The sequence below is a fragment of the Echiichthys vipera genome, assembly GCF_963691815.1.
Source record: "Echiichthys vipera genome assembly, chromosome: 23".
In the NCBI taxonomy this organism is placed as follows: Eukaryota; Metazoa; Chordata; class Actinopteri; order Perciformes; family Trachinidae; genus Echiichthys; species Echiichthys vipera.
In genome coordinates this window covers 2,656,104-2,912,769 of record NC_139848.1, presented here as the reverse complement: position 1 = coordinate 2,912,769, position 256,666 = coordinate 2,656,104, and the positions used below count along the sequence as shown (strand labels likewise).

The following is a 256,666-nucleotide window of genomic DNA, read 5'->3' as shown; positions in this document are numbered from 1 at the left end:
TAAGCCAAGTGTGACACCCTCTTAACACCACAGTTTGTCATTTTTACACTAGCTTTTGCATCGGCATATATTTCAGGGGCATGCAAGGGACAAGTTGCTTCTCAATATTTAGAATCTGCATTTATTTTGAGTTGGTCTAGCCTTGTGCTGAGGTGTCTCCTGATATAAATTAACATTGTAAGAGATTGATAAGGGCTATGTTTATACTGTTTACATTGCAAAAGGATGAAAGCAGTTGGCCGTTTCAAATGCAATTTGAATGGTTAAAATCTGTTCAGCCATTGTGGAGATATAAATGTCTGAAGACGGTCTTGCCTGCAAATTTGAAGGTGTAGGTTTCAAGGAATACAACACAAGTAAGCTATGAGCAGCGGGTGATTTCAACATATTGACCCAGGAAAACATACGTTGAACATTCGACCTATGGAAACACATTCCTGAGAACATAAAGCCCTTTGAAAGGTCTCCTTAGTGTGTCATATTTCAAGGATGTTGAGCTGAGGAACGTAGAAACGTGCCAGATTTTACTGCCTTTGAACAGAACCTGCCTAGCTGTTTCCCATTGTTTCCAGTCTTTATGCTAAGCTAAGATAGCTTGCTCCTGCTTTATATTTAAAGTAGCAAACAGACACGAGACTGGTATCAACACATTATATTTGCGTGATATATGTGAATACTCCCCAATTTGAGTCATGTCGGTGCATAAGTGTTTCTTTTTAGAGGAGCCTTGAGGAGCCTTGAGGCTTTGGGGAAGGGCTTGTGCTCGAGCAAGCTTTGAGGAGCCACAATGTATAGAGTGGAGAAAAAAGTAACTATTCTGTTAGAAGAGAAGATTTAAACAATATTTTCTTAGGGCTATAGGATTCAAAAATGTATGGGAAGTGTGGAGGCCCTTGCTTTGAGTGACCACTGCTCTGGTTTGATCTTGGTCCATTCTTCTTACAGTCTCTACCACAGTTCAGTAACTGTAGTGGGTTTATTAGACATTACTTTGTCGCTAAGGATTTTCCAGAGCATCTCTGATATTTAGATATGACATTTAGATCTGGAGCCTGGGCTTGCAGTTGCAGTGAGGGTATTGCATGTTGCTGAAGGAGGTTCGCACAAACATTTGTATTCACTCTGCCATGTAGCTGTACAAGAGGCCCAACTCCTGCTGCAGAATACATCCCCGAACCATGACACTTCCTCCTCTAAATTGAATTGACTTCTTTAGAGACTTTGGGTTCAGTTTTTCCCCAGTCCTACACTGAACATAATGTTTCCCATCAGACACAAATACATTGAATGTACTCTCATCACTAAAGTGCACTCAGATCAGTTCTCCTCTGTCCACACCACATGCTCCTCAGCAAAGGCAAGTCTAACCTTTTGATTCTTTCTGCTGATGAGAGGTTTGGTCACTGCAGAGTGGGCTTTCAGTCCAAAAAGTCTTAAACGTTGAGACCCTGTGTGCCGAGTCAGATCCTTGCCATGTTCTGCACTGATCTGGCGAGCAACTCCAGCTGTAGTGTTTAACTGATTCCTCATTGAGAGTCTTTTAATAATCTTCTACTCTAATGCACTTGTTGTACGTGGACTGGCCTGTTTGGGGGACTGAGGGAGGGTGTGGCCAACAATTAAGTAAATTGTCACCAGGTGCCAGATTAACACCAATAAATGGGAGGTATCGGAAAGTGTTCTCCAATTGTTTTCACAAAAAAAAGGTTTTTGTTGAAGTGCCTTGGTTCTTTAAAAAAGAAAAACATGCAAGTACAGCAGTGGTATAGCCACAGTGGATACTCTATCAAATTATAAACAATAAAAAATAACATTTTTTCAGAATAAATCAAGTATTAATAGCTTGTTCTCTCATTTTGATCTCCAGTGCATATACAAGGCGCCTTTTTGTCTCCACATCTGAGATCCTATTAATGGAAATCTTTCCAAAGCAGAGAAGAGAAGGAAAAGAAACCTTTAACTTGAAGATTCATCTGGCTGGAAAGTACCTTTGGAGGCGAACATATGATCCCAAAGCAGGAGTGATTTCTCCTCAATGGTTGCCCAGTATGAAAATGTTGAGTGTACCAGACAGACACACACAAGTGGTTTTAAATCTTGGATCGATGCAACGGGGTCAGTGTCTTTCCAAAGTTCATAATTTCTTTGCTTTGAATGGGTTTTGCCTCTTTTTCTGAAAAGGCAGTGATAATTACCAGCATGAATGAACATGACCACCAACATTTATTTCCCGTGTTTAAGGCTGCACCGATTCCATCACACAACCATTATTTAGTCTAAGAGTTCTGCCAATGGCAATAAAAATCGAGACGATCTCCTCCACGTTGGAACTTCCACCCTTCGACACATTCATCCAGGGATGAAGCAGCCAGCAAACTGCACAAAAGTGTCTTATTTTATCTCCTCTTCCGTCCTAAAACATAATTTGTCCTAAACTTGATGATGGTCCTGCTTTTAGTCCATTCCAGATCTATTTGTTTGAACAATCAGACAGACAAGTATGCACATTCACACACCCAGCATATTGTATACGCTGTGAATTCCTTAAGCTGTAAACTGCACCTTGTGCATCTGTCGAGTCCCAACATTTCAGGAATTCTTTTGGGAAAGTAGGAGTTCTGCATTACCAGGATATCTTAAATACGATACTGCAAAGCTTCAGTATGGTATGTGCTCTTTTTTAAATTCATTTTTTCCCCCATCTTCTGTTCTGCTAACTTTTCATCAACAGTGAAAGGATTTTTACATGACTTTAAACTAAACTCTGGAACATAGACTGTACATAAAAAGTTGTGCGGTAAAGATTGGGTGGTATCGCAGTGCAGCCCATACACTCGCCCAATCAATCACAAGTCAATAACAACTTTCAATTATGATGTTTCACCCCATTTTTATAGCATTAAATACCAAATTCAAGCAAAACTGAAACATTTAAAGTGTAATCAAAGCATCAATGGGCTCCTCCCTTCTGGATTGACTTTGGTAATCCACTGTAATGGACTTTACTATGAGAGGAGCTGGTACAGGGGCCAGTAGGTAAGTCTTTCAAAACACTCTTTTAATAAACTCTGGGTTCACTAACTACATTGTTGGTGCTTCGTTTTATGTGTAGGGACTCTTTTCATGCTACTGCAGAGGTTTGGTGTTATCATGAACAGTATTAGTGGTTAAAAAAGCCTTTCAATGCGTTCACGTGCTGCCCCGAGCAAATCAGCGTTAGCCGCATTCAGCTGTTAGCAACTGTCAGCGACTGTCTGGGATATCTCCGTTAATAGTTGTTACGCGTAAAAAATGTCTTGATGCCTTATTTGATGAGTGTATTTGCCGAAAGAGACCCTAAAATGACAGAAAACATCATTGGGAAAAATGTTTTTGATGTGTACTTCTGCTAACATGGAGGAGGCGGACTTATGACATATACTGCAGCCAACCACCAGGGGAAGATAGAGATGTTTTGGCCTCTCTCTCTCAGGGAGCTGTCCAGCTGTCCATCTTTTTATAAAGTACAGTCTGGACTCATCCAAATTGTTAACCCAAGTCATAAGTGTCCGGAGACAACAAAGCTCTGCATATGGGAACATTGGAGTGTCTGATTTACTGTAAAGCTCCACATTTCTTTTGCTTATACACCACCAGTATCGGCAGAGTTGTTTCCTCGCCCGCTTCGCCTCACCCTTGAGCTACAGAGACCAGTAACTGACACCAATAGCAACAGATGTTCACAATAGAGAAACTCACTGGGCTAACTAGATACTTTGAGTGAAGAGGTTTCACCATACATAACACCACAATCATGTTACGACGATATGATTTGCAGTTTGACTTGAGAGCAAAGATTTATTGCCTTACACTGGGGTCAGACTTCACTTTTGTCTTTTGAGATGTCAAATTAGGGGAACATGGTCCCTTTTATTGCTGCCGAGAGCTGGCTGTGAGACAAGACTACGCGTTGAAGTATTTCAATATGTTTCATGACTTGCATGTCCTGAAGGGATTACTGTATGGTATCAGGGATGTCATAAATCATGAAGTCCATTCAGTTTACTCATCATGAGGAGTTACTATTACTCTGTGATGTCTAATGTCTGATCATTTTGTATAATGTTTTTGTGGTTCTGGATGGAGATCGTCTATGTTTGAAAGAATCATCCTGATGGTGCCATATCAAAGATATTTTTATAAGTGTTGAGTTTTATTATGTAAATTGTAGAATCCAGCATTCTTAGGCAATACAAGTCCGGCTATTTCTGCCTCTCTGCTTCAGTTTTAAGTCCACCTTCAACATATTTTCAGGCAATAGTTCGTATTGTATGTTACGTGAGGCTATGCAACATCTTTCATGCATAATCCTACGAATCTCCGACAGGACACATCGTCAGTGATGTTCCATGGATCATTGGGAGTTTTGGGTTTTTCAACATCATACTTCCTTCCCCCTGGCGATCCAGCAGAGGCTGAGGGCTCTGGCTCATTGAACAGGCAGCAAATCCTTGACATCCAACCTCTATCGGCAGGCACTTCCCCTCCTGGTTCTCTGTACTGGCTAACAAGATCTGCGTATTTGCCCAGTTTTCTCTCATAAGCTTCATCCAGGTTTTTCTCCCACGGTGTGGTCAGCTCCAATAGGATGAAATAATTGCTGGAGTCCGACCAGACAACTAAATCAGGACGTAGGATGGTGGTGGAAATGTGCTGTGGGAACTTTAGCCATGACTCCAGGTGGGCAGACATCTTCCAGTCTGTTGCAGAGGATAAGATTCCTGCAGTTAACCTAGTGGCATGTGTTGTTTGTTCCCCAGCTCTGACACAGTTGATAAGCTTGGCAAATCAACCTTGACTTTTGCTTTCACGGTGGACACGAACAGTGGTCTCCTGGGACAAATTCCTGTGTTTGTTTGACCCATCAATCCATCCCAGCCTCCTCACTACACAAACTTTGTCCCTTCTTTATACCACTTCAGCTCACGTTCTGGAAGAAACTGTTAAAGCTACAAGTTATAACAGTTTAAACTTGTCCAACTAGTTATTTTCTTTCTATTTTAACATTATTTTACTTGTGTACACTGAAGTCAGTTGTTCTATATACGGTGATCAGAGAGGACAGCTCATATCTTTTCAAAATAAACCCGCAGGCACAGATTCTGAAAGCCAGCAATCTCAGCAGCTGGCAAAGTAATTGATGAATCACTGGTATTGGACATCAGCCCTTTCAATTCCCCAATGATACATGATACAAACTCCCGCAGTAGCCTAAACACCCCCCCACCACACACACACACACACACACACACACACACACACACACACACACACACACACACACACACACACACACACACACACACACACTTGTGTCTAGGTTTGACCACTTTAAATCCCCAGTTTGTCTGGAAAACTGTGGGTAGAGGAAGTGAAAAAGCATAATTCACCCTTCTCTCAACACTGACTGTCAGAAGTACCCTTGAGCAAAATACTCAACCCACAACTGCTCAGCGGTCTGTGGTTTTACTGAGCGGCTCCCAGGTGTGATGCTGTGAAACTTTATGAGCGGGGTGAAGCAGAGAGGAGAGCGTGCCTGTTCAGCAAAACGTCACTGAATAAATAAAGGTGAGAAAAATGAACTCATAAATCATCGGGGAATATCTCCTGAGGTGCAACAAGAGGATCCCAGAACTGTCTCTCTGGACCTGAGCTGAACTCCCTGTTTGTCTGGAGGGGGCTTCCAGTGTGATGTTGGCAACATCTCTTTTCTCACCTTACCTGACAGGCAAAAAGAGCACATAGCAGTGGTGTCTAGAGCCCAGGACTGACAGCATCGTTGGCCCTGTCCTTGAACAAAAAGGTCACTGGTTCAACCCTAACAACAACTAATGTGTCCATCAACGGCTGTTTGAAATCCCTACGACAAAGTTCAGGTGTGAATTGACTTTGGATAAAGGCATCAACATAATGCCTAAAAGAATTCACCTGGTATCGTCTTTCTGGTAGACCTCATGTAGAAATAAAGCAAGCATGAATCAAAGACCCAAGGTCGATAGGTTCAGTTACTATTTGACTTCATGTTACAGTGAAGGATGTGTTTGTGGCTCCTAGTTGCAGGTTAAGCCTGTGAAGTCTATGTGCATTTTGCAAAGAAGTAATTCTTCCTTCTTCGGTTGATTTATTAGCATACGTTTTTTAGACCTGAGTATGTAAATGTATTCATCATCATTTTGTGGATTTCTTATCCCCGTGACTTTGAACGTGAGCTTGTTCAAATGTTTCAGGAGCAGCAGACTTGACTCTTTGTGCCTGCCTTGATATTGTCCATTGCAAAAGCTTGTTTAGCTGAGAGAGCTGTCCAGACTGTGATCCTTGCTACGCAACTTACGTAGTTGCTTGCGTAGTTTCTTGCGTAGTTTCTTGCTTAGTTGCTTACGATCCCATTTGCAATGTAACTTAATATGCATGCAGGTTGTTTTAAATGTCAACAAAAGAGTTCCGGTGGAAATACAGGAATCAGATATGGGTCACATGCAAACGTCGGTATAAACAGGAGGTCAACAAATCAGACATGGGTGAAAAAAAGTCAGAGTCGTGCATCATGTAGTCCAAGTTTCCATGATGGGATGAAGCCATTGTGTGTACCTATTACCACTATTTTTTGTCTCTGCTTTTAGGAATGTCTAAAAGTCACTTAATATCCAGTGAGCGTTGTGTGAGGTGAAGGGACGGTGAAAATCACAGGCCTCAACCCAACAACTCTGTGACGATATGAGCATGCTATGGCTGTTTTGTCTTCCCCTGAGCCTCCTGTAGAAAGAAACCGATGATGGAGTCTTTGATGACAGTGTTGCGGTTGTCATACACACACACACACCCACACAAACACACACACACCTTGGGAGGCCCTACTTTTAGCCAAGATGGCTGGGGCCCTTCTGTGTGGAGTTTGTCTGCGTGGGTTTTCTCCGGCTTCCTCCCACAGTCCAAAGACGTGCATGTGTAAGGTTAATTTATGGCGCCAAAGTGCCCGTAGGTGTGAATGTAAGTGTGAATGGTTGTCTCTCTCTGTTTGTCTCAGAGACATGTGCCCTGTGGTAGATTAGCGTCCTGTCTGGGGTGTACCACGCCTCACGCCCGATGTCAGCTGGGATTGGGCTCCAGTTTCTCCACTTGGGGACGACCCTGAAACCCGTCTGGGATGCACACGTTCACACAAAAACAGCAGCAGTGTGTAGGACCTCTGCTGACACTCAGACAGCCCACTTGGTATCATCTCTCTCACACACCTCCACAGACAGATCTCCCTCCACATCTTCCCATCGCAAACAACAGAGCCTAGCCTCATCCATCATTCTGACACTGAGTGTTCTCTCTATGACTGCACAGGATGTCCTCTTCACACGGTTTACAGGTTATGTCAAAGGAATAATGGCTATTTACTAAGTCTTTATGTGCAGAACTGCGGGACGTTGTCGGGGGCCTCTAGCTTTAGAGGGTTCAAACTGTAAGCTTCAGTAACTAAATCCCTTTCTAGCTAAATGAGTGACTTGCTTGACTCCTTTTGATGGAAAAGCTTCAGGGTGTAAAGATATATTTCAGGTACCATGAATGAATCATGTTTTAAGTCAAGTGGCATTAGCAAAGGACCACCTGATGGAAAAATCCTGTTTTATCTTCACATCTCAGTGGTTCTTGACCTTGGAAAGGCTTACAAGATGTAACATCTTGATTGTAATGAATGCAATCTTCCTTCTTCCTCCAGCGCTGTTATGCAGGGTTGATATGGTGTTATGCATGTTTAAAAACTCACAACCTCCCACACAACCATCTGCTATCGCGCGCTGCATTGGGAATAATTTATCACACACTCAAGTCCAATTCCTCCGATCCTGCAGAAGTTTGTTCTGATAACTTTTCTTGCTGCAGCTTGTGAAAGTAACAAACTGCAGTATAGGGAACACAATACAATCACTTTAGCATGCAGCTTTCCTATCAGTTTTGCAGTCAACAAGATGAAATGAGAATTAGGATGCTGCAGCATGCATGATAACAAACCTCCCCTCCTCCCTCTCTCTGATCTGCTGTAAGAGGATCTGTGGGCCTGGATTTGGCATGGCAGCTGTACAAGGCACCAAGCTTCCAAGCACACCGTATCTGTTTGCTTTGGATACCGGTGTTGCTGCGAACCTCCCGCAAGACGATAATATTTCTTTGTAATTAATAGCAGCCTGTTCTGCCTTTTGGCTGGGGAAGGAAGCTGGTTTGCAAACACAGAGAGACGGAAACTTTGCTTCCTTGCCTGCCGTGGTTGAGTTGGATCAGCTGGACAGAGGCAGTGGGGAGAGCGTCCCGCGACCACAAAAACTCAGATTCAGGCCCCCGTGGCAGCAAGGATCTGCTCTGCTGTACTGATTTTGTGCAAAAGACTGAATCGAACCATCTCACTTTCCTGCAAAAAAGGAGAAAATAAAAATAGCCAAATCACCTTTACTGAACTAATGTGCAGTTTCCACGTTTCTGCAGCTACTTAGAGTCTTAGGCTGGAGACGCAAAGTAAAATATGAGAAGATGCTCTTCCAACAAACTTTATACGACAAAGCCTGAAAGGTAAACTTGGCTTTAGCTCTACGTGCATTGGCATCAGGAATAGTAAGGGCAGTACGTGTAGCATAATCCTTGAGAAACGCTACTGTCTAAAGCTCTAATCTTGGAAGGCTTTAAGACTCTGGCTGTGCAAATATACTACCACAAAAGCTCTCTTCACATAATAGTTTAGGTCTGAATGCAGATGTGTCAAGCACATTTGGGAGATCCAGGTGAGGATGTCTCATATGAATGTGTTCGTCTCAGTGCTACAAAGTCACATCTCGTATCAAACTTTGTACTTAGCAAGTGGAAGAGATAAACTTTGACCTATTTAAACCTGATGTAAAGAATAAGCTCTGTACACAATGGCCGAAACGTCAACGCGCACATGACACACATCCGGCTGTGGCCAAAAACAAGAGCTTCTCTGTATGTGTAGTGAGGAAAGAGTTGCATCCCTCTGACAGATTTCCATCAACTCCCCGGTGTGATTGTAAGAGCCTCATCTCCGCCAAGAAGAGTGACTCAGGCTGCACTTATGACATGTCATTAAATCAAGACTGTAGTGGGTATTAAGACGTGTCAGTGACAGCTTAGTGAAAGGTTTGTTTTGCCTTGTTTTTCTTTTTAGATGAGGCTTATGTCTCCGAATAAGAGGTGAGAAATTAGGCCCTAGAAGATGCAGGGGTGGAGACGGATTAGATTCATTTAATCCACAATGTTAATGTTTAATTCAGTGTTGGAATAAGGTTGTCAAGCTCCTTTTTAAAAGCAAAAGTTAGATGAGGTGATCCAAACCACTCTTACAACATGTCTGTGGGCCGGCTGTAAATGCTAGCTTAGCTTAGCTTAGCATAAACACTAAAAGCTCATCTATCTGGTCTCTTTAATCTGTTCAAAAACACAAGTGTGAAGTTTTAAACAAAAGCATTTTCCAATTTTTTTTTGTCACATTTCTTCGGAAACTGGCTCCAGACTTCGTATTATGTAACTTTTAATAAGAGTTTTTAAAAAAACATCTCACTGACTGAAGGTGTTTCTATCTCTTCAAATCTCCGCAGCGAAGCTCTTGAAACACAAGACAACAGTGTGTCTCTCCCTCGCTGACGAATACGTGCACTCACTCACTCACTCACTGTTTGAGTTTCTGTCTACAAAACACAACACCCCCTGACTCAGTCCAGCCTGACAATGCCCTTCTGTTACCGTATCGCATGTCTTGCAAAGAGACACAGCTCTGGCAGCGGCTCACAGCTCACCAAACACAAGAACAAGAGCTCCAATCCAGATGACTTGGAAGCACAGCATGTATCTGATACCTGACAGATTTCAAGGGGGAGGCAGACTGGGACGGGCAGTTTTTGTTTTTTCTTTTAGGAGACAGTCCATCATGCACGTTTTGTCATGATTCTCATCAGTGTACGATCTCTCAGTATCTCCATATCCAAAAATGCGGAACTGACAAGCTCAGCACCTCAGATAGGAATCTGCAACGCTCACGGAAACCTGTTTTTTCTCTCTCCTGTCCCCTCATCATGCCGGTCTCCTTGGCCTCTAACATTGCCACTGCCACGATGTGCAAGACCTCCAAGGACATTGGCTAAAGCAGGATTTCTTGAATTGTTAAGACTTACCTGATGCAAGTTGTGCCAGCATCATAGAATAAAGCTCATGATCGTACAAACACCAAAGATTCTTCACATTTTATACACAAATTGTTGAAGGTAATTAACTCACAGTGTAAAACCACAGTGTACCACTGTTTATACAAGCCCTCATCCACCAAGAGCCGATGTAGCATTACTGAATTGAGCGCTGCAGAAATCTTGATCCAATCAAGTCAGTTCTGTGTAAAATTAAGTTCCGGTTAATTCCTTGAAAAAAGGCTGTAAAAGCTTGTTTCGGGATTTGTCTTTCTGTACCTGGAAACAGGAAGTTGTTTTGCAAAACTGACTAAAATGCTCTTACTGCAACACTTTACAGATCCATAATGGACCAAAAGAGCATTTTTTGAGGTGCTGGATTTGGAGAAGCATGCATCTGTACAAATGTCAGGGCCAAGAGCTTCATTTTGCATCTGCCCCAAAGCGCGCTTTTCAGTTTCAGGCGCATTCTTTTCTTTGAGTCAAGCCGAAGGATATATAGATATATAATGCCATACTATGTCTAACAAAATTAAATTAGAGGTGTTGCTTTATGAGCATTCAAACCTGACATATTTACAACTTGATTGAAGGTTGCAGAGAGGTGTGCAAGTTTTCCCTCGTCAGCAAATTTCAATGAGTGATTCAACTATTTCGAACCAAATGACTCTGGCTTAATCGAGACAGGATTCAACCTGATTAACCTGACTACACAGTTGCTTCATAGCTGAATGGAGGACACAGAGGCCTACATAGTGAAGACACGGCCTTTGGTTATTTGTGGTTGGAGTTGGTGCAGAGAGCATAGTTTATTGTTTACTGTGTATTGGGATCCTGATTAGTTGTTGCCAAGGTAACTCTTCCTGGGGTCCATATTCAAATCCAACTTATAGTCAACAATGTTTGCACTTACACTTCCTTCTTCAGCTTCAGTGTGGACATGTGTGCATGGCTCAGGCAGGTTGTGTGGTTCGGCCAAAAGACAATCCCAGAAAATGTCTTGGTCACTGACATTATCAGGTTGCGGCCCAACCCACACTCACACAAAGAACCCTGAGAGAGCAGAGGTTGAACGTCGACCAGTCGTTTTCTGTTTCATGCCATTTGAAACCCAGTCATCCATATTCTGTGACAGTGCATCATTTGAGCATGTGCATGTTCATCTGTTTGTTTCTGTGTCTTCAAATGAAAATGTTAACTGGAGGAAGCACTTGTCTGGCACATCAGAAACACTGACACAAAGATGCATGAGTGAGGCCAAGAGGGCTTAGTTTAGCTTCGTCAAATCACACTGACCCCAAAAACCAGAGTGGGACTTATTCTGGGAAAGACCCTTAACAAAAAAACCTAACCATCATTCATTGCCTTGCGCTCCAACGCCAGTGGGAAAGCAACAAAGCGAGGATAGTGTGACCACAAGTTCAAACTGTGCAGGCCCACAACAAGGGCTGTAGCCACGCAGCCGTAAATTTAAACGATTCCTCGGAGAGCCTCCTCTTGCCAGATTCAACCAGATTTTCTTGGGAGATGTCCTGCATGCCGCACTGCAGACGAATATAAACCGCAAATTCTGAGAAAGCATTTTCGAATGAGTGATGACGGTAAAAAGGAATCCAAATTCCTGTTTTCCAAGAAATGTTTTGCTCGATTTCAGACTTTGTGATTTGCAGGTGCTACAGCGGGGTCGCTGTGCAGCAGGGCCGTGAATTTAGTCCGCTAACAGCCAGTGTTCACGTCTATACTTTAAAGGTCGCATATCATGCTCATTTTCAACTTCAGACTTTATTTTGGGTTTCAATTCAATTCCATTCAATTCAATTTTATTTATAGTGTCAAATCATAACAAAAGTTATCTCAGGACACTTTACAGAGTAAGTAAAAACCACACTCTATGACTTATTTATGATTTACACAGACCCAACAATTCCCCCGTAGAGTACGGTGGAGACGAAAACCTTCACTATAACAGACAGGAACGTCAGACAGACCCAGCTCTATGGAGGACGCACATCTGTCTTGACTAGAACATGTTTACATGCGTTAATGTTCAATAAACACATTATTTTTCTCTGTTTGTCTATACCTGTATTCACCCTCCGTCTGAAACGCTTCATTTTAGCACCTGTCTCTTTAAGACCCCCTCCCAAAAATATCTTAGTCTGCTCTGATTGGTCAGCCTTTCTGGGTCTTTCACAACTGTGTTCTTCTCTGCACCATCCTTGCAGCCGGGAAATGACTGTAACATCACTGTAGCAGCACTTTCGACCAATATATAGTAATTTGTAACATCACAGCCGTACAGTTTTACTGATGGCTCATTTAAAGGTACAGCTTCTGATGACGGGCTGTGTGCATTTCAGATTGAGAGTAATATTTTCTATTTCTATATAATAATATTTAGTAATATTTTAAGGGCGAGAAGTTCAGCATCCGTGAGGAACTCGGAGTAGAGCCGCTGCTCCTTTGCGTTGAAAGGAGCCAGTTGAGGTGGTTCAGGATCATCTGGTAAGGATGAACCCTGGGCGCCTCCCTAGGGAGGTGTTCCAGGCACGTCCAGCTGGGAGGAGGCCTCAGGGAAGACCCAGGACCAGGTGGAGAGATTAGATCTCCACACTGGCCTGGGAACGCCTCAGGATCCCCCAGTTAGAGCTGGTTAATGTGGCCCGGGAAAGGGAAGTTTGGGGTCCCCTGCTAAAGCTGCTGCCCCTGAGACCCGACCCCGGATAAGCGGATGAAGAGATGAGATGAGATGAGATGAAGATGAGTAATATTTTCACAGATTTACATTGCGCCTAAACCTGCTTTATGATGAAAAAAGACCTGAAAATCTGACTTTTCATAACAGGAATTCCTAAAGAGAGTTATAGCATGTTAGTATATTTGTTATGGATCAGATGTGAGCTACCTCGAAAAAAGAAAGTCTACCTGAAACAATTTGTCTTCACTGCGAGTCATTTAAATTCAGCTCAGTTTACCGAAGACAAATGAGTTGCCGACAGATTTGAACATCCAGGTTCCACGAATTCACAGAAAAAAAAGCACTTGTTCTTTGAATAGAATCGTCGTGGCGCAGGCACACCAAAGGTTTTCCAAACATCTGGATCCAATGATCTGCCTTTATCCAATCCACAGTTGCCAGGGCCACACAGATGTGCTGACAGGGTTTTAGCCAGTCTGCCATCTCACGTACTGCTTCCTATAATCCTCCTCCTTCACCAAACCCTGCAGCCTGCAGAGCTCCTTAAACGCGTCGCTTCTGCCTGGTTTTCTTCCTCTTACCTTGTGAAACACTGTAGTTTTGCATGCAGATCGCAGCAACCGGCTGATTTGCGGTTGACATTTCCCAAACATGCGCTGCCCAATGTGTCATTTTGTGTCGGCGTTGCTGTGTCATGGAAGTAAAAGTGCACTGTCATCTTAACAAGTCTGTGAATCGGTGAACCACAGACAGTTTACAGTAAAAGGCTATTTTTGGTAGAAAAAAATATTGATTGGCACAAGATTCGTTTTTCATCTTGACTGTAAACAGCACATTATGTTGCTGTTTTTCTGATTCAGATACCGCCACTGATGCTGCGCAGCGATTGATGTGGTATTACTGTGCTTCACTTCCCACATATGCAGTGTGGCCCCATGACCCGGACATGTTTTGATCCTGGGACTTTCCCTCGAATCAACTTGATTCAACTGATGCCAGAAAAAGGAAATATAGAGAATCAGGCAATTATTCATATAAAAATGTCACAAGCATGTTTAACAGATACAGTTTGTCTTACTCATTCGTCTTTCTCAGCATTTTTCTTCCTAGCATGTCCTGTGGGAAACATTCAGAGTGCGACATCCATGAGTTCCACCTGTACTTCACACCAAACAATAACACTTGCTTAGAGTTTGGGCGCTCGTTTGGACTTCTCTACTTGTTTCTGAAAATCAAATGCTTACAGTATTCTGGGAACTGACTCTATCTCTGTGTGAGAGTGTATGGGGGAGGGTGACGCATGCTGCCTCAGCGCATTTCCAGCGGTTTAGCTTTGTCGCTTACAGTAAGCTCTGACTGTGTCATATGGCGCACATCAGTCCCACAAACTATGAACTATCTGCTGATCCACATCGAGCTGTACACAGTTGGGGTGATAACTAACAGCAACATCGTGTAAAACACAACAATTCACTGAAAAATCGATACCAACATTTGCATAAAAGGTCTCATGGTGTATCTTGTGCTTTTTCATTGACCTCAAATTAGTTTTACGGTGAAATATATTTTTAAATATTTACTGAACCTCCTCAGTGACAAAATAATCAGAAACAAATGATCACCGATGTCCATCAATGCTAAAGGTTAAAGCATGTAATGAAGTAGGTTAATGATGAATTGCCACTTGACACAGAAAATCAACTTCAAACCCTAAACGTCTTGAAATACAGGCGTTTAAGGTGTCACGTTCACAGGGATTACTTCATTGTCTGGCATACTTTTTCTCTCCCGACTCCTCTGTGATGCAGCCCGAGGTCCCGTGGCTGAAGAGGAATCCGACACTAGAGCGCTGTTTCCCAAAGATTGTGTTTCAGCTCCGAACTTTTTCTCCGCTTTTGATCATTTTCTCCGCTCAAACATCGCTCAAATTGACTCGAGCTCCAGTATCTCTTCCAGAACAAGTGCAGCAGCAGCTTCGGTGTCTTTTTAACAGATAAAGTAGGTCAGGATGTGAAAGCAAAGCTGCAGACAGACGCAGATGAACAAAGAGAAAGTAGAGAATCACAGATGAGAGGTGCACATGATGGATGACTTGAACGCAACTGTATATGAATCCTAATCTCACAAATACTCTCAAACCTCTTGAGAATCTACAAGGCAAGCTATTTTCAAGTTTCCATATAATCAAGTATTCATCCCTTTACCTGAATGTTTTATTGAGAACACTATTAAACCATCAAAAGAAGAAACATTCAGAGGTTAGGAATCGGGAAAACAAAGAGAGAATAGGGATGTTGCATTGGCCTGCTTTCACAGGGAGGTCAAAGGTCAGCATTACTGGAGTTGGTGTAGTTTCAGAAGCTGTGTCCCAGAGCACAGGCTGGGTCACAAAACCTCAAGACTCGGGCCTGAACCCCACCACAATACATAATCTAGCCCCAAAGAGACCAAAACACATTGTGCATTCCCTCCTCGGCCTTAAACATAAGCATATGAAGCAGGATTTGACACTGGAAACGGGTTGGGAAGTAGCACAACTTCCATGTTGTAGTTGTTCTGGGGCTTTCGATCATCACATCATCAGCAGATCGGAGTCGCTGATATTGTAGATGTTCATATTTCCTTTTTCTCTGACCACTTTAATGACATCTTGTTCATGTTGGCTTAAAAGCGGAGGTACAAAGTTTACTCTTGACCTTGGAAGAAAGTGTCGTCGGTGGGAAAAAGGAAAAACTAAAGCTAGATGAGTCATTTGGGAGTGCTACGGTTTCCAAGTCAGTTACAGCAACACTGCTCACATGGTGGAACGGACACAAACTGTGCCAGCATTTCTTCGTCAAAGTTAAACGGAACAAACTATGAATTCAAAGCCAAGTTAGGTACTCGACCGTTGTATTTTGTGTACCATTACACCCCTGACAGCTGGTGTGTTGCTAAAGGAACTTTATGGACACCTAAAGCTTTAAATCATCCCGCAGACCTGACATTAAGAACTTCTGCACATGCGCTTCATTTCAAGGTACATCTCGAACCATTCACCTCTCTCCAGAGCAGCTACATCTACAATCTCTGCATTATATGGCCCATTTACGCCAAGTGACTCGGACCAAAGCTATACAGGAAACCCAACCTTAACAGACGTAGCGGTGGGGTTTACGAACCCTAGCAGCCCTTGGCCCACACTTCCTCCATGTCTCACATCTGGAGAAAACAAAACAAGTGTAGAAATATTAGCATTGCCAATATGCCTTTGGGTAATAAATCATCAATTTATGAACCATAAATGTGTCTGAGGGTCTCAGGACGATCTTTGAGAGGGAGTTTTTTTGTGGTTGGAAACTGTGAATGACAGATGTGTCACGCAGCTCTTACAATGTGAATGGTGCTCTTTCTTCCAATCTGGACAGGTAGATAAGGGGAATGAAAAGGCTGCCTGGGCCACTGTGAGCTGACCTTTACGCCGCCTGTGACCTCATCTGACACCTGACACGGCGCAAAGGTCAAGGGCGAAGGCAAACAGGGGTTGGATGATCTGAAAGGAGTTTGCTTTGATCTGTGTGGGTTGTTAAGGTCAGTTTCAGTACTGACGTTACAAACATCTGACGGAGGATTTATCCTATCATGGGACACCGAGACTCCACCCTGAAGTGCAAAATCAAGAAGAGGAACAACAGGATGTAAACAAAGAGGCAAATCAAATGATACCCAGCAACAACAGGCTGTTCCAAGCACATGGACATGGCCAGAGTCAAAGGCTTTAAATGAACTCATCTGGACTCTGCAGGGACTCTGTATACTAAAACCTAAGATATAGTGATCATCTCAGACAAATATTGGTATCTGCCAAAACATCAAGTGAGTTATGAGTGTTTTGTACTGAGCTGACCACTTATCTCACTGGACACTGGCCTCGGCGAGTCCTAAAATAAGGTCAGCCTGAGTGCAGTTTGCCCTGATCTGGAGTCATTGTGCAAATCTTTAGAGAATACATTTGTTATGGATAAGAGAGCATCGCACAAATATTTAAAGCTCCAGTATTTTGGCAACCCAAAGATATGTGAGGGGAATGAAAAGAAGTGTTCTAGTTTCACAAGCAGGAACACACCCTTGACTTTCGAATGTTTTGTTATATAATGAGGGTACTTAGTGCTGTGGAACTGTCAAAATCGCCACAAGGTTCCTGTACAGACAGAGGAAGAAGGAAATGACACATGTTAAGCTTTAGGGCACAGTGAGGTCTGTGTATCCATCAGGCAGCTCCACAGGGGAACAGTGAAAACCATGTCTGTGGTCAACATAAGTATCTGAATACTTGTGTTTCCTCGGGTTATGTTGAACATGTATTTAAACTTGGATGGGGTATCGACTAATCAAACAAGGAATTTAAGTTGTGTGTGTTTTGGGACAGATCAAAGACAAAGATAGATCATTAATGTGAAGTTTCATTAAAACAATAACTCATTCATATGTGGACGAAGGGAAAACATCACATCATGGGACCAGTAACACAATACATATTTGGTCTGTGATGAATTAATTTGGTCTATAAAAATTGATATCACCCATAAATCTCTAGCCTAACAGGTCAAGTTGACCCTATTTCTTTCCTGAAAACATGACAAACCACATGTTTGTCTTGTGACATGCATCTGTTGCATTAGATCACATTTTCTTTCCTTTTCTGCCAAGTTGTTAATTGCACCATTTGTTTATGTGAGTCTTCCCTTAGAGCTCTGTTAATACCAAAACTACATTTCCTTCCCCTTAGAAATAACTTCTAGATCCAGCAGCAGGCTTTGGAAGCTCATTGGCTGCCATTCAAATTCAAACTGCCTCATCAGCAATTTAAATGAGCCGAGGTTTCCAGAATATTGGTTGAATTGATTTGGTCAAAAGTGATGTGCCATGTTCTTAAGCACACACAACTAAAACGAAACATGCTGTGTGTCTCCGAGAGCCTGGGAATATTACACAGCCACTGGAGAGAGACAAGGTCTTATTGAGTCGCCTTCATGAGCACCGTCTCCTATCAGGCAGATCTGGAGGCATGCCAGCACCCGCCCTGAGAAATCAGCATCGCAGCGCACGGAGTTGACAAGTGCGCCTCCCCCTCCAAACGTTGTTTGACATACCCATCGTTGTAGGCTTCGCCTCTGGCTGTTTCTTTTTTAAAAGGCAAGCTCAAAGCCACAGATTATACATTTTGCTCACAAACCGTGCGGGTAAGATAACCTGCGCAGGGAGCGACAGCGGGAATCGGGCTTTTTTTTCACGCATTTGGAGAAAAGCTCGCGCGTAAACAGCACCCGGCATCACTGAAGCCAGAGATCCGTTGTGTGTGGGATATTTTGTATTTATTTATTCTTTATTTATCGGTGACTGCGAGGTTGAAGGACAGCAGAGGGGGCTCCGCAGAGTCAGTGTGGATTGTGAGCATCGGATGAAGTGACATTTGGGACTTGAGCGCGCAAGGCACCTGTGGATGCAGCACCCCCACTGACGTTTGGACTCATCTTTTCACAGAAAGGATTCACCGCAGCAGTTGAGCATCGTTGCGGTTCCGATCACACAGCCCTACCGTTTAGAAAAAGAAGCGCGCCATGCTTCTGAGTGTCACCCTCCTGCTGGTTCCCCTGCTGAGCTTAACCCTCTGCGGCTCGTCGTACGTGCCGTGCCAGCCGTGCGATCAGAAGGCCCTGTCCATGTGCCCGCCGGTGCCGGTGGGCTGTCAGCTGGTGAAGGAGCCCGGCTGCGGCTGCTGCCTGACGTGCGCGCTCGAAGAGGGCCAGCCGTGCGGCGTGTACACCGGTCCGTGCACGCGCGGGCTTCGCTGCCTGCCCAAGAATGGCGAGGAGAAGCCGCTGCACGCGCTCCTGCACGGCCGGGGGGTGTGCAGGAACGAGAAGTTGTATAAACTGCTGCATCCGTCCAAAGGTAGGCTTGTGCAGAGGTGACTGGTTCAGAGCCCAATGGCTGTAACTACGTTAATTGAACATGAATTAATTGATGTCAGCTTCATTTTGTAGTCATTATAGTTAGAGTGAACATGCCCCATTATATTCCACCATAGAGCTTTAAAGTCAAATGACAGCAGTGCATGTGCAGTGCTCTGCTTGGCTGAGCAATCCTTAGAAGCTCTGAGCGAAAGGCTAAAATACTTAAGTGAGCTCTGATTGTGTTTTTATTGCATTTGCATTGCAGAGATGATTTTTCCACTGCAGATCTAAAAGGCTCTGGCTGCAAATTAAATAGCAAACAGCTGGAAAGAGATGCCCCCCCCTCCCCACCCACCACCACTCACCCTCACCGCCCACCCTTTCCAATGCAGGAATTTTAATGAAGCCCACAGAGTGAGTCCACAGAGATGCGGTGGTGAATTAAAAAAAGATGGAGAAGTGACCTCCGGACTGTAATCGTCAGTCCAAAAATCACATCCTGTCATAAAACTTTACTCCAACAAGTAAAGTCGACTCATTACTTGACATTTTCTAAAAGTTGTATGTATGTGTGTGTGTGTGTGTGTGTGTAGGGGGGGGGCTGATGAGTCCTCTCTGAGACGGGCTGACACCTGTCATTAACAAGGCACACGACTCAAAAGACCCCGTGTGCCTTGACCCTGTGAACTCTGTCAACAATTGGTGCCGAGTGTCGATCAACCTGTCATCTCAGTTTGAAAGAGCCCTTGTGAGGTTTGCGAGCCGTAAATCAGTAGGTTTCGTGTGAGTGGCCCGTCGCCTCGGGGCCCCCAGCCAACATAAAACAAGGGAGAAGATTACAGGTGGTGGTGCTCTGCGAGGCTCCTTTTTGGCTCCTTTGAATGGCATTTCAGGGACAGTCGCTGTGTCTGCTGGGGAGCACTTTGTGGGACACGTTGGGTTGCACTCACTCTCTTCAAGCTGTGAAATGTGCCCTCTTCCCTTTCCTATACAGTTTCTTTTCTTTTCCTTTTATGCCTTTTCCTCTTTTGTCGGCCCCCCTGCTCTCCTCTACTTTACTTCATCCACCACCTGTGCCCTTTCCCACACCTTACCCACCTTTTTGTCTCTTTATTCTCTCCCAGCACACTGCCTCTTCTCCTCTTTCCCTGCCTGGCTGCTGTCCCTCTTCATCTTTTTCCAGCCTATTCTTCTTCTCCCCACCCCCAGTTTCACCCTTTCCAGTCTGTGTTACGCTCTACTTTTGACTGCAGATTGGAGTTTTAGCATAGAAGCAAACTCCGGAAACATAAATAATCTCACTGGCTGTGCTGAACCTCAGTGGGCTGAACCAAAGGAGTGCAGTTTTTCTTGTGTCTGGAGTGAAGTCCCATAAACAACAAAAGGCACAAGATAAGAAAGAGAGGAGCGTTGATATTACCATACAAATGTATCGGTGTCACATTCAAATTAGCCCTATCAAAGATCATTTACATTTACAGTCCATTTTTCTATTGTTCTGTCCTCTCGCACAAACATCTTCACCTCACTCAGTCGTGCCTTCAGGGCAGTTTTCACCTGAGAAATTGTTTTATAATAACAAAAAAAACGTCTATCTTCTTTTCATCTCCCCTTCCCCTTTCCTCCCTTTCCCACACTATTCTTTGCTCCCTCCCACCACCCTCAGTTAGTTAGTCCCACCCTGGCCTCTTCATCTGTCTCCCTCCCCCTCCCCCTCCCTCTCCGTCTCAGCGCTGCAGGCAGGCCCAGGCTGTAGAGTGATTCAGCAGAATGCAGGCTGAGCGTGGGTTACTGATCCCCCATCTGTCTGCTCGTCAGCCAGCTTCTCCATTAACTCCACATCTCCTGCTGGGCGCTCTTAAATCATAAATTAAACAAAACCCATATGCACACAGATAAATACACACCTCGTACATAAATTACATTGCATAGACACTTAAGATGTGCAAAACGGGCCAAAAAAGTGTATGCATATACTTTGCGTTCATAAAATGTAGCAGAAGTTGCCAAAAAGATTCTATGTGCACGCTAAATCAATGCACTGCTATGCATGTGTGCATTTTAGAATATCAGCAGCGATACAGGCTGTCATTCAAACCAGGACAAAAGGTTAACAACAGAAGTACTAAGCTGCCTTTTTGTCGTGTTTGCAAGTGCATGAAACATGAAACTCAAGTTAATCCCTTTCAGCATTATCTGGACGGATTTCATGTTGATTTTTCAGACGCAGCGAGGAACAGAACCCGTTGTAAGAGCAGAGAAAGAAAGAGGAAAAAAGAAAAGACACAAGGAAGGAGTTTCCTCTCACTAACTCCCGCAGGGATCCGTCTCTCCAGGATCACCATGTCTCACAACTTTAACACGAGGAAAAGAGAGAGGAGGAAGCAAGAAATGAAATACGTGATCAGTCAGTACAGGTCAGATTAGACAAACTGGAGGATTAGCAAGTGAGGACTTGATTGGGTTTATACTGGCTGCTGATCTGCCTCAGCTTTCTCTGGAGAGGGAAAAAAAACTGTGTCAGCAGGAAACTGGAGGATGGGGAATCTCTCCGGCTTTTTCCAAGAACCTGCCATTATGTGGATGCATGACATCATCGTGATCTTCATCATCATCATCACTGGGGGGTGGGGGGTGGGTGGAGGGGCTTGGAAGCTTTTAAGCATCATTCGCAACGTGGCGATGACCTTGTTTCACCGCCCAATTTGCTTTGTAGCTTAGCGATCACGCCAGTGCAGAAGTGGAGGGGTTTATATGCAGAGTTTGCAATCTGCCAACGGAAACGAGTGCGTGACACAGCACTGGAGACGGACCAGCTGTGGCCAGATATCAGTTTAAAATGCTTTGGGGAGAGAAATCTAGAGTCACTCACTCTGGCTTCAACACAGTCAGCTGTGGTCGTGTGTATAGAGAGTGGAACGGTGGAGAGGAGCAACTCTGCAACTGCTCCACTCCCCAAAACGAAGTAAAGTGCAGTATTTTTGCACAGATGAAAGATGCATGTACATGAGGGCTTCAGCGGGGGTTGGGACCCAAAATGGGCTGCGGCTGTTTCTGGTGGCTTGCCACATGACAAGAGTAATAGCATGTTTTCTTGGGCCTGGGTGCCAGGGTGAGACTAAATATCTCATTAAGGTCACCGGCTATAAAAGTTTTTCTACATATACCCCAAACTGGCAACCTAACTTGCCATAAATGTAGGCTATGTTGTCCCATATGTCAACACATCCAATGTAAAACTGGCCAGTAGCCTCTGACTGTGCTCATTTAGCCGGTGCTGTGAACTCATCACATCGTGTTGTGACATTACCAAATGGGACCCTCCTGTCCTGTCCTGTGCCATCATGAGTTTGGCTCTACGTTTTCATTTTAGCCACTCCAGTAGGTGCGTTTCCAGGTGGGAGCCGGAGTACTGTCTTGAAAGCAACAGAAAAATGCTTTGAAGACCGGTTAATATCACACCTGTGGACATGAAGTTGTTTGTAATAATTGGTATCACTGGTTATTTTAATCCTGCACGTCTGTAATTTGTGAAGTTCCACAGTAAAATTACCGGCCTCGGTGTGGCGAAGACGGTTCTCCTCTGATATTAAAAATCGTGTTGGAATCAAGCGTCAGTCATATACTTACATATGGCCTATATTCACTCACGCAGTACTGCAACTGATTCTCTCATTTAAAACGTTCATGTAGTTTAAAGGGCTCACGTCAAAAACACATACATGTAAAAAGCTCAACAGCAGTCTATTTCCAGAAATCCTGACCTGCTTACGCAACATAATCCACACACCCGGTTTCATGTAGGTACTATTTTCTTTCTACTGAACTACCTGCCGACCGTATCACCGTGCAGAAGGAAGCATACTCTTGGATGTGAGGCTCATCAACCATGTCTGTGGATTATCTTGAATAACCGGGTCCCACATATGACCATGCGTGTGTACTCAGAGGGCTTTAATCGCATACACGCTGTATGATGATATGACGTAACACTGTTCGACCAGTGAGAGATGTTGGTGGTAATGAGCCATGGAATTTAGCAAAGCACCAGAGAAAAATGCAAGTAAATGAGACAATGCAGTGCTTTGCAATGGTTTTGAGGGAGGAAATGCATTCGACACAGTTTGTTCTGATAAGAAACGACAAATGTAAATATAACTATAACCCACAGGGCACCTTTAATAAACCTCCTACATGCATTATGCATAATGATAAGTGACCTCGTCTGTCTTTGCCTCCCTATCAGACGGAGGATCTCTCGATGGCCCCATTCTACACGCCTCGGGCTCCATCCTGCCCCAAACCAAGGTGCCCTTATATGGAAGAGAACACATCCTGAAGGCCCAGGCCATGAAGCAGGCTAAGGACCGCAAGAAGCAGGTGGCCAGGCTGGGACCCACCAGCAACGGGGATTTCTCCCTGCTCAGCCTGGATAAACTGGAGCCTGAGTTCGTAAGTGAAGCAAACATGCACGGCAGAGTGAAACTGACTCAGCTCAGAGGGGGAATAACTATAAAGAAATCTGTTCTGACAAATCAACCCAGATGCCCCGCAGGGCCACTTTCACATGAGATAACAAGGTGTGAACAGAAGTACTATTTAGTGGAGGTATTTCACACCTCCTGACTTTTTTCATTTGGGGGGCATTTCACAAACTTTCAAGGGCAATTTAAGCACTATGTCTGTGTCTGTGCGTGTGTGTCTGTGTCTGCGTGTGTGTCTGTGTCTGCGTGTGTGTGTGCGTGTGTGTGTGTGTGTGTGTGTGTGTGTGTCTGTGTGTGTGTGTGTGTGTAGGGTCCCTGCAGGAGAAGACTAGATAATCTCATTCAGAGCATGAAGGACACTTCCAGGGTCTTGGCTCTCTCTCTCTACATCCCCAACTGTGACAAAAAGGGCTTTTTCAAGCGCAAACAGGTACGGATAACTCTTTTTATAACACATGGGTTGTACGCTACCTGCTTTTTACTGTAACGTCAGCATCTTGGCTTTGATATGAACCTTTTAACGGCCCAATTAAGCATCTCATCCTTTCCTGTTAACTCTATACTTGTGCAGTGCAAGCCATCTCGCGGTCGGAGGAGGGGGATCTGCTGGTGCGTGGACCGGTTTGGCGTGAAAATCCCCGGCATCAACTACGCCGGAGGAGACCTGCAGTGCAAAGATCTGGACAGCAGCAGCAACAGCAACGAATGACAGCAAGCTGGTCGTACTCGTTGAGCCCTGCTCTTCTTAGAAACCTGCCAATAAAGCTAGCACACTTCATGACAATGCCAATCAGGAAAATGTGGCACACATGCATATATATATGGTCGGGTGTGATGGACTGTTTGTTGTTTTCTTTAAAAGGGGGAGCTGAACTGAAAAAAGCTTGCGTGGGTGTAGGTCTTAACTGTGGCTCCCCACTGACCTTGTATGTTGGAGGTTCGCTAACACCTCACCTCTTCATATCCATAGATAATAGAGGGTTATATATATATTTGTATGATATTGATCATATGTTGTGTATTGAGTGTACTGTTAAATCTACTCTTTAATTTTGAGACAAGACATTTGTTGTGGCTAAAGATCAACTTGTTTTTGTCACAGTGGTGATCAAGGAGACACCATCGAAGTGAGTTCTCAAATGTTCTCCGACGTTTCACTTATTTTTAATCACATGATTGACGTATGAGGCATTTTTAACATAAATATCAAATAATGACTTCGCCATTGAATCCTGCCCCCAACCTACCGTCACCGAACACTTTCCCACTTTCCTGCTACTTTGCTAAGCAGGAACAGAGGGGAAGGGTTCTGCACGAATCCTGTACGAGGCTTTCTTGCAGAGAATGAAGCTGTTTTCTCATATGAACTCCGGACAATGCTCCACAAATCTAGTCCGCATATTTTCTGACGTTGCTCTCACGTATAGCACGCAGCAGTTTGCCCGTGTCAGACGCCTTTTCACTTACTGTAAATACCAATTTCGGTTTAGGTGAGCTGTGGTGCCTCGGTAGAATATTCAGGAGGCTGGACATGAAGCGGATTGCATCACTTCCACGTAGCCGGTTTGTAATTTGGTAATAAACAACGGAGAGTCGTCTCTCAGTGGGACATTACGCAGAATTTGCGTGCTAACATACAGCTCGTCCAGATTATGTCTAATTCAGTGCACTAAGTCAGTGCATGTGTGAAAGGGGCTTTAGACAAGAACGCAGAATGAGAATGTACAAAATCCTCTAAAGCTCCCTAATTAACATGTTATGTGTTTGTTTATTCCAGACAGACGCTTAAAAATGGCAGTTGAGCTTTTGATGGAGGGTTACGTGCTGGGCTATTTCCTGGAGTCTCTGCTCAGAGCCAAGAAATCTAAATCTATGCAAGAAAATCCGTAAAAATTCAACTTTAAACTTTGGGAAATCAGATGAGAAATCAGCAACGGCATGCGTAGGAATAATGTAAATATGTTAGCCAGCTACAGGTGATTGTTTAGTTCATCTTAACGTCCAAATGTGATAACGTTGACATCACACAGCACTCAAAAACAAACATACTGTATTGTGGTATCGAAGGTTAGATATATGACACTCGGTCTCCTTTTTAAAGGCCTTTTTAAAGTCCAGACAACTGCGTCCACTCTGTAAATGTATGTACAGTGTGTGTGTGCATGCTCCTGAGCGTGTGTATGTGTGTGTACTGTACTGTATGTGCCATGCCCTTCTAGTTCTCTGTCAAACACAAGAAGCTAAATTCCCACAAGCCCGGCCTCCTCGAGCTACTGTCCGACAAATGCGGTGCTGTGCGATTTTCCTTCACACACAAATCGTATGCAAAGGCCCCCGCGTTGTTCCTGTCGACCCACGTGTCGGGTCTTCACTGCCACCGCACAGGCAAATCTGTCGGCCGACGGGGACTTGCTCTCAGGGTTTATCTGGAGCAAGGTCGCTGGGTTTCTATGTAAATTCAAGTGCCTTCTGCCCCACACCACTTTGAATTTCCATTTGCATTTGGACCCATTGGACCCATTGTGTTGTTGAATGAGGGACACTCCAGCACAAAGGAGGGAAACTATTTCCAGTGTGGATGTGGTCTGTAAAGAGTTTTTTTTGGAGGGTTTTGCTCGACCAACATCATGAACTCCCACTGAAGCGCTGGTTAACGTACAGTGACATTTTTGTTCCAAAGCTAAAAATGTGCTTAAGGTCCTTTTTGTTGTTGTTGTTTTAATCTTAGCATTCATTTAATGACTCTTATAATCTCACACACTCCTAATGAGAGCAATGACAGGGGCTCATCGGACAATGATTCTTCCCACTGACACACCCCTCATGTCGTCGATTAGAGCGCACATGTCAACACAACACAGTGACACTTTGAACATTTCAATCTCAGTTTCAAACCGAAATATTAATGTGAACATTAAGGTGAAATATTTATCAGGCGTGTAACTGATGTACTCGTTTTTTTTTGTAATGATAAATCACTATTTAAATAAAGTTCATGTACTCACAAAAAAGGCCATATCTGCAATTTTGTCTTTGGCGAACTGCTGAGTCAGGGGTTGTGTTTTTGCGACTGCTATCTCTGTGACCTTGACACTCGTGTGGACCTCCATGCGGGTAGTTTCCATCTGCTGTCAAAGGCGAAACTGCCTGCCGTGACATAACTCACTGAGGTGTGGCCGAAGATAACTCAACCCATAGAGGCTAGCGCGGCAATGTTTTGTGCAAAGTGTTATTATCATCTCAAGGCCTAATGGATGGACTGTCGTTGCATTTTGTACAGACATTCATGGTGTCAGGGTGATGTATCTTTGGTGCTCTCGACATCTTTGCACCACCACTGCAGGCAGGGGATGACTGTAGCAGCACTTTCTACCTATATTGTATATTTGTGACATCACAACTGTACAGAAGTCCTGACGGTTCGTTTAAAGACACAGTTTCTGAATAGAGGCTGGGTGCAGTTCTCTGTGTGGAGTGAGCGTTTTGATACTTTCACAGTATTTAACCAGCTCCATAACCTGCTTTATAATTAAAACAAGGCATAGAAATCTCACTTTTACAATATGGGACCTTTAAATGTATTTTTATTACCAAAAACATTTTCTTTTTCAGCCTCGCCTGCACCTCCAATTAGCCAATGTGACCATGCTAGTAAACTAAACTATAAACCCCATTAAAGATGTATGTTAGCCTAGTCACTGTTAGCATGTTAGTATGTTGACATTAGCATTCAGCTAAAAATATATACAGTATAAGAGTCTCACAGAGCTGCTACTGAAGCATGACTGTCGGCTCTTATAGACTCTATAGATGAGTCTTCATGAAGTTTAATAACACCATAAAAAATGCAGGTGAACGATCATCGTAAATCTCATCGTAGGACTTTTTTCCAGGATTTGAAATAACCGCGTCCCAAAAAGCTAATTTCCAAGTTCACTTTTCATTCTGAAAAACTTGGGCCTTGTGTGTTTTCTTTGCTTTTCTCAAAGTATCAGGTGCAACAAAGACAACCGAGTGTGTCTACAGATTAAAACACATCATGCACAAATTCAATGTATTACCATTTTAATAGCATAATCTGTTAATGAGGCCTAACAGTAGTCTGCAATCTAGGACACTAAAACACACCTACTGTAAAAACACCAAATATGTCGAAGGATTTTCCTTTTTTCAACACAAACAGTACAAAATACTGATAAGCTGATCTGATCAAAGTCACAATAATTAAAGCAAAGTCACCCACACTCCAGCTGACGTCTACTGAACGTCTACGAGGAAAGAGAGAGTCTTTACTTCTCCTACAGATAATCTGCCGTTACTTCCTATGCAGCAAGCTGGATTCTATCTTTTAATCCTTTTTGGTGGTTGAGATTTCAAATGAACTAGAGACACACACACACACACAGATAATATAGCTTACTCAGATGTTTGTTCCCAAGTATTTTACAGTTTCTTTTGCTTTTCTTTCACACCACATTATATCTGGGCCATGTCAGGAAGCTCCAGCTCCAGCTCTCTGAGGTACTGGCTGCAGTTGGGGTCGCCCCTCACAGTGGGGGCTGACGGGATGGGTCGACCGGTGTGAGGGTTGACGCACCAACACTCGCCCCTCTGACCGTGGAGAGACATCTTGCACTGAAATACCAAACGCTGTGTTATTTCTGCATGTTTTTACATCATTTTAGATACTTGTGATGACCTAAATATCCATGTGATGTATTGTTTTTGCACATATATGCATCAAAAGCATCAGTTTTACAGGGGTTTTCAAATACATATATTTGAATAAGATGCTTTTTTATAAAACTCAAATAAAAGAGAATACTATACAACACCCTCACCATCAAGCACAAAACAAAACTTGCACATATAGTTAATCATATATATATATCAATAATTGGCTCACCCCAAACCCCCCTACCACAACTGTACACCCGGTCAGCACCATCACACAGGAACCCACCCACCCCCTGCACCAATCCTGTGACTTACTGCCATCAGGTCGACGCTACAAGGTCCCGTTGGCACGAACAAACATTTATAATAAATCTTTTATCCCCACTGCCATCACCATCACTGAACAGTCACAAATAGGCGACACATGTCACTCCACTCAGTCCCCCCTCTGCACTGCTGGCATCTTTTGGCATTAATGTATTGTCGTTGTTTGGGTCTGTCTGTTTTGTATGTGTTTATTTATTCTGTGTAAATTGAACCTGCCCTGTCAAAGACAAATTTCTGTCACTTGTGACGGACAATAACGTTTTTCTCATCTTATCTAATCTTATACAAATCGTCACACTGTTTAAAAAAATCGACTAATGCCTAAATCATCTCGTCATGACGCAGGCCACCTACGGTACAATCGTCTACATCCTCAGTTGATCAGATCCTGTGATTTTACCCCTTTAAGACAATGGCCTCTGTCAAGTGTGCTTCACTTTTGGTGAAGTCTTTTGTGTTTCCTGAGAACAAATGAGTCAGGCGATTGTTTTAACAGTGTGACGAAATGTACTTTTCTATCATTATGTGAGATGTAGAAAAAGATCAAATAATATATAAATTCACTCCAGCCTGAAAACAAAACACATTTTCATCTCAGTTGGTTGTTATGATGCGTTACCCACCTTTGCTCCTCTAATTACTTGCATATTATCAGGTGGCTACACCCTCTCCGCATACCACCCTCTTTCCCAAAATGCCTGGAGTCACCTGTTTGAGATTATACTGCCCCCTCTTGTCGCAGTTGGGGATGTGCAGGGCATACAGGTCTTCCAGGGGACCTCGATTATCTCTGAAGGGCATCTTAGATATCCTCTCCAGAATCTGGTCGAGCTCCTGTTGACACTGAGTCTTGACACGAGCAAAAACAACAACACACGTTACTGGACGTTCACAGACGCGCAATCAGCAGCTTTCTGTGACAGATTATTACATTTATTCTAACGTCTGTGGATAGAAATTAGGTTTTTTTGTTTGTTGCTTTCTTTTATTCAACTCTTTTGCTTTTATACTTTAAAAAAACCTGAAATCTGATTTTTAGAAAGTCCAGTAAAATCCACGCACGCAGCAGAAAAGCAAGTTTGCAAGGTTGTCAGCACGGTTTTTCGAAATGCTGCATTAAAAAAAGAAAAAAGGAAAAGCACACAGATTCACACAAACACATAATAAAGCTGGAAAGAGCAAATGAATCATGTTTTCTTGCCAGTAATGAACAACAACTCTTGCCAGTGACCTCAGGTTTACCTCACGATCTGCACAGAGCCAAACGTCTCGTTGAGACAGTCATAGGTTTCTGGTAGAGCAATAACCCTGGAAATATTTTTTTATTATGGCGGATTGGAAAACACCCCGATGCCTGTTAGAAATGCCCTGGGTTCACCCGTGAGTCTCCGCTCCAGGACACAGGAGCGGGTCAGGTGTGTTTAAAGTGTGTGTTTTGGTTGACGGGAGCACTGCAGGGAAGAAAAGTGAAGTGGTGAAAATGTTGGCTGACTGTTTATCTACTTAAAATTATAATTTGGTGTTTACTGTATTTCTTTCTTGCCTTCAAGTTCAAGCATGAACACTTTGAATTATATTCAAATGTGGCAATAAAACACTTTTAAATGCAGCATCCAAACATGAACAGCTGCTGTACCAGAGGGAGGCGGCACTGCGCTCCTTTTCTGCCCTCCGTGGTCTCAGGAGTCAGTGTCGTCTTCTCTTCTCATCAGCGATCAGACAGATTTAACCCGTCCATGTAAACACTCTCTCTCAGTTCATAACACATTCTCATACTCAGACCATAATACTCTTTTTAATAGGTTGTGTATTCCTCCATGATGTGTAGCGTGAAGTGCCACATATATTTTTGTGAAATATAAAAATAATTCATTTTGGAAAATGGTGATACAACGAGCTCTATATAAATACAAATACAAATAAAATTAAATAAATATAAGACTTTTAATGGCAAGAACAACATTGTGGGAGAAATCCTCTTCATGGAAAAACTGACACAAGAAGCAGAAATAGACAAAACATGAAGCAGCAGCATTGGAAGAGAGTCATAAATGAATCCAGGGCTGAATTAATGATGGAAAACCTGTTTTGTTATTATTAATATTGTTAAAATTCATACCAATAAAGATTCAAGTGAGGGAAAAACACTGACATTTTACTTACACTTTACAAAGTTTAGATAGCAGCGGCACAGCGTATGACTTTCATATATTGTCCATAGTGTGGACTTGAGATTTGAATGTAATGATTTCAAGAGCTGTGTCCAGAGCTTTCATACAGAGCAGCCTCACTGCCTCACCTGTTTGGGCCGTGCAGGTTTCACCTCTTCCACCTTGTTGGTCTTCATCTTGGTCTTCATCTCCTGTCTGTGCTGGCGCACGGCGCTCTCTTTGGGGCCCAGCCAGGTGGTCTCTTTGCTGGGTTTCTGGATGGCTGGGATCTCACTCACACCCTGCTCGGACAGCGGCTCCACGGTCTCGCCTGCAGTGGTGCAAACACAACATAAAAAATCCATAAAAATCTAAACATAAGGATCCCAAATGTCCATTGCATCAATACATTCAACTGTTACCTGACAGATCACACTGTAAACAAAGTCACCACGCTGTCAACAGAGAAGAAAATAAATTGGGCGGGAAAGGACTTCGGTGTCTCGCTCAAGGACATATTAGCAACTAAAAGCATTTCACCTGCGACTTTTCAGTACGGTCTGTCCGTGCAATGAGCCGCTCTGTTGCCCTCCGGCTGTCATTTTGGTAATGGATTGGGCCTTTTAGAGGCTGGAAGTGGGCTGAAATAAGCTTCAAGTTGCACAGATCATTTGTCAGAGCCACTGAGTTTGTGGCCTGTTCTGCTAAAACGTTTTCCTGAAATTGCAGAAGGGATTCTGACCCTGCACTCTTTTGTTAATGCGTTTGATGGGGACAGAGAACATTAATCAACGTCAGTACAATTAAAATCGGTCCAAGAATAGAGCCTTGTGGGACCCCTGCAGGACAGTCAAGGTCAATCCCATGAGTTCAATGGTCTCTTCAGTCACTCTGCATTTTTCTTTTTTTCATTTCCGCACAATTCAAGGCCACTAGAGCTAAAATCCCGCATCCACACTTTGCTCTCATTGCTGACCTTGCTCATTTCCATTCCTGATTGTCTATTTTCTTTAGTTTCACACGAGTATTTTTCTTGTGTTTGTGACCATTTTACCCTCACGGTCACAACGAACATTTGCTCTAAAAATAATGCTGAGGGGGGGGGGGTAAACTCTGAAGTGTCCAAACGCTGTTAAACTGCTCTGAAATGCATCAGCACAATCAATGAGTCACTGAAATCCTTTCCTTTCTCATACAGCGAAGCAACCACATGCAGCTCTGTTAACAAGCCTGTGGGCTGAGAAAAGTTGGCCACTGCTGAACTTTAGTCACAGTCAGGTTTCCATGGTTGCTTTTTTCCCTACTGGTGTGATTTAATTTCATGAGCAGATGTTTAAAGTTGTGATAAATGAACAAAATCATCAGACATTCACACTGTTATAAAACTTGAACGTGCATGATGAATTCGACCTCAATTTGAAGTCGTCACAGGTCCGAAGACCTGATCCAGATCCGTGTTGTGGGGTATCAATACATCTAATACATAAGTGGATCCAACCGGACTCGAGATCATCAAGGAAAAACAAAAATACATTATTTCTTAGTTTGAAGCTAATGCATGGGTGAAATTCAAGCATTTCACCATCATAGTTCAGTCCTGGATGACAAGAACACAGTGTCCTGACTGGTCAGTACAAATACCATCACTATACAATAATAAAAAATAAGAAAATGCCAGTTGTCCATAGTTTTAAAATGATGACAATAACACGCAAAGGTCCCAAATTGTAACATTAGAGATTTTCATGCCAGCCTGTATTCAGAAACTGTCTTTAAACGAGCCGTCTGGACTTCTGTACGGTTGTGATGTCACAAGTATACTATATATAGGTAGAAAGTGCTGCTACAGTGCAGTTACAGTCACTCCCCGGCTGCAATGGCGGATGCAGAAGACCCGGAAACGCGGACCAATCAGAGCAAACTGGACTTTTTCAGGAGGGGGTCTTAAAGAGACAGGCGCTAAAACAGAGCGTTCCAGACAGAGGGTGAATACAGGTATAGCCAGACAGACTGTACGAGATAAATAACGTGTTTTTTGAACATTAACGCATGTAAACATTTTCTAGTTGAAACCCAAAATACAAGATTATACTTGAAAATGAACATGATGTGACCTTTACATTTGCAGCAAACCTCTCAGTGCCCTTAACCAACAAGAAATGCTTTGCGTGCACTGTTTCTGTCATTGAATCTCTGGGAAACAGCAGAGTCCCTGTGGCCTTCCAATGATTCCTCCAGGCATTTTTTTATTCAGTCTGACCGTCTCCTCTCTCCTCGGAGTCTTGTTAAACATCAACTTGAAAAAAAAAAATCCTCTCTTCAAACAGATGGAGCAAACAATGTGAGAGGCCATCAGGTCCAACCCAACATGTTGTTTCTGACAACAGAGCATACTTAGGGGTTGAGGGTTGACGGGGAGGGAGTGGAAAAGGAGCGTCATTCCAAACTAGCTGATTTAAACGAAAAAGAAATGTTACATGATCCCATCTCAGCTCAGTTTAGCTTAAGAATATATTTCAAATAAGGACTATTTGACAGAAAAGTGTTTGTTTTCACTGATTTCCACTTGAGCGTGTATTTCATCTATGCAGGACTTCACTTGACACCCGGAGGAGAGAAGGGAAATAAGCACAGACAGTAGAGAAGGTCAAATGGTGGGCCAGTAAGTGGATAGTTCACAGTTATGCAAGGGCCCGGCTGTAACGTGCAGACTTACCATGCAGGCGTTTGTAGCACAGAGAATGAAAGCAAGTGTGTGTTAATGGTGGTGGTGGACTGGAGAGGCATTCTCTGCGCTCTGCAAGAGGTAAATTTGACATCCGGTTAAAGCGTATGATTACAAAAGGCCTAAGCAGAACACGAGAAAGGAAATTCCAAACGAAGCAATAACAAGGTGCTGGCGCCTTTTGCCATCAGATAGATCTGGTGCTGTTGGACTTCAGTTCCCCCTCTGACGCGCCACTGTGCTCTCTCTGGCCTCTCTCCGAAGACTGATTTTCTCTCCAAAAGGGGCAAAAGTCAACTGAAATCAGGGGTGTGCACACACAAGTGGCGCAGATAGACACGCAACACACTCGTTGAACATATTGGCGACCAGGAATGCCTTTTGTTTTGTTGTCTTACATAATCCCAACAGTGCAAGTCCAAGTGCAATGCCATCACTCCCTCTCCACAGCCTGGGCGCATGTACACCCACAATTAATGCAGAGCGAAAACAGCGATCTCCCTCTCGAATGTACACACACACACACACAAACACAGAGGGTCAGGACCCCACTTTCAGGGGGCGCTAGGCCTCTGCAGTCCAAGCCGTTCCACAGCGGTGGGCTTGGGATCAGCAGTATCAACAGAGCAGCAGGCCTACTGTCCAGTCTACTGCTTGAGTTAATCCTCACACAATAGCCCGATAGGCTTCCTTTCTATATCTGAACCATGTCAAATTCCCAGATGGCAGGTAAGCCAGAAGTGTCATGTCTGATTGTCCAGATTCTGGTCAACTGAGCAAATGGCAGACTAGGCCGAGCAGTGGAGAATGGAAAGATCGGAGCACTCCCTCCATCCTATAGCCATAGATACAGATCAGTCCCTTATCTTATAGTCACACAAACTCATGTATGTGATGTCTTACTGATGTCTCCCCATGCAGTTTGAAAGGATGTTCCCTGGGTAGTGTAGCTGTAAATGGAGTGGTACACTTGTGATTGGGAGAGTTACGTAAGGTGTCGTTGGTGATAAGGGCAGGTTGAATAAGCCTTGGGTGTATCAGTATAAGCTACGTAAGGGCATGTTCTGTGTACGGTTTTCTTTTAATTTGATCTTTTTGTTTGGTCTTATATTTCAATTAATCCAAACAGCTCGCCACAGTTAGTGCACGTCAACGCCATCAAGATGCAACTTCATCAAGCATTTTTTCTAACCCATTAATTCAGTGGGTCAGGCAGTTCCATATAATTTCCTAAAGAGGAACTGAAATGTGAGATTTGTCTACAGACGATTATACAATTCAACATATATGTAGTTTCACATCATAAATTAAATCACCCACTGATCACAAACTCAATACAACTACACAAACATCATTGCTTGAGCTTATGTTTTTGTTTGAAACAACTTTTTGGATTGTAAAATTGATATAATTTCAGAAGCACTGTGCTTCTCCAGTCCTTCACCTATTCTTTAAACCAACTCTCTGCCCGTGCGTAGTTCCTACAACTGAGCCAACATACCGTATTCCTCCTCTTTATACATAATCAACAACCCTACCCAAGAATGTGAAAATGAGGGGAAAGAACGAATAACCATATATCGCCATCAGCCTGTTTTACATTCTTCTTCTATATCTTTTTAAACTGTCTGATATTCTTCCTCCGGTCCACTCCGCAGAACCAGCCCACTTATTGACATGCACATACTTTTAAAAGTGGTGTGAACACAATGTTCTTTTAAAATTAAATTTCCGTCTTCAATTACACCCCCCCCCCCCCCCCCCTTCTGTCTGAGAACAGTTTGTGTATATTGCCAACAAGCAAACCATTCCTTGCTTTGTCCTTTTTTTCACTGCAGTACAATTCCACCAGATCCCTGAATTTCAATGCATGTAACTTTAAGAACTTGTCAGTCACTTTGCTAAGCTAACCTTCAGTAATTCAGTCATTTTACCTGTGCACAGGTGTTCAAGAGACGTTAAGAGGGCACCGATCTGACTCTGCTAGGAATATTCTTCACCCAAAACTGGACTACGCCTTTTAATGTGGGAATGTGGAAATCTGTGAAAAAGTCCTCCCTCTCAGTACGACCTTTAACGCAGCTCTGAAGTGTAAAATAGGTTGTGTGTCACTAAAAAAGTTGATGAAAGGCGCTACCAAGAGGAGCTGCAGTCCATCACCCATTGCGAGGTCTAGTGGGACTGTTTTCCTAGAAACACAAACTCAGCAAAGTGCAGATATGTTTACCTTCCAGGCTTCCTGGCCTGCAACAGTCATCTAAGAGCAGCCTTTGGACAGGCTCTGGCACATACGTACACACCGCGGCATCCAAGGCCAGGCATCTCGCTCTCTACCGGCACCACTGGGTGAACTCTGGGGCGATTTTGCAGGACTTATGCTAGGACATGATCTGAGGCACGCTGGAACACATCGACCTTTAGGGGCATCGCATGCATCTACCACTGACGGTGGTGTTATCCTAACATCACTGTACAGAGGACTATTTTATCTCTCAACTGAAGTTAAAGCAGATAAAACTAAATTAAATCGAGTTGCATGGTTTTTAGCAGAACACTATGAGAGTTGGATCACGCAGCAGCAATTCCACTCCCCCGTTTCCTTGGAAATGAAAAAGAAGGGATTTGCAATATAACTTTATATGTTTTTGCCAACTAATTAGACTTTCAATACCGCAGCGATAAAAAATAAAATGCAATTCCGATTTAATCCCTACCCATTGAAAACCACCGAATAAAGAAGCATTCAGAAACTCAGTCCTTAATATCCATACAGTGAGAAGCAAACAACACTCTGAGCCTCAGCTCTAAAAACCTAACGTGGTAGGGATCGATGCATTTGGCGCGTTTTGCAAAATGTTTTTCATCTTGTGCAGCCAACATCTCTGTGGATGTCATTTTGTACCCAAGGATGACACTCAGGGATGCCTCCTATCGACGTTGGTGATCCCCAAACTTATCGTCTCAACAGCTATTTCATTGGTTGCTATGACATTTGGTACAGCTATCATGTGGCCCTGAATCCTAATAACTCTGGGGATCAATTGAAGAAGAAACTGTAGCAGACTCCGCCCTCATTAGTCAGGTTAATTAGGTCAAGGGGAGGATAAGGGAATAGGTTTTAGGCAAAGGTTTAGCAGAAAACACACAAACACACATCCATACCACGACGTATCCTCAGTCAAGTGCATTTTTTACAATGGAAGGAGTCTTTTTTTTCTATCTTTTATATATTTTCTACATTTTATTGTTTCTTAGTGATGCTTCTTCTATGTGTGCTATCCTCTTGCTGCTGTATCAAGGAAATTTCCCCTTTGTGGGACTAATAAAGGAATATCTCATCTTATCTTCTAATTTTTTCATATCGCCATGTAAAACTAAGTGTCGCCCTCCCCTGCAGCGCCCTGCGTCCCCTTCCCCTCCAGTGTCACTAGCATTTAAGACTGTTTGTATTGTCTTCAATCACCCTTGACAAAAAGGGTGGGAAGTTTTTCTGGATCCCAGTAGGCACGAGGAGATTCTTGATGCACGTGAAGCCGACGCCTCGGGGGGGTGGGGGTGGCACAAATGCCCCTGTTTTTAGAGAAGCCTGGGGTTGGATTATCTCGGAGCTATTTCAGTCCTGCGGGCTCTGTCTGAATGCCCCCGCAGGTACATAGGAATGCCCCTTGTTAGCTAACAATGTTATTTCAGCTACCAAATGGCACAGGAGTTTTCCACTTTTCTCTCCAGCCCAGTTTCCCCTTTCACTACCACTTTTATCACAGTATTTCAAACAACTTCAACATGTTACGGTGACTTTGGACGGGTACGGTGAGATTAAAACCAAACAAAAGGTTATTTTGAGGATTAATAACAATCAACTTTATCTCTTAATAAAGAATAGGCACCTAATTCATGCACTACATGCTCTGGTCTTGCTTTGATAATCAACTTGTTCTCTACCAAGGTCAACACATGGTGTGATCCCAGTCAAAACAGCTCGACCCTGGTCCAGTCTGATTAAAGGAGGCTTTATTTGGGTCCAGAATATCAAGTGATACTGTGCATAAACAGAGAGAGTAGTGGGAACGTTGTGGGTGTTAGTTTGGAATAGGGAGACATTTCAGCTCAAAATTAATGAAACATGGAAGATTTTTTTGTTTTTTTGTAAAAGTCTGGGATTGAAATAAAAATGTACTTTGTTATAGTAACCCTGGACAGGACGCCAGTCTACCACAGGGCATTGTTATGTTATTAAAAGCTTAAAATGACCCATTTTTAACAGTTCTAAGTTCACGAGGGAGTATCTCATTCTCCCATTTTCACTACATTACATAAAAGTATAACATATAACTTATCTATATTAAAATGTATAAAACTATGACACCTATGTTGTATTTTTTGTTTCCCAAATGTTTCTAAAAGTGTTAAACCAGAGAAATCTGTCGTTTTTTTTCAAAGTACGCCTGTTATTGCCATCACATCTCCTTGTGCATGCAATCAAGTCACGTTTTCTCAATACCCATTTTAGATCGTGGTTGCTTTAAACTATATATTTTAAGCAGATGAAGGATTAAAGTCATCGAACATCTGGATCTTAAGTTATCAGAGAAGCAAGCTGAGCAAACGTTTGCTCAAGGCCTGCCTGCCGATGAGCCAGTTGGCGTCAGAGAAACACGGATTTTTAACGTGAGCGCGCCTCATTCGGTGCTTTTATCAGTTTTAATCACCTGGTTGGTTTGTTTTGGAGAGGAGGAGGCCGCTGTGGTAGAAACCTCCTGAACACTCAAGGAATAGACTCCCGTGATCCCGTGCTACTTCACCAAACTTGTGTTTTTTGTTATTGCTTTTATTGAGAGACCCGTTGCGTCATAAAATTCCATATTGTGCGTTTAAGATATTAAATTGCCTGAACAAAGAGATGCCATTACAGTGCGCAAACGTCTGATATGTGATCCAGAGCGGGCTCAGTGGGAAAGATGCCAACATGTTTCTCTTCATTTGCTCTGATGTTTTAACACATCTGGATGGCCTCGGTTTGAAGCACAGGACTTAAACACCGTCTACAGTATATCCATCTGATTCGATGCACATTATCGGAGACACTTCTGAAACGGAGGAAAGTCAAAGCTAACAATACAAAAGCTGTATTTTCTCAAAGTCTCAGTGTAGTTGCCTGCAGTGCAACACATGCAGGCAATCACTCGTGCAGCACACACAAACACTCAGATCAGAGATGCTGAAGGCCCGAAGGGGGGGAAATCAGAGCACACAGGATTTTGGTTTTGGTCTGATTCAACTTAATCAAGCCCAATTTCATATTTTAATGTTTTTAATTCAGACATCGTGGTGGATGCACAGTCTGTGCGGTCCCAGGCGTAGTCTTACGTCTTTTTAGGTCTAAGGACTGCAGGAACATCACAGACTGTTGTGCTGAATTAGGAACATCTCTATCTGCAGCTTGCAGCCCTACTTATAATGCACTATTCACTTAAACCTATATTCTAGAGGTCACTTTCCTTACTTTTCATGCTGCAAATGTGAATGTGAGTCTATCGTAAGTAGATTTTCAGTGCGGCCCAAGCCTAATAGACTTTGTGCTGAGCTGAACTTACTGAGCTATAGAGCAATATCTGTTTCTTACTTTCTGAATTACTAAAATGCTTTAACCAGTTGAGTTTCTCATTGTAAAAAGTGAGATTTCCATGTCTTTTTTCATAACAAAGCAGGTTGAGGTGCTACTGTATATAAATACTGTGAAAGCATCAGTCCACAGAGAGATGCACACAGCCTGTATTCAGAAACAGTGTCTTTAAACGAGCCGTCAGGACTTCTGTACGGTTCTGATGTCACAAATATGCTATGTATGGGTAGGAAGTGCTGCTACGGTGCTGTTACAGTCATTCGTGACTGCAATGATGGCACAGAGACGCAGACAGACAGTATAAAAAATACAACGTGTTTTTTAAAAACATGCATAATATGGAAACCTTTCACACAGGGAACAGAAACAGCCTGTGGCCTAGATCAGAGGAGACTACGGCAGTACAGTGCCAGCACCATTCATCCAATCAGTTATCATTAAAAACAAGCAAAACAACTAAATGAGTTAATTGTTCCACCTTTTTAAGCTGCACTGACAATTTATTTCACATTTGTTATTAAGTCTTGTCGAAGAACCAGTGTGTTGTGGTCATTAAAACAAGAAAACTACTGAAATATTGTTTCTCATACGTCATAATCCATAATCACAAGATTCGGGTTGAATGCAAACAACAAAAACTGAATTTGTAATCTCCCATTCACTCTCCTCTGACTCATTTACTCCTCTCTTGCATGATCGTTCAAGAGAATGAATATTGTCTCTGACCTTTGACCTCTTTAGTTGTTTGTATTGCTGATCCGGGTATTTACATGGATTGGACCGCTGCTATCACTGCAAGTTGGGATGAATGAGACAAATTCCAATTCGGATCAATTCTTAAAGGTGCCATATTATACATCTTTTTTTTAATTATAAAGCAGGTGGAGGTGCTATATAAATGAAAGTATCAAAATGCTCAATCTACAGAGAAACGCACACAGCCCGTATTCAGAGAACGTATCTAATACATAAGTGGATCCAACAGGACTCGAGCTCTGATCACCTGCTGATCATCACGGAAAAACCAAAACCACATCATTTCTTAGTTTGAAGGCACTGCATGGATGCAATTCAAGCATTTCACATTAGTAGTTCAGTCCTGAATGACAGGAGAACACAGTGTCCTGACTATTAAACAACGAGGCCAGGACAAATTCCAGCACTACACAACAATAAAAAGGGGAAAGCCAGTTGTCCCTGAGTCACGCAGAGGTCCTGTATTGTCAAAAGTGATTATTCTGATTATGATATAATCACACAGGGTGAATACAGGTATATGCACAGAGGCTATGGGAAAAATAATGTGTTTTTTGAACATTAAAGCCTGTAAACATGTTCTAATAGAAACCAAGTATGAACCTGGAATGAGCATAATCTACCTTTAACATACATTAAATGCTGTAACACTGGAGTTATGCGTTCTGTTGTTTAATGCTGGACTTGTACTAGTACTAGTAATCAGAAACCACATTTGAAATGTAACACAATCCTACAGCAGTGTGTTGTGTCAGATTCCAAGGTTTAGGATGTGTCGTTTCATTTGAATAAAATAAGCAAGAAGAAGAAGAAGAAGAGGACACAGAGGCTCATAAACATCCAAATCAAGCAGCTGCAATACTTCATCCTTGTTTTCCGAGGGTGTCACATCCACCCAGGAGTCACTCACTGCCCTCGCCCTGTTCGACTGAATACAACCGGTTAATCATTGCATTATAATCAACCTCTCTTTCCTGTCATTTCCAGACTAACTCCAGGAACAAAAGGAAATTCAGTGGTTTGCAGCCAGGACGTTCAATCTTCCAACAGCCTCCGTGAGCTGAATTCTATCGGGGATTTCATTACTTCCTCTTTTTTCTTGCTGTGTATCTGAGAAGAATTTCTGACAGGAAATCAAGTCTGTGTAGTCTCAAACTGGGCCAAATGAAAAGCACGAGACTGGCAGCAACTTATATTACAGAAATGGCATAAATGGAGAGTTGATAAAAGACACAATGGTATGGCATATGACAGTTGAATTTCATTTTAGTAAGACCGCAAGAAGAAAGTCGGATGCTTCCTCTTGATAAAAAAATATATACCGTATATTTTCCCTTTTCCTTTGACCTTGAGAAAGCTGTACACTTCACTTGGACCACTGTCTTTGTCATAAACGACTCCTCCATCTGCAGCATGGCTTTTATCCAGAGCAACTTTAGAGCCAATGTCTAAGCTTTTACTTTTAAAACGCATCCAACTCATCTCAGACCTTTCAACCTGCGAGATGAAGAAGCACAGCCTGATCCGCACCCGAGGGAGAAAGATCAGTGACACCTAACAAAGTCCTACGAGCCTTTACACTGTGTGTCATTGCATTTTGTTCTCTTGTTTTGCTCTTACGCAACTCTGCAATTCACGTCTGTTTTATTGCTTGTCTGTTATTGTTTGAAGAGGACTACAGGAAGAATCGCTGCTACATGCGTAACAGGTTACATAATTGCGTAGCCATTATCGTGGCTGATTATTGAATCACAAGTGTGTCGTGCAGCGTTTTTGACCTTATGTCAGTGTGCCGGAGAGTCCTCACAGAGAACAGGGTTACTCCGAATGCCGTCTCCGGTAGTTTCTCTGCGTTCCAAGAGTTCAGTGCCAAAACAAACACGTGTCAGTCTGGAGGTAAACTCTGACAAAGCACGGATTTGGAAATGAGTCGAAATCACACCGTGGCCCGGCTCCACTGGACACTCATTGACTGTGTGTTTGCAGCTTCGAAATCAGCCAATTAATGAAGTTGTTTACTTTTCTTTCTAAACACAAACCACATGTATCTCGCTGGCTCCGGCCTGCACAAATCTTCATTGTGATCCTCCTGCACATACATCCAGGTAGACAACCCAGCTACCACCGGTTTACAGCTATTTGTGGTCAAAGCCTAAAGTCCACTTTCCCAATCAATGCAGCATTCCTCCTGCTGTCTCCGTCTGTTTCTTTCTCTCCACTCCCCTGTGGAAACGTCAACATCAATACTATGATGTTTACTGCGTCCATCCCAACTTCTGGGAATTTTTGCAGGCCACTACCTTGTTCTCCTTATAGTGTTGTAAAGGCTTTTTTTTTCTTTTAGGTGAGGGGGGGAATTGGGAAAGACAGCTGTTTGGAGCGTAGCTGAGGTTAACTTGGGCACAGTGACTGTTCCTTTTGTTGCTCTCTCCCCATGCACACCAGGATCCACAACACTAAACAGGTCAATGCAGCACACACATACACAGGAGTGCAAGAATAATTCATGCAACAAGCGTAAAATATGACATTACTGCATTGGAAATCAAGGATTAGCAAAGTGAAGGACATGAGCAATGCACCAAAATGTTCTGATAATAAATGAATTATATAGTTTTTAAACTTCCAGATTATTTAGGTCTGTGGGTAAATCCTGATGGCATGAAGGGCTTAACTGTGGCTCTAAGGGCGTGCATCATGATTAAATACATGTTTAAAATGAAGCACTGCAAGAATTAAAGCAAAGCCATATGCAATATCATAAAAAATGCCTTTTGGAGATCATCCACTAGTGCAAAATGCTCAGATTCAGCCTTCATGACAAAGCAAAATCTCTACTCTGTTCCTCAGGCTTCAGTCTAGACAGTGTCATTAAAAATTGATCAAGAAAACCAGGTTTCCAGTAAACTGACTGACCGCTGGTTTGCTCCCGCTGCTCCTGGCTGTAAGTGGTCGTCTCGGTGTCTACTTTGCGCCGGCATTGCCCCTGGCCCTGCACCAGTTGCTCCAGAGGAAGCTCCGAGTCGGGCGTCGGGTAGCATCGCAGACTAGTGGAGCACCTCGGGGTGTACACGCCGCACATCTCGCCCTCTTGCCGGGCGCACACGGGGCAGCACCCGCAGCCCGGTTCGCGCACTATCTCCGCACAAGTCTCGGTGAGCCTTGGGCACAGCGCCTGGCGCTCCGCGGTGCAGCCGGGGCAGCGGAACACCATCTCGGCCAGGGAGGCACCGGCGAGAGACACGGAGAGGATCAGTAAGCTGCAGCCCGCGTACGACAGCATTGTTAAAGGCATGAGGTTTTTAGTCATTATCGTGGGACGTTGGAAGGCAATCCCAAGTGGTAAAAAGGGGAAGAAATGTGCATGCGAACAGGTGAAGCCGGGGGCTGGGAGGTCTGCTGGGTCCTACAAATTCCCAGGTTTGCTCTGGGGCCACATGTGGGTGTTAATATGGGGAACTCTGAGGACACATTCAGTTCACTTTTCATATTTGAGCTCTGCTGACATGTTGTTAGAACATTACATAACCTTTGTTTTATCCTGAAACATGAGAAAGACATGGCTCAGAGTGAGAATCCTAAAAGTCCAAGAGAATATAAACTGAATGCATTTGAAGTTATGGGAAAACAGCAACTTGATCTAATTATAAGAGCCTCCATTAGACCAGCTGTGAATTGTGTTTCACCTCTGCAGCTGTAGCCTGTAATAAGTCCTGCCGCTGACACCAACACATTTTTGATCAGAAACAGATTCATGTCACTGTAAAAACCTTTCTTTTGACCAGATATCATACTGCAAATAACATTTCATTTCGATTAAAGTGTCACCACCATCCTCATTTCATTTCCCTCTGAGTACCTGTTCTATCCTCAGACCCCTGACCTCTTTATATCAAGGGGCAAAGAACCTCCTTGAGGCCATTATGAATAAAACTGTTTTGCAGAACAGATTTATAGAATCAGAAGTAGACGTGAAACCTGAGCTTGTGCTCCAGTTTCAAAAGCACAGCAGTAAATTATAGCTCCCTGGCTGGAATTAAGACTCCGAATTGCAATGCATACTGTGGTGTGTTTGGTTCAATCGGCACAGTCTACCCAACTCCCAGAATGCATAAATAAATAAACAAACAAACAAAAGGACTATGTGCAGAGCATTCCTTACATGGAAAGACCTCCCCGCCGCCGCAGACATGTCCATTGACACTCAATTAAAACTTGCCAGCTGCTACCAACTTATATGCCTGTGTACAGTAATTCTACTGTGCACGTATTCAGCAATGTTTCCAATCGATCGGTGAGGCCAAGCCTTGACGCGTCGTGCTTGCCCACTGAACAAGCTCCCATTAACCCTGTCCAGTGTGGCGGACTAATTGGTGTTTATCCAATGTCCCAGAAATAGAAGTGGCATGTGTAACCTTACTCCGCAGATATAAATGCAAATGATTTTGTTTTGCGGTTGCCTCCTGATTTAATACTATTTGGCCCTATTCACGATCGGCATCCTAGCTCCCCTTAGGGGCGTGAGGAGGGAGAAAGGGCACATTTGAAGCTGTCTTGTATCTCAGGGGTTTGAGTCGGGAGGATGCCCAGAGGGCTGTTTGCACATACAACCTCATACTGTATGTCGTTTTATGAAACCATGGGTGAAAAAAGCAGCAGGACGGCCGCTAGCTAAAAGCTCTACCAGGCCGCAGTATCTGCCCATGTGTGCAAAGTAATCCCCACCAAGGTCAGTTACTTAAATTCCTCCCCATGGAACCGTTGAGCAAACACAAACTCTGGAAAACTTCACATTGATAGAGGAAGGTAGGATCACTGATGGGCTGAGAACACATACAGTACATGTGCCTCAGCAAGTATACAGAGAGAGGTTTGTACGCCAGAATTAATCCTCGGATATAATTAGAGTACCTAAAACTGCCCATATTGTAAAAAGTGAGATTTTATAGATTATAAAGTACGGCAAGGTGCTTCACAAATACTTTGAAAGCATCAAAACGCTCAATCCAAAGAGAGATTCACACCATATTCAGCACCTGTGCCTTTAAACGAGCCATCGCGACTTCCTTACAGTTGTGATGTTACAACCATACTATCTATAAGTACCGCTACAGCGCTGTTACAGTCAATCCCCGGCTGCAATGACGGAGCAGAGAGCAGGCCCCCAGGAAGCGCTCTGGCCTTAGAAGCCAATTTGACATAGTGGCCAAATGGTGGAATTGCATCTACTGACTCTGTCACGCGATGCAATGGGTAAACCTGATCATTTGGGTAATTTCAAATGCTGCAGTTGAACTTTTCGGCTTCATGCACCGCTAAGTAACTTATTCGAACAGGGCTCCGCCTCGAGCGCTGTATCCAGTTCTCTGTCTACATGCACGGCAGAGAAGCCAAGGGTGCAGATGCGGAAGACCAGGAAATGCTGACCAATCAGAGCAGCCTGGGCTTTTCAGGAGCGGGTGGGGCTTTGGAGAAACAAGCGCTAAAACGTACAGAGGTTTAATTCACAAGGCTGATTCTGATTAGCATTTTTTTTTTTTTATCATTGTGCCTCTTGATTGAGAGGTCAACGTTTAATGACTCCGATTATCTTCCTGATTTCCAACTGGATACATGAACACATTTCCCTCTGTCTTGATATTCGGCCTAACTCGGACTTAACCTCCTAGAATAGGCCAAATATTTGAATCTTAATCGATCCAGTTGTGACATAAACCACTAACTATGCATTTAACGTTTGTAACGCTGAACTACATCGTACTTATTTTGAGCTGCTGAGCCTCAGGCCTTCTGCTACGACAAAGGGCAGCAGCCTGTTTTAAAAGAAAGAGGTTCAAAGACTCTAGTGTCCCTAAAAAGTACCGTATTTCACCTTGTGTTATAATGTTTAAGCCAATCATTTCACAACTGTCTCTAAATCCAAAATGCATTTACCTAAAGCAAACACAACCTTAAGTGTAGCGTCACTGTAGTTTTAGCTCCATACTGGATTCTTATCAACTGAAACAGGTCCCTGAAGACATCCTCGTGGTCATTTTTCAGACTTTAATAATGAATGAGTGTACTGTTTAGTGTTTGGCTATGAATACACTTAATTAAGGCTCCCTTCGCTTGGACTGCTGATTAGATAAGTAGAGGCAATGAGTAGGGCAGTTGGAAAAGTAATTCATCATCTGATTAGTGGGTCTGCATAAAATTAAGTCACATTTACAGCGACTAAACTGAATTATGTGCTCATATCCTCAACTAACATGTCCTAAATTGTGCTATTTGTTTGATGCTCACACGGGTAAGAACACGGTCAAAGCTCTCATGCATGCACAGACAGTTAACCAGCCTGTGTGATGTGCAACATCTCACTGAATGGAAATGTTTACCGAATTACAGTACATAAGTCCTTACATGGAAATGTCCGCATCACAAGTCCCAAATGGAAATATGTCGATGTGTGTGTGCGTGTGTTTTTTGTATGTGAGTGTGTGTTTTTAGTGCCCAAGTGTGCATGTTTGTCTGCTGCCTAGCAACAAGTGATGCATTTGCAAATTAGGAAAGTTCTTGCTTTATTTGCTCATGCAAATCTTTGTGGAGTATCTGTTATGGAGCCACGGCGTTACGTAGTCCCCAATGAAACAGAATAAAGACTGCTCTCCTAATGTGTTGAGTTAATATGTGGGTTTACGGTCCAGAAGCTGAATCTCTCCGCCTGGTTATATGCTGATGTCAGCATTACACTATTCACTGACATTACTGCTGTTTTCCCTCTAACAAAGTTTCTACCTAATAGCATCTAATGGGCGTTTCAGGTCGCACAACTGTCTTTCTACTGTGTAACTCACATGAAAGAGGAAACGAGATGTTTTACTTGCTTTAATCTGCTTTATTCAGAAACAAGTAGACCTTCTTCCGCCATGCAAACTAAGCACTAGCACTCAATCTCCATGCCAACCAGCTCCCCAGCTCAGTTTTTTATTGGTGCCATGACTCGGATATGGTTTGACCAACAGCTGCCAACAGGCAGATGTGGTATGAGACTCAGGTTGGTAAATTTGACAGCTGGCATTTATCAAAACCTCAGCCACCGCAAAGCCTGTGCCTTACTGCTCGGGTCTTAAAAGCTGGGAGGCACAAAAAAATGACTATTGGCCTCTGTTGACTGCATCCATTCTAGCTTTTAAATGCTGTGTCTGACTTTACGGCTGAAACAATAAAGGCCTACCGCGTATTTGTTTCATGCTGCATAAAAGAACAAAATATAGTTATGTTAAACTCGTGCACGGGGCTGCTGCTCGCTTTCCTAGCGTTTGAATGACTGGATGGATTCACTGTCTTTTGTAGCTGGAGTTTGGTGTTTTCACTTGCATCCATGTTGTCATGCGTGTCTGCAGAGGTTTGGAAGTCTGGGGTCCTCGCTACAGAGGCGAGGGGGTGCCACCCAGTGGACATGTGCAGCAATTAGTGAAAAGCAGCAGCATCAACCCACAATGAAAACACAGAAATGTACTCATTAGCGTGATTTTGAGATTAAACCAATGCTAAAAAGTGGAGTTTTATGGAAATATTATAGGCTACCGAACATGAGACAGCATTTGTCAAGTAGTTTTGAGTCAGGAGGGGAAAAACTAAATTCATCTATTTCAATTCTATGGGGAGGAACACTGTAAAGGGGCGTTTTCTGAGTGAACATAGATTATTAAACTAAAAACTGCAGCCTAATGTCCCTCCTTTATTTCACACTGGACAGTTGGGGAGGTGAGACGTTTGAGGGAGAATGATGTTTGGCGCGTCAGGGCCACCGTAGAGGCTTTCAGGCGAGCTGTCATGTGACCAAAAGATGTCAACACCACCGTGACTATGAAAGCAACAAACTACCACTATTCAATCTGTTTTTCTTCACGCATAAATATGAACAGGCTTTAGTTCTGCCACCTGAAAGTGTATCTTTATGTTAGAGAGTGATATTGTGGCTGTCAGCGCGCAGGTAAGACGCTACTTTACCTTTGTTGTGTTAACGTAGGTGCAGAGTTTCACATGCTAATGTTGCTACAAGTGCATTGACACATTTGAGATAACAGTTCTGTATACATATACATCTATATATAGATATATACATAGATGTATATGTCGTATATTATCGTTTTAACATCATGGCCTGTGTGTTTCAGGATGGCTGCACCTCTCAGCGGACAGTCCTGTCTTGTACACAGCTTGGCCACACTCCTGAGAAACGATGGTGTGTTACAGTGTCACACACACACACACACACACAGACTACCTATAACTATATAATAATAACATGTGTGGTTAAATATCAAATAGGGTGACAGTGGGTGTATTCACTCAGACAGGCTCATTGGGAAGAGTCTTCCTTTCAAGGTCTTTATTATATAATAATAATAATAATAATAATAATAATAATAATAATAATAATAATCAACTTGATTTGTATAGCACTTTTAATGTAGGAATACATGCAGCTCAAATTGCTTTACATTAAAGCCTAAAAATGAGAAGACAACCATTAAGAGCATCAAACATGAAACAGGTGGCAAACAAGATAAATATTATATACTATATTAGCTTTATAGTCCTCGTAGGGGACATTAGTTTTGCAGCGAGGGTTCACATGAAAACAGAATACAAAAAGACAACATCAATGACACAACCACACAATATGGAAAAGGAAACTCACACAGTTGCACATACTGTAAACAAGTGCAGATGTGCTTTGGTGCTGCTTGGATCTGACTCAGAGATATCTGAACATATGTGCAATCATCTGCTGTTCCTTCATTCTGTTCACCACTAAGTATTATTATTATTATTATTATTATTAGTATGACAGTCTTAGTGCATCAAAATTGGACGGGTATAAAGGTCTAAACTCCAGGCTCAGTAGTGGCTGTTGCCTCTTACATGTTTGCATTCTCCAGCGCTCGATCTCACTTTGCTCTTGTAATTTAACCGTAACACTTGTTTTTCTCAACTGTGGATTCAAACTGGATCCCTAAGACTTAAATGACTCGTCTCTCCCAACCTTCCAGGCGACTTGGTGCTGGACGGCAGCAGCACTCTGACCTTGCAGGCGGCCAGCTTGCAGGAGCTCATCAGGCTGTTTGAGCAGTACTTGCTGTCCAGGTGCCAGCAGCACGGGTTCCTTGCGCTGCCCTCCCACCCTGCGGACACTGCTACCCTGCTACAGCTGCAGTTCCTGTTTGATGTCCTGCAGAAGACCATCTCCCTCAAGGTGAGCTACAGCCCCTGAAACTGGGCCTGCTGATCTCCACGTGAAGTATTTTTTACCATTAAAATGTCTCTAATCTGCTGTGTTACAAGCTGAACTTTCTTATTTATGATTAATGTTGTGTGTCACAGCTCATCAACCCACCATGGGCGAGACTTCAGTCTGTGGTGAAAATCTACCCATTCAAGTCTTTGAAGTGTTTGGAGGTAGAGTATGAACCCTGACTTCAGTCATTCCTTCATTGTTTCTCCATAGTCTCCATCCCTGCTTCTTCCTCAATGTACATCACTAAATCTGTCCTTCTATCTGTCTTGCAAACACGAACATTACATGTTTATTTTTGTCTCCCTTCCTCACCAGCTGAAGCGAATCCCTCCCCACTGTCTTGAGGGACTTAGAGGTGTTTACTCCCAGCTGGAGGTCTTTACATGTTCAAAGAGCCTCAGCTCCCTGGAGGTACTCTCATTTTGCTATATTTTCGTCAGCATGTGTCACCGAGTGTATTTATGGCATTTTCAGGCTATAAAAGACTCAAAGGTTTAGTGATATATGTGTTTTTAGGAGCTGCTTTCCCTCTGCGGAGGTGACCTGAGCTCTGCACTGCCTTGGCTGGAGCTGCACACCCTCAACTTTAGCTACAACTCCATTGTTTGCCTTGACCAGTCAATCGTGAGAAAATCTAACTATAAAAAGACATGAATACATTGCATCATTTAGAAGATTCTTTTACTGGCTTATTGGCCGATCATATCTTCACTGGACTTGAACCTTGTCTTTCTTTCAGAGTTTACTGAACGTCCTGAAGTCCTTAGACTTAAGCCATAACAAGATTCAGGAGTGTGCTGAGTTTCTAAAGGTTTCTCTTTGTTTCATTATAATTCAACTGAATTTAAATATATATATCTATATTCCTGCTTGTGACAAAAAAAGTTTTCACCTTTCTATTTCCTCATTGCTTCCTCGCAGCCCTTGAGTGAACTGGAACACTTGAACTTGGGCTACAACTGCCTGCAGAGGGCGCCAACGCTGGGCCTGAGCGCCACGGCCAAACTCCTCACGCTCATCCTCAGGAACAATGAACTGGAGACTATTAACGGTAAAATCACCTGATATAGATAACAGTCACAGAGTTCCTTAGAGGGTTTTTAAACACAGACAATACAGTCCGTGGTCAGATCGTACAGAGGAGGCTGCCAATGAAACCTAAAAGACTGGAAGGAACCAGGAAGCTGCTCAGAGTGCAGTGACCCCTCTGTTTGTCTTGGATATTGTTCGTCACCACACAATGAAGCAGGAGATACCCTTACACCTGCCTGTGTATTGTGTCTGTTTGGATAGGAGAGGAGAATAGCGTGATAATCAAAGAGATAGATATTGAGCTGCAGGTTTCTTTCATGTAATATGTTGTTTTTACTGTATGCTCTTGATGTCATGTCCAAGAGAGCCTTTCGGTGCATTACTGTGCTGTCTGATTAAACAGGTGTGGAGCAGTTGTCTTCACTGCAGCACTTAGACTTGGCCTACAACCTCCTGTTGGAGCACTCCCAGCTGGCTCCGCTCTCCCTGCTGCACTGCCTCAACACAGTAAGGAAACGCGTCACAGGACACGTTTATGTTCTTAAAATCTTTTACAACTCACTCTAAAATGTAACGTCTTCTTTTAGCTGAATCTGTACGGCAACCCGCTGTACTTCCAGAAGACCCATCGCACCTGCACCGTCAGACACCTCTCTCCAAAAGCTGCAAGCCTGAGAGTGAGTAATGATTCCGGCTAGACATGTAAACCATTTTCCAAACGTGCAAATAATATTTATAAAAGTGCCCTGCATAGACATTTGTCCTGGACATGAAGGCAGCAGCATCGTTGGGTACAAAACAGCAGCTGAAGACAGACGCAGATCACGTAATGTCCTAGTCTAAAAGACATAAAATGGAAATGAAATTACAGTAGCTGCACAAATAAAACTCTTCCAGCTGCTCTTCTTTGTACCAACAAAGACATTTACTCTATATCTTGTTTTTATATTGTATATCTAAACATACAGAATAGCTTCCTCTCTGCCACTGTGAACTCAAAGGGGTTTCTTTTTTCTTACCACACTTTATTTGTTTCTTTCCAGCTCAAACTTGACGGCACCGCGCTGTCCTCATCTGAGTTATCAGTAAGTTTCTCAATCAATATTTGATCATCAAAGCATCGCAAGTTGTCGCTTTTTAAACTCTCTTGCATTTGATACTGAAGCAGACGTTTCTGGGTAAATGAATGTAACATATATGAGAAATGTATGAGTAAATGATGCTCAGTTGCATTATAGTAAGGTATAATACACACTAATGTATACATATACATTCTGAGTTAACATTAGACCCCTTGCTTCTGTAGGTTCTGCCAAAACCAGGCCAGCTGATCGTCCAGGTCCAAACCGCACCTCCTCCTCCGGTTGCTGTGGCACCAGAACGGAGTAACCAGGACGGGTCCAGTGGCGCTGGGGAGCTTAGTGACAGCATGTCAGTCGGAGAAGTGGGAGTGTCACACGTTCGGAGAGTGAAGAAATCCAGGGTGAGAGATCTGCACCTAAGAGTTTAAAATGATTAAGCCCCTGAAATGTTAAAAGGATTTGCGCTCACACATTGTAATTGTTGAGCGATCTATCTAGAGTGGTGATGAGTACTGATAAACTGTGACACCTTTGTTCTTTTTTCGAACCATTGTGTGCCTCAGAGTAAGGTGAAAGTGCGGAGGGCCAGCATATCTGAGCCCAGCGACACAGACTACGTGCCCAGACGGGTTTCTTCCTCTCAGAGTGAGTTTTAAAAGCATGTTTGTCCCATGTTTTAAGTTTTCCAGTTGTATTTTTAACTGCTAGGTACATGTAAGATTAAAACTTACTCAGCTGTTAAATAGATATCTAAATATTAATATTAATCCTCCTCTAGACATTGTCCTTCCTCACCAGCAGGAGATCGAGCGGATGTCCAGCTTCAGAGATCAGCTGGGTGAGGATTGGCTTAAGTACACACATCATTTAGATGGAGCTTCCCCCTCTACCATCACCATCAACACCAACCAGCCGCCTCCTCACCATCAACCCCTCCCCAACAGCCTTAACACCACCTCATGTCCATCCCTGGAAGTCCCAGAGGTCCTCCCACAACCGCTGCTCTCATCTGAGCCCAAATTAGAGATGGATGCAGACGAGGATACAGGGTCTACCCTGCAGTGGCCCGGACAGAGCCCACGGTCCACGTTGGAGGAAAGCACGCTGGATGGCACTGCGGCAGTGAGCTCACCTGGGCCGAGTCCAGACTCCCAAAGGTCGGCTAGAGGCGAGAGCGTAGACACCAAGGAGGAAGAGGAGGAGGAGGAGGATCTAGGAGGTAGGGTAGTTAAAGTGTAATTCTGCCTTAAAATAATCCCATGGTCTTTTTCGACACTTGCATACATCAAATAAGCCGCCGAGACAGTTTGTGCATAAACTATTAACGGAGAAATCCCGGGCAGTCACTAACAGTTGCTAACAGCCGGACGTGTCTAACACTGATTAACTCTGGTCAGTACGGCATTAAAACAGCTTTTTAACCACTAATACTGCTCAAGATAACACCAAATCACATAAAACGAAGCACCAACAACATAGTTAGTGAACCTGGAGTTTATTAAAAGAGTGTTTTGAAAGACTTACCTACTGGCCCCTGTACCAGCTCCTGTCATAGTAAATTTCATTCAAGTCGTTTACCAAATACAATCCAAAAGGAAGGAGCCGCAATTACGCTTTAAAAGGATGTACTGTAGCATCAGTAGCATCAAAATTTTGTGGACGTACGGTAAACGATCACAAAACTGTTTATGAGGTTCTCCTTCTCTTCTTGTTAGTGGACCTGTGTCCCCCCCTAGTCGTGGGTGTCATATCTGACAAAGAGGAAGAGGATGGTGAATGCCCGGGGGAGAGGAAGAAGAGGAAGGAGGTGTTCCTGCGCATCAAACAGGGCCTGGTGCTGGAGGTGGACATGCGGTGCGGCTCGGAGAGGATCCGTATGGAGCTAGGCAGCCTGGCTCGTGTGGAGACCACAGAGGCTGCCTGGACTCGAGGGGTGAGAGGAGGACGGGAGGGGCAGAGAAAGAGATGGAAGGATGCAGTTGTGGGGTTTAAGAGATGTCTTTTAAATCTGTCCCTATTTTAAGGAAACTAGAACGCCTTTAAAGTTTGCTAAATCAGCTTTGTGCATTGTTTACATTAATTTCAAACATATCACTCAGCTCTAAGGGGGCGTGAATGCTAAAGTAAGTTTGCTGTCTTTCTCTCAGGAGACCGAAGAGATGCTTCCAGCTCTGGAGCTTCAGTTTGACTACATCAGCCGTGAGAAAAGGAGGAGACGCTACGTCCTGCTTGATGATGACCCACAGCAGGCCCTGCAGGTCAATAACACACACTGAAATTCATGCACACACACACACTCTTGAGTTCTTATTGATTTGAAGCCTTTCTGAAAAGATAATGGACAGCACGTATCTTGTACGATCACACCCTCGCAAAAGAGTTGGACACTTAACCCAGAGATTATCCCGTACGCACCCACATGCATGCCATGCACCACATACAGTGACGCAAAGCAGGTACACATAAATGAGAACAACACCCACCCGCTGTCTCCTGGAACATCCTGTACGAGCCTGGTCATGCTCACATGCTGCCCACGACTCTAACTCTGTTAGCTTTTGTTTTTTAAATGTGATGTCAGCATCCAGCAGCAGCACACTCTGTACCCTGTTTACTACCTTATACTTGCTCATGACTTTTCCCCTCTCACATTGTGCAACGTCAAAAGTGTGCCAGATATCATTTTAACACAGAAAAAGGCACTGCCAATTCCTGTACGTCTTTAGTTTTGTGTGAGCAGGCAGGGACTTATGAATTATGTTTTATAAACAAACGCATAGCTAAAGTGAAAAGCAAAACAAAGACCTTCAACTTTACCGTAGCTGCTCATGTCAATGTTGCAATACTCATAATGTCCCCCAGATATGATCTATTCCTCCAATTATCCCTCTGCTCTTGTGGATTTTGTCCCTTTGAGAAGATTCATGTAGCTCCTACAGTTCCTAGTTTACAGTTAGAAAGTTCTGAACATTCAAATAAAGGTTTTCTGTTGGTAACAAATTGACTTTTTGTGTTGCTCACAATGTCAACAAACTGTTATTTTTCACTGACTAGGCGCTGACTGACGTGCTGAGTCGTGTGGTGGAGGAAAACCAGCAGCGTGACTCTGAGCTCCGCCCCAGCTTTATTCGCCTGCAGTGCCTTCGCTGCAGGTCAGAGTTCACGCTGAAAAGAGGAGGCAGCGAGGAGGAGGCGGGGGGCCGAGCGAGGAGGAGAGGGGCTGCCATGCTACCAGAGGGTGTGAAAACACAAGATGAGGAGGAGTTAACAGACTCTGATGATGACAACAAAGGTGAGATTGGTGAAATAGAAATGTACAGTCGCCTTTAAGCAACATTTAGATAAACAGAGAACATGCTGAAGCTTATGTTGTATTATGTAAGATCCGATAAGAGTTCATTTGTCCTGGGGGAAATTGCTGTGGAGCAGTTATAAAACAAAGGAAGAGTGCAAATATACAACACTAAGGGCGCACTAACACTGTCCGTCCATACCGTGCCCTGTGATTTAGGGTACTTGCCCTCTCCCCCCGTGGCCCAGGCCCGTTTGTACTCACACTACCTGGGCCTCGGCGAATGCTTCTTGCTTCCTATACATCATCACACCGCATTGATCGAGATGCGTTGCTTTGTTTACAACTCTTTCCATAGACCTCTGAGTTTTTGTGCGTTTTGTCCTGTGTCTTGTCTTGTGAATATTTTCATCTGACCAAATCTGCAGTAAACACTCCACCTCCGCATCACACCAACGTGAACCTTTCACCGCCATTGTTTTAAATGTCCGCGCATGGTCCCTCCTTCTTGTCCCAACAGGCGCTCATAAAATGACAATACCGCCATAGGCCTCGTGCTCGTAAACGTGCGGACGTAGTAGAAAGGAGTAGAAACAATCATCAGATTTTGATCTGTTGTCACTGAGAAGATGTGTTAAATGGTAAAAAAGACAGCGTTTGGCTATAAAAAAAACACCCTTTAAGCACAGCTCATAGGTGGAAAAATTGCCCAAGCAATGTGGCTTTAGTTTAAATGTGAATCTGTCAAAGAACCCCACACACACACACACACACACACACACACACAGCAAAGCCTCGAATCTAAAGAGCCTTTTTCTTATCCATCCCTCATTCTGACTCATGTCTCGGGTGAGTCATACCTCAGATAACTCTAAACTAATCCTACAACACAAGTCTCTGCATGCATCCTAATTTCCAGTACCTCAATGTCAGATGGGTTTGTTGTTGAAATGTGCAGATAAGACAGAAAAGACACATGAGAAGATCACACATTACACCTGGAACGTTGTCACATTCATGGAATATAAAAAAAAGGGACGTCAAAGCACTTCATGACTACTCCTCAGCTCTCAGGCTCCCATTGGTCGTCTGCACAGGGCTGCGTAGTTTCTCAAAACAAACTCTTTGTCTCCGATGGACTCGAGTGAAGCATCCCAGGAGTTATCTCTTCTCCTTCATTGCCAAGCGGGCCACTCAGCTGAATTCCCAGCTCTATAGTTAGACAGATAATACCCTTCGCTCTGGCAGCCATCTCCCATCGTTTCGACCAAACCCTGACATTAGGACCTGCTCCAGCACGCACACACACTGCGTGCTGGCTTTGTTCAGCAGATGTTAAAGGGATATCTTGGATCCGTGCTCCTTTGTTAGTGTTAGTGTAAGTGTTAGTGTTGCGTTTCAGGCAATAAATACCTTTTTTAAGTTGCGCGTGTCTGAACTGAGGCATTTGTTTGCCTGTGGGTAACAGAAATACACGCCCTGCAGAGACATAACTTGCATTACAGTTCATTAAGTTGTCAGATTCATTAAACTGTCCTCATCTTGATGATTTTGTTTTAAAGGTCCCACATCGTTCTCATTCTCTGGTTCATACTTGTATTATGAGTTTCAACTGTTAACATGCTGACAAGTAACATCACAACTGTACAGAAGTCCTCACGGCTCATTTAGAGACACAGTGTCTGAGTACAGGCCTTGGGCATTTCTCTGTGGACTGATTGATGCTTTCACAGTATTGATACAGCACCTCCACCTGCTTTATAATAAAAAAAGTCAAAATCTCAGTTTTTACAATATGGGTCCTTTAAAATAGGTGATGAACAGTAAACACCTAACCATTTATTTGTTTTTTCCTCACTCCTTTCAGGAAACCGTAATATTTGTCCAGAGTGTGGTAGCGATCATGTTGTCCAGCTGGCTGGTCATTCAACTCCCTACAGCAGTACGCCCATCCAGCACTCACCAAGGCCAGAGAGCGAGGACGATCAACTCGATACAAACCAGAGCTCTCAGACAGCCAATCAGGTATTTCTGAACAGTAGAGCACTTTCTCCTCCGTCTGTTTTCACTTGAACCGTCATTCATTTTCAAAATTGAACCTCATTATTTCCATGCTGCATCTTCATCACAGCAGGAGGATTACGCAGGCACCAGTATTAGCAGCAGTCCTGTCCTCGGTGATGCCACTACGACCGAATACCCTGTCTTCATCACTGCCCAGGGAAGCTCCTTCTTCATCGGGGATGATGCGGGGGATACTTCCGGTCTCTCCTACAACACAGAGTGCCAAAGTAAAGACGATCTGGCCGGGAGCTACCACTACACCATCGAAGGTGCTACACCACCTGACCTCCAAACCCAACCTGCTGGAAGATCCACCCCCAACGGTGTGTTTTTACTCTCGAATCTTGAAAAGTCCGAAAAAGCACAGAATACATTTTCCTCAAGATGAGGCAGTAGAAGTTATTACAAAGTTTTAAGTATTTAACACCTTTAGGTAGTCAATTCAACCATTTTCTGCCCTGAGTCACATTTATTTGATTCATTATATTATTGGGAATTATTTTTACGTTTTTATGTTATCATGAATACATCTAGAACATATCGTCCCTGCTCCTTTGCGGTGAAAGGAGCCAGTTGAGGTGGTTCGGGCACTAGTAAGGATGAACCCTGGGCGCCCCCCTAGGGAGGTGTTCCAGGCACGTCCAGCTGGGAGGAGGCCTCGGGGAAGACCCAGGACCAGGTGGAGAGATTAGATCTCCACACTGGCCTGGGAACGCCTCAGGATCCCCCAGTTAGAGCTGGTTAAGAGGTTGAAGATGAGATGTTTTCAATCATAGTTAAATACTTTTGCTAGTAAGATTATGAATCAGGTGTTAAATCATATTCTATTTGGTAATAAGAATCTCTATCTTACATTTTACGTGATTAACCCAGCAGAAACTAATGATACAGTTTCACAACCGAGCATTAAGCACAGTGGGTCAGAAGTGGCTCAGGGTGAAGTTCTCCCGAGGACATCAGGTCACAGCCCACTCTCAGACCAACACGACACCCATCTATTTATTTCCTGTCAGCTGATTTCAAACCAGGACCTTCTTACTGCGAGGAGAGTGCAATCACGGGTTAAAACCAACATCTAAAAACAACATTGGAGCAGAAGTTACAACTTACACGGGCCACTTAAACTGTTTAAAGCGTCAAATGTAAAGAAGCCTGTCTTTTAAAAAAAAACAGCTGCATTGCTGAAAACAGTAAAGAGAAGGAAAGCTATTTTCCCTAGCAAACTTAGCCTAAAGTGCCATATTCAAGATTAACCAAACTATTTCTTTCCATTTCCAGTGATGCTAAACAGAGGAAAGCAGCAAATCCTCACATTTGACTGAAACACTTAATGGAGTTGCTTAAATGGACAAGTCGTGTCAGCCATAGCTTTTTCTAACATCCAAAATAACATTGGGAAGTTGGCAGGACGGCTCATTGGAGGGAAGCCCAAACAGCAGTAAAACATAACTGATATTTTATTGCCTGATTTAAATTCTGCAGTTCATATGGTCATTGTAAAACACATCAACTGTGGCATGTGGTGTAAACTGTGTACGTCAGCTTCACTGCCTTTTCCTAAAGATATATTCAAGTCTTAATTGAAAGTGAAACAGAGAGGTGGAGGATTTGGATCTCGCTGATACTGTGTGGTGCAGGAATCCGTCTGGGGCGCTGTGTATCTCTGTGACAGCCTCTGATTTCCCCCCAACATCTGTCTGCCATTTTTAGATTAGCCACATGGTGCAACAAGACAGATTGGAATCATTACTGGAAGTGATGGGAGAGGAATGAAAGCTGAGCAGAGGGAGGGCTGGGTCATAATAATAGCTTTCTATATCTTCTCTTTTTTGTTTTAATAATGTAGTTGCAGTGCCAATAGCATGTCATTCGTCCTTCTGAAACCACAGGCTCACCCTGGAGACACTGCACGGATCCTAAAACACTGACTGACACTGAATATAGTCTCTTTTTTCGGTGACACAGTGCACCCATTGTTGTGGAGCAGAGGCCCTCTTTTTCTTCTTTCTGATGTGTGTGTGTGCGTGTGCGTGTGTGTGCGTGTGTGTGCGTGTGTGTACGTGCGTGTGTGTACGTGCGTGCGTGTGCGTGTGTCTCTCTCTCTGTATGCTCGTGTCTCTCTGTGTGCGCGCGTGTCTCTCTGTGTGCACGCGTGTTTGTGTGTGTCTCTGTGTGTGTTTGTGCGTGTGCCTGTCTCTGTGTGTGCGCGCGTGTTTGCGCGCGTGTTTGTGTGTGTGTCTGTGCGTGTGTGTGTATGTGTGTGCGTGTGTGTGTGTATGTGTGTGCGTGTGTGTGTCCACCTTTCCAAAGAACATTGTCTGAAGGTTCAAAGGCCGTTTTAATCCCATCTCTGTTCCGCGATCACTTCCAATGAAAGACGTTGGGTCTGTTTTGGCCTCTGCTGGTCAGTGTCACTTTTCATTAGCCATAACCGTTCATCAGCGTTCAAATAACCTCCGTCGCTGTTCATTGCTGGATTTATTGCTCTTAAATGCCTTTTCTGCCTGAAGGCCGTCGGCCAACGCTGCAGTCTGCTGCAGTAAAAATCTGTCATGGTTTCATAAAAGCCAAGAAACATGCAAGTCCTCACATTGCTGCATTATGAGTGAGTTTATAAACTGTATTTCACCCCTGGATGTTAACTGACAACCACTCACTTCAGCTTTGTCTTCCTGATGGGCCGACAATTGTAAGGCTGACCAACTGTCCATGTCTCTGTAGATGATTTGGACCTTCTGTCGGAGGACTACGAGGCGGTGGACCATCGGCTACAGCTTTTCCTGGACATGGAGGTCTTCGAGGAAGAAGAAGAGCTTCACTCTTTCCTCAAGGTTTGTCAGGGCGCGACATTAAGCTTCTTCAGCCACTTGCCCGAACCAAACACACTCAAGAAACGTCAAGGACTGGAATATTCTTACACGTGTTTTCCTTCTAAAACAGAAAAATAGAACCATGACCTTGAATTAAAGTTTCTCTTATTAGGCTAGCAAAAGACACAAACACACAAGATCACATTTATTTTTTACTTTCCCCTTTTGAAACTTGCAGCGGGCATTAATCTCAAGCCCCAGAATTTTTTTGAATGTAAATCTCAGGCAAATAGGGCAAAAAAAGTGTTATTATATGGATTAAATAGATGAAATGTATTAGTTATTTAACTTCACAGGGGCTGTTACCTTAAGACAGACCCGGGCTAGCTATTTCCCACTGTTCCCAGTCTTTATGCTAAGCTAAGCTAACCAGATGTTGGCATGAGACATGAAAGTGGCATAGACTACTGTTAACACTTAAAAAACTGTGTGGGTGTGGTTGGATCAGATTTGACTAACAATGCTGACAACACAAGCTAACAACCCCCATAACTGTCATCACGCTGTGTTTCACATGTTGCTGAACTCTTGATTGGGGACTGGAAATGATCAACTGAGCCCTGCTTTGTTGTACAACAAACAGAAATCTCTCGTGTGAAATCACCAGATCTCTAATGTGTTCATGTCGGGCTCCATTGCTCACAAAAGGAAGCAGAAAATAGGGTTTTCAGGGCCTTTTAAACCTTTACTGGAGCTAATATCAAGGCAGGAAGCACTATTATTGCCAGACTCTGCTGTGCAAGCAGAACTTTGCCAGAATGGCGGCCTGCGACTGCTCAGATTTAGCAGTATAATGTTTTTATGTTGCCGTTATTGTTTCTTTTGTGATCGCGGTTTTCCTCTAACGTATCTCCCTGATGGCCAAAGAGATTCCAGTTTAATGGGTGGTGACAGCTTCAAGACCTGCAACACTTCAGCTGCGGTTTCATCTCGCAGTCAGTAAATCTCCCGGGAAGCCCGTTTAACCCACAATCCTCTTCCTCTGTAGCTTCTCTCGTGAGTTTTGTACCCCCCTGCTGCCGTCACTCAGCGTTCCCTAAGACCTCTTTAATGTGCATCGTATCCTGGGAGATCACCGTGCTATTGCTTTACTCTGTCAGACACCTGGACGAGGAGCAAAGAGCGGAACGGGACCAAGCAAACCACAGCTGGAAACAGGAGGTCCCGCTCCATTCATCTTCGTTCTGTTTATTTATCCAGAGACGGGGGCTGCTCGCTGTGTTGCTTTAGAGGAAATTGAGGTCTAAATGTTTGATTTTCAACCTCCACAGAGCTCATTGTTATGCTGTTAAAGACAGTATTCACCGGTGTGCATTTCAGGAGATGAGCATTTTGGTGCCTGATGTCATGTATCTCTTTTTCTGCGTGCCCTCAGATGTCAGCTGTCAAATTTGGGGAGCCGGGGCAGGTTCCCTCGCTGTTGGTCGTGTCAAACCAGCGGATCTATTTCCTGGAGATGATATCAGAAACCCAGTGAGTACTTTAAGAGATACAGTCCTCAGTATGAGGCATGCAAGAAGATGCAAGGGTGCACGGTTTCTTTGGAATAACCATCATTAATACATGTCATTGTCACAGTTGTTTGTTGCACACTGCATAACATATTTTATATTATATTAAGTATTTGTAAATGACTATAGAATCATTTCTAAACCTCTAAAAGTCTGTAGTCCATCAATAAACATATTTGGATGGTGATTATAAAGTTACCACTGATGATTATAATACATTGTAAATGGTTAATAAAAACATAGTACAAACATAGGGATAGTTATTTGTATTCTTGTGTTTTGAGTTATTGTACACAGTGTAATATGTATTTTGCATGTATGAAAGTCAAAGAAACTAATGCTTGAGCCGGATTCTTGGAGATGATAAAGACGACACGTTCCAGTTTATCAGAAGGATAATCAAATCCTGCTGGAACGGACAGCGATTCAAAAGAGGGCGCCACTCTCACTCTGCACTTAACAATTACTGTCCTTTAATGCTGGGGTGCATTTCCACACCCTCTCCGTTTAGGATGTGGATTATATTGCATAACCTGCCCAGGTTTCTGGGTCACATCTTGAGAACACGTTGACCTCACAGTGTCTGCACACCGTGGAGTTTTTCCTCCTTTGGCTAGTTTGACCTCCTTTTATTATGTTTTCTCTCCTCCGTCACACAGATGAAAAGCATCTCCGTCCCTCAGGCGTGAGCCCGTGTTGTGGTGGCAGTTTTTTTCTTCTTCTCTTGTTCTTGGCACTGTGCACAAAAAGACATTATCTTAACCTGCTATCTTAATCCTTTAAAAATGAGTTGTTACGTAAGTTATTGCCACGATTGTCCTCAGTAAACTTTGTCTTTTCCACACACATTTTAAAGTGTTGTTCTGGCACTCACACCTCTGAGAGTCAGAGATCAAGTAAACTCATTTGATCCCACTGTGAAAGTACATTTGCAGCACTTTTCTGAATTCTGAATGTTGTTTCCTCCCTGCAGAGGCCAGCTCTCTGATTGGCTGCAGAGGAGGGACAGCCACCCAATCATGGAGCTCAGCTACTTGGAGGTGGGACTGGGCTCTCAGAGCATCCACATGGAGTTTGGAGACGGGGGAGTGGCCTACACCCTCCTCGTGAGGGACAGTTTACGCTGCAAACGCTTCTTTGGCCTCTTGACAGGTAAAAGGAAACACTGCCAAATACAAGCAAAGTGGAAAATGGTTTCTGTTTAATGTATGGCAAAAACACATAAAAGGAAGTTCTATTTTTTGGAATATAGTCGGGGAGAGGAACTCACTGACCCTGCTCTTTCTGTACGCGCTGGTTACACTGGTTTCAGCACTATATCCTTAGGGTGCTCTGAGGGGATATGCAGTAAAACAAACCGCAGACTAATTTAGATTAACTTGTAGAGTTATTGTTGAATCCCGAGGCAGGTATTGGAACAGCATGTTCCACTCACAGGCACCGTGCCACAGAAACCCGACCTACTCTCCTCACAAACTAATACTATACCATATGTGAGCTACGTGACGCAAATCTCTGCCCCCCTCGGTATTGGGTTCACTCAGACTGAGCACATCCTGCCCAGACCAGCGTGTCTGCGAGGGAGGACCAGCGGCTGAGAGGAAAACCTTTTATTAGGCGGGGGCTCCTGCTCGGGCCTGGAATGTCTGGAAAAATATGGAAAATGAATTTGAATCTGCAGCAAACAAGAAAACATCTTATAGAAAAGCGTTGCTGCCCAGTACACCGATTTCAAATTTTGTGACATTTGTAACCGAAATTGTGACATATGAAGGTATTTTCCCCTAATTATTGTTTCATATTACCAATTATAGTGCACAAGATACTGAACACAGGCAACAAAAACCTTCATACTGAGCAAACAGACACGCTGATTAGAAGAGCAGTCCCACTTTTTCCACAACCCTCTGCCTCCAGCTGCTGTCAGATTGTGTTTGTGTCCAGATTTCCCTCAAACACAATCAAGCAGGACTAGATTTGGAAGTACATGAAAAGTGTAGTTTCATAAGGGATCTCTCAGCGTCATTAAGAGTTTCCATTCATTTATTTTTTAAGCAGTAAATACAAACAACTGTCGCGACTGACGATACTTTTTTGAATACGCTGCCACTTCCTTTACCCAGAGGCAGCGGGTACTGAAGTAAAATAAGAAAATACACAGTTTAAAAGTACCCCATTACTAGTGCAAGGCCTCCATTCAAAATGTTGAGTATAAGTTCATAAGTACTGTCAGCAAAATGTACTTAAAGTATCAAAAGTAAAATTCAGTCACTCTGCAGAATGGCTCCTCTCACAATGTCATATTGTTACAGTATTAATATGATATAAGACATATTTTCTTTTTATCACTTATGAATACATGTAAATATTCATTAATTCATACATTCATCTTCAACCGCTTATCCCGGGGTCGGGGTCGCGGGGGTGCTGGAGCCGATCCCAGCTGACATCGGGCGTGAGGCGGGGTCCACCCTGGACAGGACGCCAGTCTATCACAGGACACATAGAGACGAACAGAGACAGACAACCATTCACACCTACGGGTGATTTAGAGTCATCAATGAACCGAACACATGCACGTCTTTGGACTGTGGGAGGAAACCGGAGAACCCAGAGAAAACCCACGCAGACACGGGGAGAACATGCAAACTCCACACAGAAGGGCCCCAGCCGGGGAGCGAACCTGAAACCTTCTTGCTGTGAGGCGACAGTGCTAACCACTACACAATATGTACCTAGTAATTATAACTGTCAAATTAATGTTGTATTTCCCTCTGAAATATAGTGGAGCAGAAGTATGAAGTACTTGAGTAAATGTACTCCGTTCCATTTCACCACTGTCCAGATGAGGAAATGAAGAAACGAGAGAGCAACATGGAAGCATCACCATTAGAAAAAACCCTCACAAACACAGTTCATAAACAGCCCCTCTCGTGCGTTCGCTGTGTTCTCCGTGGCCGAGGATGATGATGATGATTCCAGATTGCTTTCAGCGAGACCACATGAGATTGTCCAAGACAGAGCGGAAGAGATGAAAAACACGAATGATGGTTTGCTTCCAGGTGTGGTGCCAAACGGCAACATGCGAAAGGCGTATGACGTCAGTGTTTCCTTTGAATCGTTGAAGATAAATATGTTGTTATTATGGAACACTCTCTTTTTCCTCATACCAAATTAACCCCGAAACAGCTGTTCTTTGGGAATAAGTACGGGAAAGCTCAACCCAAACAAACCCCGTCTATTGTCCAAGCTGGCTCCCATCCTGTGGACAGAGATGAAAACCACAACTGGAATGACGGAGGATTCAGAGAGAGAGAGAGAGAGAGGGAGAGAGAGAGAGGATGTGGTTATAACCAGCACCGTTTACTGGAGCTCTGGAGTCTGACACAACTTCATTGAAACATGAGCGATAACAAGAGTACTTTTGGGATCTGCAGCCATACTGATCTCATCTTTTTCGTCCTCTCACTTAGAGGAATTTGTCAGTTTTGTACTCAGACATTGTCACTGGAGATGTGGTGGTAAGAGCCACGGGTGCGTGGTGTTACCCCACTGTGTGTATGGTTCAGAGTAGTAGAGGGAGAGAAAACGGTTTAGTTTGAAGGTGAAATGCACCTTTGGCTGCTTTGTTTTATGGAAAAAGACAAATTAAATTGAAAAACCCTTGCTCTTTTCGTGCTGTCCTATCTTCGGTATTTGATTTCATGTGAAAATGATCAGAGGTTGTTGTTGTTGGTGGAGGCAGCCAAGGAGTCTGGGAGTGAAACAAGAGGAAGCAGGAACGCTGACACAGAGCAGAGCACCGACCAAAGTCCGCCCGCTGCAAACTGGGTTCTTTACACGCTCGGCCCGTCACCTTCGCTTACTTGTGATTGCGATCTTGGACGTAACCCCCGCTAAAACTGTCCGTGTTAACACGTTATTTAAGCTCTCGGTTATCCTGACACTCACTGTTTCTTCTCAACACGTGGAGACGCTCTGCCAATAATGTGGGAGAGACTTTGATTCCAGCGCAGATCTTCGTGAAAAGCGATCGAGCCATCTCTTGATCGCTTCCAAACTATTTCTCACTGAGCATTTGAACTCACTGGAACAGAAATGATTACAAGGCTGATTACGGGGAAGAAAGGGATTCAAACGGACAGATTTGTGTTTCGCAGATTATTTTCAAACACGTCCAAGAGGCATGACAGCGCAAGAATGTTACATTTCCGTCCAACAGCAACACGGCTCGCTGAACTTCAGTATCCACAACAGTTGAACAATTCAACCGATTTAGATTTTGAGAAAAGACAAAGGTGACTGTCGGGTGTTACTGTCTTATGTGAACTCTTCCGACCCCTGTCACATACACATATTAGACTAATACATGAGGAGCGTGGTCCATCAACGAAAGCCCGACATCTCTGCTCGGTGCCTTTTGATCCAGCTGCTACAATGACAGTATCTTGGCCATGATCTCTTGTTCTCTGGTTCTTCTCCAGGTGGTTCAAGGTCTGCCTCGCTTCCTCTCGCCTTCTTGGTTCACGTTGCTTGGTGATAGATTGATTTAGTTTTCTGAGTGTGGCTTATCCAGCTCCACGTCCTTCCTTCTCATCTAATTTCCATCCGGTAGATTCCCAGGAGGCGAGGAGGAGGATGTCTGTTTGTTGTGTAGTTTGGTGGTCATTCTCCGTGTTTTTGATCCGTGCTAAGGAATAGATTTGATGTTTCAGTCGGACGTTGATCTTGCACTGTTCCTCCATCCACAGTAACTCTACTCTTAAGGTCATAGAGCTGTCTACCTCCTCTACTTGGTTATAAGTTGTGATTACTGGTGCCTTGTTCCCGTTATTTATTATAATAACTTTCGTTTTTGATGTGTTGATCTTCAGGTCGGCTGGTTATTGAACCCCAATGCTATTATGAGAACTGACCTGATGCTCATAGCCCTAAGTTCAGAAAACAGTCCAGTTATGATGAGAAAGTTCCTGTTTAAATCATTTTAGACAGTATTTAAGTGAAGAAAGGTCATGGCGTGGCTGTACACGTTCACACACTTCTAAACACACTTTTGGGAGTACGATGGCGTGTTTCTGAAAACGTGACCGTGATGTGGGAAAATGATATTCATGAGACTCCCTTTTCTACTCGTTGCACCTTCTTCATAAGAAGGGTTTTGACGAGGCAGGGTTTGTTTGGTCATTATCCTATTAACCCCTCTGTGTCCCTTTAAATCCTTTTAAAGTCCACCTTTTCAAACTTGACTGTGAAGCCACACTACAGAGATCCTCTCTGCTCCGTATTGTTGTCACACTCGATGACACGCTACGGTTCATGAATGCGAATGTGACCCGGCACATTGAGTTACCAGCATTTTCTCAGCCGCTCATTCTAAAGAGCTGAAATGTTACACCTGCAACTAGAAACCTTTTGGCTTTCTTATTGTAGCTACAATAGCTGCAGAAGAAGTCTCACATTGAGTTTGGCTTTTGTGTTTAGCCCTCTTGGCATGAATGTGTGGGTGTGACATTTTGAGGCTACTGTACCTTTTCTAAGGCCTTTACACGTCAAAGGAAGTGTGTTGTTTTCCCCATGCTCTCAGTACTGATGTTTGCCACATTGATAAATATTTACTCTGCAAGAATCTGTCACCGTTGTAACTATATGTAATATTTTTGTTATTTCTGCAGGAATTGTGCGTGAGAAGGCTCACAAATCAGACAGCAAGCTACAATCCATCTCCACCACAAGACTCAGCCCTCAGCACCATCTCTGGTAGGCTCCGCTCCGCTCCGACTCCAGATGGAGTGAGAAAACTGGCAGACATCTTTGATTTTTATTTGTTTATTTGCTTAAAGATGTGGTCTACGTAGCGCTGTGCATGGTTGGGAGGTGCGAGTTAAAGGGAGTTCTCACACTGCGCATTTCTAGCACATCTTTAGTTGATTACAATCAGCTTTTTCTTTTTTTTAGGACTTCATTTTGTTAAAGTGCACCACTAAATTAGCTGGTAAACCACATCTTAATTTGGAACACGTGTAGCACTACAAAAATCCTGAATCATGCATGTCATGTTGTGCAGTTTGTTATCACCTCCAGGAGTTTCCTACAACTCTTTTTTATGTTAGGTGGTAGCTTTCTCTGGGCTTTCATCTTATTCAAAGTATTATTACCGAGGAGAAATCTGAACATTTCTCAGAAAAAGGGTAAAAACAAACATGCATGAACAATCAAACATTTCAAATCACCAGGCAGACGCAGAGACACTGGTAAATTGTCTGTGACGCATGCCCACACCAGCCCTGATCATGAAGAAGTTCAGTACATCCAGGTACCAACCCTAACCTTTAACTCAAAACCCCCAATTTGTTGTTTGTCTTAAGGAAACAGATCCAACAGCTTAATAGTCAAACATACAGACAAAACAAATCAAAGCAGCCCCTTCATGTGTTGCGAGGCAGCTAACCACAGTCTCAGAACACACTCCAAGCTCTGTCAGCTATTATTATGTCAATTATACCCTTTGCTTCACAGTTGCTGTGAAATTCACTCCGTGATGCTCAAGTGCTTCCATCTGAGACAGCGTGGCGGCCATAAGCCACAACAACATTCTGTTCCCTCTCTGTGCTTTTAACAACGCAGCAGCTAGTTGAGGTGTGACAGGTGATATTGTGCTCCTATAATGTGTAGTATTCCTGATTTCTTCTGATCTCTTAGGCCCCTTGTGTGTGAAGACATCCAGGCAGATGTGGAGGATGGCCAGCTGCAGTTTTTCTACATTCTGGCTTTTGTTCTGCAAGGTGACTTATCCATTCATTCTGCAAAAACACTGCCATGTTATCTTAATTACGCCTCCCATTTTAGGCTTTAAACTCCCTCCATCTTAGTTTCCTACATGTTACAGTATAGAAGATAAGAGTTCAAGACTCAACATGTCCCGTGTAATGATTCTGTAGATGCATAGATAAACGCTGTTAATGGTATTGCTCCTTCTGACACTGCTGTCATCTTCCTTTCTGGATTTATAGGGGTGCTCTGTATGAACAGTGTAAATGCAACTAAAGAGAGTTCACATTTGTATTCAGGTAATTTACAGTCTGGAGAAAAAGTAGAATAAGCAAGATCATAAACATTCATTTCAACCAGCTGGAGGAAAGCCAAGAGTAAAAGGCACAAAAAAAGCCTCATCGTTTTCCTTCAACCTACGAAATTTAAACATAAAGTGCCAGGAAAACATGCTAAATGGGTTAAATAATAGGAAAACAATACAAGATGTTTTTTTCTTCAAGACAAACCCAAACTGGCAGCAAGAGGAAAACATGGTGAAGTGATTTGATTTGTGGGCAGCCGCTGACATGGGGCACCTGTTAAAGATCCATATTAATGAAGCAGAAATCTGTTGTTTTGACTGACTAAATTGTTGGTATGCATGTGGTTCATATAGTGCACCAGGGCTGCAGGATGCTTCGCTGTCTGTGCTTCAGCACACAAGTATGAGGCCGAGGTAGCTGCAGGCTACGCACAGCTGTGCACGCATGTGTGGAATTCCAAGTGCTGTAATTTTGGCATGTCTCGATCTGCCTTCTCCCTCTGCTCGCTCTACTGAAGACGGGGCCTTTTGACATGAAATATAATGCCAGAAATCATCTTTGTAGCAGAAAGGTACTTTGTAAAAGTCGTTGAGTCATAACTGTTATCTATGGTACTAAATCAGAGGTTAAATCAACACTTGGAAACTGCTTTATTTGTGATCAAAACTATATAATGTAAGAGGGCAATGGCCATCAATCATGCAGCTTAATGCATCTTCACTTCAAACAGCTGTCACGAGTAAAAACACTTAAATAACGGCTAATTTTTTCCTGTTTTTCTTTCAGAGGACGTCTGGACGCCGTTGACAGTCTTAGCGACCCGGGAAACCATGTACCTGCTCAAAGAGGATCACCAGTGGAGGAAAAGCTCAAACAGCCCGACAGTGAATGAAAACAAAGAGCCGAGCAGCGGCAGCGTTGCAATTCTAGAAACGCTGCCAATAAGCTGCGTGAGCTCGGTCCACCTGTGGCCTTCAGATCAGTGCAGGATGGATATCAAGCTTTACGATGAGGTCAGTATGCGAGGGTGGTTCTGGTGATTTGTTTTAAGGGTAAACATTTAAAGTCCTGCATAATTAAGGCTGTACCGAGGTCAGGCACTGCCAAGATGACAGAAACCTGCAGGCCACGTCACAGAAACATCACAATATGATGTAAAGTCTATGATTTTTTAAGTTTTTGCACCTAACCTGAGTGAGAGCAGCAGAAATGCCCCAGAGTCTCAAACTGCTGGTGCTCCTTTAATTATGGAAAGAGAGTGAGTTGAAACATAAAATGATCCGTAGATAAATCCATGTGAACTGTTATTTACAACCCGTATGACCTCCTCTTCTTTCAGACATGAGGAACTCAAAACAAACGCGCCCGTTTTTAATAAATGGACTGTGAGATCAGTTTGGAGACGTGCAAACACTCAGTCAGAGTCAGCAGCAGCAGCCCATTGCAGTTTGTTGCATGTGTTGTGATTGATTTTCCTAATCCTCGCGCTCTGTTTTTCTCCTGCAGACGGTGAAACAGGAGAGGACGTGGTGTTTGCGCTCAGAGAGCACTGAGCTGCTCCAGGGTCTGCTGGCCTGGGTCAGAGCACAGTGGGAGGCCATGTTCGGAGTAAAACTGCACACAAGCCTGCAAGATGAAGCAGCATAATAGTGGGAAGGCATGAAAGTGTGTGTGTGTGTGTGTGCGTGTGTGTGTGTGTGTGTGTGTGTGTTGGTACTGGGAAATGTTTAGTGAGCGTGAGCAAGTTTGTCTTTATATTTCCTCTCTCTGCACAGTCTGCACTCAGTCTGGTCCCATTCGCTCGCTGCTTTCATCGTCTTTTCAGCCAAGAACTTGGAAGTGATTGCTCCCATTCATGTGGTACACAATCCTCTAAAAGCACTGGGCGCATTATTCTTTATCCTCCAGATACCACCCCGCTTTCCTGCAGCTCAAATGGAGTGTGCCTCGGTCCTTTCACAGCTGTGAGGCAGTTTTCCCGTTGAAATGCACCTTAATGCATCTCGTATTGTTCTCCCATCGCCGTAGCATCGAGACCATATGGAACTGATTTGGGTTTTGGGAACTAAAAGGGCATAAATTGGGATTTTTTTTTTAGAGGCTGAGCCCAAAATATTTCCACCCCACCGCCCCTCATTAAGCTGGACTGAGTCCTTCCTCGCCGTCTCGGGCGCAGCGTGCTGTGACATCACGCGCTCAACACAAGACTGGAGGTGCTTCTAAAAGGCCCGGGATCAAACCGGTGTCATCGAGGGTCACCTCACACCCCAATTAGGATCTCATGATGTGTGTCTGCGAGAGAGCAAGGATACCAGAAGTGCAAATGTGCAGAAACCCTCAGAACAGTAGCTTAAAGAAATGTTCTTTCCTTTATGACGTGGATAAAGCAGATGTTTTTTTAATTCATTTGTAATGTGGGTGTTTTTTTGTTTACTGTCTCATCGTCTGTATCCAGAGAATGCCGGTTAAACACTCACCGTTTGATAAGTGCAGTGGATTCATATCACTGAGTATCTAAAGGCTGCTGCTTATTTAGTTTGTGTGTCACTTTAGATGCAATACAGAAGTCCTGCAGCTGTGCTCATCACGCATGTACATATTATCATTATGCACGGATGCAGTAGAGATCCAAATGAGCAGCACTGTTGATTAAGATGAACCATTATAACTTAATTTATTTCTGTTCTTTTTCATTATGGGTTCATGCACAAAAAGGATTTTATTATTTTTATAAAGCATCTCATGCATCACGTCTATAATTGAATATAAAAAAAATGTGTTATTTGTGGGTTTTTGTGGTTTCTTCTTCAGAAACATTTACAAAAACAGAAACTTCTCTCACACTTTGACACTTTGATTGGTGCTAATTAATCGCCTGTAGAGCTGCTTTACTGGGCCAGCTTAATAACCACTGCGTCATTTCTGGCTCCAGTGAAATGCAGTGAAGCAGCACAGTGAAGGAATGCTAAAAAGCTGCAGAGCTTCCCTAAGCGAGGCTCCGCTTGGGTCCAGGCTCAACTGTGTAAAGGTATGTTAATTAATTTCCCAGTGTAAATATTTCTTTAGCCACCGGTGCTGCAGCTACATGTGCTATGCACGTGTTTGTCGGTGACCCGGTGGATCACCTTCAGTTGCACCCGCGTGGCCGACACCCGATGCCCAAATCAGTGAGCAGGAGCTGATTCATACCAATGACCGGTGGCTACTCACACATTTCCTTTTGCAGCCGGGTTTTATCTTCTTCTTTTGTTTGCTGTTGAGTCTCCACTTTTCATTCCTCGTCTCTGCAGCGGCAGGTCAAAGGTCAAGTGCAGAGCAGCACCTTTAGACATGATATGCATCAACCGTCTTGAAACCCAGAAGACGAGGAGGAACAAATAAAGGTTTAGGGTTTCTGTTGACACATTACAGCTCTTTCATGGTGAAAGAAGTCAACAGAACCAAAGGAGAGACGGGATGTGTACGGAAAAAATGGACAAAGCTTTCACATTAAGAGCTCTGGCGTTACAGCTGCAGCTCCACTTTAAGGACTTCATTAAGCATGAGTCAACACTCCGTATATCATACGAAGGGCTCGTATGGGACTTTAGAGGGGGAAAGATACAGATGTCCGCAGATATAGTGAATCTTTGAGCCTCTAAATGAACACTCCAAAGATAAATGTTGAATCATGTTCAGTAATTACTCACCATTTCAATAAAAATAAGAGGATAAAACCATTATATCGGTCTGACTAATTATAAGTGCTTGAATTGAATTGATCAGCACTGTCGCCTCACAACAAGAGGGTTCCTGGTTCGAATCCCGGCTGGGGCCCTTCTGTGTGGAGTTTGCATGTTCTCCCCGTGTCTGTGTAGGTCTTCTCTGGTTTCCCTCCACAGTCCAAAGACGTGCAGGTGTTCGGTTCAGTGATGACTCTAAATCACCCGTAGGTGTGAATGGTTGTCTGTCTCTGTTCGTCTCTATGTGTCCTGTGATAGACTGGCGTCCTGTCCAGGGTGGACCCCGCCTCACGCCCGATGTCAGCTGGGATCGGCTCCAGCCCCCCAACGACCCCGGCAGGGACAAGAGGTTGAAGATGAATGAATTGGGATAGCAAAGTACTCTTAACTGTGCATGGTGCGTTCACGGAGAAGGGTTGGTTTGTCTTAATAAGTTATTGTATTAATTGCATTAGTTTGACGTACAGAAATGATGTCTCATGATGATACTGAAGCCTTTTTTTCTGTGTGCGGGGTGAAACTGGGGATTAAAGAAAGTACCTGCAAATGCTATTTGTTCCCCTAAAAGTAGCTGACATGAAGGTTTACAGAGCAGGTACATCAAACTGAGTTAATAGTATATTGTACAGCATTAATTCTATTGTATTCATCTGATATCGCATTTGGGAGCATTTAGCCCAATCTCATACATGTACGCCCAAATTATGCCACGCGTCGCTGCTCTTTATTATCCGATACCATGTGTTAATTGTTCATTTTCTGTTAATGTGTCAGCCGTGCTGCCAAGGGGGCCGTTTGCTTCTGCCATAAAATATGTTCAAATTAATGAGCCCAGAAACTCAGCCTTAAAAAAACCAACGAGTCATAAAGGTTGCACGCCAACGGACTTGTGTCACAAAGTTTTATGTGATGGGAGTAAATAAGCAATCGAGCCTGATGTAACAACATAAACACGTGATTGGTACATTGAAAAGGTGCGCTGTGCAAAATCAAAAGTGGTCCGTACCAGTGAGTCCTGCCCTCCTTCGAGCAATTAATATATTCCCTGCAGGGGTGCAGGAAGGAATTCTGAGCCCCAAGAGGGACCCGCTCCTCCCCTATTTCCATTTGGGCTTACACTGCATAATCCTTCCATCCACGCTTTTCACTCCTGAACAACATTAATTCAGTGGTTACCCGGTGTTAACTCTTAAATTATAAGAGAAAATGAAGGAGACTTGCTCAAGAAGTCAAGAGATTGATTCTTTGTCTGGGAGCGAGGATAAAAGGTGCAGGTGGAGGAGTGCGGGCCTCCCTCGGATCAGATTTCAGAGGCAGAGGAAGGATAGTTTGTATGAGACAAATCTGGGACGCAGCCACGGCGATTTGGCCGTGCGCAGACATCTGGCCTGGTTCGACTTCCCACATCCTCCTCCAAACATTTCGGGTCCTCTGGTAAATCAGGAGCACTACAGCTGCACTGTGCATGACAGCAAGAAATCTGTTGTTTTGCTGAACGCTCCAGTCAACTGCATTCTTGGACGGTGGGCCTCCTCGTGTAAAGGCTGCAGTCACGCAGTGCTCTGTGAGGTCGGTGGGCTGCCAAGCTGTGGTCCAGGGGATAACGCAGGGTCACCGGCAGAGAGGGGGATTATTAGATTATGGTTTTGTTGCACTTTTTTATCATAAAAAACAAGAATGTAAACAGATAAACAGTTGCTAACAACAGGGATCCTCTCAGGACATGGAAGTCTTTCAAGGCTCCATGTAACACTCATTTACAGGTTCATGCTATTTGGGGTTTCTACTAGAACATGTGCACACGTTCAAAAAGAAGAAGAAGAAGAATTAATTTATTTGTCCCGCAATGGGGAAATTCAATTTTCACTCTATTATTCATGTTACACACACACAGGCCTGAAATACACACACACATGCACAGGACAGGACCTATATACATGCAATTAAGGAGAGATGTTAGAGCGAGGGGGCTGCCAGTGACCAGTGCCTCGAGCAGATGGGGGTTCGGTGCCTTGCTCAACAGCACCTCGGCAGTGCCCAGGAGATGAACTGGCACCTCTCCAGCCACCAGTCCACGCTACATTCATGGTCCACACAGGGACTCAAACCAGCAACCCTCCGGTTCTCAGCCAAGTCACCTATGGACTGAGCTACTGCCGCCCACCACATTATTGTTCTCATACTGTCTGAACACACCTGTATATGCCCCCCTGCTGAAAAAGCCCTGCTCTGATTGGTCAGCAGTTCTGGGTCCTGATCATGTGCACTTTTGGACTTTATGCACCGTCATTGCAGCCGGGAATGACTGTAACGTCACTGTAGCAGCACTTCTTACCTACCCATATATAGGTAGATATTTCCTATCCTCGAGTAAACGCAGACATTTAGGCAGTGCCCCCCTCCCAGCAGCTAACCAGAGACAGCTTTTAAACAGGAGCCTGTTTGCTCACGTGGGCTAAACCCAGCTCAACTGATTCAGCAGCGGCAAAGAATCAAAAATACCCTTTCTATCCGTATATAGGTAGTTATTGGTGACATCACAGCTGTACAGAAGTCCCGACGGCTCGTTTACAGACACTGTTTCTGAATACAGGCTTCTCTGGATTGAGAGTTGTGATACTCCCACAGTATTTATGTAGCACCTCCACCTGCCTTACAATCAAAAGACACATGGAAACCTCACTTTTTGCCATATGGAGCCTTTAAAGGGGCAGTTAAGTCATTTTAAACATCACGTTCAGATCATTTTGGAGGATGTAGGGAGTATGTTGTCCCTCCAATTCATATAAAAGGGTAAATGTGCTATAATTCATTGGAGGGTTGTTGTTTTACATGAACATTAGGAGTGTGTAGAGGCAGCTGACAGACTATTGAGGGGTTTTGTTATCTCATGTTGTCCCTCCAGTTAATATAAAAGGAAAAAAAAGACATTGCAGTCTAAAGAACTGAACATTATAACCCTTATGTGCTATAATTCATTGGAGGGTTGTTGTTTTACATGAACATCGGGAGTGTGTAGGGGCAGCTGACAGACTACTGAGTGTTTTTGTCTGTTTATGTACATTTATAATTTATTATTTTTATTTTAACATCAAATAGACCGACTGTATGTTACTTTATTCTTACTTTTACGCTGCTTTTATTGTCATTTTATTTGATTTATTTCTATTTTTGCTCTTGCTACGGCCATGCAAATACATATATTTCTGTATTATCATTAAGTAGAAGTATTATATTGTGGTATATTAAGTGTATAGCTTGTGTAGAATTACTTTTCCATAAACTTGACTTACTTCTCACTGTAGGAAGAATAAAATATATTAGATTCCCATATGTTTTAGACATGTCATGTGGGAGAAAGAGTATGTAATAAAGCAAGAGGCACTATTTGCCAATAAGCAGCAGAAATGTTAGAGTGGCTTTGCTGGGCCTCGTGGTATGTGTAACCCCCATAAACCCCCCGTGGAGACCCGGGGTCTGTCTGTGACACTTGCACAGCATCAGATGTACAATAGGATCCCCGCAGTCCTTTGTCGCGAGCACTGAACGGTAGTCAGCGTCCCGGGTCTCGGGTTTCAGGCAAAGGGGCCTCCTTCTCGAGTGGGGCCGAGTTACGTGGAGGTGGTGCGGGAGGAGGAGGAGGCGGAGGAGAGCAGGAGCCTGCAGGAACCACGGAGCTTTCTTTTGTCTTGTGCGGGACCCCGACACATGGGGTCAACGCGAGCCGAATGGGTGCCCACTGAGAGAGCGACGCGGACGCGGACGCAGACGCACGCACACGCCGATGAGAGAGAGAGAGCGCGCGCTAATTAGGAAAACCTGGTCGAGCAATTAAGGCGCGAGGAGAGAAGCCGCGCGGGTTGGGGCGCAGAAAGGTGAGTGTGTGTGGCAGCGAGAGGAGTGTGTGAGCTCGGTTCCGCTCATTTCTACGACCCAACTCAACACACACGGTTGTTTCGTCACCCGGCCGCTTTGGGTTTTCCACGCCGTCTAAGTGGGCTCCACGTAACGCGTTTGAGACCGTGCGTGCCCGGAGAGTGGTGAGTCGCTACACAGTCCTATTTTCTTCCGTTTTGAAGCTCGAGTGAGATAAAAAGTAATAATATTGACTTGTAAAACTTTGTAAAAGTCACTCTCGGTTAAACTTAAAATGTTTTAAAGTCGTATGTTTTGTGAAAACTGCCAAAAAAAGTCTATTTTTAATCTGCCCCGCGAGACTGTCTCGGACTGGTTAAATAAACTCACACCACAGACGTTACAGTGATTTTCCTCTGGCTTTTTAACGAGTAAATCCTCCTAATAATAGTGTTTTTAACTCTCCAAACTAATTGTGTCTGACTTAAATGATGGCTTCATCTAATTCGACGCATTTTTTGCTTCCCCACTGAAGCTTGGCAGCACTTTGTTTTCCTCCAAATGCCACAATTTCCAAAACAATTGGGTCTGACTCAGCAAAGCGTGTCCGTGGCCTTCAGACGGTTCTGCTGAGGGTCTTTTTTAAACCTCCTCCACTTGTTTCTTTCCTGCTTATTTCAAATGAAACCAGCATCGTGGAGGAACTCCTGCTCCCCCCTGGATGTCTTGCAAACTCCATAACTGTGTTTTTTCCACAGTGACACCACAGAGGAGCAGTGATTGACACCCACGAGGGCTTTATTCGGACTGCGTGGGGATTTCATGTGCCCTCTGTCTGCTCCCTGAACCCTAAAATCCAGCTCTCTGCTTCTGGTTAGGCAGGAATGTTCGCTCGCCTTCGCTTTGTCCAGATCCTTTGCCCAAAAAACTCTCCAACCCCCTCCATCTCCTCCTGGAGCCCAGTGACTCCTGAAGCAGAAAAGCCATTAAATCAGTTGAGCTGGGTTTAGCCCACATGAGCAAATAGGCTACTGTTTAAAAGCTGTCTCTGGTTAGCTGGTGGGAGGGTGGCACTGCCTAAATGTTTGCGTTTACTCGAGGATAGGACGACAGTTTGTCTACGACAAATAGTGACTTTTTTTGTTTTCCTGTTTGCGTCTTTAGAGGAGGACGGCAGTGAGGGCTTTTAACAGTGTGTGAACAAAGGGTGCTGTAAAAGTTTCATCTGACTACGCTGCGTCTGTCTGCTGTGGGAGGAGACGGGAGGCTTTAACCTTTTCCGTTAGCCCTGCTGCAACTCTGGAAAACTTAACTCATCTTTTGGAGCACTAACACCTGCTGTACAGCGTTTATATCGCAGTCAACTACAGCGTGGAATCAAAAATACACTTTGACCAATTGATGGAGTCTGAAATTACAGCAACTTTATGGCTTTCCTGTCAAGAGTCAGTCAGTTCTCAGCAGACAGACACTAAGAAATGTACCTACGCTCTGAGGATTTGTAACCTTTATTGCTTTATCTGTTGGGGACAATGCAAAAACGAGAAACTGTGAGACCGCACACTAGAATCAGCTCCCAATAGCCGTTTTAATGCACCATGTAACGTTTCGGGCCCCAGGCCTTCATCAGACATCAATGCAAAAACACACAGTTGCAATAACATAATACAGATGTGTTGCATATAGGATTTCTAGCCAGGGCTAATTTGCGATCCCTGTCCCTGGTTTGGCTTTTCTGCTAAAGGAGGTCATAGCATATCATCAGTTAGTGGATTAATAGTTTAATCCATCCACAGGAAAATAATCAATTTTGATAATTGATTCAACTTTTGAGGTCATCTTTTTATGCAAAAAATGGCAGAAAATGCTGTTTTTAGTCTCTAGAAAGTGGAGCTGTTCTGTTTTTATATCATATCTCTGGGTTTAGACTGAAAAACACCAAGATATTTAAAGATATTATCTTAGACTTTGAGAAACAGACATTTTATAGAGCAAATATTAATCTACAGTAGAAAACAATCGGCAGATAATCAATAAGAGTTATATTAGAGCTTCTTAAATGTGAAGGTTTCCTGGTTTCTTCCCTCCTCTCTGACAGAAAACTGAATATCTTTGAGTTGAAGACGTCACCACAACATTTTCACCATTTTATGGACCAAACATCTCATTCACAATGATCAGATTGATCAGTAATGAAAATCGTTAGTTGCATCCCCAATCAGTCAAACTGAGAACATACTAACTAGTCACATTAGCATGCATGTGACTTGGTTGATAAAAATGACTATTTACGTCACAATAATTTGACATGTGTGCATGTCCCCTGAAATGTGTGTGTGTGTGCTCATAATTAAGGAAAACTTGCAAATGATCTTTTTGTAGTAGATGTAGTCCCTGATGAAAGTACAGTGGAGTTCAGACTGTAAGAAAAGACTATGAGGGCACCTATAATCTAAAACGATGGAAAGATGTTGTTACCAGTATTGAAATTTACTAACACAGGATTTTTACACTGACTTAGAGTTGTGTGGTGAAAATCCACAAAGCTCAAATGCAGTCATCATTGCTTGTCGTTATTCTTTTGCCGTTCAAATGTGGCATGTCTAACCTCTCTGTTGGCAAGGGTGTAGTGCAGTGCAGCTTTTCCAGGTGACTGAAGTGCGGTGATAAGTTTCTTTAAAGGTTGTTTGTTTAATGGCACAAACAGAACTCCGCGCAGAGGTCAAACTCAAACGTCAGCCTTTCCGCTTGTTGATTTGGCAGTTCAGCATTTTTTTTTTTGATTGTACTGATATTAGAGGGCCATTAGTGGTGCTGTGGATTCATGAAGGTATTTCTCCAAAGATAGTTTTGGTCAGCAGTGTTTAGCATAAGGGGTCGTGTCCTCCGAAGCACAGTGTGAACTGCAGATGGCTGAGTATCTGATCACAAAGAGTTTTTGTGGAGGAAAGTGAGCACTGTGGTAACAGGGACACATGATGTTCATTGAACATCAGAGGGGCCTTTAAATTCTAGCAGTGACTCTTTAGTGGTGAGAAACATGCACTAAAGTAAGCGTGGACTATGAATGGCTTGGTGAAACAGATGTCACCTTGCAGCTGTACTTGTTCCATTCTCAGACTTTTATTCAGGGTCACAAAGCCGCTGTTTACTCAAACAATCACCCATTCCCACTACCAAGAATCAGCATGTAGGTGGTGGAGGGTTTTCTCGAGATAGCGATATGGTGTCCCTGTAGTGGGTGGATCTCGCCTTTTTAAACAAGTCTCCGTTCTGTGTTATGACGCAAACTTTTCCGACTTCCTTTTAGATCTGAGAAGTGTCTCAAGGCCTGCAATTTTGGTCTGGATCTTGCCAAGACAGGCCGACGTCTTACATATTTTCATAGCTTTCGGGGTAGCTGTTATGGAGTCCTTTTAACATGACTGTTCTGTTTTCGGTAGAACATATTTTCTGGTCGGGCTCAGGCAAGTCATCCTCACCATAAACACCTTGAAGGTGCCAATTCGGAGACGGGCTTTTGCAAAGGAATGGATGAGTAACCTGGCCAGGGAGGGCCTGAGTATCGTGTACTAATGTGAGGAGACATGCCTAAAGATGCTTGCAAGGCTAAAACCATGTCCTGTTCCAATGAGTCATGAAATTCTGCTTATTTTCTTTGCTACACCCAGTTTACTGGAAGTAGAACTGTAGAGAAGGTCAGTTCAAGGAGTCTGAAAGGTTCTTAAGGTCTTTAGTTCGTTTAACTTTGTGTTATTTTAATAGTTATTGGTAATATCCCTTAACATTTTCTCTTGGCCTGTTTAAGTATCTGGATGGATCTATGTCTCAACCAGACTGAAATTGGGTTCCTTTTCCAAAGTGAGTGCTATGTTTTGAATCTCAGGGCGGAGAGAGAAACCTGGTAATCTTATCTTCAAAAGTTATTTAGGTAGCTTTAAAGTCTGAAGTAGTTTGAAGTCTGATTTTTTTATTTAATTTTCCCCCAGTTACCCTACAGACATTGGTAATTCAAGCATATCTGTAAATGGCCCTTGATCCCCTTTAAAGAAGCAATCGCTTGTAATGATTACTGAACTGCAAAAGGATTGCGTTCTTTATGTCTCAACCATGTTAAGGTATCAAACCGTGGTTTTAAAGACTTTAAAGGGCTAACTGGCATTGTGACAGGAAATAAATTCCTCACCCTGTGCACTGTTTGGTTTTATAATTCCTGGCGTCCAAAGCCACAGCGGCAGGTCTCCTCACGGCTAGCTACAACTTGCCAGCCAGCACTTTGATGTTTGATTAAGCAGCTCAAGCTTAGCATGTCAATGAGCTGTAAAACTGTAGGTTACCCAAACCACCGCCAGGACGGGTGCGCTCTGACCAACAGGGCTGATTCCCAGTTTGTTGTGTAGTTTCCGCATGGATACCTGCATGTCTGACAGCTCTTTGTGTGATTAAAGCAAAGCGTGTGGCTGTGTCTGTTTCTCAGCGCTGCGGTTGAGGTCTGTCTCAAATAGTTGTGGCAGTATTTTCATTCTTTAATCATTGTGTGGATGTGTAAACCTTGTAGTGGGGTGTGTGTGTACACTTTCTATGAATCCAGTGAGATGTTGCTGAGTAATGCACAATGCTTTTTAAATTCATCCACTAAAACCCATTTCTATTGTCGACTAATCAGCCGATAACTAAGTTGTTTAGTCTATAAAACGACAGCAAATAGTGGGAAATGTCCATCACAATTGTCCATAGTCCAAGGCGATGTCTTCAGATGTCTCGTTTTGCCAAAGATATTCAGTTTAACATCTTGGGACGGTCAGAATCTAAGCAAATATTCACATGGAGAGGCTGGAAACTATGAATATTGAGCATTTTTGCTTTAAAAAAGACGTCAATTAATTCTAAATTGTTTGTCCAAAACGTTGTTTGCAATGCAATCATCACAAATCACTGTGCGTTAGTTGAGTCATCAAATTTAAAAAAAAAAGGGGAAAGTATGGCATTTAATAGCTAATTATGTCTCTGTTTTGTTCTTTCATCCAGAGCTGGTTTAGCTCCCCGGTCACCTTGGCACCATGAGTTGGAGCTTCTTAACCCGTCTGCTGGATGAGATCTCCAACCACTCTACCTTCGTGGGGAAGATCTGGCTGACGGTGCTCATCGTCTTCCGCATCGTGCTGACAGCCGTCGGCGGTGAAACCATCTACTACGATGAACAGAGTAAATTTGTGTGCAACACGCAACAGCCCGGGTGTGAGAACGTGTGCTACGATGCCTTCGCTCCGCTCTCACATGTACGATTCTGGATCTTTCAGGTGAGTGCACTCCGCATGTCAGTTGATGCTACAGTCATATATTTAAAAATACTATGTCTCTGAATGGTTAAATCTAGCAAAGGTTGTCCAACATGCACGTGTTTTGTCCAGGTCATCTTGATCACCACCCCCACCATTATGTACCTGGGCTTTGCCATGCACAAGATCGCCCGTATGGAGGACAGCGAGTACCGGCCTGTCCGCAACCAGAAGAAGAGGATGCCCATCGTCAGCCGCGGGGCAGTTCGAGACTACGAGGAAGCGGAGGACAACGGAGAGGAAGACCCCATGATCGCTGAAGAGATTGAACAAGACAAGCCCGACAAAGCAGAGAAAGGTAAGGCAGAGATCTGAGCAGCGATCACGAGAAGTTTCAATATTCTGATGCTAACTGAATCAGATTCTAACAAGTGTTTTTTTTCCAAGGCTCAGAAAAAAAGCATGATGGTCGTCGGCGGATCCTGCGCGACGGCCTAATGAAAGTCTACGTGTGCCAGTTGCTGTGGCGCTCTTCTTTCGAGGTCGCCTTCCTTTTTGGCCAGTACATCCTCTACGGCTTCGAGGTGATACCCTCCTACGTGTGCACTCGCTCGCCATGCCCGCACACTGTGGACTGTTTTGTGTCCCGCCCCACGGAGAAGACCATCTTCCTGCTGGTGATGTACGTCGTGTCTTTCCTCTGCCTGCTCCTCACCATCTTTGAAATCATCCATTTGGGGGTCGGTGGCATCCGCGACACCTTCCGCAAACGGGCCATGCAAGGCTCACGCCCCCCCCTTCCGTCATCGTCACGTGCCATGCCCACAGCTCCACCGGGATACCACGCCACCATGAAGAAGGAGAAACTGAAAGGACAACTGAGGGACTCGCCAATTGGGGACTCAGGGCGGGAGAGTTTCGGGGACGAGGTGCCGTCGTCCAAGGAGCTGGAGCGTTTGAGGAGGCACCTGAAGCTCGCCCAGCAGCACCTGGACCTGGCCTACCAGGCAGACGAAGGAAGCCCTTCACGAAGCAGCAGCCCCGAGGTCAACACAGCTGCACAGACAGCCGCCGAGCAGAACCGCCTCAACTTTGCCCAGGAGAAGCAGGGGGAGGCTAGCGAGAAAGGTAATTAAGATAATGCTAGAATATGCCTTTAACTGCCTCTTTTTATAGTCAGTTTCTATGTCGTGAAGTAGAAGAACAAATCAGTCAGTTTACAGACTTGCAACTGAATCATTTGTCCTCAGGGAAAAAAAGTCTAAGATTCACTAGTTCAGGCCTCAAGTGACGATTTACTACTTTGAACTGTTGGACACTGAACAATTGGGAGAAATTAAAATAACCATTAGTTGCAGTCCTGAACTGTCTAGATGCAAAACACCTGGAAGGCATTGCCAGCCTATAAAACTACCACAGCTACCTCCAGATTTATTCCTGGTTTTAACATAATGCCTGACCTCAATTCAGTAAAACATGGAGGGATGGAAGAAGATTTTTTTAACAGTCCACGTTGTAGGTGAACAAACATGTACAAGCTGAATATTCCTGTTTTGTTCTTCTCCTCCTAGGAATACATGCCTGAGCGTGCTTCCTGCCTCAAACGTCTGTTCGTCCATTCCTACTGGCCTTAAACATGGGGGATGCACATATGGGAGTGCAGTCAGACCACTGAGGGAGACCAAAGTGTGCGTGTGTGTGTGTAAGGGTGGGTGTGTGTGTGTGGATGAGAGAGATATATGCCTTTCAGTATTAGGGGTCAGTCAGAGCAACAAAAAAAGTAAAAATGCTGACTGAGCTGTGTCAAGACAAATGGTTCATCTCCACGACTCTAAACTTGAAAGCCTGTCACATCTGGAGTGTCTGCTTGCCGACCTGCGTCCAAACATCGACTGTGCCTTCAACTAAAAGTTTGTCTACACCCTATTCTTTCTCCCACTCTGTGTTTCTGTGGCCATGCAGCGATCGTTGTCCATTCCAGACCTTGTACGGATTATCAAACGCTTTAAACTCCTCTGGCCAAGTGTGCTTTTGTCGTCGTCGTCTTCACAAAAGAAAAGCTCTCTGTTTATAAAATGTCGCCAAATATTAGCGTCTCACTTTGTCGAGGCTCATCGGCCTCACAGAGTTTGGTTAGGTCATTTCTGGAGCACGTGTAGCAGCGGTTCTTTGCAACGAGGGCGGCTTAACCTGCGCTCTGTTGATGAGTCATGTTTAATTTAAACAGATTTGATGTTAGGGTTGTTATTTGTGTTCATTTTCCACAACATTTCAGACATATTTGACAGAATTTTGAAGCCTGTACATTTACTCCAATCGGCCAAATGTTTACCTGGGAAATGCTTGAATTCTTTATTGACCGGAAATGTAACCAAAAAAAATATTGTACAATCAATCCATTTAAAAAAACCTCCTTATTTTAGAAGATTAAACTTTGTTTTGTTTGAAAGGAAGAGTTTATTTCACTAGACTGCTGAAAAATAGGTCCTTGGACATTCCCCCTTTTGTTCCCTAAGTGATGTACTATAAAAATGATTTGTCACGTTGTTCGTTATTGCAGAAATTGAAAGAATAATTTCACATGTTGTGGGTCTTTTTTGCTAACCAGCTGGAAACATCTGTCTTCTGGGCTACTGTCAACACGAAATCCTGTCCTTGTCTTTTGAAATTTACATTCTTCTTTGGTGAGACACATTTTCCAGCGTTGGCACGCACCACCAGCCCTCTGCAACATGGACGCTTTCATTTCATGTATCCTGGAAAAACAAAACACAGCCCAGCTGAAGAGAGCATGACAGTCGGCCGCTGACGTAGGCCCGCTGTCATGTAAACGCGTGTAATTTTCCATTCACAGTGAGACTTATGATCAATAGCTTTCAGTATTCATCCAGAATTCATACGTTCACTTTTATTTATGATCTTTGGCTGAAATACTGAAACCACAGAGCGCCAAAGAGCTGTTTGATGCTGTATTTTTGTAATCATCTCATTTCCACTTTTGCTACTTATTGCAAGGTACGACATTCCATTTTGATATTTCTTCAGTGGTTTATACTTTTTTTTTCTATTGCAAGTTTTGTAGTTTTTGTAACTGTAGAGATTATTTTGTCTTCAGAGTAAATAATAAATATATTTGAACGGTATTCTTGGTCTTTGGACTTATTATGGGGAAAGTCACTGCATGTATTGTGTGAATGATGAGATTTGTCTGAGTCCTATATTTAAATCAATGGTTTAATAGCGTTATTGTACATCAGTTAACAGAAGTAAGACTGTTGAGTGAAATGATGCAGAGTAAAGTAAGCTTACACTGCCCTCTAATGGAGAATCAACACCAAGGAAACCCAATACAACGCTCTCTTTAGTGTTTTCTTTGTTACTGACATAGTGGCTAAATAAAAGAGAGCTTTAAATGGTCTGTTCAACCAACACGTTACCCAACTATCTGTACATATTTGTGGTCAGATTTGGAAACTCAATTTGAAAGATCTTCAATGAAAATCAAGCTTTATGTTCATCTATGCATTTTAACATTTGAAAAACTGAACAGCAAAACGTCTTTCAACAAACAATATCCGTGTTACTCAGGATTTTCCTCACTGTGGAAAAATGTTTAGTTTATTTCCTTGGTAGCAATTACTTAAAACTAGGGGACAAGTACCATTAAAACACCGAACTCTCCAAACCTCTGCACATGAAACCAGAAATGACAAAATAGCAGATAGATAAATGAGAAATGGTCTTTTATCATTTGGGTGAACGGCCCCTTTAAGCTCTTATGGTTAGATACAAGTGCACTCTTCAGGAATAATGTTGGGCAAGGTCTCATACTTGAATGAGTACCCGCCGTCAGATGTCGTGGTGATCCTCAGGGACCTCATGGTTCCTGGGACCGGAGCGCAGCACTGTGTGATGCCCAGCATGGTGGTGGTTCGATCTGCGGCGGAACAGTTCCCGTGACAGTAATAGAAAGTCAGCAGCTTAGGATGGATGATCCAGTTGTCCCAGCCCAGCTCCTCAAAGCTGATCTCTATCTCTGCTCTGAGGCAGTCGCTGTAGTGAGTCCTCTCCTGAGAGGGCCGCTGCAGAAGGTCGATAGCAGAAGGAGACCAGGGAATGGTTACTGGTGCGCTGCGGGGTGAGCGGGCAGGAACACGAGGCTGAGCAAGGAGGTGAAGAAAGGGCATCTTGTCTGGTTCACTGGTGTTGCACAGACAGGCTGGACAGCGGACCTGGAGCAGGAAAGGGCCCTCAGCCACAGAGGGCAGCAGGGATTGATCCAGGTGGTAAGTGGTCCATCCGTCTGAGCTCATCTTTGATGGAGCCTCTGCCGCCGGAAGAAGCTGCTGTGCTGAATTTACAATGAACAGCTGGGCAGAAGAGTTGGCTCCTTCACCTGCGTAGAACCAGAAGTGGGCGGATGTGACCAGGGTCCGCTGGTTGTTCATGGAGGGCTGGAAGTAATATGTGAAGTGCATGTTGGTGGTTTCCCCAGGAGCTGAGTCAGATCTGCCGCAGGATGAGTCTGCAAAAGTGAGATAAGAGAGCAGTCAGTGAACTTGTGACTTTTTCCTTGGGCAAGTTGGGGCCTCCGTTGTGTCCTGCTGTTGTCTGGAGAAGCCTTCAGTGTCAGATCAACATGAAGCCTGCACCCCTTTTTATGAGAAGTACAGTCATTCCATAAGAAAAATTTAACCCCCCCATTGAATCTTGTTGTTAGGTGGTAAATGGACTTATATGGCGCCTTTCTAGTCTTCTGACTGCTGAAGATGCTCTCACAGTGTTTGTCACATTCATCCGTTCACACAGACATTCACACTGATGGCAGTGGACATCTACAGACCATCTAATCTAACCATTCACACCACATTCACACACCCATGTGCAGAACGAAAAGCAATTCGGGGTTCAGTGTCTTGCCCAAGGACACTTCGACATGTGGACCGGGGGATGTGGGGATCGAACCGCCAATCTATCCAATGGAGGACGACCCACTCTGCTTCTGACCACATCCCATCAGAGTCCAGACTTGAAACCTTCAACCAGAGAGGGCAGTAAAACACTGCTTTTGTTAAAGCTGCTGCAATCACGTGCACAGTCTACACACAGGGCCTTTAAGTAAAGACCTTACAGTAGTTTCCATGTACTATGAGCACACCTGCTTACACACACATTTACTATATCATTAACATCTGCAGCATGCACATAATGAGTTCACTGCAATATGGACATCATTCAACATTAAGATAAGCATAGCAATGTGACAGTACAGGCAGCGTAGTTTCAAGGAAGGCTTTGCTACACTTTTAGACTAGTCGTGTCCATGAGCACCAATCAAACATAAACACTAAATATTTCACATTCATTTCACGTGACTGGGACAGCTTTGTTGTGCAGTTGAAAGTTAAACTGAACTGAAATGAACTTACCAGAACTGGGGAAGAGAATAATTTGAGATGTTTCCTGTGTCGGACTGGTTTGATGGTTGACCCACGGCGTCCTGCTTGTCCTGCTTGTCCTGCTTGTCCTCCGGGGTGCGTGCCTCGCTTCTGGCTCTACCGTGTCCCTTTCAGGTCCCTGCGCTGTCGTTGGAGGGGGCTCCTCCAGCCCAAGGCCCTCCAGGACCCGCTCTCTGAACCAGGACAACACGGCTTCTCTGGACAGCTCCTCTCCCCTGCAGGCTTGTGCCAGGATGTGGATCCACAGAGGGCCCAGGATGAAGAGAGCACAGGATACCATGACTGCACCGTACAACAACCACTGGATACCTTCGACTAAAAACAACACAAAAAGCCCAAAACACAGGACTAACGAGTTTCTATGAAGAAAGAGGTTCAATTAGCTCCAGAAAAGTGATTCTCTCCTGTGACTCTCCTTATTCTCACACATATTTGTTGGGCTCTGCTGCTATCTCAAGTCTGCAAGCAAAAGCATTTTGTTGCCAACACATAAAGGGAAGATAGCAAAGAATGGCCTTGACTGTTGGGATGTTACATTATCTGTTTCTGGGGCGGTTTCACACAGAATCGAGGGAACGTGTCTGCATGTTTTATTGCTTTATTTTTTATCCCGCAGAGGTGCTACAGGTTGTGGTCGACTCAGTGCAACAAAGGCCAGATTTACTGCCCGAGGTTTGAATTATGTACCTTTTGACGTCATCATAGCAGCCATATCCAACACACACCTGTTTTCCCACTAAACAAAAAGTCTTTGTCTACTGTAAGGGAAACGTGTGTGTGTGTGTGTGTGTGTGTGTGTGTGTGTGTGTGTGTGCGTGTGTGTGTGTGTGTGCGTGTGTGTGTGTGTGTGTGTGTGTGCCTTCTTTATCTGCCTGGCCTTGAATCCTTGAATCCGTCTCAGAGAAATATTTTTTTCATAATGTGTGTGTTTCTGTAGACGGACATTTTATCAGCTCTCACAGGCCAAAGACCAGATGTTCACTTCCAGACGCTTTGTTTTCAACCAACCAACCAACCAACCAGTTGTCTTTAGACTTTAAAATAAGGTGTTTCACTTTATGTTATGTTATATCAATGGTCATCTATTTCTCAGAAGTTTGTATGGTTGTCATTGAGAAAACAATGGCATAGGTGTCAAAGTCAAGGCCCGGGGGCCGGATCTGGCCCTCGAATGAATTATCTCGGCCCCCGGGATGATATTTGATTAGTATTAGAACCGGCCCGCACGCCACAGCCGCCTGCTGGCCCCCAATAATGGTTTAACTGAAGGTGGACGATGAGAACAGGGTGTTTGAAGCTCGGTGGGAGGCAGAGCACATGTTCACAAAGCTGTGCATCTTTATCTTGATATTAAGGAACATGTTTTATTTTTAAAGGACATTTTCTTTTTGTCTGTGAGCCTGTTGATAAATGTTTTCACTTGAAATAACTGACAGAGCCGTGCAAAAATATTGGATTATTTATTTAATTATTATATATAATACGGTACGCTTTGTTAGGTCTTGGTTCAATAGGTTATATGCAATCATTTTAATATGTTTTAATAAACATTGAACCAGTCCGTCCCTCGACTTGTAGCAAATTTGTTTTTTTGGCCCTCTGATGTATTTGACTTTGACATCCCTGCTTTAATGTGTTTGACCACGTTGTCGTCTCTTGTCGGCCATGTTGGTTCTTGTGCCCTCTGTGGCCACAGGTAAACATTACAGGATGTTGGCTCTTTAACATGTCACAGTTGAAAAAGCATGTGTAAGTAAGAAAACATATCTAATGTAGCTTCTGCGGGTTCAGTGTGTTTTAGTTTGCTATGGCTCACACTGGCTCACTTCTGGGGGCTTTGTGGGACATTTGAACAGAGGCTATGCTATCAGCAGGTGGTACAGGTGTGCTAGCAGACGTTAGCCCACCTGCCTGAGAGCCACTGGAGTGGGAACTAAAGAAGGGAGCTCCTGGTGAGTTACTCCCTTTGTTTACTTGCTCTTTTTGCTTCTGTGATGTTGAAATGCTTATTTAAATGCATATTTATGACATGCTCAACTGTAGTCTGACACTGACACGAGAAGAGAAGTGTCTCAAAGTTCACACAGTGAGTCAGTAGTGTCTGATGCTAACATTAGCTCAAAACGTTGCTAATGTTAGCTTCAGCTGCTGCTACTGCTGCTGCTTCTTCTTCAGCTTCTTGTTCTTCTGCTGCTGCTGCTGCTTCTTCCTCAGCTTCTTCTTCTTCTTCTTATGCTGCTGCTGCTTCTTCTTCTTCTTCCTCCCTTTCTTCTTCTTCTTCTTCTTCTTCTTCGTCTTATTATTATTATTATTATTATTATTATTATTATTCAGCTTCTGCTCTTATTTTGCATCTTCTTCTTCTTCTTCTTCTTCTGCTTCTTCTTCTTCTTCTTCTTTTTCTTCTTCTTCTGCTTCTTCTTCTTCTTTGAGTTTTCATTATGATTGGCAAACCAGCTTATAGCCACATCCCTGCCACCTACTGTGTGGAGCATTGCATTGTCAAACAAACATCAGTTAGTGCTGATATGAATTCCCTTTACCCCCCAAAAAAGACAAAACACAGTTGTTGAAGTCAGCCTCTTTTAATAATTCCTCCCATCACATTGTTTTTAAAATATGTATTTGGGTGAAACCAAAGGATGAATTAGATGAAATCGATAAAGATTTGCTCGCTCCTCTCTGGGATGATGTTGTCAGGTGCCGGATCCCCTAAAAGTAACAAGAAAACACCCTCAAGCATTAAAAGGCAATGTTAAATGCTTCAACTGTTTGCAAAAGTGTGCACAGTCACGTTTATTATACATTTACCGATTATTGACAGACATAATCCACAGTGAGGTACTTGGGAAGATCATCACAGTGATCAGGATTGCCCAGATACTCCTCGGTGGCAGGGATCTCGCATTCCTCCTGGAAGTTACACCTGAGGGGAAAGACAAAAGAAAAGCAAGCGTTGTTAATGTAAAAGATGATCACAACAAAGATGATATTTGATACTACCGGCAATCATACGCACATTGCTTTCACGTTTTGTGAAGCTCCCAGACTTGTGCAGAAGGTCATTTTTGAGGGGGTGCTGGTACAGGTCTTCTCATCGAGACGTCCATAATTGGCCGACAGGATGTTCAGCACTCCGTTTTCTGAGGGGGGGGGGGGGGGGGCACAGAAATGAAGACAGTGCATCATATAACAAGACCGACTTTGTTTTAAACTCAATCATATTCCATCGATGGTCATGAAAGCTGGGTCATGACCGAAAGAACGAGGTCGTGGGTACAAGCGGCCGAAATGTGTTTTCTCAGGAGGGGGGCTGGAGTCTCCCTTAGAGAGAGGGGGAGAAGTTCAGCATCCGTGAGGAACTCGGAGTAGAGCCGCTGCTCCTTTGCGTTGAAAGGAGCCAGTTGAGGTGGTTCAGGATCATCTGGTAAGGATGAACCCTGGGCGCCTCCCTAGGGAGGTGTTCCAGGCACGTCCAGCTGGGAGGAGGCCTCGGGGAAGACCCAGGACCAGGCGGAGAGATTAGATCTCCACACTGGCCTGGGAACGCCTCAGGATCCCCCAGTTAGAGCTGGTTAATGAGGCCCGGGAAAGGGAAGTTTGGGGTCCCCTGCTAAAGCTGCTGCCCCCGCGACCCGACCCCGGATAAACGGATGGAGATGAGATGAGATATTCCATCGTTCTTTTCTATCCTTTCACCGCTCGCAATGTGCAATTAAACAATCAACACATTTGTTTTACAATCTAACCAGAAATAGCTGTTGTCAATCTCATAAAGTCAGTATTTAGAGGTTTATAGCTATTGATTGTACTGATTGTCTATTGAAGATAAGTATGAATATCTTGGAGAGATGGTTTTTTTTCCATCACCAAACGTTTCCTCGCAGACAGGATTATAGACGCATTCTCACCGCACTTCAACACTGCAGTTTCTGCTTCACACGCCACAGCAGTGAGCACACCTGTGGAAACATCAGAGAATAAGTTCAGATGCTCGCAATCCTAAAAATCCTCCTAACATCTTCAGTCATATGTGCAGAATGATTGAATGAGACTTCTGCCGTGCTTTAAAAACCACTCACCAGCAGGTTTGCTGATGCAGTTGTAGGTGCTCTGAATGAATTCATTGCTTTTGTCCTCGCACACAAACATGCGCTGGTCGGGCTTGGGCAGTCGGCAGCTTTGCACATTGTTACAGCTAGAGAAATATTAGAAGAGGTCACATTTTTATATATACAGTCCAGATTCATTTATGCACACACGGGTCCTTTGGATATCTGAATTTGAATGGAATTAATTCTAATTTTGCAGTTACTAATCGATCCGTCTCCAGTCTGAAGCCTCAATGTTTTCTGAACAACCAATCAACAAACACACCTCAGCATGGTCCTGGCAGAGCGCAGCAAGAGTTTTATTGAAAATCAGATTAAATGGAACAAGCCGTGCCGTCGTAGATGAAAGTTGGTCACACACTTTCTCATTTTACAGCTAAAGGGTACACGAAAACATGTTTCTGACAACACTTTTTTTAGAAATAGGCCGTACAGTAACATGATCTAGATTCATATTTGATGAGCTCTACCTCAAAATATACCCAGTTGTCCTTTTCCTAATATATGCTCAGTTTTGGCTGCTTACAAACTTTATGTTCATATCTTATCCTTTACTTTTACTCCTCCTTTAACTACTGCATGTGAAAGTAAACAGAATAGATAAACGTACACAAACTGGGCCCATCCTAGCATTCTGTGGTGGATGCAGTTCTCATCCGTGACCGCGGCCTCCTGGCTTTCGGCAGCACAGTCCACAGAAGTTTGAGGACCATGCTGCATCGACAGCAGTTCGATAACTTGTCCTTCAGCTGAACACACACAAAACATGGATCATTAAGCAAAACAGCTGCAGCCCGAGAGAGCGGAAAGAAATGGAGTAATACAGAATGGATACATACGGCATTGCAGCTCGATGTTGGTATCAGGGCATGCTACGTTATACAGTTGTCCTGCAGGAAAACAGGGTCTTAGTATGTCAGATGTCAAAAATCAGCCACTTCGTCACACTTACTGTACAGAGCAGAGGCAAATCTGAGGGTTGTGAGATGATTGACAGGACAGGAAACAGGTAAACAGGTTTCTGGCTATGAGGATAGAAGAAGTTATAATACTCTACCATCAGATGTCCAACACCAAGTTGCAGCCAGGACTAAAAGATACAAAAATATAATGGATCTTAGTATGACGCGTTACATCATTTGGTCCCATTGTTAAAGACACAGTTTAAGAGCATTAGAGACAACAGAAGGGGGGGTGTACTCACGGGCGATGATCGTCACTCTTGTGGAAAGCATCTCGTCAGCCGTAGACAGTGAATGTTACACAGCAGGACTCCCCTTTTATACAGTTTGGTGTTCGAGCAAACATCCTGAAAACATACAGGGAACAGGTCCTGGTTGGAGACATACTGGAATTATTATCTCAATATTTGAAGTACATATAGTCTGAGTTGCTTGATGAGTTTTACCGGAGCCGGATTCAAGATTCAAGAAGCTTTATTTATCCCGAAAAAATAAATCAAACAATTAACTAGATGTGACAGAGTGCAACAGACATTGTGGTTAGACGTAGGTTTATACAATAAACAACAATACGCAGCGTGCAGTTTGGCAGCATTTCATTCATTCATTCATCTTCAACCACTTATCCCGGGGTCGGGGTCGCGGGGGGCTGGAGCGATCCCAGCTGACATCGGGCGTGAGGCGGGGTCCACCCTGGACAGGACGCCAGTCTATCACAGGACACATAGAGACGAACAGAGACAGACAACCATTCACACCTACGGGTGATTTAGAGTCATCAATGAACCGAACACCTGCACGTCTTTGGACTGTGGGAGGAAACCGGAGAACCCGGAGAAAACCCACGCAGACACGGGGACAACATGCAAACTCCACACAGAAGGACCCAGGCCGGGATGCGAACCTGGAACCTTCTCGCTGTGAGGCGACAGTGCTAACCACTATTGAAATAAAATAAGTACAAACTGAATGAATGATAATTGATAAGGAGCGATAAGTATAGCATCAGCGTGATGGTGTTTGTGGATGTTTCTTATTTTTAGTCTAAAAGCCAATAAGTGAGCTCTGACTGAGCAGGCGTCCAGACTAACAGACCTTTTCAATGGAGGTCCATCGCTAGGCAACAGCCAAAAAGCCCTACTCCTGCGCCCCTCGTGTTCTTATACCACGTTACATAACTAAGCTTTGGACCGGGTTTAAAAAAGGGACATAGGCGGTGAAATGAAATGTAGAAATACATGATGTATGTAAATGTCCCTCCTCTAAAGCTAACACAGATTCAGAATAACAACCTCAGGACTCATCTATTAGTGATAACTTAGTATAACGTGTACACCTTTTGCTATGTTGTCCAATAGAAGGTGCACCGGCAGTGTAAATAGGGTAATAATGTCTGTCTTTTCTCAGTGTTGGCACACCTCAGGGGACAGCCGCTCGTTAAAGACACATTTGAACACTTTATTGCTGTGAGCCAATGTCTGTCTGGTTATTGATCATATTTACCACCAGAATTATTCATCTCATCTCATCTTCAGCCTCTTATACGGGGTCGGGTCGCAGGGGCAGCAGCTTTAGCAGGAGACCCCTAACTTCCCTTTCCTGGGCCACATTAACCAGCTCTAACTGGGGGATCCTGAGGCGTTCCCAGGTCAGTGTGGAGATCTAATCTCTCCACCTGGTCCTGGGTCTTCCCCGAGGCCTCGTCCCAGCTGGACGTGCCTGGAACACCTCCCTAGGGAGGCGCCCAGGGTTCATCCAGACCAGATGATCCTGAACCACCTCAACTGGCTCCTTTCAACACAAAGGAGCAGCGGCTCTACCAGAATTATTACCAAAACCATAATCTATCACCTTAGCTGTGCTTGTTTGTACTATTCCACTATATTAACTGCCATAACATATAAGTCATATTTACATTACTATAGATATTATCATAGTTACTGTTACTTTTGAGGTTGCTTGCATCTCTGGGGCTGTCTCTCTGTCTTTGTCTGTTTGTCTTTTCTCTCTTTCTTTTTCCTTCCAACCGGTGCAGACAGAAGTCTGTCCTCCATGAAGCTCGGTCTGTTCGTTCCTGCCTGTTAAAGGGAAGGGTTTCATCGCTACTGTGTGCGCAAGATTGCTGGATTATCACTATATACAGTATTATAACTATAATACATATTACTACTTTCATTAAAGCTAGTGTGACTTGTTGCTGCTCATGGGGGAATTGTTTGGTCTCTTTAAATCATAAACAACTTATAGGGTGTGGTCTTTACCTACTCTATACGTCAAGTGTCTTGAGATAACTGCTGTTATGATTTGGCATTGTAAATAAAACAAAATTGAACTGATCTGGGCAAGCTGTCTGATCTGTGACATAAGGCATAACCAAACACTTACAATTGCATTTTTACTCCTGATACTTGAGCTTTTATTGGTGTTTGATTTGTGTAACCCACAGAAGACAATCCACAACATGTGTACCATGATGCACAAGTATTTCCACAACTACATATGTGTGTGTGTGCGTGTGTGTGTGTGTGTGTGTGTAGGTGTGTGTAGTTCCCTCATGTAAAGTAATGTCGCCACCTGCTGGTGAAGCTACGAATTTGATAAAAATCAGCATAAAAAACAAACACAAAAGTTACTTTTTCTGAACTTTCAGCGAACAGACACACAAAACTCTCCTTTGTGTCTGAGCCGATCTGATCGGATCTTACTTGGACTGATTTTTTTAACATGTCCTTTTACAACTGCAAGCAAACTTTCTTGAGTAAAGAAAAAAATAATGGAAGAAAAAGTTTGTTAGACTAAAAAATAAAAGACGATGATCCCAGTGAACTCTCTTTTATAAAACTCACCATTTAATAAAAGTTTTTCTCACAAACTGCTGCATATTTATCCCATGAATGACTGAACTAACTGCCTGCACAAAGGAAGAAAAGAATAAACCTGTAATGTTGGAGCAAATGCTTTTGAAGGACAAATAATAAATGCTTTTTCAGACACTGACAGGAATGGAAGTTTTTCCACGCTGAGCTTTGAAGGAGACACTTGATACTGACGAATGCACTCTTACTTTGAGGAGAACAGAGAAAAAGATTGTGTTAAGACTGAATTAAGGTCGAAGGGCATACGCTTTTATACTTATATCTACCATTTAAGGATTTTATCTTAGCGTATTTGTGATAATCATATATTCCGACAATTTATATATTAACTGACATGGCTACATGTAAGAGATACTGTACTGTTACTAAAAACAATAACAAGAACTCATAAAGAAAGACAAGAGAAACAAATATTACAAGCAAAAGACATAATACTGCTACTCATCATTGATCATGTTTGCCATAATTATTATCATTGTCATATTCGATCACCTTAGATGTGCTTGTTTCTACTGTTCTGCTGTATTAACTGCCATAACATATGAGTCATATTCACATTACTATAGATATTGTTGTAGTGACTGTTACTCTTTGGTTGCTTGCATCTCTGGAAGTGTGTCTGTCTCTGTCTTTGTGTCTGTCTTTGTCTCTCTCTGTCCATCTGTCCGCCTTTTCTCTCTCTCTCTCCTTCTCTTCCTCTCTCCGGTGCAGACAGATGTGCGTCCTCCACAGAGCTGGGTCTGTCTGTCGTTCCTGTCTGTTATAGTGAAGGTTTTTCGTTGCCACCGTACTCTACGGGGGAATTGTTGGGTCTCTGTAAATCATAAATAAGTCATAGAGTGTGGTCTTTACCTACTCTGTAAAGTGTCCTGAGATAACTTTTGTTATGATTTGGCACTATAAATAAAGTTGGATTGAATTGAATTGACATGAACAGCTTCAGTTGAATAAATGCATTAAGCATGATCATCTGTTGTGTCTACTGCTACAGTTGTGCCTCTTCTATTGCATTGTGTTGTGTTATATCACAACCCTACCGGTGTGTGAATCACTACCCTGTCTTTATTCTTAGACTTTCTTTTTATAGCAACTCCAACTGTCACACGCATGCTGTCTCTGCCTGTCTCACACACACACACACACACACACACACACACACTGAGAGACTCACACACGTTCTGGTTGATAACATTATCTAAAGAGTGTGTGTGTGTGTGTGTGTGTGTGTGTGTGTGTGTGTGTGTGTGTGTGTGTGTGTGTGTGTGTGTGTGTGTGTGTGTGTGTGTGTGTGTGTGTGTGTGTGTGTGTGTGTGTGTGTGTGTGTGTGTGTGTGTGTGTGTGTGTGTGTGTGTGTGTGTGTGTGTGTGTGTGTGTGCGTGCGTGTGCGTGTGCGTGTGTGTGGTACATGGCAGCCTAAGAAATGTGACCTATCCGCGGCGGTGCAGCTGTCGTTCCCAACCTGAGGGAGTTGGGGGTGAAGCAGTGAGATGGGAGAGAGAGAGACAGATAACATGAGCTGATTTAAGTGTTTAGAAGCCTAAAAAGTTTAAAAGTGTATTTTTTTACTCATGGTACTTACTGAAAACACACTAGAGCAGAAGGCCTGAGTGGTTTGACATTTCGGTAAGGCTCTCTCTCTCTCTCTCTCTCTCTCTCTCTCTCTCTCTCTCTCTCTCTCTCTCTCTCTGTCTCTCTCTCTCTCTCTCTCTCACCAGTCTTCACCTGGGTTAAAGCTGTTGAAAGGGACCAAGGCTGTGGCTGCTAATGCTACATGATCCAGGGTGGACTTACACCTACAGCCCGTGCTCGCTAAAGGACACGTAGAGACACGGGCAAATGATTTGAGATGACATATTTTGCTCCATGGATCTTGTTACCTTAACTTGGACTTTGCGGGGATGTCCAAAGGGATCCCTTTTGGCTTTAATGGCAAAAGTGAGGTAGGATGCATTCCTTTCTATTATCGAGTCTATTTAAAGCAACTGAATGATTCAGCATATTCGAGGGTTATCATGAATCAGTACTGTCTTTAATCAGTAATTATGGCATTCTATCAGTTGCCTTATTCTGTGTATAAGAATGAATTAAATGGCAGGAAGTCCTAAAACCAAATCTTTTTCTGAGCTGAGTACGGTAGATCAGTACGACAAAGACACACCGCAGCAACTTGATTTTCACAACTTGGAAGAACTACTTTGGAAAAGGTTGGCAAAGATAATTGAGGGGAGGAGATGAGGAAGCAAATCCCAGCCTTCATCGTCAAAATCCTTTCACAGGGCCAACATAGCAACTTGCAACCTCTTTAATACTTGTATAAGTTATAACATCACATGCTTCAAAACCGACGTCACCCATTCGAGGTGTCAGGACACCCCTTCTTTGCTTCTTGGATCCTGGCTACAGTACCATGACCACTTCTGTCCGTCTGGATTGTTAGGAGTGTACTTGGCATCAAAACGACACACACGGCCAGTGTGTAAGAGAAAAGTTAGGACATGTCTTTAGCTTTGCCAGAACAGTTTGTGGCTCAAAGGTTTTTGGGGAACTTGCAAGAGACGGTTAAAGAGACAGAGACATGTTGACTTTAATTCCCCAGTATGGATCAAACTCTAACAACCCTGCGTTCTACACGTCCCACAATGCAACTCTGAACCTTTTTATTTAGGCAGCCATTTTTTTTAAACTTCCATGTCTGTAGTCTTTCATTCAAGCATTGTTAAACATTTGTAGACTCAAAGCCAAAGCTGTGATACCCCAGTGATGTCACTTGAGTACTTTTTCTCAAGACATTACGCAACTTGTAAAATGTGTGGAGTACCCTGAAGGTAGAATGCTTTATGCACAACAATAGTGTCATATTTCATGATAAGAAGTGATTATTTGCATAGTGTCCCAAAAATGAACTAACAAACAATGATGTCATTTTACGTGATGAGCAGGTTCACTCTCAAACGGTGGCTGTATTTCAAACTGTAAACTAAACATAACTTTGGTGTCATTCTGATAGATGTGCTCTGGTCATTACAGGCCTCAGTGCAACAGCCCAGGTCGAACATCCTCTGCACTCCTGGTGAGCCCGGAGATATCTGAAGCAATGGAGTCTCTCACCAGAAGCCTTCAATAACTGCAGCCCGTCTTGTCAATTACCAGTAAAAAGTACAGTTTGTTAAGAAGTCTGAAAGAAGTCGAGATGGCAGAAGGCCCTGGCTCCAGTCCCAGTCTCAGTATCCCGTCCAAGAGGCCCAAAGTCATCAAGGACCCGATTGTTCCAGACGCTGGGGTTGCGGTTCAAGAACCCACGCCTCCAGTTTTCACCCGTAAACTCCGTAAAGCAGCAGTAGGAACAAGCTGTGATATACGGCTGAGGGTGTCAGTGGCAGGATATCCAAAACCTTTGCTGACCTGGTACCACAATGAGGAGCTCCTCCCCCCGTCAGAAGCCCAGGACCCAGGCGGGCTGTGGATCCGGGACTGCCGCACGAGCGATGCTGGCTTGTATACGTGCGTGGCGACCAACGAGCTGGGAGAGACAAGCTGCAGTGCTGTTTTGGCCATTATGGACCTTGGTGAAGGTAATCACAGCCAGCAGACACTTACACTTCCTTTAAAGCAACATGACATTTGATTTTTTAGCTCCAGTCACCGATCTTGCATTTCCTTTTGGTTGATTTGTGACAAACTGGTTTAACCAATTCTCAAAATGTTGTCTTTTCTACCCCTTGAAGCATTTTCAGTGCAGTGAAAGCTCACTCTTCCATGTCTGCAGAGCAGCACTGGGAGATGCTTAAAATTAGCTCGAGGATGTAAGTAGAGATTTGTCGGAGAGGAGAAGTGTCCTCTGCCGTGGCTTTCTCTAAGCTGCACAGCTGAACCTGTGGGTGTTGTTTGTTGTGTTTACTGAGCTGAAGAAGTTTGGATTCGGGCCCCTGGGAAGAACATTCCCATTATGAGGAAACATCTACTTTAAGCTGGGAAACTTGGGACATTCCCATAAGCCTACTTTAAAGCAGAGACAGCAGATATTCAGCTGTGTTGTACATGACTCAGTAGGTGTATCAGTAATTACGCATCATCAGGTGTGTCATTGGTCGGACAGTTAGCAGCTTTTGAATGCAGTGGGCTACAAATAATTTACAGCAGGTGTAAACTGACGTTTAAAAGTGACTCCATAGCTGTAGAGCAGTATCTAACGTGTCTGGATATGCTTTATCCTCTTGCTCAAGGACACTTCAGCATGAGGAATTTAAGTGGATTGTCTGTTATTTCCCAGTATATATATGTTTAATATCTGTATAGCGACAAGAAAGCAGCACAAACAGATGCCACACACCATAGCAAACACACCCCCCTGAGCTCATTCTTCAATGAAGCTCCTGTGACTTTTTGAACCTCTTGCCCATGCACAAGTAACTAACTCTACGATAAGCCCCATATATAAATATATAAATGATTTCCCCCTGGGATTATTAAAGTATTTCTGATTCTATAGCCCTGTATGTGACATATAGCCCTATATGCCATATGTCATAGTTTGCAGTGTAGGCATATTACAAAATATATTAGTAGTAGTAGTATTGAGTCTGGCAGTGAAAGCAAACATGCAACTGGGATGAGAGAAGTCAATAACATTAACTGAAGGTTTCTGAAACATATGTGGCTAAGTGAAAACAGCAGGAATCCTTTTATACCATTGCTGTCAAGGATAAGAAAAATAGGATTTTCAAAGTTAAAGCAAACACCAGTTAGTCTGTCTTTTTACTTAGATAGATCCGTTCATGCGGTACCTGTCCTGCGGTTGCATTATGTTAAACCCTTTTGAAAGTGCAGTCAAACATTCCCAAACCTAAATTCAATTTCGTCGTGATTCTCTACTTTGTTAAGGAGCTAATAAGTGGAACATTCAGTGAAAATCGATTCATTTTTAGGGCTGTCTCGTCTGCTGCATCTTGCAAGAATAACAACATCCCATTCGATGGTAAGAATACACCTGACCTCACCTCGTTTGCGTCACTCTTTTCAGTCCCCAGAATACAATGTTCAGTGAGATCATTGTTTCGCCGGGTAGATTTGCTCATGTCTTGTTTCCTTGGCCCGTGGTGAAAGTTGACAGTTGAGCTCACGTCACCAGCTCTCACACCATGAGCTGGCACGCATGGTCCAGCTGGCATATCATTCAGCACCTCTCTGTCTCGCTGGCCTAGTTTGAAACTTCTCGCTTGAATCCAGAGTTAGTTTTGACCTCTGTTCCTCATCACCTATTTCTGCTCCACTCATTGTCTCCTCTTTTGTCTCTCTCTGCTCATTTCAGCGAGACTGACTTACAATTCAGATTAAAGGTTGAATATTATTAAGGTTGAATATGGGGAATGAGCAGAACACCGCCATCTTGTGTCTAAAGATCGTAGTCGCAACAACAAAACATAATTCCAGCAGTCGGGTTGCCATGTTCGTTGCCCAGTAGCCTACAGGAGACTGGAGTCTTTTTTAACCTGTTTGAACCAATCCCCTTTGACAAATCACACCATAAAAAGAAGTATTGCAGAGGAGTTTGACTGACAGTTACCATTAGCCGTTACTGTTAAGTAAACATCAAAGTTAGCTTACCGTTCAAGGAGAAACATAGCCATTTGGGCGTGTGCTTTAATGCCGTTAAACTCCTTTATCTCCGTCCATGGAGTGAATGGTCGGCCTATATTGACTCCTGTTTTTGCCCGTCGCCGCTCACTCAGCTGCTGCTGGGACAAATAAGCAGCTGCAGGATTGGCAAACTCCATTTCACCCAGTGCCAGCCTACAGTAGCTGCACCCAACAACAGACAACCCTGGCAACCCGCAATGCTGGCCGCTATAGGCTGGTGAAATGTAAACAGAACGTGACAGAAAAAATATAAATTATATAAATATAAAATAAATAAAAACAAATATTAATTCAGACTAAATGTATATTTTTAATGGAAAAGCAATACTTTCATTCTGTGCCCCTCAAAACGCCCCGTGGGTGTATTATTCTCTTAAAAATAGCTTTTAATAAAGATTCTGCATATTCAACCTTTAAATATTGAGTTCTCAGGTTTATGCATTGAATAGGTCTGGGACTTGTATATGTCATGGGTAAGAGATGTAAAATATAAGATCTGATATTTTAATCGTCAGCATTTAGAAAAAGTCACTTTCACAAAGACTTGACTTGGTCATCTTCTGGTTTCTTGCCTAACTTTTGATCGGTGATATTTACGCCATTGGCAAATGGGTAAAAGGGCGTAAAATAACATGTTTATTTTCCCACAAGGTCTTGGTTTTTATCAGTTTTCTGGGTCCGAGCTGTCTTACTATCTCTCTGACCTCTGCCTCCCTCCTCTTTCTCTCCTTGTGGTTATTTAAGGCCCCTGGTATGTGCCGTGCTGGTCAGAGGGCTTGTGCTCTAGTGATGTGTGGATGCCGCTGGCCCCCTTCTCTGATTGCACCAACAGACATCACAGATAATTATAGCATCACCACAGTCAAGACGCGGCGCTGTCACACTCAATCACGCTCAGGGGGATGAAAGGGAGACGGTGTGGGTATGCTGGGGCAGTGAATGTGTATTTGTGTGGGTGTGTGTTAGTGTGTGTTTTACACATGTGTGCAGTTAGTTTTCATGGCTGTTCTGGCTGCTTTTGAGCCTCCCTCATTGAGTCAGAAAGTAAGGTCTGTCACTTTAAGATATCACCCTTAGAGATCAGACCAACCAGAAACCAGAGGTGTGCTGTGTCACAAGTCTAGACTACTTTATTGACGTCACCCTCTGGCGTATAGCTTTTGATTAACATACCGTCAGGCCTCCAAAGGCTGGATAGAAGCTCTGAAAAGCAGCACATCCGTCACCTGTGGTATTTTCAGCTTCTATTACAATAGCTGATCATTGTTGCGTTGTGACGCAGAAGCATGAACGTCACAGGCGGGACTTGCAGTTACCCGTAATATTAACAAAGGTATTTGATGCACCAGTGGTTTCCAAACAGGATAGAAGAGCAGGAAAAAGTACATTCCTGTTATAATCTCTTTACTTTTCATTCACCCATAGACGTATGCATGCTGTGATGGGGAATTAGGTATTGTTTCATTTTAGGGATTTCATGTGAAACAGTTGGGAAACACAGCTATTTTACAGGTCTGCTCATAATTACTTTGTTCTGTGTAACTGACATCACATCACATCACAGGAAGTTGTCAGGTTGAGCTGCTCTAGACAGTGACGTGGAAGTTTGGAAGGAGGAGAGTCAATGTAGGGGACCTGTGTTAGCTCTTCTGTCACCCAAGCCCATTATGATCCCCTGACAGTAGCTGTGATTCCTCATCCAAGAGCCAAAAAAGACATTACACCATCGTTTTCAGAGGACTAGTACTCCTCATGACTCGTTAACTGACCTTTTATGTGAAGAATTGTCAAGGTTCATTTCAAATGTACAGTAACAAGCCACTGGGCTATTAAACAGTGCACACTCATAAACATGCTAATAGATTGTAGCTCCAAGGTTTATGAGCACTTAGCTGTCTGAAATAGATCCGCCTCACTTCCACTGGTGTCCCCGTACCTGTCCCATTGTCCCATAATGTCGGTGCAGTCTTAGCATAGCCTTAGCGCTGTATTACAACATGTCCGCCATGTACTAGAGTTTCAAAACTCCCCGTAGTCCAAGCAGAGTGACACACAGAGGACAGCAAAGGTTGTCCGGTTTCTGCTTAGCAGTGCGTTTAATCCCCTGCCATAACTGGGGGGGGGGCAGGCTCTCTGAAAAGGGGTGCAAAGGGAAAGTACAGTACAACTGAAGGGGTTGTACTATGCAAGACTCTAAATAGACTGCTGGAGTTTGCAGTCAAAGTAAGGGAGGACTGGGGGAAGACACGGAGAGGACAAAAAAGACAGACATGGGCTGAGAAAGATCCAGTTTAAAGGGTCCAGCAACCATTTTAAGAAGGCACTTCTTGCTCGGCCAATTCCTCATTTCATGCTGCAGCAGCAGCCATTATGAAGACTTTATATGAAGAGAAGATGAAACTGGGAGAAATAGGCCTGTTGGGGTCATTTTGAGCAGGTTCCCTTGTTTTTAAGTGGTGTGTCTCAGTGGGAAAGCCTTGATGGAGGACTTGTACACAGAGGAGAAGAAGAACTTTTGGGCAGAAGTGGCCTGTTTTTAAAGGAAGACCGGAGCTATGTACCGAAAGGAGCTGCTTGATGCACGGAGAGCTTTGAGGGGTGCTAGGGAAGGTGTGCGTGGGCCGAGAAGCAAGAAGCAGAGAGGTGAGTGGGAGTTGTTGTACAAAATATGAATCACAGTAGGATAAAATGGTTTGTCGGGGAAGCTTTTTACAGGTTGAAGTAAGAGAAGGATCCCACTGTAGCAGGGAATTTATAAAATGCAAACTCAACGAAGTGGAACAGCTGTAATGGAAATGAAAACAAGGTATTACACTTGAGGACGCGATGGCTTCTGCTTAATTGGATTGTGTCTTCCAAGCCTTGCCCTGTTCTACAAAATCCCCAGCTACTCATAATGCTTTTCACTGCAGGCTTGACTTTAAGGTGCAGCAATCTTGTTTGTAACAGTGCAGATATGGCTGCCCATAAACACTCAAGTTAAATGTTGTTTTCTCTCAGAATTTCACTTTTAAAATACTTAAAAACTGCCACCGGTGATGACATCATTGGTGTATTTATACTGCTTATACTTTTTACCCCAAAGCTAGCCTTCTTTTACCAAAAAAGAGCAAATCTCGTCCAACCAGTCCTCATGCCAATTAGGAGACTTAGGGCGCACTCACACTGTCCATCCGTACCGTGCCCAAACAGGTTTCACGGCTAAAGTCTAATTCGTTTGACCAGTGTGAGTGCAACCGTACCATGCCTAGGAGCGGTGCGCTTGCCGGCCACAGCCCATTTGGGAGAGGTGGGCATCTGTAAAGCACGCTTGCACGTGTTAGAGCGTGAGCACGAGGCCTACGGCGGTTCTGGCGTCATTTATTATTCGCCTGTTGGGACGTAGAAAAAAGAAGGAGAGACCATGCGCGGACATTTAAGACAATGGCGGTGAAAGGTTCACGTTGGTGTGATGCGGAGGTGGAGTGTTTACTGCAGATTTGGTCGATGAAAAGATTCAAAAACAGTCGACAAGACGCACAAAAACTCCAAGATCTATGGAAAGATTTGTAAACAAAGCGACACATCGCGATGACGTCATCAATGCGTGTGACGTGTTACGACGTGATGACGTATAGGCAGCAAGAAACATTCCCCGAGGCCCAGGTAGTGTGAGTACACACGGGCCTGGAGGGGGGGACAAGCACCCTAAAGCACGGGGCACCGTACGGATGGACAGTGTGAGTGCACCCTAAAGAAATCCCATCGAAGGCCTACTCCATGATCCAAATGTAAACAAAGGGGTCCTCCCACCCTCTAAACCCAGACCCCCCAAACTAATGGTGTGTAATGGACTACCACCACAGTAAGAGCTATGTCTTCTGACGCTTTTATAGGTTTGATCACATGTAGCAGAATCAAAACAGCCCTAAAAAAGATGTGAAGAAGTGAAACTCTTCAATTATATATGGAAATATGCGAAATACATGACATTTATATGGAAAACAAATGGGGACTTTTAAATAAAACATTTAATTTTGCATTTCCAAGGGCTTTACATGTGATATTTAAATGTTTCATGTCTGCTGCAGTTGAACCTTGAACCCATTGATCCGCTCGGTCAGTGTCAGTTATAGATCATAGCTTTGCATTCCTGCTCTCACCATTTCTTATCGACCCGGTCCTCTTGTGTGTGAATTATGATCTGCCTAAATCGGCATACCAGGCAGAGACAATCTATAGCTGCTTGATGATTTCACATTCTCCAAATGCTATGTTCAATTGGATTAAGGACGCCGTACAATTAATGAGGTGCTCTGTTCTCGTGAGACAGCTGAGGCAATACGTGAACGTAAAGCCAACGCTGTTTCCTCCGTGTTTGGTCTGGCAAAGGGTGTGTTTGTGTTCCATCCCGCCGGTACACAGTCATTCACAGGGACCCTCAGGGATTTGGTGAGGATTAGGTGGTAGGATCGGGTTGCAGTGTGACTGTCAACATTGGCCGCTGTCATTTTGGATTTCCAAATCAGCTCACCGTACGAAGTGAATTGACATATCACCACTCTCGTTTGCCTCAGAAGGGTTTCAGGGGGCAAATGAAGACTTCAAATGTAGTCTCACGACATTCCAGGTTTCCTTCACAATATCCAAGACATGCATGATATGAAAGATCTGGTTAGATGTGACACAGAGAGACAGTGTGATCACAGTTTGATGGACCAGCAGCAGTATCAGCTTTCTGTTGCAGGGCGGTTCTGGTAGACCTGCTGCTGATAAAGCTGCATGCCCGGGAGGCATCCATCAAGGCTGCTGCTCCCCAGAAAGCAGCCTCTGTCACAAAATCAATGGGTTTCCGTGAAGTCTGCTTACTCTTTTCTTGTTTTAAGCTAATTAAACTTACATGCTCGCAATTGCACCTGTCTTTCACGTCTCCATCTGTGTCGAGATCATCAAAGCCAAATGTTGCAGCTCAGGCATGCCTGATACATGTTGTAGCTCAATACGTTGGTGATTACTGTAGGTTTAAGCGGCGCAGAGGACAATGTGGCATCTTTAGCTATCAAACAAAAGCGGATTAACAGTGAGATAAATGTCATGCACCAAAAAAATCTAATTATCTTTCCTCCCTGGCTGATATTTCATGATATTCCAGCCTGAGATTGGTTGGAGCTGAGTCGTCGTTGCTCAGCTTCATGAGAGATTTCTAGGCAAATGGAAGCTTCCCCACCGTATCTGGCCTGTCATTGGATGATGGTCATAGAAACTGGTGTTATGATGGGCTTATTGATCTGGGGGCATTTGAACTGTTGCTCGGGGGTGTATCCCATATCACGCATAAAGCCTTGGTATTGATCGCTGCACTTTCTGCCGGACTGAATGCCTCACACTGGTGATGGATGCAGGAGGAGTGCAGGGCGGGCGAGGGTGAAGAGAGGGAGGTTTGTTAAAATAACAATTGAAAACAGCAATCCACTGCATGTAGGTTTCCCTTTAGTGACATTTAGTTTTTGAGATACAAAAACACCACTTGTAGCGGGGGCGGTAATCATCCAATAAATGAAGGAAGAGGAAAAAGAGATAAAAATCCGAAACAAAATCATTCCCTGAGCAACTCCAGATTCATGGCAGGAGTAAATCTCACATTGACTCTGTGTTTACAAGGCCGTAAAACAGTAACATGCCTCACTTACAATGCTGAAAAGCACATCGTTCAGCGAAGCGAGTCAGCAGCCGGGGATGGAGGAGCTACGCCGAAACGTTGACGAGGACGCTAGGTGGTTGGTTGGTTGGAGAGTGAGATCCAGGCTTTTAGATTCATTTGATGGAGGAGGTGTGGAGAACACAGATGTGTCGATGTGTCTGCAAGAACTATTAGCACGTGTGTTTTAGAGACAGCGCCTTGGAGGAGGAGGTAGATGGATGGTGGGAGGCGGTTGCATGTTCTCGTCACGTTCCCTCAACAAATCAGACATCCTGGGGTGTTTCATGAGGTTGTCTTTGTCGGATTTACACAGGTCTCTATGTAGATATCAGTATTATAGCAATAATGGTTTTGTGAGCTATTTTGCAGATTTTGTCATAATTTAACAGACTAAAATATTATTTCAAGGTTGACCTGTGGCTGCTGCTCGTTGCGATCCTGCAATAACAAACATGCATCATACTGTAAACCAGTGGGGGGTGGTTTCCCTGGGCTGCTCGAGGCTGTGGTGACCTTGACCCTATCACTGGTTAAAGCTAACGGACATGGAAGATGGATAAATAATTGATGGCTTATGGGTTTGCTGAGGGCTGGTACCTCACTGAGAGAGGAAAACAAAGAACATAGGAGAGTAGCGCGAGAGGTGGAGGGTGTTCCTGTAAGTAATATAAAGAAAACAGATATATTTCACTCCCCTCCTCTTCAATTTAATTTATTTATCTGTTTATTTTGTACCTGCCAGTTAGATAAATCCTCATCGCACATTGTCTCAGTCCCATTTATCTTGTCATCCATGCCTCTTCCTACAGCTTTCTCTCTCCGTTTCTCCTCTGCTCTGCCTCCTCCCCCGTGAATCTTTTCCCCACCAGCCTCGCTCGCCTCCACTCTCTTCTCTTTGTCTATTCCCCTCCCTCTTTCTTCTCTCTCTTCTTGCCTCAATCTTGCTCTCATCTGCTGCTGAAAAAAGAAATCCAACATGCTCTGTCGAAGCCAGTCATTCTTTCCCCACCTCCTCCTCCTCCTCTTGATCGCCACTCTCATCACTGCAATCAAGACCAACACACCCCTTATGCTCAGACCTCCAACCCCCACCTCCTCTTGTATCGCGCTCGTTTCAGGCAGGGGTGGGGAGAGGGGAGGGGGGGTTGGCAACATCGACGTCAGAGAGGGACGCTGTTCGCATCAGCGTATACACACTCAGACACAAAGACACCTGGCTCCGGCGTATTTGCATCCTCTCTTTCTCCCCGTCTTGCTGCCAGACTGGAGAGTAAACACACCCACGCACAAAAGGCAGCTGAATCCCGTTTTTCTTTTGTTGTTGTTGTTGATGCCACACCCTGGGTTTATTCGGGTTGTAGGGGTGTTGTTGTGAGCTCATGCCACAGGTAATCTCGCACGCTTGACAGGAAGCACTACTTGAAGAGATGAAGAAAATCTGGTCCAAGAAGAGATTTCAGGTGAGTTTGCTCCTTAAAAAACTACATTTTTTGAATATGATTGTGGTACGAAGCTATATCTGGGTTGTCTTTCATAGAGATTAGAAGGTTTTTACATATTAGGCATGGTCATGCCACACCCGTTACCTGATAATCACATGCAAATGTGTTGGATACTGACAGATAACAGTGGTAAAAGAAACATTTTAGGAATATTTTGTACTATATTGTTCATTCTAAAGCTAAAAGTGTGTAGTGTGGAAGGGAGAGGTGATGCTTTGCCGTCTCTTGTTGTCCATTATCTGTCGATAAATTGAGGGCAAATCAGAACAAGGCAACAAAGAAAGTCAGCCCAGGAAAACCGTGAATGTAGAAAAATGTATGTTATCACAGTATAAGCAATGAGAATCATCTTTCACACTGAAACACACCAAAAAAAGACCCCAAAAATCCACTTTCACAGTGTCACACAGTCTTCTTCTGTACCACGTTTAGTGTTATAAATATGTATCACGCCCTGGAAGTCCTGACAGTTATAGTTTACAGGTATATATCAGGTCACAGGTCTCAAAAATTGGGAGCAGATGAAAAGTGTGTCAGTAGGCTACGCTCCGCGGAGACATGAGAATCAGGGCAGCCAGTCAGAAAGGCTTCGAAGTGAGCAAAGCACAGGATAAAGCTGCTTCCTTCTGACGGTCGCTTTGCCTCCTCTGAATGCTGCATCCATATCCAACCCTTGAGACTGGGTCTTTTCCATCCAGCAGCAGATCTGTGAGAATAATGCTGCTAGGATTTGGATTATACCCATAGAATATGTTTTTGAAGTACTTGCCAAACGCAGCCTTTTCAGAAGGATGCAGTTGGTGGCTGGCTTTCGCTGATATGATTGCCCCGAGGCCACGACAATGGAGATCACGACAACGACGGAGGCTTCGAGTGGAGTCACACAGCAGCTACCACCAGGCAACAGTTAATCAAATTGCCCGACACAGAAGCATTAACCCGTGGGGAGTGCTCAGCAGACGTGGGGGGAAAAATGAGTGTGAAATGAGTCATTTCACTTCGCACTTTTGCTACTTTGGCTTTCCATCCGCTGCAAAGCAGTGAGTCATTCTGAGGCGCTCTCCTTGGTGCTGATTGACAGACTGTCCAAGAAGCACTTTTACCAACTGCTTCATAAGCAGGGACACTGGAGCATGCCCTGGAGAGTGTGTCAGACATTTAGCATTTTCAGAAAGTCATCCTTTCTCTAGATACGTCTGGGTGATAACTGAATATGATCATGTTTCGTCTCTCATAGCAGAACTTTACCCTGATATAATCCCATCAGAGTGCTGTCTCGTAGGGTTGCAGTGATATACCGGTTTCAAATAGATCATTTTTTAAGACATACTTATTTAAAAACTGGTTTCAACTTTCAATGCATTTGTACAACCAATAAAAAACCTCTAATTGTATTCCTCTAAGGGTCATTGTAGCTGATCATATTAATTGTGTAATAGCGTACACTGTGACATATTCTTTAGAGCAAAATGTAATTTAAAAACTAACAAATTAAGGCATTCAGTGTTTTTTGCATTGAATATTAATTGTATTATTTTAGTACAGCCTTTCAGTCTCTGCTTTTCTTTATCTCGTGTCACAGTAAACCAAATATATTTGGCTTTGGACTCTTGGTCAGACAAAACAAGACACTTGAGATGTCAGCGTGGCGATGGTCAGACAAAACAAGACATTTTGAGATGTCAGCGTGGCGATGGGCACGTTTTACCAGTTTGACGACTGATGAGGACGAGGACAAAGCTCCGAAAACCATTAGAGCTCCTGAGTTGGGATTACTTCGTCACACATGCTGTTCCCTAGCTCAGGAATAAACTAACACGTGGAAGGAATGCACCACTGCTAGATGCCATAATGATATCAAATTCACGCAGTTCCCATATGGTCAACTGGATACGTTTGCATATTGCAGGCACTGTGACATTTATTCATGGTGACAAATCCTACTGCACATCCAGCGTGCCGAAATGACTCACACTCTCCGCCACTTAGAGTTAAGGATGTGACAACAACAGCACGTTTTGAGTAACAGGGACCTTTGCAAGTGATGTGTTTTGTGTGTGTTTGACAGAATCTTTGGCTTCGGTCGCTGTTGAATAATGCATTGTACTTTGTGTCTCGTTTCAGAGAACCGGGCATTCCACACGGACATTTGGCAGATTTACCCATGGTGTGTTGTCAGTATGAGCTTTACACCACCTCTACTCTGTTCTATTGTAGATCTCCCCTGTTACGCATCTAAACTGCTGTAACCGTATCATTTTCTCAGGCTTTTTTGTGTTTCCTTAGCCTTCGACACCACGTGCTCCACTTTGATTTATACCTATAATAACTCCTTTATGTGCGAAAGCTGCTGTTGTAGAACGTCTACATTGCCTTAGTGTAGTTATATGTTTTTACTGCTCCACTGCTCACAACGAGAGTGGGTTTTACTGTTGTACATCCACCCCCCTCGCGCTGATGCCTCTCTGCATAAAAATCCTTGATTGAATCATTTCTTGGCCTTGATGGTTCATGGTATAACATTTGGAAATATTTGCACAATCTACGATCCAAGCCAAACCACAGGCTTGCCATACTCTATTCCAAATCATATTTACATTACAATACAAGCAAGACACTGTGAAATATATCCTCTCATAATTACATCGCTGAGTCGATTTCCCCTCGCCTGGTGTGCAAGCTATCTAACTTTATTAGACACAGATGGCTGCATCTACATACCCACACACAGGAGAAACGCACACACGCTGCTTGCAATGTAATGACTTAATGGTGATTGTTCATGTTGCATTGGCTTTCTTATCATTAGGGCAGACCTTCTGGAATGATCTAATCAGGATCTGACTCGATGTGAGGCGCAATGAGGTGCAACCTATTTTGCGGTTGTCGTCCTCCTCCTTCACAAGCTCTCTAACCCGTAAACATATCTGTCAGCCAGCCGGCAGTTCGGCTGGTGATTTTAGACTCTAATGGGTACGAAGAGGATTGGTCGTGTGGGTGAGAGAGATGCTGGTTTCCATAGTAACGGTGCTCTCCCGTCTGCCCTCTCTTGCTGCCACTATGGAAGTGAAGTTTTCCGCTCCTGCCGAAAGCAAAGCTATGGTAAACCTGCCCATCTTGATTCCTCTTCTGCACCTTTTTCTTTTCTTTTCATCCATCCCTCCTTGACTTCATCCGTTCGCCCTGCTGATGTTACGTGATGTCAGGTGTGGTTTCACGCAGTCTGTTGTGTCTCTTTGGTTTCTGTTTCTCTCTTTGTTGTGTTGTGTCGTTGAGAAGTCAGTGATCCATGCCATTTTATTTGTCCGCACTCTGTTTTTCTGCTTTTGGATGTTGCTTTTGAAAATCCAGATCACTACCTGTCATTATTTTTTAAATGGTTGGTATTTTCTTCACTGCTGCTGCACAGAAATATCACTTCATGTTGCTCCACTTATACTGATTACGCAGTCATTATCCCATAATTTCCTTTGGTGTGGTGTCATGATGTGAAAAGAGACATGCGTTTTATCATCTGCTATCCTGGCATCATCCTCTTAATAGTTAATTATATTCTAGCATGTCCTTGAATTGTAAATCTCCTTTGGTTACTGTGTTATAGAAGGGTGTGGGTTATGATTTTAGCGGGTGGCAGGGTCATGTTTAGAGAATTTTTCAATCCAATAAAGTAAAAATAAAAGGAACAAAGGATAACGGCTAAGTCAAACGGATCCAGGCCCAAGGAGAGAGCATCTATACATACCCCTCCCCTCCATGTATCAGCCACGTATTTATATAAACCGCAGCTGGCTTCATGTCACGCTCTCGCTTCAACCAATTTCATTTCACTGGGGGGGTTGGAGGGTGGGGGTGGTTCTCCACGGCTCTCCTCCAGGACCCATCAAACTCTGTGCGGCTAAGCAAATGTGAAATGTCATTTCATCGGGATTCTGTTGTTTTCAGCCTCCTCTTCTCCACCTCAATTTTCTCCTTCTTTCTCCATCTTAACTCATCTCTGTGTGTTTGGCTCCGCTTTATTTCAGACTCTGAGACCACAGAGGATGAGACGACAGAACCTCAGATGGAAACCAAAGAAGGGAACGGGAGGCACCAAGACAAGGCTGGACGGAGAGGACCTTCAGGTATTTCAGCATCAAGTCTTACATCTATATGTTTCTAGTTGGCATTTGCTTCCTCGTACATATTCAGTAGCTCCTTAAACCTGATTTATGAGGTGACACCAACATCGCTGCCAAAAACACACTTCTACAAAATTATAAGTCAATACAGATTGATAGATTGAATGGAGGGTTGTTATCATCTTGGCCCTGAGACTTGCATTGGATAAAATCTGATATGGCAGAATGCATGAATCTCTCCTGGTGTGATGCAACACACTGTGACACACTGCCCTAGTTTCAGCGGGGAACTTGTCTCAGGTCTGGATCTCACTGTGTGGCTCCACAGGTAACACGCAGCCTGGAAAACTGAGATAGTTTCTGCTGAATGAACGAGGTTGAAGTTGATGGCACCAACTATTTTACTATATTGTGTAGTTGTGACTTAATTTACATGTAGAGCATTAAGTTGAAATAGACGGCACGAGTAAAACATTTGCTTCTTCCAACTGTGAGGATTTGCTGTTTTTCTCAAGATATTTAAAAAGGTCCAACGTGATGCTCATTTCCAGGTTCATACTTGTATTTTGGGTTTCTACTAGAACATGTTTAAATACTTTAATGTTTTCTGAATATACCTGTATTCACCCTCTGTCTGAAATGCTCCGTTTTAGCGCCTGTCTCTTTAAGACCCCCTCCTGAAAAAGCCCAGTCTGCTCTGATTGGTCAGCGTTTCCGGGTCTTCCTCATCTGTGCTCTTGGTGTCGCTTCACCATCATTGCAGTCGGGGAATGACTCTTACAGCGTTGTAGCAGCACTTTTTATCTGTATATAATTTGTGACATCACAACTGTACAGAAGTCCTGACGGCTCGTTTAAAGACACAGTTTCTGAATGCAGGCTGTGTCCATTGTCTTTTTCCACTTATAACAAAACGGGACCCTTAAAGAATAGAGGAGTGATGGTTTTTAGCGGTGTCCCATCAATCATTTGTGGTATGACACTGGTATGCCTTTCATTTTTTTGGTTCTCTTATTGCAGATGTCTATGCGTATGTAAATCTGATTCCCTTGAGTGGCAGGCATAACCGTATTATAACGGCTAATGTTTCTTTCATGTCAGCGCTGCACAGGTCAGAATGATTCCTGAAAGAGTATTTACTCATTTGCTAAAGTGGTGTTGGTGCACTGGCGTCACAGAACCTGCATGCCTTCACTGCCCGTTCCTAACCAGGCAACAGCGCGTCTGAATATAGATCAGAAATATTGACACCCTTCTCCTCTACCAGCGAGGCATTTCATATTCTTCCCTCGCTTGTACGCGGTGTTGGCACTTTCTAAGCTTTCGTGTCGGCGGGCCGTGTCGACTACACCCTCCTCACGTTCCTCCAGAGACACGCAACAGAAAAATACATAAAAAGAGAATATCAAATGAGGGAGGAATGAGGTGATGCATCATTTGTTCTCTTCAAGGATCGGATTCAGGTTGCCTTAGCTGCATGTAAAGACAAGATGCATTTCCTTCCTGAAATAATGCAGAAGATTCGATTCTGTCACTGCAGACGGACCTAAAGAGCCGTTTCTGCCTTCAAAGTAAAAGATGAAAAGGTTCTCATTTCGTTTTTTGCTTTAGGAGGAAGTGTCTGTTTTCTGGCCGTGGCGCTGACTCAGTTCCATTTGTGATTGCAGCGGGAGCCTGTCGTCTTATATCCTCAACACCAACTCTGTTTCAAGGCTTCCGTCGTTAAGGGAAGATGCTGACTGCTCTTTCTTTCCGCTGCCAAAGCATTCCTGTCTCCGTCGCTCATCACTAAAACGTCAATCATTACCTGATTTGCGATGGAGGAGGTTCTCTTTAAGTGGCTCCACGACGTAGCCCTGACACGTTCGGTTTCATTTCCTGTTTCAGGCGATCGATAGACTCTTTATCCATCGTGCCCTTTTTAATGCCTGATGATGTTCCTGCATCCGTCAGCATCATCTCTATCAGCTAAGAGTTCTGGCTCTTTGTGCTAAATTGTTCAGTTCATTATCTTCTTTTCTTTTCGTTTGTCTGTATTTCAGACGTTAGAACAAAATATACGGGTTGATTGATTATCCATGCTTTTTGTTATGCTTTACAAAGTCTATATTTTTAAAACGAGTACAGAAGAAAGTCCAGAAATGAAAGTACTTAATGTTGTTCCAATGATATTCAATTAGCTAAAGGTTTGACAATAGACATAATCCATCTTCCCACAATTAATTAAATCATCAGACAGTTAGTTTACCTTTCAACTACACTACTGAAACCATCGCTGTGTCTTTCTCTGTCTTGAGTTGATATCTTTCTTTTATCATCCGTCTCTCAAAGGAAAGCCTGGAGACCTTCTGTGAGACCAAAACCAACCATAGATTAAATGATCCTATCCTCCAACTACTGCCTGTGTTGATACTCACTTGACCACCAAATGTGAACTAATCCACACCTTAAATTAGTCCCTAACAACTGCACCATTCACTCTTTGTGTAGAGTTTCCTTAAAATCCCCCCCGATGTAAAAACTACCCCTTCTGAGCCTCTCTCTCTCTTCTCTCTCCAGGTGAGGGAGGCGGGATGATGGACTATAACCCAGATGCTTCAGATCGCAGGGCCACCCTCCCCGGTGCCTATGACCCGGTAGTGGAGCGAGAGCTTCGGGCTCTGGGCTCCCGCCCTCCGGGGCCTCACTTGGACCCCGCAAACGCTGCCAGGCAAGCTCTTGGCGGGGCTCCCTCCGAAGGGGCCCCACCTGTCCGTCACCTGGGTGTGGAACCGCTGATCCGGGCATCTCACGCTAACCTGGCACGGCCTGTTCAGGGGTCCGAGGAAAGTGTTTCTGTAGGCAGTGACTACTATGGGAGCATGTTCAGCCTCTACAGAGGGAGGACATTTTCTATGCCGCTATAGCACATGGCATTTTATTTTTAGGGTTCCACTGAAAAACAACAACAATGACTGGCCACAAACCCCAAATTGCAAAGAAAAACTGACACATAAGACAAGACTTTACATCCCCTATAGATCCAACTCGCAAACATTGTACTCCATATTTAATAAGTTATAAAAACGATTCATTTTTTTTACTCTTATTTCATATATTCAAGCTTTTTTCCTACTGTGTTCACATTTTTATTTTACACACTTTCCTTCGACTCCGTTTTTGTTGCTGTGAGTGTGAGTTTGATTCCAGTCTAACAAGGACGACAGGTCTTATAGTGATTAGAGAGGACACACTGGTATAATCTGCTACTATGTATTATTCAGCACTTCTGAAATACTGTGATTACTCTTTTTACCCACTGCATGTTTTGTAGAGCGGCCCCTCCCTTTTGGATTAACACCATATCTTTATAGGTTTGCTGTGGCATGCGTGAGTTGCTGGCTTTGACCCAATTTAATATAAGCATGAATGTTCTCACAAAGTGAAGATCGTGTGATTCACGGGTTCTTTTTAGGCATGATGTTTATTGTAGGAGTGATGTTTCTGGCATTTTGTAACGATTCATGTTGTCAGTTGTGTTGCTGCAAACGATTTCCATGTATCACTGTCTTAGCTTGTCTTCCACTTCACCACAGTTAGTTCAGGTGTGGGAGACATATATTTGATTTATTTTCCTTTTCTCTGCCATTTCATTTTTTAACTGACACAAAAAGCGTAGACAAAACACAAGGAACTCACTGGTGAATATGAAAACACAAGAATAAGTGACACAAATGGACGTTCATCTGCTTCTTTATTACTCTTCCAACGCCTACAGCGAGTGCACCAGAGCTCTAACTTCACACTTCCCCTCAATCCTTACCCCTCTAGGACTCAAACTGCTGACGAATCACAGGGGCTCTCCTCCCGTGTCCCCTTGTCTTCTCCCAGTACGCACAAAAACAGCAGCATTACCCCAGACCAAGACCTGGATAAAACCAAACCCTCAGATCCCCAATCTTCTAAGACAGACCAGACATCAAGTGTTGTCATGACACCCAAAATGGCTCGTGCAGGGCCCAAGATCTTTGACAAGGTCCGTGCTTTTGAGGAGCGAAGGGCTAGTGCAGATCTGCCAGGAGGAGTCGGATCTGTATCAGGATCTAGATTTGGACGAGCCGCTTCCTGCGACTCAGACGACAGCGAGAAGAAGACAGGAGGCCCCAGCAAAAAGGAGGACCGGCTCCTGCAGGGGGTAGCCCAGAAACGAGCGGCGTTCAAGCAACGGGCCTCTTCTTTAGAGGACAAGACGAGCTACTCCCAGAAGGTCCAGAGCTACCAGAGCAAGTTTGCAGAAGAGCTCCAGAGGATCAAGAAACTCGTGGGGAAACCAAGCTTGAAGAAGGCGTATTCCACAGAGCAGCTGCCTCAAAAAGCGAGGCTGACCACAGGGAAACTAGAGCCCATTCCTCCCCAAGTGGTTAAAAAGTTAGAGGCAAGGGAGCGAGCACTGGAGGACAGAAAAGTCCTGGAGAAAGAGCAGGAGAGCAGATTGCAGATTTCTCCACAGGCCCAGAGTAAAGGTCCGGGGAATGACGGCAACAACCCTGAAAAGACTCAGATGACACAGCCAGATTCACAGGGGAAAGCGATGGATGGCTCATCACGAGGAAGCGCAGGGAAAATCTCTGTTACCATGGAGACGGCACCAGTTCACCAGTTACCAGGGCAACCATTGCCAACAGCCACAAGGACGAGACTCACCAGGTTCGGATAAATGTGTCTTTACTGATGAATTTGTGTCTTTTAAAAAAAAATCATATGTTTATTTTTCTTTGTATGATTAGAAGCAAAATATAAATTAATTTGAAATTACTTGAAATCTAATATTTATCCCATAGTTGTCAGTATTACATAACCCTTTTATTGTCTTTGCACACAGGGAAACCTTACAAAGCGCTCCGGCAGCTGACAAAGACACTGGAAAATCCTCGTCCCCTATCAGAGATCTGGGGACGGTTTCAAAGAGGGAGACAAAGATGGATGACAAAGCAGACCATAGATCGCCAAACCCCATTGGGAAGAGAGCATCCCCAATAACTGTGGGGGAACCAGGCTCCCATTACCCGCCCAAGCCCCCGCGGCTCACCCCATCACCCACTCCTTCCATCAGCCCTCTCTTGAAAAGAAGGAAGGCAGAGGCGGGGCGGACGTCTCCGGCCTTGAAAGTGAACATCCCCACTATCCTGGTGGAGGATGAACCCATGGAGACGGACGAAAACCACGAGAGAAGCAAGACCAGGCGACGAGAGGGGAAAGTTCGCAGGATCAAGAAAGGCCGTTCTGTTCAGGCCAGGTCTCCAGAGGAAGGTAGGACATGTTTGAGGATGATTGTTGATGATTGTCTTTGTAAAAATCTAAATTAAGCCAAAATGAGCGGCAGCCACCGCAGATAAATGTTGAATCCAATGCAAAACTGAGGAATGACGCAGTTCTCTTAATGGCCCCGAACTGCTGGCTGCAAAAGCACTTGGACGGCACCAAATGAGAGAAAAACCCAACGTCTCTCAATGGCTTTTATTTTTATTTTTAAGGGTTGAATATTTTGGGGGTATGTTTGCTTTGATTGACAGGTCTCTCAGGCAATTTCACACAACAGTGGATGCTGCTTGAATGATCAGCCTGAACCCAAGGTGTCAAAACGTCCCTTTAGTCCATCTTTTTATGGATATGTGGGATCCTGTAAGATTCATTTGAGGGTTTATAAAAGGGCAAAAGGGTAGATGCGTCTGTATGGAAAATGTATCCGACACGCAGACTCGCTGCTGAGCTCAGAGTCATTGATAGAACTCATCTCACATGGCGACCCAAAAAAAAAAGAAACTGACCCACGACTAATTTTGGTGCCTGACCCGTTTATGTATTATAGCAGGTAACGCATAAACCTGACCTGTCGATTTCAGGGGGCTCGTCTGACGACTCGTACCTGTCTGCTGAGGACGAGCCGGCCGAGGGCCCCAGGTTTGAGAGGCCTCTCGTGGACGCCACGGGATCCAGGGGCTCCGAGGTCACGCTGACGTGCATCATCACCGGGAGCCCGACCCCTACAGGTACAACAGAGGACATACTGTTTATGTTTTTTATTCTTTTGTTTCTCTCTTTTTCTGTTGTATGTATTTTATTTCTTTATTTTGAAATGATTTGGATCCATGGTTGCATAAATATAAGGTGCAATATAAATATAGTTTATTTTTATGATTATTTAATAAATGCTACCAAATTCCAGGTGACAATAATGATTCATTATTTAGGGACAAGCGGTTGAAGATGGACAGATGAATGATTATTTATTTTTGGATGAAGCATTTCAAATATATTCATTTAGCCAAAGAAAATTGTGTATTGTTGTGTCAATGCTCATTTGCATTAATATACGGAAACATTTTTATATATAAATTAAATTTAAAAAATAATAATTGATGTAATATGTAAATATAACAATAAAGAAACATACAATAAATTTATAAAAAAGGAAAAAAAACTCACAAGGCAATTAAATAATTATATTTATTCCCCCCTTAGTCTCAGTTGACAATTTACACATTTTTCTGATTCACTGTTTTCAGTGTTAACAAAAAAAACGTTAAAGTATTATTATATTTAAGTGTTTCTTTGGGGAAAGAAAATCCAGTTCTGTTTGAACTCAGTCCTTTAAAACATCTGGATCATCTTCAGTGAAAACCTGCACAACCACGAACCAAAGAGCTTTATCCACTCCCTGTCTGTGTGAGGTGGACTGTGCTGTATCTGTTTTCACTGCGGGACGTTTTATTATTATTATTATTATGTTTTGTCGTGTGTGTGAATGTGTTTCTCTGCCTCCTCAGTGACGTGGAGGAAGAGTAACGTGGAGATCCGGAGCGATGCCCTCCGTGTGGTGAAGGCTGAGGGTGAGAGGCACAGTCTGGTGATAAAGCGGATGAGGCCGAACGACGCGGGGTCGTACTGCGTCACGGCTGTCAACGCGGCGGGCGGAGCGTCCTGTAGCGCCACGCTTTACATCCAATCGGGTGAGACTGGGATGCAATGATAGCCCGACAACCAAATGGATTTGATACTGTAGCGACACATTTAAAAGCCTGTAAGACAAATTTAAATGAAGAGGCACACGGAAACCATCCTTGAAATACATGAACATGTTGACTCACACACACGCAAACTGGCTTTCATCCACTGCCAGCCCTCCTCCGCCTGACATTCTGTCTTAACGACTACAAAGGCCTGCTGGAGCTCAGCATCCTGACCAGGGCTCCTTGCAGCGATAGTTGCCATGACAACCTATTAATTCTTAAAGGCACTGAGTTCCCCTCGGTGGGGGATTCAAAAAACGCAGACCTGCCCTGTCACACAAAGGTCTCCCGAGCCTTAAAGGCAGGCATGGCATTCAAATCGGGAGTGAGCGTTTTTGAAAAAGGCTTCTCTTCTAACTGTGCCTGCGGCGGATGTGTGTTTATGTTGTACGCCGACTGTGAAAAGCTTGCAACGCTCCCCGAGTGTTAATTCCACTCATGTAAATGCAGCCTGCACTTCCCCAGTTTTGTCAACAAATGTGAGCGTACGCTCTGGTGCTGTCAGCACGGGGGCCTGTGTTGCCATATTAGGCCAGTGGAGTCTAACTTGCAGGAGTATTTTTAGCCACCGCACTCTTGTTCTCCCGGGTAATTGCAGTCTGCTTTATGTCCCTGTGTGTGTGAGAGATTACTGCCGCAATCATGGAGTTTTTCATCTCTCTAGATTTCACGCTACCGGGCTTGGAGTTGTCAAAATTGGCCGGGAGTTTATATGAATCCCTGACTTTAAGTCTACGAAGGATGTCAAAGGAACACTGTTGTTTTAATTGCTGCTTAAAACATCAAATACGTTTCCAGCTGTTTATGCATCTCACAATATCACCATCCTCTGTGAGTTCTGATTAATAAAAGAGAAACGTTAACCGACCTATGCAGTATTTACCTTTTCCCATGCTTTTGTGTCAGGATGTCAGGAGGGGTAGAGACTCTGGACACAACAGAGCAGAGGAGAGGATGAAAGGAAAGGTCAGCTGGTTCATACTGTGCAGCAGTTGTGTAAGAGTTGGCAGGTTTGCGTAAATACTCCGGGGACTTATCCCCCTGGTGCACACACGCCGCTCAGAGATGTGACTCTAGGTAGGTTATTTTGTTGTTTTTCCTTTCTAAAGCCAGCGTGATGACACTTTATCACAATACTTACCTGCCTAAAAAAAATTATCCGGCATAAATGGTGTGTTCCTATAGGAAATCTCTCTCATTTGAATGTTTTATTGCTATAAGTCAGTTCTTGCTAATGTATTTTTGAACAACCAGCCTGTCTTCATCCACTCTGCTGTTGTTTTCTCCTCAAAGGAGCAAACGTCTCCTTATTTTCCTCCACAGACGGATGGTATTTACTTTCAGTTGTCACGCTGTTATCTGCTTGTGCCAGATGTCTGCCGTTTTGGGTTTCACAGAAAGTGAGAAGTGGGGACAAAAAGAAAGCGTCAAGGCAGAAAGAGAAGGAGTCTAAAGAGAGGTAGTGAAGGGTGGCGGTGTTTTATATTTCTCTACCCTGCGGTGAATGAATTCTGACTTCATTAGAAGCTGCCAGGAGTCCAGACACAGCGTCTGCTCGGGAACGCCACGGGAATAAGCGAATGATTGGGTCAGGGATTAAGGGATCCATTCATTATCTGTTCAGTTACGGTCACTTCAGAGAGGTCCCTACGCTCTGTGTGTGTGTACATGTGTGTGTATACAGTATGTGGGTGCGCACGGCCCACACACATCTAACTCACTGCTCCATGTTGCCAACTGCTCATCTTGGCAAAGATAGTCATCTCCAGAAAAGAAGCAAAGTCTGCAAACATCAGAGCCCTGACAGACTGTTCCTTTCTGAAGGTTTAACACGCCACCCTGGTGCCATGTTAACCATATTTCAAAGAGATTTGCACTTAATTACACAAATGTAGATGTGTGCAAAGGTGGATTACATGTAGCTGATGTCTGCTTGAACGTCTATCATACTCATGTATCTCTCTCCTTCCAGAGCAAACCCACCCGCCATGTGGGAAACGAGCCGGAGCCTGGGAAGCCAGTAGTCCGACGCAGCCAGACCAAGAGGAGGCGATGGAGTTCGGGGACCCACCTGCTCCGAGTAAAAGGGTCCACTTCAAAGAACCTCCATCATTTCAGGTAGGAGAGACTCGGAGGCTAAATCTAGATTTGTTTGATGGAACATGATGGATGCATTGATCTGGAAGACTGGAAATAACTTACTCCTTCATCACAGCATCTTCACAAAACGAGGAGGTTGATAAAGGAAGCCGTTTGGTGCGCTGTAATGATGGGATGTGACTTTTGAATCCAATTTGATCCAACGCACCTTAGAAAATCATGGAAACTTTATTTGTTCTGTTGTTTTTATGGTCTTGCTTTATGTTTGAAATTGTATTTATGTTGGAATAAGCTGCAGCTAGCTAGTTATTTATTTTCATCATGGATCATTCTTCAGTTGTGGATAAATTACCGTAACAATTGCCGTTGCCTAAGGTAACATATTATATTAGCTGGTTTAGTCCAAAAAAAACAAAACAAATATTCAATTCACTATTATTTCTCAAGCAGAAACTACTCAAATTTCAGATGCTGGCATCAGCAAATGTTTGACATATTTGCTTGAAAAGTGATTAACCAAAAAAGATGCAGATATTTTGCTGACTCATCGATTAATCAAGTCATTGTCTCAGCTCTAATTCAAATCAAATTTATGCTGCTAGTCTTAAAAGTCTTTTCTTATTATAAAGCGAGTTGAGGTGAAACAAAACGCTCAATCCAGAGAAATGCACACGGCCCATATTCAGAAATGTATATTTAAACGAGACCTTTAAATTATAAACAAGCATGAAGCTGAACATGTGCGTAATATGGGCTTGGTAAGCCATTTAAATAAGTGCATTGTGATCCTTTTGAAGGTGGCACCATGTGACCAGGGGGTCACTCCGGGTCAGGATGTGGTCATCTCAGCGAAGGTCACTGGGCAGCCCAAACCCATGGTTTACTGGTAAGACATCTTTCCTGAAAGCTTTATCGCAGACAGACATCTTCCCAGACACCTGGAGCGATTATCTCATCCAAGGTCACTTACTGTCTCCCTCCATTAAACACCTGAGTGTAAGCGACTGTGACAGCCACTTTATATTGGCCCAGGTTAAAGGACGGTGTCACGGTGAAGACAGCGGGGCGATTCGCGGTGCGAGAGACAGACGACGACACCAGTGAAATGAGAATCAGCTCAGCTCACAGGTCAGACGCGGGGCTTTACGTCTGCAAGATCATCAACGAGTACGGATCCAAGCAAGCGGAGTGCAGGGTGGAGGTCAAAGGTGAGTCATGGAGAGGAGAATTGGTCTAGATTGATCACGTTGTAACAAATGTAATATTTATTTCTATGTTTTTATCAGCGCCTGCAGAACAAACAGCCCTGAAAATCACCAGGGAGGCCAGAGATGTGTGTGTGAGGGCCGGAGAGTCGGCCATGTTCGAGTGTCACATCACAGGACCTCCAGACGTCGAAGTGGACTGGCTCTCCAACGGGAAGCTGATCCAGCCAGCGCTGCTCAACTGCAAAATGCACTTTGATGGAAAGAGGTGTGTGAAATGTCTTTATGTCCACGCGTTGGACCTCCGTACTCCATAGTTCTAACTTGCTTCACTGTCAGTGAAAGAGTCACTCTGCAGGATGATGGGTCTGTTTTTAAATGATTTGGGGGATTTGTTTTTGTCGTTGGGTTCTTTTAAAAACGTGGTTTCATCTCATAGGTGCCGTCTGCTGCTGAATTCGGTACACGAGGATGATAGTGGAGCATACACCTGCAAGCTGAGCACTGCCAAAGGTGAGCTCGACAACAGAGAAGCTGTAAAAAACAAATTCATAGCTGTTCAGATTTCTGCAGAGGAGGTTATGATTGTTCGAAAATATGTCAACAGGTTTCAATGAAATATGGGTGAAAGTAATCGGGAATCAGTGACACTACGATGATTTCAACTATTTCCTGTATTCTTTGATTTAAAACAAATCTATGAACATAGAGCGCATTCATTTCTGGATTTGAGACACAACATATTGGAATGACACTGAAGCTAAAACCAGCATTCTTTTAATACATATGCACAAAAAAACCTCCTCTGGGTTAGTTCCCACTACAATAGTTGCCTCACACACACACACACACACACACACACACACACACCATAGATCAAACATGACAATATGGCTCTATCAGTTGGGAAATAGTGAAAACTACAATTTCTGAGTTCGGGCTCTAGACTGAGAGCCGTGATTTATACTGCAATGGCTGTGGGAACAAAATAATTTGGTTTTAATGGGGACATTCTTGTCCTTAAGGGTTTGAGTGTCACTATTTTGGCTGCACAGTTTATCAAAGACTTATTATATGAGCTCAGGTTGAACTATATAAAAAAAAAACCTCACACCCTTGGTAATATTTATGCCATAACCGCCAAAATGATCGAACATGTCATTGCATTCACAGAGGAGGTGACCTCGAGCGCAAACCTGAGGGTCGCCCCATCCAAGGAGCCTCTGTTCACCCGTAAGCTAGACATCCTGGAGGTCATTGAAGGTCGCACCGCCCGCTTTGACTGTAAGGTGAGCGGATCACCTGCTCCTCGAGTCACGTGGATGCATTTTGGTAAGAACCTCCCGTGTGCTGTCTGATATGTTATACGAGAGGTTTTTCTAGATGACTGACTGCTTTGGACGCTGGTGTTCTTTCAGAAACGAGAGTGGAGGAGAGTGATAATGTTCGCATCCTTCAGGAGGGGGGTCGTCACTCTCTTGTCATCGCCCACGTTAGCAGCGACACCGAGGGCTTCTACACGGCGGTCGCTCAAAATGTCCACGGGAAGGCTGAGTGCACCGCTGAGCTCTACATGCAAGAGCCTCGAGCTGCCATCTCTTCTCACATGTGAGAGCAGTAATTCATACGCAAAACATCGGCATTGTGCAAACGTCAGCCATTGTTTCATTTTGACGGCTTCGAAAGAGGGGGACAATACAATCGAGCTGTCAGTGTAGAAGTCAGAGGAGCCATTTTTTGTTTTCAGGGGCAAAGATAGAAGGCTTCAGGAGGGAGGAGGTCTTTGTAAAGGAGGGAAGGCGCTCGACAAAAGTTACATAAACCTTTCAATCTGTCCTTCCCTCCTCCAGGGCCAAGTTGGAGAAGATGCCATCCATCCCCGAGGAGCCTGAGGTGCTGGAGAGCGAGGTGGAGAAGAGGACCATGCCAGACTTTGTCAAACCTCTGGCAGATGTAGAGGTGATTGAAGGCAAAGAGGCGCTGCTGAATTGCAAGGTGGCGGGCCTGCCCTACCCAACCATCGCCTGGTACCACAACGGCAAGCGTATCGAGAGCAGTGAAGAGCGCAAGATGACCCAGTGTAAGCAAAGAGCCATGTTACAAACAGAGCTACGCCTTTTTGGGGGGGAGCGCGATAGTAAATAAGAGACGTGTGTGTCTGTTCTTTAGACAGGGATGTCCACAGTATGCTCATTCGGAGCGCTTGTCACGCTCACGGGGGCGTCTACAAGGCCGTCATCTCCAATAAGCTTGGCAAAGCAGCCTGCTACGCACATCTTTACGTCACAGGTACAGATGTAGGCTTCATGTCTGATGCTATAGTTCCCATATGATGTATATTTATTTGTGTCTTTATTCTTTCGAAACCAGATATTGTTCCCGACCCCCCTGATGGTCCTCCTGCGATAGAGGCCATCACAGGGAAAACTATAAGCCTCAGCTGGAAGAGACCCAAGAGGCTCGACACGTCATTCGGTAGGTTCATTAGGTTTCTTTGGCTTAAATATCACACAGTTCATTTTGCCATCTTGAGAAAGGCTTCAACAAGAACATCTGATTTACATAAAGTACTTGCAGGGAATGCTATTTATAGTATGCACGTCCTGGATGTTTATTTGCTTTCTCTTCACTCTGATGTTTTTAAGCCCCTTTGGATTTCACATGTCATCAGCACGGATTTGAAAACAAACCCAAATCCTTTTCTCTCTGCATCTTAAGCACCTCACTGTGTGTTTTGTCGTCCAGATGAAGTAACTAAGCACCATATGTGTGTGTGCAGATGCCAGCTCCTTGCTGTATGTGGTGCAGCAGCAGCCTCTGGGCTCTATCCAGTGGTCTGTTGTGGCGTCCAACCTGAGGGACACCAATTACACTGTCACCTCCCTGTCCAAGGGAGTTCGCTACGCTTTCCGAATCCTGACGTCCACAGGGAAGACACTGAGCAAACCATCGCCCTCTACTGACTTGATCCAGCTGCTGGACAGAGGTAACAAAGCTGAGGAAGGCTTAAAGCTGCCACCACTGGTCAAAAAGACATGACATTGAGTTGATATCTTTTACCCCTGTAGGTCCCTATTTGAGGAAAGCACCAATCATTTTGGACAAACCCGACGTTGTTTATGTGGTTGAGAACCAACCTGCGAGCATCACCATCGCGCTGAACCACGTGCATGCAGTCGTCACCTGGAAAAGGTTAGTTCCTCTCTCTCTGGTGGCTCATTACAGGTTTTTAAAGAATAGGGTGCAAAACGCAGGCGGTAAAAGATTGTGAGTGAGGCTGTGTACAAACCGAACCGAGTTTTTAATCTTTGTTTAAAGATGGGGACAGCGTCTGATTTCTTGACAAGTGCAGGAAGCTCATTTCAAACAGAAGTCTCTCAGGAGCCGGAGCACACACTGGCTTTCATCCCATTTCTATTCCCATCGGCAGGGACTGGTTTATAAATTGGGACAGAACATGTGAACAGGCTTATCTCAACCTCTGCAGATTCAAATGTAAAAAGCTGGAGTCTGGATCCAGAGGAGATGATTTAATTAAGCATTGGACGACCAAGTACTTTTTTTTTCATGTTTCTTTGTTGTTCAGGGCAAACATGACTCAGCAGTTTTAAATAAAACGATGAAAAAATTAAATAAAAAAAGTTCAGCCATCCGTGAGGAACTCGGAGTAGAGCCACATCTCCTTTGCGTTGAAAGGAGCCAGTTGAGGTGGTTGAGGATCATCTGGTAAGGGAGGTGTTCCAGGCACGTCCAGCTGGGAGGAGGCCTCGGGGAACACCCAGGACCAGGTGGAGAGATTAGATCTCCACACTGGCCTGGGAACGCCTCGGGATTCCCCAGTTAGAGCTGGTTAATGTGGCCCGGGAAAGGGAAGTTTGGGGTCCCCTGCTAAAGCTGCTGCCCCCGCGACCCGACCCCGGATAAGAGGCTGAAGAGATGAGATGAGATGAGATAAAACAAAATGGAGCTTGTGATATTAAAACTATAACTATGATACATGAAAGAGGGAAAAATGCATTTTATAGTAATCATTATTATATAACAGTAAAGGATCAAGATAATCCCATAGCTTTTCTAAAAGGAAAGGCATCTGCGTTAAGTGTATACCCTGAATTAACATCAACATGTTCTCCGGAGCTCTGCAGTTTCTTGGAAGGAAGCTTTGTTCTCTGTCTGCAGGGTCTTTGCTACCTGCTGCTAAAGAGGATCGTTGCAAACACATGTAGACATTCGGGGGAAAAGGGCTCAGGTCTGCAGCTCTAACTGTGACACATTGCCTCTGTCATCCCCAGGAGAGGGATGGTGTTGGTCAACAGACCGGGGATGTATGAGATGAGCATGCCAGACGACGATCAACACACCCTGAAGCTGCAGCGAGTCAGGAGCACAGACGTGGGTCAGCTGGTGGTCACGGCCAGCAACCAGTTTGGCAGCGACCTCTGCACGCTTCAGCTGGCAATGGCAGGTCAGTTTAGTTCAGGCAGGACACCACATGATAAATTTAGGACTTAGGACTCACTGCTGGCAGCAGGACATGCCACGAAGGATAAGCTGTGTGTAATTTAAGTTGAGCTTTAGCTATTTTTTAAATAAAGGGTCATGAATTTAGAATAGCTTTACTTAAAAACTGCCTTTGAAATGAAGACTTTCCTTTCTTGTGGCTTCTGCCTCTTCATGGTTTGGATTAAGGTTTTTAAAATATAAAGAAATGTATGTATCCTGTATGAGCTTTGTATCTGTCTAGGATACAAATTAGGACAGCAAATAAGTGGTAATTCTAATATTTGACTCTTTTTTTTTTGGTAGTGCCTCCTAAGTTTGAAACCATCATGGAGGATGTGGATGTGCACATCGGGGAGACGTCCCGTCTGGCTGTTGTGGTTGAAGGGAAACCAGACCCAGACATTCTGTGGTTTAAGGTACAATGTTAGAGAGTGGGAAAAATTAGCACCTGTGTTACCTGAGACCATGTTAACAGTGTATCTGTCTGCTCCAGGACGATGAGCTTCTCTCTGAGAGCAGCCACTTCACATTCGTGTACGATGATCCAGAATATTCCCTCGTCGTCCTCAACGCGCGGCCCGAACACTCCGGCGTGTACACCTGCACCGCAAAGAACCTGGCCGGCCCCAACTCCTGCAAAGCTGAACTCACAGTTCATACAGGTGCGCAGTCCAACGACACAGCGGCGATCCTCTCTGCACAAACACACTTTGCATGTGGACAGATTCATCCTAGTTAAAATGATTCAACCCTTTCCTCCATTTGCTGTTTATCTTTACCATTTAGTTTAGATTATATCCGTTTGCTGACACGTTCAATATATGGTTGTTGTTGAAAACGACACCTCTATTACCACACCATATGGGCGGGACCACCAGGTGTTTTGAGACTACAATATGAAACCATCTGTCACCATGCTGGCACACGTGAACACAATACTGTGTGTTGGTGCTCCCTGCAGAGCGAAAAGAAGCAGCAGAGCCAATGGAGGACGAAGGAACCATCCTAAGGAAGATGAGACGTTTGACAGATTACTACGATATCCACAAAGAGATAGGGAGGTGAGTTTGCGTGCGACTGAGCGCACACTCATGCCGCCTTGCATCCCGTTGAGTACATCCACGTTAATGGCCGTTTGAGCGCTGAGGGTCGGGCTGTGGGAGGGCGGGGAGTCACACCTGCTTAACAACAGCAGACAGGAACGAGAGATGAGTCACCAGCCTGAGTGGAGTGAATGCATTAGCCGACGGATGATTTGTTTTGGTCCGACTCTGTGGATTGTAGAGCAATTGGGACGGCAGGAACAGGCAGACAGGCAAATCTGTGTCCAAACAGACGGTGTGTTTTGGTTTTTAAACAGAGCAGAAAACTGAGATTTCTTCTCTTAAACACCACAGAAAAAACATTCACATAGAGGGAAAATCAGTCCTTTGTCTCTCTATTCTCCCTGTGTACTTCCTGCATATGCCCTCAAAGCAATGTCAGTCAAAAGCAACTGGACTTGGTTGTTTGTCTAGGAAGACGTTTCACCTCTCATCCAAGAGGCTTCATCAGTTCATGTACGCATCTGACCAGGACCAGGACCAGGACCAGGACCAGGCTGGGACTGGACCAGCTATCTGGTGTGGAGATCCAGGTATAAACCCGGATGAGGTGGCAGTAGACCGACCACTATATACCTGGATCTCCACCCAAGATAGTTGGTCCAGTCCCAGCCTGGTGAGAGAGGTGAAACGTCTTCCTAGACAAAGAACCAAGTCCAGTTGCTTTTGACTGAAATTGCCTTGAGGGTAACGACGACCTGCACGAATGAGAACATTCACAGGCTTCCTGCATATAATTTCTCATTTAACTGGTGGGAAAGGGAAAAACTATTAGCAATATCAATTTAACCAAAATTCGATCACACTTTCTATCTTTCAAAACTACATTTGGTGCTAGACCTTGCACAGAAGCGTCGCAAATAAATGTGTTTTTGCAAGATTGAAATGCCTTTAAGGCTCTTTTCATTACACCTCTGAAAGGTTAGTGAGTTGACATTTGAGCTCATGCTATTTTGTCGAGATGCTGTTCACAAAGGTTGATAATTATATATTGATCCGTGCCCTATAATGACGTCTCTATAGTCACCAAAGATGCCAGCTCCCCCTTAAAAATACTCTTTTTGGACTTCTTCTTACACTGTGGGACTGTTAAATAGAACTGTTCTCACTAATGTCTTCACTGTTTGATGCAGGGGTGCCTTCTCCTATGTGAAGAGGGTGATTCAGAAGAAGGGAAAGGCCGAGTTCGCCGCCAAGTTCATTTCTGCGGGAGGAAAGAGGAAAGCCTCTGCCCTCGGAGAGATGGACCTGCTGTCTGAGCTGGACAACGAGAGGATTCTCTACTTTCACGACGCCTTTGAGAAGAAGAGTGTGGTGGTGCTCATCACAGAGTTGTATCCTTTCGACCTAATGCTATTATCTATGATGGGGAAACGTACTTTATCACGCAGTATATATATTATTATTATTGGGACACAGAATGGTAACAACACAATAGGGTTTTTAGCTCTACCATTCCTGCGGTACTGTTTCAAAAGTGCTATTAAATGCATCTCAAGGACACAAGAGATCCAAAGCATTAATCCTAATGCCTCTTGCAGTCCCCCGGAGGCATGAATGAAGCGCAGCACAGCTTTTTTTCTCTCTGACTCATCGCCGATAGAGTGGAATTAGCAAGAGATAAGATGTGTGGGAGTTTTTGCTCATTTATAATTCATCTCTCCTGCACCTACCGCTCGGACTGTGCAGTCAAGTCACAGCTCTGTTTCTCTCCTCAACTGTTGTGTGAAGATGTCACGAGGAGCTGCTGGAAAGAATGGCCAAAAAAACCACAGTGAAGGAAGCGGAGGTTTGTGTGTTCCTGCCGACTGCACTGCGCTATCATTATGTAACACGGCCGTTAAGTTCATTCCCTTGTGTGTCTCTGCAGATCCGCTGTAGCGTTCAGCAGCTTTTGGAAGGTCTTCGGTATCTTCACCAAAAAAACATCGCCCACCTTGACATAAAGGTATCTGTCCATCCCACCTAGTGCTATTTGATCACATTGCTCTGTTCTTTTATAAGTACCCAACGCTGATTTTGTGTACACCCCCCCCTCTAGCCAGAAAATATTTTAATGTCAAGTCCCGGGAGTGACCAGATCCGCATTTGTGACTTTGGTAATGCCCTAAAACTGGAGACGTCTGAGGAGCACTACTGCAAATACGGCACGCCAGAATATGTCGCACCAGAGATTGTTAACCAAACTCCCGTCTCCACGGCGACAGACATATGGTGAGCCACCTGTTCTCCAGCATGGAGACACGCTGCAGGCCCTGCCTTAATGTCTGCAACAAAAATGAAATCTCTTGTCTTTTATGTTGTTCCTGAAAACCCACATGTCACTCATCTGTCCTGGTCTCCCACAGGCCTGCTGGTGTCATCACGTACCTTTGGTATGTTAAATAGATTTTATACTATTTATCACTTTTTATAATTTCACAATATTGGAACAAGTCCAGAAATATGTGTCTCTTTCTTTTAGCCTGACTGGTGTGTCTCCTTTCGCGGGTGAGAATGACAGAGCCACTGCCTTAAACATCCGAAACTACAATGTGGCGTTTGAGGAACGCATGTTCGCCGACCTCTGCAAAGAAGCGAAGGGATTTGTCATCAAGCTTTTGGTGGCGGACCGACTGTAAGCATCTTAATGACTCTGTCCTTTTTTCTTCCAACCGTCATTTCATTTAACAGTGCCAAACAGTAGCATGCTCCCTCCTCACACTCCCCGTATTCCTCACAAGCGTATTATTCCCTCTCCTAGGAGGCCCAGTGCCATCGAGTGCCTTCGTCATCCTTGGTTCAAGGTGAGTTATCGTTTAGAAAACACGTCACCCAGCCTCAATCCATTTAATGTGCTGTACCATTCGTATTTATATCTCAACTAAGGTTAATGGTGACTCCCCTCTTTTTGTCTTGCAGTCACCCACGAACAAGAGCATCAGCACAGCTATGCTGAAGCAAGTGTTGTCTAGAAGGCGATGGCAGGTAAGCCACTGTACATTTATTATGTGGAAATGAAAGACTGAGGCACCCAGGGTCGAATCCCAGAATAGTCCTACATTTCCATACTTCTCAACTAAATGACAGATTACCCAAAGGAAGATTAGACATTGTCCAGGACTAAATGAAACCTCCAAAGGTGGCAGAGTATAATGCTTTCTGTCAGAGATACCATTGTTTGTTCTGTTTCAGTCTGAAATGTGTATAATTGACTCACACTGGAGACTTTGCATATAAAGTGAGGAAACAAAATGTCTCACTTTGCCCTCTGTTGGCTTTTTTCAGCGTTCCCTTATAAGCTACAAATCCAAGATGGTAATGCGGTCGATCCCAGAGCTTTTAAATGACTCATCCAACCACATCTCTATCGCTGTGGCCCGGCATTTAAAAGAAGGCTCCCCTCCACCTTCCTCCTCCTCTGACTCGGATGCAGATGTGGACGAGCTGCCCTTCATTCCTATGCCGATGTCCATGGTCTTTTCTGGTTCCAGGGTCTCCTTAAACGAGATCCCGGGGGACGAAGACGTCACCCTATGGCCCGGTGCTGCTGCTGATGGGATGAGGAAAAAGGAAAACATGGAGATAGAAGGTGCAAGAGAAGGGGGTAGTGAAAGGATGAAAGATGAGGAGGAAATCCCAGATGAGGAGACAATGGAAACAAAACGAGCTCCCCTTAAAAAAGGATCAAGCATTGAGTCGGACGAGTCACAGACGAAAACCAGACGGGCTACCATGAGGAGAGGCAGCTCTGCTGATTCAGCACTGCTTCTCCACATTGACCCAGAAGAGGAAAATGCAAACAAGAATTCAGAAGCAAATGACAAGACCCTGAAAAAGGCTGTTTCTATGGAACTACCCAACCGTAGCCCGAGCCCCGGAGCAGCAAAGTTAAGCCAGGAAGATTATGCCCTAAAGCTGGAACTGATGAGACAGCGGTTGCTCAGGGGAGGAAACGTTGACAAAAAGATGAGCGGCCTGCGAGGGCCCTTGTTTGAAACCCTCGGCATGGAAGATGAGAGGCAGACAGGGTCTCTCGATCGGAACTTGAGGAGATCCAGAGCGGGGCCATCAACACTCACCAGAGCAGCGTCTTCAGAAAGCGCAGCAGAGGACACGCCGAAGACCAAAGTTTTCCGTAAAAGCGCCTCCTTCACTCAGGGGGATTCTGAGCCCATGCCCATGCACCGCAGGTTTGGAGCACCCTTGGAGATCCCATCGGTGGGCAGTGGTAGCATAGAAGGGAAGAAGCTCCAGGAGGCAATCTCAATGTCGGCTCTCGCAGAACAAACAACGCTGGAGTCTACATCTGCCTCACCTACAAAGAAGACCTCCTTTATACTCCCCACACCAGGAAGATTGGACCAACAGCAAAACAATGTGGATAGGGATATGCAAAGTGTGAATGAGAAGAACATGGATGGGATAAGTGAAAAAAGGACCACAACACAGTTAGAAAAGCCAGATAAAGTAGAATCTGAGTCAAGATCGCCCTCTGTAATTACTCCTATAATTGTAATAGAGGAAGATGATGATGAAGAAGAGAGGGACGAAAATCAGGAGTTACATATTGATGAAATGGAAATGAAGGGAGATGAAACACAAAATAGGAAGCCGTCATCTGCATATGCAAGTGTAATTCAAGCTGTTGCGATGCCATCTCGAACATCTGACGGCACCCAATCCAAACGTCCTGCGGCACAGAATAGTGCAAAGGCCACAGAAATACCCGCATTACCTGAGCATCCTGCAGTATTTGCTAAAGTAGCAACGGCTTCTCCTGGTTCTGTGTCCACATCATCAAACCCTGATCTTGCAGCTGCCCTCCGCAAGCCTGTGCTCAGAACAGACATCAAAGACATTGACTCAGAGGAGGTCTTTGAAGCCAGGTTTAAGAAGCGGGAGTCGTCTTTGACCCGCGGCCTCCGAAAACTGACCAGAAACAAATCAGAGGAGAAATCACCTGTACTAAACCGGAAGGAGGGCGAGGGGGGTGAAGAGGTTTACAGGCCGGGGCGAAGGGGGGCACCTCTTGAAGTGGTATCCAAAGGACTACAGGAGAAATCCAAGTCTGTTCAAGATTTAAGAGAAGACGATAAGGAAACAGGTCTCAGCCTAATGGGGAGGTTTTCCTTGCGGGCCAAGAGGTCAACATCCGCTGATAAGAAGAGTGAGATGCCAAAGGAGGAAAAGCATCAGGATGTGCAGGGAAATGCCATAAGCAAGAGGGTTTCATGGGCTATTGGTCGCAGTAAGTCGCTGGATACAAAGGAGCTGAACAGTGCAGGGACACAGAAGCTGCCTGATGAGAGAGAACAAAGAAAAGCTGATGAGTCATCGGTTTCTGCTATGAGGCGCAAGTTTGAGTCCAAAGTGGCAGGAATCTCCGCCAAGATAAGGACCCAGTCAGAGGAGAGGAAGGGTAAAGACTCTGGGGGAAGTCAGAAAGAGCTGGTGCAAAAGGACCTGAAGAAAGTCACCGATTCCCCTGTTCTGGCGATGCGACAGAAGTTTGAGAACAAAGTGGCCGGAATTAGCTCTAAAATCCGCAGCCAGTCCGAGGAGAGAAAAGAGGACGAGGAGGGAAAGCGGACGCCCCTGTTTACCCGCCATCGTCATTCCCAGTCTGAGGGGCGAGGACTCAAAGGAATGGGCATTCCCGAGAATCAACTGGCAAAACAGACGGGCACCGCAGCATCCAAGGAATCAATTGAGTCCGCTTCTAGCATCCATTCAGAGAAAGCCTCAGAGACGGACAGGCGATCCCGGTGGGACAGGTGGGGTTTGACGAGGGGCAAGAGAGACAAAACCCCCTCGCAATCTGATCTGCCTTCAACCGTACCCAAAGAGGAGGGCGTGTCAAAAAGCCAGCAGTTCATCCGCTCCGCTTCAGATTTCGCCCCTGTGTTCCATATCAAACTGAGAGACCACATCTTATTGGAGGGGGAGCCTGTGACTCTTAGCTGCCTTCCAGCGGGAAGTCCCCATCCAGAAATCACATGGACGATAGGTATGTCACTTCAGTCGCTCCCTGTGGGCTTATCCAGAAGCTGCCGTTCAGTGGCTTAATTGTTTTTGTGTATTCCAGATCGTAAACCACTGGAGGTCGATGACAGAATCAGCCTGATGTCCCATCCAGATGGCAGACAGCTTCTTATGATCATGAAGTCCAGCCGGAGGGACGCTGGAGTTTATGAATGTGTAGCTACCAACCCCATAGCGACCATCACCACCTCCTGCACACTGTCCGTAGCTTGTAAGTATCTTATTCAACCCATCGCTAATCAGAAAGTGTTTGTCGTCGTATAGAACGGGGAAAGTGGGAGTTGTGGGAATATTATTCATTAACGTTGCAAATTACATCATGGAGAGTATTCTCTTACCAGAGGCACAGCTGCTCCTTTCACAGACGTACAGTAATTATCCACATGATGTGATGTATTTAACGTAATCTCATTTTAATGGCAGGGACAATGGTATGAATATTAATGCAGTTCAAATGAATATTAATGCCAAGAGATTCACTTTACAGTAGATTCATTTAGTGGTTTTTTTTGGGCCTTCTCGTCTTCATCATGCAACAGGAACAAATGATGCTTCTTTGATTTGAAATCATTTGCAACAGGTCACATTTAAGACTCGTGAAAACAACGAGATTCTGCCAATGCTGCTCACAACTGCATTAATTATAATGTGGCTTCAGTGGAAAATGTATTTCTCAGACACAAACGATTGCATTTGAACTTTATTTGTTATGGCTTTAGACAGTGTTTCTAATCTCACCCACTGATGCCATTTGTCTTCATTTGATAATCGTATCAACAGGGACAAAAATGCTTCGGACAGCCGATCTCGTCTGAAGCATCGGCCGTATTGTTCAAGCCGGGGTGCAGGCCCAAGAGAAATACATTTTAAAATCAAGGAATGAGATTAGTTGTGTCACCTTTGGTTTGGTGTAACGGCTGAACTCAAACCATCGTCTGGATGAAAATGAACACCTCTACTTATATCCTTTGGTATCTTAAATCTCAATAAGCTTAATTTCACATTTTCATGTAAATAAATGGACATACTGAATCAGAGAGACTGTTCACACACAGCACATAAGTATAAAACAAGTAACTAACCCGACGATGGCGGGTGAACAGGGGCGTCCGCAGCTTCTTTTCCTATTGTCTGAGCTGTGCTAGCAACAGTGCTACCTTTCTAAATCCGTCACTGCCAACACGAGTTTGAGGGGATGCGTTTAATAAGAAACGGTGAGCATTATTTTGCAGCACCTGCAGGTTGTTCTTAAGTTAGCTGACAAGCCACTGTACCAAGCAGAACATGCATAAAAAAGTGTATTGGTGACGACAGAGGAGTCAAAACGCTTTTCTCTGTGAAAGAGGAACTTGACATTTAAGCAGCAATAGATTCACAGGAGAGTGATCCAATACTACTCTGAACCTCTTACCGCTTGGCCCGTATAATTCAGTCCTGCTCTCACACACACTCTCACAGTAGTAAAACGTGTGCACACCAGTGAAACCACACTAATCACACACTCACTTTACAATGGAACGACCCACATAAACACACACTTACAGCCACAAAGCTTTTAAAAATGATGATACAAATCATTTGTTCTTTTTCATCCTTTTCAAGATGTCCCAAAGCGCCCAGGAACCCCTGAAGTCCCCCAGACTTACAACAACACAGCACTGGTGCTCTGGAAGCCAGCGGACACCAAGTGCCCATGCAGCTACACCCTTGAAAGAAAAACAGAAGGTGAGGGAGTCGGAGGAGGTGGTGATGTTTTTGACAACGTTGGGCTTTGTTCTATACGTGGAGAATGCTGAAATACATTTCCAAAATCCATATACCACAAATACCACACATGAGTCAGTCCACAGGGGAGTAGTGACTGTAGCAGCTGTCAAAGCGTTTTGCCCTTATGCATGATGAATCATCATTATCTCATAACGTGGTGGATGGAAATGAAGTCACACAAACTTGTAGTAGCAGACAGGGAGTGTGTGAATATTTAATGATTTTGTTTACTCTGTTAGATTTGATTTCGGCCTCGTAGTCTCATTCAACATTGAATCTTCGTCACAGATATTGACAGAATAATGAGTAACAACCTCTTTTACATTTTAATTCAGGTCTCTCTGATCATCCCGGCATAAGAAATAAGATACGATGCCAAGTGTCGTTTTTTTTAGAAGGCAAACTGACCTTTGACTTGTTTGTAAATGTATAACATTTTAAAAGTTAAAGTTTCTTCTTGTCAGAAAAGTTAGTTGTATGGTAAGGACGTCCTCTTACCTTTTCTTAGCTGACTGTTTCGGCTGTGCTGACAAGAAGACATTAGGAATACAGTCGATCTATAACATTTTAAATTGTGTATCATTTCATACATTGTCCAGAATTTCTATCATTGGACAACACTGCCACCGGGTGTTCAATAAGTGAGCTACAACGAGCCGCTCAAAGAGAACAAAACAAAAAGATCAGGGTTTACTTTCTAACCTTTACATGTTCCACGTACTAGCATAAATATATATAGAATATGCATACTTTACAAATATCTAAACAGACTTTGGTCGCCTTATTTTTAGCTTTACGCTCTCTCCAGACTATAGCAACGTCATATGAAGCCCACTCATTTCTTTTTCCTCTGTCAGGTGATTCCAAATGGCTGACTGTCGCCACGGGAGTGGTCGACTGCTACTACAACGTCACAGACCTTCCAACAGGTGGGGCGTTTAGGTTCCGCGTCGCCTGTACCAACAAGGCAGGACAGGGAGCGTACAGCAACTGCTCCGCCCGGGTCAGCCTGGACCCAACAGGTATTCCATACGCAATGTAAATTACACTGCACAGAGTCAAGTGAAATAGGGCTGCACTAGAAAGACAGAACAGTTTACATTTATCAAAGTTACGCTTAGTGTTGTGATTGAATATTTCACTCCATTGTAAAAGAAGAGCGACCACAATAACTAAATCAAGGCTACATGAGGAATAAAATGCAATGACAAATCATAAAGAGTATGGCAGAGTCTCAGACAGAAATCTTCAGCATATGTATCTATAAAAATAACTATTTAAATTCTATACGTGTGTGTTTACACAGCTGGAGGAGATTCACCCGCCCCGGCCGTTGTAAAGACAGTCCCAGCTGCACCTGAACCAGCTGTCACCTCCTCTGTCACTGGGCCTCCATTCAAACCAGTCCACAACAGCGCTCCCAGAATAACCGTCTCCACCATTTCCACCTCCAACTCTCCGAAAGATGCAGCCTCCCCTGCTGCTTTACCTCTTCTACCTACATCTAAAACACTGGCTACTCCAGCCCCTCCGCCCTCACTGCCTTCCAGCCCCACAACAAACCCCCAACTACCATCTGCAGGCGCAACCGCCGAAGAAGCTCAAAAGACAAGCTCCTCTCTTCCCTCTTCACCCACAGTCAAAGCACCTCCACCCTTTGTCCTCCCCAAACCCCAGAGTCCAATAAACGTGGTGACTCCTATGACCCAGACCCCAGCAATATCACCGCCGCCCCCTCTCGTGACCCCGCCATCGACGCCTATCAAACCGGTCGTGGCCTCTGTGCCCACATACGTCCCCACCACCACCGTCACTACTCGCGCTGCTACAACTCCTGTCTCCTTTTCCCCACAAGTGCTCCAGACCTCCAGCCTGAGCCCCATTGGTGAGGGGGCCAGTACCCCCACCAGAGGCACCCCATCAGGACGCACTACGCCCTCCACTGCTCTACGGCAGGGGGTCCCACAGAAACCCTACACTTTCTTGGATGAGAAAGCGAGGTGAGACAGACACCTTTGACCTTTGCGGTCATTGTTTTGGCCTGAATTGTAATATGATGGAGGTCAACTATTCAACTCTGAACAATTTGTGTAGTGGAGGGTTTTACTCACCATATTGAATATTGCTCATCTGTAAAACATGCAATCAAACCTGCATTAAGCCAACTCAAGGAGCTGCAGCAGTTAATTAATCCTGCTTTTAGTGCACTGCTTTATCGTTTAACTGCACTTTCAGAGTTTCCACCATGCTGACACTTTATTCTGAGAACCTGTGTAAGGCTTTTGTTTGGTCTGCAATGTTTAGATTCAACTTAGTCGGTTAAAAAAGGGGTTTTGGGGGCTTGAATTTGAAAACTCAAGCTACCGGGCATAGACCCAGGGGCCCAATTGGTCAGGGGGCCTCATCATTAAATGTTGCTGAAAACACACACAAAACAAACACAAAACTATTGCAAAATATGCTAAATGAGAACAAACTTAAACAAAGTGACTACAAAGAGACAAAACTGACTACAAACAACCACAGTCAGATGCTTAATAACTGAAAATAGACACAAAATTATCAAAAACACGCAATTACCAGTTACAAAGAGACACAAAATTACCACAAAGAAATGCAAAATGACATAAAGGAGTTAATTAACAATAACAGAGATGAAAAACAACTACAAAACAACCACAAGGAGGTGCATAACTAAAAAAGAGATGCAAAATGACTACAAAAAGACCCTAAATTACAACAGAGGGATGTAAAATGACTAAAAATTAGATGCAAACCCACAACAAAGATGCAAAATGACTAAAGATAGATGAATAATCAACACAGAGACACAAAATGACTATTAATAGATGCAAAATGACTACAAGTACTAATATGTAGACAAGGTGTGGCCTTTCACATGTCTGTGCCCAGGGGCCATTGTAAACTCCGGTTTACGTCTCTCCTCCTTTTTTGCAAATGTCTTGCTGTAACACTTTCTGTTTGTCTGTTTTTTGCCAGGGGGCGTTTTGGAGTCATCCGAGAGTGCCGGGAGAACTCGACGGGCAAAATCTACATGGCTAAGATCATTTCTTACAGCCAGGAGAACAAGCAGGAAGTCCTGAAGGAGTACGAGATCCTGAAATCCCTTCACAATGAAAAGGTGATGGCTCTGCACGAGGCCTACGTCACTCCACGCTACCTGGTGCTGGTGGCTGAGTACTGCACCGGCAAAGAGCTGCTGTACAGCCTCATAGACAGGTAGGAGGGCGGACACGTCACCTCATACTGAGAGACACAAACTCCTGTTGTTATTCTGGGAAAGTGTCTCATACTGCTCCAGTCTGTGGCATTGAAGTGCTTCTTTGCTCACGATAGGTTTCGTTACTCTGAGGACGACGTGGTGGGCTACCTGGTGCAGATCCTCCAGGGAGTCGAGTACCTCCACAACCGCCGCGTACTCCACCTGGACCTCAAGCCCGACAACATCTTAGTGACCAACCTCAACGCCATCAAGATTGTGGACTTTGGGAGCGCTCAGAGCTTCAACCCGCTCAGCCTCAAACACCAGGACTCAGCAGCAGGAACACTGGAGTACATGGGTACCTCCAGACTTATTTGATTTACAGATTTTGTTTTATTGTCTCTAACTCCAAAATGTAAAGCAAGCCCACTTTTTTTAAGTTCTGCAGATCAACTATTAATGCAAAAGCATTGACAAACCTGATCTTTAATGCTTCTTCATTGTCATCCTCCTGAAAATGTGACCCAAGCTCCTGAGACGGTGAAAGGAGAAGTGGTCGGTCCTCCTGCAGATATTTGGACTGTTGGAGTTGTCATCTACATTATGTAAGTGCATTATTATAAATGATTTTACAACGTGTTAAAGTAGGCTCCACATTTTGAAAATTGAGTGCAAATAACCTTTTTTTTCCTGTTTACATCCAGGCTCAGTGGCCGGCTGCCCTTCGAAGATAAAGACCCTCTCCAAGTTGAGTCCAAAATCCTGATGGCGAAGTTCGACCCAACCAAACTGTACCCAAATGTGTCCCAAAGTGCCTCCGCCTTTCTCAAGAAGATGCTGAGCAGTTACCCATGGTGAGTGCCAACAAAACTGGAACTTACACGTCCCGTAATAAAGAAAATAAAATGTTACGTTCGGTGTATTTCTGTGTATTTCCAGGGCCCGTCCAACTACGCGAGACTGCTTCACACAAGCCTGGCTGCAGGACTCGTACCTTATGAAGCTGAGGAGACAGACCCTCACCTTCACCTCCGGCAGACTCAAAGAGTTCCTGGTGGAACAACAGTGCCGTCGCACAGAGGACGCCACCAAGCACAAGGTGCAGCTGCGCACCTACCAGAGCTCACGCCAGTCACCGGCCTCTGGGACGACGCCGCCAGCAAGCTCCCAGCCCGAAGTGAGAAGACAGTAAAAATGCAGCACCACACACACACGCAGAGTCGGATCTGCCAAATCCAGTGACACCTCTGTGACTCACCGCTGCATGAAAAATGTCAGCCTGCCTCACGAGGCACAGGTGAAGGCACAGGGGAGGGGCTGGACAGCTGGATATAGAGTAAATATCCAGAGAAAAGACATGAGTCCACGTGTTATTTTTGGGAGACTTCAACATTCAACACTAAAGGGGTTCTGAGATTAAACACAAAGACAAAGAAACAGGGCGAGACGCAGACCACCGTGACATGTTTAATGAGTTAAGGACGTTCAGAACTGCTCAGAAACTGTAAAATCCACCGAAAGGACACAGGATGTTCTTGGTTTTCTTTGATCCACCGCACAATTTCTCACTCACATTGTGAATTCTGCAACTGCACATCAGTATTTGAATCAGATAAACACTGGTCCCCACTCTGCACCGCTGGTACATGTGTATCCTTAGCGTTTATACCTTTGTTTATGTCACTAAGTTTAGTAGTAATCAACTCATGTGAATGTACCATGATGTAAGCTGCTATTTTATTTTTGCATTAACTTACGTTTTAAACCACAAAACCAAAAATATTATTTTTCTTCTCTTGAAATCGTTTACTTTTCCATGTTAATTTATTTGCATGTGTGTGTTTATCTGTGCGTGTGCCTGTGTGTGCGCGCGTGTTTGTGTGTGTGCGTGCGTGTGTTTGTGTGTGTGTGTGTGCGTGCGTGCGTTCGTGCGTGTGTGTGTGTGTGTGTGCGTGCGTGCGTGCGTGCGTGCGTGCGTGCGTGCGTGTGTGTGTGTGTGCGCCTGTGTGTGTTTGTGTGTGTGTTTCTGTGTGTGTGCGTGTGTGCGTGTGTGTGCGTGTGCGTGTGCGTGTGCGTGTGTGTGTGTGTGCGTGCATGTGTGCGTGTGTGTGTGTGTGTGTGTGTGCATGTGTGCGAGCAAGATTTGTTTTGATTCACTTTTCAAATTAGCAACAAGGGAAAAAAAAGAGATAAAAATACGGCGTGTCGTTGTGATTGGTGTTCAGATTCACACAGTAAAAATAAACTGTTTAGGGTGAGTTAGGGATTTCTGGTACAACTGCTCGTTCTGTGGTTAAAGCTGAAGTCTAACTGTAATAAACCATGAAAAGCATCCTGTAATGTAGATAACATTTGACTCTGAACAGTCACACTTTGGTAAATTGCGGTGGTTCCGCAGTATTACCCATCAGTCGGTCAGGTTGCTTCAATCACCATCACCCAGTCAGTGCCTAAATCGGATTAATATCCAAAATATTTATCTTGTAAATGTGTCTCCATTGGTATTTATTCACGACTGATGAATCCTTTGAACAAAGCAAAAGTTGAACTGCAATATGTGGACTTTACGACAGCACAGATGCATCTAGATTCTTACATACATGCGTACATTTCTGCGTGCGTACACACAGTACATGCAGTTCTTGTAATAATAGAGTGTCTTGTGTATTTGCTCTATCGCAGTGTTCCTTTTTGTATGAATTTGGACAGTTAAAGATTTGTAAATGTACCAATTTGCGGTGTTTATATGTGGAAAAAGTTGAAGATGTTTTTATGAGATAGTATGTAATAAACTATTGATACAATGGGGGAGTTAACACGCTTCTTTCTCGGTGGGGTGCAGCGTAAACACCATTGTCGATCTCTCCGTCTGCAAATCCTCGGCCGTTTTTTTGCTGACACCTTCAAATTCTTGAGTGTTTACTGCTTTGGTTTTCTTGTGAAACACAGAACAATACCCGTTTAACACAGGTGGCAACAGATAACAGCCTGAATATGCGAGCGTCCCCTTGCAGAGCAGGCTAATTAAGTATTCTTGAGACTGCCAACATCTCATCTCATCTTCAGCCTCTTATCCGGGGTCGGGTCGCGGGGGCAGCAGCTTTAGCAGGGGACCCCAAACTTCCCTTTCCCGGGCCACATTAACCAGCTCTAACTGGGGGATCCTGAGGCGTTCCCAGGCCAGTGTGGAGATCTAATCTCTCCACCTGGTCATAGCAGGCAAATTAAATATTCTTCAGAATGCCAACATGCACACTACAATTGTTCTGTTTTTGATTTAGTGTTGTGGTGTTTGGCTCGTTAAGCACATCTGTAATTAACTCTCCTGTTGCCCTCAAATTTTACCAACACCATTTATTCTAGGGGTCAATTTGACCGTAGCATTTTAAACATCTGGAAAATGATCCTAATCAATGTGTGACTCAAGTGAAGTCGGGTACTTTATGTATTTATTTAACAGAATGAAAAATATCACTGATGTTAAACTGCATGGAGGGATTTCTGTGTGTGTGTTTTAAAGTAAGTGTTATTTTAAGTGCTATTTTGTGTTATTTGTAACATCTGGAATGAAAGTAACGTCCGTTATCAAGGACAGCAGCGTGAATTTGACCTCATATAATATTTGAATTGTAAAATAGACGATAATAATAATGATTCAATCATCCAGATTATCAAACTGACCCAAAGGAACACCGATGCGACAAGTAAGAATATATATAATCATGCAAATTTTAGTTTTTTATGAGTTGTCCCCATAAAATGAGGAAAAGTGACATTATTTAGAGATGTTAAACATTAAATGGGGTCAAATTGACCCTTAGGAGAACAGCAGGGTTAATAACAAGAATAGCCTTATTCCATTCACGATGGCAGGTTTCATGATGCTGCTATTGTTCTACTGTTCATGCTGACTTACACGGGACTTAAACGAAGGTGAAACAGTCTGATACTCCTTTGTAACGTCTGCTCAGGGCAGAAACAGAGAGCTGCTCGTCATTCCTGTATTAATATAAGCACATTAATAATGCAGAGAAACATGTAGAGGCTTGAGACAAGCTTCAGTTAGTCAATTCATGAAATACCAGAGGATTCAACGTGGCGTGGGTTTTCTCCGGGTTCTCCGGTTTCCTCCCACAGTCCAAAGACGTGCAGGTGTTCGGTTCATTGATGACTCTAAAATCGCCCGTAGGTGTGAATGGTTGTCTGTCTCTGTTCATCTCTATGTGTCCTGTGATAGACTGGCGTCCTGTCCAGGGTGGACCCCGCCTCACGCCCGATGTCAGCTGGGATCGGCTCCAGCCCCCCCGCAACCCCGACAGAGACAAGAGGTTGAAGATGAATGAATGAATGAATGAATGAATGAAACTAAAACAGGGACGCTGACCAACATGTAGAGCTACTAATATACTACTGTTCATGCTGACTTACATGACACAAAGCCAGTATTACAATTATCACTTTACCCCATGATTTATCCTTTGTCAGGTCAAAAATGTCTGTTTTTGCATTGTAAAGGTCTGTAGTAGAGGTCTGTAGTAGAGGTTTGTAGTACAGGCCTGTAGTAGAGTTCTGTAGTAGAGGTCTGTAGTAGAGGTCTGTAGTAGAGGTCTGTAGTAGAGGTCTGTAGTAGAGGTCTGTAGTAGAGGTTTGTAGTAGAGGTCTGTAGTAGAGGTCTGTAGTTCCAATGCCATACAGTGAAAATCAAGGAGCTATTCAGCTGTGATTGGGAGCTTTTCAAAATAAAAGGTAAGCTCGCACCATCAACACTACTGTGTAGATTTTGTGACAGTACAGAGGTTTGTAATACGACAACCATCAGAGGTTTTGCCATTTTATATGTCGGATTGTATCACATTAATAACATGCACACGTTTGCAAATCAACAAGCAGGACTGATTTCTGGACATATTGTATATTGCATTATTATATGTTATTTATTTCCCCCATTAACATATATTATATACAATCAACAGTGACATGAAAATACAGAGGGTTTTAGCCACTTGGTACAAAAGTAGAACAAAAATACTTGAATCATTGCAACAAAAACAACATAAAAACAAAGTTGAGTCATGTCAAATGTATTTATATATATATACGACAAGCGTGAACTCAACGTGCTTCAAGAAATTAAAACCAAAATAACATAAAATAGCAAATAGGACAAAATTAATTAAACTTAAACATTAAAACAAAACATTTAGGACATTATACAATCATACAAGAATGTGTTATTATTTAAAAAGGAGATAGTAATAATAATGATAGTAAAAATTATTAAAGCAAACAAACAGGACAGAAATAAAACACATTATTTAAACTCAACACAAAGACTTCTGTGAAGAGGTTTCTGGACATATTGTATATTGCACTATTATATGTTATTTATTTCCCCACTAAATATATTATATAAAATCAATAGTGCCTTAAAGATGCATAGAGTTTTAGCCACTTGGTACAAAATTAGAAAAATGCTTCATAAAAAACAAAGACTTCTGTAAAGAGGATGTTGTAACAAACATTTCAATACAAAGAAACATCACAATAGAAACAAATGAGGCTGAATATTACAATTACATGAGGAAATATGACAAATAAGGGGAAAACCTGCAAACATATTTACTTTACAGACTATGTTATTTACATTAAACTTAAAAAAAAGTGCATAAACTAGCAGTCCGACTCTGCTACAGTATTTTGGGAGAGAAAAAAGGGTCCACCGGAGTCAGACACGGCCATATTGCATTATTATATGTTATTTATTTCCCCCACTACCATATATTATATAAAATCAAGTGTGCCATAAACATGCATAGGGTTTTAGCCACTTGATACAAAAGTAGAACAAAAATACTTCATAAAAAACAAAGACTTCTGTGAAGAGGATGTTGTAACAATGAAACATCACAATAGTCACAAATGAGGCTGAATATTACAATTACATGAGAAAATATGAAAAATAAGGGGAAAACGTGCAAACATATTTACTTTACAGACTATGTTATTTACAAAAAAGTGCATAAACAAGCAGTCAGACCCTGCTACAGTATGTTGGGAGAGAGAAAAGGGTCCGCCGGAGTCAGACACGGCACTTTAGCGACGCTCCCTGGGGCTCGGCAGTTTCAAGGGGGCCCAAACTGGGCGTTTCTTTGCCGCTACTTCTACAGAGAAGCTTCGCTGTTGGGCAGGTTTCCGCTAACTTTGACCACTTTTCACAACATCTGCTGCAGCGACACATCCGCATTTACACAAACGCGCCGCTCAGAAAGCTGCAAATATAGTTTTTGGATAACTTTGTTTCGGGTTACTTTAAGGGACCGTCGTCAAACGCGCAGACGCCAGGAGAGGCGGGTGTTGCGCGCAGCCGTTCCCTTACTGCGCCACTTTAAGTGAAATGGGACGCCTTGAAACCTCCGTGTTTGTATCTTAAAATTGCGAGCGGAGTTGAGCACCATATTGAATCAAAGTTGCCATCTCCTCTGACAAATGTTTGATGAAGTTTCGGCCTCCAAACTTCCGCGGGACACGAACATCGGACGGGGGGGAATGGACGCGCTGTAGCCGACTTAGTTGCGATGTTTCCCGGAGCGCCTCGGCTTCCTTTTCTTCCATGTTGAGTGGGTTTGAATGCGGCGCTGTGTAAACTTTAAAGTGTGAGCTCAGCACTCTGGTCCGGACCTGGATGTGATGGACAACCCGTCCTCAATAATCACCCAAGTCAGCCGGGATGAAGAGGGGACTAAAGCCGCGGGGGACAGGGGTAAGTGAAGTGTTTTGGGTTTTTTTTTCTTGTGTGTTCACGTCCCAAAAAAAAAAGTTTTGCAGCCCCGAGAGTCCGAGTTGACGCTCCTGAACTCAAAAACCCGCACTTTTCTCTGCGTCACTTCAACCACTTCTGCACCATTACACCAAAACACGCTCAGGAGACAGGGGTGAGACGTGTCGGAGCATTAAAACTGTCACTGTGTGCGTGTTTCTCACTTGTGCATAGATTATGGCTGCGGCCCTTTGGCCTGGGATGAAAGCAAAGGAAATGACGTACACCAGTGCGCGATTATGCCTCTAATATTTCCATAAAAGCATGAGAAAATGTCTGAAAGTCACCACAAACTTACTTAAAACCCATCTAGGCCATTAAAGTGCAGCACATTTGCTTTATTTTAGGGCTTTTCTCATCTATTATTGTCTTAAATGTGGTTTTATTACTAGATAACCTATTTGTAATCTCTTTACTATTATTATTATTATTATTGTCATATTCAATTGTTGCGCCTTGTGTAAAGCAATTTGATCTACATTTCATACCATTAAATAATAATACATGAATATTGGCATCAGTATAATAATCAAATAGGACTTTTCAGTGTGTGTGTGTGTGTGTGTGTGTGTGTGTGTGTGTGTGTGTGTGTGTGTGTGTGTGTGTGTGTGTGTGTGTGTGTGTGTGTGTGTGTGTGTGTGTGTGTGTGTGTGTGTGTGTGTGTGTGTGTGTGTGTGTGTGTGTGTGTGTTTTATCTGGTCGTATCTCTTCTGTCTCGTTGTCATGGTGATTTTAGTGCTGTTTATGCAATTCCAATGCGACTCTGTTTCCCTAAAGTGAATGACAGGCCTGTGAAATACAGATTCCCTCCAAACTTGACCTCCTGAGACTCATTCCACCCCACTGGAAACTAAAGTAACGCTCGCTTTAGCAGCTCTGTGTTGCATTTCTGTCACCGCCACTGTACACAAACCAATGGGACGCCTCAGAGTGTAAATGCAGGTTACTCAATAATCTGGTGACCTGTCAGACATCATCCCCAGTCTCGTGAAAGGCCAAGGTCTGGTGTCCCTTCCAGCCGGCGTAATGTCGGATATTTAATGCATTTTATGTAAACCGCCTGGTGCGAAAGAGTCATTCCTGCAGGTACACACACACACACACACACATAGGGTAGGTGGTAGGTGATTAGTGGCTGAAATGTCAGGCGGTGTGAATGTGTAGTATTCTAACCTATTACGTAACCATGTCCCCACACTTTGTGAACATGCCTGCTCGCCGTGGCGCGCGGCCTCGGTCTCACCAGCGTGTTTACTCTGTCCCACGTACAGAGATCCTACATCATGATAAGCTGAGCGCGTTAGCTTCATCGGATCAAAAGAAAACCTCTGAGTTTCAGCTTCTGTGTCGTGTCAGGTTGCGTTTAGAGGATCCTCACGGTTTTGCTTTTGTAGTTTCCCGCGTCCCTCGACATGACACAACCTTCTGCTTGACAAAAGGACTGAAACTGTATTTGTCGGCTCTGTGGTTTCAAACTTTAAGTTCTAAAACATGCACATGAAGCTCAAAATATACGCACATACTTTAGATGTAGAACAAAGTCTGCGGAAGAATGTCATGTCACGTTTGATGTGGTAAGTAAGTGTTACACAACTTCAGGTCTGAACAAGGTGTTGCTTAATATGCACACAGTTATTTGAGATCAGCACCGATGATTGATGCAGTTTTTCTTTTTAAGAAGCAGCGTTGAAGCCAAAATCATGTCAATATGGTCTTTTCAGGACCCCGTTCATTAAAGACGATCCAATCCAATGCCTGACAGGACAACTAGATGATGATGATGAGGAGGAGGAGGATTTATCAGACTGTTAGAGACCCTGGGTCATACATGGTTCTGAGTTGTGTGATTGTATTAGATTGTATCGGTGTCCTTGTTTTAGAATGATATCGATAAAAGCAAAATATACTCGAACGATCACTGGACACCTCCAGTATGTGTTTGTCATTTCCCACTGATCCATAACAGGACAGCGCTATTCTGTTTGCGGTCAGGTTAATTCTTCATTTACTCTTATTTCCAGCCTCTTGTGCAGACGCGCTCAGCAGCACATCTCCACATAGGACGCACATCTCAAGAACAGCAGACGACTCCTGAAGCTGTTCTGTCTGCACACACTTTTTTAAAAATCGTAAAGACAGTGTTTCATTTTAGCTCCAAAGGTTGACGACTGCACAAACCAATCTAAAAAGTTTTATTGGTGCGTTTTTATTATCACGTCAAAGTCTGAACGGCTGTTTCAGACGCTGTTCCGTCCAAAGAGTTACAACCCTTAAAAGTAGTTGAACTCTTCTCACTTATTATTTAAAATGAAAAAAGCACTGGCAGTGTGATCAGTGCTGTAGGTAAGAGGTCACAGCGGCTCCAGATAATGGCCCCAAATGTACGATGTGACTCAAGCTCAGCTGTCAAACAGTGAGTGAGAGCGTGGATTACAGCGAATCATCCACACTGATAAAACAAAGTGATGAGGCAAAGCATCTGATCACGCACGAGTGTTTAGGATCCCGCGCTGACGTCCCGCAGCGATGAAGCAGCGTTTGAATGATTCATTTTTGTAAAGTGATTTGACAGGAGATCACATGTCGAGGTCAGCGTCCTGTTTTAGATTTCAGCCACGTTGAATCCTGAGTTTTATAAATTGACTAACTGAAGCTTGTCTCAAGCCTCTACATGTTTCTCTGCATTATTAATGTGCTTATATTAGTACAGGAATGACGAGCAGCTCTCTGTTTCTGCCCTGAGCAGACGTTACAAAGGAGTATCAGACCGTTTCACCTTCGTTTCAAGTCCATACCACAACTTACAACACTGCAAAATTAGGTTTTCCTTTAATTGTACGACACATTTATGCATTGAATTGGAACAAACCATATATGTGTTAATCATTTCTAGAGCTAAGCTGATTAAACTGATTGATCACCAACTTTCCTGATATTGTTTCGGTCATTTTTCAAGCAAAGAATCCAAATATTGTTTGGTTCCAGCTTCTGAAATGAGAGGATTCGCTGCCTGATGATCGCAAACGACATGAATGAAATTAAGGAATAACTAATGAATCAAGAACAGACTCATCGATAATGAAAATAACAGTTACAGCCCTAAAACATGCTGTTAGTGTCAGCTCCGTAGCCTCAGACTCAGTCCAGGAGGGCCCATTTTATTCAGAACACTTACTTATTCATAATAAATCCCATTTAAACTGGAATATGTTCATATTGCTGTGCTTGATGACCATGTTATTAAAGTAATAGCTCACTTCAGACCATGATGTGTGATGTGTGTGAAGGAGCGACCTTCAGCCAGAGGCGAAGCATACCTTGGGCTGCAGTGAGCCATGGCTTTATTAGAAACCTATTTTAAGAATGACACATTGTTGTGGCTGCGAAGGAACGACACACTTGGAAAGTACCAATTAGACGAGCTGTAAATACGATATAAGGTTTTGAAGTAGTATCATAAAACACTTTATTAGGGCGACGCGGCACCCAGACGTGTCAGGTTTCAGGAGCAGTCTGGATTCTTTCTTCAGCCAAATGCCGTCCTTCGTCCTCATAATGCCCCTTTTTATGAAATAATGTGCACTCTGTGTTTAGTGGTCAGCACCCAGTCACTCATTATTTCTGGTGAAAGACACGAGACCAAGAAACATGAATATTGGCGCTAACGGAGACTCCAAGGAGCAAATAAGGAGGAGGGAGAACGCTGCAAATGAAAGGGACACAAGGGAGTCAAGAGCCCAATAAGTGAAGATATCAGGAAGTAAATAATAATGTCATACGTGAGAAGATCCTTTATTAATTTCACAGCTTCACAAATGCTCCTATTGCTAAAGTAAGAGGTTAAATACCTGGATCTCACACCAGTTAGTTGGTCCAGTCCCAGCCTGGTCCTGGTCCTGGTCCTGATCCCGTCCCAGCCTGGTCCTGGTCCTGGTCCAGTCCCAGCCTGGTCAGATGCGTACATGAACTGATGAAGCCTCTTGGATGAGAGGTGAAACGTCTTCCTAGACAAATAACCAAGTCCAGTTGCTTTTGACTGAAATTGCTTTGAGGATAACGACGACCTGGACAAATGAGAACATTCACAGGCTCCTAATGCTAAAGTTAACAGTTTCTGTTTCAGTGACATTATCAGGCACAAATTGGAAATTACCTTTTTTTATTTGAGATTAGAAACGATTCAAATAACAGAAACGATAAAATGGAAGATGACACTCAAATACATGAATGAACAGAAACGGACTCGGTGTGAAGAACTCTGATAATTATAACCCAAGCCTGCTGCTCCCGCTGCACTCAAACACGATGGAAGTGGCTTCCTCCGCTGATACCCGTCTGTTTCCTCTTCCTGTTTTGGCCGGAGCGCGGCAGAGGCCAGCGGAGGGTCAGACGGGTTTTGAATCTACAAATGGAGCAGGAGGTGGCAGAGGGGGAATGAAAGAGGGGAGAGAGAGAGAGATGCATAACAGAGATTTGTGCGTTGGTAACACAGTCACGTCCGGACACACGGAGAGAGGGAGCACGGTGCATACAGAGGCCGAAACAAAGTCTAATATGAGACAGAAGAGTTCGGAGGAAACTTTAGTGGAAATGGTTGGAGACCAGCAAGTTCTTCTGGCTCAATGATTCAAATAAAACCTTTTTTAAAATCCCTGATACCTCCTTAAAAATGTCTGCCTTCAAGAAGTGATCCCGGTCAGCCAGTACGCCCGCTGACCTTTCAAGATGGCGTCACGAATGAATGACAAAATACCTCATTGCCTCATACATTTTTATTTAAAAAGAATTTGTCTTAGATGAGCTCACTTTTGGGTGATTGCCACCTCACTTGCATGCTTGAAATCTTGTCATTTTTGGGCTCCGACCCACTGAGATGAATGGTGACAGTACAACATGCTTAACCAAATAACACAATACACATTTACCAAGAAGCAGCACCGTAAAACACTGTAAGGAAGGAGCTCTGGACCTGTTGAGCTGCACAGGTGCACAGTTCCTCCTCTGTCATTCCACAGTGATTGACAGAGATAAGAGCGCGAGACTAAACCCTTATTCACCGTTTGCCAAGTCCGTCTGGTTAATCATCTGTTTGGCAGGAATCAGCTGGAGCCTTTTGTAACGCTGTAGTGTAAAAGTGCACATGGACTGAAAAATCCCAGTCTTACACTTTAAAGCTGCTTTTCAAGGTGTCAGTGGTTGTCGTTTGCAAACTGTGCTGTGAAGACGGTAAAGAGTCTTACACTTTCAACAACCCACTGTGGCTCTAGAAGTTGAGTCAGGAATATTGTTGCTTACATGGAGCAGTTTGGTTGTAAAGTCAGGAGGCCTCCATACCAAGCAAATTCATTGTTAGAGTTGCCAGTGTACGTGTAGTGTGCACAGGTAGGTTGCTGTTAATGGTTGACTTTTATTTTGCCGTGCATTGGTATTTAAAGGAGACTATTTCCATTATTTGCAGTGTGCATCATAACTGCTGTTATATGCAAACAGGGCTATCCTTATGTAACCCTAACACTGCGTACCTTCATGTACAAAAGGGAGTGTAAGATGAAAAACACACAGCCGAGGGCATACAGCGTTACATGCATTGTGCTGAATTCAATATTCATGAACGGTCATATCTGCACCGTTCTCATGATGTGCTCATGATGCCTTTATGATGGGGTTAAAGTGCCTGATGTTCACTGGCGGTTGAGGCTGCTGCTGCTGACATCAGAGTTACGCAAGAGCTCTTGGCAGGGCCGTACGTCTCCTGCAGGGTTTGTGCACATGACAAAAGTATGAGGAAAGCTGCTGGATGTTGTTTTTACTGTCGTCATGCATTCACTGACACCGTGGAGTCATCAGCGCGAGAATTCACACAAAAATACAGTTATTACGACATTATTTGTCTTTGTCACACGTGAATTGTAAACTAAATATGTTAAAATGAAACAAATTTAAAGATGTTTCCTTGTAGTTTTCCAAGGTAATGACGACCTAGATTCCTAAGTTAGGTAGTGTTGAGGAAAAGAGCCGGTTAGCCAAATATGTAAGGTATTCCCAGGGAATGCAGCTTGGTGACCTCCTCTTCTTCTTCTTCTTCCTCTGCAGGTTCCTCACCCTCTCTGTCCACCAAGAAGCCCAGGAGCAGAGGCCTGCTCTCCAGCCTCTTCTGCTGCCTGTGTCGAGACCAGCCTGAACCCCCTCCGGTCAACAACAATGCCCCTCTGCTGGTGGAAGAGAACGGAACCGTCTCCAAGGTGCGTTTCCCTTCGTCTCACCGGCTGCTTTTTTGTCCTGTTATGACAACAGTGGAGAGATCAAATCTGTGTTAAACCTTCACTTTGTCATCTCTCATTTCCTTTTTTCTCTTTAGATCCAGGCAAAGCCGCTGCTGCCTCCGGCAAAGTCAAAAGACTCCGGGAAGATCTGTGTGGTTATAGATCTGGACGAGACGTTAGTTCACAGCTCTTTTAAGGTGAAGACAAATACGGTTCCGTTAATTACAAACAGCCACGTGGAGCTGGTCCAGGTTGAGCTTTTTTTAAGAAAAGAAAAGGGCCGTAAAGCACATAGTTGTCCCCTGTGATCACGTTACGTCATTAGATAGTTATGTGAAATAGTAAGAGAAAAAAAAACAACCCACTCTGTAAGGTCAACATTTCCACTTGTGGTTGTTGTTGGCTCTGACAGTGACATTTCCATCATCGCTAACGCATGCCAAACCCAAAAGGAGCTGGTTCCTAAACCCAAATAAACACAGTCGCTCCTCCATGTGCACACAAGCACACACACACACACACACACACACACACACACACGCACACACACACACACTGCAGACTGTTTGTCTCTACCTGCATCCGTCCTGCAGTAATACCACGCTCATGTTTTATATGGTAAAAGACCAATTCTGTATTCTGTAAAACAAGCCCGGAGCGTCTCCAGTCCAAGTAGTAAACAGACTCTCTTGTGACTCGATGCTTTTCATTCAGCCATGCCCGCCCTGCAGTAGAAAAACCTCCTTCTTGTTTATGCAGAGATATCTTGTTTGTTCAAAATCGACTCTTTTCTTTGTCATTCCCACAGCCTGTGAACAATGCAGATTTCATCATTCCTGTGGAAATAGATGGAACGGTACACCAGGTAATGTCACCACCACACACGCAAAAATATGTCCGTACTGTGACTTGTCATCATCTGCCGGCCTCTAACATGACGGTGCCTTGGTGCTCTTGTGGTTGTGTGATAGCAGGGCTCTCCGGTTGAAATTACTGAGTGTAGTAGGTGCTGTGAGCGTTTAAGGGATTTGGAGATGGCTGCTTGGAGTCGGATGACATACATGGGTCTGGGCCTGATTCAAGTAATCCAGGATAGGTTTGTTCAGACAAGCACAGCCTATTCCGGATGACTTGGTTCAGGAACGCTCCCCTCAGCAGCCGACACCGCAGAAAAGAAGAAAAACATGGAGGGACTTCAAGGAAACGCATCCTGCCAAATGCTCGCCTGTCTGTAATCTGTATCTTTATATTTAGTTTCCCATGCAAGTCTTGAGTGTAAACCTTGAAATCGTCCCGTCATCGTTGGTACAGATTATATTTAACACCAAATGAAAGTGTCATAGTCCCTCAGACAGTTAAGTTTTCTCTGCAGGAAGCGTGTTTAAGACTTCCTGTGTTTTCCAGGTGTATGTCCTGAAGCGGCCTCATGTCGACGAGTTCCTGAAGAGAATGGGAGAACTGTTCGAGTGCGTCCTGTTCACTGCCAGTCTGGCCAAGGTGAGAAACCACCGCGCTGCAGACAACTGCTGCTGAGTCAAAATAACTGCACAATCATGGGTTTTGTTACATTTCATTTTAGCACTTATCTGTGTTGTGTGTTGCAAAAAAGATCCTGTGAAAGTTTGCAGTGTTATAAAAAAGCTGAGGAACTTCTCTAATCCATCCATTGAATGTTTTTGCTGTCGCTGCAGTATGCAGACCCCGTCTCCGACCTGCTGGACAAGTGGGGAGCCTTCCGCTCCCGCCTGTTCCGGGAGTCCTGCGTCTTCTACCGCGGTAATTACGTCAAGGACCTGAGTCGCCTGGGTCGCGACCTTAACAAGGTCATCATCGTGGACAACTCCCCTGCCTCCTACATCTTCCACCCCGATAACGCAGTGAGTAGAACACACTGAGTGCTTGAGTCATGATGGTGAGAGTGATTATTTTGGGAACTGTGATTATTATCATTCACCTTGCGAAGAAGGTTTCTCATCATTCGTATTTTCCTGCAGGTGCCCGTGGCCTCGTGGTTCGACGACATGTCTGACACCGAGCTGCTGGACCTCATCCCCTTCTTTGAGAGGCTGAGCAAAGTGGATAATGTCTACACAGTCCTCAAGCACCAAGGCGCCGCAAGCTAACAGTGTTTGACTTCTCTTCTCAGCTCTGAACAAAAAACGGCGTACAAAACGGATATATCCACACCAGCGCGGCTCCAGCACCAGCTCCAGCTCTCACTGCCCACCAGAACAGACTGCCTCACAGCTGACAGGGGCCTTCACCTCCCCAGGGTCAAACCGAGATCACATTTGGGAGCCTTCAGCGACTTTGACGGCGTCATCACCGCTACCTCCTGGTCAAAGAGGAAAAACTCCCTGAAATCTGCCATCGTAAACTTTTCTTCCTATCAGCCGACCGACCAGCTGATGTGAACGAGCGGGTTAATGTTGAAGGACATTTCTGCGGCGTGTCGCTGCACTTGCAGTAGAGTTAACAAAGCAGAAGTCTGTAGTCATGAATCCTCTGGACGCTCACTGGGTACCGGACTTCTCTCACGGATTCACCGGTCCGATCCTGCTAAAGATGCAGGATTCGGTCAGCGGGAATCAAGTGGAAAGGAATTTCTGGAAAGATTCACATGCAAATAAACTGAATGAGTCTCGTCATTGAAAGAGCAGATGGTGTATACGTACTGTAGATGTCTTGGAGTAACTGTCTTCTGTCACACACCCTAATTTTGTCAATTATCACACTATTTGTCTGCAGTCGAACTGATGTGATCCCTTGGCTGTCATTTTAGAGTTTTTAGAGCCATGTCAAAAGGTATTATTACTGAATGATTAGACAGTGTTATGGATGCATCTGATATAAAAAAAAATAGTTCTATGATCAGGAGTTGAAATCACTAATAACTAAATGATTGGACAGCACTTTACAGGTACAGTCCTCCCTTTTACCGCAGTGTAGAAATAGCTTTTAGCACATTTTGTATACTAAACGCATCTTACAAAACAGCATGGCATAATAAATGAGGATCATTGTTTGGGATTGTCGCTATTTATTTCAAAATAGATGAGGGGAAAAAAGTCATTTTGCAGCAGCCGTGGGTCAGGCAGTGGGAAAATCAACATTCACCAATCTAATACCTTCTTAAAATATGGAACCAAGCCCTATTAAAATGCCAAGTAAGACACTAATAATATCAAATATATAGAATATCAAACCATCTGCACATGACAGTGAAAGAGCAGCTGCTACGTTTATCGGGCGTGGAGGTGGTTTAAAGATCGATGGACAGCCAACGTGTATCTGCGCCCGCGTGTCGATGGATGTCATTAACAGTTGACCCCAGAGACGAGAGGACCATGATCGTCTCCTCCGACGGGTCCTTGTTTTAAAGCCACGCACAAAACTTGAACTTCCCCACAGCATTTACAGACGGCAATAGAATGAGAGTTGTATGATGCAGATAGGTTAGAGTTCGGCTCCTCAGCTTGGTCTCATGAGCTTCAATGTTTTCTCTGTTTCTTCCCAAGCGGTACACATAGGCTGGAAACAAATATCAGGAGTGTGTAATGAAATGTGTCTGTGTGTGTGTGTTGAGCAGACGCAAGTTTGACAACAAAAAGTGGTTTAATTCAGTCCAGATGGAAAGGAGAACTCCGCCCTGAAACACACACACTGTTAATAAACATCTACGGTGATTTATTTTCACACCTTGGTCCTTTTCTGTTGTTCGGCTGGAAGGTTTTATACTGTTGGACGGACGTGTAACGTTAAGATCGTCCTAATGCGGCTATGCTGGAGACTAATGGATCCAAAACATGGACCATAAATGACACTTTTCTGTTGCGTGGTTGCCAGAGGTAGTCGCTCCCGACACACTCCTCGCCAACAGACGTAGAAGTTCAGAGAAAGTAGATTCGAGGCTGGAATTTCCCTTTTAAACTCTCGTTACCACGTTGAATCTGTTCTGCTTTTGTATCTCTACCTGGTGATGTTTTAAGTAGCCTCTTGTTATCTCCCCCGTATGCGTTGACAATACCACGTGTTGACACTGATGAATGATGGATTTGACGAAGAGCCTCCATAGCGGGCTTGTGATGTGACTTTACCTACATGAAGCAGGGATGACAATTAGGTCCACCATATTAAGAGCTATTACGTTATTTCTCTATGTTTAACACGTTTTTGTCAATCAAATTCTTCTTTCTAAATAATTACTGTGTTTGCCCTGAAGTGTTCCTCTGTGTCTGCAGTTAGTTTTCCAAAGGGGAAACGTCGTTCTTGCCATTTTCATGCAAGAGCTGCTTGGTTACCTCGTATATCAATAGGTAATACGGATCAGAGACGCGAGCAAACGATGAAATGATAGTATCTTACTGTTGTAGGCACATAACAGGGTCATTGTTTGGATGTGTGTTTCATGTAAGCCATGATCATGTCTCCATTAGGTTCAATGCCGATAACTTATTTCTAATGAATTGGCAAACAGGAGTATTTATAGGAATGTTAAGTCATTTTTGTCAGCTGATTACGTATAAAACAAGTGTTGTGTCACTCCGAGGGCCCATTCACTGATACTGTACTTCTCACACATTCAGTAGATATGTATATTTTGTTTTGCACAGTAATAAAGCAAACAAATTGTCATTAATATATGGAATATTCATGTTACTGTACTCACGATTGATTAGATGTAACCTAAGTCTTTTGACCATTCGTTCTTTCATACCAAATTGGACTGTATGTAACAATGCCTCCCCATAAACGCTAAATGAAAGACGGCCCATGTATTGTTTTTGGTGTGTGTGTGTGTGTGTGTGTGTGTGTGTGTGTGTGTGTGTGTGTGTGTGTGTGTGTGTGTGTGTGTGTGTGTGTGTGTGTGTGTGTGTGTGTGTGTGTGTGTGTGTGTGTGTGTGTGTGTGTGTGTGTGTGTGTGTGTGTGTGTGTGTGTGTGTGTGTGTGTGTGTGTACTTTAATAAACAGAAACATACTTTATCTAAAACATACTGGAATAAAACCATTTTCCAATAATTCATTAATTCCCTATCTCTACTTTAACAACCGCATAATTAACAGAAATTATATTACTACGTTTAGAGATGGTGTTATATTTAATAAAAGCATTTTGTAATATAAAAATATTGTTAAAGTTACGAGACCTTTGACCTAGCTAACTGTTGTTGTTGTTGTTGTTGTTATAAACAGCCTGTAGGGGGCAGCATAGCTAGCTGTAAACTAGCATAACAAGCTGTAATGTTAGCATTAATCCCCTTATTTGGCTAACGTTAGCATGTGGTTGCCTAGTTACAGAACCAGCGGAGGCAGATGAGTGTAAGTCCAATATGAACTCGCAGTTAGCTCTAACGTTAGCAGCTAACGTTGCTGCTAGTAAACATAAGTATAAAGGTTATATTTTTATTTTTAACCAGTACTTCTTTTTTAAACTAGCTTATACTGGTAGGTGCGGAGTTACTTTAACGTTAAACATATAGCTACAATAAATACATTGCATTTCGTAGGCTAACGTTACGTTACTTCCAAAACAAAAGCAAATGTATGACAGGAAACTGTTAACGTTAACTCTCCAACAACGATTTATTGAGAAGGAGTAGGATAAAAAAAAATATTTAAAAGTTATTAATGCATTTCTATGCGTCCTTGTTTTGTAATTATATTATTTCCTGTTTGACCTTTTGTGTTTTCTTTTCTACATGTTTGAAATACATTTAAATCAAACCATAAATGATCATGCAAAAGGACCACAGTTTATTATATAGTGTTGATATGGATATTAATGTGCAAGTGCATTGTCATGGACTCATGGATTAGTGCCATCTATTTAACGCCATGTCATTCATCTCTGTTAGATTGTGTTTTATTGGGGGGGGGGACTTTCACAATGCAAGAATGTAGGGTCAATTATAAATCTTTCTTTCTTTATCTTGCAAATAAATATACCACAGTAAAAAAATAATAACTGGACTGAAGTAACATGCCTCAGGTTTCAAATGTTTTCTGTCCAACTTCACTGAACACCCTCAATTGAATCCATTCAGAAGGCCTGACATGACAAATGGATGCCGACTTGAGCAGTTCCCATTTTTTCAGTCGTTTTCTTTCTCTCCGTCACGTCGCTTTTCTCTCTCTTCCTCTACTCTTCAGTAACGGTGAGGGCGGCGCTGCTCTTGGCCTTGCCCATGGTAAACTTCACCGACCCGCTCATGTCCACGCTGGTGTGTTTCAGGATGAGTTTGTGGACCGTCCCGTGGTTTTCCATTCGGACCGAGGGGCCCTGCTGAAGGGTCTCCCCGTTCAGAGTCCAAACTGGAGGCTTGCTTATGTCGACAGACACCTCGCACTGGAAAGATGCAGGCTCAGGCTCAGTGACCTCCACATCCTCTAGCTCTTTGACCATGACAAGGGCTTGGGCTGTACAGAGGAAAAGAAGTGTTATCATGGTAAGGCAAAAATAATAGAGAAGTCTAAGTTTTAGTATTGTTTAAAACCAACACATCCAAACACGTGTGGTTTTATAATCTCTCAACCCGATTTACCTTCCACCATCAATTTGGCTTTGGACGTGTGCTCCCCAACCTCAACGCTGTAGGTGCCCTCATCCTCCACAGCCACCTGCTGGATCACCAGTTTGTGGGAGCAGCCGTCTGCCAGGATCTCCACTCGATCCGAGGGGACCAGCTCCTCCCTGCCCTTGTACCAGGTGGCGCTGGCGCGAGGCGTGGAGACGGTGCATTCAAGGATCACGCGGTGTTTCTCCAGGGCTGTTCGATCTCGCAGGGGTTTAACGATGGAAACGGGGAGTTCTGAAGAAGAGAGGAAGCTTTTACTGTATGGTACATTCTTAACCTGTTAACATGATAAAAGATATTCTTAAAGTACACAAATGGACTTACCTTCTACCTCGAGGTAAGCTGTCGACTCAACATCCCTGGCTACAAAGTGGATTTCCCCGGCATCTTCAGCCATGACGTTACACATCAGTAGGAAGTGTTTGGTCCCTGAAGGAGATCAACAACAGATTTGTAGAGTCTATCTAAATTGAAGCTGATCTGGAGGTTCGAGGTGGATGTTTCTACACCTTTGGAACATTTGTGACTAAGCTAGGTGCTTAGTAATTGACCCCCATAATTCAGTAATTGACCCCCTTCCTTTTCTGACCTTCAGTGCGGATCTTGATGGTGCTAGTGGGCCGGATCTTGTGGCCGTCTTTGTACCACTCTCCAGTGACATCCTCCAGAGAAACCTCACACATGAAGACAGCATTCTGGTCCTCCTTGATGTAAAGGTCCTCCAGATCGTGCACTATCTCCAACTTATGCTCTGTGAGGTTAGTAAAGAGATGTAGATCAGCAACAGTAAAAGCCCAAAACATAAACATAATAAGCAACCTTCTCATTCCAACCTCTAGGTGGAGATATATAATAAGATGTAACAGTGTCTGCACACATAACACAACATGAGATCCTAAATATCAGTTGCCCGTGTTCAGGCACTTACCATAAACCTCCAGTGAACAGGCAGTGTTAATTTCCCCTGTGTCACATGTGTAGGTGCCGGAGTCAGCCACGGAGCACTGCATGATCTGACAGAACCGCTTCCGGCCCATGGAGTAGATCCGACAGTTCTTCCCCGGCTTCAGCTCCGTCCCGTTCTGATTCACAGAAGCAAAAGAAACAGAGGTATATTCCCTTAATGCTCTCAGACACAATGGCCGATTTAAAAGTCGTTTTTCAATTCATATAAAATGTAATTCAATATTCAATATCATTGTACACCTCTTTAAAGCTCACAAGTCGTTTCGTACTTTCACCCCTGTAATACTCATAAATCTAAAATCCTGTTTCCGTAACATTGTCAAGAACATTGTTTGTTTTTTTTACCTTGAACCATCTGACGTCAATGTTTTGTCTGGAGAATTCACACTCCAGAGTGGTTGGAAACTCCTCCTCCACGCGGACGTCAGTTAGCGTTTTCAAGATGGACACGGGAGTTTCTGTCAATTAAAACAAATCCAATAATGAGCCAATGAACCAACAAATCTACAACCCAATGAATCACTCAATCACTTTAGATGTATTTAGTTTCATTTACCACCATCGTCACCATCACCAACACTTAATAAGGAAGTCCATACGCCAGTATTTACCGTTGACAGTGAGCCTGGCATTGGTGCGCACCCCTTCAGCTGAGAAGACGATAGTGCCCGTGTCCTCCAGCGTTAGGTTGGATAGGGTGAGGCCATGGATTAGCCCATTGGTGCTCACCCGCCACTGGTTGTTCGGTTTCACCCGGATGCCGTCCTTCTGCCAAATTCCCTCCACATCGGTGTGGGAGAGCTCCACTTCGAAGGAGGCGGTCTCTCTTTCAAAGGTCTCTTGGTCAGTTAGGCCTTTACGGATGGAGATTTTACGCGCTGGATTGGAAAAGATGAGGGAGAGGAATGACGTGAGGGGAGTGCTTTCCAAACACATACAATGGTGTACTTCTTTTTAGTGATCCTACCGTTTTTTATTTGAAATACAACAAAAGGAAGTTCAAATGTGGACCCAGGTCCGTTGATCACATTACAAAAACTACACCCACAGGAGCTCCATGGTCCATTGTCTCAGAGTCATTCAGTACACTATTGTATAACAGCACGGCTGTGTTTCAAAAGCCTTTCACACATACAGGTCTGGCGCTGCTATTCTTAGTATATTTTTGCACTGTGACATACTGTGAAATACAACAACATGTACTGTTCTTTAGCTTTCCAGAGCTCCTCTGTGTCAGTCTCCAAACATCAGAAGGTATTCAAAAATCTTATTTGGATTGTAAGTTTCTTAGTTCTTTAGTATCAGTCTGACAATGTTGATAATTGATAAATAATTTAGGTAATTTATCAAGCAAACATGCAAATGTATATTTATAATAATAAACTTCTCTGGCAACATATCCACACCCCACCTTGGACCACTTACGTTCTACATTGAGCTTGACCTGTGTCCGGTCATGCAGAGTCTCACAGCGATAGGTTCCCCGGTCCGACAGGGTCAGGTTCTGGATGGTCAGACTGCGTTTACAGCCGTTCTGAGCCAGCATGTGTCGGGGACCAGGCTGGATGACCACCCCTTGCCTCATCCACTGGACCTCTCCTGTTTCAAGGCTGATCTCTGTCTCCAAGGTGGCGTCACCAAACTCTTCTGCCATGACAGCCTCCATTTTCTTCGTAAACATTACCTGAGCCTCTGAACATAATGAGGGAAGTTAGAAATAAAGGTTACAATGCTGTTGATTATGGTAATAACTGTATCGTCTCCTCATTAAATGGTCTTACCCTGAACTTTGAGGCTTGCTTTGCTCAGTTGTCCTTCGACCTCTGCTGTAATTTTCGAGCAGTCCAATATCTGGCACTTCTTGATAACCAAGGTGTGGCACAGGCCATTCTGGTCGGCCTGGAAACGATCACCCAGGGCGATAGCCTCATTGTCCATGAGCCAGACCAACTGGACATCCTCAGGGGAAACCACACACTTGAAGGTGGCATCTTCTCCTTCAAGTACGGTGGTGTTGTGGAGCTCTGTGAGGAACTCCACCACTCGAGGCACTGAAGAGACAAGCATGTGATTGAACCTGCTAATTTGCATAAGAAAAGACAAAAAAATGGGTGCAGACATACTTACTCTCTACTCTCAGTGTTGCCACGGTCCGGTCATCTCTAGACTCACAGGCGTACTCTCCGGCATCCTCTTTGGTTAAACGGTGGATGGTCAAGCTTCGCTCAACTCCATCAGCCCGAATGGAAAACCTCCTGTTTGCAACAATTTCCACACCATTCCTCAGCCACTGGACATCTGCTTTTGGCTTGCACACCTCACAGCAAAGGGTCACCATACCGTCAGCATGGGCCACAGTGTCTCGGAGTGGCCTCACAAACTTTATTCTCATTTCTGTGATAGAAAAAAGCGGAGCGACGTTAATAGACTTTTCAGTCCAGACAGAAGGGTTTTACAATTGTATTGGATGATGAGATGAAACTGAAATCTGAACCTTTCACCAGAAGGCTGAAATGGATTTGATCCGTGTTGACATCGCAGGTGTACTCCCCAGCATCAGAACGTCTCAAAGGCCCGATGGTAAGGGTGCGCTTATGGCCCTCCGCGAGTGCTTGGGAGCGTTCGCCTTCAACAGTCGTCCAGTCTTTCAGCCAACGCACTTGAGCACTTTCTTTGGACACGTAGCTCATCAAGGTCACGCTCTCTGCTTCGTAGCCTGTCACAACAATGTCATCCTCCTTGTTCACAAACGTAACTGGAGGCTCTTTGATGGAAAAGGAAAAGAGAGACAAATATTAGGTCATCTTGTGATCCTATTGATAATCATATCCCTGTAGACTGAGATCACTGTGAGTTTTTACCTTGAATCCTGACAACACTGATCATCTTATCGCTGACAGCATCACACACGTACTTCCCAGAATCTGAGGGCTGGACATTTGAGATGATAATTTTCCTCAGAGTGCCGTAGCTTTCAATGTAGGTCCGTGAGTCACTGGTAAGCAGGCTGTCATTGCAGTACCACTGGACGGGCGCGTTGGCTCGGGACAATTCACAGGCCAGGATCAGTTCGTCTCCTGCCACCATTTCCTGGTATTCAGGGTCATTTGAGTTGCCCACAATTGTCACTGGATGCTCTGGAGGGGAAGAGACGGATGATTTATTTTAGGAACAGTTTTTAAGCCAAATCATGTATTAATAAAATTCACTAAATTAAATCTTACCTTCTACGGTAACCTGGAAGCTGATATTGTCATCTCCGACATCCAGGAAGTACTCTCCTGAGTCTCCGAGTTCAGCATTGAGGATGACTAAGGAGCGGAAAGCACCTTCTTCCTCTTCGCAAAACCTTTCATCATCCTTAACACGACAGTTATCCTTGTACCATTTGGCTACAGCATTGGCTCTGGAGAGCTCACACTCCAGCACAATGTCATCAGAAATCATGGATTTAAGATTAGTCTTAATCTCTGTCTTTCTTAGGATCTTCACTGGAGGCTCTGAAAATGCAGAATTACATATTCACAGTCAATGTGACATTATGGTGGTCAGAAACTAACCCCAAAGCTGACTTGACATTGTCTCTTACCTGAAACTTTGACTTGGAAATCAATTTTATCATCAACAGCATCACAAGTGTATTTCCCAGAATCCTCTGGGGTGGGAGAGTGGATGGTCAGACGATGGATGAGCCCATCCTCTTCGATGGTCACGTTACTGCTCAACTCTACTTCTCTGCCATTTAGCCACCACTTGACTTGTGCACTTGGCCGAGATATTTTGATCTCCAGCACAATTGGTTTGCCCGCACAACTCTCCAGTTTGTCAGGCGTGTTTTCGGGACGAGTAAGCCTCACTGGTGGCTCTAAATGAAACGAAGGAATCAAGAGGAAAGAGTTATATTGTAGAAACATTATCAAAATTATAGCATCTGTTCATCAGGATGCTTAACAGTTCCCCCTTTCTGTATTCTTACCTGCAATAGTAACCAGAAAGGCCACAGAGTCATCTTCAGTGTCACATACATACTCCCCTGTGTCATCCACAGTGGTTACGGGTATAACCAACCGGCGCCGGGCCCCATCAACCTCCAGGATCAAGTTAGGGCTCTCCTCTACTTCCAAGCTGTCTCTGTACCACCGGACAGGGGCATCCGCTTGGGAGATCTCACAGCTGAGCTCCAGCCTCTCAGAGGCCAAATGGGTCAGTTCCACCTCAGATTCAGTGGGGGAAATAACCCTTACCAGTGGTTCTGGAACAGGAGGAGGATAGATCAATGTAACCTTTTAGATACTATAGAAAGTTGTATTACGGTAGGTGTATGGTATAATCAGAAGTGCTCACAAAGGCAAATTTCAGTCCTACCCTTGACACTAAGCTGGAAAAAGACAGAGTCTCCATCAGTTTCGCAGACATACTCTCCGCCATCCTCTACCGAGCCACTAAGGATGGTCAGCCTTCTGTACGGACCCTCAGATATCAGCTGGATGTTGCCACTTTCATCCACCTCCTGGCCGTCCTTGAACCAGCGCACCTTCCCACTAGAACGAGACAACTCGCACTGCAGGTGGATTTCCTCTGAGATATAGCTCTCCATCACAATATCATCCTTAGGTTCCACAATCATCACTGGAGGCTCTGTAATTGTGGGAAGCAAGATACATAATATAGCTTATGTATGTGGATGTTCTGTACTTTAGTAGCAACTCTATGTTTCTTGAAACACTACTTGGAACAACAGCAGTTATAAAGGTCCCTGTACCTCGGACATTGACAGTGAACTCAATGCTGTTGTTTCCTGTCTGGCAGGTGTAGCTGCCAGCATCTGAGGTCTCTGCGGAGCGGATGATCAGCCTCCTCATGGTTCCCTCTGCCTGCAGAGTTATGTTGTCATTGGGCTGGATCTCACAGCCGTCCTTAAACCTTGAACACACCAAATCACGCACAGGCAACTATAAAACACTGGGTTTCAAATAACAAACTGGAAACAAAATCATACAATTCTGTAAAACTAATTAAAACATAGAATTAAAAATAGAGCATACATACAAGCACCAGTAGATCATTTTCATATTCATTAACCAGAATTAACTCCTCATTGTCTTACCACGTGACTTCAGCATCGTCTGCGGAGACGTGGCAGAGCAGCACCACAGGGTCCAGCTCCATGCTGCTCTTGTGGAGGTCCTCCTCTGGGACTGGACAGAACTCCACAGAAGGAGCTGAAAGAACAGGAGGTGAGAGGGATGGATGTGAAAGGCCCGAACACAAGGAACTAGAATATGCCTCCTTTAAACTAGAAATTTTCCTACTACAATTTGGGTAAATCATAGTACCAACCAAAGGTCATAATTTCATATTGCTCATTAAATAAGTGAATGAGCAACTTGACTTCATCAACTTTGCAAAAACCTTTTACCTGCAACATCCACGTTGAATTTGATGACGTCTCCTGAAGTTTGGCATGTATAAACTCCAGAGTGAGATGCATCAGCTGACTGAATCACAATCCTCCTCATGTTCCCATCTGATTGGATGTTGAGTCCATCGGTCACCTGGAGCTCCTCTCCATCTTTGAACCAGGATACCTTTGCGAATGGGTGGGAGACTTCACAGTAGAGTACAATGGGATCACTTATGTCCACCCTCTTATTGCTGTCTGACTCTGACAGAGGACTGAATTTCACCACAGCAGCTGCAAAGAAATAAACACAAAAACATAAACTCCAAAGAATCATCAGCAACAATCACATGCAAAAAGGAAGAGAAATAACAGAGTTACACCTACCATTTACCTTCAGCACAGCTGAATCCCGGACTCCATTGGCTATGAATGTGACCTCTGCTGTGTCCTCTGCAGTGCAGGTTTCACAGATAACTAATGAGTGACGTGTTTGGGACTGTTGTATTGAATATCGCCCGCCATGCTGCAGTTGAGCACTATTTATAAACCAGGTTCCGACCATTGGGGCAGACAATTCGATGGAGAAGCGAGCATCTTCTCCCGCCATCACCTCACAGCCTTTGAGCCTACTGCAGATCTTTGGCCCAGGAACTAAGGAAAATGGAAAAAGTTGACTCACACGTTTACATAAAATGCTGCGTTCTTTACATCATTACTGTCCCACTCATTACAATACAAACTTTTCCTTGCTGGTGTGTTCAAGCGCAGTCCCTCATCTGAGATAACTTATGTACAATTCTACTTCACAGTCAGTACCTCACCTAGATGGACAGCTTTGGGAAATTCCACGTGCCCGCTTCGGCCATACTTGTTGATGCAACAGACACGGAACCGGTAGTCGCCCTCGCACGGCACGCTGTCGCTGTTGATCTCGGCTGAAGTGGCTGTCTCTGAGGTGAAACACTTCTGCCACTCTTGGGAGCCTACTTCCTGTCTCTCAACGACAAAGATGGAACGGGTGGAGGTCTGGCTGTTGGGGGCAGGAACCCAGGTGAGCAGTGCGCTGTTGGGCTGATCTGCATCCATTTTCACTCCCACAGGACAGATAGGAGGGCAATGCCTTGTAGCTAAAAGTGCAAAGAATAAAATGGTTGTGTTTTTAAATTATAAGAACTAAAACTCAAAGCTTAGAATCTTTTGCAAACCAATTCTGGAAACTGTGAAACAAACATGTTAGTGTTTCCTTTAATGTACCTTTGACCTTGAGACGTGATGAAGTCTTGGATCTTCCTGCGACAAAGGTCACTACCCCCGAGTCTTGATAGGCCACGTTGACAAAGACCAAAATGTGAGTTTTACCAAATGACTTCAGGATCGTCTGGTGGGTCTCATGTAGCATCAAACCGTCTTTGTACCAGTGGATCTCCATGTCATCGCTCTCCACCTCCACGCAGAACGCAGCGTTCTCACCCTCAAGGACTTCCAGCTTTCGGGGAAGTTTACGAACAATAGTACCTGTAAGTAGGACAATTATTTTACTTACGGTCATTTGTATTGTATATCAGCTTTTCCACAAATCTAAAATATTGCATAATCACTTTCAGTTCAACATACCTTTCACTGATAGTTCTGCAATGCTCTTTGCTCCATCTGGCATCTCACAGAGATAAACTCCATCATCGTCAGTCCCAACATCATGGATGGTCAGTCTTCGCGTGGCTCCTTTCTGCTCCATGCCATATTTACTGCTGGGCATTAGCCGCTGGTCCTCCAGGTACCAGGCAGAGGGGAGCGTCTCATCGGGTACCTCACACTCCAGTACGGCGACATCGTTCTCCCTCACCTCCACATCTCTTAATGGGCGCCTGAACCGCACAGCTGGGCCTGAAGAACAAGTTAAATGGGTAAGTTCAATATAGTTTACAATTTTCAATCGTGGCTTAAATTGCCATGAAATAATTGTGTAAAAGATTTAAAGGGATTATTAAAACACAAAGTATTTTCTGCAGTGTTACAATGTTTTTTACAAAGATGCGTTGTTGTATAAACACTTTCAGTTCGCTGGAATCTCTCATGCCACCACTGAATACATATTAAGTCATGCTCAGTGACAGTAACTCCATGGTATTTGATCATTAAGGACGGGCATGTTGACCCCATCACTAAACTGACACTTATGATGGTGGCAACTGGCACAGTGCAGGACTGTGCATATGAAAAGGCATGTGACCCTGAGAATGATCTGCCCATTATGAGGGGATTAGGACAAAGTCATTAGCCACTTCAAACGGTGATGCCATGCATCATAGTAAAGCAGTTAGCCTTTACAAGTGCAGCTTGTGGTTGGTCACATCAGTGACAAAATGACTCATTCTTTCTGAACATCTGTATTTTCTTAAAGGGATGAAAATCAGGCTTTTAAGCTTGCTTTATAGGTCTTATGTTGTTTGTATATGCTAAAGGACAGAGTGAGCAGTCAATGCTATGGCTGAGCATTTCTGTCTGAAACTGCAGAGTACCACTCACAGTCTGCAAATCCCAGATTCAGACAGTTTCATACATCACGGACCTATCTGTGTGTGGGTTTTCCATGTAGAAATCAGTGTGTCTAGCCAGTTATAATTGCAGGAAAAGCAGGCAGTTATGTCCTACCTTTGACAGACAGATGAACAACGCTGAGGGTGTTTCCAAGGGCGTTTGATGCTGCACACACATAAAGTCCTGTATCTTGCACTTTACTGTATAGAACCTTCAGCGTGTAGTAGCCCTCTCTGTCCTCAAATATCAGATGACGCCTCCCGGGTTCTAGGGGAACCCCGTCTTTCTTCCAAATGATCTCTGGCTTGGGCTTCCCCGTCACAAAGCAGCGGAACTTGGCGTGTTTCCCCTCTGCCACTGCAAACTTCTTGGCTTTAGACGCGCGGACAGGTGGCTCCTCTATGAGCCTCGACAAACTGAGCCCCCCACCCCTTTGCTTCGGCGACCACTGGCTGTTGCTATTACCATTTGAGGACTTTTTATTCTCCTCTCGTTCCGGTACTGGCTCGACAAGAAGGACAGCACCGGCCAAGGCCTCACCACTGCAGTTGATGGCTCTGCAGGTGTAGACACCTTTGTCTGGCATGCGCGTCCTGTAGATCTTCAGCTGGAACCAGCCGCCATCTTGATTGCTCACACTGAAGTGTGCACTCTCAAAGATGTCGTTTAGCTTCTTCCCGTCTTTCTCCCACGTTACCGCGGGCAGAGGAGTGCCCCAGATTTTGCAGGAGAAGGCAGCATCTTCTCCCCGATCCACACGCAAAGAGAGGGGCTTGATGAGGAATCGCGGTTTATCATCTGACATTAGATCAACCTCCTGTTTTGCGCTTAACTTCTGCTTGTGCTCTCCATTCACATCCTCACCATTTTTCACTGTGCAGTAGCCATTCTGCTGTCCTTCAAATGCTCTGTATTCTTTCACTTGTTCCACACCATTGACCCCTAATTGCCTTTGCCCACCTTCCTGTGGTTGGACCTGCCCTTCCACTTTGAGAGAGGCAGCTGCATAGGTTTCACCTATGCTGTTTTTGGCCTTGCATATATACTGGCCAGCATCCTGTAGAGTAACTCCAGTAATGGTCAGCAGGTACGCTTTTCCCTCCTCAGCAAGCTCGTAGTGTCCATCAGACAAGATCTGGATGTTTTTATGCTCCCAGATCACATCAGGACGAGGGTCCCCACCGATTTGGCACCTCAATGTGGCATCTGTGCCACACAGTGCCACCACAGGGCGTGGGTAGCCCAAAATGCGAGGAGCACCTCCAAAAATATCCATGATGAAGTCCCCCTCTCTGTTGATTGAATGAAGAAATTTATTTTGACGCTGGATCGCCCTAATAAGAGTCTCTTATCTTTGGTGGCGTTGGAGCTGTCAGATAAAGAAAATGTATACTTCATTACACTTAATTAGGCAACCAATTTTAATGTTATCTTAAATGCAAAGAGGAGTGTATAATAATGTTTCCAATATTCAAAATAGTTGGTGAAGTTACTGAGGCTTATCTGAACATGATAAGTAAGGTGTTTATCCCACGCTTGGTTGTTTTAGTAAAGTAGGTTTTGAGCAAACATGAACCACTCTGAGCCATCTCTCAGCTGGTGCTGTAACTCATTGAAGAGTGTATTTATAAAGTAGTCTGTCCAAAAAAAGACACCAGAGACCATGTGTCACATAGCACACAAACTGTGCAGTCCACAGCCACTAACTAAGACAAAACTGACATGTTTTCATTTTGTCCAAGTCGTTCAAGACTCTATTTCTTGATAATGTCTTTCTGCATGGTTTGATCATGCAGTAGCTAGTGGAACGCATTAGTCTCTATCGTGTCTGCCTGTCATTTCTTTCCCTCATGTTGTCACCATCTTTCTTTTGGCTTTAACCGTCCCTGCTGTATGACACAAACATCTGATGCACATCCTCTCAACAGCATGGATCTTATGGTCTTGTCCTCATGGCTTTTCTAGAGAATAGCTCTTCGGGTAGCATGCAAGATAGTTCTAAAGTCTCATGATCAAGACATAAGACAGGCTGAGTTTCTCATTGAGCATTGTGAAAACTGAACTTACCGCTATACAGTATGAGAGTTTAAAGCATCCTGCTGTGGGGTTTCCTTAAAAATGATGTCCTGAAAACATCCAGATGGCATCAGCCAATTCATGTGAGCTTTGCCTCTTCTTTAAAGTATCCTTTGACTGGTAGAAATGACAGATATTCGCTCTGTGAGGCTCTGTGAGGCTCTGTGAGACTCCTCAGCTCTAGTCTCTGTTTTGTTGTTTGTGGTTTCTGGCTCACGTCCGACACACCTCCTGGTCTCTGAGAGTCGTAGCAAGAAAAGTCTTCTATTCACACTTGGTGGCCCATAGTCACAGATATCATCAGGTCTTGGTTGCGTCCCCCTCAGTTTGTTGTTAGGTTGCAGGTGGCAGAGAGGAAACTGACCACAGTCTTTGAGCTGAGTGTTTGGTGTATGCGTCAGCTCTGATACCGTCATTGTCCAACAGCTTAAGAGTGAGAGAGGGAGTTGGAATGGGGGGGTTGGGCAGGGGGGCATTAAATGCTTTTGCAGCTGCTGCCACTGCAAGCCACCAACTAAAAATACCAGCAGCTTCGATGACAGTGGGCCTGATAAAGTTTAGGCTCTCCATTCACAGACCGTGGCTAAACTAAAGATAGAGGGGAGGCCGAGCTCTGCGATGGATCACTCAGCTCAGTAGATTAGACGATTAAACCTCAGAAGAGAAAGCACACCCCACCTGCCTTTCCCTGTGTCATGAGTCATGCTGACTCATAAATAAGGTCAAATTAGAAACATATCAGTATTATAAAAGGATTTATATAAAGCAATGATCTAAAGAATAGACAGAAACAACAATAGTTCAAAGTGTTTTAGGACTGCGAACGTGTAAGAGGAGGCTATTCTCTGTGATTTATGAGACACTGATAAGAACAATTGCCCAAGTGCAGGAAGCAGTTAAGCCCATAATGATTTTAACGTATCATCAGCATTTCAAACAATTCAACTGGTTATAAATGGATAGATATATACAAATGGTGTTTAGGCCAGATTTGACCAGTGTAATGGTTCAGTGTCTTGATGAATTTATTAAAATATTAGACTTCAAAGGAGGCTGTATCAGTCATCTCTCCAAGATGTATCAAAAGACATATATCAGATATCAGCACTGAGGGATCGATGCACACAAATAATTTGTTGTTTTTGTATTTTTTGACTTCCTTAAGCAAATACCTTACGCCACTTACGCACTTAACGATGGCTTCCCACCATGGCAGATTTGATTCCGGTGTTGACACTTGTCGCCTGCATTCTCAGACAATAGCTCTCCGAGCTATCTCTTCAAGTGTAGTGTTTCGGACAGCCAAAGCCACTGATACACAAGTCAAAGTGTCGTCATGGATATTTGACCTTCAGTGCGGGTCACAGTGCTTCTGTCCTTTGTGGTGGTTGCGGGCATGAGTCCGTAAACAATTTACTAAATGAAACACGGAGTCATTTGGAGGACTCACACACCAGCAGTTCCATTTAAGGCGGCTGATACCTCTGACATTCTCATCCATTCAGTCATCCCCGCAGCTGTTAGGTACAATGACCGCACCGGGCATCAAAAGCACAGTGCAGCTCTTTGTCCTGAGATTGGGTTTCAGTATCAAAAGCTGAAGAGGACTGAAGGAGACTGCAGGATGTCAGTCAACCTGGTTCTTAGTAGAGTAAAGAAAAATACATTTGTGCCAGTTTTGTTTGAGGATGAAAGTAAAATCAAAAAAATGATGGTACAGTACACATGGGAAGGTGTAACTGTCCTGCACAATATAGTCCATAAGATGGAGCTAGAGGTTTAATTTTTGGGACCATGGAAATCAAGTCACACGCTGCAGAATGAAATACAAATAGATTAAGGAGGTTTATTCTCTGAGGGACACAACTTTGACCTCTGACCTCCCTAAATGAGGAGGGCATCTTTCATCAGTCATTAAGGATTAACCCGTGATACATAAGTGCTCATATTAAACATGTTTATAAAACCCAACATACATATTTAGATTATTTTGAACTCTTAAGGACTGGTGGGTGAACATTTCCAGGAAAAGTCATGAACTGAATTGAATTGAAAATGATCTAAAACACAGATGATGTGGTCAGACAAAAAAAAATCATAATTGTGCCAATAAAAGACTTTAATGATCGTCCTTATCGGAAGAAATATAACTCTATTTAAATTTCCTTGAAAGGGAAGTCACATGACATTCTTTCAAAAACGTATGTCTCATTGTCCCGCGACCCGACCCGACCCCGCATAAGCGGTTGAAGATGAGATGAGATGAGATGATGTTTCATTGTACAACTGAAATCTTTAGTTACATAAAGTCGTACTCGGAAGCACACAACTGTGCACAGATTCTACTTTTCCCCATAAAAATTCCTCTTGTCTTTGTGGTCTTCTGAAATGGAAAAGTCTGGCATTTCATTGGAGATCTCTGAAAACATTTTGGTCCCAGAGTGAAAACGCTTCGGACCCCAGAGACTAAAGGAAGTGTGTTAAAGCGCACGTAACCACTCGAGCACAGAACCCCATCCCTCCATCTTAAACCTGATCGCTGAGTGAATGTATACTGCGAAGGAACAGGGGAGGTAGAGTAGGTAGGTGGTAGATGGAGAGAGACGTGCGGAGAAAGAAAAAGAAAGATCAAACATTTTTGTCAGGTGACCTCTGACATCTAAGCTCCTCCTCCTTCTCCCTGCAACCTGCGAGCATGCTGGGAGAAACAACAAGGGATTCTGGGAAAGACAGGAGGAGGGCTTTTCTTAAATACAAACAACATCTGTGTGTGTGTGTGCGAGGCAGATAGGAGTGCTTGTGAGCACGCATCAGTTTTTAATTGTTATTATTCTCTTTTTTAGCTCATATTCAACATTTGGCCCAGATTAAGTCGTACCTCAGGCAGCTTCTCTTTTTTTCTTTGATGGTTGATTTGACATTTAGTTTCTTTGTTGGGTCTTCCTGTTGGAAACTGACACTCTCTAGCTGAGTCTCTGGGTTATAGCAGTTGCACAAACGATCTGTAATGTAAAAGTTGAATGCATTAAAATGGTACTTATAGACTGAACAGTCTGACCTCATGTCCATTTAGTGGTTGTCTGGGTTCATCGGCAGGAGCTCTCCAGTTGTGGTGGAAATGTAGATGTAAAGACTTTTTTGTCCACATTTGCTCAAGATTTAAGGCTCACAGTTCATTCTAGACTTTGGAAATAACAGTTTCTAATTCAATTCAATTCAATTCAATTTTATTTATAGTGCCAAATCATAACCAAAGTTATCTCAGGACACTTTCCAGAGTAGGCATAGACCCAGCAATTCCCCCGTAGAGTACGGTGGCAACGAAAACCTTCCCTATAACAGACAGGAACGTCAGACAGACCCAGCTCTGTGGAGGACGCACATCTGTCTCAAGGTCCACTTTTACCAAGAGCTGTTTCCAATGTCAAGAATGAACTTTGAGCTTCAAAATTATACATAATGTGCGTACAAGCGGCAAAATTAATGCCAACAGAAGTGTCAAAAGCTGCAGTTTCTCTAGCGGCCACATGAGGCTGAATCCCCGTAGATCTCCATGTTAACCTAACTTGTGAATTTAAATATGGCTCTTCAGAAACCTCCGCGTAACAAATGGGTTTGGGGCTGATTGGCAGACATTTTATGTTGTAATAAGAGAAAAAACAGAATAATGTTGCCCTCAGCCTTTAACCAGAGCAGCCTTTATCTCCCGCCCATGGAACTGTCATGGAGTTCAGACATGTGACCTTCAGGTTACAGGACGGTCTCTGTAATCTCTCCCTGGGGCCAGCACTTCTCATATTCCCATCTCAAACTGCCAGCCTGTGCATCGTTCAAAATTTTCCATTCCCATGCTTTGGGCTGTGATGGCAGAGCAGCTTGTTTTCATTATAACATGTCCTCTCATCTTTTCAATCTCTAAGGTTTGCATTTACGTCAGCGTGCATCCGTAAGAGGACTAAACATTCAAATGCAGATTCTCTCTCTTGTGAAGTTGCTCTTGGTGGCTGAGCTCACAGCACAGGGGTTAAGATCTCAGAGCCGCACCAGCGTTCCCTCTGAGGCTCTACACGGTTTGTATTGTGTGTAAACTCAGACCTGTATTTTGTGTTCTGCTGCTTACAGCTGATACACTCCGACCTGGGGACTTGGCCTTTCGGTCGGCTCCATATTATATTTGTTTTAATAATGAGAGTCAGATGTTGTATCGGACAAATATTGCATTGCTTTTCATGATCAGAAGCAGATGTGGAGCCACGTGATAAAAGGGGCTCCCTGATGAGAGAGCAGACAGCTGATAGAGGGCAGAGGACTGCACTGTACCTTTAAACACTTTGAGGAGCTGTGTGGATCGATCGCTTCTTTTATCGAGGTGGAGTTTTGTGTGTTGTAGATGAAGTTTATTACCAGGAACTGACACAGATTATTTACACTAGTATGTACGGTCACTGCTCAAATAACACACATACTGTATATTGCGCTGATTGGCGATCAGATCACACATCAGCGATTCTTCTTTTTTTATCTTATACATGCCTCAAAATAAAAGTACTGATACCTATGCATGGTACTTTATGAAATGTTCATGTATCCAATAACTGTGATTCACGATATGATCCCGATTATCATCAAAATATACTCAACATGGCACTGAAACACACTGGAATTACTTTACACATGTTGTTTTATTGCAACACAGGTTGGACACATGTTTTGAATTCAATACATTATTTCCATGGTGTCAAATCACAACATAACTAATCAATTAATGCTACTGTTAAAAGAAAATCTGTGCAAAACTGCAGTAAATGAACCAGCCAAGTCACTCAGGACCTTCACGATTATCCCGATAATGGAAATTCATTGTGGGTGAAAACGATGACTGATCCCATGATGTAATACATTTATACGTTCCATACCTTGTGCTCAGTTAAGCCTTGTATGTACATTGATTACATCGCTAAACCACAATTGAGGAAACTATCTGTATGTAAATCTACACTCTTAATCCATACATCCTGCATGGAGCACTGTCAGTTACACATCGTTTCACATCGCTCTACTGTAAATAGTAGTAGAGATGAGAGCGATTTACAACACGCTGACATTTGCACTCAAGCAGAGACACGTAATGTACAAAGGGCTTTAGCGGCAGATGTGGATGTGAATTACACACGATCATACGCACACACACACTCAGAGGGAGGTTGTGACAGATGTGAGGATAGTAGGAGATGCCGTCACATCACTGGGTCGCCGGTGGCAACCATCTGCTGTCCACGTGGACCCTTTCCTCTGACTCTTTCCCACTCTCACTTCCTCTCTTGCAGTTTTGCTTCTGTTCCTGCGACACAACGTTTTTTTGTAGATTTCAAAGTAAGAAAAAGTGTAAAATGTGTGTCAAAACATAGCAGCTTTGGGAAATGAGACTTGTATGTCTCTGTGTGCCACTGGGCAGCATGTGTTCAGCTATACACCCACACCATATGTCAGTCATGTGCTCACAAACACACACACACTCTCACACAGCTGCTCATTGTGAAGCCCATGCGGTTAATTGGCCTTAATTAACTGATGTCTCTAATTAGTGTCAGGTTATCCAACGATAGAGAGAGAGTGTGTGTGTGTCTGTGTGTGTGCGTGTGTGTGTGTGTGTGTGTGTGTGTGTGTGTGTGTGTGTGTGTGTGTGTGTGTGTGTGTGCGTGTGTGTGTGTGTGTAAGAGAGAGAGAGAAAGCAGGGAGAGATGTGTTCTAACAAACATGCCTGTTACATACAGAATGTTTTTGTGTCGTCTAGTTTGGTGTGTTTAGGAAAACAACGTTGACGACAGGTGTGTAAGAAGAACACTAACGTATCGAAACATAACTTTTAATACATGAGTGTGGAAGTGAGCTGAGATTCCTACGAGGTGAAAAGGTTTCACTGCAGAGTCCAAACTTGTCTTGTACGGATGCTCCGTTGAGAAATGATAGGCAGGCAGACAGACCCACGGATAAAAAGAAGGGTTATTTAAGGCACACATCCTGATAGCTGAGCTGCTGTTACCATGGCAACCAATTTGTGTGCACACGCTAGCGTCCTCCACATGAACCCTTTTGCAGTCACTTCACTCTCTGGTGAGAGAGAAGACTGCGTTGCACTCACACCTCACAGACTCACATGTTGCCTTTCCGGAGTAAAAATAGTCCCTCTATTCTTTCTACAGTCACCGTATTGTCTTGTTTGTGCCCGTCTCTCTCCACTCACGTTGCCAGCTTGTGTTACCTCCCACACTGAAAACATATTTGGTGACGGAGTTACCAAAGCAAGGTATCAAAAGTTATCGTTACCTTTAAGTCTCAGATTATTCATCATTCATCCAAGTTATAATGCTGAGTACTGGGGAAATCCAGAGGCAACACTCAAGAGCTTCTATAACCCAAAGCGCTGTTTGACCACATGAACCCGTAAAGATGTGTTCACATCAATACTGCTGCATTATTCATTGACTCTCTTTGCTGACAGCCAAGGTACTTAACTTGAGCTGACTCCAGTCCGGGGGGGTTCATATTTTGTGGAAGAAGAGAATTTTGAAAGATTACATTTTGAGTATAATATTTTTTACGTATAGTTTATCGCAGTTTTATCCCGTTCACCTTCTTCCCTCTTCTTCCCTCCTCATTGTTTGAACATAGTTGTCCCATGTATTGCAGCTCTGATTAGGAGAGATAATGAGGTGTTTTTACACTGGACAGTGAATACGTTTTTTTGCAGCCTAGTCTGCGAATTCAGACAGGCCGAGGTATATTGCCAGCCTAAGTTAGCATGCCAATCTGACGGCTCGGACCCTACACGTATTAGCAGCTCAATTGCCATGTTATAAGAGTTGATGCAGCTTGGGGGCATAGGCGTGACTTGGGCGGAGTCTTGAGTTTTAAAAGCAGGAAACAGCTGATCACAGAAACGAGACACGGCTAAATATTGACCATCGTGATGAGCAACTTGAAAGCCTGTAGAATAACTTCTATCGACGCACATGTTGTCCGTCACTGTACGCCCGTGCAGATATATAGCTTTGCGGTTGGCGTCACGTCACATGTTTACGCCTAGAAAGCTGTCTTTTGGGAAAGGAGGAATATTAAGCCTCGGTTTCACGTCATATTGTAGCCTAAGCCTGGCCCCAAATGTGACGCATTTCTTTATAAAAAACCCTAATGATTGTGGAAAAGGGCCCCCTATTACAGTATGAAACTCTGGCTTCTCCTAGGCGATGGTGCACACACACAACCACACACACATACACACTGCCATCATTATTGTTCTTAGCGACACTCAAGGGACAAATGCACACACATGCAATCAACCTGTCAGAAAAGAAAAACAGAATGAAAGTTCATCTGCCGTGTGTGTGTGTGTGTGTGTGTGTGTGTGTGTGTGTGTGTGTGTGTGTGTGTGTGTGTGTGTGTGTGTGTGTGTGTGTGTGTGTGTGTGTGTGTGTGTGTGTGTGTGTGTGTGTGTGTGTGTGTGTGTGTGTGTGTGTGTGTGTGTGTGTGTGTGTGTGTGTGTGAGAGAGAGAGAGAGAGAGAGAATCTGTTTCTAAAAACATGTTTCACTACGGCTGCTATCTGATTGTCATGGTTACCTATACACGTGTCATGTGCAGACACACACACACACACACACTCAATCTCAAAATAGCAATTTTTGCGACGGTAGTCTGGTAGAAAATCTAAACACTTTCCTCTTGCAGCAGCAGCAGCAGCAGCAGCAGCAGCAGCAGCAGCAGCAGCAGCAGCAGCCTTTTCTCTGACTTTCAAGAATTTGCTGATTCTGATAATTAGGCAATTTCAGATTTTGCACACAGAGAGAGACACAGAGACACACACTAACTGCTTTAATAACAACGTTGGAGAACGTATTGTCCTTTAAACTCATTCACACTGCAACACGAAAAAGCAGAGCTGTTGGCAGTGCATATTTACCTTTGTTACTCTCATAAAAAGACATTTCTGTCGCAGTTATAGTTGATAAAAACCAGAGTGTGATGCAGTTACAAGGAGCGCTGCGGTAGCTTCAGAAAAATCTGCCTGATGTCTACAATAAAAGTCCGACACATGATTAACTCTTGTGTTAGAGTGTGGGTGAGACTTATCATAGGTTTGGATTTATTCAATCAGATGAAATGAACTAGTTTCTTCTTAGGTTTGTAATCCTGAATGGATCACAGCAAAGAGTCATGACTGCGAGGGAGTCATGAATGGAGGCACAAGGGAGAGTGCTCTCTCTGATTGACCTTTCACTAAGCTCCATTAAATATCTTTTACCCCAAATTACCAGCAGCAGTAGATGAAACAGCACCAGGCACAAAAACTGTTAAACATCTTGTTGTACCAGGTTCATGAAACATTTTGTGCACACGGGAGGCATCTATTAATTACATGATTCTTAGATTGTTACATAACCGTTTGCACGTGAACGCTGTATTAAACGGGAAGCTCGGTCATTCATCGCACACATGGATCACTAAATGGCAGAAAGTCCCAGCAGGGAATGAAGTGTTATGTAACGTGAATGCTGTGCACACGTGCGCCGGATCGAGTCAACCAGGCTAAAAAAAATCCCGCATTCACTGACAAGTTTGCGTGTATGAGTGTGTGTGTATTAGTGTGTGTTCGCGTGGGTGCGTCTAACTCTGAGTGGCAGATTGCTTGCAGTGAAATGTCAGCTGCCCACACCATACGACACGCTGTGCTGCTGCTATGCTTGTGTCCATATCTGTGTGTGTGTGTGTGTATGTGTGTATGTGTGTGTGTGTGTGTGTGTGTGTGTGTGTATGTGTGTGTGTGTGTGTGTCATCCCTTCATTCACAAGACTGTGTAAAAGAGCGACAGGCAGGCAAACAGATGGGAGGAGAGCTGGAGAGAGAGCAGGGAGAGGAGAAATCAATATAGAAAGTCGCAACACATTCATTTTTATCATGTTTCACTGATACTTTGACTGAGTATAAACATTGTTGCCACATATTCATTCCTCATTTAACACTCCTATGATTCTTCTTTATGTCAGCACATAAGAAATACCTAGTTTCAAAATGTTAAAGCATCCCGCAAACCCTGCCGTGATCACACTGAAAGAGTTTTCCAAAAATGTAGCTTTTCTGAAACAGCTGACCTGCAACGGACTGTAATCCACAAATATGTCCATTTATTTAAGGCGGCATCTGAAAAGAGATTAAAATGAATAAATCAAAATATGATAAATATGGCAGACAGTATATAAAGCTAGTTCTAATTCTTCTAGATGAGTGGACAATGTTTTGGAAACCCATCTTAAGCAATTAAGAAGCTGTTAAAGCTGTGAAACAGATTTTGTTTGCACATAAAAAATGGAATTATTATAAAAGATTTAATATATACACAAAGACATTGACATGAATGCAGTCCCACTTTTACTGGTGTAGTCATATTCAAACAAGAGATGGTGCAGCAGAGGTAGAAGGCTCATAGATTTAACAAAGATCTGGCTGAAAAGAAAAGGAAGAAGACAAAATATGCCTAATATAAAAATGATACACTGTGCAAACTTTAATAATAATTTTATTTTAGAGCACTTTTCGTGCAGATGTCGAAAAATGTGTTTAACAATAGAAAAATGGGCAAGTGTGCGATACAATTAGACAATAAAAAGACAGCAGATGATAAAATATATAAGTGGCAGTGAAACAGACACCATTAAGATGAATAAAAAGAGAGAATTTGATTATAAAAGAGAGTATTAAATAATAAGAATGGCATAAATCTTAAGTTATATAGTTTCAGCTGTCATTTAAAGATGTGACTGCATCTCCTACAGCTTTTGGGAGGAGCTTTAAAAACAAGTCAGAGCATCTTCTCATCTCCTTTAAAGATAGTTTCACCGTTATTTCTCATCCCTCAACAAGTTACCAATAAATAAGCTCTTCACATCTTAATGGACACATTAATGCAGGGTCAAACTCAGGTCCGTGGGCCATATCTGGCCCGCGGTGTAATTATATTTGGCCCGCAAGATCATATCAAGGTTCTCTGAGAGCTGGCCCGCGAGTATAAAGCACACACACGTCTACTTTTCTGTTAACACACATGAGCATCCATGCTACCAGTCTCTGCAGACACACTTAATCCACCCCTCCCCAAAAACGACCCAAAGAAAGATGGAGGACAGGAGCTTTCAGCAGCGGTGGGAGGCAGATGATCTGTGTGTGAAGGTAAAGAGCTGTTTGTCACCGTGGCTGTAACCAAAGAATCAAACAGAAGAAACACCACGACAAGAACAAGGAGCTGCACTGGAAAGGTTCAACGTTACACATCTGGAGAGAAGGGACACATGCAGTCTTTTTTTTTTTTTTTTTGTAGATATTGAGTTTGGCCCGCAACTTTGTCCCATTTTTTAAATTTGGCCCAATGTGAATTTGAGTTTGACACCACTGCATTAATGATAGATGGATGAATAGATGAATAAATGGATGGATGGAGCAATGGCAGATGCTGACAACATCCAACTCTTTCATTGCTCAGCTACACTAATCTCACCATCATAAGATGTCCCTGATCCTACACACACACACACACACACACACACACACACACACACACACACACACACACACACACACACACACACACGCACACGCACACGCACACACACTCGATGAACTGGCTCACACTGACTGCCTTCTACTCCTGCCCAAACACTGCACACACACCGTCTCGTCTGCGTGCATGTGGATATATGTCACAGTGTGCACTGCTGTAATGGTTATCTCGGTAGATGGGGTGTGAGTTGTCATAGCAACTAGATAATGGGGTTAAGATGGCAAGTTGTCTGTGTGTTCGTCTGTTTTTAATTGTCTTTTTTTTCTCTCGGAGTGCGTTACAGTATCATCTTTGTCTGTCGCGTGATACGTAACGTTGTGTTCATGTGCGTATTGATGTGAAGAAAGCGCAGGGAAAAGAGAGAAGATCAGGACTTTCTGTGCCGCAGTAATGCTATTATTGGTTTTTCGGAACAGTCATTCAATGCTGCCGCCCGTGTGTGTACCTGTCTGTGTGTTTGTAGTCTCCCCCCCCCCCCACATCACAGTAAATCCATCTCTCTGGCTCTTTCATCATTAAGAGGCTAAGATCGGTCCCTCTGGCCCCACAGAGAAATCCATGCTCCTCCTGTGTTTGTGTGTCTGCGCTGTTGTTTATTATTATTTACTAATTTTTCCTCCTGATTCAAATCCATGCTCATGTTGCTCATGTGTGTGGCCAGTAAAATGATCCAACGAGACTGTGAGTGCAGTCTGAATCTATATTCAGATTTTTTTGCGCAGCAGGAGCTCAGAGGAGATCTGGAAATATTCTACTTTACATCCAGCTTCATATTGGCCCCTCGAGGCTCCCAGTGCAAATCCATTTCCATTCCCTTTGTGTGTGTGTGTGTGTGTGTGTGTGTGTGTGTGTGTGTGTGTGTGTGTGTGTGTGTGTGTGTGTGTGTGTGTGTGTGTGTGTGTGTGTGTGTGTGTGTGTGTGTGTGTGTGTGTGTGTGTGTGTGTGTGTGTGTGTGTGTGTGTGTGTGTGTGTGTGTGTTGGAGAAATCCATATGCTCATTCCTGGTTAAGACCAGCCCCTGAGGGCCCCTGCTGCCCAAATCCTCTCCAGATACCAGGGAAAGGAGAACGGTCAGCCTCAGTATGTGATTCTGCATCTCTTACAGCCTTTATTTTCATTCCTTTCATCAAAATTACTTCTTTCACATGCAAAAACAATCATCCTCTCTGGGTACATGATGATCGAGAAAGGTGGTGTTGAGGGTGCCTGGGTCATGCAGCTTTAGCTTTAGTCTTTTGGCCCAGTAGCATGCACGTTCACTTCATTTTGAGACATTCTGATTTTAAAAAAGTGCCCTGCAGAGACTGTTTGTCCTCCATGTTGCCTTTTACACTGCAATCAAAAGGGGGCAGGAAGAAGAAAATGTTCCAAGACTCTGAGAACAAACTGACCCAGGGATAAATGTAGTGTAACTCGTGTAAATTGCAGGGAGGTCGACGAGAACATTCCACAGCTTTCATATTATCGTCTTACAAGTCGATTGTAAGAACAAGAAGAAGAAGTTCTTTCCTTTGAGAAAATAGCTGAAATCAAAGGTCAGAATGACAGCTCAAACACTTTCACACAGACACACACATTTAAATTCATTGTGTGCCGCGGGGGTTATTTATAGTTCGCACATGCAGCTGCACACACCAACATTTATCTACACTCATCTGTATCAAGTCATAATTACTGCTTACCCCCCTTTATCTCTCTCTCTCACTCACACACACACACACACACATGCCAGCAGTACGGACAGTACACATCTACACTTGTTCATCATGCGTGACGCCTTGTTGCTTGGCGACACTGTCCTATGTCAGAATGTCCCCGCAGGAGAGATCAGCTTTGTGTGTGTGTGTGTGTGTGTGTGTGTGTGTGTGTGTGTGTGTGTGTGTGTGTGTTATTGTCATTTTTTTCTAATAATACTGCACTGTGGTTGTGTGAGCCAGTTTGACTGCTGATCATGAGAAGAGTTGTGCGTATGGGACATGAGGACATCTATGTGTGTGTGTGTGTGTGTGTGTGTGTCTGTGTGTGCGTGCGTGTGTGCGTGTGTGTGTGTGTATTGTCCCTATCTGGATTGCTGGGTGCATTGTGTGTGGGTAAGCTGCAGAGAGAGTACTGTATTCGCATATTTCACTCTCTTTGAAAAAGTTTGGAGATGTGCTCCTGTTTTTCTTTTAGGAATTGTCTTTTTTTGATGCACACTCTGCGCTTTGTTGTGTTTACTGTGCACACAGACACCAACTGTCAATCAGACAGTGTGTTCCAGTACTTTGGTGTCTTTTTGAGCCTCTCCAGCCTCCACTGGAGATTTTCAGTTCTTTGTGGAAGGAGGAAGCTCTGGAGATTCTGGTCAATGACAGCTCACAGACTGACTAGACTCAACAAAGGCCTTTACATTGAAGGGATTGTAGTGGGGTTGTATGTGTTACTGATCCATAGTCAGTGTACTACCTACAGTAAAAGGCAATAAGCATAGGCAGAACTGAAGCTATTCTATGCTCTTGGAAAAGCCGCCAGACTCCACTAACACAATCATTTTACATTTAACCCTGTTAGGAACTTACAAAACTACGTGATCCAGGCAACGGTAGACCAGTAATAATACTCTTATCACTCTTATGTGACTGTTCTGACAGAATAAATAAGAAAAGCACTATTTCCTCCAGATGATTCTTCACAGAATAAATGTACTGCACATCGGATGGTAAAGCTTCCATTAGGTGGCTATTCTATAGTCACTTTTGTGTCATATTAACTCTACATTTACTCATCATAATCATGTGAAAATACTGCAGATTGTACCTTTATTGTATGGGGCGACATGAGACAGATCATTCACTATTGAGTGTGTGTTTATGCAGAAAGATTCAGACGCATGTTTCTTACTTATTGAGCATGTTATTTCATAATTTGATGACAGGATGCGACATTGTGATCTATGAGTTTTGTACAATGAAAACGATCATTCGGTCTAATCCTGATGTTAAGCTTTGACGTAGAGCTCCACATGTCTGCGCATCTGGATGTTACACTCAAGTATGACTCGGTGGAGCCAGGAACAATCCACCAAGGCCGCAGAATTAATTCTAGTATTGTGTCTAAATATAGTATTTTAAACACGTGATTAATCAGTGGGGCGTCTCTTTATGTCTGACCCTGTAAAGGAATATCCAGCATGACGTTACATTCAGTAAGATAATTCATCGTCTTCTAATGTAATCATATCGTTATGTAATCACAGATATGAGATAGGAAATGACCTATATCGGGATAGAAGACCTTGGTCATGTCACCCAGCCCTAAATGTCACTCAAATCTAAAAGTCAGTGTCAAATATCAACTGAGAACAAAGCAAATTATCCAAAAACAAATGTGCCACCAGCAATCTAGCACATAAAATAACGTGTTAAATGGTATTTCTGGCTGTGGTCGTGAATCCCGCTGACTCTGTCAAATTGTACAGTTGAGTGAATATGTGTAGTGTGTTGCTGCAGCGTGGAAATAAATGTGTGCCCACATACAAGAGGAGCTCGGTGTTTTATTGTAAACAAGCGACGAGCTCACCTTTCCTGCTTTTGCCTCTCTTGTGTCTAAGAGAGGTAGAGAAAGATAAGCCCCTGGTATTTCACCTGACTTCATAAAGATGTGACTTTTTGGATAAAAACCAGCTTAATATGATAGACGTTCTAATTGTTTTTACTCTGTATGCTGGCTCCCAGCCACTATTTGCATTAGTGTTAGCATTAATGCTCTTATGGCAAGTTAAGGCCTGACTTCTGGCTGTCTTTGAACAGCGCTTCTGTATATTTTTGGTAAAGTTTGAGCGGTATTGAAGCTCAATCCAACATTGTCTTTCATCCACCATGTATCTGCATACTATAACATCAACTCTGATCAATCCACAGAGGGTTTGTTCTGACTTTAGGGGGCGTTCATGTGAATTTTCCCAGTAGGGTACTCATTTTTACGACTGTTCCAACACCACTTAAATGCAGCTTAAATCCTACCTAAACCATAATTTAGACACCCATTAGAAAGGACTGTTATTACAACCATGACAGACAACTGAAACCGTTGTTTTGTCTGGTGAGGACGATCTCAGCCATTGAAGTAAGAGCTAAGAACCACCAAGGGAATAAAAATTGTAAATGGTTTATGATATATCAGGGTGTTAAAAGTCTGTTATTCATATATAACAGACCATAGAATACTGTAACTGACCATTCAGCATGGATTACACAACAAAGCCCTGCAGTAAAATAACATAATTTAGGATGGCATGTATCTTTTTTTAACAGAAAAGACAAAAGTGCAATCCACAGTTATGTCAATGGAGGATTAGTCCAGTGGGAGGTGGTGTTGCTTTGGTTCTCTGTCTATCTGCTGCATGTGTGGTGGAGGGAGAGAGGATCCGCCTGTATTCAACCGTCAGTTTGCCTTTCAAGGCTGTTGGGAATGTAAATATTGGTGTTGTCACGTGTGTCTGTGTGTGTGTGTGAATGTGTGTGTGTGTGGAAGAGTTTCAAAATTGATCGGCGAGTTTCCATCAGATTTTATTCACATCATCAAGGAGCCTCTCTCTCTCTCTCTCCTGCTTTCATCACATCGCTCTCCCTCCATCTCTTCTGTGCCGTCCACTGTTAACACAGATCTCATTTGTGTGTGTGTGTGTGTGTGTGCGCACTGGTAGTTTTCCATGAGGGGAAGGTTGTGAGGGCCCCAGGGGAAAGTCTTCACTGAGGGGAGGAGTCAGCAAAGGAATTCTGTGTGCGTGTGTCAGTGTGTGTGTATGTGTGTGTGTGTGTGTGTGTGTGTGTGTGTGCGTGTGTGCGTGTGTGTATGTTTGTGCGTGTGTGTGTGTTTGCGTGTGTGTGTGAGAGAGATAGAGAGAGAGAGAGAGCATGACTACGATAATGAAGAGCAATGGGGAATGTGGGAGGAGGTACAGGTGTGCGTGTGTGTGCGTGTGCGTGTGTGTGTGTGTGTGTGTGTGTGTGTGTGTAAATGATCTCCCATTGGGCAATAGCAGCAGCAGAGTAGAAAGCGGAAAACTCCAACGTACGACGGGGTTGTGAGTGTCATTCTTGTGCGTGTGCCCTATCAGGAAATAGAGTGCAACGGTGAAGTCAGTCGTCTCTGTGCTGCACAAGCTGACACACATGTAGAGAAGTCGTGTCATTTCATAACTTTTCAACAGTAGGAAAAGTGTCAATACAAAAGAATAGAAACGAGTGGGCAGGAGAGAGCGGGACATATGAAGGAGAAAGAGAGAACAAGCGAGGGAGATGCAGGCAGATAGAAAGACAAAGAAATCGTTTGTTTTGAGATGCCGGTGTCCTTTCCAAGGACAAGCAGACATGCCACTGCCGTCATGTGAGGGGACTCCTCCTCTTCCTCGTCTCCTCCTCTGTCTCTTCAACTCCTCCTTCTCTAACTTTAACTGACTTTTTTCCCTCTGCTACACGTTTCTCTCCGCTCTGCTCTAGAGGTGAATGAAAAGGTGAGGGAATAAAAGTCAAAGGCAGCTCCAGAAGAAACTGGAAAACGTAAAAATATAAAAACCCTTTACTCTCACTCTCAGATTTGTTCTCAAAGCATTATTGTTCCATTGGATTCTGTTTCTGGTGCCTAAAACAGCCGACAGCACCGTTCAGATATCCTCCCTTTAACGTGCAGCGTTCTGCCGGTTGTTAAGTCGTTACAATTTTGGGAAATAGGTGGAAAATAGAGTCTAAGTGTAAAACTAATGTCAGACATGTCAGTTATTCTTTTCCAGGGTTACACTGAAAGGAAGCTTCTTCAAATGTCGGTCACTTGTGACTCTCTCTTAACATCTCTTTCTCTGTTTTTACTTTCTCCTAATGCGGAGAGACACCACTGATTAAAAGACCTTTTGCCCAGTTAAAGTGTTAAACTGGGTCAAAGGTAGTTGAGTCAGTGGTAAGGTTTGTGAGTTAATGAGCAGATGTTCTTTCACTGCTGTCCGTCAGGGAAATAAAAACACAGCTTTTGTTTGAGTGGCAGTTACCGGCAGGGCTTTTATTCTGAAAAGCCTCAGTGCCACAAAGTATCACAGCTCTGATTCAGATGACGTGAGCACTGCATGAGCGGTGACAGACAGCTTACAGGAAGGACATGACTACTTCATAAGTTATGTGGTGTTTCTAACACATCCTACCTCCAGTTGTCACAGTTTTCTGACATTTGTTCACTTTATTTGACCTCAGCACTTCACTTTGGATACGTACATGTGCAGCCATTTGAAGCAAAACATTATTCAACCGAACATAATCTTGGTTTTAAAACAACAATTATGCGTCATTTTGTTTCGGTGGGTGCAACCAAAATGAGTAAGGAGAAGAGTGGCCCGATGTAATGACAGCATACAGTGTGAAGCAGCTCCCTGCAGCTGAACGCCTGAGCTGGGATGTTGGTTTTCTGATAACAGTATCTCGAGGCAGAAGACAGGTTTACAAGCACAGACAATTAAGCACCGCCCCCGCCTTATCAGGAGGAGTTCATGACTCCTTAACATCCTGTAATATTTGATGGTCATTTCAACTTATTCACTCACTCCTCTTGATCTTTTGACCTCAGTCTGACCCTTGAGTTCATTCGTTTCACTCCAGCCTGGTGAGAAGGAAATCACTAAAACAATGTTCACATTTGGGGGCCATTTCATTGTGTGTGTCCGTTGGCAAACTTAGTGTGCGTCTATGCTCGGGTGTACACAGCACTGTATGCATGCGTGACACACGGAGTAAGCAGAGACAGTGGCTCTTTGTTAGCGTTGCCAGGGATTTGGATCAGCCAGGCTGGCAGTGCCTACAGAGACTCTTTTCTTCATTTATCCTTTCATTCACTCTTTCACTACTTTTCTATGTGGCTGTACTTCTCCGCTACATAATGACGAAGAATATAAAACTATAAAGTTGAAAAAGTGCTGCCTGGATCTTTCTTTTTATTTATTTGTGTAATAGACGTGTGCGTTGGATCCATTCCTCTCTATTGCTGCTGTATTTATTTCTGTGATGGGCTATCACACCTGTCCTTTAGCTAAGACAAATATTTGTTTAATTAAAAAATCTGCTTATTTCCACGACAGGATGAGCTTCAATATCAAGCACAAATCTATAAAACAGTAAAACCTCATTGAGCCTGTGGGGAGGCACATTGTTTGCACAGTTGTTCTGAGTGACATTAATAAATATGAAGTTATGAAGAATATGGACATGAGTCCTCCAATGTGAGGTGAGTCAGGCTGTGCTGCTTACACTTTGTTCTGGTGCACTTTGTAGGCCCTTCAGAAAAGTACGTTTTCAGGAAATGTCACGTTTTAAAAGGAGACCAATGCTCATTTGTGCCCTCTGTCAGAAATGCGCTGTCCCTTTAAACCATCATTCTGAGGAAGCCCTGTCTGCGCTGACTGATCAGCATTTAGGTGTCCTGCTACTACAATGACGGTGCGTCTCTGCACCGTCATTGCAGTCGGGGAATGACTGTAATGGCTCTGTATAACTGTATATAGTTGTGGCATCATTACAGATTAAGTTTTAAATATCCTTTTGCGCTTGTGACAATTAGTGAAAACAATAATACTGACAATGACAATAATTTTAAATAGATAAAACGCATCTCTCACCCTGTCTGTCTGTCTGTCTGTCTGTCTGTCTGTCTGTCTATCTGTCTTTCTGTCTCCCTCCTCCTCCTTTCATCTCTCTTTCTCATTCCTCTAATTGCAGCTGTAATCCTTAGCCAGATTAGAGGGAAATGCAGAGTCTTGTGTGTGTGTGTGTGTGTGCGTGTGCGTGTGCGTGTGGTCTGAATGAATTATAGATAGATAGATCTCTCATAGATTACTTGATCTCTGTCATCATCACACGGGTTGAAACTGACAAGAATCCAAATCCAATTTACTCCCTGCCAACGTTTACACATACGAGGAATGTGATCCAGCAGCCTTTCCATCCTGACAGAAAGATCATGTACTGTTTGTTTTTGCCGCCACGTTTGATTACAGTTGGATCTCTCAGCTGACGTTGGTGCAGATTCAAATCCTTCCTTTATTCACTAAGTCTGCAGCAGTTTTCCTTTGATATAAAAGCCTAATTTCACAAATCCCGCCCGCTCTCTCTTTAATAGAAGTTGGCCTGGAAGGAACATTGTTTCAAGCAAATGTTTGAATAGAAATAGCAGCACTCTCTCTTTTGTGTCTCACTATTCCACTCTCTTGGAAAGTCTGACCTGGTTGTCGTGTAGTAATTAACGTACATGTAGGATCCTGTCATTTAGGGCGCACTCACACTGTCCATCCGTACCGTGCCCAAGCACGTTTCACGGCTATAGTCTAGTTCGTTTGACCAGTGTGAGTGCACACTGCCGCGGCCAGTTTTGGAGAGGTGGGCTTTTGTAAAGCACGTTTGCACGTGTACGAGCACGAGCGTATGCACGTGTACGAGCAAGAGGCCTACGCCTGTTCGGACATAGAACAAAGAAGGACGGAGCATGCACGGACATTTAAAACAATGGCGGCGAAAGATTAGATTTGGTCAGATGAAAATATTCAAAAACAGTTGGACAAGACGCACTGCTTTCCATTATGTGGCCAAAAGACTGCGCGCTTTTGTAAACAAAGTGATGCATCGCGATGACGTCAATCAATGTGTCTGACGTGTTGTGTTTTGGCGTGATGACGTATAGGCAGCAAGAAGCATTCTCCGAGGCCCAGGTAGTGTGAGTACAAACGGGCCTGGAGGGGGGGACAAGGACCCTAAAGCACGGGGCACGGTAAGGACGGACAGTGTGAGTGTGCCCTTAACTGCAATTTACTGTCTTTCTCCTGTTTGGCACTTTTAAACAGGGCCATCATTTACAGAATTCATGCATACATTTTATTTGTAACTGCCAAAAAAACAAGGCGTTCTTACTCAGTGTCACTTTAAGGAAAGTTATAATTTCCCTTGGCAGCTTGTGCGTTGTCTGTGTGGGATTAATATTCAATTGTCATCTTGTGATCACCTCAGGGAACAATTGGGAGGGAGAAGGTCATGGGATCAAGTGGATTAGTCATGTTTTATGCTCATTTGACGTTGGATTGTTTATTCTCATGAGAACTTATGAGCACGTCTCTGGTAAATACAAAATTTAAAGTGGTGCTTTTTGCATTATTCTGTGTGGACAAAGGCAACATTCAGTTAGATGACGTCCTGTTCCTTTATCAGACCTCAGCTTGTTTTACATATGAGAGGAGAGATGGTTTGCTGTCCTTATCGGCTCACCCGCCTAGGCAAGAGCGTACTGTTTTCTCTCCCTGTCGTCTCTTTTATCGTTGTTTATGCCGTATTTTCAAGAAGAAGGATGTTGGACCTTGACACAGATATCAACAGTAGGAGCCGAGTGAGAAGGCTGGGGTTGATGGAGTCACTTGCTGGTATTCGTGGTGTCTCTTCTCCCTCATCTGTGATTTTTCTTCTTAGAAGACGGACGTTTGAGGCATGTTTGCATGAAGCCTTCACATCTTATTCTGCTCTGGGGACAGCCATCATAGCAATCTGTGATCTCCCAAAACAAATCTAAATTGTCAGAAAATGTTGAAATCTGAAACCACACATGCTGAACTGAGCTAGATGTTGAGTGCCAAGAGTCAATAGAGAGAGTCCCCTCCTTCCAAACACCTGGGTTGGGAATTTTGAGCAGGTGTGTGAAGTTTGGGAGTTCTGAACTCCTATCAGTGTGAGATTATCTGGACCTAGTGACTGAGTATGATGCTCATTAGATTTGCTCTCAACGGTTCTTGGCTCTGAAACCAAAAGAACTGGTTTAATGGTGTGCCTTATTATAGGACAGATCGGTGATGGTGTTGGCACTGTAAGCATTAAGCTTGCAGTAGCACCAGTGTGCGTCAGAGAGATGCTCTCCAGAGAATTGCAAAGTGTCACCAGCCAATGCTTCAACATTTGGGACAGCAGTAGCATTAACAGGGAGTTGTTCTTGCATATTGTACATGTTTTAAAGTTTTATTGTCAGAGGAATAATACTGGGTAGGGTCTGCTGTTTTGTTTTTTAGTCTCTCACTACAGAAAAGCCTTCAACATGATTCATTCGCTCCGTGGAGTCAGATATTTGCTCACCATCTTGTATCTGGTGTGAGACAGGTTCTGCTTTCAGCTTCGTCTGGACATTTTCTTTTATTTTCTGTCCAAAATGGCTGCAATCTTGACTCTCAGCATGACACAGCCAGTGTGCTCTGCAGAGGGAAAAGAGAGATGACATCTTGTTGAATAGGATTTCAATCTCAAGATCCTATAAGAGACCTGCAGTGAGTACACTGTAGTTCACATGTAAGAGAAAAACACATTCCCTCGCTACACTGGAAATGGTAGATACAGCTGTGACACTACGTTAGATTAAATGCCTCAATCATTTCTGAGTAAAAGAGTTCCTCTGCTCCCTTTTTGAGTTAACTTGAGTCATTCGTTGCAGATGCTTTGCCTTTGCGGTCTGTATGAGACAAATATGCTATATTGATAGACATGTTTACAGGTTCACTTTCAAGAAGAAGGAATTTACAGCATCTGGGGAGTCTTAAACTCCACATGTGCGTAGTGTGTGAATGAATAAATACTTTACAAGTCATGTGCACTTTAAGTAGAGCAGAAGCAAAGAAAATCAGCGTGAATTTGTGACAGATTTCATGAGTAAAGGCACATTTTCTGTCCAGAAAGCTCTTTTGAGTGCAAAGGAAATGTTCCTGTCTTTTGACTGTTTGAATTGTAAAACTGCACTTACTTAAATAACTGTCACAAAACACAAATTTACTATGGAAATCCTGGAGAGACACACAGTTCTTATGATGTGTTGGGTTGAGTTTGACTCATTATTTTGATCGTTCATTTCCTCGCTGCTGTCTTTCTTAATACTCTACATCAGGATTTTTTCATGATATTAACATAATCAACAAAATGATAAATTAATTTGATCACATTTTGGCTTATTTTCCATCTCCTCAAGTATAAAAACTATAATAATATGAATTAAATTATAATCCAAAAGGGTATTAATGACAATCAGTTGAATTTTAATTGTTGAAATCTGGTGTTAGCGGCTGGAGAAGACAATAGATGCTTGTCTGTTGTCTGTTCAGGCTCCTGTGGAGGAGGAGGAGGAGGAGGAGGAGTGACTTTACACGGCTCATTTTCTCCCCACACCAATGTGACGTTTCACTGTCCTCCCTGCACCGCTAAAACAAGCTCTAAAAGCAAGTTTACATGCTTTAATGTTGAGAAAAATAGTATTTTCCTCATACTGTCTGTCTGAATACACCTGTATCCAGCCTCTGTCTAAAACACTCCCTTTTAGCACCTGTCTTTAAGTCTCTTTGAGTCTTCTACATCTGCGCTCTCTCTCTCTCTGCACAGCCATCGAAGCCGTGCTTTGACATCTACCCTACAGAAGTCCTGATGGCTCACTTTAAGGCACAGTTTCTGTACATGGGCTGTGTGCATTTCTCTTTGAGCGATACTTTCACTGTATTTAAACAGCACATAGACCTCCTTTAAATGGTAAATTCTTGGCTTTGAAGGCCAGTTTTGAGTCTCTCTGCTCAGTTTAGCTCTGAAATGTCTCACTGACTAATCTTTCCATGCTTTGTGTGCCCAATACAAAATGTTAATGAAATGTTTATCACTAATGGTAGTTGCGTGTCACTGGGGCAATATTCCAGCATAAGGCAAGCGGGTTTAGTAAGCACACGTTTATATCTTTGCCAAATAAACTTCAGCCAGCTTGTTGGTATCACAGTGTTAATACAGTCTCAGTGGTGTTGGAACCATCAGTAATCTACTTGGATAGATGCTAACTCTCTGTTTATTGGTGTCTGACTCTCTTCTCTATCAATCAGTGCTGGACTTCTTTCAAACAGTAACGGTTATAAAACACCGGTGGTTTTGGTTTGATTGTTAATCATTTTAAAACGCCTCGACGTCACACTGGGTACAAAGTTCAACACAGCTTGAATAGTACAAGGGCAACCTCCAGTGGAGTGAAACATTTACAATGCACTTTCATACACACGTTACATTTTGTTCAGGCTCCTATAGCCACGAGGGGTGTAATGTTTAATGGCTTTTTAATGTTCTGAAAAGTCTCTGCAGCAGAACAAAACAAGAGAAAGACAACAAACAGATCGTATTCAGATGTAACACATTGTCTTTGTTAAGGCGCGGTTTACCCAGATTACAAAAAACATGGTGTCCCAAGCTCCTTTCACACAGCCTTTTCATCGCGGGGCTGTTGCATCTATATTAAAATCAGGATCAGCTTTAGCCCCATGTTTGTGCAAACATACAAGGAATTTGACTCTGAATATTTTCTCTCCTCTGTGTACACAACACACAAAAACACAGAAAAAATAAAGTATTTACAAAGAACACAAGATGGAAGGTATAAATAAATATACATGTTTAGTGCAAATAGGCACGCAATGGCAGGGGGGTTATGGGGAGATCAGGGTGACGGCCTGGGGGAAGAAACTGTGTTTGTGTCTGGTGGTCTTAGCTACCAGAGGGAAGAGTTCAAACAGTTTGTGTGCAGGGTGTGAGGGGTCTGCAGTGATCCTTCCCGCCTGTTCCTCCACTCTGGACTGGTATAGGTCTGCCCTGAACTGAGGGAAGGTCGGCCCTGATGACTTTTTATTACGCCCCGCCGTCTGTCTCAAAGACACAGAGAGAGCATGTCAAAAAGTACTCTATGTGATTAATAACTTACAGAAACACGGTGTGCAATAGTCCACCGTCTCTCCCCCTCTTTCTTTCTCTCTCTCCCTCTCAAACACAGGTACCACAGTACTGCAGTCTGTCCGTCCTTCTCTGTGCTGACAGTTGTGCTACTATAATGTATGAATTTGGCAGTTTGTGGGTCATGTTCTAGTGGTTGATTAATGGTGTGATCAGCTCACACACACCAGATGCTAACGCCTGTTTTTATTCCGAAATGTGGGCTGTTGCGAATCTCTTTGTGAACGGGGCTTCACATACCACGAGTGGTATTTAGCTAAGAAAACAGGTGAATTACTATCTGCTGAGGTTTTCAGGTGTCTATCTCCTCCTCAATTAAAAAAGGAATATGGAAAAAAATGTACAAACAAAACCCAAACAATTTACAAAGTCAGTAAGTGTCTCCAGTTTGACTATTAAATCTAGAACTAAATGATAGTACTTGCTACTAGTATGTTTACCCTAATAACATCACTCGTACTCCTACTACAATGACATTTCAAAGGCCATGTTTTAAGTCTTCACCTCCCAGGCTGCTTATGTGTGGCAGAGCATTGTTTGGGGTTAAACAAGAACGTATACGGCATTAATTATGGAGCTGAAACCCCTATCAGCCGCATTCAAACTCTGAGGGGGCCACTTAGGCTCGATCGTGGTTTGCGCTTTTGGTTTTATCGATGCAGAAGGGACATCGCTGCTGCTGCGTGGGAGGTCGATTTCCCAAAGACTCAAACATGCTTAAGAACAAATCCTGCAGATGAGAGTGTAAACAGAAATCCTCAGTGCATGAGTGCAAATGTGTTTGAATAGAAGGTGTGGCCGTCTGCTATTGTGACGCTAAAGAGACAGTTGTTGGAAGTGTGAACACACATCTACGGCTGCCGACACGATGAGTTGTGAAGCACATGTTGTTCGTTAGCATCCCGTGAATTTTACCATGGGAAACTGCACCACAAAGCAGTTTCCAATGGGTTCTATTGTATTGTGGCGAGCCACAGTCATTATGCGAGTGGATACACAGCATCGTGGCTAAGAGGAGAAATGGATTTTCTTTTCTTTTGGGTTGAACTGTCCCCTTAAGGGTCCCTTTATCTACCTCTTACATCACCACCCTTTCTCCTGGATCTATGTCACACTCATGAATAGAGTTGGAACAAATTGAATTTAATACACTGCCGGCTCCACTGCCATGGCAGCAACAGGATGATCTGCATTCATCGTACCATAACTAGAACAATACCAGAGGAGATGTCTCTTTATGCCTCTCACTTTCTAGTCAATCTTTTATTTCCAGTCTTCTCTGAATTCCTGTTTTCCTCCTACAGTGTTTTTTTTTTTCACAGTCCTCCCCCCCTCCTCCCTGCATAGTCTGGTGACTATAAACAGAAGAAAGTTTACTACAAACACATCCAACAACCCCCACCAACCAGTCGGCCAACAAGGACAATCCCTCCTCCTTTCCCTGCGAGTTTCAATGGACAGGAAGAGCACTTCTTGGTTTCATACGGGACTTCAGGGTCATTAGCTAAGGTGGCGGCCATGAAAAAAAAAGCTGGGCCAGGAAGCTTTTGTCCAGTGCGTCTCCTGCACAATTGTTGAGTTGAGAAAACCCTTTGTCTGTTCAAGGACACCTTTTTTCCCCAGGGCATTGTGTGGCTCAATCATTAATTCAAAACCCTCTCAGTTAAACTTTATGGATTCGCTTTAGATTCATCCGAACCACAGGAATGTGAGGCTTACAGGTGCCCTGATATCAGCTCAATCAGTTCAATAAGAATTAATATCCATTTCAGTTTAGTATCAGCTGATCTTCGCCCAAGTTTGGATGAGAAATCTAACCTGCACTCTTAGAGGACTCTACACAGATTGGGTCTCAAACCAGATTGCTGTGTGTTTATCAGGATGATTAACGCGTAATAATCCTGTGTGGGTGCAGCAGGCATTCAGCCAAGGACTTTTCTGGGCTCACTGTGACTCTATGCTAAACACAATGGTTTAGCATCGTAAAAGACATTCCAGTCCTGGTCCTTTGACTTTTCCTGATGTCGGTAGGACATACAAGGTAGTTTTTTTTTACAGGGCATGTTGACCTCAGACAGAAGGGCAAAGGCTCAGTGGATTCCTCCCTTTGAATTCCACTTGTGATCTTTGGTTTTGTGCATCCTCATTTTCTTTTCTTTGAGGAAAAGAGAGTCACTTTTAATCAGCTGCTCACCTTTTACTCTTTGACGCCCCATTTAGCTCTGGGCAGAACTGGACTTTCACCTTTCTACCTCTGCTTTTTAATCTCCATCTGTCTCTCATTCACTGTTCCGCTATCTTTTTTTCCATTCATCCCTGTTTGTACTGTAAACTAACCACACACACAAACGGTAGAGTAGACAGACGCACAGGGATTCATGCCGAAGGGTGCGGGCATATGGTCGTCCACACCACCTACCTGTTGCAAGTCGAGGTGTAAATTCATGCTTAATGTAAAAAGAGGAATGGAGTGAGAAAAGTCTAAATGCAAGAGTGAAAGAAGAGGACGGGAAGCAGTGAGAACAAAACAAGGAAGTTGAGCAAGATGCACCCCTCCCCTTTTTCCTGCACGCCTCCTCCTCCTCCACAACTGCCTCCCTCCCCCGGTACTCCCTCACCCCCACTCCCCTCCCCAACACTACTACTCACCTGTCAAGTTTCAACCTTTCCCACCCCCACACCCCCAACCTTCCCCACCCCCAAGCTCCACCCCTCGGAGCAGGTGAGCCACTTGAGGGTATAAAGGTATGCTAATGTGAAACAACCTATCTTCTCTGCTCTGGGTAGTGCGGAAGACACAAGGCGCAACAGGGCTGAGAGAGAGAGAGAGAGCGTGAGAGAGAGAGAGAGAGGCGGAGTGGGAAAGTTGCAATTTAAAAAGACAATTGGATTGACTGTTCCCATACTTGCGTTGCAACCATGGGGCTGGGAGTAAGTACTGGAGCTTTGTCATATGTTTTGGACTAGTTTCTAAGTCTTTGGATTTAGGTTAAAATTAAGCCGGTTATGTTTCCTCAGTTTTGACCTCAGACCGAACTATTCGTCAAGCGGGACAGTTGTAGATTGCCTGAAGTACTTTCTACCTCTGTTTTGAAATCTGCTGCTCAAGCAGTTTCACAGTTTTAGGGCACTCTTCAAACTCTTTCAAATTGGAGACATTTATGAGAGTCATTCACAATCCTTCCAACAATGATTAACACACATTTTTACAGCATGTTTGAACAGTAAAGTTAACACTGCTCTGTGCTCTTGCCTGTGCAACTTACGAGGAAGCTACAGAGCAACCTTCCCGCACGTGCTCGGTCTTATTCAGCAGCTTATTATGTCTCACTTTCTTCACAACAGAGAGGGAAAGAAGAGTACAAACTGGCGGCAACCTCAGATGGCGGGGGGAAGAAAGGGAAGAAAGGAGAGAAGGATATGGAAGATCTGAAGAAAGAAGTTGACCTGGTGAGTACACAAACCTCTCTATAATTGTCTTTGACTGCTGCTGTTTCAGTAAGGCACTACCTAAACTCTGAAAATGTGTTTGTAACTTGCAAAATCCGCCTTAAGTCAAACTAAAAGGGACAGGCGTTAAATAGAATGACCTTCTTGAACTTTACAACCATGTCCCCCATACACATTGGTAGCCTCATTCTTAATGATAGCCTTATTCAGACCATGTTAACACTCTTGGTCACCGTAAGTCACTGCCATCAGTCACAGCAATGATACGGTCACGGCTGAGACAAACCACTGACCTCCTGGCCAGTCACATGAGATGTAGCTGTCTGCTGCGTATTTCATAAAGATTGCTGCTTACACTCCTGAATATCCTGTCACATGTTATTAAGGGGTTCACAGCTATACTTAACTTCTAAGACACGCTTATCCAGATTAGTTTTTCACCGTGAAATGTTGGCCGAGACGCTCTTGGCATTGCTGTCTTGAAAACACATGGAGTCGCCCCTTTGCCGCGGCCAGTAAACGTATATTATTCTGCTTTTGATTTCCTCTCAAACCTTCAGATCATGTGCAGTTCCTTTTATCTCAAGCCACACGCAGATAATAAACTGCCCTCAGCCACGCTGGGTGCATTGAGCTGTTGCATGCATTGAGGTTTAGATGGGTTTCCTGTGTGTAACAGTTAGTTGCCAAATTTCCACTGGTGTCAGCTTTTTTCTGAGTGTATGTCTGCAGTGTGCGGAGGTCATTTCCCAAGGTCAGTGAGGCCCCAAGTCAACGAGAAGGGCTAATGAATGATTGAATGATGATTTCAAGTATTTCTTGTACAATGGTGGCATTTAAAAGGCAAAAATAAGTGGATTAAAGGTGGTATTAATGTTTCATCTGTAGCTGTAAAGAATACATCTCTTCTTAAGAGTTTTACCAGAGCTCTACACAAGTCCTCTGTCTCGTTAAAGACAAAGCTGCTTTTAACGTCCCTAAGATAGTGTCCTTCACAAGTTCACCTCACACGGAGGCAGCGGCCGGTCTCGTGTTCATTAAAACACAAAGTAGTGAGTGTCCCGCTCATGATTTGATAATATAAAGACACTTTCTGTATTTTTTCGCTGAATTTTAGATGTTAACTGAGCTTTGACTTTCACAAGGTCATCAAGCGAAGGCAGATTGATGCTGTCAGTTTGTTGCAGTTCTGCTGAAGTAAAGTAACCTGCAAGTAACAAAAGCTACTATTAAAATAGAATACTATTGTCGTGGCTTGTTGCCAGTTTTATAATTAATTCTTTAATCACTGCCCAATGTCACCCACTAGGTCACCAAGTACAGGTCATTAGGCAATAAAATCCCCATCTAGGTGACGTATTAATGATTATTGTCCTCAGTACGTCTTAACCAGATCTCAAAGTCCTGCCGCCGCTGAAGGACATCTCAATGCCATAGCAACCGTATCGCCAGTCTGCCATAACCCCACAAACTTAGCATATCATTGACTGCAATTAACAGCAGGCGGTGTCTTTGGTGTCTCCCACCTGCGGAAAGTGCATCAGAAAGTTTGACTTTGGCAACAAGAAAGGACAACAGTGCTTTACTGGCATGTATTGATAATTGGACCTATGGTTAAAGAATAATAGCATATTGGGCAGTTGTAAAACAGTAATGCGGTCTCTACGGAGCCGACATGTTAATCATTATTGCACCATTATATTTGCCCCATCATACAATTAACTGAGGCCTCAAAGTCCAGCTAAAGACAATTGCGACTGTTCCCATAGCAACATAAAGCAGCCGGTGATTTGATCAAATGTGACAAAGTCCAACAGAAAACGCTAAATATAGAATCATGTGCATTTCAATCAGTGGTGTCCAGAAGAAACTAAGTGTTTATGAGCCGGAGAATCAAATCCACTGAGGAAATTTCCCATACAGACTTCAAAAGAGCTGCTGACAAACTGTCAAAAAAAGCCGCAGCAGTGTGGTGCATGTGATGACACACTATCCACGGCACATTTGGCTTGGAAGACTCGCTTGTTATAATGCAAAGCAGTGGCAGTGGAGGCAAAACCGTGCAATCACACCCATTTCCTCCACCAAGCGTAAAGAGTGCACATAAATGTTCACCCATTAACGGCTTAGGGACGTCACATTCACATTACGTAAATGTACATTTCATACGGTATACTGTACAGTATACATATAGTCCAAATAGTGTATGTGAAACATTACTTTAAAAGGTCAATGTAGACGTGGACTTACATAATATAATAGGTCATTGTCACTGAGTGCTGTAAACTGATGCTTCATTCATTCACTTTGAACAAACAGTCTCTGAGAACACAGCGGTCATCTGTTTAACAAATGGGGGTCAGTTTTAAATAAATAAACATGTAATTCATATAATAGGCTAATGTTAAATCATATGATGGAAATTGGCTACAATGTGACGTACTTTACATGTGTGTAATGTGGACTCGTTGTATTTTGACAGAATGTAGAGAAAAAATCAACTCTATACTGAAGTAGACAATTCAGCAACAATTCAATATAACAACAATAATTAGTCGCCTGTGAGGTCAGTAAGCCACCAGTGGAACCAACGTGGGCATCTTTACATGGGATGTTTCAACCTCGTGTAGAAAAATGACAGTACTTTGTAGTTTCACAGTATGACAGAATGAAAGGTGGGAGTCAGATATCATTGCAGATCATCCAAATGACACTGGAAGAATCTCTATTCACTCCCTGGCTGTAGGCGTTATTCAGAAAACACAGTGTAGGCACACGAATGGGCCAGCTCTCTGGTTGTTCATTTGCATTTTTTACCCCCGCTCTTTCATATAAAATGAATGTATGAACCCTTCTGTACAGTACAGTACTACAATCAAATAATTACCTTTGCCGATTAAATCAAATCAAATCGTGAGTTCAGCTCTGACAGAGTGGGCTCCTCCAAAATGTCACACACATGAGCAATACTCTTGGGAGCAAACATCAGTGTATCAGATGGGTGGCATTGATTCGGCTGGATGGACTGTTTGCTCCAAGCAAACTGTTTGGATGAGTCCATACGTGACTGGGCTCATGGAGGCTTAGCTCCAGTTTCCAATCATCAGCAGACTCTAGTTTTACTCTAAGGTCTGCTTTGACTAATCTTAAAATCACACTGTATGGAATGGCATGCACCCATAATCCCGCCATGTCATCTTTATGTCCCCTGTGTCACTCTGGAGGACATGACAGGACATTTTTTTAATCCTCAAAGGAGATAATATCTGTGGTTTTAAGGGATTTTAGCTGGTTTTATTCCATGCTCTCAATATCTCTCTCTCTCTCTCTCTCTCCATAGGATGATCACAAATTAACCTTGGATGAACTTCACAGAAAATATGGAACCGACCTAGCCAGGGTGAGTCCTGTGTGTGTGTGTGTGTGTGTGTGTTTGTTTTAGAGTGTGTGAGATAAGTTCAGAGGGAAGATCTCGCAGAACAAACTGAGGTCAGAAGCACAACTATGCACAGATACTGTCATCATGTGTTGAAGCATTATCTCACTCTCTGGTGTCTGCCTTAAAAATCACAGTGGGGGAATTATTTTTGTTACAAAACTCCAGATATACAAACAACAAATATTAGACAGACTAAACATATATTAGAAAAGACTCAAATTTGAATTTCAACCTCAGCTGCAACACAAAATGTAATGTCCGTGTTCTCGACCATGCTCTTCACGCTGAGGACGTACACACAGAATCCTATTACACAACCCAATACGGCCCAGCACTGGCCGAATGCTTCACTGATGCTGATTATCCGCTGAAATCTGATCTGTCTGAGTTTGCCCCAAAACAAAGACTTCATTCACGCAGGAACACCGGTCTTATTGACCCTACCAACAAGAAAAGAAGGTTGCCTTTCACTCTTCCAAAGAGACCTTCAGTCAAACTTTGCTCCTAATTCGTCTCCATTTTTTTTTAACTGTAAGATAATGTGACCGTGACCTTGTTGAAGTACGCGCTGCTCAACGATATCTGATACAACCTGATTGTCTTGTCTTCATCTCTGGCTGTCATCACTCTTTCCACATCACAAACTCTGATTGACGGGTTTTGCTGTCTGATTATACAGACACAAATGACCTCTTTCTTCCTGTGGATGCTGTTTATTTTGTTTTTGTTTGAACCAAACTATAATCCACCACCTCCTGAAGTCATAGCGGTGTATCCATTAACCAAATGAAGCAGTTGAGCAGGAAACATGTCGCTCCTTCGTAGTGTTTACCTCCAGTAAATGAGGGCAAAGCTATAGAGTAGCAGTGCAAAAAACTGGACTCACAGGTTTTCTCTTCATTTACACATGCATAATCACACACTCTTTTTTTCTGCCAACCCAGTGTGTCAAACCGGTTTTTGTGTCTCTATTTAGGGTCTTTCCAACTCCAGAGCAAAAGAGGTCCTGGCCCGAGATGGCCCCAACGCCCTCACACCTCCTCCCACAACACCTGAATGGGTCAAGTTCTGTAGACAGGTAAAAGTTGCTGAAACTCCCCCTCCAGTTGCATGCAAAACACAAACCTGTGTTGCATATTCAAATTTTAGAAATGCAAATTAACTCTGATTCATTGCAGACACTGAAAGCAGAAGCTGAATTGTTTTTTTTAACTCTTGTTTGCAGCTGTTTGGTGGTTTCTCCATGCTGCTGTGGATTGGTGCTATCCTCTGCTTCCTCGCGTACGGTATCCAGGCTGCCTCAGAAGACGAGCCAGCTAACGATAATGTAAGGAGGTGTCTGTCGGTGTGGGCTATTAAGTAATGAATCAATACCAGCAAGGATCAACCGACTAAGCTTTTTTCTGTCTTACTGTAGTTGTACCTTGGTGTCGTGCTTTCGGCTGTCGTCATCATCACTGGTTGCTTCTCCTACTACCAAGAGGCCAAGAGCTCCAAGATCATGGACTCCTTCAAGAACCTGGTCCCACAGGTCAGTTTCTTTTACCTTCAAATCTACGTTGCACAAAACCCGTATAATTGAAAAGCTCACTTTCAATGTTTTACAAAGTGGACACAGTAGGATGTCCAGTGCCATGTTGCACAAGACTAAGGAGCAGCATTACTTCATCAGCGTTACCACATCGATGACACATTTTTCCATTTATCATCTGCTCTTCTGCCGCTGAGAATCAGTGCATGTATAATTCTGTTCCCTGTGTATTTCAACATTGTTCTCGTAGCAAGCCCTGGTCATCCGTGACGGCGAGAAGAAGAGCATCAACGCTGAGGAGGTGGTGGTCGGAGATTTAGTGGAGGTGAAAGGCGGAGACAGGATACCTGCCGATCTGAGAGTCATTTCTGCTCACGGCTGCAAGGTCCGTAACTCAAAGAAAAGCAATTAAATATTGATGTGTTATCAAAGTTTTTGATTATGATATTGGCAGAGTAAATGAATCATGACTAACTCACACACTGTACAGTTTTTCAGTAAGTCATTGTCAAAGTTGCTTAACATCTGATAGGAAATACTGTATGTTGGGGTTAATAAAGCATCAGTTTACTTCCTCTTAACTCCCTCAAAGGTCTAAATCAAAGTTTTATTTTGACCCTGATGTGTCTATTTTCCCTCTTCTGTCCAATACCAACAATGACAGTCATTGTTTTTTCATTTTCCTGTAGCCGTTATGTCACTGTTATCTTTTGTGTTTCATTCTTGCTTTACTTTTTCTCCTCTTCAGGTGGACAACTCATCTCTGACTGGTGAATCAGAGCCTCAAACTCGTACTCCTGACTTCTCCAACGACAACCCACTGGAGACCAGGAACATTGCTTTCTTCTCCACTAACTGCGTTGAAGGTAAGATGACTAACAAAACACAGAAATCTCATTTTTAAGCCTTTAATTTTGTAACGTATTACCCAAAAATCCCCCTTGCTCTCTCCAGGTACCGCCAAAGGAATCGTCATCAACACTGGAGACCGTACCGTCATGGGTCGTATCGCCTGCTTGGCTTCCAGTCTGGAGGGCGGCAAAACTCCCATCGCCAAAGAGATCGAGCACTTCATCCACATCATCACCGGCGTGGCCGTCTTCCTTGGTGTGTCCTTCTTTGTCCTCTCCCTCATCCTTGGGTACGGGTGGCTGGAGGCCGTCATCTTCCTCATCGGTATCATTGTCGCCAACGTGCCAGAAGGTCTCCTGGCTACCGTCACTGTGAGTTGTGTTGTTGACCATTTCTGAGTCTCAGAGTCAAAGACTGGATATATATTAAAGCTGTAAACACTTATTTTCTGTCTCTAGGTGTGTTTGACCCTGACTGCTAAGCGTATGGCCAAGAAGAACTGCCTGGTGAAGAACTTGGAAGCTGTAGAGACCCTGGGCTCCACCTCCACCATCTGCTCCGACAAAACCGGCACCCTCACCCAGAACAGGATGACCGTGGCCCACATGTGGTTCGACAACCAGATCCACGAGGCCGACACCACAGAGAACCAGAGCGGGGCCTCCTTCGACAGGAGCTCTGCCACCTGGGCCGCCCTGGCCAGAATCGCCGGACTCTGCAACCGCGCCGTCTTCCTGGCAGAGCAGTCCAACGTCCCCATCCTGAAGGTGAAGAGTTTATTAAACTCTTATGGTGACCAGACACGAAACAGTTTTGCTCTGGTTCACCCATTCTGGACAAAACAAAAGAGTCTAATCTATTCACCAGGGGGAAAAGATATCAATAACTTTGGCTTACGTTAGAGTTTTGGTTTAACATCACAGAGCAAAATTCACCCTCATCATCATGGAAATTGTTCCTCTGTAAAACATTTTGTTGAATTGGATACAACACCCATATCAATCCTGAACTGCCGTGACTGTGTGGGAAGTGACTTGGCATTATGACTTGGCAAGAAACCTTTTGGAAACAACAAAATACAAATGTAGCCAGATTGCACTACAAATCTTTATAAAAAGCACTCAACATGATTAAAGGCCTTTCCAGAAATATAGAGCTGCCACTGTGGCAAGAGGTGGCCAGACAGACCCAGTTTTATTTCTTAATGAGTGCAGAACAGTATATTTCTTTTGCAAATTGCACAGTGGGAGCAGGATGAAATGAGTTGTTGCTCACCCAATATCTCTAAATCTGTGGTCAGAGCTCATACAAAGTTTTGAAATTGCTTCATTTTAACCATCATGTGTTCAAGGTTAGGAATATGACTTTGACTTTCGTGATTAAATACAATTTAGATGTGATGATTATTTTAGTTGAGTCTCTGAAAAGTGCTTGAATTTTCCTCTCAAGCACTTTACGAGCCCTGAATATTTATTATATTATGTGAATCAGCAACACGCTATTTTTATCAAATGTGATTCTAAGTGTAGGATCTGTGTGATATCCATGTTCATATACAATATATTCTAAATAAAGAACGACCAACATGATCCACAATTTAGGTCGAACCCACTCATCTAACTCTTTCTTCTTTGCTCCAATCCAAAGAGAGACGTAGCCGGTGACGCCTCAGAAGCTGCCCTGCTGAAGTGCATTGAGCTCTGCTGTGGATCTGTCGGCGGCATGAGAGACAAATACCACAAGATTTCTGAGATCCCCTTCAACTCCACCAACAAATACCAGGTAAACAACCCACAGCTTCCCATAGCGTCTACATGATTTCAATACCCCAAAACTTTGCAAATGTTGATTCACGCCCTCTAGTGGTTGGGTTCATCTGTGTCTTTATTGACCCGTTTTTGATAAAGTCGTAGCAGCATAGAGTAAAATTGGGATTGGGGCATTTAAAACAAAAACTTTCTTATCGTCCCGCAGCTCTCCATCCACAAGAATACGACTCCCGACGAGACCAAGCACCTGCTGGTGATGAAAGGCGCCCCAGAGAGGATTTTGGACCGCTGCTCCACCATCTTGATGCACGGCAAAGAGCAGCCTCTGGACGAGGAGATGAAAGACGCTTTCCAGAACGCATATGTTGAGCTGGGAGGACTTGGAGAGAGAGTGCTGGGTATTTCAACTTTTTATTTATTTATTTATTTACTTTCATGTACAGAGAACTTGTACAAAGAACATGAGATCATCATGGGTGGTACTGTTAAAGTCAAAGTATTCTTTTACACATACATCATGGCAAAATGTCACATCATTCAAGGTGCAAACACAATCCATTTTTCCCAGCGTTCAGTACATTTCTCCAACTGAAGCCTTAGTACAAAAGTGAGTCTCTCCATACAGTAAATTGTGTATCTTAAATAAGTGTTTATCCTTATGCTGGACTGTTTCTGGTATTTCACCAAGATATAGAAGAGAAGTCTAAATCCACCCCAAGTATTTGATTTGTCCCAGTAGCCACTTTTCTCAAGGATGACTGGATTTTCGGACAGGCCGGAAAAAACGTGAAAGCGATTGGCCATAGAAAATCCACAATTTCTCCAACAGATGCCTCAAAAATAGCTCCGTTTTATATCTTCCTCCTTATGTCTTTAGTTAGTTTGTGGAGAAGAAGCTATCTGTGAATTCCTGATGAGCATTTCCTTCCTTTCTTACTCAGGTTTCTGCCATTTACACCTCCCTGATGACCAGTTCCCAGAGGGCTTTGCCTTTGACACTGAGGAGGTGAACTTCCCCACTGAGAAACTCTGCTTCATCGGCCTCATGTCCATGATTGACCCTCCTCGTGCTGCTGTGCCCGACGCTGTTGGCAAATGCAGGAGCGCTGGAATCAAGGTATGTAACTGTGGTCTTTTCAGGTGTACAGTACATGTATGTATTACTTCAAGACCGCAAAATATCTCATCTTAACTTCTTCTCGTTCAGGTTATCATGGTTACAGGTGACCATCCCATCACAGCCAAGGCTATTGCTAAGGGCGTGGGTATCATCTCTGAAGGCAACGAGACAGTTGAAGACATTGCTGCCCGCCTGAATGTACCCGTGTCAGAGGTCAACCCCAGGTCAGTACGCTTATTGGTATTTTTGGCAGAGGAAAGTCGTGCTTAAGGAGCACTTCTCGTGAGCAGGAGCCATTTCAGTTCTTCTTCTGTGGCAGTTCTTCCTAATACTTGTACTAATAGAGCCAAATTAAATCAGCATCGGTCAACGAGGCCATGCACTCTAGTCAGCCAAAAAGGCTTTTCCTTTTATTTGACTGCAGACCAATAAATCTATGTGAGTGAGAGCTGGTGGCTTTACTTTTCCTAATCACAAAGTTTAGTCTGTTCAGATCACAGATGCTAAAGACACTGTTCCCAAATACCCAAGTAAAGAACAGTCCTAGAAAAATGTCAACAATGTTTTTATTGTCTGACGTGAAAGTCTAATGTTTCAGCAGGTCCTCGAGGTGTGCAGCACTTTATTCTAAGTCTAGTTTTTTGCTGACAAGGCTTTAATTTTCTTTGATGCTGTCTGTTTTGTAAAGGAATTTCCTGTTTCCCCATGATTTTGTTGTTTGCATAGCCCTGATTACACCCCGTGATTAGCTTTGCTCAGAGACAGGATGTGAGATTACAACTGTCGTCCTAATGCTGCTGTGATTTCCTCTCCAGGGATGCCAAGGCCTGTGTTGTCCACGGCGGAGAGCTGAAAGAAATGACCTCAGAGCTGCTCGACGATGTTCTGAAACACCACACTGAAATCGTCTTCGCCAGAACCTCCCCTCAGCAGAAACTGATCATCGTGGAAGGTTGCCAGAGACAGGTCAGTGTCAAAGACAATTTAAGACACGAACTGGACTCAGAAACCTTCAGAAATGGACATCCTAACACTCCTTTTTCCTCCCAGGGAGCCATTGTGGCTGTGACAGGTGACGGTGTGAACGACTCTCCTGCTCTAAAGAAGGCTGACATCGGCGTCGCCATGGGGATCGCTGGATCTGACGTCTCCAAGCAGGCCGCTGACATGATCCTGCTGGACGACAACTTTGCCTCCATTGTTACAGGAGTGGAAGAAGGTAAGACATAATGATTATACCTAATTATACCTACAGAAATATGGAAATACAGACTACAGAAAGCATCACTGTAACTGTTGGATTTCCCTTGCACTATTAATTTGTGAATTACTCTTGTCAGGCCGTCTGATCTTTGACAACTTGAAGAAGTCCATCGCCTACACTCTGACCAGTAACATCCCTGAGATCTCACCCTTCCTCCTCTTCATCATCGCCAACATCCCCCTGCCCCTGGGAACCGTCACCATCCTCTGTATCGACCTGGGAACTGACATGGTGAGCTCTTTGACTATGGGCATCTTATTTCTTTACATCGTACAAGTCCTTAATCATGGGAAAGTCATCATAAAATCAAATTTATGTGACAAAGAGACTGAAAATACTCTAGGTCAAGGTCACTGGGACTTCAAAATCCCAATTGTGTCGATCTTTTGTGCTGTGAAGATGAAGACGTGTGTAAAACGTCCACATTTCCCCCCAAAATACACTTAATAACTTTCATGAAATTCCTTTAAAATCTTCACTTGATTTGAGTCTGGACAGACATGGATGTTAACTGCAACTCGACTGGTTGGTGGAGGCATACAACCACAACATGGCGGTAATTGTAACTATTGACTTGTTGTTCCCCAGGTCCCTGCCATCTCCCTGGCTTATGAAGAAGCTGAGAGTGACATCATGAAGAGGCAGCCCAGAAACCCCAAAACAGACAAACTTGTGAACGAGAGGCTCATCAGCATAGCCTACGGACAGATCGGTAAGCACGCCAAGTGGTATTTAAATGATGTTTAGGTGTGGACACAGAAATGATAGTTGTCATTTGACCTATTTTGCATCTTGTGGCGGGGCAGCGCACCCATCAAAGTTAAACTGCTCTTTGCTCCTCTCTGTCAGGTATGATGCAGGCCACAGCTGGGTTCTTCACTTACTTTGTGATCCTGGCTGAAAACGGCTTCCTCCCCGCTGACCTGCTGGGGATCAGAGTGCTGTGGGATGACAAATATGTAAATGACCTGGAAGACAGCTACGGACAACAGTGGGTCAGTAATGCTCGTGTTTCTGACATGCTCCGTCAAGTCAAGCTAAAACGAACAGTGTAGAAGAACAGAAGAGGAAAATGAGCTCATCTTTTTCTCTTTTCTATCCACCAGACATACGAGCGCAGAAAGATCGTAGAGTTCACGTGTCACACAGCCTTCTTCGCCAGTATAGTGGTCGTCCAGTGGGCCGATCTGATCATCTGTAAGACCAGGAGGAACTCCATCCTGCAACAAGGAATGAAGTATGTACACATGAAGACATATAGGACCTTTAAAGTACAGACAGTGACTATCCCAGTGTGGAAAGATCATGTTGATAACAGGAACACATTAGTTCAGCTGTTCTAACTGTGTTGACTCTTTGCCTCCACAGGAACCGTATCCTCATCTTCGGTCTGTTTGAAGAGACAGCTCTGGCTGCCTTCCTGTCTTATTGCCCGGGCATGGACGTTGCCCTCAGAATGTACCCTCTCAAGTGAGTAAAACACACACACTTTGTCTCAACTTCATATAACCATATGAGGATTTTTCCCTCCGGAGTTACTAAAACGGTGCTCATTTTCCACCCTTTCTTTTCATTCATGCTGGTGAATATATGAGCACAATATGCATTAAGTATATCCTTATTAAAGTGGTAATCCATGAAATCCTTTTTCTGTTAATTCACTCCTATTCACTGCACGTCTCCTCGCCCATCAGTGCAGACCGCGCTTTGAGATTGTTTTTCTCACATTCCCTGATGGTTATGCTTAAGTCAGGGCTGTTTTACCTTAATTATCTTGTTAAAAAAAGGTGGATATTATCAAGTGTCACCACAAATTTCCACTTCAGAGGCAGAATGAAGCGGAAGAGCTACTGTACTAATGAGGTTCTTTACCCGACAGAGAAAAATAGAAAGCGGTAAAAAGCACGACTGGCTCATTAGCTCGGGAGTTTCACACGCAGATGAAATCTCCTCGTCTTTTTCTCCTTGTTATTGTTTTGCGTCTCCCTGTACTCCTGCTTCTCCTTTCTTCCTCACCACCTTTTCATCCGTCTCCCCACCCACGCATCACCTTTCTCTTCAGGTGGCTGCTGATGTTTAACTAACCTTGGCTTCTCTTGCTCCGTCTGAGAGAGTTTTCGTCTCGTGTTTCTGTCTAGTCTGTGTTTGTTTTGTTCTCTCTTTTATTTTTGTCTTCATCTTTGAGGATCTCTTTTTATGTGATATGGAAAAGTACTTGCTGCTAAAGAAAGTCTGAGATATGGAACATTTCCAGCAACTATTCTGTCAACTTAACATAAAATGTGTCTAAAAAAGTCAGTAAATGCCTTTCAGACACTCTAAAACAGCCCGGTGTGAGCTCAATCTCTGTGTCTGTGTCATACTTTAGGCCATGTTGGTGGTTCTGTGCCTTCCCCTACTCCCTCCTCATCTTCCTGTATGATGAAGCCAGAAGATATATCCTCAGACGCAACCCAGGCGGTAAGACCTTTACTGACTCTTCTTTGTGCCTTTCTAGGCGGTTTAAGGTTTGTTTACGTATTTGGACGGGGATAGAGTTATCTCATGTTTGCCAAATGAGATATCAAAAGTTCTGTCCCATCAAATGTTGTTGCTTTCCATAGAAAAACACGTGTCTTCACATTATGACACTTTGATTGACGTGTTCCTCTATGGTCTAAGACGAGTCTGATACCTCATAAGCTTAAATAAACCATTTATAACCCACTGGGTTAGCTGAGAAATGCGATGTGGAAAGGTTATTTCTCCCCGCCCATGAAGATTTTTGGAGATGTTTTTCCAGGGCAGCCACAATTTATTCTTTAAGCCCGGGTTATCACTTAATACATGTTGCTATGACACCAGGGATTCAACTGCAGTGCACATTTGAACATCAGTGTATTATTTAGAATTGACCAAGATGAATTTACCCCGCACACATAAAAACCGGCCACCGTCCATGTTATTTCTGTGGGTCATGATATAAAGTACAGTGTGCAAGAACAGCGGTTTATTAGAGAATGATTTATTGCAAGGTTAGGGAACACCGTTTGTCCATTTAGCATGAGCTGATTCCTGCCACAACTGCGCCTCCATACAGACCAGTGAACCGTGGCAGATGGCAGAGCCCAGTGGGATTCCAACGCTCGACCCTGCCATTGTTAATGCCTCGTTCCACCCACGTAGCTGAGCAGAACCTGCATGCAGGGCTGGCTCTGATGCAGCTGTGTGTGTGCAGCAGTATGGGAGAGTGTGTTAACATCTGAGCCTCACAGCACAGATCAGTGAACATCCCATTGCCTATCCACGGTGAATAATGGATCAGGCAGAAAAAAAACAAGTCGAACTGACGCAGTTTACATTTTTGGGATTTCAGGAAGTTCCTCGAATGAAGATTTTCCCACACGGCCCTGAACTAACTCATTATTTTAATACCGGGCTAAATGACGGTTTCATTCAAAAGTGGAGACCATGATTCCAGTGTTTAAGGCCTAAACATAAAATATAAAAATGTAGCTTTGGGCTCAGTGAGGCCTGGCAAAATATACTAAATCACATAATTCAAGCATCCACACCTTGGAGTCACACTGACTCCTAATAGGACACTAATGGGGTTCATACAAAGTCTGCAAGTGCTTTTCATGCTAGAGCTAAATTAGCTTAAATTCAAATAGACTCTTGGAAATTGCTTGGTTTTCAACGTAATGTGGGTTTACATCCAAAATCATTCATGTACACCTTGGTCGTGTGTCTCTTTCCTGACACAACATATGGTCAAAGTGAATATGAACAGCTGGTCAAGTAAACACTGATTGCTGTGGGTAAAAGAAATCTGTAAACTTTATTTATAGTAACAATTTAGATGTGATCCAGACCACAGCTCCTTGTTTTGTCTGAGCTGCCAAATCAGGTCAGAGTTCTCCTTTTAGTCACCTGAACGGCCTCGAGGATGATGTCATCATCTCACTAGCAACTGTGAGACAAACAAAAACGCAGCAATGCCCCCGCAGTACGCATCTCTTCATGGCATCATGACGAGAGACTCGGCTCCAAATTCAGGACGCGTCTTGCTCACGCTCCCCAGTCTGCTCCTATTTCTTTGAATCACCGTCAGCCGACATGAGGGACGATGTCATCCTGCAGCACGGTCTTTTTCATTAGCGAGGATTTAGACCCTGAATGTGGCGAAACGTCCCAAAAGACTGTTCCTAATTTTGTGTCCTTTGCTTTGCAGGTTGGGTGGAACAAGAGACGTACTACTGAGTCAACACGACACAAGTCACAAAGGGCACAGTCAGTGTTTCATTGTTATTTACTGCCATGTTACATATTTGTCTGCGATGTCAGTCAGACCCCAAAAACACAAAGCATGGATGAATTCAGAATATTTTCATGTAAATGTCATTCACAATAAAACATTTCCGTACCATTGTACATCCAGGCTGCTTGGTAATTAGTTTCTTTTTTCTGCTAACACTCTTGTTGTTGCTCCGCTGACGTAGGAGATAGAAAAACAGCTTTTCAGGGAATTGATACAGGATGTTGTTTCGAGGGTCAGTAGATATGTGCCGGTGAGTCAGCTCCGGTGACCCGCGCAGAGGGATTAGCATACACGACAGTTCCTAAACTTCTGGGGTTAATTTAAAAAAACACGATTATGATGGAGAAAGAAAGAGTTCTCAACACTTTGGGAAGCAAATGAGATGTTTCAGACATCAGAAAGGGGAAATTAAATCAAATGTAAGTGTTAGATTTTCTGTCACAATCAACAACAGATCATTTTCTGTTGATTGACTAATCAGTCTTATCTGCTACGTGTCTTGATTTCCCCTTTTTTAATCTTCATTTCTCCAGGATTTTATCTCTACCTTTAACAGATATGAAGCAAAAGCATGTCAGAGTAGTGTGTGTGTGTGTGTGTGTGTGTGTGTGTGTGTGTGTGTGTGTGTGTGTGTGTGTGTGTGTGTCCATTATCTGAAGAGGCAGTCTGCCGCAACAGTGTGTGCAATGGATTGCTTTGTTGACCGCTAATGCAAAGAGGCCCTCAGTGAAAATGAACTGAGACCACTCTAATGCTATCTACTTTGTGTTTACCCTGGTCATTATGAGCGCCCCCATCTCCCTCAACCCCTCTGATGTGCCTGTGTGCCTGTGTGTGTGTGTGTGTGTGCAGTCTCATCACATTACCCTGATCACAGATGGCTTCCTTCGCACACACTTAAGGAAACACTCGAGCTTGTAGGCAGAATATTTCCTGAAAGTATAGATTTCCACGAGTGAAAACGTCCGGCCTGTCTCAGGTTATCGGGTTATTTCCCGTCTGATTTCACAGGTGTTTTCTTTTACAGCAGAGGGTGCTAGTGTGAGACGGACACCGAGAGTCTGCAGACAAATGGACGGAGGGAAAGAGAGGGAATAGGAAGAAAGAGGGGGAAAAAATGGTGAAATAAATGAATCGATGCGATGCAGAGAAAGGAAGAGTTGGAGCACGAGAACAACAAATATTGGCGTTCGGCGGCGCAGCATAATTAATCATCACATTATGATTTGAAAGCATAAACTGTTGTGTGAGGCGGCTTTGTTCAGATGTTTTCATGCTGATAACTGAGAAAGAGGCAGCAGACAGACACTAACATTATCATGCCTTCAACCTTCGTTCACAAGGAGGTGCCGTGAACGTGCCTGTTGCTATGGCAACTCATTTGAGAGCCCTCTCTTTCCCTCCAACATCTAAATAAAATCTAGGCTATTTATAGAACAGCATTGGCAACACGCGAGCGACACTGATCGCACAGGCATGGATGTAAATGCGCTCACCAAAACAAAAATATAGACTTGTTATGCACCTGCACATGCATATGCGTGCACACGCTCCTACAACGGCGCCGGAGCTCGCTGCTGTGTCCATCTGTGCATTAAGTCCGCCTGCGGTTTAGTTTGTTTACTTATGATTCTGTGTTTGGCATCATATTTTAGAAAAGAGGTTGAAGGCCTAAATAGATACAAGAGAGGAAAGCCTTCGCAGTGAAATCTTGCCATCGCTGTTTGATCTATATCAGGTTTATCTTGTCAGTTGGTGCCGGGAGCTGACAGTGAGTGACACAGCCTACCTATCAGAGCACATCAGCACCCCAATGGCAGGCTCATCCTACCTGCCTGGGTCTACTTCACAGTTGAAGAGCTTGCTTTCAAATCCTTATCTAATACAGCCTGCTGGTTGGAGGAGGAGAGGAGAGCGATGCACGCCCCGTGGGATTTCTTATTAGGAACATATCAGATATGAAGTTAAATATGCATGATGGAGGTAAAGGCGGGCTCCTCTTCTGCCCGTCCACTCTACAACAAGTGGCTGTTTCTGGTTTCAGATGTAGATCCGGGGATGAATGACTAAATCTCTCATTTGTGTTGCGGGATGAAAGGGTTTAAGAGCTCCTGGAACAGATGCAGATGGCCATAAGGGCGCTGCTGCTGGGGTGCAGCACAGCTAAACTTGCTGGAGTGGCTGTAATGGGATAATTGACAGGGTCTCTGCATGCAAGACTGCCTCCTCCTACTCCATCTAACTAACTAACTTCCATCTCAGAGGTCAGGGAGCATCCTGGAGCTAGCAGGGATTCAGAGATGCAAGTATGTGCAGCCCAGTGACAGTGAAGTAGAGGAAACTATGGACAGGGGCTCCGCCAGTCAAGGGAACTACCCCCAGGGCCCCCTAAGGAGGCCCATGCATGCTGTGTACTCTTTAACAGCACTTTAGATATGTTGGTATAATAGAATAACTAAACGGTTTTGTTTGTCGCTAGAGTCAAATTCATAGATGACACGTTGGTGCACTGCGTCTGCGCGTGTTTAGGCTCGTATAACAATGACAGTACGTGATGCAGCTCTGGATTTAGAAGCAGAGGGTTCAGAAGTCGGCCGCCCGTTATCAGCACACAACAACCTTGTCAAAGCAGCAGGGGAGAGGAGGCGTCTGCAAACCCAGCTGTTAGGCCGGGCGAGGTGTAGATGAAGCTGGTGTGTGTGCTTGCATGCGTGTGTGTGTGTGGTGCAGGATAAGATGGGGTTAGGCCTCCCACAGTAGAGCAATGTAGCGGAGGTTTAAAGCAATGAGATGCTACATTTGCTTGTTTGCTGTCTTGCTGAGAGTTCGGTGAGATGATGAATACCTCCATCATATTTTTCATAACCTGGCTTAGCGCCGCGTCAGGACCGGACTCTGGAGGATGCCGCCAGCCCGGCTCTGTCAGAAGATGACAAGATCCACCTATCAGCACTTCTAACGCTCGCTATTTAATATGAACTCTATTACTTTGATTAAACTGCACAAAACACATTTTTAAAAAAGAACAATCTGCTGTTTTACAAACGGGTTATGCGCCAAACTCAATCTTGGCTGGGAGCAGTTGCCCGGCAACCAGAATGTGGGAGGAATTTTTGGCAAATTGTCATTTTTATACTTTTTGAAACAAACAAATATCACTTTGTGCTAAATTAAGTTTCCCAAAATGTTAAACTGTTGCTTTAAGGAATATAGAAAAATACATCACATCCAACACAGGGTCATGCATCGTATACTATACAAGATGTGTGTGATTGTGCAGGGACGTGTGTGTATTGTGGGAACATGATAGTGTATTATTTCTCTCAAGCTGTTGCAACATGTTTTTTTATTCATTGTTATGTTTTCCTGTATTATTATTATTATTATTATTATTATTATTATTATTATAGCTATGGAAATGCATGTGTTATTTAATTATCTGTGTTTTATTCAGTGTTTCTTATTGACCATCCATGGTGAGTGTGTGTGTGTGCATGTGTGTGCATGTGCGTGTGTGCGTGCGTGTGTGTGTGCGTGTGAGTGTGTGTGTGTGCGTGTGTGTGCGTGTGTGTGTGAGTGCGTGTGTGTGTGAGAGAGAGAGTGTGTGTGTTTGTGTGTGTGTGTGTGAGAGAGAGAGAGAGAGAGAGAGAGAGAGAGAGAGAGAGAGAGAGAGAGAGAGAGAGAGAGAGAGAGAGAGAGAGAGAGAGAGAGAGAGAGAGAGAGAGAGAGAGAGAGAGAGAGAGAGAGAGAGAGAGAGAGAGAGAGAGAGAGAGAGAGAGAGAGAGAGAGAGAGAGAGAGAGAGTGTGTGTGTGCATGCGTGTGTGTGTGTGTGTGTGTGTGTGTGCTGCATGACAAACTGAAGCAAAAGAAAAAACGCCCCACTAATGGAGGACGCCCCGCCTCCATCCGCGGGGTTACCATGGCAAACGGCGTCGACGTCACAATGGAAGGAACGCCGTCTATAAGTATCGGAGGGTCTGCCGCGGCGGCTCGCGAGCTCGGATGTGCGTGCTGGTGGAGTGACACGTGCTGAAGGAGAAAAAAAATAAAAGATAAAAAAAAAAATAAACAACACACAAAGTAACGGACACAACCAGGAAGTTGAATTAGTTTTAATTTTTTTTAGTGTACATATTTTTTTTAAGGTGGAATTGTGTTTCTCTTAACTTTGACTTGAAGTGGGAGGTCGGTATCCGGGCAACCATGGGAAGAGGAGTGAGTATCAACGTTTCTCTTTGTTTCTCTTCACTTTCACCGTCGAGATAAAATCTCCGCCATTCAAACAAGTGGTTTTACCGAGTCCGTGTTGATGTTGTCACGGTGGGGGGGAGGGAGGGTCACATGTGCGGGGATAAAAGCAACACTCTCCGTTCCCGTGTGCTTGGATGACTTCCGTGTTCTCGGACCCCGCTTTCATTGAGAAATAACACCGAGGAAATCACTCCGCGGCGCCCGCAGAGATGCTCCTCAGACGGCTCCGTGCCCCGGTTACATAACGGGATGAGCTCAAACGCCCGGACTGTCAAAGTTTTACGGCTTTTTTCCCCATTTTATAATATAAAAATACACTTCTGCGTGTTTTCTAAGTGTATAACTGGTGTAAAGTTTGTATTTCCACACATTGTGAGGCACTTTTCTCCCAGTGTGTTCTGGTTCTAGTGGCTCGGCAGTGGGAGGGCTATGTGAGAAGTCCAACCCACGTCTTTGCTTCCCTCTGCCGCTGAGACCTGCAGCTCTGTGCCCGGTTTCCTCCAGCTGACCTGCACACCTTTTAGGGGGACTAGCTCCGAGTGTGCGTGCTCTCTGAGGCTGACACACTTGTGTATGATGAAATGTGTGAAATGCATAAAAATGGCCATAAAGTGGTCCAAGTGTCAGGACTAAAGCAGATCATAAGGTGAGTTTTGTGTTATTTGTTTCTGCCCTTTGATCGCCACCTTTCAAAGCCCGGGTCATACAAATATGAAACCTGCACCACCCTGCAGAAATCCACCATTCACAAATTGTTGTTCGTGCAATTATAATGCATCACATCCAATAATAAGTTGATTTTAAACATTGTAGAGGAAGTCTCCATCTTCTACCCTTTCTTTCCCCCCTGCAGAGGTGTTTTTCGGCTGCACACGGGCCGTTTTGTTTCATTTCCATGCCCTTTTTTCCATTTTATTCATCATAAAGTGTCATTATTTCCGCTGAGAGTGTGACATTTCTGACAGGAGGCGTCTTTTAGAGGCTGCCGTGTCAAAAAAAAGGATGGTTCAGACGCTGGTGGCCTCCCCAGCAGCCCTTCTGTTATTGTTCTGCTGGTTTCAACACATTTGAATTGGATGGGGACGAAACTGAACCCACTGTTGTATGAAATATATCAGTCGTTGCCACACCCTGCCAGGCTGCACAACAGAAACACTCATTATAGATGCAGCCTGCCAGGGATGGAGAGTTGGATGGAGGGAGTGAAAGGGAGAGAAAGATGAACCGAGAGAGAGAGAGAGTGATCTGGCGGGAGATGTGAGGCAGAATGGCTCTTTCAGTCTCGCTTCCTTCCTCCATTTCTTCATGATGCTCATTTACAATTCTGAAAATCTTTGCTCTCTCTCTCCCTCCTCTCTCCCTCTCTCCCTCCCTCTTGGCTCCTTGGCTGATTTTCTCTTCCTCCCATATGTGATAAAAGCCTTGCCCTGCCCCCATCCAACCTCCCTCCACTTCTCCCCACTGCGTCTCCCCTCCTTTCCCTGGCCTCTCAAGTCCTCCTCTCCTCTCCACTCCTCCAACACGTTCAGCGCTGGCATGGACAAATAGCAAGACTTGCAAGAGATGATTGCCACCACAGAGCGGAGAGAGAGGTGGAGGGGGAGGAGAGGGACGGTGAGAAGTTGTTTTGCGGTAACGGAGAAGAATCGGGGCAGTGAGAAAGAGCGCAGGTATTAAAAGAGTCACGCGGCGCTGGTTTCTTTTTCCAGTTCCCCCTCATGTTTTGGTTATTCTCTTCCTGCTCGTTGAAATGAAATGAAAGTGCACCCCCTTTGCTGCCCTTTCCATGCTTCCCTGTGCTTTCTCATCACATCGGCACAACAGTGCAATAAACAGGAAAAAAGCGAGTGAGCAGAGAGGAGTAAGAGGAGGGATTGAGTGTTTCAGAGAGGGCGGGGGGGGGTTTTAGGGGGAGCAAAGAGGCACCAGTTGCCGCATTGCTAACATTGAGCAATTTGGCCGGGAGAGGAGGGAGAAGAGAGGTTAGGGTGGGGCTGAAAACGGATCAATACAATCTGATGAATGATCCCCCGCAGTTATTTCAATTAAGGGATGTTTTGGAAAGGGGGGCAGGTAAATTAAGGTGTAATCTTTCTACACTTTAGGACATATTTTTAACTCTTAACTGGGAGACAGCTGTCGAACTCACAGGGGAGGAGTATTTCAGAATCTCACCTGAATCCACCTTTTCTCTCTGGCTGAATAATAAGCATATTTCATCCCCCCACAAACTATATCTAAGGTGTATTCTGGCTCTTTTTAGCTCTGTAGATATTACCACATGGCACTTTGAGATGATGACATTTGAGGGAGGAAAAAAAGGAGAGTAGAGGAAGAATTTGCTGTTTTGATGCAGTGACAAAGTCATAAACCCCATCTTAGATTTAAAGTTGGACACATCCATGCATGGAGACCGTGGAGCGGAGCACGTCTGGATCTTTGGGGAAGGATCTCTCTGGCCACACTCGAGCGTAACCTCCCCGTCTCTGAGTGGGGGCTCTAATGGCCAACATCTCACTCTTCTCCCCGCTGTGAGCTGACCTCGCATGTCAGCCCGCGGCCACTTTTCATCCCAGCCCAAAGGGGCACCGGGGCGACACCTTCACATCCATTCTTTACAGTCTGTTTCCCCTCTTGTTCTCTCACTTTGTACCTGTTTTCCTTCTTTCCTCTCTCTCTCTCTCTCTCTCTCTCTCTCTCTCTCTCTCTCTCTCTCTCTCTCTGAGGATTTAACATTCTTTCCACTCGGCAGTCATTGTGTATTAACCGGGGCTTTTGTCACACGCCACCCCTCGTCTCTGACAGAACACAGCGTACTCCCTCTCTCTCCTCCTTTCTCACACTCCCTCCATCTCTGACCGACTCCTTCTTTGCCTTCTTGTTGTTGTAGCTTGTTTCATCTGTCTACTCTGTGTCTTTTCTTCTCCTCTTTGCCTTCCCATTCTTTCATATGCCATCTCTCCCTCTCTCTTCGCCTCTGTTTGGCTGAGCAGCTTGAGCCGTAGAGCGATTTTTAGCTTTGTGTGACAGCTCCTTGAACTTTTCACTGCGAGCCTGTTGCTCAGCGAAAACGGAGCGTTGGCATTAAAAAATGACAAACCCCGGTCCAGAGCACACAGACCCCGGCCTCTGTCCACGCACCTCCTCCATGAGGGGTTCATGTGATTATGAGAAATATGCGACAGCCCTTTTTCTCCTTTTGAGGAAATGATGCAACTCGGAGCCATGGAGTCTTGGCCTGTTAATGTCGCGGAGGTGGGGCCAAGAAAGCCTGAAAGTGAGGGGAGAAAAGAGCCATTGGTTCATTCATTCTAGTCCAGAGCAGCTCCGAGATGTCTGTTTTTCTTCCACATAGATACCAATTCATCACAGTGTCGTCGTAGAAACTTGTGGGGGTAAAGATCCCCTTGTCTCGTACGACGTCACATAAGATGTCTAATTTATCGCCTTGATATGTGAGCAATTACCACGTTTACAAATGAATAATCTGCATGAAAATCCAATGAACACAAAGCTTTTAAAGGAATAACTGTGTGTGTTCTTCGCAGATGAGATGAGATAAGATGCCATATTGAACAGGACTGCGTCTGTGAGATAGTACAGTACCAAGAAATGTGAACTCTTTTACATTTTCAGCAGGTTTTCTGTAAGTTTCAGTCGGTAGTTCATCGCTGTATTGTGTGTACAAAAGCTGAAAGTTGCGCGGGACGTGAAGGGAGTGTTAAACACCGCGGCGTGTAAATGAACACACTTTCTTTTCACCGTTTAAACAGGAAAAAAAGGGAACGAAAGCATAAAAGGAGGAGGCAGTGAAATGGGGGGGAGGAGAGAGGGGACGCTGGGGAGAAGGAGGGAGAAAGAGAGGGGGGGCAGGGTCCACAGCACATAACTCTGTCCATTCACATATCCGCAGAGGTGGGGCAATAGTCGCCGGTAGCAACCGGGCAAAGTCCCAGGACTGTGTCGACACAGTTGAATGAGCAGCTTGTGTATCTGGCGAAAGAGCCCGGCACTAGTCGGGCGCTTCATAGGAATTCAAGTCGGCCTGTGAAACGTGTGTGCTTTAAAATATGCGGACGCTTGACCGAACGCTCTCTTGTGATGTTTGGGGTCTTTTTTGAGCCGGTAGGACGCTGTTCTCTCAGGCGAGAAAAGAAAAGAAGGGGGTTGAGAGAGAGAGAGAAAGAGAGAGAAAGAGAAAGAGGCCTCGAACTTTCTTTAAGTTGTGTGTTTCAGGGGATCATTGATATTCAGAGAGGCTCTGTTTGAACTATCGGAAGGGTTCTCAATGTCTTTCTCACACAGATCCCGGCTTTTCTCTCCTCTTCTCTTCCCTTTTTCTTTTTCTTGGCCAAGGTATAGAAGTAATTCATCAGACGAACATCGGTGTAGGTCGATTGCACTTGTTGCACTGACGTTTACCTGCTCTGCTGCATCCATTTTGCATTTGCTTAATGTTGTGTTAGAAGGTTAAAAAGCCTTTGAAGCAGTCGTTCTTCATGTAAAAGAAGACTTAATTAAACATTGTGTGTGACTCCATGTGTGCTCTTCAGCTCCTTCACGTTGCTCATCTGAATCAGGATCAGTATTGGTCTTTATTCACAACACAACTCTTAACCCTGCATTTGAACTTGACGTCCCTGAATGAGGCGTTTCACTGTGTTAATCTGCAGGACGTCCGTAAATAAGCTACATTTTTGTTAAAGTTTGTTCCTTGGCCGTAGCACGAGTCTCCACCAAGGCTGAAGCAAACGCAGGGTTGTCTGGACGAGGCTCACGTGTCCACAGTCTTACCAGTCACATGAAAAGATTCCTGAGCCTTTTGTTTGTTTTTGATGCAGATTTTATAGAATTTGTACAAAGGGCCTTTGTTCTGTGTCCAGTAGGCTTTTGTGTGTGTGTGTGTGTGTGTTTCTCCACCACATCATCACTTTGCCGTAGAGCATCCGTCTATGTCTGCTTTCCCTGCCCTCTTCTGACCATCCTTCCCTTTGTTCCCCCTTGTTCAGCTTTGGAGAATACAGTGAGACCAAACAGGCTTCAGTCAAACAATATTTTAAAGGGTTTAATCACAAAAACACAAGAGTATACGCAGAAGTTCAGTTGTTCCTGTGATGGGGGAACAGATAGATAAGAACAGGGCACCAACAGAAAGGAGGAGGCGGGGCAAGGTTATTTCACAGATAACGGGGCAGGGAGTGAGAAAGGGAAACATTATGACATTAGGAGGTGGTGAGACTTCACTCATAACAATTAGTGTATGTAGCGTGATTTACGGGGTATGCTTTTTACAAATCATCAGGGAACATGTGGATTATGATGTGGTGTACATGATGAATAGGATTGTGTAAAACAGAAGTAATGTTAACACCAGGGCTATAGCAAAGAGAAAGGAGCATATGTAGTGTCAGAAGATCCCACCAGGAAGTGGTTCTGGGTAAACGGACTCCTTTGTGTACAACATGAGTAAGATGATTAAGCTGCGTAAATCCATGACAAGTGTCTCTGAAGCTTATTTCAGATCAAATGGGACGATCCCTCGAGGGCCCTGCACACAGGTGTTTTGAGATTAGGCTGGGATCTACTCTGCACAGTTAACTGCACAGTCATCAAACTCCATCTATTAAAAAGAAGATGGAAAGAGCAAAAACACAATGTAGAGACTGTCAGTCAGGTGAAGTGGCCGTGGCTTTAATTGCACTAAAGCAACAGGGGTGAATGCATCTTACTAAATACCGAACTTAAATGTCCCTGATAGTGAAAAGTGAGATTCCCATGTCTTTTCTTTAGACATAAAGCATGTAATTATAGTCCAGTAGAGACCTAAAATGCCTGCGTTAACCTGAAAATGAGTCCCCTTTAGACTGAAACGGTGTTAATCAATCTCCAAGGCGAGCCTCAATAGATGAGGGTGGAGATACGCCATCAGCAGCGTGGCTATTACGGTTGTCTGATTGCATCTGTCTTGACTTTTCAATTCACTCGGGCCTTTAAAGGAAATGTCAAGGGCAGACGCAGGAGGGCTGTGCACCGCTTCTCGTCAGATAAAAGCGACCGGCTGCTGCTCCGACACGAGAGCGCCGTTCCAAGACAGAACCTGGCGCTTTGAGTTTTCGACTTTTGAATATAAGCTCGCTTTCTGAGTCTGTTGTCAGGGGCGACGTACCCTGAAATAACAACAACAATGACATTTCTTATCCTGCGTTTCCTCGCCCTCTCTTTATTTAGTTAAAGTGGTTCACTCGAAGTAGCAGGTGTGTGGATCTCGCAGATATCCAGGTCTTGTTGGTTGCTATGCAAAGTCTTCAGGTAACCGTCTTCTGGCATTGTTTGAATGCGGTGATGTCTTATCCATTCTTAAATAGTTTTTAGAAAGATAATGTTACACTTGTGGGTATGAACCTTCTTTACCGTGGTCATGGGTGCTTCACAGGTCTGTAGTCTTAATGATAGTTTCTGAAACACCTGCTGTAGTTTCTAATTCATCAGAACAAAACCATACATATAATATATTTGTATTCAAATGAGCCTCAAGCGAACATGAGACAGTCTGTTGTATCTGTTGAAAATAAAGACTGCAGTCCAACGTTGGGCTTTGGACCACTGATTGTGAATTATTTGCCTTAAGCCAGATGGCCCCTGGGGGCCCTCGGGGGGTCCAGAGGCTGAGATCTGGCCGCAGTGATCCAGAACCAGGCTTAGTGTTTTCCCAGCTTAGCCGGCCAGGGGGCTCGAGCAACAATAACAACATGTGCTGGAATCACACACTCTGCTCTGGTGGCTCCCTGGGAAACGTTAAAAGGCTGATGCAGAAGAAAAACACTATTAGTTAGCATATTTCCATGACTGTCTGGGGCCGCGTCCAGGATGTCCATGTGTGGCCATACCACTGCGGCTCTTTCTGTGACAAACATCAACCCCTTTTAAAGAGTTTTCAAAATGGCTGCTGCACACTGTGGTGTTGCACGCTGACAAATAGCTCATTTGTAGCCACTTGGTCTTTCAGCAGCCTCCCGCCCTCCCTGCTAACATGCTAACACCCCTGATCCGTGTACTGTGCTGAATTATAGATGAGCCTTAATTGCTAATCGATGTTGGCTGCTAGGCTTGCAATCTTCTGTTACCTACCTGAAACACACAGGCTTAAATTTATCTTCCTGTCTGTGGAACACACACACACACACACACACACACACACACACACACACACACACACACACACACACACACACACACACACACACACACACACACACACACACACACACACACACACACACACACAGAGAAGCCTACACATGGCTCACCTGTTAAATGATGCTAATGTCCTTCAGCTACCAACACAAAACATATGACATTTATAAAAAAGTGCTTGGATTCAGAATAAAAGGCTGGAAATGTAGGTTGTGCAGGATGCTTCTTACAAACAGGTGACACATTTGGAGACATGAGACATTATTTTCCTTTCATTTCTCACCCTTCTGTCGAATGCTGTCATGAAACCTAGTTTTGCAGCACTATAACATCAGATGTAATGTGATTTAAGAAGTGCAATAATCGGTACACTATGTATTTATTTATTTATAAATATATGCACAATGATAAAAAACAAGAATCATATTTTATAATACAAGGCAAATATTTGTGCATGAGAGGACAAGAAGGCCATCCTCCACCTCAATACAAAAATCACTAAAACAGATGAACTAATAGAAAAGAAACAAAGAAGAGACACAATAATCAAATAAACAGAGAGTGAAAAACATCCTTAAAATGGCAAATTCATTTAAGTTATACTAGACATGAGTATTATTGTGCCTGGATAGAAGCTCCCTCACCAGACTAGTCCTAAACATGTTGTATGTACTGTCCCGTTGGCTTTTTGTAGAGCGAACCAGGGGCCATGCTAACTTCCAGGTCGGCCTTCAACCCCGTAATGGTACACAATCCTAGTTTAAAGGGTGTAACTTTGGATTTAAACTGTATCTTGGGAATCATAGGGGTTTGGTAGACTTTCATCTCCTTGTGGAGTGATAAGAGTGGCTACACTGGCCATCTGGAGAACGCAGAACAGCAGAGTTAGGGTGGCGTGTCTATAAATGGAGTGTCGGCTGATACAGGTGCTGGTGGCATTTCAACTGTTTCTATGTGCAGCAAGACAGGATGGCAGAATAGCTTGGGCAATTTACTGCTGATTTAGTTTCACATCAGTGCATGATTTAGCGCTCCCTTTTGCTGGATTGTTGAATCTTTTTTGGGCGTTTTAAATGTCGGCACCTCCTCTGTCTGTGCTACTCTTTCTTCCTCCCTATCTCACCTTCTCTCTGTCCCTGTCTCACACACCGTCTGGCTCACAGCTGTCTCGAAGACACAATCTTCGGGGGCCTTTGTTGCTCTGTCAGCTACAGTCGCCGCTGATAATGAGAGGTGGTGTATGTGGAGGAGGCGGTGCAGAGGAAGGGTCAGAGGGGAGGCTGACTGTCACTGTGAGGTAAAGGGCCGCAGCTGATGGTGTGATAGGGGATGTCAAGAGAGAGAAGAGATATTCACTTATTTTTACAGCTTTAATTTTGTGTGTTTCTCAGATCCTGGTTTCTCGCCTGGAGCGAGACAAGTTGTGTCACAGTCGGTGTTAAAATCATGCGCCCAAGTGTGATCACCACTGAAAGACTCCAGTGTGGTTAATTGTTCCACTCCGGGGTTTGGCTGAAGTAGTTAATGGCAAGGTTAGGTTTAGAAAAAAACATTGGTGAATGAGTAAAGTGTTTGTGTGTGTGTGTTTTTCTTATTGAGACAGTGGTGCCCTTTATTGCAAACATGGGTGTTAAACAAGATATCCTTGTTTTAACCCTACAGCTTATTTTGTCTCACCATGCACACAAACACATATCTTCCAACTGACCAAAAACACACGCTACGTGTTCCTCAGTGTTGATGTACACAGGCTGTCCAATCCGTAAAAGAACTGTTTACATCAGTGCGTAAATGTCTGTAGATTATTTAAGGTTACGGATCGTTAAAAACTGCAGTAAGTGGAGTAATTTAGCCCGTGGAGCACAATGCATGCTTGCATATAACCAGCTGAGTTTCAGGATAATGAATTATCATCTACTGGAGTTGGACTAAAACCAAAGGAAAAGTTTCTTCACAATAGGAAGCCTTTCAAAAGTTTAGAAAATCCTGAAAGAGTGGACCCCATGGAGATGTTTTTGCAGAGACAGATGGCTCCGGTGCCACAAAGCCTGGACCCTAGAGTTCTCTCTTTTCACTCTGCTCAGCCGACAGGGCTCTTGATCCCACAACCAAACTGCATCTGACAAGTAAAGAGGTGCTCCTTTTTTTTGGACTGCCTATTAAAGTGTGTGGTGGTTTGTCTCCCTTTTAGACTTGGCTGTGTTTATATGTCTGGTCCTAAGAGCATTGACCCAAATGGAGTCTTCAAAAGATGCCGTGTGACAAAATGTCTTCTGGCGTTTTGAGTCAACATCAGATATCAGAGGTGCTCACATTGCATCAGATGCCCCTAAAAGTAATCTGTGTAAGGCTGTAATGGTCGCGCCATCGTCACCATAAAGAGCTGTGGGTACACAGTTGCATTAATCGCACTAATGCATGTGTTATCTGAGGCTCACTACCCAAGAATATTACCCATTCAAACTGCTGCCACATCTGCTTAATGCAGCTCCATCCACAGAACATACAGGACCTTAGAGGGCAACTCGGACCATAATCACACTGTAGATTGCCCAGCGTGTGTTATAGCTTTTATAAATCATTACCAAGAGCTAAAAAGTGCTCTATAAAGTGCAATTAGAGTCAAAAATGTGATAAAATGAGAAGCAACCGGCCAGTCTTGTGTTTGTGCGGAGGGCAGTACTGCTCATCACTTAGATGTTACTCAACATATTTATTCTTATTTATTTTCCTTTGTTTCCAGGAAGGACGAGAGCAGTATGAGCTGGCTGCAACCTCGGAGCAGGGCGGCAAGAAGAAGGCGAAGGGGAAGAAGAAAGAGAAGGATATGGATGAACTAAAGAAGGAGGTGGACATGGTGAGTGTCTCGGCTTCACTTTTGTTCTCCACTCTTCCTCTGATTGTCCACTGTCTCCTGCTTCCAACACGACGGCCCCATCCCCCCCATTGTGTTGGTTTTATTTCTTCTACCTCGCCTCCCTTCATGTAGCTACCTCTTCCTTTCACTCTCTCCCTCCTCACTTCATTTCATGCTCCTGTTTTCTCAATTTATTGCTCACCTGCCATCTTCCTTTTGCTCTTCCCTCTTCCTCCTCCTCCTCCTCCTCTTCCTCGCTATCATCTTACCTCCCCCACGTCTTTTGTTGGCTCCTCATCCACCACTTAATGCCTTTCTTTTTACTGTGAACATTTCTCTGTTGTCGTAGCTCTACCTTATGAGACGTAGTCATTTTAAAATGAAAGGTCAGCTCGCAATGAGCTGTAAATGTCACAGGCTACTGGGGTTTGGAACACACACACACACACACACACACACACACACACACACATAGGTGTAGTGGATGCACACAGACATAAACACTGGACTAACGCCACGTTCTTTTCTGTGTGTCCTCGCAGGATGATCACAAGCTGACCCTCGACGAGCTCAATCGCAAATATGGAACAGACCTCAACAATGTGAGTGAGACGAAGAGGGAAATGTGCTGCATTGTGTCAGTGTGTCTGTTTTTTCATGTGTCTCCCTGCAGTTTTAAAGGTCCCATATTGTAAAAAGGGAGATTTCCATCCATTATAAAGTAGGTCAAGGTGCCATTCACTTCATTTTTCTCTCTTGAGTCTCTCGGTTGATATTCAGTGAGTGAACAATCGATTAATGTGACCCAGATGATTTACCTCTGTTTAAAGAGAAGAGATCTCCGCTCACATCATGTAGGAAATGCTCCTGAGGATGTGATCTGCCATTACAGGCTCTGCCCTCCCACCGTTTCTTAAATAAAGAGTGTGGATCAAGAGAAAGTAGGAAGAGAAGAGGTGGAGGGGGAAGGTTGCAGGGAACAGGAGGGGGGGATTGATTTTTTTCTGATCTTAATATTTAGCTTTAGAGGTGGAGGTAGGTGGATGTTGTTACCTTTGGACAGAGCAAGGCTAGCTGTTTGCCCCTGTTTCCAGTCTTTGTGCTAAGCTAACAGGCTGAAGCTTAGTATTTACCACACAAATGTATAAGTGGTAAAACCAATCTAGATATTTCCCCACTATACCTTAAAGTGTATACTGTGAACAATGACCGTATATTTATTTTCCTGAAATATTGATCGCATGTTTCCTAAACCACCCATCACAGCCACTTGAGAAAAGCTATGCGTGATTTGCATGTTGAGTGTTTTGATTCAGTGTTTGAGGAAGCAGGATCCCCTATTTATCTGACATGCCTTCAACCCCAGAACACATTCAATCACACACCAACGAGACCTCTCTCCTCATGCAAATGTGCTCCTGATCACGCAGGAGAGATCAAGGAGAATAGTTAATCAGTGCCTCTAAACTGGGGTCTCCAGGCTCTGTGTTTGTGTGCGTGTGTGTGTGTGTGTGTGTTTGTGTGTGTGTTTGTGAGTGTGTGCATGCATGCGTTTGCTGCAGTTGTGAATAATTTATTAGCTGCAGAAGCCCCTGCGCCCTGATTTCATATGATCCCATTTTACTGTCCTCCTTCTTCCTCTTCCTTCTGTTTTCTTCTTCCTACCTGCTGATAAAGGAAGGGGCCCTGCTTCTCTGTTGATGCTCTGTTGCTAGGCAACTAGTAGTACCTACAGTCCCCCCTGGACTTGGATATGTGTCAGTGAGTTTGTGTTAACATGTGTGTTTGGCAGACAGACAAACTTGTGTTTTAAATGTGGTTGTATTTACAATCAGACATCTGACTTCCAACATGTCAACCCTCCTGGCTGAGGCTCTGAATCCGTCTCTTCTTCTCCCTTCAGGGTTTGACTAGTGCGAAGGCTGCTGAGATTCTGGCTCGTGACGGGCCAAACGCCCTCACCCCTCCTCCCACCACCCCAGAGTGGGTCAAATTCTGTAAACAGGTAACACCAGCTTTGTTGTGTTGTGGCGCCTTTCGTGACCTCAGTCGTCTAAGTGACAAGTTTCCACAAATTGAGAAGATACTCACTCTTGTCCTGCTTTCCTTCAGATGTTTGGAGGTTTCTCGATGCTCCTGTGGACCGGTGCCCTCCTCTGTTTCCTGGCCTATGGTATCCAGGCTGCAATGGAGGATGAGCCCGCTAATGACAATGTAAGAAAAGGTCCTTGTAGACTTTCAACTTTATTGTCCCCGAGGAGGAAATTAGTTTCCCGAGTACTGTACCATCTGACACTGCATTTAGAAAGGGCAGACATACAATAGTTACGGTTGTTTATAGCACATTAACTAGCACGATGTTTCTTCATATGGAGGGGATTGTGGTACAGCATTAGCAACGCTTTACAACACCGAACAGCCGATAGTGTTAGAAGCCGGCTCATAATTGAAAATCTTCAAATGTTGCGATACTCAAAGTGAGGTAATAATGATCCCTCTGATATTTGTGATGTCCACAGTTGTACCTTGGTGTCGTGCTTTCTGCTGTCGTCATCATCACTGGTTGCTTCTCCTACTACCAAGAGGCCAAGAGCTCCAAGATCATGGACTCCTTCAAGAACCTGGTCCCACAGGTGCTCCTTCACCTTCCAGTTCATCACTTCACCCCCATTTCGTTTCTATGTCTGTAATCAACCTTTGAGCCACATCAACTGTTTTCCCAAATTATGAATTATACTAAGCTCCCAAGAAATGAATATTGTGTAACACTTTTTTTGTCAAATTCTCGCTATTGTCATCACGTCAACTCTTAATTTAGAATGTTAATTCAAGGTCTTATCCACTTTGCGTTACAAAAACAATCGAGTCCCCTTGACATCTGAATCTCATTAGCCCTGTTATAATTTGGAGGTTATTCATTCAAATCATTTCCATTATTATGAGGAGAACTGAGCTTTGTATGCAGGATGTGTGAGCGGGCGCAGCTGAAGCAGGCGGAAAATAAAGCCGTCACCTCTGCCTTACACAAGTATCTGTCTCCATCATGTCTGCTCTCGTAGCAAGCCCTGGTCGTCCGTGACGGCGAGAAGAAGAACATCAACGCCGAGGAGGTGGTGGTCGGTGATTTGGTGGAGGTGAAAGGTGGTGACAGGATCCCCGCTGATCTGAGAATCATCTCCGCCCACGGCTGCAAGGTGGGTGACCGCCACACAAGTCATTACCTTCTACCTCTACCTCTTTTTTTAAAATGAATCAAGCACCTTTTTGGTCATTTCTCTCAGAATGTGAAGACTGTTAAGTAGATCTTGTCCCGATACTATTTTTAATAAATGAACTTGTGCTTTTTCAGACAGAAAACAAGTCCGTGACCCATTTAGCTCCCTGAACTAAACTCAAGACCTAAAAGCAACACTTGACCCAGTTATGCTTTCCCATGAGCCTATCCATCATTCTTTGTTATATTGTATCACCTGTCTCTGTATCATGGGGTTTACATTCTGAGGAGAAAGTTTTTCCTCGCTGAGAAATTATTGTTTTAGATCTTTTCTTTCACAGCACATGTAGCCACTCTGTTTTCTTTCTCCAATCAATCACAGTCTGTTTCATTTCTCAGGTGGACAACTCGTCTCTGACTGGCGAATCAGAGCCCCAGACTCGTACTCCTGACTTCTCCAATGAGAACCCACTGGAGACCAGGAACGTTGCTTTCTTCTCCACCAACTGTGTTGAAGGTATGACTGCAGGATGCATCAAAGATGTTGCTACATTTCATCTGTAGTTCAGAGACTCTGGGGTGAATCTGTTTGCTGTTTACTCAAAAGTATGCCTGCTCATCCTCGCTACAGGAACTGCCCGTGGTATCGTGATCAGCACCGGAGACCGTACCGTCATGGGTCGTATCGCCACGCTAGCCTCTGGACTGGAAGTTGGACGCACCCCTATCTCCATCGAGATCGAGCACTTTATCCACATCATCACCGGCGTGGCCGTCTTTCTCGGGGTGTCCTTCTTCGTCCTCTCCCTCATCCTCGGATACAGCTGGCTGGAGGCCGTCATCTTCCTCATCGGCATCATTGTCGCCAACGTGCCAGAAGGTCTCTTGGCTACTGTCACTGTGAGTCCTGTTGTTTCTTTTGTATTATAAATCTCACTATGGATTCCAAAAACGCTTAATTGACCCAAGGGATCCCATCTCTAGGTGTGTTTGACCCTGACGGCTAAGCGTATGGCCAAGAAGAACTGCCTGGTGAAGAACTTGGAAGCTGTAGAGACCCTGGGCTCCACCTCCACCATCTGCTCCGACAAAACCGGCACCCTGACCCAGAACAGGATGACCGTGGCCCACATGTGGTTCGACAACCAGATCCACGAGGCCGACACCACAGAGAACCAGAGCGGGACCTCCTTCGACAGGAGCTCTGCCACCTGGGCCGCCCTGGCCAGAATCGCCGGACTCTGCAACCGCGCCGTCTTCCTGGCAGAGCAGTCCGGCCTCCCCATCCTGAAGGTAGGTCTCTTTACCCTCCCCTCTCCTGCGTTTACCTTTTTTCTGTTTACTTAAATCAATAATTCCAAATATTAAGGTTTATCTGATCCTCAGAGCGGATTTTTCCACATGAATTGTGGAAATAATTAGCTCTTTGAACTAAAAACAGAAGGCTTTATTGTCTTTCATCCTTTGTTCAACAATAAGCTGATTTCAGTTCTAGGTTTTAAGTTTGTTTTTGCTCATTATGGGCAGGATTTAGAAGCCATGCACTGCTGCTCTGCTTTCCCTCATATTGGCTTCACTTAATTTCTAGTAATGTCGACACCTGTTGAAGTGTACTTCATTAAAGAGGAGTGTTTGTTCAAATCTAATGAGGCTGAAACATCGCAGAAATGTATTTTAGTGTCAGTTCAACTTTAAATCAAACCATGGCAACAGAAAGAACTCATTGATCTGATTGGCAGCAACAGTACTTGAGTGGCATACCACATTAGCAATAATTTCCCTTGTTTGAACTGAGGAAATATAAAAGAAAAAGATGATTCAAACATGATCTTTTTTCCTCTTTGGTGTCCTCGTGGCCTTAAAAGTGTGTTTTGGATCTTAATATCAGACATTACACACTTTATAGGGATGTTTTCCACTCAGACCAACAGGCTTGTTTTCCAGCTCACTCTCCCTGGAGTGAACACACACACATTTGTAACCACATTAACAGCGACACACACACACACACACACACACACACACAGATGAACCTATGTCTCTGGGCTCCCAGACGTTCCTTGGAGTCTGGCTGACATCATGGCTCTAATTACCGGTGATTCTCTCTCACTGCTCATTATTTTTGGGCTGAGCAGCAGGAAAGCCTTATAAACACCCTTGTCAGTTCTATATATCCTTTAAAAAAAGTCACAGGAAATGACCTTTTAACTTCCTTATGCCCCTGTGACATTGCCCCCGCAACACTGACGCAAACAGTCCTCAATTATGACCTGTGGGGGCTTTCACAGCAAGGCATTTAGTAGCAACATGTTTGTTATTCAGGCTCAGGCTATATATATATAAAGGACCAATATTTCATGAAACCAAGTGAAAAGTTGACTACTGTGACTTGTGACCAGTGATTAATGTTCTCCATCTTCCTCCACCAGAGAGATGTGGCTGGTGACGCGTCTGAATCGGCTCTGCTGAAATGTATCGAGCTGTGCTGCGGATCCGTCAATGAAATGAGAGATAAAAGTCCCAAAATTTCTGAGATCCCCTTCAACTCTACCAACAAGTACCAGGTATGGAACGAGGAGTTAGCCTGCAGCTTAACGTCAGTCTTTAGAATCAATAATATATGGAAACCTGTAGTTTATGTTAGGTGGGTTCCTTTTTTGATGGTTTGGAAATGCCACAGACTTTTAAATGTTAAATGTCAGGTCATTTCCTCCTCATGTGTTGACAGTAAATCTTCAATGTCAAAATGATCTTAGTATAAATCTTTGTCTGACCTTTAGAAAGTTCTGTCTCTGGCTCCATCATCAGGAAAGACATTTGTCTGTTTGGATTGACGAAAAATGAAGCACACATGCTCAGACTTACCTGTTTTATTTATTTGTTCCTATGTGCTCCTCAGCTTTCCATTCACAAGAATGGCACATCTGACGAGACCAAGCACCTGCTGGTGATGAAAGGCGCCCCAGAAAGGATTTTGGACCGCTGCTCCAGCATCATGATGCAGGGCAAAGAGCACCCTCTGGACGACGAGATGAAAGACGCTTTCCAGAACGCATACCTGGAACTGGGAGGTCTGGGAGAGAGAGTGCTGGGTAAGGAAGGCTACTTGAATGAAGAGATTAAGAGTAGAAACGCAAATGGCCGCGCTGAAAATCACTTAATTGGGCAATTATTCTTAACCCAAGTTTGTGCTTGTCTTGCGTCCCTTCCAGGTTTCTGCCACTATAGCCTCCCTGATGACCAGTTCCCAGAGGGCTTTGCCTTTGACACTGAGGAGGTGAACTTCCCCACTGAGAACCTCTGCTTCATCGGCCTCATGTCCATGATTGACCCTCCTCGTGCTGCTGTGCCCGACGCTGTCGGCAAATGCAGGAGCGCTGGAATCAAGGTAATTAATTATTCAGATGGAAATAAGTTATTTCATGAAGATATTTCATTCTGCCTCACATGGACAGATCATGTTAAAGTATTAATAGTTATATGCCATCCAAGTGGCCTAATTAATAATAAATCAGAACTTCATAATGGTTATGTAAGTGACAATCTAATGGAAGAATTTGAGTAAAATCCTCAGGTTTGATAAAAGTGTTCCCCTTCTCCTAGGTCATCATGGTAACAGGTGATCATCCAATCACAGCGAAGGCCATCGCTAAGGGTGTGGGCATCATCTCCGAAGGTAACGAGACAGTTGAGGACATTGCTGCGCGTCTGAACATCCCAATCAACGAAGTCAACCCAAGGTACGGACTATAGCGAGGAACCCTGAGTGCATCTGCTCCAGTTCTCATGGAGATACAACTGCACCTGGTTCATGTTCTGGGCTCCGTTTGGTTCTGAATATAAATCTAAACCTGGGGTTGGATTAAAACCTAACCCAAGGTTTTAAAACGGTTCCTAATTCTTACTTTGTATTGGCTTTGTATTCCCGCAGAGATGCTAAGGCCTGTGTAGTCCATGGTGGAGACCTTAAAGATCTGTCCCCTGAGCAGCTTGACGACATTCTGAAGTACCACACTGAGATTGTTTTCGCCAGAACCTCGCCGCAGCAGAAGCTGATCATTGTGGAGGGCTGCCAGAGACAGGTAGAAACCACAGCAGATGAGGAGGAGTTTGTGTGTCAGGGAGAACATTTCCCTGCCCTTTCGAGCCTCTCCAGTGTTTCCCACCCTGTAAAACACAGCATGTGCCTACGCCTGATTATGTAAATGCATGAGTGAATATTTGATCTGGCTATCCCCTAATGCTTTTTTTGTGATTATTGCTTTGGTCTGGTCACTAAATTGGCAGAATAATCAAGCATTACATCTGTCAAGCTGTGGCCTTGCATCAATATTCATGAGTACATCAGCAGGCAGCTCTGTTCAGTCTTGTTTGGACTCAGACTTTAGATTTATTTATTCATTTACACTTTTTCTGTTAATTATCATGTTAATTATCAAGTGCTCCTAAAAATATTTTTATTATTCTGATCTTCTTTATGCTATTTGATTAGGTTTCCTTCTGTTCCTACACACAGACATTAATATTTCCCTTGACGCTTCTCTCTTCCTTCTCTCTCTCCGCAGGGAGCCATTGTGGCTGTGACAGGTGACGGTGTGAACGACTCTCCTGCTCTAAAGAAGGCTGACATCGGCGTCGCCATGGGGATCGCTGGATCTGACGTCTCCAAGCAGGCCGCTGACATGATCCTGCTGGACGACAACTTTGCCTCCATTGTTACTGGAGTGGAAGAAGGTAACTGGTGGCACTGGACAGAATACCTTTTAAAGCTCTTGTCTTTAAATGCAACAAAGAAATGAACACTTCCACTGCATTTGAAAGCCCCTCTTTAGCTGCAGGGTTAAAGGTATTAAATCAATGACTGTATACACTTGTCATGTTACACCAGGCCGTCTGATCTTTGACAACTTGAAGAAGTCCATCGCCTACACTCTGACCAGCAACATCCCTGAGATCACCCCCTTCCTCCTCTTCATCATCGCCAACATCCCCCTGCCCCTGGGAACCGTCACCATCCTCTGTATCGACCTGGGAACTGACATGGTAAAGATGGATGGATGCACTGCTAAATGTTGCAGAATGTGGTGGAACTTGTTGAAACAAGAATAAATGGTTATTTGGGATCTGATGGGCTCCATTATTGGGTTGTATGACACATCTTCTTTGTGTTTAGTGACAACTAAGGAGTGGAAAAATAGTGTATGTGTCTGCCTCTAGGTTGTCTGAGTCCGCGTGTCAGCTTGCTCATTGGTTGTGCCCTGTGTCCCAGGTCCCTGCCATCTCCCTGGCTTATGAAGCAGCTGAGAGTGACATCATGAAGAGGCAGCCCAGAAACCCCAAAACAGACAAACTGGTGAACGAGAGGCTCATCAGCATAGCCTACGGACAGATCGGTAAACAGACGCTTTGTGTTACTTTGACTAGAAATGTACCACAGCTCATATGAACCAGGGGTTTGCTCTCCATGTCTCCTTGGTAGATTTCCATGGAAAGGCAGCTCAGTATCTGGGTGGTCCAAGATAACTGGAAGAGTAGCATGCACCAAAATAGGCTCATACTGATAGAGAAGTGCGTGTGTGTGTATGTATGTGTGTGTGTGTGAGTGTGTGTGTGTGTGTGTGTGCGCGCGTGTAAAGAGCAGTGCCTCTGGCTTTTGATTCCTCCCTCTTCAGTAATGACACCAAGAATAGGTTTGACCCCCCCTGAACTTCCTGTACTGCCTTATAAGACCAATCTTGTTGTTTTCTTTTATTTCCTTTTCCCTGCAATAGACTTATTAATGGTTTTAATAAGGTTGTGCCACTTCCTTTTGAATTCAAATACATTTTCAAGGGTTTGGATTAGAAGGTCTGATCTGACTTATTTCAAATAATTCAATTGCCTTCATGGTTTAATCACCTCCGTAACAATTTCAACATGTGATCATTTGGATTAAGCCTCTTATTCCTCAGAAGACAAACTAATCTCATTGACTTATTTATTTACTCAGTTATTCATCAAACTGCAAAAACTGTGTTCAGTCCTCAAAACTCCCCAAAGCACGAGGCCAATTTGCATGATTAATCTTTTATTGATTCATGGTTTTACATCCAAATGGACTAATTAACTGCACTCATTTGTTCTTTCTGAAACCGTTCCAAAGACAAACTTGTCTCAGCCATCAATCCAAAGATTGTACGATATCAGAATTCATGCCTCCGTGCAAACACATGTCTCCCCTGCAGGTATGATCCAGGCGCTGGCAGGTTTCTTCACCTACTTTGTGATCCTGGCTGAAAACGGCTTCCTTCCCGCCACCCTGCTGGGCATCAGAGTGAACTGGGACAATAAATACTGTAATGATCTGGAGGACAGCTACGGGCAGCAGTGGGTCAGTATCAGTCATCGCACAGGTAAAGTTTAGACTTTTGTCGTCGCCACCCGTTTAAAACGATCTCTGATGTTTGTTCCGTGTTAGACTTACGAGCAGAGGAAGATCGTGGAGTTCACCTGCCACACGGCCTTCTTCGCCAGCATCGTGGTCGTCCAGTGGGCCGATCTGATCATCTGTAAGACCAGGAGGAACTCTGTCTTCCAACAGGGCATGAAGTGAGTGCAGAAACCCCAACTATATATGGTATAAAGCACATTACTATTCTCTTCCAGCTCTGATCTGTTAACAACACTTCATCCCTTCTGTATGGACAAGAACTCTAGATAGAGACAGAGTGTTTAGAGGGGCTATAAACCATATGAAGTGTACTTAAAGGGCATTTCAGACTGTGGTTTGTGCCTTGGCTCTGTGCCTCGGCACCGAGATGATGAAATCGTAGCTATTTTGAGGCATTCTGATTGGTTTGTTTGGGTCTCAGGTTTCGTTTTCCCAAACAGCAAGTCTTAATTGTTCCCCTGTGTGTTTCAGGAACAAGATCCTGATCTTCGGGCTGTTTGAGGAGACCGCCCTGGCCGCCTTCCTCTCTTACTGCCCCGGCATGGATGTCGCCCTCAGAATGTACCCACTCAAGTGAGTATAGAGCCAAAACTCATCTCGCAGTCCTCCAGTGAGCCGTGCACACATCTAGTCGACTGTGTAATCGCGCTCACTCCACCTACCACATGTTGCTCGGGGCACCGGATCAGTTTCTCATCTCTTTTTGTGTGTGCTTTCCAGGCCCAACTGGTGGTTCTGCGCCTTCCCTTACTCCCTGCTCATCTTTATCTATGATGAAATCCGTAAGCTGATCCTCAGACGCAGCCCAGGAGGTGAGTCCAGAATCCATGCTTTCATTATCTTCTCTTGTTTTTTTTCCTGACTTCTCTCTCCCTCCCTCTGCTGTTGTTTTTCTGCCTTTCTCCATCTCTGCCGCTCCTTTCTCTCTTGTTTTTCCTCTCCCCCTCCCCTCTGCCTTGTGGGTAATTATTATGCTTGGTGAAGGTGGAGAAACTTGGGTCTTATTCCTCTCTCTTTTAAATATTCCTTGTTATTATCCAGTCTCTTTGCATGCTTTTAAACAAAGGGCGCACTCACACTGTCAGCCCGTACCGTGCCCAGGGCTTTGGGGTACTCCGACCAAATCTGCAGTAAACACTCCACCTCCGCATCACACCAACGTGAACCTTTTGCCGCCATTGTTGTTGTTGTTAAATGTCCGAGCATGGTCCGTCTTTTTGTCAGGGGCACATAAAATTACGTCAGAGCCGCTGTAGGCCTCGTGCACGTGCACAAGCTCGTGCTCGTTCATGTGCAAACACGCTTTACTAAAGCCCACCTCTCTCAAACGGGCTGTGGACGGCAAGCTTGCCGCAGCTAGGCGCGGAGCGGTTGCACTCTCACTGGTCAAACTAACTAGGCTTTACCCGTAAAACCTGTTTGGGCGCGGTACGGAAGGACAGTGTGAGTGCGCCCAAAGACTTAAGACCAGTCTACTCAAGAATGTACCTCTAAATCCTGTGTTTGTGTCTTCTCTCCCTGTGTCCAGGTTGGGTGGAACGGGAGACCTACTATTAAAGACCTGTCAGCCCGTCAGTCCAGTCAGCTCGCATCTTCTCCTCCACTCCCGTCTTTGCATGAATATTGTCTTGCTGCTCGGAATAAAATTTTAACCTCTGTGAAAAAAAATGGAACGTGTTTTTATAATAGGGAATGCTTGATACTACTATTAGACAAATAATGAGATGAAACGTGCTGATGATGCTGATGATGTTGATAAATGATAATGCTAATAATGACATGAACACTGAACATTGACATGACTATGCGTGCCTTGTTTCTGAAACAGGACCAATTTTATACATGTTTTTAACAGTTATAAACGTTCAATAAAAATGCGCTCGAGTCAGGTCCCACAGACGTTTCCTGTGCTCATTTATTCTGTGTGTGTGTGTGTGTGTCCTGTAACTGATCAGTTCAGATGCATCAAGATGGGTTTTTCCCACCTGTCTCCTCACGACTTGTTTGAGTTAAAATACGAGAAATCCATGCTTCAACAATCTTACACAAAAACAGACCCACACCCTCATTTTCATTTGTTTTTCTCAACGATTTCATGGAAACTCCAAAGGTAGACCAATCCACACTTCAATCAACAGCAAACAAGATACAGGGACACACACTTTAAAGGTCCCATACATTCTCATCTCATCTCATCTTCACCCTCTTATCCGGGGTCGGGTTGCAGGGGCAGCAGCTTTAGCAGGGCACCCCAAACTTCCCTTTCCCGGGCCACATTAACCAGCTCTAACTGGGGGATCCTGAGGCGTTCCAAGGCCAGTGTGGAGATCTAATCTCTCCACCTGGTCCTGGGTCTTCCCCGAGGCCTCCTCCCAGCTGGACGTGCCTGGAACATCTCCCTAGGGAGGCGCCCAGTGTTCATCCTTACCAGATGATCCTGAACCACCTTAACTGGCTCCTTTCAACGCTAAGGAGCAGCGGCTCTACTCCGAGTTCCTCACGGATGGCTGAACTTCTCCCCCTCTCTCTAAGGGAGACTCCAGCCACCCTCCTGGGAAAACCCATTTCGGCCGCTTGTACCCGCGACCTCGTTCTTACGGTCATGACCCAGCTTTCATGACCACAAGTGAGGGTAGGAACGAAGATTGACCGGTAGATCCAGAGCTTTTCCTTCCTCAGCTCTCTTTTCATCACAACGGTGCGGTAGAGCGACTGCAGCACCGCCCACGCTGCTCCGATTCTCCGGTCAAACTCACGCTCCATCGTCCCCTCACTCGTGAACAAGATCCTGAGGTACTTGAACTCCTTCACTTGGGGTAAGGACTCATTCCCTACCATTTGCATGTCTATTGGTTTTATTATGAAACAGTTCAAGGTGCTATATAAATACAGTGAAAGCACCAACACTCAATCCACAGAGAAATGAGCCTTAATATAGAAGCTGTACCTTTAAACGCGCCGTCAGGACTTCTCTACCATGGTGATGTCACAACTATACTATATATATAGGTAGAAAGTGCTGTTACAGTCCCCAACACCACTGCAGAATGATCCATTTAGTACCCTCACATCCATCTTTAGACTTTATCTACCTCTAACCTGTAAGGGCCTGCGTAAAAACCATGCCGCCATCTTGGCGAGGTCAACCCACGGTGCAACTTGTGGGCATGGTTCTTTATCAGCAGAACAAGGGAAAGCCTTATCAGCCAGTTGCTTTCAGCCGAGTGCTGCCAGTTGATATCATTCCTGGGGTAGATACAGTGTGTGGCGACTGCACCTCTATGAGGAGTTGTTAAGCTGCGGAGCACGAATGTGATGTTTAGAACAGACGAAGCATCAGGTTTCATGAATCACGTCACCCTATTTGTGTAATTCTTGTGAAACCAATATTTCCTTTTAAAAAAAAACAGATTGAGTTTGACAGATGACAGGAAACTATGTGCCATGTGATTTGCTTTGATTTCGTGCCAACACCAAACAAACCGGGGCTTGGAAACAAAAGTAAACAGACTCATAAGCAGCTTTAATATGAGGTCATGCTGCCAAGTCACATTAGGAAGTTCATTCCTGCAACTTTAGACTGATGGAGAGCCGGGTAGATTTTAGCCTCATGTGAACTTTGCAAAAGCAGTGGTGTCTCTGAGTAGTTAAGGACATGGTGGGTGTTTTAGTTTACCAAGAGACACTGGGATGTCTAATCCAATCTCCATTATGCCTAAAGCTGGGAGTTGAAGCAGCAGCTACTGTGCGGTTCTCTGCCCTCCCACGCACTGCTTGCTGAGCCTTGACACAAAGAAGAGGAGACTTTTAAGACTTGAAGAGCAAAATCTCCTCCTACCTTATGCATCGTTTAAGAGAGAGAGAGAAGAAGAAGAAGAGAATCTAACATGTGTGTAATCTCTGTTACTGGCTTTTACTTTTGTTTGTAGGATGCAGAGTTACACGATTCGAGATGTGTATTGTCACTCAGGTTATACAAGTAGAAAGGTGTTTCCCTGTGAGGCTCCATTAAAGACAAACAGTGAGTAGTGAATGTAAGCTAAGGGACATATGAATATAATATAATAAAATAAATCCGGTGGCACAGTATCCCACCCCATTTCCTGTCTGTCCTATATAATAAAAGCTTGGGAAACTTACAAAAAATAAGAAATCAGGCAATAAAAAAAGAAACTATTGATTGAATCAAACCAGTTCAAATAAAAAGTCATATATATGTGTGTGTGTGTGTATATATATATTATATATATATATAGCTGAACTCTTTTCATGGATGTCAACAATCTGTCCTAGTTCATTTCCTGTTTCCTGCAGTGTTTGTGAATGACATCAGCTGACAGGAAGTTAGCAAGGACCAAAGCTGTTGCCTAGCAATGGTATTCAGTTGAAAAAGTCAATATACAAACATTGAACAATTAAAGTTATTTTAAATCACACAAGACTCATACAGTTATGAATCAATTAAGACAAGCAATTTAAAGCACTTACAGGGGAAGACACAAAACAGAGAAAAGACAAAACGGCTCTTTTTGATTCCTGCTGCTATTTAAAGATAATTAATATTAAATAACAACAAAAATATACGTATATACGGCTTATATCAGGACATTTAACACGGTAATATAACTTATTTTCAGAAATGTATTATCCCGAGCCCCCCCCCTCACTGAGCGTCACATGGTTTGGTCCGTACCTGCCTCTGCCCGCTGACTAACTGACGGTGCAGTGCTGTTGTTGTGCCCGGGGAGGAGATGTCTCATTCCGCCCAAAACTTCAGAAAAATGGCCCCAAAGTGAAAAGAAGTAAGCAAACGTGAGCTTGTCAGAGTTTGTTAAGCTAAACTATGTAGCAGGTGCTTATTTTTACATGTATATATATATTTAATATGAGTTAAAGCTTAGTTAAAGTCGACCCCTTATGTTAGCAAGTAAACCACAGGTGCACCTCATTAGCTTCTCTGTAGGTGCAGTGCAGGGACTAATGGGGTGACTTTGACAGGTTTCATGTCCCAGAGAAGTACAATCACACACTACAGTCAATCCCAGCTACAGTCCAGGCAGCTGAAGTGGAAGGAAAGAGGTGAATATAATATTTTAGTATAAATATTTAACTTTGCACCATCACTTTAACACTGGCAGACTGTAACAGGGGGATGAACAGTCCTCCTAATATTCGGCTCCAGGGTGAAGGTGTAGTTTCCCAACACCTGGTGATGTTCCTGAAGGCAACATGACACCAGGTGAGCTCATGTAACACTGTATTATCATGCTGTATTATCATTTCTGCAGCACAATGTCACATTTGGACTCAGCTCAGTCTTAAACACCAGCGGTCACCACTCTATACCTTTTATTTTATATAGTTTATTATGACTTCTCTTCTACAAAGTAAAAAGCATCCATATTGACAGTGGGCAGGACAGGGAAGGGACGTTTATTTGCACATAATGCATAAACAATATTAAGAAGAAATACAGTTTTTAAATGTTAATTACAGGAATATTCGGCTCCAGGGTGAAGGCGTAGTTTCCCAGTTTCCTGAAGGCAAAATGACACAAGGTGAGCTCATGCAACACACTGTATCATCATGCTGTGGGTGATGCTTTTGAATATACAGGAGTATTTCTGCAACTCAATGTCACATTTGGACCCTGTTCTGTCTTAAACACCACCGGTCACCACTCTATACCTTTTTAAATATAGTTTATTATGACTTCTCTTCTACAAAGTAAAAAGCATCCATATTGACAGTGTGCAGGACAGTGAAGGGAAGTTTATTTGCACATAATGCATAAACAATATTAAGAAGAAATGCAATTTTTAAATGTTAATTACAGGAATATTCAGCTCCAGGGTGAAGGCGTAGTTTCCCAACACCTGGTGATGTTCCTGAACCCAACACAAGGTGAGCTCATGTAACAATAGACAATATTAGAAGGAAATTGCTGAAATGCCATTTTTAAATGTTAATAACAGGAATATTCGGCTCCAGGGTGAAGGCGTAGTTTCCCAGTTTCCTGAAGGCAACATGACACAAGGTGAGCTCATGTCCCACACTGTATCATCATGCTGTGGGTGATGCTTTTGAATATACAGGAGTATTTCTGCAACACAATGTCACATTTTGACTCAGCTCAGTCTTAAACACCACCAGTCACCACTCGTCACCATCCGTATTGACAGTGGGCAGGGAAGGGAAGGGATGTTTATTTGCACATAATGCATAAACAATATCAAAAAGAAATGACTGAAATGCAATTTTTTAAATGTTAATTACAGGAAAAAAAATTCCTAGAATGAGGATAAACCAGTGCGTGTTTCTTTGCAGCTTCATTTCCCACTTCACACAGAATCGTAATTGGTTAGCAACCAAGTGTCGACACCTGTCCCTCAAGTAGTGAAACAGCCCTGTACGGCCTGAGGCGGTGTGTCCTGAGAGCTCATTAAAGGCAGCATCTTCAGGTGTGTTTGACGTCTTACAAATATAGCTGTGACACAGTATTCCCCTGTAATATAGTATCCTGTCCGCACTGCCTTTAAACATCTTTTCAAGGAGCTAAAGACAGCAGCACACACATGTCTTCCTTGCCTACAGATCCAAGACTTGAAATACCCGTGAGCACCTTTTGAATGCAAGAACCTTTCACATCATAAAGTGGATAATTACCTCGGATTAAATAACTTTTAATAATTTTAAAAGGAAGAACAGAAACTCAACAGGGGTTTCAACTTGTCATTTGCTTTAACAGGCCGTGACTAACCTGATATTTAACTGATTAAACTCAAATAAGAGAGACTGGAAAAGATACATGGATATGGGATTCCTCTGCATGGAGCTAAGAGCATCTTAGTCCTTACTAAATGTTCTCATAAAGGCAGACTTACCTCACGTTGAAAGAACATACACATCCTTTAAATATACACACTCCCACAAAGGGACAGGGACAGACTGTGAGGCTCTGCAGTGTGTTGTGTGTGTTTCTGTGTCAGTGAACACTTCAGTTCTGTCAAGATATCGCACGTCTCCCAACTGACCTCAGTGACAGCTCTGGCACTCTGATCTCTTGTCCGTGTGTGTGTGTGTGTGTGCGTGCGTGTGAACCCATTGCTCTATGCATGCGCTGGCGTGCGGACAATGCACTGTTAACTCAGCTCACGTCGCTCCTCTCTGTCTCAGAGGAGGCGCTTTTTTGCAGATGGGGTTAGTTTTCTGTGACAGATGTCATATAAGCTGGCGAGGAGGCGCCTTATGGAGAGCGTATGGAAGACATAGAAAAGACAAGTTGTCTCTTTTTGATAGTTATTGGTAGGTCAGACAGTGGGTCGCCTTACACCAGTCAACACCAAAGTCATCCATGTATTAGCTGTCCAGCACAGTTAACGGCTTGTCTACACAGGCCTCGTAATGAATCACGCTCTTCACGTGTAACTGCAACACACGGCTGCCTTTAGACCGACTCCAGTCCTGCGTGATAAGTTTGCAGCAATCTCAGTCATTACAATGGAGCCTGTCCATACAGCTGTCTCTGACAAGGCAAGGGGCTGCATGCACGGCCAGTCAAAGACATGCATGTGCGGTACCTTAAGCAATATGCAGCTCCCGCATAGTAGGCCTCTTGAGTGTGATTCAGTAGTTGCTTGGCATTTTCAGGAAAGCTATGTCATTTAGCGCTTTCTACAACCAGACATAAAGCTTGAGTATACATAACTGTGCCCGCTGCACTGGTTAGAAACGGCTTGTTACCAATGCAGCTACAAAAACAGAAGAAAGTCCATGTGGGGGCGTCAGCTGCTGTGATGTTTGTTTGTGCGTGGATGTTCATAAGGATAATGCTCGCTCACCATCTAAATATATATGCGTATATAATGTATCAGTGATTGCCTTCATGTTGACCCTTGAATGAAATCACGACTTTACCTGTGTCATGTCTACGCGTTGTCATGTCTGTTGTATCATCAGTCTGGATTGTGTGTGAGTGTTCTTCCTGTGTCAGTCTGCTCATCCTGTTGCTCTCTCCCCAGTGTGTAGTCTCTTTAGTAATGTTATAAACATAATTGTATAAAGAGGAAACTTATCCTGGCTGAGCTCTGAGATTTGATATCATTGAACAATGTTAATGTTGTCACATCCATCACTGCCCATGTGACCGGTCAGCAGAACGTCTCATTGACGTGAATAACAGACGAGCAGGTGTACGTTTTGTGTGAATAATACCAGTAATAACAGTACATTTACATTATTACTCTGTATATTTCCACATTTATTTTCTTATTATTTTACAGAGGTATTGGTTTTATATGGCACTCCTATGACTCCATAGGGAACTGCCATAATATACAGAATTTACAGGCATTTAAGAAAGACTGATGAAGCCATCAGGCTGCTCAGCAGAGTTGGCTGTTACGTAGCATCTCTGAAGCAGATGACAGCAGTCACAAATGAACCCATGCAAATGCCTTTCACCATCTTTTATCCCAAAAAGCATCTGTGTACATATTTTCTTCTTCTCCTGGTGAAACTGAGCTACTGCAAAAGAAAGAAAAAGAAAGAAAAGAAAAATGGAGTTGATGTGAAAATCACAGGCCGGGTAAGTCCTGGAGAGTGCACCTGCTCTTGATACAGGCATGTTCAGGGACACCGTCATTACCAGGTTGAATGAAGCACAAGTACAAAGAAATAGGACAGTAAATGGACTTTTATGAGTTTATTGGTCTCAGTGTCGTTCTAGCTACAGGCAGGCCGGTGTAATGGCTGCTGCCCACCATTTCTAAAAGGACCCAATGAGCCAGAGAATTTGTCCAAGAGCAAAGAAAGAGACGTGCGCGTGGGTGCATGTGTGCGTGCGTGTGTGCGTGTGTGCGTGTCTGTGTGTGTGAGTGGTCTGCTCGGGGCCAAAGCGAGTTGCAAAAGTGTTTTTTTCTCTCCATCCTCTTGCACTCTTCCCTCCATCCATCCACAGTTCTCTCTCTCTCTCTCTCTCTCTCCTCTCTCTCTCTCTCTCTCTCTCTCTCTCCTCTCTCTCTCTCTCTCTCTCTCTCTCTCTCTCTCTCTCTCTCTCTCTCTCTCTCTCTCTCTCTCTCTCTCTCTCTCTCTCTCTCTCTAGTAACTGACTAAACACAAGTGTGCTTTTGTATCCATGCATGCACACATATGCAAACACACACACTCTATCTACCTTGTATTATGTAATTAAGGCTTTTGCTTGATTGCTTTTTGATCCTTTTTTTGGCAGTTTTCCAAGACTTTATTATATAGGACAGACAGGAAACTGGGCGGACTGTGGCTCAGTGTAAGAGTGGGTCGTCCTCCATTCAAGAGATTGGAGTTTCGATCCCCAGCTTCCCCGGTCTGCATGTCGAAGTGCCCTTGAGCAAGATACTGAATTGAGTAGTCAGAAGACTAGAAAGGCTCTGTAAAAGTACATTTACCACATTACTTTGTATTTGCCTGTAATTCTTATTGAGGTGAGAGTTTAAAATCTCTCTCTCTCTCTGTCTCTCTCTCTCTCTCTCTCTCTCTCTGTCTCTCTCTGGGTAAGAGGCAGGAGCATTGCCCTCAGGCCCTCAGGCAGAGGTTATTTCTCAGGCAGCTGTAGCTGTCTACTCTCAGTGTAACACTCAAACTCACACACTGAAACTTTACAGATGAATAAATCATGATGTCACTGCTGTAGAAATAATAATCAAGAACTGCAGTAGCATGAAAAATCTCTCGAATGACGCAATTGTTGGGCTGCAGGGTTGTAATGAGTTGATTTAGGGAGGAATTGGAGCAGACCGAGAAGTAACCGATGTGATTGGTCAGCCAAGGAGCTAATGAGATTAAACTATTGCTAGCTAGCATCGCTTGCTGTTTCTCCACTTATGGCATCACATTTTAGAGTTGGATTACACACAGATCTCAGTTCAAACCGTGTGCTGCAGCTGTAATGTGTAACTCAAGTCATGAATTGTCCTGATGTGACAATGACATTGATAATTGCTGGTTTATTCAATTGGTTCTCATGCTGTGGAGCATTAGCTGTACTAATATGATAGAGAGTGGATTATTGGGACAAGCTCTCATTGCTTTAATGTCCCGCTGGGGTCATCACTTACATGGGTATGGTATGACGTGATTATACGATAATATAAACCTTCCTTTGAGGTTACATCGGTGACACTAGCTGAGACTGGACTAGGTGTGATCATAGCAGAGGGATATATTTTTGCCTGAAAAATCATCTTGTGCACTGTCGAAGAGAAGCTTGGAATTTAATTGGGCTGTGTCATGGTGTGGCATCATGACCAAGTTTAGGGTTACAGCACACTCAGCACTAATTAACTCAACCTAACACAACTTAACACCACATCCTACTGACGGGGCTTCCTACAGATCCCAGAGGTTTACTTAGTGTCATTTATTGTATGATGAACTAAAACAATGTTGACTTGAAATGATTGAAAACTACAGTGAATCATTGCAGAATCAAAGCTTGGTGAGTAAGCTTTTAAGTACTCTAGTGATGGCTGCCATACTTTGGAAATTTGGATGCATGAAAGTGTAATAATAAGTTACAACAGAACTGACACTGACCTGCACGAGCCCTAAAACCTGCATGGTTACGTGGCGGTGTACACCCTGGACAGGACGGCAGTCTATCACAGGGCACATAGAGACGAACAGAGACAGACAACCATTCACACCTACGGGTGATTTAGAGTCATCAATGAACCGAACACCTGCACGTCTTTGGACTGTGGGAGGAAACCGGAGAACCCAGAGAAAACCCACGCAGACACGGGGACAACATGCAAACTCCACACAGAAGGGCCGGGATGCGAACCTTGGGACCTTCTCGCTGTGAGGTGACAGTGGTTACGTATACAATACTCAGTTAAAGAGACAGACGAGGAATAGACTGTAGCCATCAGGAATATAATAATGTGATTACAGATAAACCACGTTAGTTGTGATCTCAAAGCCTTAAACAGATGCTCACGTTTAGGATTATTTTGAAAAACAGATGTGTGTTAAGTTACAAATGGCAAATCTGTGGTTAATTGAGATGAATGGAGCGAGGGAGGAAATGCATGTTTTGTGCATCTGTGTTTGTGAGCGTGTGTGTCTGTGCAGCATGACATTATAATCTTTTGTGACAGCTCAGAGGCAGGTGACGTAAGCCAGCGTGTAGCCTCGGTGTATCCACATCGTGCTGACTTTATTAGTGTTTTTTATTCTGTGCTTTTGCCAGAAAAACAACTGGTCTCATGTTCAAATGGAAATCCTTGAGGAACTCTTTTTGTCCACAGCTTTTCCACATGTGTGGGCAGGGTTGTCTGTGTGTTCACAGAAAAACATCAAAATCATCCATGTGAGAAAGAGAAATGACGAAAAAATGAAATTAGACCAATAAAAGACGAGAAGAAATAAAAAACGTAGGTTGTAAATAGCACTTTCTAATCAAAAGCCAGACTAAAGAGGTAGATCTCTGTTAATATAAAATGTTAATACAAATTAGGTTTTGTATTTATTTATGCAAACCTGCGAAAGCTGAAATTCTTCTAAATATACTTTAGACCGCCACATGAACCGCAACGAGTTAAAAACCAAAAGTCTGAAGGCCAGTAAAAGATGGAGAGAGAAAGAGAGAGAGAAAGAGCAAGAAGGTCTGTTGGAGAGTGTTTAGTCAAAGTGTTGAATAGCTTCTCAGGAAGTAGTTTGTTCTTCTCCACTCAGCCGACGTCATCGTTTCTGGCTCGCACATTTTCCACTGCCTTGGCCAACTCTCTCTTTAGTACATCTCTCTCTCTCTCTCTCTCTCTCTCTCTCTCTCCTCTCTCTCTCTCTCTCTCTCTCTCTCTCTCTCTCTCTCTCTCTCTCTATCTCTCTCTCTCTCTCTCTCTCTCTCTCTCTCTCTCTCTCTCTCTCTCTCTCTCTCTCTCTCTCTCTCTCTCTCTCTCTCTCTCTCTCACACACACACACTAGTTCAAGTGTGCACAGATAGAGCACGCACATCAGCGTACATACAGGCTTTTTAAACAAGCAAACTAGGTCTGGCAAACTACCTCACACACACACACACACAAAGTTATAAGCCTGCTCTTTGCTATGATTTGAAGCGCTTCAGGCCTGTGTGTGTGTGTGTGTGTGAGGAAGCTGAGCCTTTAGCCACCGGTGATGCTAGTGGCACCAAAACAATGTGGTCATTATTGGACTCCAAACAAAGCCAGAAGGAGAGGACGAGCAGGGGAAACATAGAAACAGAGCAGACAGAATTTACACAGTAGCTGTAACTGTTCAAACATCTCTGTGTGCAGACAATATTTATTCTATATGACCAGGAATACTGACACAATGTCAAGCTGTTAATACCTTGTCTAATTCTCTTCTTACTATTTTGTTTTTCACAAATTTTATTAACTTTATTCCAACACTTTAATGACACATAAGTGCCGTACACATGGGCAAATACAGCATTGCTTCAAGCTGAATGGATCACTTTCTGTATTTCCAGATATTGAGGACACATAAATGTAAAGACAAATAGCAGATGCACCGTCTCTACCTGATACCTCTTTTCTAAGTAGTGTATTTCTATGAAGGCGATTGGGTTCAACAGGAAACAGTTTGTCATCCTGACTAAACTCTCCTCCTTCCTCTCTCTCCTGTTCTCTGTGCTCTTTGTATTTTGGGGTTCACTTCAGTAATTACTATTCTGAGTGGCCCCAGGAACAACAACAGTCCACTGTGGCTGCATGTCAAGGCAGGAAACTAACTTTTCTGCTCAGTGGGCCTCAGAGACAAAGACCAGCCCGGTTTAATCAACCGTTTACCTCCGTGCGGGTATTTTTTGTCAGTGTTTACTCAGTCAGATCTGGGAAAAAGTGCGACTGGATGGCATCCTCTATATCTGTCCTTAAGTGAAGGTTAACGTTAAACCTACAGAAGCATGAGAGCTGATTCATTAACAAATGGCCTCCAACCAAGGTCTATCGTGTGCAATCAGAAATAATTCAATTAGAAAGACAGAAAGCAAGCGTCACAGAATGAATACATGTGTAATAGTGACTGTGCTGCTGTGTCTTACAGGAACTCTCCAAGTGTTCCCTGGAAGGGACAAACCCAGTTATCATCAGCCAGCGTGGGTTAAATGAGATTTAAGGAGCATTTCTAAATGTGGCCGTGGGACCAATATCCACTGTGTCAGTAAGTGATAACACATAACACAACACCCCAGGTCCTCAGGAAGCATGCTTCTGCAGTCACTCCCTTTTATACTAGACTGATTTCAGAGTCTCATACAGAGAGATTTCTCCAAGTACAGATAAAGGAGGTAAAGAGATGTTATGAAAGAGAAATATTGAGATCTACATTCTGTAGAAGCTCATTTTCTGGGGACATTTAGGGTTTTTTATTCCCAGTGCCACTTGAGTGATTTTGCTTTAGCAGCAATATAGTAAAATAATATTATCTTAATGCCAAAGTGTTATTTCAGCTCAGCAGGGATGTTCTTATTCAGTAGCTTTCACTTTCTGTATTCTGTTTACAGCTGTTGTGTAATTGGCTTTAGGGTGAAGGTTTTGGAAAACCCTTCTTGTTCCTGGTAGTATACTGGTAAACTCGGTTAGAGGCCACCAGAGGGGATGAGAAAATGAGATTTAATGGTCATTTGAGCCTGGTTGATTCCAGATGAAATGAGATTTGAGTGCCATTTTCTTGATATCAAGCCCAGGCCCAAAGCAGATAACAGATCAAAGATCACAGGCAACAGGAAGCATGGATTCACTGAAGGAGCAGAGGGGCTCAAGACGGGAAGGGAGATTGATGAGAGGTTCGTCTGTGGAGAAAGTCACAGGATAAGTGAAGATGTTGCTGAAATCCTGACCTATTTACTCCAGCCTGTGTTGTTTAACTCATCTCTGGATAAACTTCTCTTATCAGTATTTCCTTTGCACACTCACTCACTTGCAAACTACGTTTTAACCATTTTTACCAATACATACAGTATGTCAGGGAGGTCCTGTATAACACATTACATGGAAATCTAGTCAGGAAATGTGAAATAAAGGTTATAATCTAAAAACTTCCCCTCTTAAAGTCATCACCAGCACGTTTGGATACTGATCGCTGCTAAAGACCGGTCGAATATTGCTTAGGGATTACCTGCTCTAATCCAAAATAGGGCTGTAACTAACAATTAGTTCCATCATTGATTAATCAAATGATTATTTTGTCAAAGAAATACATTTTAAATGTAAGAAGATAAGGAAAAATACTCATCACTGTTGTCTCAAGCAATAGGTGACCTCTTGAAATTGCATTGTTTGTCTGACAAACAGTCCATGTCCCAAACATATTCAATTTACCAGCCATTTAGCCAAACTCCCTTAAGGTGTGGGAGTCCCATTACTAATACAGATATACATTAGGAACACAATATGAATGGAAGTTAAAGGTAATGATGGCGCATTATGCAAACAGATTTCTGTGTGGGTGTAAATAGTTCCTCTCTGCACACATAAGAGGAGTAATAGATCTGTTTCTTGTTGTGTGCTCTGTCATAAATGCTCACATGGTCCCATTCATCAGGTGCAGCCGTGTGCACATTAAACATGTGGATATGTGTATTAAGATGGATGTGTGTTTATGAAAAGGAAGAATTCTAGCAATGGATTTATAGACCAGGCAGCCTTTGGCAATACAAGCACCCAGGGAGTGCACACGCCACAGCCATTTCTCCTGAGTACCATCTCACAGAGGGGGGGGGGCATGTGATCACACCTTGGGATTGACTCAAAAGAGTCATTTTTGCCATAATTGTGAAATATAGCTGTACAGCCTCAGGAGAGGAAGGTGGGGGATGAAATATGTTACAGTAAGAGATGTGGACAAGAGGAATGGGACCAGAATGAGGAGAGGAAGCAGAGAAAAGGAGGCTAAAAAGACAGGTAAAGCCTCACCCGGGGGCATACAGACATGAGCATTAAAGTTGCTCTAGAGAGCATTAGTGAGCCCGCTCAACCAAAACCAGAGGTGTCACTTCAGATATGGTCACATAGAAGCAATTAAAACAAACCCTCATCTCTCTTTCCAGGCAGTGTGTTTCACTTCATGAGAGCCTCATTAACATTTGAGAGCAGAGGAGAGGGGAGAGGAGACAAGACATTATTTTTGCTTTAATTATGAAATATAGACTCATTAATTGTAATGCAGCTCCAGTAGAGAAAATGAAGTGAACAGTTAAAAAGCATCGGCGCAAAGAGGCGAGGGAGGAGTGGGGGGGAGACTCAGAAGAAGAAGGCAGAAAGAGGAGCAGGTGTGAATGATGTGTTCAGGGCTACAGTATATTCACACCTCAAGGCTAACAGGGGACATTATTTATGATGCAATGCTTATATACAGGTGCTCTCATCGCATTCATACTGAGGCAGTGCTAACATAGTATGCTGCTTGTATAAAAAACACAGTCATTTATAGATGGCAGCCTTTCAGATACAGTCCATTCTTTACCCTCCCTCTTTAAATAAACATGATTTCTACAATATTCATACACTATTCTAACGAGTATGTTCAGCCAACGAAACTGAAATAGACGGTCATTAGTAGTAGTAGGGATCTTCTTTTTTTACTCTTGTTTTAATGTCTTTTATTGGATTATGCAGACAAGTAAACAAGAAAGAGTATAACAGTTGTACAGTGTGTCTGCTTTAAGGTAAAACAAAAAACAGACACAAACAGGAAAAACTCCATCATGAATGTTGCTATCCCTCCCAACAACCCACGTCAGACACCATCACAATAACCAACTAACTGAATAACGTGTAACATAGTAAGTAGGTAGGTAAAAAAAAAAAAAAAAACTAAAAGCAAAAATAAATGAGGTAATTCAAGAAAGACAAAAACAACCTTCCAGGCACTAGGTAGTGTCCTCAGCGTCATCAGGGGTAACTAATGTTGTTACTAATAAGAGCCAACAGTGGGTCCCCAGCTTGGTGGTATACTGTCAAAGATCCCCTCCGTAAAAACCTTAACTTCTCTAAGCCTGTGAATGTTCTCATTTATCCAGGTCGTCGTTATCCTCAAAGCAACTTCAGTCAAAAGCAACTGGACTTGGTTATTTGTCTAGGAACTTGTCTAACCTTAGACATTGTAAAATTTCACAAATCCAACTGTTGTGAGTCGGTGAGGAAACATGTTTCCATTTAAGGAGAATGTTAGGTCTGGCGAGCAGGTTGGTAAAGGCCCCGACACGCTGTGTAGTGATGGACAGATCCTTAGATGGAGAAAGCCCAAAAAGAGCTGTCAGTGGATTGGGGTCCAAATTTGTGTTAAGAGCCTGTTTGAGGGTTTGGAATAAATCGGACCAGAAATTAGGAAGTTTCATAGATCCTGTGAACTGTTTAAACTCCGTCGATGCACTTCTTCCACCTTCACGATGTTGGGAAATGGTGTAAAACACCATCAGAGTTTCCCAGGGCCCGACTGGACAAATTTAAGTTGCTTCTTTAATGCAGGATGTGCTGCACACATCACATACCCTTTGTTTCCTACATTCACCTTGACATGCTTATGATTGAGAAAAAAAAATTCTCAATGGGTAAAATGTAGAACTGCAGCTGCAGGTAGATGCCCTTTGCACCCTTCTAGATCCCAATAGAGGAGAACATGGGGCTATTATTACAGTAGGGAAAACACAGGAGAAGAGGAGGAGCACAAAAGGAGGGATGGGTAAAAAGGGAATGAAGGAAAAGAGGGCGACAGACTGAGGATGTATTATTCTGGTTTCTAATGAGGCAGGATTTTGGTTTGGGCGATCTGGGCCAGAGAGTTACTGCAGCACAGTGACTGATAATGGAAGGGATAAAGCATATCGCTAATCTTATCATCTTATGGAAGTGTGTGCGTGTGCGTGTGCGCGTGTGTGAACGTGTGTGTGTGCGTGCGCTTCCATTAACTCAACTCTCAAACAGAAATCTCAGTCTGAAATTGATTTCTTTTTCACTCCTGGAAAGAGTCGTCAGACTGTCAGAGGTGGTAAAAGCTTATGTGTGAGCGAGAGAGACAGCGAGGGGCTCACTGAAGATTTTTCATTTTGGTCTGTCTGGTAATTATCATGCCCACCATCTGCTACAGAGCATATGATAAGTAGGAGAAGGAGCAGTGCTGCCAAGAGGAGATGGAGGGAGAGAGAGAAAGCACAGCGGAAGACATCCAGAGGGGGGAAGGGAGGAATAGATGAAGAGAGGAAATCAGTGTGTTAGCGTGTACCTGTGTTTGTTTATGTATGAGTGCAGCTGCTTGCATGCATGTGTCCCTGCATACATTTATGCATGAGTGTGTTTGTGTGTGCAGCATGGTGGGTGGGCGTGGCGGATACAGCAAGAGCTATTTATAGCAGCTGCCTCACCTAGCTGTTAGCAGTGTGTGTTTACGAGGAACCGAGAGGCATCATGGGAGTCCCAGCACACGGAGCCCTGCCTCCAACACGTTATGTCACAACTCACCCCACCTCTCTCCCGCTGTCTTTCTCTATTTCTCTTCAGTCTGCGCTACATTTGTGAAGCTGAATAGGCTTTCAAACGTGCCTTGGAATAACGTCTCTCTGCAGACAGTGTCACAACAAATCAAGTGCTTCCTGCCAAAGTGAAAAAGCAGACTGTCAGAGGAGTCGCTTGAGAAAATGATCATTCACAGGCTTGCTTGTTACCATGGTGTAAAGACAGTGAATGATTTTTTTATTTTTGGGAGGGTTAGCCTAATTAATTCATCCGCAGTGTGGGTTCACTTCACCGGCTCAACGTGTGGGAATTACTGTATTTTGCCTCGCTCCCGCTGAAGACCAAATGATAGCTGCGTACCAAGCCCTTTTTAAAAGAACAGAAGATCCTTTTCAAAGTTTTGCGCTGATTTTGAAAGATAAGAAGTCCAAAATATGGTTCCTCCTGGGGGGAATACGTGATGAAAAGGGTCTGGATCCAGAGAAAAGTTAAATCAATCGACTGAATATGCTTTATAAAATGGCCACGTATTGCCTTCCCCCAACGCTGCCATCTGTTTTCACTGCATTTCACTGGAGTTATCACAGGAACAGAAGGCACAGTTTGCAGTCAGCAACCACTTTGTGATGAACAAATAACACCTACCTGAAATTCAGGCCAGGCTCAGCACCGTAGAGCACAGCGGGCAGAGGTCACCTGTAACAGCACAGTTCTCTTCAAGTGTTAAAATTGCTGTAAGATCGGACGGACAAACATCTGAAATAGCCGTACCTCAGGGAAGCATTTAAAGATGGCCACTTTCATCTCCAAGACCCATCGTAAAGACCTTTGTCTGGCTGGTTCAGAGAAGCAGGTCATTGTTTAGCATCAGGATGGGCTCAGTCAGCACAGACTTGGTCAAACGGTCCCAAAAGCATCCTGGGAAGCATCTGAAACAACCAGCCTGGGCACAAACATCACATGGACTGGGGACGGAGGGGATTTGGATTAGAAACGTAGGCACGCACGCTGGTTACATCTCGTCTGTGACTCTACCCCATCGGCCTATACACTAGCATAAGCGTGAGATAGTCTTCTATTTGGTCTGCAGTGTTTTTAAAATGCATTGATGAGGGTTTGTTCTCATGCAAAGTAGCAGTTACAATACACTATATCTCATGTTCCTCAAAGCAATTTCAGTCAAAAACAACTGGACTGGTTGTTTGTCTAGGAAGACGTTTCACCTCTCATCCAAGAGGCTTCATCAGTTCATGTACGCATCTGACCAGGCTGGGACTGGTCCAATCAGTCCCAGCCTGGTTGGACCAGTGAACATTCACAGGCTTATATCTCATGTGTTTTGTCTCATTCATTTCCTGGCCAAATAACTCAATTACCTTATATTGGTGGACTAGATTTGTCTCACACAACTAAACGTGGGTGGAAGTGAAAATTAGATTCTATTCTGTTGTTTGTTTATGCTATTACTGACGCTCATTGAGAGAGACGGCTGTTTGTAGCCACTGAACAGCAGTTCCACATTCATTCTTTGAAAGGATTGAATTCAGGATGATTGGGTCCCTGTTTGAAGCTGCTTCAAACAGCCTCATGCGTACTTAAAAGATATGGTAAAGAAGCAGGCAAGGACAGAACGGGCGTGCTGACGGACGCACAGCTGGACTGATGAATTTATTCAAATTAAAACTGCACTAACCCAAAATAAAAGAACTACAATCAATGTCGCTGACGCTGTCAAAAACTTGAAGAAGAAACTTTTTTAAAAAGGATTTTGCTTTCCTGCTTAAACTGCAGATAAGGTGGTTCTCAGTCATAGTGATCAAACAAGGCTCTCTCTGCAAATCTTATCTGCAAATGGTTGCTGAATGAATGAGAGCGAGTGAGTTTAAAGTAGTTGGACTTGCGAGTGTGTGTGTGTGTGTGTGTGTGTGTGTGTGTGTGTGTGTGTGTGTGTGTGTGTGTGTGTGTGTGTGTGTGTGTGTGTGTGTGTGTGTGTGTGTGTGTGTGTGTGTGTGTGTGTGTGTGTGTGTGTGTGTGTGTGTGTGTGTGTGTGTGTGTGTGTGTGTGTGTGTGTGATGCTTAAACGGCCTTAGCCCAGCTGGAGCTGCTGCGCCAGGCTACTGTGAAGTGTGACCAATGTGAGTGATCGTGACGGGGGAGAAGCTCCGCCGCAACTTGTTGGGGAAAGAAACCGCAGAGTGAAAGAACAGAGTTGCCAAACACAACGCTAGTCGTTTTTATCAAAGCGAAGTCTCTGGGGAGAGGTAAAGTCTCCGGATCAGTTCAGAACAACGGAATGAAAAATGCTCCGGTGGATGTTTATTCTTCAAGATCGCTGACTGCTCATGAGCTGTCAATCAAAAACGTATTCCGCCTCAGACAGCTCATCCAATCAACATGCAGAAGCCGAGCGTGCGGGCCAGCCCACTGTCCCATAGACCCCCAGAGAGGCTGAGGGTCCGATGGGCGGGACAAAGCCCAGTATTTATCCAATGAGCGTCTAGTTTGGCTGCAGTGTAACAACCCGCTCTACGCTTCCCTGTTGAAGTCAGTAGAAGCTTAGCATGCGACTGTGTAAAGAGCTGTGGAGCTGTGGGGATGAGTGAGAAGGAAGCCGCTCCGGTTACCCGTGATAAGAAGCTGATTCTGAACAAAAGATGAAGGCTTTCTAGTCCATGAAATGTACAAACTGCAGTACATATTTTACCACTTTAGGAAGCTGAGCTTCCCTTGCAGTCTTAGAGCAATCGCCACTGTGAGGAGATCTTTTTAAACTCAGTGCCAGTCGTAAATTTTCTTGCTGTAGAAATCGTTAGCTGAACATCTTCATCTCATTCATGTGTTTGATATTCAAGCAGTCGGTCAAATTTCCTGCCAAGCACACAGCAACAAAATCAGTCTGGAGCTGCTTCTCTGCGCCATTTCAGAGCCCACACACACACGCACACGCTAACACACACACGCTGGCAAAAGGGGGCTCTTGAAGCTGCAGATGCATCTTCTTCACTCTCCAAACCAGATTTGTGAATAATGAATATGTAAGCAGGAGAAGATAGGATGAAAGCGAGGAATCAGTAGATTGAAAAAGAGGGAGAGTAGCATTAAGACAGTTAGTGACACTATGGAAAACTGGACCATCGGAGAAAAGGAGAGGTAGTGAGCTGTAAAAACAAGAGCAAGACAAAAAAACTGTGCCAGGGAGAAATAAAATAAGAGTATGGCAGAGCAAGAAAAATGAACGTGCATGGGAGAGGGGGGATGGGGGCGGACAGGAAGATGGAGAGGTATTAGGGGAGAGATGGGGAAGAGGGGGAGGAGAGGAAGACAAATCAATAGAAGATGAGCTCCACTTCAGAGCGAGAAATGAGGAAAATTGTTTGGCCAATTCCTCTCCAGGTCTGATGTAATGACAAGCGGGTTTTGGTTCCATAATTGCGCTGTACATTAAGAAAGAATAGCTGCTTAAAAATTCAAATCCTTTTTCCAGTTTTGCAGTCGACACTCTTTCTCTCTGGCACCTCGTCCTATCATCTCCATCTCCTCTCTGTCACTTTTCTCCTCATTCCCTCCATTATTCCCTCATCTAGTATAAAGCAGAGGAGGAAGCAGAAACATTAAGTGCCATAGCACTTGCTTTAGCACTCTCTCTGATGGTCCTTAATGGGATCTCTGTCTTTCTCTCAAACACATATAAACAGTGTTTTCCCATCTTCATTATGGTCAGGGGGATTGGATGGGAGAACGAGAGGTGAACAGAAGCTATCATCATCATCATCATCATAATCAGTGTATAGAAGTACAGTTTATTTTATTGACATTCCTGCACTGCAGCTGGACAGATACGACTCAGAGCACACTATACAGCCAGTTAAAAACCATTAAAGGTGCTCCGATCAATATTTTCATACATGAAAGGTGTCAGTTGTCATGATGAACGGACAGAATCACCACCCACTGCTCTTTCTCTCAGCTCTGCGGAGCATTTCAGCAGCCGTTTACTGAATGTGCTCATGTTTTTGGTCAAGTGGACGTATCAGTTTGCTACTAATGAACAGTAACATTCATTCTTTTATGTTCTGGGGGCTGGAGCTGATCCCAGCTGACATCGGGTGTGAGGCGGGTCCACCCTGGACAGGACACCAGTCTCATAGAGAGGGCACATAGAGACGAACAGAGACGGACAACCATTCACACCTACGGGTGATTTAGAGTCATCAATGTCTTTGGACTGTGGGAGGAAACCGGAGAACCCGGAGAAAACCCACGCAGCAGACACGGGGACAACATGCAAACTCCACACAGAAGGGCCCCAGCTGGGATTCAAACTAGTAAACCCTCTCGCTGTGAGGCGACAGTGCTAACCACCATACCACCGTGTCGCCCTAAACAGGAACATGAGCATCGTTAACTCTCACAACTATAAACACTGTATTCTGCAGAACCTGATGATTTACAGTATCCAACATAAATCTGTACCAAACCTTGTCCCTGACCCTGAACGTGGAGGGTGGAGAAATGGGAAACAGACTTTGACACAACACCTGTTCTGAGAAAACAAGGCCCAGCTGCTTGCTTTTTCTTTTTAAATGAAAGAAAAAAATGAAAACTACTTAATTTTTAGACCCTGAACTCAATACAACAATAAACATGAACTCATTTAAATATGTGTGAACTGAACTTGAAGCTAGCTCAGATAAAGATGCTCTAATAACCCGCTGTACGCCACCTGTAGACTGCATTTACCAGCTGGACAGAAAGCCTGCTTCAAAGGAATGTTAATGTTGGTTGTGCTTGATGAGCCCGTTTCTTTCTCACAGAGGTGCCATGTAAACCTTTATATACCACATACTTTTGATTAACCTCTTGAGAATTTCTTATGTCTATAAAGTATCATGAAATGTTCCTTGAGCTCAAGGTAAAGTGCGTGTTTTTCTAAAACTCCCAAAGCTTTGCATTTACTTGCATCAAACAAATCCTCATATTTGAGGAGAAACATTTTTGCTTTATAAAAAATACTTAAATTACAGTCAGATATGTTGCTGATTTCATTTTTTAATAAGGATGTCTGACGGGCTGGGGGATGGGTTCAGGAAATCATTGGCTTCCAACTTGCAAATCAGCTTTTTTACACCGAAAATTAAACTAAATGTTTCAAGGATTTCAAGGATTTCTCAATTCAAACCAGAGTTTCACGAAAATAGATGATCAGATCCCACCATTAGGTCTGCACTCTGTTTATGTTTTATCTGCGTCCCAGAATATCACTCAGCATCGAACAAACAATACCAGAGAGGGTGCCAGAAACACACACACAAATGCGCAAAAACACACCTAATACGCCACACAGGTTTTGGAGAGGCATGAAAGAGTCTCAGTGTGATTATGTTAATTAATTCCCCCGTGGTGTGTCACTGAGGCAGACAGGAAACAGATAAACCCCAAACACATACTCGTTCTCATCCTGCTCTCATTTCATCTGCCTCCCCGAGCCAAAGAAGGGAAT

At 43.8% G+C, this 256,666-nt stretch overlaps 11 protein-coding genes across 13 annotated transcripts; 7 read left to right on the top strand and 4 right to left on the bottom strand.

The window, feature by feature from the left end:
* The first annotated feature begins 18,051 nt into the window (after positions 1 to 18,051).
* Positions 18,052 to 26,334, top strand: igfbp5a (insulin-like growth factor binding protein 5a). The gene is made up of 4 exons (XM_083937794.1): positions 18,052 to 18,846; positions 23,095 to 23,300; positions 23,643 to 23,762; positions 23,904 to 26,334. Exons 1-4 carry the CDS (start codon positions 18,513 to 18,515, stop codon positions 24,039 to 24,041), a joined length of 798 nt encoding a protein of 265 aa, XP_083793920.1. The 5' UTR covers positions 18,052 to 18,512; the 3' UTR covers positions 24,042 to 26,334.
* Positions 26,335 to 27,461: 1,127 nt separating this feature from the next.
* igfbp2a (insulin-like growth factor binding protein 2a) lies at positions 27,462 to 42,900 on the bottom strand (the record flags this gene model as incomplete). Its single annotated transcript, XM_083938290.1, has 4 exons — positions 27,462 to 27,967; positions 29,045 to 29,185; positions 30,636 to 30,817; positions 42,507 to 42,900. The coding sequence occupies 4 exons, from the start codon at positions 42,898 to 42,900 to the stop codon at positions 27,809 to 27,811; spliced, it is 876 nt and encodes a 291-aa protein (XP_083794416.1). The 3' UTR covers positions 27,462 to 27,808.
* Positions 42,901 to 47,429: 4,529 nt separating this feature from the next.
* stk11ip (serine/threonine kinase 11 interacting protein) lies at positions 47,430 to 70,145 on the top strand. The gene is made up of 26 exons (XM_083938305.1): positions 47,430 to 47,568; positions 47,753 to 47,820; positions 48,632 to 48,834; positions 48,963 to 49,037; positions 49,192 to 49,287; positions 49,393 to 49,500; positions 49,616 to 49,687; positions 49,798 to 49,927; positions 50,312 to 50,415; positions 50,496 to 50,585; positions 50,952 to 50,993; positions 51,215 to 51,391; positions 51,554 to 51,635; positions 51,769 to 52,209; positions 52,706 to 52,923; positions 53,138 to 53,248; positions 54,045 to 54,282; positions 56,150 to 56,307; positions 56,414 to 56,669; positions 59,068 to 59,177; positions 60,592 to 60,689; positions 61,701 to 61,879; positions 66,400 to 66,484; positions 67,427 to 67,509; positions 68,587 to 68,813; positions 69,307 to 70,145. Exons 2-26 carry the CDS (start codon positions 47,754 to 47,756, stop codon positions 69,445 to 69,447), a joined length of 3,591 nt encoding a protein of 1,196 aa, XP_083794431.1. The 5' UTR covers positions 47,430 to 47,568; position 47,753; the 3' UTR covers positions 69,448 to 70,145.
* Positions 70,146 to 75,224: 5,079 nt separating this feature from the next.
* LOC310964788 (gap junction gamma-1 protein-like) lies at positions 75,225 to 83,799 on the top strand. Of its 2 annotated transcripts, none has more exons than XM_083938049.1 (5): positions 75,225 to 75,397; positions 80,406 to 80,677; positions 80,789 to 81,014; positions 81,104 to 81,784; positions 82,228 to 83,799. In XM_083938049.1, exons 2-5 carry the CDS (start codon positions 80,438 to 80,440, stop codon positions 82,239 to 82,241), a joined length of 1,161 nt encoding a protein of 386 aa, XP_083794175.1. In that variant the 5' UTR covers positions 75,225 to 75,397; positions 80,406 to 80,437; the 3' UTR covers positions 82,242 to 83,799. The 2 variants fall into 2 exon arrangements, with proteins under 2 accessions (XP_083794175.1, XP_083794176.1); XM_083938050.1 differs by lacking the exon at positions 75,225 to 75,397 and adding an exon at positions 75,410 to 75,562.
* Positions 83,800 to 84,438: 639 nt separating this feature from the next.
* Positions 84,439 to 86,395, bottom strand: inha (inhibin subunit alpha; the record flags this gene model as incomplete). The annotated part of the gene is made up of 2 exons (XM_083938150.1): positions 84,439 to 85,181; positions 86,086 to 86,395. 2 exons carry the CDS (start codon positions 86,393 to 86,395, stop codon positions 84,439 to 84,441), a joined length of 1,053 nt encoding a protein of 350 aa, XP_083794276.1.
* Positions 86,396 to 88,929: 2,534 nt separating this feature from the next.
* On the bottom strand, positions 88,930 to 91,462 carry LOC310964722 (L-rhamnose-binding lectin CSL2-like; the record flags this gene model as incomplete). Its single annotated transcript, XM_083937978.1, has 7 exons — positions 88,930 to 89,041; positions 89,135 to 89,258; positions 90,027 to 90,077; positions 90,198 to 90,313; positions 90,838 to 90,976; positions 91,067 to 91,117; positions 91,432 to 91,462. 7 exons carry the CDS (start codon positions 91,460 to 91,462, stop codon positions 88,930 to 88,932), a joined length of 624 nt encoding a protein of 207 aa, XP_083794104.1.
* Positions 91,463 to 95,571: 4,109 nt separating this feature from the next.
* Positions 95,572 to 140,865, top strand: spega (striated muscle enriched protein kinase a). Its single transcript, XM_083937692.1, has 42 exons — positions 95,572 to 96,005; positions 97,093 to 97,637; positions 110,907 to 111,005; positions 113,562 to 113,712; positions 114,813 to 115,688; positions 115,864 to 116,291; positions 116,885 to 117,031; positions 117,809 to 117,991; positions 120,024 to 120,169; positions 120,949 to 121,037; positions 121,184 to 121,359; positions 121,438 to 121,624; positions 121,796 to 121,869; positions 122,530 to 122,688; positions 122,775 to 122,964; positions 123,207 to 123,436; positions 123,526 to 123,645; positions 123,727 to 123,831; positions 124,136 to 124,342; positions 124,425 to 124,548; positions 125,649 to 125,821; positions 126,163 to 126,275; positions 126,353 to 126,521; positions 126,821 to 126,920; positions 128,096 to 128,296; positions 128,694 to 128,751; positions 128,833 to 128,910; positions 129,004 to 129,176; positions 129,311 to 129,337; positions 129,427 to 129,579; positions 129,706 to 129,748; positions 129,864 to 129,929; positions 130,230 to 132,951; positions 133,030 to 133,197; positions 134,589 to 134,711; positions 135,611 to 135,775; positions 136,060 to 136,753; positions 137,754 to 137,993; positions 138,111 to 138,334; positions 138,506 to 138,581; positions 138,681 to 138,830; positions 138,916 to 140,865. The coding sequence occupies exons 2-42, from the start codon at positions 97,256 to 97,258 to the stop codon at positions 139,166 to 139,168; spliced, it is 10,242 nt and encodes a 3,413-aa protein (XP_083793818.1). The 5' UTR covers positions 95,572 to 96,005; positions 97,093 to 97,255; the 3' UTR covers positions 139,169 to 140,865.
* A 3,281-nt stretch (positions 140,866 to 144,146) lies between these two features.
* Positions 144,147 to 155,809, top strand: LOC310964651 (carboxy-terminal domain RNA polymerase II polypeptide A small phosphatase 1-like). The gene is made up of 7 exons (XM_083937859.1): positions 144,147 to 144,736; positions 150,887 to 151,035; positions 151,152 to 151,253; positions 151,865 to 151,921; positions 152,461 to 152,553; positions 152,748 to 152,933; positions 153,051 to 155,809. The coding sequence occupies exons 1-7, from the start codon at positions 144,664 to 144,666 to the stop codon at positions 153,177 to 153,179; spliced, it is 789 nt and encodes a 262-aa protein (XP_083793985.1). The 5' UTR covers positions 144,147 to 144,663; the 3' UTR covers positions 153,180 to 155,809.
* An 851-nt stretch (positions 155,810 to 156,660) lies between these two features.
* obsl1a (obscurin like cytoskeletal adaptor 1a) lies at positions 156,661 to 169,021 on the bottom strand. Of its 2 annotated transcripts, none has more exons than XM_083938051.1 (25): positions 168,607 to 169,021; positions 166,654 to 167,908; positions 165,616 to 165,885; positions 165,256 to 165,516; positions 164,823 to 165,128; positions 164,386 to 164,652; positions 164,017 to 164,292; positions 163,705 to 163,819; positions 163,360 to 163,520; positions 162,963 to 163,235; positions 162,574 to 162,849; positions 162,187 to 162,462; positions 161,822 to 162,097; positions 161,459 to 161,734; positions 161,092 to 161,361; positions 160,725 to 160,991; positions 160,379 to 160,648; positions 160,023 to 160,289; positions 159,209 to 159,475; positions 158,943 to 159,055; positions 158,560 to 158,713; positions 158,221 to 158,382; positions 157,956 to 158,060; positions 157,599 to 157,865; positions 156,661 to 157,473 (listed from the first exon to the last, which is right to left on the bottom strand). In XM_083938051.1, exons 2-25 carry the CDS (start codon positions 167,813 to 167,815, stop codon positions 157,196 to 157,198), a joined length of 6,615 nt encoding a protein of 2,204 aa, XP_083794177.1. In that variant the 5' UTR covers positions 167,816 to 167,908; positions 168,607 to 169,021; the 3' UTR covers positions 156,661 to 157,195. The 2 variants fall into 2 exon arrangements, with proteins under 2 accessions (XP_083794177.1, XP_083794178.1); XM_083938052.1 differs by having other exon boundaries at positions 166,654 to 167,831.
* Positions 169,022 to 194,806: 25,785 nt separating this feature from the next.
* Positions 194,807 to 209,846, top strand: LOC310964636 (sodium/potassium-transporting ATPase subunit alpha-1). The gene is made up of 23 exons (XM_083937833.1): positions 194,807 to 194,945; positions 195,360 to 195,464; positions 198,805 to 198,864; positions 199,880 to 199,981; positions 200,129 to 200,230; positions 200,321 to 200,434; positions 200,685 to 200,819; positions 201,183 to 201,300; positions 201,389 to 201,657; positions 201,745 to 202,053; positions 202,934 to 203,068; positions 203,261 to 203,453; positions 203,997 to 204,172; positions 204,263 to 204,399; positions 204,991 to 205,141; positions 205,226 to 205,394; positions 205,516 to 205,670; positions 206,028 to 206,151; positions 206,289 to 206,434; positions 206,546 to 206,676; positions 206,808 to 206,909; positions 207,808 to 207,899; positions 209,653 to 209,846. The coding sequence occupies exons 1-23, from the start codon at positions 194,934 to 194,936 to the stop codon at positions 209,679 to 209,681; spliced, it is 3,066 nt and encodes a 1,021-aa protein (XP_083793959.1). The 5' UTR covers positions 194,807 to 194,933; the 3' UTR covers positions 209,682 to 209,846.
* A 3,899-nt stretch (positions 209,847 to 213,745) lies between these two features.
* LOC310964635 (sodium/potassium-transporting ATPase subunit alpha-1) lies at positions 213,746 to 235,563 on the top strand. Its single transcript, XM_083937832.1, has 23 exons — positions 213,746 to 213,955; positions 223,929 to 224,042; positions 224,585 to 224,644; positions 225,946 to 226,047; positions 226,155 to 226,256; positions 226,562 to 226,675; positions 227,102 to 227,236; positions 227,656 to 227,773; positions 227,888 to 228,156; positions 228,241 to 228,549; positions 229,686 to 229,820; positions 230,156 to 230,348; positions 230,469 to 230,644; positions 230,860 to 230,996; positions 231,188 to 231,338; positions 231,822 to 231,990; positions 232,145 to 232,299; positions 232,526 to 232,649; positions 233,481 to 233,626; positions 233,714 to 233,844; positions 234,158 to 234,259; positions 234,407 to 234,498; positions 235,215 to 235,563. The coding sequence occupies exons 1-23, from the start codon at positions 213,944 to 213,946 to the stop codon at positions 235,241 to 235,243; spliced, it is 3,075 nt and encodes a 1,024-aa protein (XP_083793958.1). The 5' UTR covers positions 213,746 to 213,943; the 3' UTR covers positions 235,244 to 235,563.
* The last annotated feature ends 21,103 nt before the right edge of the window (positions 235,564 to 256,666 follow it).

Coding starts and splice junctions, on each gene's coding strand:
- stk11ip (XM_083938305.1), top strand. CDS start 47,754: ATGGCTGCACCTCTCAGCGGACAGTCCTGTCTTGTACACAGCTTGGCC. Junction 49,501..49,615: donor TTTGCCTTGACCAGTCAATC/GTGAGAAAATCT, acceptor TCTTTCTTTCAG/AGTTTACTGAACGTCCTGAA. Junction 61,880..66,399: donor CTTCTTTGGCCTCTTGACAG/GTAAAAGGAAAC, acceptor TTATTTCTGCAG/GAATTGTGCGTGAGAAGGCT.
- obsl1a (XM_083938051.1), bottom strand. CDS start 167,815: ATGGATATTTTTGGAGGTGCTCCTCGCATTTTGGGCTACCCACGCCCT. Junction 162,098..162,186: donor TTTCCAAGTCAAAGTTTCAG/GTAAGAGACAAT, acceptor CTGCATTTTCAG/AGCCTCCAGTGAAGATCCTA. Junction 157,474..157,598: donor AGCCAAATTGATGGTGGAAG/GTAAATCGGGTT, acceptor TCCTCTGTACAG/CCCAAGCCCTTGTCATGGTC.
- igfbp5a (XM_083937794.1), top strand. CDS start 18,513: ATGCTTCTGAGTGTCACCCTCCTGCTGGTTCCCCTGCTGAGCTTAACC. Junction 18,847..23,094: donor ACTGCTGCATCCGTCCAAAG/GTAGGCTTGTGC, acceptor CCTCCCTATCAG/ACGGAGGATCTCTCGATGGC. Junction 23,301..23,642: donor ATAAACTGGAGCCTGAGTTC/GTAAGTGAAGCA, acceptor GTGTGTGTGTAG/GGTCCCTGCAGGAGAAGACT.
- LOC310964635 (XM_083937832.1), top strand. Junction 228,550..229,685: donor CCGGCCTCCCCATCCTGAAG/GTAGGTCTCTTT, acceptor TTCCTCCACCAG/AGAGATGTGGCTGGTGACGC. Junction 230,997..231,187: donor ATCAACGAAGTCAACCCAAG/GTACGGACTATA, acceptor GTATTCCCGCAG/AGATGCTAAGGCCTGTGTAG.
- spega (XM_083937692.1), top strand. CDS start 97,256: ATGGCAGAAGGCCCTGGCTCCAGTCCCAGTCTCAGTATCCCGTCCAAG. Junction 116,292..116,884: donor GGCCAGGTCTCCAGAGGAAG/GTAGGACATGTT, acceptor TGTCGATTTCAG/GGGGCTCGTCTGACGACTCG. Junction 129,930..130,229: donor TGTCTAGAAGGCGATGGCAG/GTAAGCCACTGT, acceptor GGCTTTTTTCAG/CGTTCCCTTATAAGCTACAA.
- LOC310964651 (XM_083937859.1), top strand. CDS start 144,664: ATGGACAACCCGTCCTCAATAATCACCCAAGTCAGCCGGGATGAAGAG. Junction 144,737..150,886: donor TAAAGCCGCGGGGGACAGGG/GTAAGTGAAGTG, acceptor CTTCCTCTGCAG/GTTCCTCACCCTCTCTGTCC. Junction 151,036..151,151: donor AGAACGGAACCGTCTCCAAG/GTGCGTTTCCCT, acceptor TTTTCTCTTTAG/ATCCAGGCAAAGCCGCTGCT.
- LOC310964636 (XM_083937833.1), top strand. Junction 205,671..206,027: donor TCGACCTGGGAACTGACATG/GTGAGCTCTTTG, acceptor GTTGTTCCCCAG/GTCCCTGCCATCTCCCTGGC. Junction 206,152..206,288: donor CATAGCCTACGGACAGATCG/GTAAGCACGCCA, acceptor CCTCTCTGTCAG/GTATGATGCAGGCCACAGCT.
- LOC310964788 (XM_083938049.1), top strand. CDS start 80,438: ATGAGTTGGAGCTTCTTAACCCGTCTGCTGGATGAGATCTCCAACCAC. Junction 80,678..80,788: donor TACGATTCTGGATCTTTCAG/GTGAGTGCACTC, acceptor TGTTTTGTCCAG/GTCATCTTGATCACCACCCC. Junction 81,015..81,103: donor GCCCGACAAAGCAGAGAAAG/GTAAGGCAGAGA, acceptor TTTTTTTCCAAG/GCTCAGAAAAAAAGCATGAT.